The following is a 208923-nucleotide window of genomic DNA, read 5'->3' as shown; positions in this document are numbered from 1 at the left end:
AAATAAATAGGATACAGAATATACAATTTAGCTAAAAATGTAGTGTTAAAAAGTGACCAGTGATATATACATGTTTAGACTGTGCAAATAAACAACAGTAGTGATAGTACAAATATTGGTTTCAGTGCAACAAGAAGAGGTAGTCCGTATAGCAGCGTGTGCATATTTGCAGCAATGAGGTATAAAGTGCAGAGGTGCAACAGAGTTAGTCCACAGTGCGAGTGTGTGTGGGGGGAAGTATGAGCGCAGGTAGTGTATTCAGGAGCCTGATGGCTTGTGGGAAGAAGCTATCACGCATCCTGGAGGATCGAGACCTGATGCTGCGGTAGCGTCTGCCGGATGGGAGGAGTGTAAAAAGTCCATGTGATGGATGTGAGGGTTCGAGCACGATGCAGGAGGTTCTTCTGATGCAGCGCTTGTAGAAGATCTCCTGCAGTGGCGGAAGAGACGCTCCGATGATGTTACCAGCTGCTTTGATGATCCTTTGGAGCTGCCTGATATCGGCAACAGTACTGTTACCGAACCAGGCGGAGATGCAGCTGGTCAGGACACTCTCTATGGTGCCCCTGTAAAACACGGTGAGGGTTGGCTCGCTTCAGCCGTCTCAGAAAGTGGAGACGCTGCTGGGCCTTTTTGGTAATAGAGGTGATGTTGGTGGTCCAGGTGAGATCGTCTGAGATGTGGACTCCCAGGAACTTGGTGTCTTTTACGGTCTCAACCGTGGAGCCGTGGATGCTGAGTGGGGTGTGTGTGGGGCGAGTTCTCCTGAAGTCGACGATCATTTCCTTTGTTTTGTCCACATTCAGCGACAGGTTGTTCTCACTGCACCAGGCGGCCAGCTGCTGTACCTCATCTCTGTAAGCCGACTCATCGTTGTTGCTGATGAGCCCCACCACGGTCGTGTCGTTGGTGAATTTGATGATGTGGTTCGAGCTGTGCAGGGCGGTGCAGTCGTGAGTCAGGAGTGTGAACAGAAGTGGACTGAGAACGCAGCCCTGAGGGGCTCCGGTACTCAGCTTGATGGTGCTGGAAACGTTCTCGCCGATTCGGACGGACTGAGGTCTCTCTGACAGGAAATCCAGTATCTGAAGTTGAAGACGGTACCTAGTGAAATGAAACAACGTTTCTCCGGAACCTGGTGCTCCATGCAACATTTAAAGAACCTTTTGTACTAATATATACTAATATACACGGACAGTGCAAGCGTAACACTTAACAGCCTTGGACTGAGCAGACAGCCCTGAGGAGCTCCAGTGTTCTGTGTGGTGGTTCTGGCAATGCTGTTCCCGATTTGGACAGACTGAGGTCTTGCCGACCAGGTGCTGTGGAATGATGGTGCTGAACTGAAATCTATGAACAGCATTTGTGCAGATGTGTCCTTGAGTGTGGATTTTCCACTTCTCTGTTGTAAGCCTCTGTAAGTGCACAGTATTACAGTCATATTGGATGGCTCCTGAGGGCAGAAGGTTGTTGGTTCAAATCCTGATCCTCCAAGGTGCCACTGAGTAAAGCACCGTCCCCACACACTGCTCCCCAGGCGCCTGTCATGACTGCCCACTGCTCACCAAGGGTGATGTTTAAAAGCAGAGGACACATTTCATTGTGTCACCGTGTGCTGTGCTGCAGTGTTTCACAATGCTACAATTACTTCACTTTGTACTGTCTTGGTTTGTCCATTGTTTAAATGTATTGTCCAGAACTCCATTTGGGGTGTTCAGATAGATTAAAACATTGTCTGCAAACAATCCAAATTTGGGTTTGGTGCCTTTCACAACCACTCCTTCAATCACATCTTTGGTTTTGAATGAAAAAAAAATCTTCACCCACTGAGCCACACCAGCTTGTGAAATGCTGTTCTGCAGCGGTCAGTGCATTTAAAGTCATGCAACAGCAACCACATTTATTTCTTACTTACCCCAAAATCACATCTAGTTTCACAGGTCCTACAGTGACACTCAACACACTCTGAGCACTTTCACTAAAACTCCTGGAGATAAAAACTGAGGGACGTCCTCACAGGGTGGAGTTAGGGTGCAGTAGGTATCATAGCAGGGTTGGGGATAATTTTGTCTAGAGAAACTGTCCAATAGGTGTAAGAACAAGTTTCATCCAGTACAGTGTCCTGGTCCATTATGATGCTACTGGTCCATTTGAAGATCCCTGAAGCTTCAGCCATTATGGTGTTGGTGGCTGTGGTGACCTTCTGGTACATTTTATGCAGGTACAAGTCAGGAACCAGGATGTAGAGTAACTCAGAGACAGATTAGACTTGAATGGCTGGGAACGAGTGTTAAGGTAGATGCTTGTGTACATGTTGAGTGCAACAATGGTGGACTATCTACCATAGTATAAGTGAGTTTTATCGGTTATGGAACGCTCGGCTAAAAAGATGTCTTTAACCTGGACTTAAATATTGACACTGTATCTGGTTTCCGAACATTAGCAGGAAGGCTTTTCCAAAGCAGGAGAGCTCTGTAGCAGAAAGCTGGTGCACCTGCTGTGAATCTGTTCATTCTCGGTACCAGAAAGAACCCAGAGCCTTTTGAGTGTAATTCTCATGATAGTCTGCTAACAAGTCACTCAGGTAATCAGGGACACACAGTCTATGTTGAGCTTCGTATGCTATTAACACAGCAGCGGTGGAGGTGGATGCCAGGTGGGGCAGCTTATGTCTTTTAGAAACAACCACAAGTCTGTGAAGAGAAGCTGTGATGGATTCTAACCACTAGGTGTCACTACAGAGTGCAAATGTTGTGGTGTGTGTGTGTGTGTGTGTGTGTGTTTGTCACACAGTGCCAGACGTGGTGACTGTTTTCCGTTGTGTGTTCTGTGTGTGACCGGGTCCAGGAATGTTTTTTTATCACTTTAACTCTTTCACTGCCACTACGTTGCCATGTTTCTACCAGAATCCGGTGATGTGTGTGTGTTTGTGGGTGTGTGTATTTTTGCCAGATTCTGTTGTTTTCTGGTCTTTTCTCCTGACAGATGGACGTGGATTGAAGACCCATGTCCTCGTCCTGCCGCGCCACCTCACTGTCCCTCGCCTCTTATCACATCTTATCTGTTGTTTTCTGCCACTGCCGACCTCAAAAGTATGAAGGTCGTACCACTGTGGGGAGAACAATATCCTTTCACAGGGTAACGAGGGCAGAGTTCGAAGGTGAAATGGAAAAGAAAAGGTCAATAAAGGTCATAATAATAAAAGTAAAAAGTGGGTCACATGTCATCACAGGATTGTATTTCCCACATCATGTCAGCACTGGCACCAGATCTAGAAAGGGCTGATTCTACGTCTGCCTGTCTGTCGCTTCAGAACCAGGAAGCGGTTACATTTACATTTACATTACATTTGCATCCCTTCTCATCCTCGCGTGAAGCTTCTGTTGAAGTCAACTTTATTCTCAACATATACGGAGTTTCAGGATTCGTAGTGTGCTATTTACAAAAAGTTGTACATTTAAAACAACAACATAAACAACATTTATTTCTTATATAGCCCACAATCACATACAGTATGTCTCAATGGGCTTTGACAGACCGGAGGTGGTCTGGGCGCTTGATTCAGTGCCTCGGAGAAAACAAACAGAAGCAGCGGCAGACGGTGGCATTGTACAACTGGTAAACAAATACGTGGTTATAGTGTTACATTTGTGTAATAGTGGCCTGGTACCCTAACTAGGACTGCCTAACTAAGGTTCATTTAAAACTGTCTGTGCTTGACAGGGTGACTGTGTGATAAAGTGACTTAATAATTGACACCGTGTCTGGGATTTAAACAGAAGGCCAGAGTGAACAGATGTTTAGATTTAAACACTGAGACTGAGTCTGAGTCGTTCCACAAATGCGGAGCTTTATATGAGAAGGATCTGCTCCCAGCTGCCTATCAGAGGCTAACAGCAGGTCATTAACCACTTTAACCATCGTCATCTCAGTCCTATGATGAGGTCTAAATCCCGATTTATATACTTCATGAATGTTGTTGCTGTCTAGGTAGAGGGAGTGGGACAGTGGTGGCCTAGCGGTTAAGGAAGCAGCCCCCTAACCAGAACTGGCCACTGCTCACCAAGGGTGATGGTTAAAAGCAGAGGACACATTTTGTGGTGTGCACCGTGTGCTGTGTTTCACAATGAAAATCACTTCACTTTGACATCACTTTCAGGTACGCGCACAGCTGCTGGGCTACGACTTTTTCTAAAAAGGTTTCGATATAAACGGAAGGTTGGATATCGGTCTAGAATTCGAAAGCTGACTGCAATCAAAATCATTTTTTTGACTTCTACCTTGAAGGACCTTGGTACGTGGCCGGTGCTAAGCAACGAATTAATCAATTTAAGGATAGGATTTATAACATTGATAAGATTTATAACATCATGTATTGTTTAAGGAATCTTGTAGGAAGCAGATCTAATACGCAAATACATTGATTTGACAATGAGATTAGTTTAATTAATTTCTTATCTCTATTCATAACAAAGTTCATAAACTAGTTGGCACTATGATGATATCAAGTGATATCATCATATGATATCAAGTGATATCATCATATTATATCAAGCAATTTGATATTTCGATATTGGATTAATAAAGTTTTTCGATTTTGAGTCTGATTGATGTGAAATAACACACAGCACAACAACATGACAAAGGACGCTGTGCACCAAACCATAATATAGTGCAGCAATATGATAATAAATCAGTGAATGGGTTATTTAGTACATATAGTGCATACAGTATATGATATTATATGATAAAAAAGGTGAAGTGATTGTCACATGTGATACACAGCAGCACAGCACACGGTGCACACAGTGAAATTTGTCCTCTGCATTTAACCCATCACCCTGATTGAGCAGTGGGCAGCCACTGCAGTGTGTGGGGACGGTGCTTTGCTCAGTGGCACCTCAGTGGCACCTTGGCAGTTCGGGATTCGAACCGGCAACCTTCTGATTGCAGGGCCACTTCCTTAGCCACTAGGCCACCACTGCCCCATGTAGTAATAAGTAGTAATAAGTAATAATTATTACCAGTAGTAATAAGAAATAAAGAAAAAAAGTGAAGTGATTGTCATACACAGCAGCACAGCACACAGTGCACACAGTGAAACGTGTCATCTGCTTTTAACCATCACTCTTGGTGAGCAGTGGGCAGCCATGACAGGCACCTGGGGAGCAGTGTGTGGGGACGGTGCTTTGCTCAGTGGCACCTTGGCAGCTCAGGATTCGAACCAGCAACAGTCTGATTACGGGGCCACTTCCTTAACCGCTAGGTCACCACTGCTCCATAATATGACATAATATAATAATATGATAATAATGATAATACAGCAGCACAGTGTGAGGTGATGAGGGATGTATTAAAATGCAGAGTGCAGTACTGCTCAGTTTGTTGTATGCAGTTTGCAGAAAATTGGCTGTGTTGGAGTTCTGGAGACGATTTAGGGCTTCAGAGGTGTTTGAGTTGATGTGGATTATACTGGGAGCAGCGTGGTATTGAGGAGCTGGGCAGCCTGGGTGTAAAAGCTGTTCCTCAACCTGGCAGCTATGGCTCTGATGCTGCAGTATCTTCTTCTGGGGCTGCGGGAGTGTGCGGAGTCCGTGTGAGGGACGTGAGGGGTCCAGCACGACGCTGCGTGGGAGAGGAACCACAGTGAAGTTATCAGGTATCTTCACTATCCTTTGGCGGATTCCTGGCTAATTTACTCCAGTAATTAACTCCGCCCCCACGTGACTCAGGAACCAGGCACTGGTGACGAACCAGACCTCAGATTAACGGCTGCAACGTCCTGTGTGTCGAAACAACTTCAGGGATTTCCACCCGATCACGTGATCCCATCCTGCAGGAGTCCAGTTCATCTGCGCCTCTGGTTCCACTGTGCCTGCGGGTCCAGGGGCTTTGGAAAAGCTCCGCCGAGACCTGGCAGGGACACACCCCGGCTCTGGTGGTGTCACTTTTTCCAGCGGGGGGGAGGAGGAAAAACAGGAGCGGCTCGCTGAGTAATCCAGGTCCCGGTCCAGCCCTCCAGTTCCGCCCTGTTCTGCCATTCCGCTGCATGTCAGGACAGGAGCCCACATTGCCGCCAGCTCCCTGTCTGCTGCTCGGAACCTGCTTGCCAGCAGCAGGAACGATTGGGCGCCTCCTCTGTAAATAGACCGTGAGACGGGTTCTGCGAGTGTAATGTTCGGTTACGGGTTCGTGTGAAATGCCTCATGGCTCTTCAGGACCCGTCTTACATCGTCCCCTGCCGCGCCCACTTGTGTTGTTTATGCCGTGGAACAGACAGCAGCGGTTGGGAAATGTGGAACAACAAAGATGCCATTCTGCAAAGCAGGAACAGCCGCCTCCTTATTTCAGCATTTAGGGCTGCGACTCTGACTCAGTCGTTTCATAATTTCTCCTCACACGTCCCCCTAGAACCCGCCCTGGGACCACAAGCGTTCCTCTCCCAGTGCCTGCCCTCGTTACTGTGGTCTGCACCGAGGTGACGCTGATGACCACGTTGTCCCCTCCTGCTCCAGCCAGCATCAGACCCTCATAGTTTCTGGTCCCTCCGCAGGAACCTGTTCAGACTTGTGGTGACGTGCAGCCAGAGCTGTAAACATCTCCAGAATGCTGGGGAGAAGGTGGGATGATGGTTCCACTCATAATCAGCAGGAACTCGGTTCAATATAGAACTATTGTTGAACTTTTCGGCCAGTGGTTGCGTTGCCTAGCAACCCAACAGCAACATAAACGTGTTGCGTTAATACGGAATCCCATTGTCACGTATGGTCCAGCGGCCAGTTCCTGGTGTTTACAGTCACCAGGTCTGGCGTAAGGAACCCTGGCAGAACCCTATGAACTAGAGTAGGCCCAGATGGGCGGAGCTCTGGGCGACCTCTGACCCGGAGGGAACTGGAGAAGGAAGGATGTGGGGTAATCGGAGGACCTTTTATGTTCTGCTGAATAGCTTTTCTTTCTGAGCTTCCACCCACCTGACACTTAGAATAGAGCGGATATTTGTGCCAGTAGAAGCTGAATTTGAAGCTGAATGTGAAACTGCAGATTTAAATATATTTACTTCAAATTCAGCTTTGATTGACACACATCTCAGCCCATACAGCCGCACCACTCAACATGGTGGCTGGTGGAGCTGGTTAAGATGGTGGATCACCTTTGGGTATCTCAGAGCATGTTCTCAGCATCATGTTCCAGATGTGTCTGTGTGAAGATCTGAGGCAGGAGGTGCAGGTGGTTCTTTAGAGGAAAATAAAACCCCCTGACCTGTCATGTCATGGTACCTTATAAGACCTCTGAAGGCATCTACTGTGTTCTCTGCCACCAGGCCGTCAGTAGCAGGTAAGATCAGGCTCTGCCTCATAAATCGGTTGTGTTTTTCCAGCATGTCCAACAGATGCTGGATAGGACTGAGGTCTGAAGAATTTGGAGGGCAATTCAACAAGTTCCTCTTGTGTTCCTCAAACCATTGAAGCATTTCTGCCATCAGGGAATAGTGTTTCTATGAGGGGTGTTGAGGTTTTGCAGAATGTGTGACGCCCATATGAATGCAGGACCCAGGGTTCGGTTTGGTGACTGTTAATAATTTACAAGTTCATTTGTGATAGAAGCAGTTTTATCCTGCAGTGGCACCGCCCCTGAGCGTGTGTTGTGTTGCTCAATTGTGTGTGTGTGTGGCTTATTCACCATGTACAACACTCCACACCAATTTTGCTGTTTGGGGAAGTTTAAGATGGTGGATCGCACACCCAGTTCTGCTCTCACTTTGATGCCCCCCCACCAGCTAGGTTCCACTTTCAGGCCGTCCCCAAGTGTCACACTCCTGGCCATCACCACACCATACATTTACAGCATTTATCAGACGCCCTTATCCAGAGCAACTTACAATCAGTAGTTACAGGGACAGTCCCCCCCTGGAGACACTCAGGGACACTTAGGGGCAGTGGTGGCCTAGCAGTTAAGGAAGCGGCCCCTTAATCAGAAGGTAGCCGGTTCGAATCCTGATCCGCCAAGGTGCCACTGAGGTGCCACTGAGCAAAGCACCGTCCCCACACGCCGCTGGACCCCGGGCGCCTGTCATGGCTGCCCACTGCTCACTCAGGGTGATGGTTAAATGCAGAGGACAAATTTCACTGTGTGCACCGTGTGCTGTGCATCACATGTGACAATCACTTCACTTTAAAGACTTAAAAAAGTTAAGCGTCAATGGTAGTAAGTGGGATTTGAACCTGGGTCTTCGGGTTAATAGGCGAGTGTGTTACCCACTAGGCTACTACCACCCTACACCTTCTTCTATCACCAACACGAACCTCTCCACCCCAGATCTCACTTACAGGTGGAGGCGGCAGGAGCGGCTCAGCATCGCTTCCTCGTTCCTGGACGCGGAATAACGGCGACGCGGGGCGGGGCGTGGCGTGGCGTGGCGTGGCGCGGTGGGCGCGCGGATAAAACCCGGCGGGACCCGCGGCCGCGCACACGGGAGTCGACCTCCGCGGAAAAATGAGCCGGATCGTGGCGAGCATCGTCGCAGTTGCCCTGTGTTTCGCCGTGGGTGAGTCCCAACTTGTCATTTAAAAAAAAGGATGCGTTATAATAAACCTCCTCCGTTATAATTTACAACCGTGTCACAGTAAATCTGTTTTAAAATGCCTGTTGCGGCCAGATATTATTCTAATTTTGTTTTAGACTTTTTTTTATTCCGCTTTATGCGGTCACGCCCTGCACGGTCTATTGTCCCGTCCGACCGCTTCCGAACAACGGTTCTCCGGGACCGCTGCTGCGGGCCACCACTAATGCTTCATTATTATTTATAATATATGTCATAATGCATTAATATCTCTGTGTGCGTGTGTGCATGCGTGTGTGCGTGTGTATGAGTGTGTGTGTTTTTTTACCCCACCCTGTTGCCTCCGGTCAGGACAAGCCCAGACTTTTCCGTGCGTGGTGTGTTTACGATTATTATTTATTGCGCCGGAGGAAAAACCGCTTCTCCCTTATATAGATATATAGATATACATATATAGATATGTAAGTAATACTGAGCTGCTGCTCGGTTCCTCTGGAGTTTAATATCAGTATTGTTATCAGCTATAAAAAGTTAATAAATGAAAAGAGGGACATGAGGGAAAATGTGAAACGTGGTGGCGACATCTGGTGGTGGGAAAGGATATTGACCTCCAGCCCGCCACAAGCTCCTCAGGTCCGGGTGAAGATCGGCCTGAAGGGCTGAGGGGCTTAGAGGTTTGGGTGTGGCCCACACTTCATGGGGAGGTGGCTTTACAGTAGATGGCGCTCTAGCTCTTCCACCGGTTCATGACTCCTCCTGTGGGAATGAGAAAAAACAAGAAACTGTGAACAAGAAAAAAAGGCCACAACTCAGGACTTTCCATCTTTCAACGTCCTGCTGCGTTAGAATCCCCCACTTTACATCAAACTCATTTCTAATAAAATTAATACATTTCACAGTGAAACACAGGATCTCCGCTGCTAACTGTCCTGTACACACACTGACACACACACACACACACACACCACACACTAACACACACACTCACACCACACACTCAAACACACACCACTAACTCACACCACAGACACACCACACATACTCACACACACGCATACACACACCACACACACATACACACCCACATACACCACACACACACCACACACTCAAACCACACACACACCACACACACTCACATGCAGACACCACACACTGACACACACACATGTATACACACACCACTCACACATATACACACAACACACTCAAACATACACACACACAGTGTAGATGAAACAGGTTTCGCTGGTTTACCTCAGCATGATACCCATGTGATATTAGGAACCAGAAGAACCCTGGTTATTTAACACTGGGGTATGAGTGTGTGATGTTGACTCATCGATGGTCTCACACACACACACACACACACACACACACACACACACACACACACCCCTGTAATTGACCTGTCTGCGTGGGACCTGTGTCTGTGTTGTGTTCTGCAGTGTTTGTACATCAGTGCTATGCTTTTTCGTGGTGTGTCAGAGTCGGGCGTGGCACCCCGGTGTGTAACCTAAGACTTTAATGAATGCCTGCAGGGTTCGACCGAAACCCATCTGTGAGTGTGTGTTGTGTTGTGTAGAAGAAGGATTGATGAATGCACGTATGTGTTCCACCAGGTGGAACACATACGTTCTAATATAATATTGTGTGTGTGTGTGTGTGTGTGTGTGTGTTTCATGTGTGGCCGGAACAGCAGGTTATGCATTTTCCAGGGTGTGGCAGCCGCAGTGACTTCCTGGTTAATTTTGACATCAGTTAAATGATGATAATAACAGACAGAAGTATGATTATGTAGAGGATTGCAGTCTCACCCTCCTTTCCCGTCCACCCGTGACACTGGGCTCATCCCAGATCTGGCGTCACGTTGACGTGGCGGCCACCAAACGCAAACAAAAACCTCCCAACAAACAAAAAAAGGCAGCTGAGCAAAAACGTCACCTCAAGGTCACCTCCAGTATCTGACTCACGTCTCATTTCAAATAAACCTTTCATAAGTGGAACTTCCATTTAACTTTTGTTCTTTACTGTAGTCTACGAAAACTTTTATAACCGTACAATTATGTATATCTATTAGACGGTCTATCGATTAAAATCTTTTACCAAATTAAGTGATTAATTATTAAGACTAAAGCTTGCTAGAACGGTAGAAACTTTAACAGAGACAGGTGTGTTGTAGAGGCTCCGTCGCTTTGTGTCGCTTGCGGCAAGTAAGTAGAAAAATGTTGAACATTTCACGCGCGGAGTGACAAGCGAGAAACGGCGATTGGTTTCCTCTCCTGTGCTCCCTGCAGGGCGGCCACGCCCACCATCGTACAGTAAAGATAACGCATGTTTAACGTGGTGAATATCTCGAATGGTAACACCAGCACAGCATTTTGTCTGCAAGTGTAAGAGTAGTAAATTCACGTCAGACCACTGCACTGCACTTTCCTTAAATGAAATCAGCATGTTAATCGTCCCACTGTCTGTCTGTCTGTCTGTCCAGGTGAGACCTTGCTCTGCTACAAATGTGACATCGGATTTTTTAACCTGTGCGTCACCAGCCAAATGACTTGTGCAGCCAATCAGCAGTGCTTCAGCGGAGTGGGGAAAGCTGGTAAGAAGCCCGACATCCTCATCGTGTCGTGTAATGACTGTAGTATTCATTTTTACTATTATTAATGGACTTGTATGAGTTTGTGTTTGATTTGTCTATAATAGATGCTGTATAAATATATTCATATAAATATATATAATTATACTCTTAGAGTTCATCTAATCCCAACAAAACCTGCAAAATTGGACCCGTGGATCTTTTTTCCCCACATCATTAATCCTCTCATATCTCCTCTTAGTCTTCTTATATATGTTCATCACACACACACACACACACACACACACACACACACAGACACACACACACAAAGACTTTCTTACAGCTTCACACAGGTTTTCTTTGGCCTGACTGTTCTCGACTGTCCTCTCCTCCGTGTGCTTTTCTACATCACACACTGTAGTCTGCAGGACAGTGCAGGTGATCTTCATTGAGGTAAATGAAGGTCAGAGGTCAAAGACTCACATCTCCTGTTCTCCAACAGCCCAGGTCATCAACATCAAGATGAAGGGCTGCCTGGACATTGGTTTGTGTAACCAGACTTCAGACGTCAACTTCCCTTCATCCTCCAACACTACAATCTACAAGATGACCAAGACGTGCTGCGCCACCGACCTGTGCAACTCGGGCCCGGGCGTGGTCAGCCTCAGCGTCCTGACCCTGCTGGTGACCAGTGGGATCACAGCCCTGATGACCACAGCGCTGGTGTAGCGCTCTTTCACACACATACACACCACACACACACACACATTCAGTGGACACACACACACACACACACACACGGCCACGTTTCTACATACTTACCCAATAACATAAAAATGTAAGAGATTTCATTTTGGCGCTATTCTTTTGTAATGTCTTTATTCCACGGTTCTCTGGCCGTTATAAATGTTGTTTTTATGGATATTAATGGCTGGCGGATGAGATGCTTTTCATGAAATTGCCTGATGATTGCTATAGAATTAATATATTTCATGTTGAAAGTGTATTTGTGTAACAACCCAACCCGTGTCCAATAAAGACGTCTGCCCAGCTCAACACCGACTTTTATTTCTTCGTCTGCTGTTGACAGAAATGTTTTTAGTTATTAGATATTAGTAGAAAATGCAAGTGTTAGAAGAAATGATCGGTAATGACGTTTGTAAATGTTTACTGTCATGATTCGTCTCGTTCAGCACCTGCAGTGGAGTAAAGAACCATGCTGAAGAACAGGTTCTTCTTACAACTCACAGGTACGCGAAGGAACCGCTGGTCGTGTGTGTGATTTCAGGCCGAGTTGACACACACGCACTCACACACAGAGTAGAACACGTAATGCATCTCTTGCATATGTAAAGTTTCTCAACCTGACAGGCCAGACAGGCAGGTTTCTCCAGCAGGCCATGCGCGGCCCTGTCTGCACGTCCCCTCCTCACCTGAAGTCACACACTTGTACCAGTTCGTTCCAAAAAGGGTTGTAGAAGCCTATGAACCAGAAGACCCAGGTTCAAATCCCACTTACTACCATTGTGTCCCTGAGCAAGACACTAAAAAACTACTGATTGTAAGTCACTGTGGATAAGGGCGTCTGATAAATGCCGTAAATGTAAATGTAAATGAGGAACACGGTCTAAAGGTGGCCTTTACAGTAACATTATAGGAATCGTTAATAGAACGTGGAAGATTTCTTTCTGGGGAATCTTTTATAAAAGACCGCTGATAGAGTGAAACAAAAATTGTTTAATAATTATAAAATCTCAGATTTTATAATTAGAGTTCCAACAGAACTCTGAACTCATGGCTGGAAGTCCAGCAGACTGCAGCTTTTTCTGGTGGATCTGGTCATCTCATGTCCATCTCTGCTGGCCTTTTCTCTGGATTCACACACAAAACACAAACACACACACACACACACACACAAACACACACAAGGAAATTCTGAAATATCAGCAATGAGTTGAACAGGAACATCAAGTATCAGCCAGAGTGCTACCTTCTCCATTTCAAACTGATGATTATCAATCGGCTCCGTTATCCTCTACAGAATCAGAACCAGAACTAAAGATTCACTGAATCGTCCATACTGTGCGCACTCACACACACACACACACACACACACACACACACACACATCCACTGCAGGGCTCCCCTTCAACCACGAATATTTCAGATGGTTCAGATTTTGTGTATTTTGTGAAAGGCCAGTTCCTGGAACACCATCATTGTGAACGTTTGGTGAAACACGTTCTTCAAAAATCCCTCCTCTGCAGTCGGGACTGAAAAGCTTGATTGTTTGCTGGAATCTTTTCAGTATTTATTTATTCTGAATATTTATTCTCACAGCTGCACCTTATATACACACCAAAGAGAAAAGTGCACTCAGGAGGTCACAAGGACTCCCTTTCAGTGTCCTGGCCAAGGGGAAACTGTCACAACATGAAAGCCACCTTGCCTTTATCCATGTATGAGATAGAAACAGAATGAATAGTACCAGTACAGTAGGATTGTTATGTGACTGGTGCGTGTTTCAGGGCGAAGACGACTCTAGATCAGGATAATCCCCATCTTCACATGGCCGGGACAGTTTCTCACCATTTTTCCAAATTTCAATCTTTATTTATATGGTGCCTTTTACAGTTTACATTGTCACAAGGGAGTAACAAATAGAACAGTGCTTTAAAGTCGCAGGTGAGAAAACCAGAGGCAACAGTGGCAAGAACAGGAAGAAAAGAGAGGAACCTAGACTCAGCAAGGGGAACCCATTCTCCTCTGGTCAGCACTGGATTACGTTGAAATACATCCAGAAAATGATGGCATATGAAGGTTATTGCAGTTAAGTTGTGTATAATGAATTGGCATCCAAGTAGTATGTTAGAGTCCCAGAGGGTGACTATTAGATGGGGTCAACAGAGGGATTATATTAGATGATATGTTATATTGTTGTTGTTCTTTATACTGACTGAATAATGAAATGAAATTCATTGTATGTGTTCAATCACGTACTTGGCTAATAAACGCGATTCTGATTATTTATAGTCTGGGACCGGAGTTTTGGCTGGTCAGACACACAGTGACATTCGTACACATGATCTATCACCCGATCAGGGCTGGGGAAGTTCCATATCTGAACATGATCATTACCCAGAGTGCACGATGTGCCCATTGTAACAGTGTGGCTTCTACATAACCCACCTGACTCCATTCCACACATAGACATTCCTCACCTTTTATTTGGAGAGGGACTGGCTGAACCCAACCCACCAGTACCCCTCCCAGTTGGGACTATATGAGGGCTGGGGAAACTGGGCTTACCAGTCTGTGGCTTGCTCTGGTGGATACCTGTGTAGAAGAACTGAGGAGAACTGTTGCTTGGTGAAACGTCAAGATGATTAAGGTCCTGGTCGGAGTCCTGGCTGTGATCGCCTCCGCCGCGCTGGGTGAGTTTCGGGTTTGATTTCTTCCCAGATTAATCTGTTTTATTTATGTAGAAACATCCTTCACAAAACACTTAAAAACAGAGAAAATCACTGATAGTGGTGAAGTTATGATCTCAGATCAGATATCTGGCCTCATTCAGATCATGAATCGTCATGAAAGATCTTTATTGACGAGACACCACCCAGGAGTGTTCCTGACGTTCTTCTTGATGTTGGGGCAAGGATCAGACTGATGAAAGAACCCTTTGTGTTTGTTCATTTGTTCTTCCGAAGAGAACTGTACTATAGCGCACTCTGAACAAACACACCTCCATTGGCGTGTTTTCCATGCTCCGTTGTTCTACTCAAATGTTACACAACAGCATCCCGGCTGTATCTCCTCGTGATGCACCTGCCGTAAAACTCAAACATGACCTTCTTCTCCCTGATCTCCAGTGGAGTCCCTCACATGCAACTACTGCTCCGTGGGCGTGGTGGGAGTGTGTCTCATTCCCAGTTCCATCACCTGCCCTGCCAACCAGACCAACTGCTTCACTGGGAAGGCCAGTAAGTAGAAACCCAGCAGCCGGGCCTTCAAGAAGCACCAAGAACCTCTGAACTGATGAAAAACTCTAAGGTCTTCTGTGATGTCCGTCTTTCTCCGACAGGTTTCAGCGGCATCAGCTTCCTGGGCTTCAACAGCCAGGGCTGCATGGCCAGCTCCACCTGCAACACCACCACGACTGGCAGCGTCCTGGGAGCCAGCTTCACCTCGGTCTACACCTGCTGCAGCTCAAACAGCTGCAACCCGACGCAGAACGCGGCTCCGTCCACCTACGTCTCCATGAGCTTCACCGCCGTCTCCGCCCTGCTGGCCACAGTGTGGGCCAGCGGCGTTTACTAAAGAACCCTGCCCGTCCCAGAACACGTCCACCCAGCCAACCAGCAGCCTTCCTGAAGATCTCACCGTGATTTCAAAAAGATTTTGTCTGATGTGAGAGCCGACCCCGCCCAGCATCTGAATTATTTAACAATTATACAGCGCCCTCCCCACCCCGAGGAACATCCACACCACAACTTTTACACATTTTATTAGGCGTGTCCTCGGCAGTTCTGGACACGTCATGCATGAAGGTCCTTAATCAATAACCGATGAAAGTGTCTTGTGTTAGCAAGTGTTTAAAAAGTATTGTTAGTCTTGCATGTTTTTTTTTAAACCCTGACTTTTACTTAATTTATCCTTCAGTGACGTCATGTTTATTCTTGCTTGTCTTATTTGATGAAATATTGACATGACTTTGAAAATGATCTGAATGTTGAATAAAGTTCTGTCAAAACGTGTGGAAACGACTGCACGTTCATTCCTCGATGAAAAGCCTCACAAGCTGAACAGAATTTTTATTTCATGTATTGGAGGCAACCGGTCTGTCTGGAAAAACCACATGCTGTGGGTAGAAGATCCTATCCAGTAGACCTTTTCTTAACATACACAGCACGGCAAAGCGGAAAGGCTTATTTCTATAATTCTATGAATAAAACCACTTATGTTTGATGAAATACTGGATGAAATCCAATAATAAAGCAGCAGCAGCAGCATAACATTTTTACTGCTTTCATTTTCAATAGTTTACAAAAGGTTGGAGAACTGATGTCGCGGACCGTGCGCTCTACAAGACGATTATTCAGGGAGCCAGGAGGACAATTATTGTTATTCACACACCAGCCACATCATAATGACAACATACAACGCTGACAAATGACAACATTGTCAGAGTAGATCCAAAACTGCAGAGCTCCTGGGATGTTCCTCCGAACCTACCAAAAGTAGTCCAGAGAAGGAAAAATGTTGTACTGACAGGCTCGCAGGGTCAAGAGTCATTAATGACCGAACTTCTGTAGCTTAAATATCTGAGAATGGGTTCATGCTGGTTCTGATAGAAAGTTGACAGTTTGCTGTGTTCGGGGCCGCCTTTGTTAAGGTCTCTGGATGGAAGCACCATGGCAGGTTTGTGCTGCTCATCACACCAGTAATTTTCACCCAGTAAAACGTCATTCAATGTATCTTGTATCCTCTGAAGAAGATTTGATCATCCCCTTTGAAGAACACACATTGATCAATTATGCACAAAGACAACAGAATACGTCCCACCAAAGTTGACACATTTCATCACAGATGATTAATGTGATAAAATGAGGGCCAGGAGACTGTCTCTGCACCCTGGAGATGCAGAGGAGACGTCACCAGCCCATCTGAATAAGAACTCCCACAATGACCAAGGTGCTGCTGGTGCTGATCTTTGTTCTGAGTAAAAGCAGTGACGTGTTATACTGATTTCCTAAGAAGGGAATTATTTTAACCAGCGTTCTTACATCAGAATGAATGAGAAATGAGGCGCCTTTTGAAGTGTCAGAAATTTGCCCTTTTTAGATCCCCTGTATTAAGAATTACAGAATAAAATCTTTACAGTTAAATGTACAGTTAAAGTTCTCCATGTAAAACAACACTCGCATGTAAAATTTATGCTGCATTAAAAGTTTTGTCATCTGCCATTTATTGTTCCTTATTGGTAAATTGATTCAAATGTTAATTTTAAAACATTCTTTATAACAAGTGTTAGGGTTATATTCTTTGGCACAGTTTTGAATGTTCTTTTTTTTTGTTCTTGCAAACAATACCCTGGACATAATTGTTCTCCAAATTCTGGCAGCTTCCTTGTTGTGGACAGAAATCTAATCATGATATTGGTGTTTTGCTGCGTTCCTGCTTGCATACTTCACCTGAAGCAACGTGTGACGAGGACACGAGCGCCCACGTGGCGTCTGCTGATTATCGCAGATTGTTGCTGCCTTCATTTCCTGGTTTTATGAAAGGAACAGTAGCATGTGAAATATCAGATTCCACCAAACGGAACTGTTCCACAAGCGCGCACACAAAACAACAAGCACAGAAACAAAGATGTCACTGTTACCCGGCATGGACGTCGGCGTCCATACCACCTCCTCCACCTCCTACAAGGCTGGGGTGAGGAGAGGTGGGGGGCTGTTCCGTTTAAGGAAGCACCACTAGATGGAGCTGCGTGATCGTGACCAAGTGGTCGGCCGGAGTCGGCGTACAACGTCTACCGGTTTAAAATTGTCCCCTGGTGTGCTTGCGTACCAGACTTCACCTGCTTAAGGTTTAAGTTTAAATGACATTTCGAATGTGAAGACATTGAGGTCCCGTTCACGTGAGACCGTTGTTCTCTAAATTGGGTTTTCGGCGTTTAAAAACCTGCGTCCACACGGGAGCGTTATCTGAAACATTGTCGTCCAGACGGAGATGCGGAGAACGTCCCTGTTTTAACCCCCTTCCACACCTGTAGGTGGCGCCGTATCTCCCCGCTCAGCTTATTTACATTTACATTTACAGCATTTATCAGGCGCCCTTATCCAGAGCGACTTACAATCAGTATTACAGGGACAGTCCCCCCCTGGAGAAACTCAGGGTTAAGTGTCTTGCTCAGGGACACAATGGTAGTAAGTGGGATTTGAACCTGGGTCTTCTGGTAATATGACGTTGTTCTCCAGCCGCGTCTTTTCATGAGAAATGTGCGCCGTAGAGAGGATTTCTTGTAGCTGCTGCAGTGGTGGCCTAGCGGTTAAGGAAGCAGCCTCGTAATCAGAAGGTTGCCGGTTTGAATCCCGATCCGCCAAGGTGCCACTGAGGTGCCACTGAGCAAAGAACCGTCCCCACACACTGCTCCCCGGGCGCTTGTCACGGCTGCCCACTGCTCACTAAGGGTGATGGGTTAAATGCAGAGGACAAAGTTCACTGTGTGCACTGTGTGCTGTGTATCACAAGTGACAATCACTTTACACTTACTTACTTGAAACAACCACCAACGGGTTGGATGTTGTATTCGCCATTGTCGTATGTAGGACGCGTAGGTCAGGCTTTCCTAAACCCGTTTTAGGAACTGTAACCCGTAAACTGTAAACTGTAACCCGTTTTAGAGAAAAACGTTGTTGTGTGGACGGGGACGCTGCGAAGCTCCTCTCGTTCCTTCAGCGGAGTCCCTGACGTGTAATAAATGGGCTGTCTCACATGCTTTGCTGGAGAAGTCTGTTATTCAGGAAAGGCCGGTAAGGCCGGGCACATGTTCATACCATCTGCACACCATCATCACCACGCTCACCATCACACTCATCCTCCGCTGCGCACAATCTGACTTGTTCGGACTGAGCGGTTTCCAAACGACAAAGCTGTCAGAACCATAACGGAACCATTTTTGGGGGGCAGTTCACCGAAACCGGCTGTAACGGAGGCGCCGGCACCCACAACGTGGCCCTGGGGAGCGGCAACGCCGGCCTGGCTGCGTCCAGCGGAAGCTTCCAGAACCCTGGACGCCACTGAGGTGCAGCGGTCACGTGGCGTCACTGGCAACTAAACTATAATCATGAAAACCATTCAGTCAAATGAATGTTTCTTTAAAAAAAAAACCAAAAAAAAAACCACAAGCTCCGTATACATGACGTAGAAATGCGTTTTTTCCCCCAGGTTATTATGGTTGTAAAACAAGATATTTAAATCCGGCCGTGAACCACTAATAATTGTTTTGCTGCCGGTTGTGATGACACGATAACAGGTGAAGTGCTTCAGTTATGATGCGGCGAAATACCGGCTGAACTGGGCGCGGCCACCGGGGAGATACTGTTTCGTTGCTGTGATTTTTTTTTTTTTTTTTTTGATAAATAAAAGTTGACTCATGGACATGCAATGAAGAGACTCTCACTAGATTTACACTTCCAGTCCGTCCAGTCCAAGACGCATGAAATAACGCCTGCCAGGTTAGGTAATAAAGAAAAAGTTCCAAAGCAGGGAGCTGGCAGCACTTCACACTCTTGGCTTCTCTCCACCACCAAAGGTTGAACAACGGGGACGGCCCGAAGGTTTATGCTGATATAAATGTTAATGAGCGTCTCATCATGCACCTTTTGATGATGAAAACAGTGAACAAAGCAGCCGTGAAGGTAAAAATTCTACTAGCGCCACTTTCTCCTCATACAACAAATACTAAATTTGTTTCTTACATTCCAGAACTGCCACAGAGTCGGGGCATCCAGACTTTTAACTGGTGGTGCAAATACAACTGCCCCACCCAAATAATTAAATAACAAGCACCCTTTGGGTGGGTAGTAGCCTAGTGGGTAACACATTTACATTTACATTACGACTTACAATCAGTAGTTACAGGGACAGTCCCCCCCTGGAGACACTCAGGGTTAAGTGTCTTGCTCAGGGACACAATGATAGTCAGTGGGATTTGAACCTGGGTCTTCTGGTTCAGTTATGATGCGGTGAAATACTGGCTGAACTGGGCGCGGCCACCGGGGATACTGGGGATAACACAGGGGATAACACGCTCGCCTATGAACCAGAAGTGGGGTTCAAACCCCACTTACTGCCATTGTGTCCCTGAGCAAGACACTTAACCCTGAGTGTCTCCAGGGGGGGACTGTCCCTGTAACTACTGATGGTAAGTCGCTCTGGATTTCGTTGTATCGGGCGACATCAGAATAATGTCGCGACAGTGCGGGCGGTGGCGCCGCCTGCTGCCGGATGAAAATGCACGCAGCCCGGTGTAGAACTTCTCCAGCTCCCCCAGGCCGAGTAGTTAATTTCACCCCTGCACAAATATAACAGGGAACACCTATTTAAAACAGAGGAACGGTTTCGCAGACAGTCGTACGTTTAAAATAAAAATAAAAAGTCTTCGGGGGTCGTCTGCGATTGTGAACAAACGAATAGTCGCGACCGGTGAAGGGGTATCCCAGCATGCCTTGCGCCGCCGGGAAATCCTCAACTTTACTCGGCGGCCCGCGCTGTGCTTCTGCCGGCGTGTTGTGGCTGTTCGGTAATAAACGAGCGCGGACGGAGGTCTGTGGGACGCCGGGAAATGCGGCGCCCGAGAAATGAGAACCACCGTCCGGGAGAAGACCTGGCGGTACCGCCGAGTCCCCGGTTCCGCCGCGGTCTGGTTAAAAAGGGCATCTGCCGTGAGTGGCACGGGGAGGGCGGGTCACCGTCCGCCCTGCGGAATCGCGATCAAGAGATTTCGGATGCACAATTTTTGTTAAGCGGGGCTGCTGATGACCGCGAGTCTTGGCGCCCCAAACTTGCATGTTATAAAAACAACCATTAGAATATGGACTCTGCGTGTCCGCGAAATCACTCTATAGTGCAGACTGCCGATGACATTCACAGCTTTCACCAGACGCCTCCGTCCAGAGCTAGTGGCTGGGACAGTCCCCTTGCCCAGGGACACAACGGTGATAAGTGGGATTCGAACCTGGGTCTTCTGGTTCGTTGGCTACTAGCGCCAATATGTATAGTAATATGGAATAAACCGTAGTATTTAAACGGTTTATAAAATGAGGGGAACGTGAACGCTACATCCCGCGGCGACCAGGAAGCGCGTCCGCTCCACACCGCGCATGCGCGCCGCCGCTCCACAATCTAACGATGCGTCCGACGTCGCGGTAAAACGGGTAAGAAAAACGGCGGCGGCGGCGGCTTGCGTTTCGTTGTGGGGACGAGGTTTGCGCCGCGCTGAAGCGGGGCTCTCGGCTGCGTCTTATTCGCCCCGGAATGGCGGAACGTCGCCGACGCCGCCGCCGCCGCACGGCGCGTACGTGCCGCCGCACGGCGACACGTCATGTTTCGCGGGTGCGAAGCGGCGCGACGGACGTACGTACGTTAACGTTACTGTAGAAACGAGGGGCACGTCGTACGTCGTCGTACGTCGCCGTCCTCCTCCTCCTCCACCTCCTCCGCCTCCTCCTCGTCTACCTGCGGTGCAGCGCCGGCTGCAGCAGCTGCTGCTGCCCGCAAACACGACGCGGTTACCGGCGTGCGTCGGACCACGCACCGCTGTAGCGTTAGCACGTTGCTAACGTAGCCGCTAAACTCCCAGTCCCAGAGACTTGCAAAGAAGTGGCGAATTAAGTAAAAAATAAAGTAAAATATTAAACCGCAATCAACCGCTATGGACTACGTGCAGAAAACCAGTTTAAACCCCGTTTCCCGGGGCTCTGTTTGGATTAGCAGGTTGCTAAACCGGGTCTGATTTACGTCTTTCCAATCCGTTCGTAACACGAGTAAAAAGTGTCTTAAAAATCTTGTAGAAGAGCATTTTTTTATCAGGTTTATTTACTGTTTACAAATATGGTCCCGCATCAAATGTACACATTTACAAATTAAAACACATAATACACATGTAATAAAAACTACGACTATTACGTATTGTAGACGTTTACTTTAAAATAAAATCTCGTTTATTTTGAATTCAAAACCAGAATCCTGAGTCCAGATCAGTCGGAATAAGATCTTTCTTTCTGTGGATAGAGCCGGGCATGGATTCTATAAACTGGCCTGTGATCAGTGTTACTCTTCAACTATCTGTTTTAATGTGCACATGGCAGTCGATTATTAATTTTTTCTAGAGTAAAAATTTGTTTGACCATTTGTGTTTCGTTCTCCAATGCTACTGCAGTGTAAACCCCATTTTCTGTCACTGAATCCTGAATCTGAAACTTGAATCACTACAGTGTCCAAACTAATCAGCCATGGCCAATGCCGAGGTCACCGTGTCCATGGGGGACATGGTGGTGGTGAAGGCGGCCGAGGAGGATGGGGAAGCGGTCGAAGGTGGCAAGGCTCAGGTCATCTTGCAGCTCCAGCCCATCACGCCCGGGTAAGGTGGAGTGGTGAACAGAGACCATCTCAGCAGTGCTCACATCATTCTGAAAACACAGTCACGTCATTCACTTGTCTTTACTCCAGCTTACTCCAGGTGAAATTATTTTTTCATAGATAACAGTTGCGAACTTTTTTTTTTTTTTTTGCCAGGTTAGGGGTGGAGTCAGGGGAGGCGGATACGACGGTGGTGGCTATAGATGAACAAGGTGGGGGCTGTGATTTTGCACGTCAGCTCTGCGCCTTCTGTACATGCGGAATCTGATCTCATCTGTGCATCTCCCTTTAGAAGGTGTAGGCGAGGAGGACGAGGTGGAGCTGGGGTATCCTATCACCTGTGGGGAGAGTAAAGCAGTGCTGATCTTTAAGAAGTTTGTGTGCCCTGGGATCAACGTGAAGTGTGTGAAGGTCTGTGTGCTCATTATTAAACCTGCACCTGATGTCATTCAGGACATTTTACCCTTTACACTTTCATCAGAATCTTAGTCATATGTTCCCTTGACAACAACCTCCCACGGTCCAGTGTCTGGTCAGAGAAAATGTTCAGCTGTTGTTTTACCTTGTCACGTTGATGCTCCATGCTCTTCGTCTCCTGCAGTATGAAGACCAGCTCATCAGCCCCAAGCAGTTTGTGCACATGTCAGGAAAGGCCACCCTGAAGGACTGGAAAAGAGCCATTAGGATGGGTGGCATCATGCTCAGGTGACATTTTCTGCAATTGAACAAAATTGTCTTAAAGGGACAGCGTGGCACAGAATAAAACATGTATCTGCAGCGTATCACCCAGAACATGTTCACTGTAGTTTTCTTCTGCGTTAACCAGGTACATCAATCCTGTCCATTTACAGACCCCTCAACAAACAGAAAGTGAAATGTAACACAAACACCGAGTTTTCTTACAGTCATTAAAAACCTGGAGAAGTCATGGAAGTTGAAAAGAGAATTTTCCAAGTCTTGAAAAGTTTTGGAATATGAAATAAACTAAATTCTTGAAATCTGATTGACACATGAATGTGTACATAGTTCCGGGAAGACTGCGCAAGAAATGTTTTTTCTGCATTTACAAATTCAATGTTTAAATCTAGCGCAAGTCTATAGTATATTTGCTGTCTTTACGTATTGAACCAAGTCACATGCTACATTGTACAGTGCCCAAAGCCCCAGGTGAGCGAACCAGAGGCAACAGTGGCAAGGAGAAAACTCCCTCTAACAGGAAAAAACCTTAAGAGGAACCTAGACTCAGCAAGCGGAACCCATTCTCCTCTGGTCAGCACTGGATTACAATGAAATACATCCAAAAAGTGATGGCATATGAAGCTTATTGCAGTTGCCTTGTGTATAATGAAGTAGCACCCAGGTAGTATGTTATGCAGTAGTATGCAGGTGACTATTAGATGTGGTCAGCAGAGGGCCAAGTAGGACAGTCCATGGAGTCCATGGCCTTGTCACATGATCACTCCGGACCAGGAAACATCCCTTGGCAGGAAATTCCATCCACAGTGGAGTGCATGGTGTAGGATAGAGAAAAGAGAAGAGTGAGTTAGTGTTGAGTTAGCAACAAAAGACCGTAACTGAACAGAGAACTAGACATTAGCCTAGATTCAAATACTGATACTGTATCTGAATCCCATACATTCCTCGAAAGATTGTTCCAAAGATTTATGACTTCATAAGCAAATACTCCATTTCCAGCAGTGATTTGGGTATACAGGGAACAGCCAGTAAGCCTTCTCCCAGAGAACGAAGGGAGCATGGTGAGTTATGATAAGACAAAACCATGCAAAGCTTTATAGGTGACAAGCAGAATCATGAAGTCAATACAGAACTTAAGTGGAAGCCAATACAAAGACAATACAGCCGTAATGTGATCATACCTTCTAGCATGTGTACCCTGGCTGCAGAGTTTTGGACGAGCTGAAGTTTATTCAATGGAGCAGCAGATCAACCAGAAAACAGAATTACAGTAATCCAGTCTAGATATTATGAATGTATGAACAAATTTCTCTGCAATAGAGATGTGGAGAAACTTACTAACTCTAGCAATGTTTCTTAGGTGGAAATACGCAGTCCTGGAAATATTTTGAAAGTGACAATCAAATGACAAATCAGCATCAAAAGTCACACCCAAACTCTTTAGACTCTTGCAAATGGAAATTGTGGATCATTTTGTCTTTCATGTACTTCAGACAATTTTCAAGTTTAAGGAGGTAGTGAACTTCATCTGGTTTGTTGGAGATGTACACTTGGGTGTCGTCTGCATAAAAATTAAAAATTTACCCATGTCTACGGATTAACTGATTGAGTGCCAGCATGTACAATGAAAATAACAAAGGGCCCAGTACTGAGCCCTGTGGAACCCTGTATTTCACTTTCCAAGCCAACAAAGTGAAAGCGATCCGGTAAGTAGGATTTGAACCAGGAGATAGCTGTCCAAAGTATTTAATATTAGGATGTTATGGTCTGTGGTGTCAAAGGCTACACTAAGGTCTAAGAGTACTACCATTGTGTCCCTGAGCAAGACACTTAACCCTAAATTGTTCCTGGGGGACTGTCCCTGTAACTACTGATTGTAAGTCGCTCTGGATAAGGGCGTCTGATAAATGCTGTAAATGATAAGGTCCAGGTCAGCAGGTAAAAGAAGGTATTTTAATACCTTCAGTAGGGCGGTTTCTGCGTTATGGTTCTGTCTAAAACCTGACTGAAAATGATCTAATATGTTATTTGTGGTCAAAAAAGCTACTACTTATGCTAGAACGTGTTGGACATGAATGGAAGGTTAGAAATAGGTATGTAATTTGATAAAACCCCAGTATTATGAGTTGATTTCTTAAGCAGTGGTTCTATAACAGGTGTTTTTAGACATAAAGTAATAGCAAACATAAATCATCCATTTATCTTAGCTATGTTCTTTTATGTCTAAAGACACCTGTTATAAAACCACTGCTGATTAAACATGAGTTGAATAAGCCCAGGAATGATTCACCTAACATAGGCAGTACCTCCTAAAGTAGTCTAGAAGGTATTGGGTCAAGGATACAGGTTGGTGGTTTACATGAGGAGACCAAGACAACAAGTTCAGAGAGTGTAATCGGGCCAAAGAAATCAAGTGTAGGTTCAGACTGATCCATGAGGTCATCAGGAAGATACGGTCATCCACTGGATTATTTTCTAAGATGTTCTGGACTCATCTGATTGATCTTATTGTCAAAGTAGTCCATAAAAGTGCTGCTGCTTATTGCATTTTTTAGCTCTATGGAATTATCATCAGATCTTGTTAGTCTAGCAATGCTGTCAAAAAAGAATCAAGGATTCTTGTTTTCTTCTATCAAAGGTGACAGATGAGCAACTCTAGCAGAGGAAAGATCTTTTCGATATTTTTGATGAGACTGTCTTTCCAGGCAAGACTTCAAGTTTTGAGTCAATTCTGTACACATGGAAATAGTAAATATGCGCTGCTCTCAGTATTTTGTGGGTCTCGAAGTGCAGACTCATAAGCATATATTAAATGTGACAAGAAGTGGTCTGAGAGAACCGAAACATGAGGATGGACGATCAGGTTCTCAACTACAATACCAAAACTAGGAACAAGATCAAGAGTGTGTCCACAGTTATGGGAAGGGATTATCACACTTTGGTGACACCAAAGGAATCGCGAAAAGAAGTAAAAGCATTTTTCAACATGTAACTTTTCAACATGAACAGTAAAGTCACCAATTAGGATAATTGGCCACCACAGTTTTGGAGAAGAAATCAGAGAAATCATCTAGAAAAGCAGAGTATGGACCTGGGGGTCTGTAGATAACGCGGGCAACAGACACAGTCTCAACAAAGTGAAAGTGACTACCGGGGTCTCTGGGTGGGATGGATGCAGTCTCTCCTTATTAGTCCAGGCCTCCCCTGAAATAATATCCAATTATTTACAAAACCGATGTTATTTTGTGAAAACCTCTCAGTTATCCAGCTATTCAGGGATGAAAGCCCACTCTACATTTCATCGCCACGTCAGTTTTGATGGAACAAGAGCACATTACCGACCTCTTAAATATTATTTTTGGTCATTTCATACTGAATCACTCGTACAAGTTTAGAAAATCCATGTTTATTTTTTGCCAGCATGTTTAGACTTGATTTGATGTCGGTCACTCTAGCCCCAGGAATGCAGTTAACCATGCTAGTTGGAGACATTATTTTCGCGTTTCTAAAAATAGGACGGCCAATTATGAAAGCGCGTTCCCCTTGAATGGGAGTTTTGGTTTAATGGGGAGAAACGGTTAGAAATGTTATGAATATGTTATAGAGCTGCCGGAGGTCTAAACACTGTCCGTACGGGCATGTCGGGACTACCTGCAATATCCATTGTCTCAGTACAGCTAATGTGTGACACGTCCAAACTATTTACACAGATAGAAGTCCGAACGCGCTTTTAGTCACTAACCGATTAACGGGGCTTTACCGCTAGTGACTGTAGGTGTAGAGAAAATAAACATTGTACAGTTTGTACGAGAGATGGAATTATGAGCAGATGTGTGAAGGGTAGCGAAACGGAAGTAAATCAAATTCCTAATCAAAGTTTGCATGCAACACATTTTACACGGGCCTACGCAAACTTGGAGGAAGAAACACTCTGTCATTTAATTTCAACTTTTCAGGGTTGTCATAAAATTCTCATTGTTTTTTTTTTTTTTTTTAGCAACTCCAAAATTTCAGCGATAAAATACAATTAATATTGAATGACTTTTTATTGTATGATTCATTATGGTGCAGATTTCTGCCATTTTGATCATCTTTTATGTATGTATTTACTTTTAAATTCAACACAGAAGTAATGCCCGCTGTACCAATTGACACGCGGTTCACTGCGTAAAACTGTCGAACAGCTAAATGGCTGAAAACGAAGTGAGGAGGGCAGCAGTAGCAACAGAGAAGACTTAGGAGAGGTTGCAGAACATCAGCTGTCTGGAGAACTTCTGTTTTTTTTCTGCAGGAAGATGATGGACTCTGGGCAGCTGGATTTCTATGAGCACACCACACTTTGCACCAACACCTGCCGAAGCACCAAGTTCGACCTGCTGATCAGCAACACCCGCCTGCCGCCTGACTGCAGCCTGCTGACCACGCCCTCCTCCATCACAGGTGAGGCAGGACTCCTCCAGCCCAGGGGTCAGAGGTCAAGTGGCTTTTCTCTGAATCTGGCTGTCATTTTAGGCGTGGGGAACGGGGGTCAGATCGGCATCGGAGATGAGAAGTCCGACGATGCTGCTGGATCTGTTGAGTGGAACAATGGCATCGTGGAATCAACAGAGAAGAAGGAGGTGTTGGAGATCTCGGGTAAGATCTGAGGTTGTCAGATCTGTAGGTCGGCTCAAGTTTTCCACGTTTTCCATATTTCCAAGTATCCAACTTGATGTTGATTCCTCCTCAGAGGACGCTCTGAATTTCTGGAACGGCATTGCCGACGTGGGCCTGATGGGCGAGGTGGTGTCCAATATTCGCACGGAGCTGCTGGAGATGCTGAGGGGCGTGCAGCTCCGCTCGGACCAGGCCGCGCTGCAGGACACCGGTAAGCCCCGCCCCTCCGCGAGTCCTTGGCACGCTATGCTGGGAACGTGACTTCTGAACTCTGACCTCCGCCTTCCCTGCCCCGAGAAGAGGTCGCCGTGCTCAGTAACCTGGCCCAGGTCTTTGGCCTGCTGGACTCCATCAAGAGAATCCTGAACGATCGACGGCAGCAGACGGACCCGACCGAAGAGCAGGTCATCAAAATGCTGGCCAGTGAGTTCAACACAGAAGGGGAGGGGCATCACGGGTCATGTGACCAGCTCTAACACCAGTTTTTATAAAATTCCTCACATTTAAATTCATACAATGAAGAATTTTGTTATTAGATGCTCCACCAGCGGGACTAGTGTAATATCAGTTATTTTATTGTTGTGTATTGTGTTGATGTTCATCAGTGTTGATTGGTCGGTTGTTCAATGTCTGCAGCTTTGGAGCAGCAGCTGGACGAACAGAAAAAGCAGCAGGCTCAGAACTGGTTGGCCCTCAACAACATGATGCTCCAGTCCACGCCGCCGGCCAAGCGCCCCCCAAAGCGGCCCCGTCTGCAGAGGCCCGCATCCACCACCGTCCTGGGGTCGAGCGTGGCCCCGCCCATCAGCCTACAGCCGCAGCAGTTCACCGTCATCTCCCCGATCACACTGTCCTCCGTGGGCCAGCCGTTCACCGTGGCTGGCTTGCCCCTCGCCACCCTGGCACAGCCGTCCAACACAGTCACCCTCCACACCCTGCCCGGCGGCTCCCAGATCTTCACCCGCTACGCCACTCCCGCCGCCGACGGCAAGGGCGACACCATCACCCTCCACCCCGGCTCCGGGCTGACGCTGGTGGGCACCGCGGTGCAGGACTCCCGCCAGCTGGGGGCGGTGGTGAGCCCCATGGAACTGGTGCAGCTGAGCCAGGGAGGAGGCGCTGAACAGGGCATGGCGGTCCCCTCGGAGGACACCGTATTGGTCCAGGAGGAAGAGTCACACACTACCGTCATCGAGATCGACCCTGCGCCAGAGGAGCGCCATGCCGTGGGGGTCGTGGAGCTCCAGCTGGAGGAAGGGACCGCCACAGAGGAGGTGACTGAGCAGATGGACGCCACAGTGATGATGCAGGACCAGCTGGTGGAGGAGGGCCATGAGGCGGTGCAGCTGGAGCTCCAGACTGAGTCTGAGGAAGTGGAGGCGCAGGGCACTGGGCAACAGGTGGAGGCGGCCCTGCAGCTGGATGGCCATAGACATCTGGAGGGCCTGCAGATCATGGTGATCGAGGAGAATAAGGTCAAATGATCGTAGGTGGAGGTGGAGCAGCGGGAGGAGGCGGCCAAGAGAGACTCTGGATCTGGCCCGTCCCTGCATGTACCCTGCATGGCCAGTGTTCACCGTTTCAGTATCAGTTCTCCATTATTCAGTATTTTTTGTGGATTCTCCTCCAGCGTCCTCTTGGTCTGGTGTTAGATGGGTGGTGGACTTGTCAGAACGCCCCCTCTCAGAAATAACACTGCCCTGAGCTTCCAGACGTCCTGAGACACCTCGCCTAAGTTGAGAGATGATGCGTGAGGATGGAGTGGAACAGACTGAAGTCATCTGAAGGTGTCTTGAGTTCTGCAGTAGATTTCTTTCCTTATTTATTCAGTTGCATTAGCGGGTTGCACTTTGTAATTAGAGCCAAGCGAGGAGCTGGAAGAACCTCCACGTTTCTCCGAGTTTTTTATTTTTCATAGAACACAAACACACACGTTTTCTTTCCGCTCCTTTATTTGTTCTCACAGTGTGGAGTGTTGGCCAACTAGAAGCACCAGTGGTCATGGTTTTAACACCTCCTCACTCTTCTATTCTTTAATTGACTATTTCTAGAATGCAGTGGCAAAATCTTCCCTGTTATATAAGTTGGAGTTTGTAAAAAGCAATTATTTCAATAAAATAACTATGTTGGCTAATTACGACTTGATGTAATTTCACTGCCTTGCCACAAGGGGCCAGTAGAGAACCATGTGGCTCACGTTAAGAGCGTGTGTGTGTGTGTGTGTGTGTGCGCGTGCTGGTGGGAGTGAAAATGAGTAGGAGGTTGCTGTACCAATAAAACGGTAAAAATAGGCTGCCTGGACTCTCTTAATCTCCCTGCTGCTGAGTGATGTGTAATCTGGGCTGTCACGGGCCGCTGCCGTGGTGGGCGGGGCCGTTACCTGGGATGAAGCGTGTTGACAGGGCATTTGGGTCGCCCGTCAGAGCAGCGGAACGCTTCTAACGAGCCCAGAGATCCTGCTCATTCCGAGCCGTCCCGTCGGGATGCGTGAGCTGGATAATCCAGACGTCATTCTGTCACGCCCTACCTGCTGTTTACAGTCGTGGGGACCGGGTTGGGTCTGTAATTGGCTTTCCGTATTTTCCGGAACTGGGCCTACAGATACGCGGCATGACCGCTGTGAAATGACACGAAGTGACATCGTAACACGGATGCTGTAAACCAGGGGTGCGAAACGTTCCCGCTGCAGAACGAAGCACATCTAGAACCAGGGTCATGGTGCGAGGTGTACAGTATGCTGATCCAGTCCTTCCATACAATAAAATACTCATTTACGATGACAGAGGAATCACAATACAATATAAATTAGTTCTCAACTATGCAGCCATGACATAACTGAAAAAGGTTATAGGTTACCTCGTATACTCCGAGCCTCCAGTACTGCTTGCCTGGTCCCTCCATCTCTGAAGGTAAAAGGAAGACACTCATCTACTGTAGGCTCTCCTCTGTCTCGGCCCTTCAGTGGTGGAATGAACTTCCCCTCGAGGTCAGATCAGCTCAGTCACTGAGCACCTTCAAACGACAGCTCAAGACCTTCCACTTTAGAGAATATTTAGATTAATTTGTAACCTTATTGTCTGACTTATGTATAGAAACTACAACAGAGTGAATAAAAAGGTTCATAGTTGATGTAGTTCATGTATTCATAGTCGGGGGTCCTAGTGAACCAGAACTGATCACTTCATTGATGGTAACATGAAAGCACGTTGTAAGTCGCTCTGGATAAGTGCGTCTGCCAAATGGCTTGAATGTAAATGTAAATGTAGGACATCGGGACAAACCAGCAGTTCTTGCTGTGTCCCATCTTTCAATGTCTTTATGTTTAAGCTGCATGATACACTGCGGTTCGAGGACCGCCCACGCCCCCGAGGTGGGGAGAAAAGCACTTTGTAGGCCACAATCAAATAATTTGTTCCAATAGAGGCAAAAAAAGAAATATTTCCATATGGTGTCATATGCTGCCATGCGGTAGAGTGAGGGGGGGTGGGGTGAAAATCAGTATCCGGGGTCACGCCCTCAATTCCCCATGAGTCACTGTTCTGACAGAGCTTTGCTTCTGTTGTCGTTGTTTCCAGCGTTACACCCAGGATGCTGTTTAAAAGCCCCTGCATGGAAAACACCAAAGCTGTGTGTGTGTGTGTGTTTGTGTGTGTGTCTGTGTTTCCACGGCCTGTCATTGGACAGTGGACTGTGCGAAGCAGAGATATCGTCCTGGCAGCTCGGGCCGCTCTCTGCCCCCTGCAACCCCACCACTGCAGACACGTTGGCAGCCGTGGGTGAGGTGCCGTCCCCCTCTGCAGTGACTGAAGTATGAACGGTGACAAAAAAAGCAGAGAGCCGGAGAGGGGGGAGGCGGAGGTGCGAACCCCCATCAGTCAAAGAGCAGATAGGAGTCCCGCTTGTTTACATTTGGGGAAATAGAATTGGCCGGCGATCGTCACCCTGTCGGTCACCGTGTCCTTATCTTGTGTGCAGGGACTACAGGCGCAGCTGTCAGAGCGAGAGACCGCCTCCTTCCCCGCTCTTTCTTTCTGCCCCCCGCCCGGAAGTGTCCATCGCCGGAGAGCGTCTCTGACAGGCCCCTGCGTTCGCGGCGAAACTTTTACTGCGTTCCTGCTGAGATCATGAGCACAGGCGCCGAATCTGTAATAAGAGAACCCGGCCATTAACGGAGTCCTTTATTATACGAACGGCATGAGAAGTGATCGATGGCAGGAGCATCCATGCCCTGCTAGTGTTTCACAAAATGAACCAAGCACCACAGTAAATCCACTTCGGACCACACAACGTTTAAAACTTGTTCTCAAACTGCCTGATCTGATCATCGGTGACTTTTCAACCATCAAGGGTCTGGCAGGGAGAGAGCTGGACTAGAGCTGCAATCGAGCCTAAAACCCGCTTCGAGCACCAGACTGAGAAGGAAAGGAGAGAACTGCCAGAGGCTGACCTCCGTTTCACCTCCTCAGCATCCATTTTCGCATCTCTCTCGCGATAATTAAAACGACGAGAATTTCAAATCAAACTTACGTTTCATTTAAAAAATTGACATTTAATAAAGCTTATTTACAACATGTGCGGGCAAAAAGAATCATACGGAAAGGACTGGTAGTTCGTGTTTGCAGATCGATCATGTACCGCACGAGCTCGACCCGTCCTGACCCGTCGAAAATGAAATTGAGTCCGAACCCAACCCCGACCCGACCTTGGCTCGACCCGACCAAGTTGGATGATCTTGGCATGAAAGATCCCTGGCTTATCCACCAGGGATATGATTCTGATACATGTACTGGGCTTCAGTGAAGGTGCACTGCCGATCTGTAGAACGTGGGAGCGGCCACTTCCAGGATGGTCACACCCACATCCACAGCACATGACTTTTCACCGATGGTCACCACGCCAGATGAAAGAAGGTCTCTCGAGGGCGAGTGGCTGGAAGAACGCTGAGATCCAGGAGTTCCGTTTAAATATCGAACGATGTTAAAAGGTAACAGATTTGCGGAGACAGGAATGAGTGACAGGTTAATGCCTGAACAAAACAGAGTCGTGTTTGTGGGCGAAGATGAGTGACGTGTTGAAGCGTTCCTCCGCGAGGCTCTGGAACGCGGGCACGTCTCTGTTGGTGATTTTCGGCGGGAGAATGAGATGCAGGCGGCCTGAAATGAGAATTCTCGCTGCTTAATAACCACCTTTTGCTCGGAGCTTAAGAGGGAGGCAGATTGGTGAGCGGGGAGATGAGGATTTGGATGGAGACGTGAGCTCTTGTTAAAATGCCGCAGACAGGCTGCCGTCTTCCCGTGGAGAGGGGCTGTCTGTCAGCAGCATTTAAATGCGTGTGGCTCCAGGAACGTAAAAAAAAAGAGGGTGTGATAAGAGACGGCGGCAAGAGGGACGTTTGCATTAAGGAGGTTGTCCAGGACGTTGGGGAGGGACGCTGTTAGAATGCTACTGGCCTGCAGTTATCATCTGAAGTAGCTTGGAGGTGAAAATCTATGTTGGAGTGGGAATTGACCGTCCACTCGTCCTTCCAGTAATTTGCAGCTTCACTTACCAACCCGGATTTCTTTTCACGTAGACATTTTTCTGCCTGGATTAGCATAAAGCGTATGCCGGTGGGCTGACGTGCCGGGGCTATAGAACTTAGCAAGGTCAAGAAGGCATTGCTCATGGCATTGGTTTCATGCTAACATGAAACCAAGCGTCTCAGTTACGAAAGCATACAATGCAAGCAGACCTTTATTATCTGGAATTGCTTTCCGGAGACAGAGGTCCAGCCTCTCTCTGTTATCGGCTTCGTGGACCCCGGCCTGGCTTTATTGATTCCAAGACGATGGCTCTGTTGTGACTCCGCCCCTTTAATGTCCGCTCTCCTCCAATTCTGAAAAGTCAAGTTATTTACATTTACATTTTTACATTTACGGCATTTATCAGACGCTCTTATCCAGAGCGACTTACAATCAGTAGTTACAGGGACAGTCCCCCTGGAGCAACTTAGGGTTAAGTGTCTTGCTCAGGGACACAATGGTAGTAAGTGGGATTTGAACCTGTGACTCTGGAGTCTTCTGGTTCATAGGCAAGTGTGTTACCCACTAGGCTACTACCATCCAGTAGTTATTGTCACTTGTGATACACAGCAGCACAGCACACGGTGCACACAGTGAAATGTGTCCTCTGCAATTAACCCATCACCCTCGGTGAGCAGCCATGACAGTGGCACCTTGGCGGATCGGGATTCGAACCGGCAACCTTCTGATTATGGGGCCACTTCCTTAACCGCTAGGCCACCACTGCCCCAATAGAAAATTCCTCAGGTTTTGGGTTTTTTTATAGCCACCATCAAACATGCCATGGACGGTTCATGGCAGGTGCAATTGGAGGAGGTGACAAAGACGGACGTCCTTCGGAAGTGGACTTGGGTTCCTACCACGGGTTCCTTGGGTGTCAATTTCTTGCCATTTCTCCAAGAAGCAAGGACACGGTCCGTTATTGGATGTTGCCATTCTCCACACCAAGATATTGCGACTATTGAGAAATGCCGTAATAAAATAGTTACGGTACATTTTTTTATATTTTTTTACATCACATTAATTTTCAATTAACGTCGCAGATGCCCGCCCATGGTTTTTAATTACACCCAGCAGGAATGTACTTTAAAAAGCTAGTTTCAATTACTTTCAATGTGAGGCATTAATTTGGTGTGTGTTGCATTCGGCCGCTCCTGGCCCCAGCGTGAAGGCGGTTCGGGGTCGGCTCGTTGTGTCCCCGTCCCCGGACTCCCTCACCCCGCTGCAGGCGCCGCCTTTTCATCGGGGACCCTGACGAGGCGGCGCCGCGTGCAGCAACTACTGGCGGGCTGCGGGAGGAGCAGAGGAACCGGGGAGGTCTCATGAAGGCCTAGAAGAAGTTACTAGATGACAGTGACCCCGTCACCGTCCCCGAGGTCCAGAAAATGGAAGCTATCAGTCCTCAATGTAGGAAGAAGGAGGAACCAAGGTGTTCATGGTGTCATTGTAACGTTACAAGATAATTTGGTGGTAGTAGCCTAGTGGGTAACCTTTTCGGCCGTGAACCAGAAGACCCAGGTTCAAATCCCACTTACTACCATTGTGTCCCTGAGCAAGACACTTAACCCTAAGTGTCTCCAGGGGGGGACTGTCCCTGTAACTACTGAATGTAAGTCGCTCTGGATAAGGGCGTCTGATAAATGCTGTAAATGTAAATAATTTGCTTTTCACCCTCAGGGGCGACGAATCTACTTTCATTGTTTACATGCTCGTCTAATGACAGGAAGACTTTGGCGGTGGTGCGAGACAAAGTCGCGGGTAGGAGAGGAGCAGCAGGGGAAGGAATCTAGTGTTTCTTGGTAAACAGGTGTTCAGTATTCATAGATCCACGCTGTCCAACCCCAGCAGCGTCAGCTACAGTGTGTGTGTGTGCGCGAGAGAGATGCCCCGCCGGCGCGGTGACAGGGCCCCGTCGCTGCACTTATGAAAATAAATGCTGACGAGGGGTGAGCGGCCACCGCGGGCCTGCCGCAGCGGGCATCAGGGTGTCGCCTGGCATCAGGCGCGGCTGCTCTGGGCTGTCAGAACGGGCCGCCTGGCTCCCGCTGAGACGCATGAGGCACCGCCTGGGTGAACCCTCCCGCTCCGCGGGCCTCGCCGACGGGCGCCCCCTGCCACGCGTCCCGCATTAGCATTCCATCCGCCCGCTCTGCTGAGGCCGCGAACTTCCTCCTCCTCTCCTCTGCTGGATGTGGACGTTGCTCTGGCCTGCCAGCCTCGCCGCGGACGGCTGAGGCTCCTCCTGCACCGGCGGCTCGTTGTTCATTTGCTCGGTGGAGAACACCACCGACCCACAAGTCCTGAGTGTGACCGCGACCCTTACAGCGTGTGTGGACTGAATAAATAAAACAAGCCAACATGCTGCAGGTGACATTACACAGTTATGACCTTACTATAGAAAAAGATGATCTGCTGCACCTTAATTCATTCAACCTACACTGCAAACCCCACACCAAGCTGGACCCTGGGGAAGATCCAACCTTTACAGCATTTACCAAACGCCCTTACCCCATCAGTGGTTACAGGGACAGTCCCCCCAGGGACACGATTGTAGTAAGTGGGGTTTGAACCTGGGACTTTTGTCTTCACTCTGGTACCCACTAGAGACCTCCACACTGGTGAAGATACTGGAGAGGATGGGTTGAATGGCTGTATAATTACATCCATGAGATTAAGAGAACCATAAACCTTGAATCGGCCCTTTTTGGACGTCTCCACATTAATTAAACATTTGATTTTTTTTTTATTGAGCGTCTCTCTAGCGCGGAACGTGACGTGATTGGAAAATTGATAGCAGTCGGCATAATTACTTTAATCCTCTACACGTTATAGTTTTTTTTTTTTTAAAAAAACGATATCAACTAAACAAGGAATGAAAAAGACCACGAAGACCTCTGATCCTCCGCCGATTTCTTCAAAAAAACGAGGAAAGTGAATTTATTTCTCCGCAAAAAGAGGAAATCTATTCTGCGTGGGCGGACTTGGTCTCTCATTTTCTTTTTTAAACGAGTGCAGTGGAAAGCTGTTTGATCCCCCCCCCCCACAACTATCTAAAGAGAACAGAGCCCTGCTTTGGGGGTTTGCATAAATTCATATTTATGTTAATGTCCGGCTCCGTTTTTTCTTCTTCTTCCTTTTCCCGGGAAAAAATTCCGCGCGGAAAGGTCAGCGTCGCGGGAAACGCGGCGCGTTATCGTCCCCGAAGCGCGTCTTCACCGCGCCCCGTCGGCCGCGATGCAGCGGTGCGTGCGTGCGCGCGCGCGCAATTTTCCGTCTTTACTCCCCCACTTCCTCCGGAGATCGGATCACAGGGACGGAGGCGCACATTTATATATTTCATAATCATAATCAACGCCGATTGTGCTGCGACGCGACCACCCCGCTCGCGGTGCGTTACGGTGACGCAGCGTGGGAACGATCAACCTCAGAACGTGGCAGGAGGAACGTCTTCACAATAAAGAGTGATTCGTGTGGGAATGTTCTTCCCACGAAGAAGCTGAAAGCTGAAATTTGACGTGGGGCCGGAACTGAAATGCATCAGTATGATATATCAATTTCAGATTTCTTTACACATCAAATAACAATAAACGTCCGTGAAAACGTGCATCCGTTCGGCAGTTTCCGAAGTAATTCTGGGAAAAATGACCAGTTTGTATTTGCTGATGGTTATCAGTGAAGTTTTCCACGTTTGTGTGTGTTCGGACGGAGGCCGCAGGGGGGCGCCATCGGACGTCGGTGGGAGCGGGGTGCTGCGGTAAAAAAAAAAAAAACGCTCAGACCCCCGTTTTTATTCTTTTTTTTAAAAACCCACTCGCCCCCTGACGTCAGCCGGCGCGGCTCGGGCTCTCGCGGAGACTCGCGCCCGGATAAGCGGCTGTGGGTGCGCGGCAGCGTCCCGGCACCCGGCACCCGGTACCGCCCCTCCGGACCCGAACTGGACTTTAAAACGGGACCATGAATCCCGGCGCGGTGCTGCTCGTGCTGTTCGTGCGGGTCTACGCCGAGAACGCGGAGGCGCCAACAGGTAAGCGGCACTTGTTAAAGTCCCCAAACTCCGCTCGGGCTGCGTGGGACCCGGTCCACGGCGCCGCGGCTCTTCTCCCGCGGTCGCGAGAAAGTTAATTGCGCGTTCCGAACGTTCCGAACGCTCCTCCACAGCTCGGCATCTGCAGCGCGGAGGGAGGCAGCTGTACCCCAACACACACAGGCACACACGCACACACACACACACACACACACACACACACACACACACACACACACACACACACACACACACACACACACACACACACACACAATTAAAGATGCGCGCAGGACGGGGCAGAATGGCGGAGAAGTTGATCGATCTCTTCGTATAAGTCGCCAGGGAGGGAGTGAGGGAGAAGGCGAGGTCGCCCAGCAGAAAGTCCCTCTCGGCTGCTCTGCTCCGGCTGCTGGAGAGGAAGATGAAGGTGGTGCTGATGGTGCTTCCTCCTGCCGCTCATTATTCCTGATGTTGGAGATGAAGGGCTGTGGAATTAACCTTGATGTAATTAAGGGGGGAGTCATCCCTGTTGACGGGGGCTTTTTTGTAACATCTGATGGGTAATTTAGAGCCCAGAAGCCCGAAGAAGCTGCTGTAGATACTCCACACCGCAGGTTCCTTTTTCTTCTGAAGTTGGATTTTTACATCTTCTCCTGCATTTTTAAAGGTTCTTATGTGTTGGGTTGAAATGTCGATGCCAGCGATACACAACGTTCCAAATGTATTCATGATTGGAGTGTCTTCATCGAAAATTCAGTAGCTGCATGAGCTGCAATATGAGTGTGTGTGTATGTGTGTGTGTGTGTGTGTGTGTCGGGACTTTCTGTCCTGTGGACCTGTGGACGTTCCTCTGGGCTGTGTTATAATCAGACCCTCTGAGTGGCCACTCCAAACAGTGACTTCTCCACTGCTGACCTTGCACTCTCTCTCTGTCTCTTACTCACACACACACACACACATACACACACCCAGTCTCAGTGAAGTCCATGGACTTGAAAACACACGCAGTAAAGCACTTAATCGAAATCCATACACACACATTTCCCCACGTACACCATTACACCCACACGCCCTGGTTGGTAGTGACAGGGTGTGTGTGTGTGAGGCGTTGTGATTGGATGTGAGCGGGCGCCGCTGCTCTGCAGTGTGTGTGCTGTTTTGGGGGGTGGAGTAGACTGCATGAGGGCAGGCTGTGCTTTTTTTGGGGTGGTGATGGGTTATGGGGGGTGGGTGTCTAGATCTGCTGGTGGTGATTGGGGCACAGTGGGGAGGAGGGGTGTAAAAACATGGTACAGGTCAAGTAGAACAAGTTTTTCTCGGGTGGAGGGGGTTGCTGGGACACTGGTAGGTTTAAAGAGGTTGTAATTTGTCTTGTAAAGGGTCATGGGGTGGTGATGACAATGTAGAAGTGTGTAGAGGGTCAGGGGGTTTGGGTCTGATGGGGGTTGCTAATGAAGGTGTAAATGGAGTGGGATAGTGGGGATAGTAGTGACTAAACAGGTCAGTTGGAGTTTTCTTTTGTAGGTGAGGGTGAAGCATGTTTTTTTCAGGTTACGTTGGTGGTAATGGAGGTGCAGTAGAGGGTTGGTTGGGATTTTTTGGTTGTGTTAGGGGGTGGTGATGGAGGTGCAGTAGAGGGTTGGTTGGGATTTTTTGGTTGTGTTAGGGGGTGGTGATTGAGGTACAGTAGAGGGTTGGTTGGTGTTTTTTGGTTGTGTTAGGGGGTGGTGATGGAGGTGCAGTAGAGGGTTGGTTGGACTTTTCTGGTTTTGTTAGTGGGTGGCGATGGAGGTGCAGTAGAGGGTTGGTTGGTGTTTTTTGGTTGTGTTAGGGGGTGGTGATGGAGGTGCAGTAGAGGGTTGGGTGGACTTTTCTGGTTTTGTTAGTGGGTGGTGATGGAGGTACAGTAGAGGGTTAGGTGAAGCCTTTTTATTTGTTAGTGGATGGTGATGGAGGTGCAGTAGAGGGTTAGGTGAAGTTTTTTTATTTGTTAGTGGGTGATGATGGAGGTGCATGTAGATGGTTGGTTGGAGTTTTCTGGTTTTGTTAGTGAATGGTGATGGAGGTACAGTAGATGGTTGGTTGGAGTTTTTTTTGTTAGTGGGTGGTGATGGAGGTGCAGTAGAGGGTTGGTTGGAGGTTTTTGGTTTTGTTAGTGGGTGATGATGGAGGTGCAGTAGAGGGTTGGTTTGAGTTTTTGGTTTTGTTAATGGGTGGTGATGGAGGTGCAGTAGAAGGTTGGTTGGAGTTTTTTGTTTTTGTTAGTGGGTAGTGAGGTAGGTGCAGTATAGGGTAGGTTGTTTTTTTTTGGCTTTGTTAGTGGGTGGTGATGGAGGTGCATTAGAGGGTTGGTTGGAATTTTTTGGTTTTGTTAGTGTGTTGTCATGGAGTTGCATGTAGAGGGTTGTTTGGGGTTTTATGGTTTTGTTAGTGTGTTGTGATGGGCTCAGTTAGACTTATTTTGTTGTTGGGGGTGAAGCTGCATGTTGGCTGGTGATGGAAGTGCAATAGAGGGTTGGTTAAGGTTGTATGGCTTTGTTAGTGTGTAGTGATGGAGGTGCAGTAGAAAGTCATCTGGTGTTTTTATGGCTTTGTTAGTGGGTGGTGATGGAGGTGCAGTAGAAGGTTGGTTGGAGTTTTTTCATTTGTTAGTGGGTAGTGATTGAGGTGCAGTAGAGGGTTGGATGGAGTTTTTCGTTTTTGTTAGTGGGTGGTGATGGAGGTGCAGTAGTGCGTTGGTTTGAGTTCTTTAGTTGTGTTAGAGGGTGGTGATGGAGGTGCAGTAGAGGGTAGGTTGGAGTTTTTTGGTTTTGTTAGTGGGTGGCAATGGAGGTGCAGTAGAGGGTTGTTTGGGGTTTTATGGTTTTGTTAGTGGGTGGTGATGGAGGTGCAGTATAGGGTTGGTTGGAGTTTTTTGGTTTTGTTAGTGGGTGGCGATGGAGGTGCAATAGAGGGTTGTTTGGGGTTTTGTGGTTTTGTTAGTGGGTGGTGATAGAGGTGCAGTAGAGGGTTGGTTGGTGTTTTTTGGTTTTGTTAGTGGGTCGTGATGGAGGTGCAGTAGAGGGTTGGTTTGAGTTTTTGGTTTTGTTAATGGGTGGTGATGGAGGTGCAGTAGAAGGTTGGTTGGAGTTTTTTGGTTTTGTTAGTGGGTGATGATGGAGGTGCAGTAGAGAGTTGGTTGGTGTTTTTTGGTTGTGTTAGTGGGTGGTGCTGGAGGTGCAGTAGAGGGTTAGGTGAAGATTTTATTTGTTAGTGGGTGGTGATGAAGGTACAGTAGAGTGTTGTTTGGTGTTTTTTGGTTGTGTAAGTGAGTGGTGATGGAGGTACAGGGTTAGGTGAAGTTTTTTTTATTCTTAGTGGGTGGTTATGAAGGTGCTGTAGAGGGTTGGTTGGAGTTTTTTGGTTTTGTTAGTGGGTGGTGATGGAGGTGCAGTAAAGGGTTAGGTGAAGTTTCTTTATTTGTTAGTGGGTGGTGATGGAGGTGCAGTAGAGGGTTGGTTGGTGTTTTTGGTTGTGTTAGTGGGTGGTGATGGAGGTGCAGTAGAGGGTTGGTTTGTGTTTTTTGGTTGTGTTATTGGGTGGTGATGGAGCTACAGTAGAGGTTTGGGTGGAGTTTTTTGGTTTTGTTAGTGGGTGATGATGGAGGTGCAGTAGACAGTTGATTGGTGTTTTTTGGTTTTGTTAGTGGGTGGTGATGGAGGTGCAGTAGACAGTTGATTGGTGTTTTTTGGTTTTGTTAGTGGGTGGTGATGGAGGTGCAGTAGAGGGTCGGTTGGGTGTTGATTTGGTGAATTTGATTAGAAGAGGTTGGTATCAGATTAGTTTGAGTTAGTTTCATTGTTTCAGTGACGTCATTTATGTTGCTTGATGCAGAAATATAAAAAATGTTTGACGCCACCGCCAGCCAATCAAATCAGTTGGGCCAACCATGATTGGTGGTCGCTCCTGGTTGCCGCATTACAGACACGCCCACCGGTGAGTTTTTTGTAAACAAAATACAGTTGCATTACCAGTTACATTTTTTTCATTTTGAAAATTAATTGTGGTGATCAATGCCTACAACAGCTGTAGTTAATAAATAATTGATAAATAATACCACCAGCAAGCAGCAGTCACCAATTTTAAATAACCAAGTTATAAATATCATTATCACTATTAAAAATATTGTGGAATTATTTTGAATCTGAATTGTCCACCCAAGGACAGAGGTGTGTAAGTGGATTACCGAACCAGCAGCTGCTCCGGCGTTTCGGTGCGTTGCCCAAGTTAGTCGTCACCAGACCCTGCTATTTGTATGTGTAAGTGTGTGTGTGTGTGTGTGTATGTGCGCACTTTTCCCTCTCCACTCCTTTATCAAAAAAGGAGAAGAAGAAAGATTGGCTCTTATCGGGTTCCTGGGTTGTGCGGAGGTCAGTTGTGCACAGCGTTGGCAGCTGGGCCCATTTTTTTCCTGCCGGAAAATGAAGTGATTGGAGGCGGGGGGGGGGGGGGGGGGGGGGGCGGCACAGCGACGCAGTTAAATCCCAGAATCCTCCTGGGCTGGCCAGAGAACAGGACGACAGGAAGTCGGGATGATATCAGAGTCCAGAGGCGCGGGAGGATAAATTGAGTGCAAGAGCGGAGTGGCGGTTCAGCCGTGTCACACCGAGGTCCACTGATACGGGGGAGACCATCAGTATTCACACACACACACAAACACACTCGCACACACACTTGCACACACACACTCATCGGCTGTGCTGGCTAAGCTGGGAAGTGACTTTCTCCTGCAACTGCATTTCTCACTTTTCACACAAGTGTGCGTGTCCCTGTGTGTGTGTTGGCAGGTGGTCCTGAGGTGAATGGGGGGTTGAAAGGAGGCGGGGCGTGGGGGTGGGTCTTCGTTCCGCCATGTCGGCGCTTGTCAAGTACACGCGCCGTGTTCCACTGTGGCTGTGACACTGATTAGAACCGACCGCTCCTGGTTGTGTTGCTACGTCGCTGCTCTCCTGTCTCCGCCACGCCCGGTTAATAGATCTGACAGCCCCAACGGATTTCCTGCACTCGGCCTCTGAGGGCTCATGGGAACTGGCGAGAGAGAGGGGGGGTGGTCCTTTCACCTGTCACTCCACTTTCCAGGTACTATCAGCATGTCGAACCCCCCCTGACTGGAACACCACAGAGTCGTTATTAGACAGATGCCTTCACGCCAGTGGCCTGGGCGCAGCCCGTCAGGCTCCTTCATGAGATTAACATTCGCGGTAACGCGGCTATATTTCCATAGAAGAACCTGGATGTTCCGGGGCGTGGCCCGTCAGGCTCCTTCATGAGATTAACATTCGCGGTAACGCAGCTACATTTCTTCAGAAGAACTTGGATGTTCCGGATGCGTTGAAACATCTCCAGCAACTCGTCAGGCTCGTTCATGAGATTAATCTCTGTGGTAACACTGTAACATTTCTACAGAAGAACACGGATGTTCTGGATGCATTGAAGTGTCTCCAGCGGTTTGTCAGGCTCATTCATGAGATTAATCTCTGTGGTAACACTGTAACATTTCTACAGAAGAACACGGATGTTCCGGATGCGTTGAAACATCTCCAGCGACTCGTCAGGCTTGTTCATGAGATTAATCTCTGCGGTAACACTGTAACATTTCTACAGAAGAACACGGATGTTCCGGATGCGTTGAAACATCTCCAGCGGTTTGTCAGGCTCATTCATGAGATTAATCTCCGCGGTAACACTGTAACATTTCTACAGAAGAACACGGATGTTCCGGATGTGTTGAAATATCTCCAGCGACCCGTCAGGCTCGTTCATGAGATTAACCTCCGCAGTAACGTTCAGTTCCCAGTAATCTCACGACCGGATTACTGTAACTCTAGCAGGTCTACCTCTGAAATCCATCCGGCCTCTACAACTAACACAGAGTTCAGCAGCACCTTCCCAAGTTCTCCCTCACCGCCCCACCGCTACACGCCCTCCACTGGCCCCCAGAACTGATTACTTCACTCATGGCAACATGAAAGCACGCGGTAAATCGCTCTGGATAAGGATTTTTTATAAATGTAAAATAAATGTGATTAGTACGTTTTATTCAGGGATCTGCTGCGGTGTGTTGGGTATCAAAGTGCTCTTCATTATCTGCACGTTGGGTAACTGGCAGGGAGAGATTGTGTTGTGATCGCGTTGTAATTGTGTTGTGATGGAAATTTGCGACCATCTGTTCCTTACTTCTGAAGAGAATTGGGGCTTCTGTGTTACTGAATTAAAATAAATGATGGAACTGTTTTTTTTAAAGGTCCGATCTGGTCAGCTGGAGGTGGACCAACACACTAGTCTCAGATTCAGGTCCAGAGCCCGGTGTGTGTGTGTGTGTGTGTGTGTGTGTGTGTGTGAGACGTTGGAGAACCGAATGGTTTGGGGAGTTTCTGAAGTTGACGACTCTGCAGGATGTGGATGTGGAGGCTGATCTGCCCGTTCGTGACATCTCCTGACCAGTCAGGCCAGCATGTCCCTGACAACAGTGCAGGTCAGCAAACATGGAAACACGCACACACACACACACACACACACACAAACCTGCACAGTGACACACATAAATATGTCAGGAGCACCTTCGCTTGTCAGTGTTGCGGCCTCAGACCGCCACCGGCGTTTCGGGGCGGTGACAGCCCATCCTGACCCCCGCTGCTGCGTGATTCTGGTCTGTGATGTAACAGCGGCAGCTGCCAGCACTGGATCAGGGTTGGAGGTCCGACAGCGCAGTCGGCACTCGCAGCTGCGGGTGTCCGAGAGAAGAACGGAAATGCTACCGGACGCTAACGACTCAAGGTTGCCAGTCCTGCCACATCAGGACACGCTGTATTTCTTTTCTAAAAATAATTGCTTTATTTTTTTTATCAGACCCTTAAAACCCCGCAGCAACAGATATCAAACCCGACGGGGCTTGCTGCATCTTCTTCACAGCCCTGTAGATAATAAAGTTTTCTTCCTTCTTTTAGTGATAGAACGTTGAAACTCTTGAGTGTTGATATCGTGAGGGTTTATCGATGGCCCGGTGTAAAACACGTTGCCAGGTTCAGGATGGGCGTGTACATGCTGACATACGCGTATCTCCGTTTTTTTTTTAATCTCCCCCGTCTCATGTGCTTGTGTAAAGGGCGTCCATCATCCCTCCTCTCCATACCTTTCTTCTTCTCCCCCGCCGTGTGCAAGGGCTGAGTGGGCACCTTGGCTCCGAGTGGGAGATGAAGGTGACATTGACAGGCGGCACCTTGGACAGCAGCTGCCGTGGGCGCCCCCTGCTGCCTCCCCCGGGCCACCTGCCGGTGTGAAGGTCAGCGCCCCTCAGACGCCAGGCAAAACCAAATCGATTTTGTTGTTGACCTGGCAGGTGGACTGATGGAACCAACAAACACAAGAGGAACATTTTGGTGGAAGCCGCTTTCCTTTAGGTCAGGGTGTGTAACTAAGTGTAAACTAAGATAATCATGACCAAGCCATTGACCTTCATGAAAACTCTAATTTAGATGACGATTTTTGGACTTTAGAAGTCTACTCTTGAGCGTCAGCTGTCAGTTCCCAGCTGTCAAATTTCAACTCGGACCAGTGAAACCATCGGTGAAGAGGCGTCTTCTGCGAATTTTCTGGCTTTCTGTCCAAAGCTCAATTTTTCTCCAGCCAATATTTTGGAGTCTGACCGCTGACCTCGTTCCTCTGATTTGTCCCCAACGTTCCTCATAATCTCCAGATGGCTGCAGGAGAACCCAACTTTCCTGTTTCCTGCAGTGCAGACTCCTGCCCCTAATCTAATGCCACAGGGAGAGGGGGCGTCCCCACCCGGCACCTGACCTCGTGACCCACAACTGTCACTCTCACCTTGGCAACAGATGGTGTTGTGATGCTGACGCTCCCAAGCTGATTCAGGACCGGCTGAAGCTCCAGCAGGCGTGGTGGGAGGGACCTCGAACCCCAACAGCTAGAGGGTCAAACTGGTGTTGTTTGGCCATGTCACGGAGGTCGCGGGGTTTGGACATGCCAAGCATGGGGACGAATGCAGGCGATGTGGCAGCGCGTTGGCGAGTTTATTCAGAAGTCAGCGTGGGCGTGGCAACGCTTTACCGCCTCGTACTGGAACGCTGCGAGTGGGAGGCGATGGAGGAGAAACTCACTTCAGCCTGACAAGCCTCGCTGCTGCCAGATTTCAGTTTGTTAGTACGTGGTAACGATGCGTCGGCCTCGTCTTGTCCCGATTCCGCTTTGTTTTCCCCGGCCACGCCTCCTCCGCCTTGCCGGAACTCCCCAGACAGCCCATTACTGTATCTGGAGGGAAAGTAGGTTATGCATTGTGTTTTTTCCCACTTTGTGTCTTCATCTCTCCCTCCCTCCCTGCATGTATTCCGGGGATCCACCACCCCTTCCAGCCTGAGCAGGGAGGGGGAAAAAAAACTCTTAATTAAAGCTGCCAATCACCCGGAGAGAGATTTCCGCAGCAAGTAGCCGCGCTTCTAATCGGCCGCAGCAAATCTCCATTGTTAAGGCAGGATCCCGGGACAATGGGAAACAGACACGGAACGGAATTAATTGGTGGGCGGGATTAGGGTTAGAGTTGTTTTTTTTCCCGCTGGTGATGGGTCCTGTTTTGGCGGCCTTGTGTCCTGCCTGTTTAATTAAGCGTCGGCTGGAGAGGGATTAGGCTCCAGGACACTGGGATCGGGCCGGGAGAGACCAGTCATTAACACCGCCGCTCGCTTTATTTATTTCACCGTCCCCTCATTCCCGCCTTCAAATTCAGAAACAATAATTATTACATACACCTCAGAGAGCAAATAAAAAAGAACCACCAACTCTGATTAGAACACGACCAAAAAATCAACTGAAGGACACGGAACATAAAAAGACAAGAATTTGTGGCAAGAACAACACCAATGGGGACAAATTTTACCCAGAAGCTGTCTTCACGACGTTCTGGAGGACCAGTTGAGAAGATCCCGGCAATGCGGTCCTTCCATTAAAATTGTCCTTTCATAATAAGCAGTTTCATCAGCAAACAGCGATGGAACACAGGAGTGTCAGTGGAACCTAAATCTGTAGGACCCGAAACGAGTTCTGAGCTCATTGTTTAAGCCATTTGGTTTGATAGTGAGTAATTGGGCCAGAGAGTGTGAAGGAACGTTCTGGAAGTGAACTTGTGAAGTGCCGTCCCGAAAAAAACTGCGCGTTTGCTGCCAATATGCAAATGTATCATATTGAGATGCACAAACATGTGCACAAAATCAGACGCAGCCACTCTCCGGCACTTTCCGGAAAACAATGCCGCGGCCTGATTAAAAGGCGCGCTGCAAGTTTAATTAAAACCTTCTAATTTTAAGGGACGTTTTCACCCGAAATGTATAATTTAATAAGTAGTAGCTTATGCAACCGAATTCTTTAAGAACAGGAATAATTCCCTCAGCCACACTGAGAGCCTGAGAGTCACATAATTTATTCATTTGCTGCGATATTGCAGCTTTATAGCAATTTAAGGATAAATGTGCATTAGGGGTATCTAAATAAAATAAAACTGCCGCTGTAAACTTGAGACTTATATAAACAATAATAACTGTCCAGAATGATATTTTAGAGGAAATGATCCAGTGATGATATGGCATCTGGGGCACTGGTGGGTGTGTCAAGTGGGCGGGGTTTGGGAGTTCGGGCGGGTCACACAGGTTCTGTACCGGTTCTGTATCTGCACTTCAGTTGGGTGTGTTTTCTGTGACAGCTGGGCTTTAATGAGTTGGACGTGTTGAATATGCTGTAGGAGGAAGCGGCTTCTTCTACACAATTGCGCTCGTGCTTCGTGGAACGCGGAACCCGAGCTCGCTGGCATGTGAAATTCTTGTGTGCTGCCATGCATGTGCGCGCGTGTGTGTGTGTGTGTGTGTGTGTGTGTGTGGGTGTGATTTGGGTAGGAAAGCGCTGTTTAATTAGCTGGGCGGCAGTAGCCTTTTCCAGCCGATTAGGCAGCTTGAAGGCGGAGTGCGTTTGGGAGAGGCTGAGGCTGCTCTGGAGTTAGTGGTGTGTGTGTGTGTGTGTGTGTGTGTGTTTTACTGGGTACTTGGTTTCAGGATGGTGCCCCACACCGCCAGCGCTGGATTTGTTCAGGTCCAGTGAGCTGCAGTGGCTGCCAGTGTGGTGCATTTCAGGTGCGTTGAGCAGTGGAACGTGTGTGTGTGTGCGTGTGTGTGTGTGTGCGCACATGTTAGAGTGTTAATGTGAGAGAGCGAGAGACAGAGAGAGAGACAGTGTTTGTGTTCATGGAGAGAATAAGATGGAAATAAGAAGTGACAGACATGCTGAAAGAGTGAAAGTTGAGGAAAAGCAGGTGGAATGTGTGTGTGTGTCACTCTTTGAATCATACAGCGGGTTGCAAAAGTATTCGGCCTCCTTGAACGTTTCCATATTTTGTCACATTACAGCCACAAACAGGAATCTATTTTATTGGAATTCCACGTGAAAGACCAATACAAAGTGGTGTACACTTGAGAAGTGGAACGAAAATCATACACGATTCCAAACATTTTTTACAAATAAATAACTGAAAAGTGGGGTGTGCGTAATTATTCAGCCCCCTGAGTCAATACTGTGTAGAACCACCTTTTGCTGCAATTACTGCTGCCAGTCTTTCAGGGTATGTCTCTACCAGCTTTGCACATCTAGAGACTGAAATTCTTGCCCATTCTTCTTTACAAAACAGCTCCAGCTCAGTCAGATTAGATGGTCAGCGTTTGTGAACAGCAGTTTTCAGGTCCTGCCACAGATTCTCGATTGGATTTAGATCTGGACTATGACTGGGCCATTCTACCGCATGGATATGTGTTGTTTTAAACCATTCCATTGTTGCCCTGGCTTTATGTTTAGGGTCATTGTCCTGCTGGAAGGTGAACCTCCGCCCCAGTCTCAAGTGTTTTGCAGACTCCAAAAGGTTTCCTTGCAAGATTGCCCGGTATTTGGCTCCATTCAACTCTGACCAGCTTCCCTGTCCCTGCTGAAGAGAAGCACCAGCAGAGCATGATGCTGCCACCACCATATTTGACAGCTGGGATGATGTGTTCAGAGTGATGTGCGGTGTTAGTTTTCCGCCACACATAGCATTTTGCATTTTGGCCAAAACATTCCATTCTGACCAGAGCACCTTCTTCCACATGTTTGCTATCCCCCCCCACATGGCTTGTGGCAAACTGCAAACGGGACTTCTTATGGTTTTCTTTTAACAATGGCTTTCTTCTTGCCACTCTTCCATAAAGGCCAACTTTGTGGAGTGCACGACTAATAGTTGTCCTATGGACAGATTCCCCCACCTGAGCTGTAGATCTCTGCAGTGCGTTCAGAGTCACCATGGTCCTCTTGGCTGCATTTCTGATCAGCGCTGTCCTTGTTCTCGCTTGTGAGTTTAGGCGGACGGCCTTGTCTTGGTTGGGTTAACGGTTGTGCCATACTCCTTCCATTTCTGAATGATCGCTTGAACAGTGCTCCGTGGGATATTCAAGACTTGGGAAATCTTTTTGTAGCCTAAGCCTGCTATAGATTTCTGAATAACTTTATCCCTGACCTGTCTGGTGTGTTTTTTGCAATTCATGGTGTTGTTGCTCCCAATATTCTCTTAAACAACCTCTGAGGCCGTCACAGAGCAGCTGTATTTGTACTGACATTAGATTACAAACAGGTGCACTCTATTTAGTCATTAGCTCTCATCAGGCAATGTCTATCGGCAACTGACTGCACTCAGACCAAAGGGGGCTGAATAATTACACCCCACTTTTTTTTCAGTTATTTATTTGTAAAAAATGTTTGGAATCATGTATGATTTTCCACTTCTCAAGTGTACGCCACTTTGTATTGGTCTTTCACGTGGAATTCCAATAAAATAGATTCCTGTTTGTGGCTGTAATGTGACAAAATGGGGGGCGAATACTTTTGCAACCCACTGTATTTCTAGATGATTTTCTGTCTGTGGTGTCTGTAGTAGGGCGTCCACTGCACAATAACTTTACAGTAATTATCAGTAAATATTCGGCCCCCTGGCATGGTGGTGCAGGTGGTGATGGAGGTCATGTTCGTGATGGTGGTGGTGGTGGGATGGTGATGCTGGAGGTGATGGTGATGGATGTGGTGGTGATGATGGTGGTGATGGAGGTGATGGTGGTGATGGTGGTGGTGATGGTGATGGAGGTAATAGTGGTGAGGCACGTGGTGGTGATGGATTGATGGTGGTGGTGGTTGTGATGGTGGTGATGGAGGTGATGGTGATAATGATTGTGGTTATGGATGTGGTGGTGATGATGGTGGTGATTGTGGTGGTGCTGTTTGTAGTGATTATGGAGGTGATAGTGGTGGTGATAACAATCACATGGTTGTGATTGTTGGGGTGATGGTGATGATGGAAGTGGTGATGATGGGTGTGACGGAGGTAATGGTTGTGATGGTGGTTGAGATGGTGATAATCGAGGTGATGGCGATGATGGAGGTGGTGGTGATGAAGGTAATGTGGTGGTGGTGACGACGTTGGTGATGGGGGTGATGGAGGTGGTGGTTGTGATTGTGGTGTTTGAGGTGATGGTGGTGATTGAGGTTGAGTGTCTGGTGGCGAATGATGGAAAACCATTCATGTCACCTTCAGTGTTCATGTCTGATAAATGGGCCAAGTAGTATCTCCATTCAAAATGTGTGTGTTTGTGTATGTCAGTGTGTGTGTGTGTGTGTATGAACACTAACATTTTTCTGGGACATCTCTCATGGAAAGGTGCCCTTCGAGTGTCTCTGGGCCCGGAATTGTTATCTTGGCTGTGTCCCCACTGCTACCATTAGTCCTCATGAGTAAGTTCTGATACGTCCTGACGTTCCGGCTCTGGCCTGTAGTGAAGATAAATGTGGAGTGCTCTTATTGGCTGCTCAGATGTGCGAGTCATTCCAACCCAGGGGTGACCTTGGAAGTGGTCCTGGGCAGATGCTCACCTTTGGACGTTCCTGTTCGTATGCCTTCGGGTGGCTGTGGAGAAGAGCAGAATGTTGGCAGGAACTTGGCAGGAATTGAACTGAAAAAAAAATAAACAGAAAAATGAAATTCCAAAAGAAAACAGCACCAGTAACATTATTACAGAAAACAGAACGTCTCACAGCTGCCAGATTTTTACATTTTACTCGGCCCAGAAAAAAAATTCAGGCAAAGGGCATTTCATATGAATCCATAAATGATATAAATATCAATAGAGAACTTACAGGGCTGATTCATTTTGTCCAGTTCTGGCCAGTCCAGCCATACCTTCTAGCTGATGCGAGTTGTGGCATAAAGGGCAAAAACAAAATGGGTTATAAATGAAGAGAAAGGTGCCCCGCCCCTAAAAAAACGATTAAAAACACGAACATTTGCAGTGCATTAATTATGCAGATAATCAATGCACAATGACTCTATTCCACCTGCCCGCTCAACACACACTTCTCTTCTCTACAGTGTTTTGAAAGACCCACATTCTGTGATGAATTGTGTGTGTGTATTTAGATCCCTGTGTGTAGGGCTGTGAGCACAACAATGAAGTTTGTGTATGTGTGTCTTTGTGTGTGTGTGTGTGTGTGAGGTTAGTGATTACGCCTTTAGAAATTTTCTCCATATTTATTTACCTCAGTGGTGCGAACAAGGGAGCCCTGGGCTGTGCTGTGAGTGTGTGTGTATGTGTGTGTTTTTGGATGAATAAGGCGTTAGTCAGCAGAGCCCCTCTGCACCCCCTTCTTTTACGTCTTCACCCCGCCCTTCCCACCCGCTTCCCCCTTCACCGGTCCTCTCAGTCCTCCCACCACAAATTCCATAGAAGAGCTTCTGTCACTCTGTGTGAGAGTTTTATGGTGAAACTCAGATCTGCATGATGCGCTCACGCTTTCATCATCAATCTCACGCTCACACAAGAAGTCGGTTCCCGTTATAATTCATTTTGATCCAATCACGCCCATGCATGGTTGACCTGAATGGAACAGAGAAGGGACAGGACCGAAAACGATGCTCAGATTCTGTTCATTCCATGACGTTGCATCCAAGATGAGAAAAGTTTCGAGCAAGGTTGCCAGATCTTCTTCAATTACACTTTGTGTGTAAATACTAGGTTTCAGTGTTTTGTTAAAAAAACGCACCTTTGTTTTGCACATCATGCATCACATTCTCCTCTGTACAAGAAGACACGTACAAAACCAGCAACCATGCCGTACGCACTGAGCGAGGCCTGCCATGAATGAATTGGATTTTTGTACCATTAAGGAATGTCATCTGGATTTGCTGCACACAGGACCATGGAAAAATGTTGTCACCGTTATCACTCTGATTGCCCTAAGCGTGTGTTTCAATGCAGTCCTATCATGTGTAGTCTTTGGCGGGTCATCGCGAATGCGTCCTTCCTGCTGTAATTGGTCGGTAATGACGGTCGAGTATATCTCTGCGTATCTCACCGTGCTGGCTGGGATCAGGAGCCCAGACGTGACTGGCGGCCGGGAGCCGCTGAGCGGTGTGCAGGCTCACGCTCCCCCAGCCCCACCGTCGGGATTACCTGCCCTGCTGGGCCCGGCGTAAAGTACCAGTCGGGGGACAGGAGCGGCTGATTACGTGAATCCCCCGGAGATCCCAGCTTCAGATTGGATTCACGTGTGCGTTTCCTGTGGAATTGGAGGGGATGCTAATGCCGCCTGTTAAAGCTCGTCCTCTAAGACCATTGTTTCCGTTGAATTGCACATCTCATCAGGGACAAGAAGAGAGGTCTTTGTGCAGCTATGGATATGGGTGATTAACTACAGCCTAATTGTAACGAGAACTACTCTCCAGGCCAAATAATCAACTCCCTGGGACTCAGGGTTTGTTTACCCAACACATTATCATCTCTTATTGGTTGTTAGTAGAGACTATTCGGGTCCCTCGAGGACGGGCTGGCTGGTACAGGCAGGACTTTCACAGGTGCTAATTTCTGCATGTTGACCTCTGACCCCTCTTTGGGATGCCAGAGTTCGAGGGTCCATCTCTGAAACCGGAGCGAGACCACCTGCCTCCCATTACCGGACGGGGCTCTCAGTGCAAATTAGCCTGGGCACCAACGTCACCTGGCCCCGCATCCGGTTGTTCCACAGATGTGTGACCAAAATGCCATTCCAGAGGATGACACCGTGCCACTTTGTGAGGAAGGGGCGGATAGGCGCTCCGCCACCAGTAGCATGGACGTCCCTCAACTCCGTAACGGTCCCCTTTCAGTGGCGGCCAGATGGATCGTTTAGCGGCTCCTTAATTAGCTCCATTTCGCTCCCAACACTGGTTCCCTTAAGACCGCGACAGTTTGACTTGTCCCCCCCAACCCGATCCCTGTGGATTGTCCGGACTTTGAGGACGGTGAAGCCATTCCTTCTCTAATTTGAACTGATTGGCCACTGTCACCGTCACATTCTCTCTCCGCCGTGCCCCGTCTGCATTAACGGGCGAGCGCGTCGATGGCTGCATCCCCGCCGTTTCGCAGGTTATCGAGTGGGATAATATTGATGCGCTTAATTCTCTGGCCTGCGGTTATTTTGTCAGCTTATATTACGGAAATGCCTGAACTCTGCTGTGGTCCATGTTGCGGACTGTTCCATTAGTGAGATTTGATTAATGATGTCTAATGTGTTTAAGAGGCTGAGGAACCAAACTGTCTCTGTCCCTAAAGAGTCCCCGTAATTACGTGTCGCTCAGAAAGTTACAGTGGCAGTTTGGCTAATGGTTTTCCTTGCTGGTAAGATTTTACACCTTCAATTAAACCTGTTTTTTTAATATTCTTTTTTTTTTAACGATTGCCAGCTCCAACGCAGAAATACTAATCAGCTATGGGATGACACGTGCTAATAAAAATGTAATAAAAGTTGTGCTCAGCTGCAGCTTGGAACAGAGTGAATAAATTCCTGTAAATGCTATCTTTTGATGTATACAGTACAGGTCAAAAGTTTGGACACACCTTTCATTCAATGTGTTTTCTTTATTTTCAGGACCATTTACATTGGTAGATTCTCACTGAAGGCATCAAAACTATGAATGAACACATGTGGAGTTATGTACTTAACAAAAAAAGGTGAAATAAGTGAAAACATGTTTTATATTCTAGTTTCTTTGCTCTGATTACTGCTTTGAACACTCTTGGCATTCTCTCGATGAGCTTCAAGAGGTTGTCACATGAAATGGTTCTCCAACAGTCTTGAAGGAGTTCCCAGAAGTGTTTTTGGCCCTTTTGCCTTCACTCTGTGGTCCAGCTCACCCCAAATCATCTCGACTGGGTTCAGGTCCGGTGACTGTGGAGGTCAGGTCTCCACTTTTTGTTAAGTAAATAACTCCACATGTGTTCATTCATAGTTTTGATGCCTTCAGTGAGAATCTACCAACGTAAATGATCATGAAAATAAAGAAAACACATTGAATGAGAAGGTGTGTCCAAATTTTTCTGCCTGTACTGTATGTACCTGCCTCCTGATTGACAGGTGGGGCAGGGTACACCAGAATACCAGAAAGACACCCTCTCAGCTTTTCCCTTCTGGCCTCCGTGACATGAGGCTGGCATATTTGTGACTTTATGAGTTATAGATTGTGTATTGCAGTATTTCTGCTGGTACCATAGCACTTTTTGTATGCATGTTGTATATTCTCTCCCTCTGTCTTTATTTATGTAAATTCATTCTCAACTCATTTATGTTCATTTATGAATCACATCGGTGCTCTGATCACGATGGCAAGGTCCATCTCCTCCCACACGTGTCTGATGATCCTCCACACGCTCGTGACACCTCCGGATCGTCCTCTGCCTCGCCACAGCAAACACAACATCTCTCACCCACACACTGCCATGCGGGCACATCGGGGCGCAGTCGACACGCCGCCGGGCGTTCGCTGCAGCTGTGCCCATCGCAACTCTCGGAGAGCGGCGGCTGTGACCTTGTGATAAAATAAGACGCCAGAGCGGAGCGGCTCGGGGAGGGAAATAATGATCTGGTTCTGGACATTTCTCTGCCTCCGCGGCGGCCCTTCGTTATTCCTCCTGCAGAAGGCCATTAGTGAGGTCTCCCCGCTTCCCGTCCTGGTGATAAACAAGCCTCTTTTGGGTAATGTGCAACACCAGCACCGAGCCCATCTCTCAGCCTCGCCGACAGGGACCGGGCTTTTCTTGCCGGAATTGTGGCAACTCATTAGAGGCTCGCCCCAGGGTTCACCTTCAGCGCTGTCCTGTGGGGATCAAACGTGTCTCCTCTCCCCCGCACCTGAAATAGAAAACTACCTCTTCACTTGCACCTTCTCGAAAAAAAAGGACCCTGGAGTGGTGACAGCTATGCGCCCCGCTGAGGAAGTCCGAGGTCAGAACGAGTTCCTCATGAGTTCCAGTTTTTTTTAAATAGAGCTTACGGAGCCAGACGGCGTCAGATGTTCTTCCGTGCCACCAAAAATCCGCAGCACACTTCCCAAGATGCTTCTTCGCTGTGCAGCATTCCTTTCCACGTATCAACACTGACGGCTGGTTCTAATAGTGAAAGTGAAGTGATTGTCATTGTGAAACACTGCAGCACAGCACGCGGCGACACGACTAAATGTGTCCTCTGTATTCACCCATCACTCTTGGTGAGCAGTGGGCAGCCATGACAGGCGCCCGGGGAGCAGTGTGTGCGGACGGCACCTTGCTCAGTGGCATCGGGATTCAAACCGGCAGCCTTCTGATTACGGGTCCGCTTCCTTAACCGCTAGGCCACCACCGCCCCTCAGAGCAGAGGTCCTTTGCACCTTTTTTTCCTTTCTGCAAGGTTCATCTGGCTTGAACCGAAACTATTTGTGTCCTTACACACTGCTCCCCGAGCGTCTTTCATGGCTGCCCTCTGATTGGTTAAAAAAAATCACCTAATCACCTTTATGTGCACCGTGTGCTGTGCTTCACAATGACAATCACTTCACTTTAACTTCACTTCAGTGACCCTGGGGTGAGTTTCTGTCACAATCCTGCTTACTGATGCCCTGATTACCAGGACAATTCTTATAAATGTCTTCTTCGTTCTGTTACGTGCCATTTTCTACCATTCGTATCATGTTTGGTTACTGTGTGAGGGACCCTGTACCCTGTTTAGTTTAGTATACGTTTGTGTCCCCCAAAAGTCACACCTCAGTCCACGCTTCTGCATTCGCTAAAAACAGGTCGTGAGCTTGTATGCAAATGAGCGCGAAGTTAGCGGGATCGACACGGTCCTTCATCGTCTCCTGGTCTTTGCACGCTGCCTGGAAGGCCGGACGTTGACTTCTTAATTGAGCGCTTCAGCTCTTCAGAAAGAGACGTCGGCCTGGACGCGCGAAAGGCTCCGCCCGCCTCCGGTGCTTTGTACGCCTGAATAAATTCCTCCACCCCCTGACCGCTCGATCGATAGCGCCGAGCGCTCAGTGCCGCGGCCCCGGCACTGCATCCATCAGTGGACTCGATGAGGGCCACCTCCCCAAACCTTCTCCCAGGTTCTGACACTGATTAATTGAAGGCCTGAGAGTTTCTTCTCCTTTTCCCCTCCCCCCCGGGGCTCGGAGTGTTCCGCCTTCACGTACCGGCCCCGAGCTGCCGGCTCCATCGCCACGGAGACCACCTCGCGGCGCTGAATGTTTCATGAGCTGTCTGGCTCGTTGCTGATGCGGCGTCATCCTGTGACCCTCTGATCCCTGAGACGAGGCAGAGGTCGGCCCGGGTCGCGGCGAGCCCGCGTTCCCCTGGAAAGTCGCCGGCCCCGCCGGGCCCAATCAGACGGCCGCGTTCGCGTGCGTGGCTGCTCTTTTATTCCACCCTCGTTGCTCGGGTGGGTCCGCCTAATGAAAAATAAACTCACACTCCGCTGGCTGTCCGGGTGGTCGTCTAGTAGAGGGCGATGGAAAAACTGCCGATGGAAATCGGACCTGATCTTTGTTTTAGTGCCGTACGGAGCGCCCGCTGCCACACAATTCAATTTCCCTCCACAAATTGCATTTTCTACCTGCTCCTGCTGTTACTCTCTCTGTGTGTGTGTGTGTGTGTGTGTGTGTGTGTGCGCGCACACATGCAGGGGCTTGAATTATTTTATACGAGGAGGGGAATGTGACAGGGACTTCAAAAGGGACGTTTACCTGGGGACCTGGGAACACACCATGCTACGCCCACTGTTCTATTCAGGTGAAATGACGGTCCAGATGCTCCTGCCTTACATGTAGAAAGGCCCCGATTTCATCACTCGCACTCCCTCCCTTCTTTGCCTGCAATTCCACTTTCTTTCTTTCTTTCTTCCTTTCTTTTTTTTTTTTTTGGTGGTGAGCATGTGTTTGACGACGCTCCGGGGGTCGGCTGGATAGGGGACGATTTTCTCAGCGGTCGGGGCGCCGCGCTCGGCTTTCGGGGGGACGGGGGGCGGGTAAATGATGATAATTAGTGGGGGGGGCGGACTGATTCCTGGGGTATACAGCTCATCCGCGGAGGACAGCTCGGCGAGGGACGTGGCACATGGTCACTATTAATTAAAAACCAACGCCGGCACGGCAAGTCACTTGGGCTGGAAGTGTCAGTGTCACTACCGAGGTGTTGCAGCGCTGGAAGGCTGACACGCTTTCTCTCTGTGCTCAACCGTATTCGCTCAGAAAGCCGCGCGAACGCTTGGCCCTTTCGACAGCAGTTGTTCTTCGTGCGCTGACTGCCTGCACTCGTCTCGTTCTTCTGCCAGTCCCTCCTGTCCGGGTCTCCCGCTCCTGTCCCCCCGTCTCCCGTTTGGCAGGCGGCGTGCTGAAGATGACCGCTTCTGTCCCCTTTCCTCCCCCTCCTGTCCGCGTTGGGACTTCAGCGAGGCCAATCCCTCCCCTGACAGAACCAAACCTTGAGGCCTTCATCGCCGGCGGAGCTCTTTCAGGAACTCCTCCTGACCGGCTAGTTGAGTTCCTTCTCCTCAGGTGCTCCTGGAGTTGGGTGGACTGTAAAGAAACAAATACAGACTACTTGCAACTGGTTAATTGACTTAATTGGGCTTTCAAATGGTCAGTTTCAACAAAAAATATCATCATCTTAATGTTCTTGGAAATAGTTGATCGTTGAACAGACACATTTTAATAAATTGAATGACTGTATAATAGACCAATAATTCAGAATCCCATCCAACGTTCATGGCCGTCCAATGGTGAACGTCCACAATTGGGTAGGACATTAATCCGTTTCTTGCAAACTCAGAGAAAGTGGTGCTGCCATGACAACAGCATGATGACCTTTCTGTAGAGCCGCTGCCATGATGACCTCGCACTGCCAGCCACGGGGATAATAACCTTGGGGCTGCCGCAATTTTTCCCTACGGAGATTTGACCTGTGAAAACAGTTCCGCTTAAGTCTCCTTCCTCTCGCTCGGGGGCCCGGGAGCGAAGTCTCCGCCGCATTTCTCTTCTATTTGCAGGCGTGACCTTTGTGTTGTGCCGGTAGAGGAAGTGTCTTCTTGTAACTCAATGTTCTGTGCAGGTAACCCCGCTGACTGTTTTATATTCGTGCTGTTTATTCCGTGCGCTGTGCAGTCTCCACCGTCCCCGCCGCATTTCATTAAAATCGTGGCCCTACAGGGCAAAGAACCGCCACGGCGTTTCTGAAGAAAAACAACTTCCTTCAAAAGTGGGATGCCAAATGAAACAATATTTATCCTCCGCATGCAAACCGGCACCCCTGGCATATTTGTCTGCAGGTTATGTTATTTATTTATTTTTTTTCATGCGGCGCTTATAAAAAACGCTTTGGACATGTTTCCACTGATGGGGTGTCACAACAGGGAATGCTGGGAAGATGAGGATAATTCCACACTGTGGTCTGACTGGGCCTGAGTGTCATTCAAAATATTTCACCAAGGGTAGTCGTCAATAACTCTGCCCGTTACTCTTCAATAATTATGTTCTTTGAATCCACAAAAATATTACTACACTGTGCTCAGTGCTCAGCTTAGCACTGAGTATGTATGTGATGTATGGTGTGTGTGTGTGGGGGGGGGGTGCCTTACACTATTCGCACTGTTCCAATACGACCCAATCACGGACGCTGGATGGGATCCTGATTTATTGGCCCGTTATCTTTTTTTGGTCTATTATACTGTCATTGAGTTCATGAAAATGTGCATGTAAGTACGATCAATTTCTTCCCTGAACAGTAAGATGAAGATCATTTTTATTGAAACTGACCATTTGATAGCCCAATTTAAGTTTGTTACGGCAATTAACTCCCCCCTCTCATTGCAGAAAGTTGAAATAATTTGAAATTACTGTAAATGTGCAGTTGTGGTGTAACTCGGCCCTAAAACTCCTTCAGTGTCCGTCTCCATCTGTATGTAGGGACTGGCGGGGAGGCGGGCCCACGGGGACGAACCGACGTGAACTGAAGCCACGCCGGGGAGGCTAACGAGTGGGGAAACGGGGGTCCGATTAGGTTCCAACATCTGACCAACGTCTCCGTCGGTCAGCGTAGCTGGAGAGATGAACTCCAAAGGAAACGAAACAGAATCTTGCCAGGATCTCGTCCGAAGCAGGAGGCCGACCGAAAAAGAGGGAGCGAACAGGAGGAAAGCAAATTGGTCCACGAAGCTCGTAGCCTCCTCGGCCTGCCAAGCCCCTCCACTTATCTCCGGCAGCAGCGCCGCCCCCCGCCGCCCATCAGGACTCCTGGATCATTCCGCTCCGCTCGGTGGGCGTCTGTCTGGGCACCAGAGTCTGGATGGGAAGGTGGCTCGTGCTGGCCACGTAAATCTCCACCTGTTCCCCCCTCTGTGCCCTCTCATTTCACCGTCGGGCTCGCAGTCGCAGTCGTATTCCGGCACCAGTGGCTGGATATTTCATGGCTGAATATTTCGTACCCGACAGTTCGGTCACGTTTACAATCTGACTTGATCTGAAATCGCAGGGCAGTGTTTTAATTATTAATCATCAGGATTCAAAACCACAGAGGCTTATGGGTAATGTAGTGATGACACTTTGCAAAAATAATCGCTGTTCAAAAGTTTACAAAGTCACTTTAGATTTAATACTTACAGACATGACGAAGCTCTTCTTGACTGCAGAAAAGAAAGTAATAATAAATGTTTTTTTTTTAATAATAAATTTACATTAATCAACGTACGGTTGTGGTTTAGTACGATTCATTCATTCAAATTCAAAAATGTACTATATTTAAGTTTCGTTTGCTTTCTACAGAATGAGCTGTAGACAAATTTTGATTGAAACCGTGCAAAATATAAAGTTCCCTTTTAAAGCTGCAAATAAATCAGCATTTTATTAAAAAAAAAAAAACAAACCAGGACAAGCCGCTTATCCTCCCCGTCACCCTCCGCCTGCGAAGGGACATGGTGCAGGCGTCCTCCACCGCTCAGCGAACATGGTAGCACGTTGGGACCCTGCTGGACATGAAGCCATATCATATAAAGGACATGATGGGTGGTAGTAGCCTAGTGGGTTACACATTATCAACCAGAAGACCCAGGTTCAAACCCCACCTACTACCTTCGTGTCCCTGAGCAAGACACTTAACCCTGAGTGTCTTCAGGGGGACTGTGCCTGTAACTACTGACTCTGGATAAGGGCGACTGATAGATTATGTAAATGTAAATGTAAGCCAAGCCTTTGGCGTGGAAACAGGGGACTGGCGGTGTCTTCGGGTGAGCTGAGAAGCCGGGATGTAAGGATGTAAGGTCAAGCTGGCTGTGTCCATGGGATGGTCGGGTCCTTCTGTCAAGGCGGCATGGTGCAGGGATGGACACATTCGCACAGCTTCATTAGCAGGGGGGTTTATTACATAAAACAGGACCACGCAGCAGAACAGGACGTACAGATTACGGGCCCGACAGCGAAGCGAGACTAGAGGCGACATTTAAACACTCAATCAGGATAACGCTGAAAAAAAAAGCCGGAATGTCCCCTCCGGAGTGAGTCCATGACATTATGATATGATCGATTATGTTCCGCACTGCAGCCATGCAGAACCGTCCACGTCTGCATCGCGATGCATGATATTAATTTCAACACCCCTAATCGTTACATCCCTCTGCATTGATCTTTAGAATCTGGACAATTTCATATTCATGTGGGTATATTTTGTGAACGGCCTCATTTATTTATCAGTCATAGCGCCACTACCGCGCAGCAATTCGTCTCCCACTCCACACTCGCACCCCATTTCCACTTCACGCGACGACAAACACACGGCGGCGCAGATGACGGATGGGCTGCGTGGGTGTTTGTTGGACGGGGCCTTGAACAACGTCCAGGAGACGGAGATAAGTGCCCTCGCAGAGTGTTTGTCCTGACTTCCTGCATTGTCCCCTCTCTCATTAACTGCTGCCCAGATGGTTCTCGGACTGGTGCTGCGCTGGGCAAGGTTTCATTGGACACCCTTGAGTGTGTGTGTTGTCTATTGTACATCGCACTTGCCCATAAATCCTGGTTCCTTCTTAAAGCCGCCTGTGTGTCCCGCTTCCTTCTGCTTCACTTCTCTCCTGTCATCTTTATCTTCTTTACTCCCTCCTGTCACCTCTCCTTCGTCTGCTTCTCACACTCATTAGACGTGGCTGACCAGTCGCATTCTAGAACTAGTTAAAGGTCGTTGGTTCATTAGTTTTACGTTCCAGTGAAAAAACCCTAAAGGTTTGACGACAGAGTCTTGGGTCCGGTGGATAAAAGCTGTTGGTTTTTCGGTTGAAGGCTTTTGTGTCTTCTGACCAGCCCACCCAACAAGCCAAGTTGAACACGACCCTGGTCAGTTCAGAAGGGGTTATCGCATCCTGGCCTTTTCTGTAAGGCCATTCAAGCCACCCCGAACTTTATTTTGTTCGCCCTAATGACATGCCGATTACGTCTCTCTTAAGAGTTGAGTAACAGCTGCCTCTTCCAGGACGTTCTCAGGCTCGGTGGAGCTTTGGTTCTATTTATGGTTCGATATTAAGGTTCCTGAGGAGGATTTTGGGCCTGCCTCCTGGAAAAGGATAAGACCTTCACCGAACCCGAGATTACAGTCCAGCGTGCATCTCGGCAGGATGCCGGGTGGGTGAAGCTCGGACTGCTGGGATTGCCGGTTTGAACACAGACCCGGCCACCTCTGATTGGCTGGTTTCTCCTGTAGGATTTGTGGAAGAGTGATTACCAGGAGTGGCGACGGAAGCTGAGAAAACCCCAATGCTAATTTCCGCTAAGATACACAGGCAGCTGGGCTGATGGTTGGGGTGGAGGCAGATGGTGTGGTTGGAGTAAATCCTAGGCTCTTAATTTCCCGCCCAGCAGCAGTATTTTTGAGATTGGCGAGACAACCCCCGGGTCAGGAAGAAATCGACGCGAGCTCAGCGCGGGCAAATCGCCGATCAATGGCGGCTTGTGAACTGTTCGATGCCGCGATCTGAGAGACTCGCTGATGCTTTGCAGGTGCCTGTAAGGTATCCAGTGAGCTAAATATCCGCACCCATCAGTGTGAAAAGGCGCGGTGACCCAGATGCAACCGGGTTGCAGCAAATGAGTTGGCAAATGAGAGTTGTTGTGCAACAAAAAGTTGGAAAATGGATGCACGGAAAACAGAATCGATGTTGGGAAAGTAATATTGACATAAAAAGTACGCTATGCCAATGAATGACATTACAATTCCCATTAATTAACCCAGCTTCAGGGGATGCACACGACCGTGCATTTCTTGGTGACGGTCCCCAGCACACGTAAAATGGGTGGGTCCCCAGCACGCATTGGGAACCGGAGCATGGAACGACACACACATTTGAATTTAATTGACTCTCCCCTGGGCAACTAGTAAAGTTTTAAAGTTTAAAGTGAAGTGATTGTCACATGTGATACACAGCAGCACAGCACACGGTGCACACAGTGAAATTTGCCCTCTGCATTTAACCCATCACCCTGAGTGAGCAGTGGGCAGCATTGACAGGCGCCCGGGGAGCAGTGTGTGGGGACGGTGCTCAGTGGCACCTTGGCAGATCGGGATTCTATCTGGCAACCTTCTGATTACGGGACCGCTTCCTTAACCGCTAGGCCACCACTGCCCCGTAGGTGAATGTTTTCAGGTTTCCAGCTCTGTGTCACACTTCATCTACACCGAATCTGTGACATTTCCGGCAGCCAGATTAGTGGTCTGCCAGATTAGCATTGCGTTACTAGCGGCTATGGATAATAATAAAGCAATAACGTAAATTTCCAAGACTGACAGAAGCTGTGGGAACAAATTTTAATCCTTATTATAAACTTTGTTATTAAAATGAATATGCCTCTTAATATTGGTCACCTCCCCCATGGTGCTGAAAATGCTATGGAGGATTGAGAATTTTTCTGGGTATCTGTCAGGATTGCCTGCAGCTGGGCTCCACACCGGAATCCAATCCTGACGCCCCATAAATGCCGGAAGTTTCAGCCCGTTCGGGGTCGCTGGCATTTTCGTGAACTTCAGTTGGTAACACTGTTTGTAATTTGAGTTCTGGCAATCGCCACACGCCTACGGGTTAGTTTTAGTTTATCTGTATTTAAGTTAAATCGTTTTCGGCCACCGCGCCATTGTTTATTTGTATTTGTTTATTGTATGTTGTAATAAAACCCCCTTCCTAGTATGTCAGACCTCTGCGCTTCCGTAGTCGTGACAGAATGCCAGCGACCCCCACAAAAGCGCAGAGGTAGAAAGCAGAGGAGAAGAAACGCCGCGAAGGACGCAGCCCGGCGCGGCGAACGCGGACGCCAGGGGAGAGACGCGCCGCCCGTTCTGGTGGAGCGTTTTCTCCCCGAGAAGCCGTGGTACGCGGCGCCGCGTGATGACGTCACCCCCGGGAAACTCCGCGAAACCCGGAAGCGACAACGTCGGCGGGTGAGTGGGCGGAGCGAGGACGTTGGCGTCGGCAGCAGCGAGGAAGTGACGTGGGCAGCGAGCGCAGAAGATGCGACCCCCACGATCTTCGGCATGTCGAGCCAAGAACTCTGCGCTCTGCTGGCAAGGCTCCCCGTGGACTGGGACGACACAGACGACGACGAGAGCACGGGAGACGAGAGTTGGGCTCCGCCCATCGCGCCAGTCTGAGATCGTCGCAAGGTCCGTGGGGACCCACGTCACTTCCAGGGGGGTGAGAAGCGACAACGGCGGCGTCCCTCCAGCGAGGAGGTGGGCAGGCTCCAGCCCGAAGGGCCAGAGTACTGTCCCTGGGAGTTGATCGCACCCTGGGTCCAGGATGTCCGCAGGGTGGACGACCCTCGGAGTCACAGGTGGGAGGACACGGATGACGAAAGCGACAATGACGTGGATTTTCGTTGGGCAGTCGGGGCCGGGATGGCTCCACCCAGCGCGCGCGTCCGAGATTGTCGCGACATCCGTGAAGATCCACGTGACTTCCGAGGGTATGAGGTCGACACGGACCAACACGAGGATGACGCCGATTGGGCAGTCGGTGCCGGGATGGCTCCGCCCATCGTGCCCGTCCATGATCGTTGCGAGGTCCGTGGAAACCCACGTCAGTCCCAGAGGTGCGACAACAGTGAGGAGGAGGACAGCGATGCGGGGGTAAGCTGGTGGAACAGGGCGACAGGAGGTCGCCAACCAGCAACTGCACTGCCGGAACTGCCTCACAGGGAAGATGCCCTCCCAGCTCCAGTCGCCGATCTGCCTTCCCTCTGCTCGGACGTTCCCCAGCTGAACGGCAGCGCATCACCAGCGCCCCCGCATGCTGGAGAAGACGTCCACCACCCCCCACGCCACACGCCCACCACCATCTCCAGCGACGTGCCCAGCCCCGTGTGGGACAGCCCAATTGTCCCAGGACCCTTCAGTGGGGCAGCAGACACGGATAAGACCACCACCATCCTCACGTGTCTGACTGGGTCAGCATGGGGCTGGAGCACAACCCTCTGGCAGCAGGGAGAGACAGACAGGAGTTTTCGGGACTTCCAACAGAGACTGAGGGCGGAGTTTGATCGGCCTGAGCCAGGGATCGAACTCTGCCCCTCCACCACATCCAGCGCCAGTCAGGATCCGGGGCAAGAAGACCCAGCACTGGTGGGCGACGAGAAGGTCGCTCCTCCCGAGATCCTGGCTGTGCCCCCTGAGGAGGTCCCGGAGAGCCCAGAGAGGGAGCCAGACGACCCTCTCTTTTGTCTGTCTCTGTCTGTGTGTGTGTGTGCGTGGTATATGTGTCCGTATGTCGCCCCCACTTCCCCTCTTTGTGTCCACCAGATGGCGACCCAGCCGCGGAGCCGAACCCCAGGGAGGAGGTTCCTGACCCGAATGTGCTGGTCCAAGGCGAGGTGGACAAGCCCCAAGGTACCCCTAAGTCCAGCCGGGGGGGGTGCTCCCCCAAAGAATTTTTTGGGGGGGTGCAGTTCGGGTTGGGGACTCCTCCTGAGGGGAGGGGAGCGATGGAGCTGGGTCCTCAGCTGGGACAGGCAGGAAGAGGGCCTGCTTGTCCCAACGGACGCAGAAGGGGCTAGCCGGATGGTCTGGCAATGCCCCCCCCTTGGCACCAGGGCCGTGCAGCGAGAGGGGCTGCATAGTCCCAGAAGGCACCAGCCTGGGGTGCCTGGAACAGTCGCCGGAGGCTCTGGGACAATCTCCCTGCGCGGTGCAGGGGGTGACACAAGACGTGTCAGAGGGGACATGTGGAGACAGGGCCCACACGTACCCAGATGGATCGGCCCTGAATATTGTGTGCAGGTACGGGAGTTCCGGGGCCGCCATGCGGGACCACGCCGGGGAGCCAGGCCGAGGGTCCGGGGCCGCCATGCGGGACCACGCCGGGGAGCCAGGCCGAGGGTCCGGGGCCGCCATGCGGGACCACGCCGGGGAGCCAGGCCGAGGGTCCGGGGCCGCCAAGCGGGACCACGCCGGGAAGCCAGGGCCGAGGGTCCGGGGCCGCCAATGCGGGACCACGCCGGGGAGCCAGGCCGAGGGTCCGGGGGCCGCCAAGCGGGACCACGCCGGGGAGCCAGGCCGAGGGTCCGGGGCCGCCAAGCGGGACCACGCCGGGGAGCCAGCCCGAGGCACCGGGGCGCCACGTCTGACCACGCCGGGGAGCCAGCCCGAGGCACGGGGCCGCCACGCCTGACCACGCTGGGGAGCCAGCCCGAGGCACCGGGGCCGCCACGCCTGACCACGCCGGGGAGCCAGCCCGAGGGACCGGGGCCGCCACGCCTGACCACGCCGGGGAGCCAGCCCGAAGGACCGGGGCCGCCACGCCTGACCACGCCGGGGAGCCAGCCCGAGGGACCGGGTCCTCCAAGGGGGAGGATACAGCAGGGCAGGAGCCCTGTGGTTGCCGCCGTCCGCCCCGCCGCCTCCACTGATGGTACTGTTGGGGCTCCGAGGACGTAGCCCTTGGAGGGGGGGGCTCTGTCAGGATGCCTGCAGCTGGGCTCCACACCGGAATCCAATCCTGACGCCCCATAAATGCCGGAAGTTTCAGCCCGTTCGGGGTCGCTGGCATTTTCGTGAACTTCAGTTGGTAACACTGTTTGTAATTTGAGTTCTGGCAATCGCCACACGCCTACGGGTTAGTTTTAGTTTATCTGTATTTAAGTTAAATCGTTTTCGGCCACCGCGCCATTGTTTATTTGTATTTGTTTATTGTATGTTGTAATAAAACCCCCTTCCTAGTATGTCAGACCTCTGCGCTTCCTTCCCCCGTAAGTCCGTAGTCGTGACAGTATCACAGTTTGAAATCCTAGATTTGTGACAACCCTAGTCAGGAGGTCACCATACCAGGTCACCTGCAAACCTGAACGCTGGTTTGTTACCCAACGGAGTGTCATTTAAATGCAAATGCAGAGTGGCATACATTTTACGTTTGTGCCACCTTCTCACCATCATCTGCTGCTTTGAGAGCATGGAGCAGCTTCATAACTAAAATTCTACTTTTTACATTTTCATATAAATAATTCTAAAGTTGAGTAAACAGGGAAAACTCTGCAGGGGGTTTCTTCAAAGCCCGGCCTGCAGCGTTGACTCTTATGCCGAGTTAAAAGAGGACCTGATTATGTCCATGTGACAACCGTCGTCAGTATGGAACAGTAGGGTCACATACCATCTGCCTGTCATGTAAAAAAGAACGATGCATTTATGTGAGCCAATCGTCGCATTATAGAACCAATCTGTATTCTATGGCACCGTCATTTATCAATAATTCACAAAAGACCAGGCACGTGAGTTTGTGAGACGCCTGGTGTCATTTGATGAAACAGCTCTTATCAGTCGGTTACAGTCGTAAAATAAGGCAATAAATAATCATATCACTGGATTTCTGCTTTAAGATGTTTAGCACCTTGTCACCGTGTCACCGTGTCCAATTTCGCTCCACATTGTGAGAAACCGTGTAACCTGGAACAATAACTGTAAAAAAAAAAACACACAGTCACGGTGAGATTCCCTGCGCGTGTTTCTCAGACCACCTCTGTTTGCGCAGCGTATTTGAAGAATGTTTTATGAGCGTGATAACAATAAGCTCTTTAGGAGAAACTCATTTGACGCTCCTCTGGGATTTTTGTCATTTCCATAAGAGCTGCGAATAAAAAGGTGTTTCAGAGCCATTTAGCAAGATGAAGCTATTAAAATATGTAAATAGTCTACATTGCCTGTCTGTGTTGTTTTATAGCCTGATCTGTTGTGTCTAAAGTGATTAGTTATGGATCGTGTGTGCCAATAACATTCAATGTTATTGTAGCGTCAAGATATTTTAATAATGACGGCCTAGCGGGTCCATAATCTGTTAGTTGCTGGTTCGAATATCAATCTGCCAAAGTGCCACTGATCAAGTCCCCTTGATCAAGGTACCGTCCCCACACACTGCTCCCCGGGCACCTGTCATGGCTGCCCACTGCCCGCCATGGGTGATGGTGAAATGCAGAGGACACATTTTGTTATATAAACCCCACTTACCACCATTGTGTTCCTGAGCAAGACACTTAACCCTGAGTGTCTCCAGGGGGACTCTGTCCCTGTAAGGACGTCTGGTAAATGCCTGAAATATAAAATGTAATGTAATGAGATGCCACTAGATCCCACTGAGTGAGAAACGAGGCACTTTCCAAATCATCCAGATTTCTCCTCCATGCAGAGGTGTTGGTATTGCTGCGAGTTCAGCATTTCTCACTCCCTGAATCAGAAAACCGGAGTGAGGGAGCAGGAATGGTGGAATGAAGGGGGGAGCGTTCCGCCGCTCGGCTCACTAGACGCAGTGGAGGGGCGTGGATCTCTGATTGAACTAAATTAGAGACGGATTTTCAGCTGCTCTCAGTGGAGAGCTGATTAATGCTGCTTTTCCTCTGTGTGTGTGTGTGTGTGTGTGTGTGAGAGAGAGAGTGTGTGTGTGTTCAGGTGTGTGTGTGTTTGTAAATGTGTGTGATTTGAACTGTTTGGATGTGTCCATATGTGTGAGTGTGTGTGTGTGATTTGCACTGTTTGTATGTGTTCAGGTGTGTGTGAGTGTGTTTGAGTGATTTTAACTGTTACTGTTTGTATGTGTCCAGGTGTGTGTGTGTGTGTGTGAGTGATTTGAACTGTTTGTATGTGTCCAGGTGTGTGTGTGTGTGTGTGTGTGTGTGCTTGAACTGTTTGTATGTGTCCAAGTGTGTGTGTGTGTGTGTGAGTGATTTGAACTGTTTGTATGTGTCCAGGTGTGTGTGTGTGTGTGTGCTTGAACTGTTTGTATGTGTTCAGGTGTGTGTGTTTGAACTGTTTGTATGTGTCTAGGTGTGTGTGTGTGTGTGTCTGTGTGTGCTTGAACTGTTTGTATGTGTTCAGGTGTGTGTGTTTGAACTGTTTGTATGTGTCTAGGTGTGTGTGTGTGTGTGTCTGTGTGTGCTTGAACTGTTTGTATGTGTTCAGGTGTGTATGTTTGAACTGTTTGTATGTGTCCAGGTGTGTGTGTGTGTGCTTGAACTGTTTGTATGTGTCCAGGTGTGTGTTTGTATGTGTGTGAGTGGTTTGAACTGTTTGTATGTGTCCAGGTGTGTGTATGTGTGTGAGTGATTTGAACTGTTTGTATGTGTCCAGGTGTGTGTGTGTGTGTGTGTGTGTGTGTCTGTGTGTGCTTGAACTGTTTGTATGTATTCAGGTGTGTGTGTTTGAACTGTTTGTATGTGTCTAGGTGTGTGTGTGTGTGTGTCTGTGTGTGCTTGAACTGTTTGTATGTGTTCAGGTGTGTATGTTTGAACTGTTTGTATGTGTTCAGGTGTGTGTGTGTGTGTGTGTGTGTAAGAGAAATTGCTTGAGGGAGTGTGTGTGTTTTCGGGGGTCAGCTGTCTGAGAGCCACACTGCAGGCTGAGTTGCTGTAATGGGGGTCGCGCCCCCAGCTCTGGGCTCTTGGTGACTGGAGGCGGGGCCTGGGGGACAGAAGGAGGTGGGCGGGGTGAGCAGCTCTCCTCCAGCCTCACAGCTGCCCACTTGGTATTCAGTATCGGCGTCGTCGCTGCAAGCCCCCGAGAAGACGAAGAAACAAACAGGAATGGGGGAACGTGGTAGTAATAGTGACGGTTCCCTTCCTTGCAGAACGTTGACACAACCCCTCACACTGTGCAAAGACAAAACGAAACGTTAATTTTTCCACCTCCCATGATTCCCGGCGGCATGAAGCAGGTGTGGGGAGAAGAGCTGGCTTTGCCTTAATTAGCCCGATGTGCATCTCGCTCGTTCATATCGCCTCCTTTCCTTTTCCTCTTTTAATTCCGTTTAAACGCTCATCAGCACCCATTCACCGCCTGATCGACTGCGCTGCGGCGTTATTGGCTGCGTGGACGGGGAGGGCGGGGCCTGGCATGGGCGGAGGGGAAGCATTAAATGAAAAATGAAAGGGTGGCGTTTTTCTTAATCAACAGCGCAACGCTGTCTTCTGCTGGCAGATTAGGGGCCGGGGTAATTGATACACTCACTAATGGGATATGAAGAGTGGCCTTCACACACACACACACACACACACACACACACTGAAAACCAGGGATATATTGTGGAGAAAGCACAGTTCTTGTTGAGGCAGGTCCTTTGATGAGAACCAGTCTGGGTCCGAACTTCTCCAACATCTCCTGCTCTGCCTACTACCTGGTGGGGAAGACACTTGCCAAGTCTCAGGTTCAGAGCCCACTTACACTACAGGGGGACTGTCCCTGTCACTACTGACTGTAAGGTGCCCTGGATGTCACGGTAAAAGTAAAAACGGTCTTTTTCATCAGAACAGGCCACTCTGTCCAGGAACGTGGCTTTTGGGAACAGATGGAGAAGCGAGTATCACACTAGTTCAGATCCTTCTGACTTGTGATTCTGTTGAAGGGGACAGATCTTTCACCCCCGTCTAGTACGTTGTGCCTCCAAGACAAAGTTTTGTCATGAAAAGAGACGTCAGAAGTGACACAGGATATGACACATTGGCCTGTCCCCCTGCCCTCCTCTCTCATTCAGATAAAATCATATGAGGAAGAAATATTGAATGCAATTAAGAAAAAAGAACAATAGCGACATTTTGTACACACACACACACACACTTGGTAAACTTTGTTTTCTGTAGATAAAAGCATCTGAAAATCGTCTGAAGTTTGTATCAAAGCTGGAGGTCGATTTGTGTGTGTGTGTGTGTGTGTGTGTGTATGGTGAGATGGGCACCAGTGTGCCGTCGAAATGAAACAATTTCACACAACAGCCGATGCCCCGCGGTGCCAATCTCGCCATGCTGTATGCCTGAGTTCCACGAGCGGCGTGGCACGCGGTCCCAATCACACACACACACACACACACACACTCCACTGGAGGAGTTGATGGAGACGGGGAGCCAGACAGAGTAAATATTTTTTATGTTGCGACCGAGAGAAACATCGAGTGGGGATTGATTTGCCAGCTCCTCGTTGGCCGACGCATAAATCACTGATCATGTGACGCCGCGGCGGGCCAGTTGGGCTCGAAGACACTCATTGATCTGCTGTGGGCTTTATGGGAACATGATATCCCAGCATCCACTTCTCTCGCCACAATGAGACTTGATGAAAGCTGCCGGGCCACCGGCGCGCCTGCTTACCGCCATTCTGCCGCCGGCCTGCAGCGCCCAACTCGCATGGAACGCAGATCGATCGAACCTCTGTCGAACCTTCAGCCGTATTCCGCAATTCTCGAATCAAAGCTCAGACGTGAATCACCTGTTTGTGGTAAAATTCTACTCGTGGTCCTGAACCTATGACGTACGGGAGTTGTCCATCGACAAAAACGAATCACACATTGATTAATTGTCGGAAGTTCATTTTTATTTCCACATTTAAGAGCACGTTCTCATATTTCGTGTTCAGGATATTCCCCAGGAGAAGGGGTGACAGGTTATGATATCAGAGGCCTGTGTAAACCTGTCTGTTCTTCTCCGTGTGACTCTGTACGGTGTAGATCTGCGCCTTCAGGTGCGGTTGATAAAAAAAAAAAAAAAACATATTATTTACTCCAGCTCTCCAGAGGTAGATGGTGTCCCCTGGTCACCACCGTATTATTGGTCACACTCTCACCTCTCCAGGGACTCGGTTGCCCGAAGCATCATGGGAAGCAGAGATTCATTTTTATTTCCCGTCCTGCAGATGCGAGGTGGGTTTCCGAGGTGTGAACGTGAAGCATCTGTTCCGCCGTAACCGCTTCTCACCGCCAATGAGGCGTGATGGTTCCAAACGAGGCCAGAACATCTTTTGCTCCTGCGTTTATGCACGAATGACAAATCTGAGACGATTCAGTAGAAACTGCAGCAAATTGCGAATGTGTTTCAATTTTCTTCAATGGAGACAGCAAGACAGCAGCTGTCCTGTCGTCCAGAACTGCTGTCCTCCTGGTCAGCCCGTCCCCGGCAGCACCGCCCCGTGCCGGGATACTGCCGGATCTGCAGCAGTTAAGTTCTTAATGTTCTGAGACAGTTTATAAAACCCCATTGTTAAAATTAGTATCGCCGCCGGTTTTGAACGTCACACATTTATAGGACTTTTTTCGGGTATTTTGGCAGAAGGTTGTGTAGCGGTGCTGATGGAGTTGTGTGGCGGTCCGGTGTCAGTAGGTTCACCATCATGTGAGCCTCAGTCGGCTCTTCCAGACCAGGATGAATGACCAGGGCGAAGTTTTTCCCGTCATCTGCTAAACGCGGCCGGCTGGAACCGCGGGCGCCCGCCGCGGCGTGCAGTCGGGGCCGGTGGGGGCCAGACAGCTCCGTGTGACGGGAGCAGAGGGTCATGGGAAAACGTCGCGGTAATGAGGGGAGTCGGCGGGACGTCTGTAATGGTGTCATTTTTCCTGCAGGTGAGGGATGGTCCGCGCCTCGGCATCAGACTGGGTCGGGCACGGGCCCTCCGTCAGCGCCAGGCCTGCGCCATCTCCTCAGTGCCGCGCCTTTACCCTGCCTCGCGTTCTCATCTTTTATTAGAGATGGATTCCATTCATACACGTTTTTAACAACATACATGTTTCAAAAAAATCTGGTCCTACATGGTCATGTAGGTCCGAACGGCTCCGGCCCGGTGATGGAGCCGTGGTTCTGATCTCAGGGCGTGTTTTGTGTGATGAGGGTGTGTGTCGCATGCACCGAAAGCTGTCGTCGTCTCCTTGGAGACTGTGTTTGAGTTTTTTTTTTTTTTTTCCGATCGAGCGTGAGTAACGGCAGCGGCACGTAGAATTCGTGTAAAATCCGTATTATGCGTACGCCACCCAGCCCTACTTTTTATCTCCAGACATCTTTGCAGTTCGGAAGCAGACGTTAAGATTCGGGATTTATCATCGGCGCAACAGGGGCTAACATTTTATATAGATTCAAACCACAGCTACGGATCAGGATCAGGACCAGATTCCTATGGATCATAGGGCAGGAGGAACAGTGGCGAGCAATAAAAATCCGGTGTTATTTTAACACACCGAGCAGGCGCGAGGGAACCTGTTCATTTCCGGCGGTATGTTGGCAGCACTGCGGCGGGTGGGAGGAATTTCTTCTTCCTTCGCGATGTGGAGTAAAAAGGTTTTAATATGAATGAGTTGTGCGCGGTGGGAGGCAGGCGGCCTCCACTTGAGGTTTTTCGGCGAGAAGCGAAGTTGGCCCGTGTCGGTAAACAGAACAGATGGCGAGGCAGCTTACGCGGCGCGTGGCTCGGCCCTGCTGGTGACATTTCGACACTACGATGGAGGGGGAGGGGCCGCGTGTGGGCGGTGCAGGGGGCCGTTACCCATCAGCCTCCACACTGCATCAGAACTCCACTTATGCAATCACCTGTTTGTGTGTGTGTGTGTGTGTGTGTGTGTGTGTGTGTGTGTGTAAAATCCACGCTACACGATCAAATGTTAAAAAGCTCAGTTTCCAGTTACAATCTGTTATCTGGAGAAAGTTGTGCACGTCGATGCATTACCTGAAACTCTAACAATCTACTCAGTGTATAAATATCAAGACACAATTCTGCTGAAACGCACACTGGTGCACATTAATGCATTACCCCATAAGCAGCGTATTACAGTATAAGTACCAAGATGCACATTCACGCATTGCTCTGACCAACACAATACTACAATATACAGTTGTTGCCAAAGGTTTCGAGAATGACACAAGTGCTGTTTTTCACAAGGTTTGCTGCTTCGGTGTTTTTAGATCTTTTTGTCAAATGTTTCTGTGGTGCGCTGGAGTATAATTAAAAGTATTTTATAAGTTGCAAAGGCTTTTACTGACAATTACATCAAGTTTATGCAAGACCTCTGACATGCTGTCAATCAACTTCTGGGCCAAATCCTGACTGATGGTAACCCGGTTCTTCATAATCAGTGCTTGGAGTTTGTAAGAATTTGTGGGTTTTTGTTTGTCCACTCGCCTCTTGAGGAGTGACAACAAGTTCTCAATTGGATTAAGTTCCGGGGAGTTTCCTGGCCATGGACCCAAAATGTCAATGTTTTGTTCCTCGAGTTACTTAGTTCTCACTTTGGCCTTTTGTGACGGTGCTCCGTCATGCTGGAAAAGGCGTGGCTGTTTTCTGAGGCAAAACTGTGAGTGGATGAGAAGCATCCCCACACATATATGGTCTCAGGATGCTTTACTGTTGGCACGAGACAGGACTGATTCAGACAGGACTTTTCTTCTACAGAAAATCATTTTTCCGGAAAATCGTTTCCCCAAACAATCCAAAAGGGGGCTTCATCAGAGAAAATGACTTTACTCCAGTCACACAGCAGTCTAATCACTGTACTTTTTGCAGAATCTCAGTCTGTCTTCTTTGCTGTCCTTCTTGTCACCAAGTCATCTTCACTGTGTGCTCACACCTGCCTGCTGCCATTCTTGACCAAGCTCTGCACTGGTGGCACCCCGATCCCGCAGCTGAGTCCTCTTTAGGAGACGGTCCTGGTGCTTGCTGGGCTGGTGATGCCCTTTTTATGCAACACAATTCTAACTCAATCAGCATGACAGAATGATCTCCAGCCTTGTGCTCCTCAACACTCTCACTTAATGAGAGGAGCACTGAAATGATCTCCTTTTGTGGCAGGGCTGAAATGAAGTGGAAATGGTTTTCAAGTTCAATTTAATGGCAAAGAGGGTCTTTGCAATTAATCTGATCGCTCTTTATAAGATTCTGGAGTATATGCAGATTGCCATAATAAAAACGGAAGCAGCAAACCTTGTGAAAAGAAGTATTTGTGTCCTTCTCAAAACGTTTGGCCATGACAGTACAGGGTGGGCCATTTATATGGATACACCTTAATAAAATGGGAATGATTGGTGATGTTAACGTCCTGTTTGTGGCACATTAGTATATGTGAGGGGGAAAACTTTTCAAGATGGGTGGTGACCATAGTGGCCATTTTGAAGTCGGCCATCTTGGATCCAACTTTTGTTTTTTCAATAGGAAGAGGGTCATGTGACATCAAATGTATTGGTAATTTCACAAGAAAAACAATGGTGTGTTTGGTTCTAACGTAACTTTATTCTTTCATGAGTTATTTACAAGTTTCTGACCACTTATAAAATGTGTTCAATGTCACCAACCATTCCCATTTTATTAAGGTGTATCCATAAAAATGGCCCACCCTGTATATTAATGCAACAAGCACAATATTACAGTAAAAAGTGTACAACTGCATTTGCCCGGCGCAGCAGTCGCACCTTTGGGTGGTGGGTGGGGGAGGCAGGAACCAGGACTTTATCTGCTCTCTGTGGCGAGACGCTGCCTGCTGTTAAAGCGGCAAGCGGCGTAATGATCTCCCCTAACAAGAGTTCTCTCCAGCGGCGCACCTCCACACTCGCCCGGCCCCAAAACGGCCCCCCTCCCTGCCCATAATGCACCTCTCATCCCCCGGGAGTCATTACATCCTGCCTGTCTCTAATGGGATGGGAATAGGTGTCATTTTTTGCCGGGAGCAGCTCTTCGCTGCTTTCGGGAAGGGAGCCGGGCAGGAAGTCGGCGGTTCCCGCCCAGCTGCGGCCACCCCGGCGCTGAGTGCTTACCCGGCGACCCGCCGCCGCTCCTGTCATTTTCTCACCACAGGGCTAATTGAGGGAAATGGATGTGTGCGGGGACCAAATGGACAGCGGCTCTCCACACCGGGCCCAGCGGGGTGCATTAAATATAATTAAACCGAACGGGGGGGGAGACAAACAAGAGAGACTTTTTCTCCAGGGGGCCTGCAGCATTAAACACATTTATACAGAGAAACGTCTATTTTACACGTCATAAACATAAACTTTCTAGACTTCTGCTTCTTTGTAGTCTCAGTGTGACTGTAAACACTTTTATGAAATTCACAGTAGGGGACAAAGATTGAAAATGACTTTATTTATGCGAGACACGTGAACAGTGCGTGGACAGAATTCTAATCGCGTGGACTCGGCGCGCACCATCTGACGGTAAAGAAAAGTAAAGTGAAGTGATTGTCACATGTGATACACAGCAGCACAGCACACGGTGCACACAGTGAAATTTGTCCTCTGCATTTAACCCATCACCCTAAGTGAACAGTGTGCAGCCATGACAGGCGCCCGGGGAGCAGTGTGTGGGGACGGTAATTTGCTCAGTGGCACCTTGGCGGGATTCGAACCGGCAACCTTCTGATTGCGGGGCCGCTTCCTTAACCGCTAGGCCACCACTGCCTGCTATGATAATACGCTGTTTTTTTACTCGGTTTGTGCTTCTATCCCCAGCGGGATGCACGTTTGAGGACGACTCGGACCCCGGCCTCTGCGAGTACAACCAGGGCCAGCAGGACGACTTCGACTGGCAGCTCGTCCGCACCTACGGCTGGCCGTACGGAACGACCGACCTCCTCCGCGGTGAGTTCTGCTGCGCCACCTGTCTTCCCAGCATGCATCTGTCCCTTCGCCACAGGTGGTGAGCTCACGGAGAGACAGGTGATGGGTTATCTCGGACCCTGCTTTAGAGAAGGCCGGGGCGAAGTACCCTGCGCATCTCTTTTTAAGTCGGAAAGTCGCTTTCTCCTCCGCCTCTGAACGCCCTTGGCGGTGGAAGCCTTTGCGCTTGCGTTTAATTTTGCTGAGAAGGTGCCCCCCCCCCGAGGGCGCGCCTGCCTTTCCGGAATAATTCCCGGTCCGTTGTTGGATCCACGCTTCACCCCCTGCGGGGGAATGTCGGCATCGCCGCTTCCCTCCCTGCGATTGGCGGCGTTCAGGACGGGTCAGCGCTGTTCGCAGCTTCCGGTACTTCCGCTGAGGGGAGCGTTTTTTTTTTTTTTTCCAGCCTCGCCATCCTCTACCGGACCCCCAGAGCGGCGGCCTCGATTAGCATAGTTCGCTGGTGCGGTTTTAATAATCAGCGATGAAGGCCTCGCTATCGACCGCTCTTACTCATTAAATGAAATATGTCTTCATTGTGTATGTGTAAACTCGGCGCGGCGCGGCGCGGCACTGCCATTCAGCGCACTGTGACATTTTAACGAAAATGCTAAGTGGACATCTGGCCGGCGCCTGTCTCGTGGTGAGGCGGGACGGGGTGGAGGGGTGCAATTCCTTCAAAGCCGCTAAAGAGACTCCGATTGAGACAACAGCTTAGCTTATCTGGCGCTGGCCGCTCGATGGTATCGATTTGCCTCCTGGTACCACATGCATAGCAATGAAGCTCGGATAGGCGTGGGTGGGGGGGGGCACTGCGGAGAAAAGCCTGGCCTCCAGATTCACCGGCCCTGCACCGCACGTCAGTGTAGGTTTGGCGGCAGAAGTCGATAATTGCGGCCCCCGTCGACTCCTCATGGCCCGGAACACGGCGGCAGCTTTTTGGGCCCCGTTGGCCGTTGGAAACCTGCGCTTCAGTGTGCAGCAGGCACGGGCCATGGCGGTGCAGGAAGTCTGTTGCCACCCCGGTCCCACCTCCCTGCTCCACACGGCAAGACTTCAAACAGCCGGGCGGCGCCGCAGAAGAAGGGGGGGTGGGCGGCGCATCCCGCCGTTTTTGATGATTGCTGCTCCTGAGTACAAAAACTAACCGGCTCCGTCAGAATGGCTCTTTGCATTTAAATGGCGCATTAGCACAGAGCATTGCGCCGCGGCCCCTGCGATCGGGATTGGTCGGCTCATTAGCATGGGCGCGGGGATGCGGCGCTGCCTTTGATGCGGAGGTGTAACAGGGCGACCTTTCACTAAGCGTTTCCACTCTTCTCAGGAAGCAGCTTTGTAGCGTGTTGTTTCGGGAGCTTTCGGGAATATATTATCCCCGTCGGAAAGGCGCTTAATAAGTTGTAATAGAGGCTTAAGCGGAGTCTCTAAACAGTGTGGGAAAAGGTAAAGTTATTCATGAAAACGTATTTTGGAACACGTTCTCACCACTCAGCAGACTGAAATAACTGGGGGTGGGACAATGACTAAAATGTACGTATGTACGTACGTATACAGTGTTTGGCAAACACTCTGATCAGTTTCTATCATTGTAATCCCTCGTGGTGTTTATTTGGACCCGAACTCAGAACCCAACTTTTAAAAAATGTGTGTTTTTGGATTTATTTAAATGAGCAGTGATTTATGATTTGTCGTTTTGACGTTTGAAGTTGAAATTGACTTAAAACAAATAATCACAGACAACATGTCATTTAAATACTTCAGTCACTCAGTAGGCACAATTTGAGTGAAAAATATTATTTTCCACATTAATTTTGGATATTTTTTGGTGCATTTTATGCATTATTTCAGTGTAAAGATGTTCCTTTATAATGCATGAGAAATTGTTCTTCAAGTCATGCAAAGCTGCTTTTGTAGCATCAATAATATGCTAATCTTGCAGTTTTTACCATTTCCACACAGCCCCGACATGGAAAATCTGGTTGTTATTGTTTTCTGCACCCTAAAGAACCAGAACAGCCTCACTTTGTCATGAGCCGGTCCGGAAGGGGCAACTCCGGGTCCGGGATTCAGACCGGAGTTTCATGTTTGTCCTGTGTTGCCAGGTTTCCTGGTTGTTCTCATCTGTGTATTATTGTATAAAGCTGCCCAGTTCGTGTCTGTTTGCCGTCGGGTCATTATTGTTTCCCCCTGTCATGTTCACCAGGTATTAAACCCCTGTTTCATATGCGTCCTCGTTCCTCGCCATGTCCAGCCATCGTGACACACTTGCAAGAAGCAAGACGAGAACAGGTGTGCCGGTGGTCTTCTGGCTTCTTTTGTATGGTGCACTGGTGGAATAGCTTTAGAGAAGGTTTTGGATGTTTTTTTTTATCAGCATTTTTCTGTTTTTATCAGCAGGATGTCTGTGGATGTTTCCCAGTAGACAGGGCAGACAGGCAGATTATCATTAGAAGTGTAAGCTCCTGGAGAGCAAAAACCTCCTGAGAGCTTCATGAAAAGGTGCTAATCCTAGGAAACTGGAGACACCTCCTCATCCTTGCGTGCTGATGTTCATCATTCCTGGTGATGTTTCTTTTTCTTTAAAAACTCTATTGCTACAAAAAATTCTTAGTTTCTTGTCCATTTTACGAGTACAAACTCACCTAAAGCATCAGGGCCTTGGGTTCTTCTTAGGACAAACTTCATTGAACTGTAGAGTTCAACCATCTTTGTTCATTCAAACGAACTCCTTGAGGTCCTGTACATGTGAAGGCCTTCCTCTATGTTCTCTTGACCCCACTTGGAGGACAAGATGTTCATAAAGAATCAGGTCATGTTCCTCCATTAGCACTCGGCCTCCATTAGCATTCACTTCAGAACAAAAGGGCTCCTCACCCACCACCACCATCACCGCCTCTCCATTTCTGAACGAAGGCGTTGGCGAGCCTGTAATTAACCCGACTGTACAACTCTTGTTAGCTCGCATTACAGATGGTGATTAATCAGCGTTCAGAACTGAAGTCTTTTTGTTAGCAGTATTTATTCCTCTGACGTCTACGTGGAAGTTCTGTGGCTTCTGTTGGAGTAAAAGAAAAAAAACCGCAGAGTTGGTTTAGAACCATGTGATTTGGCCCAAACAGTAACAACCAAATGTCAGCCTTTCAGACAGTCGACAGACAGCTGTCAACATCCATTATGATTCATTCTAAAATTCCAGTGATTTCAATGTGTGTGTATGAGATGTTTTCTCCTCATGATGACCATTAATGGTCTTACCGTGGTGAATAGAACAGAACCCGACTTTGTGAATAATCAATGAGCGCAATCATCCTCTCCGTCGGAGAAGAAAGCGATGTGTCAACCCATCAAGATGGCCGACCAGCTGTTTGACGGCCTGTTTTCCTGATGCTGATGATTGACGCAGAGTGCAGCGGGATGATGCCGTTGTTACCATGGGAACGTGCCGTGGTCGGGCGGCCGTGGCGGGAGCGCTCCGAGCCTTGTTCTCTTTTGGCAGCCTGCGGAGAGATCATGAGTCATGTTTGACCCGCGGGACACTTTGCCAGCAGTGCTCTAAAGAACGCTTTCCAGTTTATTATCTACTCCTAATGGAGGATTTGCATTAATTATTGGCTTTCATCAGCGTCCTTTATCAGTAAAAGTGCCTGTACATGGCCAACCATCTCAAATGGCTTCTATTGTTGCCTCTGTAAAACTGTCTGTGTTCGAAGGTTACGAGCCTTTTTATTGTGATGCATTACTTCTGATGTAAACACAGCAAGTCTGTGATGCCAAGATGTGAATTTATATGCCCATGTGGCTCAGTATTATGTTGAAGAGCTCTGCTCTGATTGGCTGGTTTCTAGTGTGGCCGGTCAGTGGGGCATCACAACACTATTTCTACCTGAGAAGAATGACCCCACAAGGTAGAAAGTATCTTCGTTCGATTATAAAGTTGGGTTTGTGTTGCGTAAGAAACGTATCACGTTTATAACATTTTTCAGGTTTATCTGATTGTTCTTTGTCGGACCCTCTCAGACAAAGCGGTTAATGGACTCGGGCCCTGATCTGGGATAAGCTGAATCCAATACGGCATGAGATGGGATCTTGACGGGACCTTCGTTCTGCAGTGGCGCCTACATCTGATAAGGAGAGCCGCATTTTTCCTTGTTTATCTCTGCCGCGCGTTTGGATGTATCCTTGCTGGACACATTTCCATAACCCCCATCTTGTGGTAACTGGTATTTTCTGGTGCGATTGAATAAATATAAAGTAATACAGATAAAATTTAGGTAAGATGGAATCATTTGTATGTCGGACTGCCACAAACTATTATTTTGATAGTTGATTGGTCACCGATTATTTTTATGATTAGTTGACGCCGCGGCACAATTAGTTGTCAATCATTTTGATAGTTGATATAATCGTGAATACTCAACAAATCGTGGCTGCCGTATTTGCATGAAGGCATAACGGGATAATGTGATAAGGAAATTTGGTTCGTAATTCTGCCAAGTAAGCATATTTTTATGGGGCTAGCATATCGCTCTGTTGTGAAGCCCCGCCCACACGCCACTGAGCATTTCCGCAGCACCGGCAGCCCATCTGCTGTCCCCTGTTAACAGATTTAAAGAGACAGCGAGACCGGGGCTCTAATTTCATTCCTGCGCTGTGCGGGATTTTAATTACGGCTTTAATTAAACGTCCATAGATTCTATGTCACCGCCAGCGTAAATAAAAATAACGGAAAAAATGCATTAAACAAGTTTACACGTGTACCTGTTATCGGCCGATAAGGAGATGAAGAATGGCAGCCGCCTTGAGCTGGAGATTTCACTCATTTCTTTCTCTTCATCAAGACCCTGAAGGCCAAACTGGAGAACAAAGGGAACCCATTCAGTTCTGAATTCCGCATGAAGGATGGGACGCTCCGATTTGCAGTGATCCTGCGCTAATGACTGTTTATTGAGTGGATTCCTCTGTTTCGTGGAATTGGTTTTCTGCCGCGTTCAGAATTCTTGATGGAACGTTCCACGTTTTGTGTGTTGATGTGACGCCGACTGCAATTTATTACTGAAGCAGGCATGCAGCATTTTCACAGTTTTACCTCAGTAGATGAACTGGAAACGAAGCCAACGTGATGGAAATCCGGACAAAACTCATTCCCTCGGAATAAGAAGGAAAACCCATAATGGGTCTGTTAATGGAACCAAATGTCCCGTGTCATGTGTGATGAGTCAGTTAATCTTCAGGGAACGTTGCTCCTAAAAACGTCTGTACCTCTTGCCAGTTCTTGCCGCTCTTGGCAGGAATTTGCACACGTTACTGGACTGGAGCTCTGACTCTGGTGGTGACGGTGGGCAGTGGTGGCCTAGCGATTAGGGAAGCGGCCCCGTAATCAGAAGGCTGCCGGTTCAAATCCCGATCTGCCAAGGTGCCACTGAGGTGAGCAAAGCACCGTCCCCACGCACTGCTCCCCGGGCGCCAGTCATGGCTGCCCACTGCTCACTCAGGGTGATGGGTTAAATGCAGAAGACACATTTCACTGTGTGCACCATAGTCACTTCACTTTCACTTTTATGCAGACATCCTCTCAACGCCGTCTTCCCAGTTTTTTTACTAATATCCAGGTGTATCCAAGGTCCTGCCTTGTAAATCTAATGGAAATTGTTCATCACAATGTGAACTCGTTTTTTACGGTACTCATCCCCAGATTTGCACATTTCATAATAATTGCTCAATGTTTTGATGAATTCCAGGGCAGTAAACAACAGGGAAATAGAGAATTATTTTACGTTTTAAAGTTGCTTTGACCTGAAAGACCTTCATTGTTTTTCTCACTTTGAATCACCACTACTGTCTATGGGGAGGTGGACTCAATTTTACAGTAATTACGGCCTTTCTCTATAACAGGGGGCTGAACAATTAACATTTCCTGTTTCTCGCTTGTAATTAATTTAGGCAACAACAAAAAATCCATCTCTTCATTGGTTTGATGTTACAGAGTGCAGACGTAACGGCACAGTTCATACGGCTGTCTGATGAAGACGTATCAGGTCTTTTCCAGGCTTGTCTGTAGTAAGTAAATAAATGATCGGCTTGTTGTGGCCTCGTCTGATTGGACGCTGCTGTGATGGAGGTGTTAACCCCACCTCTTCTCCAGGTTAATTGGTTCGTTTGTCTCTTTGACAGGTCACCTCTTTCTCTCCATCGCTCTCGTTCCGCTCCTCTCCGCACATCTTATTCTCCGTAACGATGAAAGCGAGGACCAGCAGCGCAAGGACCAACGACCGGCTGTTAAACATGGTCGTATGTGCAGGGACGGAACTGTCCTTAGTTTTTACGTCTTGATTTAGGATAACGTTAAATTTAGAAACTTCCCAGACGCGAGCGGCCAAGGTGATGAAGAGCAGGAGATCATTACGTCCCTGAGACGCTCATCAATCTCCCGCACACCAGCGTGAGAGGTCACGCCGTCTTTTCTTCTCTGTTGATTCATGGCTGCTCGGTTAACTAATTAGTCTGCCACTCTCACTGGCGGCACAGAAAATGTCTTCACTTTGAATATTCTAGAGGTTTCTGTAGGTTCTCACCCAAACATTGAAAAAAGCTTTCGCCTCTGATGTGGATGTGTCTTTTTCAGCAGAGGTGGAATTGACTCTCAACGATTCAATTCAAGTGATTCCATTCTAACAACACAGCTCTGCTTATAAACTCATTTGCATTTGCAGTTTGACTTCATATATTAATATTTTACTTTTAGTCTATGTAAGTGACACTAACATTTCAGGGGAGTGAATTCAGTCAAGATTCTAAGGATTTGAACCTGAAAATGAGGAGAAGCTTCCTGATTGGCTGCCTGCTGGTAGTAACTTCATCTTTCTGAGCAGTAAAGGAGTCTGGGCCTTGAACAGCCCGATACCGGTCTGTGCTGTCCAGTTCGCTCGGTAGTGACCTTAGAATTCCGACTTTGGAGTCGCCGTGGCAACAAGGATACAATGGGTGGGGGAGCAGGACTGAAAGAGTCGGTGGGACAAAGGAGCCAAAAGCTTCAAAGGCTTCATTTCCCTTCCTCCCTACAGACTAAAGAAATTAGAGAGAAGAAGAAGAAAATGGCAGAACAGTGTCATTTAACACACAGTGCTGGGTGATGCGCAAATATGTCAATAAATCATTTATGCATTGAGGGACAGTAATAGACAAATCATATGGGCCATGTTCCCTAATGTTACATCGAGTCTCTTCAGAGTTCACAGAAATAACCAGACAGAGGCAGGAAGTGGCTGCTAGTCGCTGGTTATCTATATGTTGGTGGCTGCCTCTATCCCAGGCACCGCTGCTGTATTTTTCAGCCCTGATCCCTCTTCGTTCTGATATCATGCTGCATATATGCACTTTTATTCATGCGTCGGGCTATTAATAACGCGAAAGAAACCGAGGGGCTGAGTAACGGACCCCGGTCCCACTGGAAGCCTCCATCGTTTCTTCATCTCCAAGCCGTTCCACCAGAGACCGGCCGCTTCGGCTGTCAGTTTTTCCTCTTAATCTCCCCTTCGTCTCGTCTCCTCTCTCTCTCGCCACACAGAGCTGCAGATTGAGACAGATAAAGCAATTAAAAGTTCCTGATCTTAGGGACAGACATCAGACGGCGTCCGTCACACGGGGGACGGGATTTCTGTGTATAAAACCCGATCGGGACGCCTTTCATGGTGTCTGATCAAACCGCCTCACATGCTGACAGTTCCCACAGCGAGGAACAGAGACGGGAGGAGCCCCCGCCGCACGGCTAACCTGTACCTCCCGCCGCGCCGCACGGGGACTCAGATGAAACCGTTTAAACCCTGACATCCATATTTAATGAGCTTTCGCTCTTAGCGCGAGGCTTTAGTGGCCGTCGCTCAAAATCTCATAACAGGATGACGGGCGTTTTAAATGGATGTTTTATGGTCAAGTGTTATTCATTAAAACAACGCTCCTGTTTCCACGGCAGGATCGGCTGAGCATGCAGAGTCATGCAGATTCACCTCACGACTGTAACGTTAGTGTAACATGAACATAACATAACCACAGTGACAACATTTAATACCACAGTGACTGAATGCAAATTCACTTTTTTTCACCTCTGTGACTGAAACAGACCTAAACCAATGGTGCTTTTAGGAATTATGAGCATTTATAATATTGTTCTTTATCATATCGACATCTGACATGTAGAGGCGCTACTGCCTGCTTGAGTAGCTGATTTGGTCATCTGAGGTGAGATTTCCCAAAGCAAGACAGCTACAGTCGTTGTAAGAAAGGAGACCACAATAAATTTGCACCTTTAATGTGACCTGAACTCAGTTGCATCTGTCAGGGGAAAAACGTACAGTAGGCCGGTTGCGTAGGTATTCATTTCCATCCTCTGCTAATGTTTCTGATCGTTGAGTGTTGCGTTGTTTCTAATACGGCACTCGTTATTCACATGACGCCATGTCTGTAGATTTCTGTGTAATTCACGCTCTGATTAAAAAAGTGTTTAAAGTGAAGTGATTGTCACATGTGATACACAGCAGCACAGCACACGATGCACACAGTGAAATTTGTCCTCTGCATTTAACCCATCACCCTGAGTGAGCAGTGGGCAGCCATGACAGGCGCCCGGGGAGCAGTGTGTGGGGACGGTGCTCAGTGGCACCTCAGTGGCACCTTGGCGGATCGGGAATCGAACCTGCAACCTTCTGATTACAGGACCGTTTCCTTAACCGCTAGACCACCACTGCCCCCTCACTACTTCCTGCTCAATTCCTCATCAGTCCAATTGACTGGCGTGCTGAATAAACGGGCCGCCATGTCGGTCTGAGTTACGCTCCGACTATATCCTCATGCAGCTGCTGCACTGATACGAAGAGGATGAAATATAAACAGCTGCGTATTTGCTGTCGGGCCGGTGACCGCCTGACCCGTGGTGACCTCTTGCATGCCTGACGAAAGGTCGCGAGACATATACTACCGACATACTACCAGTTCCCGACTGCTCGGTTCCTGGCGCCAGGGGTGGGGGGGGTTTGGACCGCTGCAGATGGCGGCGTGTCTTTGTGTGTGTGTGTGTGTGTGTGTGGGTGGTTTTTTTTTTGTGCTGCATTGCACGAGCATGAATGAGTGTGAGATGTATTTGTTCGCAGTGGCGTGAGGTCACACTTAGACCTTGTTTTGTCGTCACCGTCATCTGTTAGGCCACTGACAGACATCACACTCTCTCTCTCTCTCTCAGTCCGTGTGTGGCGGCCTTCCTGTCGGCCTGTGGCCTGACGGTTTCCCATCATCCCCTGGCAGACGTCAGACGCAGCAGCAGGGCGTCGCTGTGAGTGTGACAGCCCAGCAGAGCGCCGGATCACTGGGTCCGACTGCACGTGCGTGTGTGCGGGTCGGAGGAGCAGTCGGGGGTCTGTGTTTACCGGCTGTTGCTGTGTGTCCTGCGTTCCTTGGGGTGGACCTTTATTTAGGCAGCAGATGGGGACGGGTGGGACACACATGACACACGGAACCCGAGACACTCCTCGAAAAATCCAGCTGGAACGCCGCAGAGACACGGGGAACGCGGGTTAAAAAATTCAATTAACACACACACACTACCTCACAATAAACATACATATATGTACCAGCTGCACACACACAAACACACACACACACACACACACAGATGCTTTATATATAGAACATGGCAACTGTGGGCTTTTGGTTCTGCTGTTTATTGGAACATCAGCAACGTCCGGGTCCGGAACACCGGGTCCACAGTCAGTGTTCTTAATATAGAGCTCAGAGTTTACTTTTAATTCATCTACTGTACACACACACACACACACACACACAGTGGGAGGGAAAGAGGCAAGAATTCTGCATCGCTCTCGTAAATCTCCGAAGGTGCTGTTTGGAGAAGGTGGCGTTACGGGCGCTGCGTATTTCTCGCTGTCCTCGGTGGCGATGCTTATTAGGCTGATTTATTGCTATTGATTTTAATTTGCAGACTTTATGCGCCTGAAGCTGCTGCTGTTAAACCGATGCGACGTGGGACATGAATTAAGTCACCAGGGACTACGGCGTCTTTCAACTGAGCGTGACAACGGCCTTGTTGATCAACCCTACCCGCCTTCTCATTTTTCTCACCTTTTTAACAATTTCAAACCACTCGTTGCTCCCCATTGGCCTCTTCGTAACTTTTCCGCTTAACCATTGGCTGTTTTGAAATTGGAGGAGCCAATGAGGTGCCGGCATTGTCTCTCTTTGAGAAGCTCTGTCGCCTCGTGTGGCTTCCCTTTCAGACCGTTGCTGCTGCTCTCATGGGGGCTTTGTTGAAACGCAACCACATTCAATGGACTATTTAAATCTTAAATCACGAACCAAAATCCGCTGCCTTGATGGGGCTCGCCCATGCTGGCCCTCTGGGGATTGGGTATTTACCACTGCCCCACCTGCTGGCCGCCGAAGACTTACACTGGACTGGAAACAAGAACCTGCGAGAAAAGAATGATAGATTATTTAAAAATGACCACACCCCTCTTTAACGGCATCGCTGATTGGTTGATGAAAAAAATGAAAAAGAACTCATGGCTCTCCAGGTTCTGATGGTTTTCCAGCCTCAGAATTAGGAACGACATGGGAGACCTGAAGAAGGAAAGGCTTGGATTTCCAGTGAAGGACCTGGGATGAGGAGCTAAAGTCCAGAACCCAACTGAGACACTTTATTCTGGGTTTTCAGCTTGATTTGTCACTCATGATGCAGATCGTGATTTGACCGATAGATAAAGTCCAAATGCTGTTGGACAGAAGAACAGCTTGTTCCTTGATTTTGAGAAGATAGACTTTTCTGGAAGCATCCCAGCTGAGACACGTGCGGGGGTTAAGCCCCTAACGGTGTGGGGTAAACACTCGGGACGTTAGAAGCCGTTGAAATGCTAATGAACCCAGCAACTCTGGGGCCTCCGATCACAGCATGTTCTGGAACAGTCTGACTCCGCCCCCCGCCCAGACGAGCATGAGTCACATTGGTGGCGCCCGTTTTTATGTAAATTCCCCGAACTACTTTACAAAAGGCACATTTCTGAGCTGCGGTATTTAGGAACGTGAATATCTAAACTTATTTTGATTATGACTGTTGCTCTTTCTTTCCCATAAAATCCAGGATTTAAGAGGGTGATGCTTTTTACGCTTTACGTTCAGACATAAACCCCACCGCCTCCTAGACTCGCCACCACTCGTCGTGGCCCTAAAAGGCACCAGGCCCCCGTCCAGCCCGGATCCTCACCCACCCCTGCCCTCCGTCTCCTCCTGGCAGGGGTCCAGTGACCATTGGCGCCCCCCGCAGCCTCTCCACTTCCCGTTAGCAGGGCGGGTGTGGTCAGCAGGAAGTGGTGCGGTGCAGTCAGATGCTCTGCGTTGATTAGCTTCGAGCTAAATGGTTCCTGGTCGGAGCTCGCTGCTCCTGCCAAACGCTGGCAGTCGGAGGAACATTTCGTCATGGTAACGCCGTTACTTTCTGCAACTGGGTTTTCCAGCGATTAACAAGCAATCCAAATGTTCCGAAAACTACTTTTTTTTTTGTAAGAGAGATTACTTTCCTTTTTTTTCCTGACATGAGTTCTCCACTCGCCAAATCCTATAGATGTTTGGGGTGGAGCCAAATATAATTATCTGTGTTTGAACAGAAACCAGCCTGTGCAGAAAAGATCACATAATGATCAAATTCTGCCTGAAACTGAACGTAGCCCCGCCTCTTTGGCCATGTTTGGTTTAATCAGTACTCAAACCGCAGTACGTTAAGCTTAGCAACGGAAAAATGTGTTCTATCCACGATTACGATTTTAAACGCGTTCGACTTAGACCTTTGGTCTGAGATGAAGGTTAATCTGCTCTTAATATTTTCTTGAGTTTGGCATTTCAGAATATTCAGATCTTTAAATGTTGAAGTGTAAGAATATGACCTGTACCTTTTGAACAGCAATCACTCAGCTGGTGCATGATGGGTATCAGCATCGAGTGTGTGTGTGTGTGTGTGTGTGTTGGTTGCTCTCCTTGGTTTCTGTGTTCTGAGTTGTTCTGTGACACGCACACACGCACACACGCACACACACACACATTTACATTTACAGCATTTACCTTATCCGGACCGCCTTACAATTAGTAGCTACATGGACAGTCCCTCTGAAGACACTTAAGTGTCTTGCTCAGGGATTCGATAGTAGTTAGTGGGGTTTGAATCTAGGTCGTCTGCTTAATAGGCGAGTGTGTTACCCACTAGGCCACTACCACAGAATGAAAGTGAAGTGATTGTCATTGTGAAACACTGCAGCACAGCATACGTTGCAGATGTGTCTGAAATTAACCATCATTTAACCTTTAGTGAGCAGTGGACAGCAATGACAGTGTGTGGGGAGGGTACTTTGCTCGGTGGCACCATGGCGGTTTGGGATTTGAACCAGCAACCTTCTGATTAGAGCCCACCACCGCCCTTGAATATATGAATATATGCACATATACACACATCATGTAACCGAGAATCAGAACATGTTTTTATTGAATATATATATTTTTGCCACAGCTCAACACACACATCTCCACACACACACACACACACACCAGTGGCGTAGCACTGGACCTGTTTACCTAATGCTGTGTCTAGAGAAATAAAACAAGACACACACACACAAGGAGTTGAGGGCTTCTGTGATGGACTCGGTACTCCGTGCTCCGCCCTATGGCAGAAATCAATAGTGCATTAGCAGTGGTGGCCGGACAACCGCGGACTCGAACACCGACACTCGTCCCCTCCTCACCTTCCACAGTGCCGGTGTCTCCCTACATCTCCCTCTCGCTCTCTCTACCACAAGAATAATCTGATTGGATTATATCATCGCTGAATGGATTCCTAGTTCTGCTTTTGTGTCTTATCAACATTTCAAGAACGTTGCTTTAGGTTTTTGGGCCAATCAGTACCAGGAACGCAGCTTCTGTCTGACAGCCCTTCAGCGACCAGCTGCCGTGGAGCTCAGACAGACGCCCAGTGTTCCAGCCAGGGTCCTGCAGGACGGATGGACAGACAGCCTGCATGGCCTTCCACAGTTACACAAGGACAGAGTGTACCGCTGCATGATGCAGAAGTCTGCATTTCTGTGTGTTTGTGCTCTTCTGATGTATTTTGTGGGGACCAAATGTCCTCACAGACATTTTGTAAAAAAACTTGGACGAAAAAAAGACAAAATCAGTTCAGGGATACAGTTAGGTTCAGGATTAGGAAACATTTATAATATGGACGCATACAAAATTGGTCTTCAGTTACGAGTTGTGTGTGTGTGTGAGTGTGTGTGTGTGTGTTTGTGAAAATGTTCTGAAGGAACACAATTCTGTCAGCTGAGACGGACAGAAGGAGGGGAAAAAACATGGAACTAATCGACCATTTCTGCCCTTCAAATATCATCAGAATAGAAAGTAGCTGCAGGTGAGAATAAATCATGAATAAACAGAGAGAGGGAGGTGGGAGACCAGCGCTTCTGCTCACGTTCCAGCTTTCCCCTCATATTTCTCCACATTTTCACAGTATTTCAAGTTGCACTATGAAGGATTTATGGGGACCTAATATCTCAAGTGTTTTGATGGGAGAATTTTCACCTGTAGCTAAAAATCATTGTTTTGTCTTATACTTTGACTCTTTATATCTGCCTGATAATATCACCAATAATTCTACAATAACATAATAAATAATAATAATAAAGTGAAGTGATTGTCATTGTGATACACTGCAGCACAGCACACGGTCACACAACAAAATGTGTGCTCTGCTTTTAACCATAATGCTTGGTGAGCAGTGGGCAGCCATGACAGGCGCCCGGGGAGCAGTGTGTGATCAGTGGCACCTCAGTGGCACCTTGGCGGATCAGGATTCGAACCGGCAACCTTTCTGATTACGTTGCCGCTTCCTTAACCGCTAGGCCACCTAACAGGAATAATACTCATTAATAGCATTAGTATTATAATGAACAAATCAAATTCAAATTTTATTTGTCACATACACAGTCATACACGGTATGATATGCAGTGAAATGGTTAAGCGACTGCTACAGACCAAATATTACACTTTTATGTTTTTACCATAAAATATGTGGAACAGGTAGGGTGAAGGTGTCCAAATGAATAAAGTGAACGTAAAAAGTAAAAAAAATTGTGCAAGAGTAAAACAATTGTGCAAGTATTCTGGGGGGGGGGTGAGTCCAGTGAAAGTGCTGGAGTGTATTAGTGTTAAGAGATTAACAGGTTAAATGACAAGTCACAGATTATAAACGAATGCAAGTAGGTGTTAATTATGCAGAAAAATGAGAGTTTAGACCCATTACAGTCATGGACATTTATATCACAAAATGACTGATGAGTAGACGATTTTGGCCGTCCACGTTCTGGACACTTCTGTGTAGGACGAGCCCCGACTGCTCTAGAAAAGCTTTCCTGATGTGAGATACGGTGTGGAAATGGTGTGAGAGACCGGGAGGATAAAAGCGTCGGAATTTATTTGCTCGTGTTGATCCGTTCTCACAACTTGGAAAAAATCTCCGTCCCTTATCTTCCGTCCTTGTCTTCTTCTCTTTGTATCTATATCTTTTAAACCGTCTTCCTCCCTCTTAATCAGAGACACACACACATTTCCTTGCTGTAGCGGTGATAAATACGGTGGGAGCCATGGCTGTTCGGTTCTGCTGGGTCGGCCTAATCTCCTAATGGATGTTTTTTTGCTCGTCCATGGGTCACGGGGGAGAGAGATGTTGCCTTATCTTTTTTTTTTTGAATTATGGAAAAAAAATTGATAATATTTCCTCACATTGGATGGTTTTCTCCTGTGCAAGGTTCCCTTTTCCTGAGAACGCACCCACATTTTGTGTGTGTGTCTGTAGATTTATAAAAGGTCAGCATTCAAATCCAGTTAAAATTCTCATCATGGCATTATTATCATCATTAGTGGCTTTTTAATTAAAGCGTAAATCAGCCGGATCTTTTGCCCCCCCAGGAGTTGGGTGACGGTTTAGGAAACTCGGCCGGCTGCGAGGTGAACGCACAGTTTTCCACTTTTATTTCATTCAGATGTCAGAGCTGACTTTGTAAGGGACCTCAGTCGCGGCTCCTCTTCATCCTGACATCAGAACTGGACCATGGGTCAGTGAAAAAGAAGCTGTCCTGGTTTGATGAATCATCTTTTCTTTTCCATCAAGTGTATGGAGAAGAGATGGCACCTGGTGGCAAGGTGGTGATGTTCTGTACAACGTTCTGCTGAGAACTCTTGGGTTAACGTGCCACATACCTGGACATTATTGACGAACAAGTTTCCTTAAATGATTCAACTTTGGTTTTAAAGAACTGGCTGATCAGTGTTTCCAAAAGACTAAAGTAGATCTCTGCTGCCAGATGAAAGAAAAGAACTGTTCTGCTTTTCATGAACTGTAGGATTGTACGCTGTCAAGTTCAGGGCTAATTACATCCAGCGAAATGTTCCTTTATGAAGAAGTTCTGTTACGTAACAGTTCCTTTTTATGTCTCGAAACTGAAAAAGCTTTTTTGTACAATGTATGTTTAAAAATGCAGAAGGCACTCTGAAGGAGAAGTAAATGATTTTTCTGTTTTGTTTGATCCATTCTTCAAAAGCATCATGGAGGATTAAATTATCTGATCTGGTCCTGATGGAGCAGCTGGGTTCTCTTGCCCGGGGTTCTTGACAGGTTCTTCCCAATTCCATGCTGGTGCCGGTGGACGCCTGGGAGAAGAAGGATGTGAGGGTCAGCGGGAAATGTTGCTGATGAAGGAATGGTGTCCGTTTCTGAGCTTTTAATCTGCCCCCTCATGGTTCTCCTGGGGTGTGGGCACCACCATCTGAACGTAGGCTGAAGGTTGTCCTGGATCCCAGGACACCTGTTACCACAGCTCCGGATATGCAGGGTGTGCTTTTGAATCATTTTAGTATATGTGTGAAAATGGGTAGGTGTGTGTGTGTTACAGGTTAGGAGCTGTGTGGTAGTTTAATATACGACTGTGGTTGGGTTTAGGTGAATACATGTGGCTAGTTACACATTTATAACACATTATTTAAATCATACTTGAAATTAGTCCTTACTACAAAGCTGCAATATAAGTGTGTGTGTGTGTGTGTTATTATGCATGTGCGTATAGTATGTGTTATGCTTAAGAGTTTATTAATATGTGTACTATAGTGAGATAGTGTGCGTGTGTTATTATGTGTTAGTGTATTAGAGTTTATTAATATGTATACTATAGTGAGATAGTGTGTGTTATTATGCATTGAGTATTAGAGTTTAGTAACGTGTGTACTGTAGTGAGATTGTGTGTGTGTTTTAGTGTGTGTTATTATGTGTTAGAATATTAGAGTATAGAAATGTGTGTACTAAAGTGAGATGGTGTGTTTCTTTCAGTATGTGTGTGTGTGTTTGTGTTGTTGCATTAGAGTATTAGAGTTTATTAATATGTGTACCATAGTGAGTGAGTGTGTTTGTTATTATGTGTTAGTGTATTAGTTTATTAATATGTGTACCATAGTGAGATAGTGTGTGTGTTATTATGCGTTAGTGTATCAGAGTTTAGTAATGTGTGTACTGTAGTGAGACAGTGTATGTGTTGTTATGTGTTAGAGTATGCGTGTTTAGTAATATGTGTACTAAATTGAGATAGTTTGTGTGTGTTTTGGTGTGTGTGTATTGAATCAGCATCTCCCTTGGCGTATATCTCCAGTCGTATCTCCTGCTGTGTGAAGCGGCGCGTCTCTCTCTGCTGGGACCGCCGCTGGGTTTGGGCAGGAAGTGTCCCGGCGTGCGAACAGCTTCCTGTATCGCTCTACTGACGCTCTGCTCTCTCTAACATCAAGACTGCAGACTGCGTTAGTCTCAGAGCTTTGCTCATAACATCAATCTTCAACATACAAACCATGACTTCAGTGTTACAGTTAGGGACAACATCTGAAAAAGGTTTTACTTTCTCCCCATATAGCTGTAATATGTTTGAACATACAGTACAGGCCAAAGGTTTGGACACACCTTCTCATTCAATGTGTTTTCTTCATGACATTGGTAGATTCTCTCTGAAGGCACATGTGGAGTTATGTACCTGGCCTCCACAGTCACCGGACCTGAAACAAATCGAGATGGTTTGGGGTGAGCTGGACCGCAGAGTGAAGGCAAAGGGGACAACAAGTGCTAAACACCTCTGGGAACTCCTTCAAGACTGTTGGAAAACCATTTCAGATGACGACATCTTGAAGCTCATCGAGAGAATGCCAAAAGTGTTCAAAGCAGTAATCAGAGCAAATGGCGGCTATTTTGTAGAAACTAGAATATAAAACATGTTTTCACTTATTTCACCTTTTTTGTTAAGTACATAACTCCACATGTGTTCATTCATAGTTTTGATGCCTTCAGTGCGTCCAAACTTTTGGCCTGTACTGAATGAGAATGTCATTTCAGACTTTGAACAAGGGCAGAACCTTAAACCCAGCTTCATTTTTCTCAACCTTTGTCTACTTCCACATTCATAATTGCATGTTGCCTCAGACTATGTATGAGTGTGTGTATGTGTGTGTGTTTGTCTGGAGTGCTGCTCACTCTCAGCTATCTGGTCTCAGTTCCATTACAGGCTAATAACATTGTCGTCGTGATTAATGGCGAGGGGCTTTCAGCGGGCAAAGACCTCATCATGGCTACACTGATTACACAGCCATTTAACTACATTACCCAAAATGCACCCTGCCCTGTAGGGCTAAAGGATGGTTGCCCTATTTAGGGTGATTGCATTAGAGGGTCAGGCCACTTCTTTCGTGGGAGTCTTACGTTTTTCTGAAAGCTGCTTTTGTTGTCTGAGAATCAGCAATGAATCAATTCAAATTGAATCCAATTGGACCAAATGAAGCAAAGTTTGGGATTCTTTGCAGGCTCCTGTGTTTGGTTTGGTTTGGTTTCTGTGTTTTCCTCATCGTAGCCCATCTGTGCCACTTTCTCTTTAATGGTAAGTGTCCTGCTGTGCAGATGGTGGTTCTGAGCTACACTCCACCCCGTTCCATGCCTTAAAAGGAAATCATAACAAGTCCATTCATACTCCATTTCATGCACACAAACACACACAAAACCCCCCACACACTCTATACCATGAACTATAAGAACCTACCTTGCTTATGCTACTATTAGGTTTTGCATGTTCATTAATATGCATTACATCAACAAAACGTCAACCTTTTTACGCTTAACGTTTCTTCCATGATGCATTTAATTGGATGCATGTTAAGATGGCCTCATAAAAGGAAAAGCTGCAATTAAATCAGTGCTGGGCCCTATTTTTGGCTGAACAAAACACAAGCCAATCAAGTGACTTTCTGATGTTTATCAAGGGCCAGACCTTCCAAATGCTTTAATGGATCAGTGCTGGGTCTCATGCCCCAGTAGATGAGAGATGAGAGAAACTCTTCATTGGTTCTTACTAAATAAATATCGTGATCTGCTGACACCCCCACTGGTCCGGCGCCGGAGTCGGCTGTGGCCGGATCCCCCCTCTGAATGCAGACGATGAATTCATGAACAGTTATGATCTGACAGGAATTGTCATGGATTTATGGATTACTGAACATTTTTAGATGAATCCTTCTTGAGAAAATTGCTCAATAGTTCATACACTAAGCAATCAGGCAAAAGGCTGTTTCAAGAGATGCAGTGTCACTCAGCCAATAAGAATGAACTGTTGGAAGTATCTTGGTTGGAAGAAGTCATGTTGGAACCGTATTTCCTCTCTAAGGTCTGTTGAAGAGTGGAGTGGATATGTGTTGATGAATGTTCAGGCTGAGTTCGCACAATCAACACAAATGTTGTTTTTCTGGATGTGTTGAAATCCTCCCTCTCGTTCCAAATCCATGTATCTATATTGTTCATTTTAGAACCTTGCTGGTTTATAAAATCTATATATGAATTACTGATCGAATGTTATCTTTGATTGAGTGAAGAATCTCTCTCTCTCACTCTGTCATCCCCGCCAGGGTCCTTCATGATGGTAAACTGTTCCCAGCATGCCGCGGGGCAGCACGGACACCTGATGCTGCGTCCGCTGAGCGAGAATGACACGCACTGCGTCCAGTTCAGCTACTTCCTGTACAGCCGCGACGGCCACAGCCCTGGCACCCTGCAGGTCTACATCAGGGTCAATGGAGGACCACTGGGAAACGCAGTGTGGAACGTCTCTGGGTCCCATGGGCGCAAGTGGCACCAGGTGGAGCTCGCCATCAGCACCTTTTGGCCGAGTGAATATCAGGTGAGAACTAACACAGTTAACCTAGTGTTGTTTTTGTCAATAAAATTTATGCTAAAATTTATGACAAAATATTTTTTTCAGTGAAACTTTTTGACGATATAAAGATGAGACGTAATTGGTCATCTGGCAATAACTATAACAAATTGTGTAATATTGCTGACAAATAAAAACAAGAGTAAATATGGTTAACTAAAGACTAAACGTCTCTTCATTTTCGCTGAAGAAAACTAGACGGGACGTTATGGCCTCTTGTCTAAATGCGTCATTATATCATGTCTGTGTCTCTCCGGACGTATTGCTTCCGTAATACACAATTACGGCATTCAATAGGATGCTTCTGATGGGTTATCAGATGGCTTTACAATGAAGTGGAAAAGAAAACAGAATTAGTGGTCAAAAAACATGGAACAAATCCGAACGTCTTCCTGTCTGGATTGGATGTATTCTTTAGTATATAAGGCAACAATAATATAGTAATAAGATAACCTTGTTTTAATTATGAAGAGGGTTTGACTAACAGAAAATGTTGTTTTTGTTTGTTCTACTAGGTACTTGTACTATATGGGGCAGTGGTGGCCTAGCGCTTAAGGAAGCGGCCCCAAAGCCAGAGGGTTGCCGGTTAGAATCCCGAGCCGCCCATGAGCCACTGAGGTGCCACTGAGCAAAGCACCGTCCCCACACACTGCTCCCCGGGCGCCTGTCATGGCTGCCCACTGCTCACCAAGGGTGATGGTTAAAAGCAGAGGACACATTTTGTTGAGTCACTGTGTGCTGTGCTGCAGTGTATCACAATGACAATCACTTCACGGTCACCTTATATTGACCGGGTTAAATAGAATTGCATTACTGAACTCACCAGCCTCTTTCTCTTGCTGATAATAACGGTGCAACATTCTGGTCAATTGGTCTAAAGTGGCCTTTTCACACCGGTGAATCATTTTATGGTTCCTCTTTCTATACGTTCAATTAAAACATATCTGGCACCAATGCAGTAAATCGGACTTGAGTCAGAGTGTTGCTGTTGGGTTGCAGCAGGCGCGTCACAAGGTCGCAGTTACAGCTGTAGTATGGCGCTGGTGCGGCCCACTTGTTATGAGTGGTAATTTATTCCCTCGACCCCGAGTTCATTTGCTGGCCGAAGGCAGGGCGATAATGAGGAGCAAGCAGCCGGAGCAGGTCAGCTGACCTTGTTCGCGTGTGACCCCACCCCCTACCTGCTCCTTCGCCGGCAGGGGAAGCGGAGTTGTGCGGCGTGTGCCTGCGTAACCTTGGCCCAAGCGAGGCTCGACTCAATAAATCAGGAGGCACTTAATGCGATTACGGCGCTGCGCGGATCGATGCGGACGAGGCGAGCCTCTGCCCCTCCGCCCCGTCCTGTCATCCCTCCGCCCCTTCCTCCCACGTCCCTTCTGACCAGCAGTAATGATTTTCCTTCTCTCCTTTTCTTTTTGTTTGGTTGGTTTGTTTGTCATCCTCCAATCTGCAACCGCATCACAGCGCGGCCCTGCCAGCACCGCGTAGCCCCGTAAACATGTGGCGGCTTTATGGGATACATGCTGGGCGGGGCTCCGGGCTGCTGGGATGAGTTACTGAACTGCTTCGTCTTTGTCACTGATAATCCTGTAGAGTCCCAGAACATCCAGACGGGAGGTTTTAAATACACATTCTGTGTATGTGTGCCTTGGTGTGGGAAAGGGGGTGGGGGGTGACGTCGTAGCTGCCTCCACCCACGTACCCCCGGACGCCGCTGATTTCCCGCTCGTCTTCTGGCTCTTTCTCTTATCGTTCGTTACGCCTCATCTTCCTCACCGCACTTCTACAAAATGTACCTCAATCCCTCCGTTAAGGTTCCGAACCTCATCTCGGGATCGGAGACCCTATGACCTCTGAAGTGAATTGAAAGTGAAGTGATTGTCATTGTGATACACAGCACAGCACACGGTGACACAACGAAACGTGTCCTCTGCTTTTAACCATCACCCTTGGTGAGCAGTGGGCAGCCATAACAGGCACCCGGGATTCGAACCGGCAACTTTCTAATTATGGGGCTGCTTCCTTACCCGCTGTGCCTTCACTGCAGGGACGGCTTGCATTTGTGGGGTTCCTGGAGCTGAAGATTCCAGAATGGATTTCTAGACAACCTGACAGAACATAGAACACATCAACATAGAACCGTGCCTTTGCAATGGCAACTTCGCACTGAGAACTACGTTTGGGGGAAATCCCCCCAAATCCGGAGAAAGTAGCTCATGATCTGGTACAGGCGGTGCAAATATTAATATTTTCAGTCTTTTGATACTGTATTTCTCTCTATGCTCTGTGATTTTTTTCTTTTATCTTGATACACGGTCTACGGTGCAATCTTGGACGAACTCTGATTAGATGCACCCGTGAACAATGGTTAACAATAGGACATTAAGGTGTATATTAGCTGACTGACTCAAGATCTCATCCCAAGCATGCAGCCTTGCTAGAAACAGAACCATTGTTAGGTAGCTACTACGTTTTATACGTTTTATAAATATCTTCATTAGAGGTTCAGCAAAGTTTTGGGTAATGACTGCTAGCCGTGTTTCAAAGGCCACTCACTTCCAAGTGCATTGTGGGTTTACCTTAACATAGAAATGAATAGAACTCACCAGAGATGACAATCTGCAGTGAAACGATGTTTAGTGAAGTATTTATTTTTATGTGTGTCTGGGCAGCATGATATGACGGTTTGAATTAAGAACAGCCGTATTCAGCCTGTATTCGATTGTGTTGGAACCTTCTCATGTGTCGCCAATGTTCCGGACAGACACAGCATGCGGCCAAGTGTTCTCAGAAAGTCTCTGGAGGCATCGACCCTAAGATGGATTGTGAGTGAGTGAGTGAGTGAGTGAGTGAGAACTAATCTCTGCAGCTGTCATGAGGATGCAGTCTACAACAGTCTGGCCTTCGTTTCCTTTCCAGCAACAGCCATTTTCTGTGGCATAGGTTGGACTGCAAAACTTTAACACTAGAACTTCCAGGTTTTTCTGACCCCCTCATTCCTACCAGAGGAAGGCCAAATGGCCCCTTGATTTGAAACTAAGAACTCAATCACTGACAAATGGCTCCCATTCATTTGTAAATGGGTGGCCCATTGGAATGTGTCACTCCACATCCCACCATTACCCGTGAGGCCTGGCACATTTGCATTTTTTTACTCAGAAGAGCTCAAATCCAAAGCAGGCCAAACCTTTGTGTATGACATGGGGGGCTTCATATCTGCCATATCTACACAAAATATCCCACACACTGACTGACCTGCAAATATGAAAGACACACATGATCACAAATATACGGAAACACAAGTCTGTTTTATTTATAAAAAAATGGAGTGTTTCAGACTTATCATTTGAAGACATCTCTGACTGGAACCGATTTGTCCGAATATCCGATGTGAGACGCATGCTCCGAAGGTGTCACGCCCTGCAGCGGAGCTCTGCAGCGTGCGCGAATTGGCACCTGGCGATGTCTTGCGAACAACTCTTGTTAGTTATAAAATGTCTCTGACTGGCGCGAACGGCAGCTTTAAATGGCACAGGGATCGTTGGAATTCTGCTGCGGCCGCTCGGCCGCATTGACTTTTATGAGCCGGTGAGCCCTGGGTCTCTCAGGCCGCGCCATTAAAATGCATGAGTGCGGCCCGCCTTGATCTCCGCTGTGATTCGCAGTCCGCCTCCGAACCGAGCCTGGATCAGGCTCCGAGCTCGGAACGTTCCTGGGCGTGGCATCGTGTGGTGTGATGATGACGATGATGACGATGGCCTTTGTCTACTCTGTGGTGTGTGTAATTCTCACTCTGTTACAGGTGTCAGAGACGAGAGGAGCCCCGTTATGAAGAATCTCTCGCTCTTCCTTTATCTCCCCCCTCTCCGTCTCTCCCCGTCGCCAACATTTAACTTCCTGTTTATCTGAGGGCTCAGCTGAGCTGTAAACTTTATCGACGTTATTCCGACTCCTCGGCCCGGTGTGACGTTTTTAATGTGCAGCAGTAAAGTAAAAACTTTGTTTCCCCGTCGGCAGCGTAGAGCTGTTCGTTCTGCTGCTCACTGATCGGCGAGCAGCTCGGGGAAGAAGAGGAATAAAAAACGCGCGGCGATGGGAGGCGGCTTGCGTCTCAGGGGGAGCCAATCGATGGCCGCGACGCACCAGCGGCTGATGAATTGAGGAGTTAATCGGGCGGACGTCTCTAATGGCCCGGCATCCGAATGAAAAATAAAAATAAATTAGCGGAGGGCCCGCATCCGTCTTCCCGCGGCCTGCGTGGAATCGACCGCCGCTGGCACTTAGCGCCCTGATGTATCATCAGCGCCGGGGGGGGCTGTGTGGAGTTGTGCGGTCTACTCTGTGTGTGTATCGGTGTGTCGATGCCCATTTCCATGACAGCCGGCCCACGTTTCTACGGTTTTTTTTCGTATTTACAACTCATGACGCAGCGGAAATTTGCTCGAATAACTCACTCACTCACTCACTCACTCACTCCCGATCCATCTCAGGGGACATCTGGAGACATCGGTCCCATCCGGGGAGCAGCTCACCCAGGCAGTTGAAATAGGAAGCTTCCTCCCAAAGCGGGAAGAGACACAATATTGCATTTTTTGTGCACGTGTGTGTCCATATTCAAATGACTCGGTATATTAAAAGCGGATGGACCCAAGGTGTGTGTTTGTGTGCCTTTTCCTGCAAACTTAATGTGTCAATGTGTGCCATGATGGTGGCGCGTCAACTCTTCCAGCACGAAGTGTGAAATGCCGTATGATAAAGTTGAGGCGACTCGATTTTATTTTAGCGCCCATGTCACTTTCTCGCTGTAAGCGAATGGTTTGCTGATCAAAACTTGTTCCTTCTCTTCACCTTGTCCTCTCTGTGTCTTGCGGCAGGTCGTGTTTGAAGCCACGGTTTCCGCCGAGCGCCGGGGCTTCATCGCGCTGGACGACATTGTCCTGCTGACCTACCCCTGCAGTAAGTGAACTTTCCTGGGGACAGGGGGGAGTCTGGGTAAACACGGCCCCAGCGGTTGGGAGCCGACCTCTGATGTGAATGGGACTGACGTGGGACAGGCTGTCTGGAGACACCTGTCTGTCTGTCCCTGAGTGCTATATTTGATGTGGTTCTTTATTCAGTTCATTTATGGGCCTGTTAACGCTCTCATTAGATTGAAAAACAAGGACGTCAGTTTCAACATAATTCCATGTGCCATTTACGTTGGTGTTGACTTATGCTACCAGCCCAACCGACGTGGACTTTTTTGGGACCATTTACAACATGACGACTTGAGGAACGAAAAATTCCTTTTCCATACCTGGACTGCCCGGAGTCTGCCTTATGGCACAATGCAAATACACACTCTCCTTCTCAGACACATATACAGAATTACATATGCATTACATGCAAGGAAACACACACATTAATTCAAACACATCATCCCTCCAGTCAGTAGTTTGTAGGACAGTCCCCCTGGAGACACTCGGTCTTAAGTGTCTTGCTCAGGGACACAAGTGGGGTTTGAACCCTTGGGACTCTTTTGGTTCATAGGCGGGTGTGTTACCAGCCCTTTTTATGGCTGCCCTCTGCTGTCACCCCGACTTTCCTGTGTCCTCCTGTCTCAGCTGAAGGCAGCCGTCTGTCTGAAGGATCACTGCTGATTGAGGCGGAATGTTAATGACTGCTAATGAAAGGCAAAATACAGCATTCCCTCACACACACACACACACACACACAGTGCATCATTGAACCCCAGGTCGGATGTTGGCCACGGTGTACATGATTCACCGCGGCAACGGCTAAAATGTTGCTGGGATATGGTTTTGGCGGGAGTCGGATGGCGATTTAACCTCCTCCCATCGTTCGTCTCTAACAACCACGGAGATGCTGCAGGAGACATGTGAGAGGCCAAACACACACTCCTGCAGGAAGCTCCAAATCTGAACCTGGAACCAATGGAAGCCCGGGGTGTTATGCCAAAAAGCGGCCAATCACAGTGGATTTGCACGTTCGCCACGTCGGGAGTCTGATGCTGCTGGCATTTCTGCAGAAGGAGTTTTGTGAAAGTAATTGTTGAAATTTCAGGAGATCAGCAGACCCTTGCGTTTTCAGCAGTGGAATAATATGGGTCTTGACGAGGGGTATACATTTTGATATTTTTACGCCGCTACAGTTTTGCATTCTGTTAAATTCTCTTCTCTTCTTTTTTCATGCAGTAATGCCACCTCAAAAGTCAAAACTCCAAATGCATAAATATGTATTCCTATTTTAGCCTTCCAGGGTGGTGCTCGGGTGCAGTAGGTATCAGAGCAGGGTTGGGGTTGGACAAGAAAACAGTCCAATTGGTGAAACAGGTATTAAATAGTCCAACGTAGTGAATTGGAGAAGATCAGTCCATGTTTGAAGGTCCATGTCTAGTGTCATGGTCCACAGTGTTCGTTATAATGCTACTGGTCCATTTGAAGTCAGGAGCCAGGATCTAGAGAAGATCAGAGAGTCACAGATTAGACTCGGGTGGCTGGGACTGAGTGCTTATAGAATGCCTGGGTTCTCGGTGGTCTATCCTCTAGTCCTTTTTTTATCCCTCCATTCTTTCTGTAACAGCCACAAAACAATGACTCACGAATCATTAAAGGAACCACACCATGAGCTACTTTTTTTTGCATTCTAAACACTGAGATATATTAATAATATTATTATATATTAGCATATTAGTAAATGGTTTTACTGCATTTTTTTGTTATCTGGGAGACGGGTTATTTGTCAGTTTTGAAATGTGTCCATTGCAAATAATTCGCTCCTTTGCATGAATGCATCTCACACACACAGAGCGGCGTGACGCTCCATACAGACTGTTAAAATAACCCTCGGCCTTCCGGACGGATGAACTATCAGACGTCGGTTTGTTTAAAATTCCTGCACGCGTGACATTTCAGCCCACGTCTCCCGAGTCCCGGTCAGAATTCCAGACACGTGTTACAGTCAGCCAGGATCTTCATCAAGTCGCGAGCCTCCGGACCAGGAGATGACTTCAGCCGAGTTAAAAGACGTTTAGCAGATGGCTGGCTTTTGTGGGCACTGCCCTTCATTTATGTCTGTGTGGTTACATGCATGAGAGAGAACAGTTTACGATTATGTTAATACTTGTCACTAAAACCACATAAACACAGAACGGAATTGTAAAGCAGTCTGGGGACGGGTTGGCAGGCAGCTCTGCCACATGTGGACAGCCATCCCGCCGCTATGCGATTGGCCACCATATGCCTCGTACCGCCATGACTTGTCACTGGTGGCGATGTGATCTGGAAACGCCTGGCCCGTCTCAGCCTGGCACAGTGGGTGGAGTCAACAGCCTGTCAACCTGTCATAGACTGAGGGGTCAGAATGCAGATCTGTGGTATGTATCTGGCATGCATTGGATCATGGGAGGTGGTAGCCTACAAAGTCCCAGGTTCAAACCCCACTTGCTACTGTTGTGTCCCTGAGCAAGACACTTAACCCTAAATTGCTCCAGGGGGACTGTCCCTGAAACTACTACATTTACAACTACTAGTTGTAAGTCGCTCTGGATAAGGGCATCTGATAAATGCTGTAAATGTAAATATAGAAAATATAGTCTACTGATTCTAATCGGAGACAAAATTCTATTTTAAAGGGTCAGTCAGGTAATAAATAAATAAAAAGAATTGACTGAATATCATAGGCTCATAGATTAAGGGATTCAGATTAAGATTCATTATGAATCCTTATGAAACTATATCATATGTTGACCTCTTTATGTTGAATTATCTTACAGAGCAGCGATTAAACAAGGTTCTTTGGTGTTTTTTTGATAGTTTTGGGTCAAGAATGTGTTAGACGGTGTCGTTTCCTATTGCAAATATTTTCTGACTTATGATCAAGGCATCTAGATTCACACAATCATATTGAAAAAGTGTAGTAAATAAGTACAGACTTAATTGAACATTATATTAATAATAATATTCAGGTTGATGCGGCAGACTCTGCACAAGGTGTCTTTGTTGTGCGACAGCAAAGGACTCTGAAGGAATAAAAAAGACCATTTTCCACCAGCTTTGCCTTCAGATGGTGCATGAAGTCTGGTTATTGATTTTATGGGTGTATAATAATAACCTTAAAAGCCTCGAACGGCTTTCTGTGTTCGTCCGTGCATTGATGGCGATCTTGTCTGAAAAGCGGTATAAAGAGTCATCATTCTTCCACCGGGGCAGAGTGCACGACTCCTCTGGTTAGCAGGTGTGTATTTCGGGCCCCGTGTAAGTGTGTGTGCGCGCGTCACAGTGAAGAGCAGTTGTTATTGTCTCCATCCATCACTTCGGGTGGAGAGTCTTGGTCGAATCAGGCGGTTTGTGGCGCCTTCGTTGCAGATTTTTTTATGCACTGATTGCAGACGTGAGCGTTGATGGTGAGAGTTTCACAATCCTGTTCTCGCCCAGCGTCGGTGTGGCACGGGGGTCGAGGGTCATCGTCATTCGCTCGCCCTACAGCTGCATGTCGTGAAAAGCTCGGCACAGCACCGCGCTGTTCTCTGAGGTTGACAATTAGACGCTATTGTTCCGGGAGCGAAAAGAGTCGAGCCTCTGAATCGCACACCGGTTCCCTGCTGGTGCATGGATATATTCAGGCTTTTATCCTCTTTCTTTACCACACACACACACACACACACACACCAGAAAGTTGACAGTAAATCAGCAATCTTGTGGCATTTTCTTGTAAAGAGAACTATAAAACTATATCTGGACATCAGCTTGATGCATCTTTACAAGTAACTACCAAAATGCAACATGATGCACACGCTGTATACAGAGTAGCAACACTGATCAGGGTGGTAGTAGCCTAGTGGGTAACACACTCGCCTGTGAACCAGAAGACCCGGGTTCGAATCCCACTTACTACCATTGTGTCCCTGAGCAAGACACTTAACCCTGAGTGTCTCCAGGGGGAGACTGTCCCTGTAACTACTGATTGTAAGTCGCTCTGGATAAGGGCGTCTGATAAATGCCATAAATGTAAATGTAAAATGATCACATTATGTGATAAAATGAATGCGCAGGAACGAGTCACATACTGCTTATAAATCTGATTAAAAATATTGTTATAATCACATTTCTACACTAAAGATTTGATGCTAAAGAAAATATCGCATGACGTTATAACATTTGCGTGATGAGAGGATGAGTTCATGTTACAGTGAAGATGGATGTTGACGGTGCATCTGGAAAGTTTATTTTACATGAGCGGTTATAAAAGGTGTGGCCTGAACACAATCTTGAGTAATGATATTTTGAATGTCAAAAGAACAAAATTAGGCTGTAACAAATAGACAAACCCAAACTCTAAGTTGTGAAGGTGCATCTTTGTTCGGTTTCATATAGAATGAAGGCGCTTTAGATGGAGCTACATAATTGGCCCTGTTTCATCTCCAAAAGTTATAATTACTGTTTATAGTATACAGAATGTAATGAATAGTGAAGTTGTTGTATTATGCATCTTATTGAAATGTTGGTTAATTGTACTACACAGAAGCCTTAAGCATCTGCACCAGCCCTGATCTTGTCTTATTCCACAGATAAGGTCCCTCGCTTCTCCCGGCTCGGAGACGTGGAGGTGAACAGCGGCCAGAACGCCTCCTTCCAGTGCGTGGCGTCTGGCCGGGCCATGGATGTCGACCCCTACTACCTTGAGGTGGGTGTGAGAAGTGCATCCTGGGTAAAAGAGAGATCTGAACGGCTGGTGGTAATGGTGTCTGTTTCTCTTGTGCAATTTTGCATTAATGCGTCCAGCTTCTCCACAACGACCTTGAAGCTCCGCCGCCCGAGTGCTTTTGAAATGACGGCGTGAGGAGAGACTCCTCACTAAATGAGATCTCTGTTCACCGACTGTTCCGCCTCCCTCGGCCTGCTCTTCATCATCAGTGCTTTTTTTAGCGAGTTTGTGGCGGTGGTCGGCAGAGAGGTCTGAAGATCGCCCTCGTCGCTTCTCGTCTTTTTAATCACTCGCATTTCCTCATTAGCGCTCCTCTTCAGTCAGGAGGTCGGACTAATTACTGTAACCAGCATGAGTGTGCTGGGGTCTTTAAGGAGAACTTTGACCTTTAGGCTTGGGGTTAAACGTGGATAAAACTTTCACGCTGCAGCATTGTTTAGCATCTTAATTTTTGGAAAGTCTGTAATGCAGTATGTTGAGAAATAAGCATTTGTTACAGGGGTAATGGAGACTGAAATAAATAAGCAGAGGGAAAGTGAAGTACAGCGAACTTAGGCCGTGATTTGAAACAATATTACCTACAAATGATATAAAAAGAATGAATTATCACACGGGATGAACGCAAGACAGACGGACGGACCAGGGCCCCGTACAAGCCTCTGCACCTCCCGACATTGGCTGGAATTCACGTGCTGAGGGCGTGCTTCTGGTTGGAGTTTGTATGGAGTTTGCATCCCTTCCCCATCAGTAGTTGGCCTGGGAAGTGGCAGACTAGCGGGTATAGAAGAGGTCCCTTAATCGGAAGGTTGCCGGTTCAAATCCCGAACCGCCACTGAGCAAACACTTTGTCAAACTCTCATCCCTACACACTGTCATGGCCGTCCACTGCTCACTAACGGTGATGGTTAAAATGCTAAACTGTTGAACCCCTGTCGGTTTAGTAGGGTTTGATAGGCTGAGTTAGTGAATAGAAAAGTGGCTAATTGATGCGTTCGCTTTGACCCGCCTCCCCATGAAAGGAGTCGTGCCTGTTTGAAATAGTCCGTGCTAATTGTTTACACAATGCTCTTATTTAACCAGCACATTTCACAACCTCGTCTGTTCCCCGTTCCATTTGTGAGACATTACAGATCTGGCCCACGTCAGCATGTTTGCGGCCAATAATCCAAAACTGCAGATAAACCATAATACAGCTGAGTTTCCTGCCAGAGCTGTAGAGAGACGATCTGGAAAGAATGCGTTGGGAGGATATTAGATTTGTCTGATGCACCAGACCTCAACTTAGCCCATTAGCGCCACTTCGTATTCCGTGTCTCTCGCTGTCACCGTGGTAAATGGTTTAGACACTTGCGGTCTGCTGCCGCTGTTTCGCTCGATTTGGTGAAGAACAGAAAGCCAAACAATCGGAACCTGCATCCGGAGACGTCTCTGGAGCTCATCAGCCCAGGTTCCGACAGGTTCTGCGCTGCAAAAGGCAGTGGAATGAGAAGATGAGCTTTCCACTGCCGCTGCGTCACTCCAACATGAATGCAATTATCACCCGGCCTGCTGCGGCACTGTGAATAATTCAGAGTTTTAAATTAAGTGTGGGCGATGAAAAAATCTAAAAAACTTTACCCCCTTGCTTCTATTTCACCTATTTTTTTTACCGAAGGCCTGCCCAGTCTGCCACAATTTCACACTCCACTCCAGCCTATGAAAGGCGCCCCGGGAGCAGTGTGTGGGCACAGTTCTTTGCTCAGTTGCACCTCAGTGGCTCCTTGGTGGCTTGGGATTCGAACCGGCAACCTTCTGATTGCGGGTCCACTTCCTGACCTGCTAGGCCACCACTGACCTAAAATCCCACTTATTGGGGCATTTTCTTTGATCCCAAGTTTCCCATTGATACCGAAAAAGATCTCAGATCATAGCGCCCCTGGTGGTGGTTCCGTGAGGATGTGGTTACTGGCTATTTCTTCAAAAGAAATGGAATTCCTTTGCACGTAACTGTTAATATTTGATGAAGCACCTTCAAAAATGCTTGCCTCCATTCCCTTATTCTGATCCTCTAAAAAAATTTATCATTGTAACTGCATCATTTACGTTTGGTTCAGTAAAAAAAAAAAAAAAATTGGAGTTCTGTTTGTTTGCGCATTACTCATTTACATTTACAGCACTTATCAGACGCCCTTATCCAGAGCAACTTACAATCAGTAGTTACAGGGACGGTCCCCCCCTGGAGACACTCAGGGTTAAGTGTCTTGCTCAGGGACACAATGGTCGAAAGTGGGGTTTGAACCTGGGTCTTCTGGTTCATAGGCGAGTGTGTTACCCACTAGGCCACTACCATCACCATTACTCATTACGTCCGATCTATTTACATCATCTTCCAGCTACAGAATACCTGAGAAGAACAGTAAAGGACAGTAAAGAGCCTAGGGACATCACAGAGCATCCAAATTTGACATTTTGAACCACCCACAGCCTGCCCCGCCCCCTGTGATTTGATTGGACTCTCAGAATTGACTGACAGCTCAGAGCTCTTCTCGGTTGTTTGTCAGCAGACCACGCAGGTGAACGTGCTGCGTTCTGTCACGGAAAAGACCCCCGGCAACGTTCCCGTCACTTTCGTTCTGGCGTCGGCTCACACGGGCCCCGGAGGACTGGCTCCGCGCCAGAGTTTAATATGAATCTGCGCTGTTTTAATGGCCTCATAAGCAGCAGGCATGCTTGAGAGAATATCTGAAATTACATTTTTGCCCAAACTCTGATTGTCGCTTTTTCTCCACATTAAAGCAGTGCTGGAGATCAGTGACCGGGTGTAATTTTAATTACACACACACACATTTAATGTATAATACAGAAATCATTTTGCTAGATGTATACTGACATAGTTCTGCGTTGAATGTGTGTTTTTGGCGTCTGTTTGTGTGACAGCGACGGAGCGGCGCGCTGATTGAGGCGGCGTCGGTGTCGTGGCGTCAGGGCCGTTGGGTGGCGTCGTTCCAGGTGGAAGCGGTGCAGAGGGGCGAGCAGGATCTCTACCGCTGTGTTACCCAGTCCAGCAGGGGGGGCGGGAGTGTCCAACTTCGCAGAGCTCATCGTCAGAGGTAGACACACACACACACACACACACATGCTTACAGTGTGGAAATGCAAGTCCATTCCCTCGTGTATAACTAATGAGATTTACTTGGGTTGATTAAGGTCTTATTGGCCCGTTAGTAACAGATTTGTGCCGAAAGAGCATAATTAACCATGCAATCACGTATGCAAATGAGGCTCGTTCTGCTTTATTCTGTACCGGATGAAGGAGATGCCCTGCTCGCTCTGACCCGATGAAAAGATTCCTCCACTCAAGTACAGCAGAAGAGATGTTATTGAAATCATATTTCAGAAGGTGGCAGATCGAGAACTGGACAGAGTTCCCATGGGAGAGCAGTATGCAGAAGACCTTAATGCTCTAACTAGTTTACTTAACTCTAACTGGTTTAATACTTCCTGCTGTAACTAATTTACTTCCTGCTCTAAGTAGTTTACTTTCTGCTCTAACTAACTTGCTCTAACTATCTTTAAACTTCCTGCTTTAACTAGTTTACTTTCTGCTCTAACTAGTTTAATACTACCTGTTCTAAGTAGTTTAAAACTTCCTGTTCTAACTAACTTGCTCTAACTTAATACTTCCTGCTTGTGTCGATACCCAATACGTACCACTTGCCCGATTGGTTCTGCGCATTCTCCGAGGTCACCATGTTAGTCACCATGATGCCTGAAAAAACGAAGATTTATTGCACTGAAGACTTTTTTCTAAGTGGCATCCTGAAAATGTCTTTAATCATCTGATTGATCGGCCACCCGCTGAACTCTAACTGGTTTTGCGTTAGTTGCATGTGTCCCAGTCTGTCTGGAATCTAAATCTGATAAAATAAAGCAGAACATAGAACATACGCTCAACTAGCTGCTCTACCACTGTACCAGTGTACAATTTATGGACCAAAAATCTGTCAAAAATCGCAACGATCCTGCAGCAGAGACTGCTGCAGTCCCAGTTCTATTGGACGGGGCAAATGGAGAAAGTGGAGACCTGCCAGAGTGGGCAGCAGGTCAGCTCCTCTCACTGTGGTGTATTTCTTCCTCCATGCATGGAACAATGTCTATTTATACAAGACAGGATTATGGAGAAATACGAAACACAAGAGCTTTATTGCCTTGTGTCAGTGTCAAATAAAGGTCTCCTTAAATGTGACAGTGCTGCTCTTCTTCAAAGCCTCCATTGAAATGGAAATAAATGAGGTGCACGGAACCTTTAGTACTTTGCTGAATTACATAAAGGCTTTACATGAAAAGGCCTCCTACCATTTTTCAGGGGCCGTTAAAAAGCTGTTAGTGTCATGATGTGACCCTGATGCTGCACTGTCTGTTTTACAGTCTGTTCTGACATCAGATGAACTCCAACTCTACATCACCCCTTATCAGACATGCAGACTGATTAAAAAGCTTGATTGATGCTGAATATTTGTAATTAAACTGGAGAATAAAAAAAAATCTGTGATTAAATATAAACCCAGAAGTTCAGATCAGTGTCATTAATGGGAAATACCCATAAGCTGTAGTGGTGACACCTCCAGCTGGTGGAACATGTCCATGTTTCTCAGACAGGAGCATTCTGCAGGCCTAATTTGCCATTATTTATGGGGCAGTTAATTATTATTTATGGCCGGGTGAACGTTGGAGTCCAAGGCTTCAGGCTCTGGGAGACTGTGGGCAAATTGTTGACCCATTTTCCACCAGTAAGACTCTCCATCAGCCAAGGAACCAAACATTGACTTAAAAATAATGTCAGACCTCCGTTCATGTAACATGTGGTATGACTGATATGATGCCAGTAGAAATTTCAGAAGTTCTAACTGCTGAAAATGACTGCAGATCACCTCATTCTATTTTCCATTCCATTAATTTGTCTCCAGAGTGCTAAACCGACCGTCTGCCTTTGATTTCAGCCGCTAATGAACTGGTAATTAACTGTTAATATGATGTCACCCCACATTGCAGCAGCGATGCATGATTCAGTGATGAACTGAGGCTCCTTGATCCTCACAACTTCACCCAGAACCTCACAACCAGTGTCCCGGAGTGTCACCTCATTAGATTTCAAATCAAGCTTCTGTTTTTTTGTTTTTCTTTTGAAAGAGGCAACTTGAAGATGGACTGAGGGACGAGCAGGAGACTTGGACTTAACTTGAGTTAATTGAACTTTTATTCTAAGACGCCCGCCTACTGCTCTGCAGACAAATGCTCTTGGACTAAAATATTTTAAAAACTAAATGCAGATGTGGTGCAGAATTGAGTGATGCAGAAAGAATAATCATCTTTAATTAATTCAACTCGGTCAGAAATGATGCCTCCAGCCACACCACCGGTGCAGCTAGCCAATTAAGCGTCACATAGAAAGTACCAGAGAATTCCATTAAAGAAATCATTTCATAAAATGGAAAAGATGTAAGCAGAGCATCATGCTCTGGATGGCACTGGATTTTATTAAATTAAATAAGCACACAAAAAAAATGATGTTACCATTTAATTATGTCATCAGTGTCTTAAATTCATACTTAATAATGGATAATAATTATGGGACTGGGGCAGTTCGTCAGTGTGAAGCACTGGATTGAAATCTAGGAGGAGATATTAAAAATCAAATAATTAATTAGCTAAATAATGACATTCTAAATAATTACTGAACTAAAATCGACACAGGCAATGTAACCGATAGCCAGTTAGCGTTCAATACAATTTCCATCCTATTAATTTTGCCGTAAACGCATCCTGGGGTGTGATGGTTGCCAAATGTGGAAGATCTTAAACTTCAGAGGTTGCTTTCTAATTGGCTTAATTGGCTCTGTGAACACGCCCACTTTTGTTGTCCTCTCAGTGCCACCCACCCCCATCGCACCCCCTCAGCTGCTCCGGGCGGGACCCACGTACCTCATCATCCAGCTCAACACCAACTCAATCGTTGGCGACGGGCCGGTGATCCGCCGGGAGATCCAGTACCGGGCCAGCCAGTCACCCTGGACCGAGACGCATGGCGTCAGCTCCCTCACGTACAAGGTGTGGCACCTGGAACCGGACACAGAGTACCGCCTCAGCGTCCTGCTCACGAGGCCCGGAGAGGGAGGCACGGGGCCGCCCGGACCGCCGCTGGTCAGCCGCACCAAGTGTGCAGGTGAGTCCAGTGCCGTGCGTTCAAAATTCCCACAACATTCAAAAAAAAAAAATCAAAAAGTGAAGTGATTGCACAGCACACGATGCACACAGTGAAATTTGTCCTCTGCATTTAACCCATCACCCTGGGTGAGCAGTGGGCAGCCATGACAGGCGCCCGGGGAGCAGTGTGTGGGGACGGCGCTTTGCTCAGTGGCACCTCAGTGGCACCTTGGCGGATCGGGATTCGAACCGGCAACCTTCTGATTACGGGGCCGCTTCCCTAACCGCTAGGCCACCACTGCCCCAACATTCCCAGTTCAGATGAAATTTACTCCATTACATTTACTTCAGTAGCTTCTAAGAGTAGGTTTACAATGCCATACTTACTTTTACTTCAGTAAATTTGTCAACTAGAAACTCGACTCTTACTTCACTACATCGGGCAACGCTTGAACATATTTATGTTTAAAGCATATTTATATGCCTTATTTTTGCCAGACAGATGCACATTCAGAGGTAGCCATGCAGTCACATGACCACACAAACCCGGGTGGCAGCGCCACACAAACTCACCGCACAGGTTACAGTAAGAATAGAGAATCCCAGAATCCCATAATGCCATAAGCTAAGTAGAACTCTGAACATTTTCTGTAGGGGACGGAATTAGCATTATCGTTTAGCTGTTTTATTAAAGGTATCAGAGCTAACACATATAATTAGCATATATAAGATATTTTGTACCAGAATTAGCACATTTATATTTTTCTGACTGAATACATTGTTTCTACAAATTAAGTAAGATATTACAATGCAACAGTTACTCAGTACTTGAATAGGTTTATTGTCATATTTTTTGGATGGCTACTTTTACTTTTCTTATTTTGGAGTAAAACCCACCTCTGAACGTAACCATGAATAGCTACAGCAGGGCAGGTAACGGATATTTCATTAAATATTACTGATAAAACTTACATTAGTTTTGGTGTCAGCATGGCACGACATTCCAAGCCTTTGAATACTATTCCCTGTCACACATTATGCAGCTTCACACTCATAAGATGAAATAAAAGCATTGTCATTTATAACATGTTCAATATGAATTATTACCAAAAAAAAAAAAAATCCTTGAAAACACACAGACAAACAGAAAAAAAATGCAGTTACACAAATTCAATCGGTCTTGGCCTGAAGGAAGAGGCGTCCATCTGCTCCATCTGCCCTGCCCTGCAGATGCTCCACCAGTCACTTGTCACAGATCCCCCGTCCCCCCTGTCCTCATCCTGACAGCCCCCAGCGCCCCGGAGGAAGCCCCGTCTCTGGGGAGAAGCAGCTGGTGCAGGATGGATGTGTGTGGATCTGCACCACAGTCACCTGCAAATCCGCTTCTTGCGGCAGTACGTGAAGCCAAATTGCAGTCTGACATGCGTGAAAATGTTCAGACCTCAGGAATGACTCTGGCATCTAATCCCAAAACGTCTAGTGTTGCCAGTCTCAAGAATTCATGCCATTATGATTGCATACTCTGACATGATGATGTCGTGAAATAATAATTAAATATTGGCCTTTGAAACAGACAAAGATCATTTTGTTAATTCCACTTTTGATGGTTATTTTTCTACACACTTTTTACATTCTGAAGAAAACTGGTGAAATACTGTGGACTCTAAGTGTTAAAAGGATTTGTGATTTTGGACTTTCAGAACTTGAGTATTCTAGAAAGTGAGAATAAGGTTCTGGTATTTCTCCTGTAATGTATTTTAAATTGGACAGGGTAATATGCAATACGTACCGGATGCCTTTTTGAAGAACGCTATTCGTGATAGACGTGCTTGGTGATGGAAGCTTTTAAGCACCAGCTTACCTCCGAAAACGGAGCCTCACAGGACCCAGACATCAAAGCGGCGCTCGTCAGTCTGAATGGCGGAGGGCAATTTAGTCCCGGAACTTGTTTAAAACCGGCTGAAAAGGACGGAACCGCTCGGAACCTCAAGTCGCCACGTGTCGGAAAGCACCGGGGGCAGCCCAGAGGACCGTGGGTAGCCGGAGCTGATGAGTTTCCTGGGACTCGAGCTTCCCGACAAACTAGACCCTGACTCCACTGGCCAACAATTTACACGTTCGGACCGAAGAAAATGGCGTGTGTGTAATTTTAGGGATGAGTGAGACGGAGCAGATATGATGCGGTTTCCTTCAGGGTTCTCAGAAATGCGTCCAGCTGGAGCCGATGCCCGATACCGTCTCCTCGCTCCACCACAGGAAGACATGCCGTGGTATAAGAGGAGATGGCGTCTCCACGGGAACATAAGAGTGACGGACGAGCAGACGATGGAGTACGGAAGCGATGCCGCTGTTCGTTGCGGAGACGGCGCCAGGCGTCCCCTTCATCCGTGTCTCCCGTGCCTGTAGGCTGGAGTGCCGCCTGTGGTACAGACATGTGAGGACAGACGCAGGTCACATGTAATAAGAGTCTAAATCTAACCTGACTGCTAAATGTCAAGTATTCTTTTTCTATTGAGGATGAACACACACACACACACACACACAAGCAACTTTTTGAAATGTAGACATGCACCAAGCCGCCATCAATTCAAGGTTAAATGAAACTGGAACAGACGTTCAGAACCACACACACACACCCGTCAGGAGGTGACCCCAGGAGTGTGTGTTCCGGTGCTCCTGCGGGCAGGACAGGAATAACGGTGTGGAATGACAACAGGGAGATTGTGGGCGGGGCTCCTGCGTTCACACATGACACGTGGAATCAGAATGAGCAATATCATAATTCTTTACTAATACCATTATTACCGTATTGTTCAAAATATGAAGCCCCTCCTTTTTTCAGGACTCATTTAAATATTTATTGGAAAATATTGTTTCTGTATGGAGAGTTTTTTACTTCCTGACGCACTACAAGCATTTATAATTGAATGATCATCTGATGTGACATTTGGTATTAATATTCATCCCTTCACGTCTCGCCCTCAGAACCCATGCGCGCCATTCGCGGCCTGACGGCGGCGGAGATCCAGTCCCGTCAGCTTGCTCTGCAGTGGGAGCCTCTGGGCTACAACCTGACGCGCTGCCACACCTACTCGCTGTCGCTATGCTACCGCTACTCCATGGCGACCGGCAGCGGCGGTGGGAGCAACGCCACGGTGCGCGAGTGTCTGTCCCTGGAGCGGAACACGTCCCGCTTCACGCTGCGGGACCTGCCGCCCTTCCGGCCTGTCCACGTCCGCCTGGCGCTCGCCAACCCCGAGGGCAAGAAGGAGGGTCGCGAGGTCACCTTCCAGACCGAGGAGGACAGTGAGTGACCGGTGACATTCACACGGACACTGCTGCGTCTCGCATATCATGTTGTGAAAGTTTTGTGATTGTGAAACACCGCAGCACAGCACACGGTGACACAGTGAAACGTGTCCTCTGCATTTAACCAAAAACTTAGTGAGCAGTGGGTGGCCATAAAAGGTGAGGGACCTGATCAAGGAAACCTCAGTGGCACCTTGGCGGTTTGGTGATTTGAACCCACAACCCTTCGGTCTGCTTCTTTACCCGCTAGGCCACCGCTGCCACCACTGTTGCTGGAAGTTGAGTGCAAAATAATCAAATTGTGTTCATACAAAGATGCAAGCGCAGGCAATAACCAATCAAATGCCATAGAGTGGACGCTACCAAAATAATTTAAATGCAAATCTTTTACTGCTGGTTCTATTCAAATCAAACCAAGAGTTTCAAAATGGAGCAGAATTGTTCGGACACGCCCACTTTGAAACGGGCATCGGTTGGCGGGTGTCGCCAACTTCATTTAGTGGAACACGCTGCTCGCCTGGACCACGCTGCTCCCCCACATTTAGCAACTCTTCAAATATTGACTCACGAAATAAGCTGGATCAGCATAATGAGCACCAAAGATCATACTTTTAAATGAAACTACATGAAAAATTAATGAGGCGGGGCCATGGGCATGCGGGAAGAAAAAGAGTGAGGCGGCATTGCAATTTTGCTTATATTTGCATTTATGCTTTTTCTCGCTCCTGTTGTGCCACATTCTCATGCTAATTTCCTACATTAAATAAAGGTCAAATCAATAACCGGGTGGAGGGGAATTCATCATAGTCTGGCCCGTGTGACGAGGGGGGGGGACACGGCAAGACCCGGAACGCTCCCATTTCTCATTTCGCGGACACAATGTAGCTCGTTTACGTTTCTCCCACCGCGGGATGTTGGGCGTGTGTGTGTGTGTGTGAGTGTGTGTGTGTGTGGTGTTGCCGCGTGGGCCTGTCACATGTGATTAATTACAGCTCAGCACAAATCCAGTATTAATTTCCCAAACACAGCAGGCTAATGCGGAGCAGGGCCGCAGCGATCCCGAGACGGAGCCTTTCTACCTGCCCCTCCTCTTATTTATGTCCCCTCATTCCCTTTCAGTCTGTCTCTAACCTCTGCCGTTCCATCCCTCCTGTCTGCCTGACTTAGTCTCACTGCCTCCATACTTGTCACTTGTCACTTTTTGTCTCACTGTCCTCACTGCCACAAAGTTCTCTTTGTCTTTTTGTTTAAGAGAAGGAGTGTGTCTGTTTGTACCCGTCTCATTGCCGGCATGTGTTTTGCTTTTTTGCCTTTTTGTCCACCTTCCCCATTCCCTTGACCTGTCTCACTCCCTCCAGACCGTCTCACTGTGTTTGTCCCGCACCTTATTATTCTCTGTCGTTCTCACTCTTTGTGCATGAAATGATGTCGCTGTTCTCCTTGCTCCACACTCTTGATTGACACCCACCGACCACATTGTTATGCACTGTATGTACTATTACCCACAGTGCACCTGGTGTCCACCCTCCGGTTACAAGTCATTGTCTGTGCGTTAATTAACTGTATTCCGTGTGTGCGGATGGGTGGGACGCACCACACGCCCACAGCCACCTTAATGCCACTCTGACATCCGCGCCGTCCTCGTGTCAAAATAAAAGCGTCCATCACACGGCACTGCTGCTGTAATTGGGTTCTGCTGGTGACAGATTCTAAAAGACGTCCCCCCGTTCCCTCTCTGTCTCTCTGTCCTGCTTCTTCAGATGAGATCTTGTTAGTGCTTGTCACTCTGCAGCGTCTCGTTTCCGTCTCTCCCCGCCTTCACCACGCGGTCCCAGGGTCTCGCAGTCCACCCTTCTCCATCTCTCGCGCTTACCACGCCCACAACCAGTACCATGCCCCGAAATGTCCCCTTCTCTTTCTTCTAGTTCCCAGTGTTGATCTGAGGTGGACTTTCTCTCGCTGCCTCACTTCCCCTGTTTTCTGTGCCGTCAGCGTGCTGCTAAACAAGACGAATAGACCACCAGACCCCCCATTCATTCCACCCGTCTGGAGGCGTCTCAGCTCCACCCCTCCCTCGTCTCTGGAGCGTCTCTTCATCACCTGCTGACTCCTCACCGAGGTTTTTGTTTGTTTTTCTTCCGCAGTTCCAGGAGGCATCGCCGCCGAATCGCTGACCTTCACCCCGCTGGATGACATGATCTTCCTGAAGTGGGAGGAGCCTGTTGAGCCCAACGGCCTTATTACGCAATACGAGGTCTGTGGTTCCTTTCAGTGAAATCATGGCTCAACAATTATGCACTCATACACACTACAATAAAATGAGATTTTATTATTTTATTTTTATTTCAACATAAAACAATGTTCAACTGATCTGAGATGAAACAGATGTTGCAGCAATTCCATGCATTCCCTCAACGGGTCCTGGTCACTCATTCCTAATTAGTGTTGGCTTGCAGTGATCAGGACCCGTTAATCGGGTGCATCAGTTATTAATATTTCTTACCGTTCCTGCTCCTCACAAGCTTCCAGCAGCGGGTGTGTCTGATTATTATTATTATTATTATCCTTCGTTGTGTGCACCGTGTGCTGTGCTGTGCATCACAATGACAATCACTTCACTTTCACCATCCCGCGTGTTGTAGAATAGAGGTGTGAACCTTCACTGTTCTTACGATTCAATTCAATTATCGATGCATCATGATGCATTCCATCGGTTTTTATACATTACGTTTTCAAATACGTCAGTGAGATGAGAGTTAAGGCCTCGTTCACACGGCTGTCTGAACCAGATGTTTTTATGTCATTTGTGGCGTCAGGTTTTTCAAAGCGTCTACATGGGCATTCAGCGTCTAATGGCATCTAATAAACGCTTCATGCAACGTTTTCTTGGCATCAATTTCTACTGAAATCTTGACAAGCAGTTCATTTCAAATGTCTGTGTGGGCATGGCTGAACTCTGACCCGGAGTGGCTCTGTACTCAGATCAGACCGCCAGTCACTACTGGCGCTACTTTTTCAAGTAGAATTTTTATTCCACTGCCAAAAAAAATCACCAAGCAACATCATTATGATATAATCAATTACATGGAAGCGGAATCACCCATCACCCATGTCCGTATTGCGTTGCATCGATTATGAGATTCATCTCAACTCCCCTTCTGTGGATGCTGGTCTTGCTGGTATCTGTCCCACTTCCAGGGACAGATTTTCCTTCAGAAAGCCCATGTGCTGGAGGAAAGCCATGCCACATGCAGCCGAACAGTGAACTTTACTGTGGCGTTACTCCTCAGCCTTTCACCTTGAGGTTGATGTGACTGTATGATAATTAGTCTGAGCCTCAGTAATTAAGACGGGGTGCAAACATGATAATTATTTCTGTCATACGGACCACCAGTAAACACTTCTAGTTATTAATATTTCTTACCTTTCCTGCTCCTCACACACTTCCAGCAGTGGGTGTGTCTGATTATTATTATTATTATTATTATCCTGTCCTGTGCAACGCTCAGATCACTGCTGATTATACGTCTGTCCCGCTGTGGGTTATCTCGTCTCTTCCAACATGGAGTAATAACCAAAGCCCTGCAGAACATTTTCAAACATAGCGAAAGCAGACAGGCGGGCTGTAGGATAGGAAACCGCAGATCCCCATCAGCTGGATTAAACGTTTACTCAAAATCAAGTATTCTGCACTTTTTCTTCGTTTTTAAAAATACAGTTCTTCAGCTGAAGGACTGGGTACCACTGATCACCGCTGATTCACGGTGGTCCATTCCACTTGAACTGATGTAGATCAATTAGAGGTTCTAAAAATCTGACAAATGAAAACAATAAAATGTCATATTCCATCATAAAACGGTGCTTGTGGTGGTAGCTTCAGCACGGTGGTAGCTTCAGCAGGACAACATACGTCCTGATGGGAAACTGGAGGTGTGATCAGTGTTCAGAAGTACAAACATCAGAACCGACTTGTGTTCCTTTGCAGATCAGCTACCAGAGCATCGAATCGTTTGACCCCAGCATCAACGTTCCCGGCCCCCGTCGCACAGTGTCCAAGCTGCGCAACGAGACCTACCACATGTTCTCCGGCCTTCACCCAGGCACCACCTACCTGGTCTCCGTCCGGGCACGCACCGCCAAGGGCTTTGGGCAGACCGCCCTGACTGAGATCACCACCAACATCTCGGGTGAGGGTTGGGGCGGGCGTGGCGGACCGGACGTGTTTAGTTTGTCTGTGTTTTCCACTGCGCCGTGGGGATTAGGGATTAGGTAAATCTTGCTTCATCAGCGTGGTAGATTTATTGGTTGGCTGATGCTTTTTTTCATGCTCACACGCTGTTTTGCTGCTTTGGCTGGAACAGTAACTGACTCCAACCCCTGTCAGGTCTCAGAAAGCCACTCCCAGGCTGCGGGAAACGAGCTTCGCCTCCAATTTTGCCAGTTTCGCATCGCAATATCAAGCCGAAAAAGGGAGATTTTACTTATTTTACATAAAAATAAGGGCAGTGGAGACCTAGCGGATAAGGAAGTGAACCTGTAATTGGAAGGTTGCTGATTCGAATCGTGAGGTCCCACAGAGGTCCCCTTGATCAAGGTACCATCCCCACACACTGCTCCCCAGGGACAAGGAGACAACTGAGCTCCAAGTGTTGACCTGGCCAAGAAGTTGGTCCGACTTTCATACTTGCATCAGTCGGAAACATGTAACCAGCAAAACTTCTCCAACCAATCACGAAATGTGGCTGCTATCTGTTGCTATAGCAAACATGTACTGGTGAGCATCGATCACGTTCCTCCAGATGTCCTGCAAAAAATCCAGACTCATTCAGTCAAGGGAGCATGTGCTGAAGGTGCAAGTGATGGAGAACAGCATCATGGCTCTGGAGGTTTTCACATGAACCTACCAAGACAAGAGTAATAATGAGCATCTCATGTGGTCCTCCATGACCAGGAGGAAATGGTGGTAGTGGCCTACAGTGTTAGACACTTGCCTCTGAACCAGAAGTCCACAAATTCCCAGGTTCAAACCCCACTTGCTAACATTGTGTCCCTGAGCAAGACACTTAACACTGAGTGTCTCCAGGGGGACTGTCCCTGTCAGACTGTCCCATTTATGACATTATGATAAATGTCATAAATGTAAATGTTCTCAGTAGGATGGTTTCATTTTGATCATAACAGTAAGTGACTTGCAGGATTTGTTTTTACATACCAGACATCACCCTGAGATTTTAGAGACGATTTAACATCCAGAAGTGACCGCAGGTTCTCCGCCTGTACGGATTTCAAGAAGATCGGATGGGACCCAGCAGGCTTTGTGCTGCCAACTGACTCCTCCATGTTTAATGCAGAATAATCCTTCACACAGACAGACCTCATTACTCCTGCCTCTCCTCATTCTCGTCTCTTTTTATTACCAAGCGTTTCGTGACTCGGCGCCTTCTACGTGGCCGTTTTTAAAAGAATATTAGTTAGTGTGCTTCGTCTGTCTTTTTTATGCAGTCCCTCAGTCCGAATTGATCTGTACGTGATCTGCATCTCCTGTCTTGCAGCCCCTGCTTTTGACTACGCGGACATTCCGTCCCCACTGAGCGAATCGGAGAGCACCATCACGGTCCTGCTGCGCCCCGCCCTCGGCCGAGGAGCACCGGTCAGGTAAGACCAGAATCATGAAAGAATGATTACAACCCAGGTTTTACCCCTGACCTACTTGGATATATAACGTAAACGTGTTCAGCCACATGAGCATGTTCCGGCTCGTTTTCGACTAATCATTTCACTCCAGGACGTCTTGAGTGTTTGAGGGTCAGTGTAAAGCAGCATCTTTGGCCCGAGATCTCTCCAGGATGGATGGATGGCCCCTGTGGGGGTTGTTTTCAAAATGACCCCAATTCCTTAATTGGAATCTTACTGGGATTGGAATGGCTTCTCTGGCTAGGCCACAGCAGGATGTTTAACCTCATTCGGTTCCAACAAGCCTTTGGCCCAGTGCCTGGGATCACTGTCTTTCTGCAAGGTGAAATCTGTCCAGCAGCGAGACAAAAGCCTCCTCTACTCATCCCTTCAGATTTAACAAGATGCCCAATATCTGCTGAGGAGCTTGTTCCTGCAATATTAATCATATTTTATAGATGCAAATCTACAGCTCCGATTTGCCCTGAAACGGAAGGATCCGGCACCGTTTAGAGGTGAAGGTGTATTTTTATCTGCAGTTCGTACCACGTGGTGGTGGTGGAGGAGGACGGTTCCAGGCAGGTCCGCCGGAGGGACCTGGGACCGCTGGACTGCTTCCCCCAGCCCACATCCCACGGAGAGGTCCAGGCCAAGGGCGTCCCCCACTATTACACGGCCGAACTCTCCCCCAGCAGCCTCCCAGAGGCCACGCCCTTCACCGTGGGCGACAACCACACCTACAACGGATACTGGAACACGCCGCTCGACCCCACCAAGAATTACCTCATCTACTTCCAGGCCGCCAGTAACTTCAGAGGGGTGAGTATGGTGGACAAGCACGATCTAGCAAATTGACGAGGGGTCAGAGGTCAGTTCGCTTTCTTAGGCAGCTCGGTTGCTGCAGCAGGGCATTATTTTGGCAAATTTGCTGGTGAGTGAAGGCAGAGGTTGAGGTCGGAGTGAAGGTCGGGAGTGGGCGAGGGGGGTGGACGGCGGTGAGGGTTTCGACTCGCTTTCATCCTCCTCCAGCTTCTCCTGGACAATCTCCCCATTTCCTCCCACAATTCCAGCGTCTCATCTTCTCTTTACTGAAAATGTGCCTGAAGTGCTGCTGCTCACTCAATTAAGTCAGCAGAGTTTCTCCAGGTCCACCTCCTCATGCTTCACTTCACTTGGGAGGAATAATATTTAATAACATCTTAAATAAATATTAATAAATCCTAAACATTTATAAGAAATGTCTGTTGTATAATTGCCTTAATTTTGGGGGGATTTCTTTTCTAATATGATTTTAGAATATTTGTGGACAAAGTGCCATGGAATTTTTTTGGTGACATCTGCTCTGATTGGCTGTTTCATGGTTGTCACTGGAGATACTGGGGTTCTCACGGTTCCCGGTGGGGCGGGGCATGAGCGTTTAGGATTTGGGAATCGGCCCTTTTTATCCTCATCTCTTGCTGCTGCCAGATTTGCATTTGAAGGAGAGCTTGAGTTTCATGCCATATTCACGGAACGGTCCGGTAAATACACTTTTCCATCATCGGCTGGGTTGCACTTGACTCTCCCCTCCCAAAGCTCCTTCAGATTACCTTTAAGAAAGCCATTTTAAGTGAAGCGGCTCCAGAACTCGGCAGCCGTGCATAAAAAGGATCATTTCTTGGTAGAGGTCACCTCAGCTCTATGACAGGCCACTGCCACCGGGTGTATTCATGTGAGGACGATGGTCGGCGTCTGGGAACTTGTTGTTTTCTGTTCAAAGCCTTCTCCGTCAGGCGGACCGGTTCTTCTTCCATCAACTCCATCAAGTGTCAGGCTGCTGTCATAAGTGTCTGTTATTATGATCATAATATGCAATATGACAGGTGTGTATATATTATTTTTTATGGAGGTGTGTATATATTATATTTTTCATTGAGTTTGTGGAAGTCACACACACCCCACGTCATTGTTTATTCACATTTCTGGCGTGGAATGCGGTGGAGTGGTGGAACTGTTCCATTCGTGTTCATGGCGAGACTCTAACGTCCCCTGACTTGTTCCGGCACCTTTTCTCTTAACTCAAGCTGCTTGTCTAAGCTGTTGAAGGTGTGTGTATGTATTATTCTGACGATTTTTCTGGGTAATTAGAGGCTTCTTTACTGTGTTCAGTCGTTCACTCTGTCTGCAGCGTCTCAAGTGAAGCTTGAAAGACATATGGTCAACACACACACACACACACACACACACACACACTCCTTCCCTCCTGCTGCATGCTGCTGATGATCAGCCAGACCTGGCCTGAAAGACGGGTGAACTGGGGCTGTAACAGAGCTGACCCTTGATGATGCGACGATGCATGGAGCACCTGCCGATGGATGTGGGTCGAAACACGTATCTCACAACATCTAACAAGCATCAAAACCCAGAACCTGGGAGGGAAATTGTGGATTCTGTAAACCTTGAGCTACGAAAATACACAGATAATTGCCGTATAGATGATTTTTTTTTTTATTTTTTGCAGTGCAGCATTTCAGTGTGAGGTGAGGTTAACAGTCACTTCTTTCTTTCTTTCTTTCTTTCTTTCTTTCTTTCTTTCTTTCTTTCTTTCTTTCTTTCTTTCTTTCTTTCGCAGGAAACGCGCATTAACTGTATCCGGATCGCTCGTAAAGGTAATGAACCATGTTTCTAACGATATTCTCTCACCTGAGCCAGTTGTGACCTTTTGACCTTGCTTGACAGACTGTGTTCTTGAGCGCTGCAGCTCTTTATGCGCTAATGTTCTCCCCAGGTTCTTCTTGGTTCCATGCTGGTTCTGTGAGCTGCTGATAACAAATTGGCCCCGCAGTTTGTGTGTGTGTGTGTGTGTGTGTGGTGGCCTGGATGAAGTGGGTTCGGTGGAAGGCTGCTCTTAGCCCCGGTGTTGACAGGAGACACTCGGAAGTCTGAGATGGCCCCGGGTGGCTGTTCCTGGTGGAGAGCCAGAGTCGAGCCAGATGGAGGCGAAGAGGGAAGAAACAAGAGCGGCTCCGCCAGATCAAAAAGCAGTGGCGGCAGTGGGCGCTTTGATCAGGAGTCATTTCTCCCTCCTCTTATCCTCTCGCGCCCTTTCCTCTCGGCTGCCGTTCGGAGCGGTGAAAATTGAATTCCTCCCGCTGCCCTCTGCTCTATTTGAAGGCTGACAACCTGCATTGTCTGTAGAAGAAGGGTGAGGACGCCGGCCGCTGCCTCCGCCAATCACCTGCGCTCCTCACCGACCTTCATCCTTCACCGAAAAAAGCGCACTATTTAGAATTAAACGGGTTCTTTTGTCACAATTATTATTATGTACCGGTAACATGATATCATCTGAACCTGTAAAGAACAGAACAGCTACTGATTAATCACAGACCCGAACAGACTCGACCTCTGACCCCCAGGCCGCTTTCAAAGTTTTCTGTTGCTCTCCACCGTTTCCATGACAGCGATCTCCGAGCCCGGGAGAGCCGTGAGCCGACCAGAAAACCAGTGACGGAACAGATCATCCTCATCCCTTCTCTCCCAGCTCCGTCCATGCCCAATGCACTCTGTATCTATAATCCGTAGATCTATGCCCGATCCGCAGCTGTCTCCGTTCGCCGATCCCACATCAGACGGACTCGGTTATCGGCGGTGAGAACCGCGTCCATCAAAACCGGCTGATGTTGTCCTTTTCATTCCTCCCTTTGTTTCCATTAATTTAGTCTTCCAGCACCGGACTTGTTAATTAATGCGTCCCTGGCAGATGGTAAAAAAAGAAATAAAAAAAGTGCTCCAGTCGTTCATTATTTATTTCACTTTTACTTTCATGAGCGCAGTGGGAGCGCAGATTCATCTCGAGAGCTGGAGAACATGCTGAGAGAACAACATAGAGCTGCGGAGTCTTTATACTTCTCGCTGCCTCTTACGTCCTAATGAAGGAACGTTCTGGTATGTTCTGCAGAGTTGATGCTCTCCAAATGGATGATGTGTTCCATGGACCTAGATTCTGTTCATCGGTTGGAACTGCCATGTTAAGCCACTCGAGCCGCTGGTCAAATTCTGTCGCCAGCTCCCTCTCTCCTCCTCCATCTGTCTGCGTCCCATCCTCCTGCTTCTTCTTGCTTGTTCTGCCCTCCTCCCCTTGTATCGATAATAACCTTCTTTCCCCGCTCCCCGCCTCGTAATTCCACGGCGCGATGAGCCGAGAATCCGGCCCATTTCGGCTCTGCCCACATCCTCCAGCATCGGGCTGACTGGTTCACAGCTTAATTGTTCAAGCAGATAATGTTTCGAGTGCAGAAGAACGAAAGCTGTTAGAACCTGTCAGCTGCCACCGTAGTTCCAGAGACCGGATGTGAAACATCTAATCCATTCCAGATCCCCGATCTCGGTCTTCTGGCTAGAGCCACATGAGGTCTGCAACAACGTTCTTGCAGACTTCATGAGCAATAAAGATCATACCTGAAGTGTTTCTGTTCCATTCCAGCTGCCTGTAAGGATCACAAGAGGGCGCTAGAGGTGTCCCAGCATGCCGAGGACATGGGTCTGATCCTGGGGGCATGTGCTGGTGGCCTGGTTGTCCTCATTCTGCTGCTGGGTGCCATCGTCATCGTCGTCAAGAAGGGGTGAGTATTGGAGTGGGAACCATGTGGTCATGTGATTCATGTCGCAGCACATTACTGGAACCCAACCATGACATTATTGGACACATTTCGGCTCTGCCCACATCCTCCAGCATCCTCCATAGGTTCACGGCCTAATTGTTCAAGCTCAAGGCTCTGTTCAAGGCTCTGGCGGTCATGAGTGGTACATTTGGCTCATGAGTTGTCATGAATTCCAAGTTATATGTTTGAAATGTGCTGTAATAAGGCTTCATGCTTCAAGACCTTGACATCCTTTCTCATTTAAAACTCAAAGAAAAACTTGCAGTGGTTCTAGCAATAGTCCGTCTGCGAATGAATGCTTTTCTAATTTCTTATAGAAAGGCGTAGTACTTTGGTACATGAGGTGCGTTTGTACAGTGTTATTAGAAAGGTAGTTTAATAAGAAATTGCTGCTGAGTTGTTGGTTCCAGTGACAGCTATCTAGACTCCGAGGAGCGTCGATGATGTGGCGGGTTGTCCTAGGAGCTGAAGTGGTAAAGTTACGCCATGTTGCGTGACGGTAAGGAGCACGCTCGACTCCTTAATTCCAGCGGATGGCACAGAGGTCCTTAGTATTCCGCTCTGCATTATTCTCTCCAGCCAAAAACTCGCCTGTCCTGTGCGCGAGGTGTGCGCTCTTCATCCTGGCAGCAGGCACCAGAGGAACGTTCATCTGGGGCGCACGTCGGTGTATAAAAAAATGGCATCAAAGGCCTCGTTATGCCATTGCCCACTCAATTACAGGCACGGAGCAGATGCCAAGTTACCCGCGGAGGGCAGGAGCGGTAGAGGCGCAGCAGGAAGAGTTGAAACGGAGAGTTGGACGGAGTGGAGGCCTCATTACAAGCCGTTTGTAGAACAACATCTCCTCACTGGGGCTCTCCGCAGCAGATTTACAGTGGATATCATTTGACCTTTTAAATGTGTAAATGTGCAGTGAGTGTTTTAAAGGTGAAAGCCATGTGGACAATTTAAAATTTGCCAAACAGCGGTCAGTATTTCAACTGAAATCTTGTTGTACCAGTGTCTCCTGACTGATTTCAGGACAGCATTAACACTCCTATTTATTTATGAGATGTTTGAAGAATGATGCTGTTCGACCGCGGTTTTGAAGTTCTCGTGGTTAGATGTCAGTTAGTCCAAGTTCGTTATTAAGCCATCAGACAGATAACTGGTTCTCTCTCTTTCTTTTTCTCCCCCCTTCTTCTGCCTCTCAGGAGAGACTTCTACTCCTATCCTTACTACCCGTAAGTTCCCCTCCTGCTCCCATCTTTATTCATTCATCCATGCCTTTTCCTGTCTGTGGACCAGGGAAGATCTCCAGCTCTCTTCTTGCTTTTTTCCCCGTAATCCCTGTGATCCACATCATTTCATGCCATCATTCTTTTACTCTTCCTGGGTTCCGTTTCCTCTCTGCATTAATATTTCACCGCCTGTCCTCCTCCTACTTCCTCGACCCTACGCAGCAGGAAGAAGGTGAACATGAACAAGTCAGCGATGGTCTACAGGCAGGAGAAGAACCGCAAACTCGGCTCTCTAGACTGCAGCATGACGGAGCAGAGCACCCTGCAGCAGGACGAGCACACAGCCCACTCCTTCATGAACACACACGCCTGCAATACACGCAGTGAGTAACGCGCGCGCACACACGCTCATGTCAAAGTCCTTCATGCACACACCTGTGTGTGTTGAGAACGTTCGGACAATAAATGATAGAATCTCCTCATTAGCGCCCCATGATGAGATTTATTCAACACATTTATCGGCTAATGTCTTCGGGACATGATTCCCCTCGCTCTTGCCTACATTAGTATTTAACAATCCCACTCTACACCAGCGTGGCTGTTTATTGACCTCCGGAGGTTTATTGACCTCTGGCGACGTGTGCGCGTTGCTCCGCAGACGAGCAGCGCAGCTCGGTGAACGAGTCCAGCAGCCTGCTGGGCGGCTCGCCGCGGCGCCTGTGTCGCCGCAAGAGCTCCCCCTACCACACAGGCCAGCTGCACCCCGCCGTGCGAGTGGCTGACCTGCTGCAGCACATCAACCAGATGAGGACGTCCGAGGGCTACGGCTTCAAGCAGGAGTATGAGGTGAGATTTCACGAAAGGACATGCATCACAGAGTTATGTAGGAGTTTTCTTACTGACATGCTGTTTGCAATTACATTATCCAGAGCGCCTTACAATCAGTAGTTACAGGGACAGTCCCCTCTGGAGACACTCAGGGTTAAGCGTCTTGCTCAGGGACACAATGGTAGTAAGTGGGATTTGAACCTGGGACTTTGTGGATGTCTGGTCCACTTGGCTACTACCACCCCATATAAGAATATTATACTAGAATTCCCTCCTGGCCCCATTGTAGGAAATACGTTTATTCACATTTCAAGACATTCGCTGCGTACGTTCCTGAGATATTGTGTTCAGAAGACCTGTGAGGTCACAGTGACCTTGACATTGGACCTTGATCTTCATCCAAGTGAATGTTTTCTTGAGAGCATCCGTGTGCTGGAATGAATGGACAACTGTTGCACCCAGTTTAACGGCACTTGATCTTCTCCCCATGGTGCAGAAGACCCCAGTCGGCCTCACGATCACTGATGGTCCATCGTTATGATAAGACCCCCCCACCCCCTCCCAGTTTGGAACTTGTGCCTCCTGTAGGAATACAGACGTGCTTTTCTCCACTCATTAATCTCTCCCTCGAGGGGCGACAGATTTTGCAGAGAAATCAATGGACGGGTCGCTTTTGCCGTCCTCTGTCTCATTTTCCGTCGCCCCCAGAAATAATCAAGATGAGGGGGGATCGGTGGGAGCGCAGCTGTCGGACTTCATAACGCTTATTTCCCACGAGGGTCTCTGGCCAGGCATTGATCAGCCCTCGGCGGGGCGTTCTGGAATATCTATTATTCCTCGACTCAGGTGTTGTCTCTGTCACGCAGGGGGGCATTGTGGGTAGAACGGCGAACAGAGACTCCTCTGTCCATCAGGATTTGCGGGGCAGGAGGTGGTATCGATCCGGTTGATTTGATCCAGTATGTATTAAAAAAAAAAAGAGAAGATCAGAAGTGACTTGAAAAGGAAGGTTGGCCGTGCCACACCGGGCGCCAGCTGAGCCTCAACTCCTCGGCAGTGAGAGGAGCACAGATGGAGGAGAAGAGCGAGGAGAGGGCAGTGAAAACATGGAATTTTAATGGACTGAATCTAAAAACCAGAGCATTAGCTGACCAACAAACTCCATTCCGGCTGCGTGAGGGACTGCCAGATGCCGGCTTTAACGTGAATATGGTCCGTATGGGACACGCTCAGTGGGGTTCAGGGTGTCAGGTATGTCCCTGGAACCTGGAGAGCATGCAGATTAATTCCACGCACGCCCCGGGTCAACCAATCAGATTAGAATCTTACTTCGTCAGTGTGAATTATTATAATCATTAACCACTGTCCACATCACAACAGACTTTTTACTTTAGACGTTGTGCATATAGAGTGGGCCTTTTTGCTACATCCGAGTTACTGTTTAATGTTTTCTATATGAATAATTTAATTGAATTCTGTACGCTTTTACAGTTCGTTCAAGTGTAATCTAGAATACCAGTATTTGGAGATCACCAGGGGGTGAAATAAAAACTTTAGTTTCTGTTACCCTAATCAAGTAGACAACTTGTCTGCACAATCACAATCAGACTTATAATGCATTCATTCATTTATGGTTTTTACCAGTACTTATGGTACTTATCCAGAGCACCTTATAATCAGTAGTGTTATGTGCCAGTCTAGTATAACAAAAGAAAAGAAAAGACAAAACCCACTTAGATGAAACAGAGAAATTTAACAAGTAATATATTCACAAAAATTACAATGAATAACGAGGAACAACATGTAAAAAAAAACAGTTGCGTCGCCTCCTAGGGGAAGCGCAGGGGAAACCGGAAGTGATGCAATCAGGAAAAAGGAAACCGAGGAACCTTTTATACTGGCTGTCGGCAGCAGGGACAGTAAGCGGGGTTCACATCGGGGTGAGCTGCAGTTTTCCTGCTCATGCAACTGTGTTCATGTGAGATTTGTGTCCTGTTTTCTGTCGTATTTTTGAAAAAGGCAAGTCTGCTCCCTGTAACACGTGATCCAGAGTGTCTGGAGACAGGCCTGAGAGGATTCGGGCCGTTTTCTTCGGCCGACTGAACAAGACGTCATCAAGCAAATGAAGCAGTCGTGCAACAATCGAGTTACTGGGAAAAAATGAGATGATATCGGATCTCCAGCCCAGTCATCAAACTTTCATAGTTTCGACATCATGTTCATCTGAAGCCGTTATCGCCTTGTCAGTGTGAATGACAGTCTGCGCATTTAGCCGCGTCTTCACCGAAGCACTTAATGCTAAATTATGGGTAGAAGGGGGCAGGGACATACGCTGATTGCACTTCCAATTGAGGGTGCATAGCGATGCAGTGCAGAACATAATCGATTATTTCATAATGACGTTGCTTGTTGAATTTCTGGCAGCGGTATAAAAAGTCTAATTTAAAAGTAGTGCCGGTAGTGACTGTGTCGGCCTGATCTGAGTACAGTGTCTCTCTGGCTACACAGACGTTCAAAACGAACGCCTTCTGAAAGCATTTAGGTGCCATGTGTCTGAAAGTGAAAGTGAAGTGATTGTCACTGTGAAACATGGCAGCACAGCACACGGTGACACAACGAAACGTGTCCTCTGCTTATAACCATCACCCTTGGTGAGCAGTGGGCAGCCATTACAGGCGCCCGGGGAGCAGTGTGTGGGGACGGTGCTTTGCTCAGTGGTACCTTGGCGGTTCTGGATTCTGATTATGGGCCTGTTTCCTTACCTGCTTGGCCACCACTCGATGCAAAACAAATAAAGAAAAAATTTGCCCCCCCAGTGACCTGACTCTAGATCTGAGAGGCGTAGCTTTAACTCTCAACCACACCAACAATAGGCTCACAAGCCAATCAGCCAATCACAAATATGTGTTCATTTATTTTCCACAAGGGGCGGGCCTTGGAGCATAGACAGCTAAATCATGTAGATTTATATGTGTCTGTGTACTGAAGCCACAATACATTATATCATTTACCAACTGACTAAACTGAGACCATCTGCTCAGTCTATGGACTGGAGTCGGGGAACGTAGGCTAGACCTGTACATTCATTTCTTTTATATTGGTCTTATATTGCTCTCGGCTTGGGTCGGATTGGGTCGAGTCGGGTTGGGTCAAGCTTGTGTGGTAAATCATACAGCAAACATGAACTTCTGGTGTTTAGTACCTGTCCTTTCCGTATGATATGCAATTGCATATCGCAATATTGAACTATATGACGCAATATGACTTTTTTTCCCAAATTGTGCAGCCCTGAAATACAAAAATTAAATGTTCCAGTCAACGCTACCTGGCTTGGTGCAATATTTGGAAGGAAAATTAATATGTCAAATAATAATATATTACTTAAGATAAAATACATTATTAATATTGCGGGCATGGAAAAGAGTTCAGGCTTAGGATTTTTTTTCACTATCACCCCTGTGAATGCCATATGCGTTTTTACTGAACTTTGTAGCTGCGTTTGATTGACGTTTCACTGGCGTAATGCTCGTTGCTGCATGGAGTTATAAATTATTTCAGAAGCCTGGGGGGCAGGACAAGCAAGCCGCGTGTTTAAGGCTGTAAACATTCAGTATTGTGCTAGTACACAATTGTCCAAATGATTTTGCTTAATTTTGATACCTTTCATTTAATGAGAACTATGCTCCACAGTTTATGAATGAGTGAGTATTTGAGTGATGGATCATTATCAACTCATAAGTTGATAAGTTACCACACTGTTAGCTGTGGCATCTCGTTATTTCTAACACTCAGACGCCTGAAGGGGGTTTTGGGGGAGAAACTCCCTATAAAATGTTGTAAGATAATCAATATACTGCAGTAAAGCCAGCGCAGTAAATGAAACGAAGCAAAAAAAAAGAAAAGTGTAGCTGGCTTAGCTCCCCCATCTCATCAATACGGAATTTATTAACAAACGACAGAATAATTAGAGCGGCCCTGCGGGCTCGGCTCCGGTTGCGTGATTCTGGGATATATTATGGATTGATCATGTATGATCGGTGCCAAGTGTTTGGCTCGGCCATTAGTGAACGGAGAAGGACTCCGAGGCCGGATTATGCCATCAATCGATTCCCTTCCCGATCCTGAATATTAAAATTCCGGAGCCAAACATTGGAGAAAAAAAAAATGGGAAAAAAAAAGTGCGCGTGGAAGAAATAGAGAGAGAGAGAGAGCGAGAGAGAGCCTGGATTAGCGGCGGCATTACCTGCGGCCAGACAGCCGCAGGAGTAATCCCCTATCAGCATGCTGTCCCCGGTCTCGGGCGGGTCACCGGGGGCCCGATTCTGATGAGGGAATTAGCTGTGGCGTCGGAGGGGAGAGGAATGAGCCCAGCGAGGCGGCCCGGCCCGCACTTGAGAAAAAAAAAGGGCCTCGCCACTTAATGGATTCCTCTTCATTCTCCCGCTTTTTTTTTTTTTTTTCCTTCCTTCCTCCTTCGCTCGAAGTTTCTTTCCCTTTGTGTGCAAACGTGTCACAAATTCAGCTCCCCAGCTACACACACAGACGCTGAGCCTCTTCTGCTTGACATCTTCTTTGAGGGTCGCGGCCGCCTGTCACCGCCGTTCTCCGCTGCGTCTTGTACGCTCGCCGTCAGATTGGGATTTTTTTTTAATAACAGCGACCGTCATTTCCTCTCTGCAGCTTCAGGATTATTTATTCATTATCAAGTTTAGAAGCACTCTGTGAAGACCATTTCATAAAATGTTATGTAATGTTTAAATATGTTACACTTTACTCTTCACTCTTAATGTCACCTGGGACTGTCACTTTTGGAGACCACAAGGGGGCGAAATAAAATCTGTATGAAAGTCACGATCAGATTTCTAGCATTTATCTGTATATTCTTTTTATTATGTGCTGTGAAATGTGATGCAGCATTCACGCCCGTGTTCCCTTTGTTCCCAGAGCTTCTTCGATGGCTGGGATGTGACCAAGAAGAAGGATAAAACCAAAAACCGACAAGACAGCATGCTAAATCGTGAGTTTGCTGCCATCGCTTGCCTTTTTTTAGTTCCCCGTGTCTGAGTAACATCAATGCTAACCTGGCAAGTTTGGATTAAAAAATAGTGTCTAGATTGTGTCAGGATCTAACAGAACAGATTGGAATGGATCTCTGTGTTGTTGTGTCGTGGGGCCGGATGAGTGGACGGGACTGGATTTGGACCTGAAGAACAGAAAATGCTTGTTTGCAAGGTTTGAGAGCGGCTGAATTGTTCTGAACTGCTCTTTCAGATGACCGACACCGTGTCAAAATGCACTCGCTGCTGGCTGACCCCAACTCGGACTACGTCAACGCCAACTACATTGATGTGAGTTGCCACATCTTTTTCTCACCTTCACGTCCTTCCTCCTGATGAGTGTGGACGTCCTTGTCAGGTTGTGGCTCGAGGGGACGTAGGGAGAACTGACCACGGTGTGGAATATCCCGACGTAAATGAAACAGTCACATTTGCACAATTCTTTACTCTATTTCTCTACTTTTAGAAAATGTAGCAAATCGAATGAAAGTTCTATATATTAATGATGATTGAACAACACACCTCTAGCCTGGCGGAGGTAAAGTTTTTATTGTCAGATCTCATGACTGGCGATCTGTGATGAAATTGTGAGCAGTTGAAAAATAACCCCCAGTTTAGGCTCCGGTTAGGTTTAGTCTGCGCCCTGTTTTTAAAGCTTCAACTTGACTGTGGCCGCCAGCCAGAGAGGAGAAGGACGGTCTTCTTACGTTAGATGCAACGTGTCGGCATCGCTGGGCGACGAATCGACAGCGAACGCCGAGAGTGAAATCCGTAGCAGATATTTAGCTTCCATGCTGCGAGCCGGTTAGCAGGAGGAACTCTGGGGATCCCAGTGAATTGGTAGAAATGAAAGCGTCAGAAGCGTTTAGCACGCTAACGCCTCAGGTGAATCCACGTTCATTTATGAAATGATGTTTTCGGTATTTAAACTGTTCACACAATGCTGCTCGTTTTAGGAATGATACAATATTATTGTTATATTCCAGAATGTAATGTTTCACTGTGTTAGGATTAATTATGAGAATGTGCAGCACTAGTTTGTGTTAAATAACATACTTTAAAATTATAGATTAAATGAAAACCGGTTCTTATTTTTCGATGTTTATTCAGAATCGTACACATCGTTATTGTTCGTAAAAAAACGGTGACTTTTCACAGTTTCGATAGCTAGCTAGTAGCTAGCTGGAATGATGGATAGTTAGATAAAACTGGTAAAAAGACATGTTTTTTTGTATTGAACATCTTAATCAAAAACACTCAAACCCCCAGGACCCAAGTCGGAAGCAGATGGCCGTCCTCATAAACCGGCGCGCCCGGCCTTTCTTTCATGTTAACATAAATCCGCAGAGGAGTTAATGGCGCGTCGGCAAGGTTAAGTTCATTAGCGGCGCTGCCCAGTGGGGACCTGTGGTGTGTTTGTTCTGGCAAGGCCTTTGTTAGGCCTCCATTACGGCAGCGTTGGGATGCGCCACGCTGAGCTGCTAATGCCAGGCTGTGATTAGTGGCAGTCAGGGACCGGGAGTTTGGCCTTTTCCAGGGGACTTCCAGTGGCTTTAATCAGGTCTCTTCAACCTAAATGGGAACATTTCTGCAGACACCTCAGAGGTTCGTAATTATGTAAATTTTCGACATGAGCTTCTGAAACAAGCAAGGTGGCACCACCAGACGTGTCACTTGCGGTATCTGGTCGTGGTCCGTAAGCTGAAAACACCTTAATGTCCTCCTGCTCTCTTTTCTGATCACTTTGATTATGATGTTCTTCTTCTTTCCTATTTCTCTTTCTATCTCTTTTTCACTCTTCCTGGTTTCTCCTCCCTCTGGAACTTCTTAGATTCGGATAAACAGGGAAGTAAGTTGTCTAGATTCTTTGTCCTTGTTTTGAACCTCCTACGCTGCCATCCCTCCATCCAGTCGCTCCTCCACCATCTCTCTCCTCCCACCACTTCCTGTCATTTTCCACTTTGTCCAGCCTTCAGGCATGTTTCCACTGCACTCATGCATGTATGCTTCTACACAACTCTCACTGGTATGAACTATTTCTAGCAGCTCTGTAGCACACTGCAGACATAAAATACACATAAAAATGTTCAAATATAAAATATAAAAAGGCAAGATGAAATCCGAGAATAAGCATAATGCATTCAGCTGAAAAAATATCGTAATTTTTTTGAATGAACTACGCACATTTTTGTTGGGGAAAAGAAGTTTGTACTTCTTGGGAAGCCCTCTCTCAACTGGAGGAAACAGGTCCCAGATGGACAGCCCACTCTGATCTCCTGGACGTTGCCGCGTTTTTCGTTCGAAATGATGCATGCACGTGGTGCTTCTGAATGAGGTCCGGAACGGCTGCTCTGTGGGGATCCAGCGTTTTCAGCAACTGACTGATAGTGCCTTGAGTCACCACACAGACAACCTGAATGCATTTCAGATGAACCACCTCATATCCATGGAGCATGCCATATTTATCCAGCTGAGAGATTCTCGTAGGTAGGAGGGTTTCATTAATTAAAATAAAAAAGGCGTGATTTATTCCAGTGTGTAATGCTTTCATACAATTGAGACAAAATGCTGAAGGTCATGGATTTAAGGGTTTTGAGGCTCAGTAGCAAGAAGCTGCATCCCCAGTAGGTTGACACCAACTTCACAGGATTTTGCTCCAGCAAATTCCATCCCAACGGAGCGATGTGGGTAGAAAGACAAGAAACAGATGGAGAGAAATGAACCCGTTGGTTCCACTTTGTTCTTGTTTTTTGAACGTGCGGTGGAAAAATCGCCCTGCCACCGGCACCCAGTCCCATCAAAAAGATGCTAAAACACACACACACACACACACACTCACACACAGCCATAACAGATCAGCACTGAGGCTGAGTGCACTACAGAAAAGAAAAAGAAACACACACACACACACACACACACTCCTACTCACACTGCCTCCCTTGTTATTTTCTGCCACCATCCTCTGTGAGGCTCAGACTCCTTCCTGCTCTCTGGAGCTGGAGGGATGTTTTGATAGATGAACACCCCCAGAATTTGTTGCAGGCTTTTTAATAGCTGCTGCCTGTCGGCGGCAGTCGAGATGGGAATATTTTTTATTTTTTTTACGTATGTGTTTGCACAGATAATTCTGTATCTGATATCGCATAATCCTGCCATGTGTGGAAGTCTGCCTGATCACAGTACGTAAGCCTGGTTGCCGTGGCGATAGCCTGGTTCCTTTCCAGAGCTGGGGCAACGTACGAGACCCGGGGGGAGTTCAGCAGCATGGAATGATGGGAAAGGGGGGGTCACGGTGTTCTTGCATGGCGGTCGTCATCCATCTCCTCCACCCACCCCGTGACATCTGATTTAATGTGACTTTCTCTTTAAAGGGGTTTTAAGGGAGGGACCGTCTGCACTTACAAGACTGATGAGGGCAAACAGTCAAAGGCAGGGCAGGGCTTATCTGTCATAGAGAGGGCGGCAGGTTCCACAACTCTCTGCTTGCCAGCTGTTACCGTGCACAGGAGGACTATCTAACCCTCCACATTCCGTAAACCCTCAAAAAGGCCCCGCTGCATCAGCAGAGAGGGTGTGGGGTGGTTAAAATCGCCCCGTTAAAGATATCAGGCTTGAAAGTGAATCATGAACGTAGATCTTGACCGTAAATCGTCAGGAACAGGCACCAGATGTCACCCCTACCAGTAGTGGGTTTAACTTCGATTTAATGCAGATGCCTGATAGATGGTAACAACGTTTTCTGACAGAATCGGAATTTCAATGCAGCACTTTGATTCAATGATCTAACTGTGTATGGTCTTTGCCTTGTGGTCTTGGCTCTCCGGTGTCTAGGCTTGTGTTGAGTGTCTGAAGACCCAAACAACTCAGTTTCTAAGTTGTTCTGGGTTTGGAGTATTATTTTTGGGTTGGGCTGGCCTTACCACTGAAAATTATGTTGGTTTGAAGAGAGTTTGAAGTTTAGTTATGCTGTGTTTGTTGGATTTGGAATGGGCTGAGATGTTGTTAGGAGTTTGGAGTTAGGCTGACAGGGGTTTGGAATGGGCTTCTCAGATTGGCTTCTCCTGTTATTAAGTTGGGTTTCATCTTTCTTGTCATTGTGAAACCCAGAACTGCTGTGGTTTTACCATGAAAGGCGCCCGGGGAGCAGTGTGTGGGGACGGTGCTTTGCTCAGGGGAACCTGAGTGGTGCCTTGGCGGTTCGGGATTTGAACCGGCAACCTTCAGATTATGGGTCCGCTTCCTTAACCACTAGGCCAACTGCTGCCACTTCATGGGTACCTGTGTGAACCGACTGAACAGGTTTTGGGTTGAATGAGGGTAGTTAAATTTAGTTTGGTCGGATGCCCATGGGAGTGATTTGGGTTGGAGTTGAGCATTTGAATTATGTCACTCACTGATATTCTGCATCTCCTCACAGGGCTACCAGCGCTCCAACCACTTCATCGCCACTCAAGGTGAGTGCCCTTCTCAGTGTTTATGGGGAGAGGGGGTGGAGGTGTGTGGGTGCAGTACAGCGTGTGTTTAGGTTGGTGGGTTATGCAACTCTTCCATCTCCTCACACGTTCTGACATGCAGAGAAAAATGGCAGCAAAGCCTCTCACATGCTGCTCTCTTCTTGTATTTAATTATTTGCCTGCTTGAGAACCTTTGAACTCCAAGAGAACTTTTTGAGAACACTTTACTCGAAGTACAACAGGCAATACGCAGATGCTTCATTAAGAGCAGCGGGCCTCTGAACCTGTCCGCTCAGGTGAAGTTACCGCGCCAGGCGCTCAGGGCAAACTTTCATGTGACGTCACCGTGGGATTTTTCTTTTTTTTTTAACAGGATTCTTTGAAATTCTTACGTCACAAAAGGCACCTTATCCCTCATTATTGTAACACGTCAGACGCAGTCTCTGTAACTCTCTGAAGCCTCCCTGCCCGCGTTGCTTAACGACGCGCGTGAATAATTCATGAACAAACACACTTACTGCTGTTTAATCTGCTGTCCCCGCGTCACACGCCTCCTCTCATCCCTCCGTCTCGACTCTTCATGCGCTCCTCTCTGGGGGTTTAGTGTGGGATCCCCACTTCTGAATCACACACACACACACCCACATTTCATTTATTTTTTTGCTTTGTGGGTACTGGGGGACATGTTTTTCTTGCAATAAATAAGACGTAATGCAGAATGGGGACATTCCCAATTATAAGTTTCACTCATCTTTTAATCTAGATGTTTGATTTGTTCCTGCTGTCAGCACTGTGACTTGTGATTTGAATTGTATATTGCTGGGAAAAAATGTTTGTTGTCAGTGATCATTGAGGAATTTAGGACCACGTCAACATACAGAAAACACCCCGTTTCTGTCTTGGTTATTTCTGTTTATATGACATAAATCATGTGGCATTAGTGAACATAGACGCGCTAGGTCTATTACAGCTCTTTGAAGCATATATAATATTATGATAAATGAGCACACCCAAGATCCAGACACACAAACACTCAGGGGGGTCTTAGTTCTGATAGGACCGGCATGTCGGAGTTCATCGCCTGCAGCTACATCCACATACAGATGCAGCGGGATTCCGCTTTCTCCTGACAGACCAAGACCTCCAGTGCTCCTGTGCATTAAAAATAGACTATAACACCGACACTGAGTTCACACCGGGGCCAAGGCGAGAGAACAGCGCAACGCGGACCTCGCCACAATGCGCAGAATGGATAAAAGCCCTCCGGATTCATTCCTCGCTGACCAGCCGGGGCCAGGAGATGTTTTTTTTTTGTCAACCTGGCAACCTTATCCTTGGGCAAGAGGTCCGTTTTCCAGTCTGGTGGAAGCGTTTGCATAAAGCAGGACATTATGCATTCCGCACTGCGCACCTCGCTCTAAATTACTGCGGGGTACTGTGGTCAGAGGCGCGCTTGCTGGCCACGGAATAATACGAACCCGGCCTTGCTTTGACTCGTGCCTTATCTTCATGGGCCGCAGATCCCACGGGTCGCTGTGGCGCCAAGGCAGTACAGGTCCCAGTGCGCAGCCGAGCGCAGCGTCTGCCGCGATACCATCAGCACCGCATAACCGAATCAATTACGCTGCATTCACACCGTGGCCAGCAAGGACCTGGCCCGCAAGGGACAATGTGTGTGTGTCTCTTAGTGTGTGTGTGTGTGTGTGTGTGTGATTTTTTTTTTATTTCTCATGCCAAGGAGACACTCTTCCCTCAAGACGCAACGAACAGAAGCTTGTAATTAAAAATTAATCGAACTTGTGTTCTCATTGGCTGAGAGCGGTTTATGCCATCAGCTGCAGGCTACTGATGCTTGACATCGGCCGATCAGAACGCACGGTCATAACTAACCTTGTCAGGATGTCAAATGACCGAATAATCACTTTTTTTGCTGCTCAGGGCCCAAGCAGGACATGATCTATGACTTCTGGAGGATGGTTTGGCAGGAGAACTGCTTCAGCATCGTCATGATCACCAAGCTGGTGGAGGTTGGGAGGGTAGGTTACACCACCAGTCTCCGGATAACGGGGACCCCATTGACTATGAAGTGAAGTAGTGTGTGTTTTTTTACTCTCCTATAATTAACTAAAACTGGACAGGGTTGAAATTGCTGGGTCTCTTTTGGCATAACAAAGTGTTGCTGCAAAATGTTTTAGTTTAATTTCTTAATTTAATTTCTGTTGAGGATATTTCAGGGAGACCCATCTTTTTCTTACACCATTTCCTTTCTAAATGAGATGGTCCACCAGACTTTTCTCTATCTGATATTTGGGTGGGACTGACCTGTATCTTTATTATTATCTAGAAGCTTGATGAAAACATGTTCAGTTGTCCTGGCCTATGGCTTCACTGCGAGAGGCTCCTGTTTAAATGTAATGAAATTTCAATTCTAATTCAATGCATCGTGAGATCTGAAAATTCACAGAAACTTGATTGCTCGTCTAACTTATGCACAAATAGTCGTGTTAGAAACTATTATATACATTTTACCAGTTCATAAACACCTTTATGGGGAAGGGGATCTGATAACACAACAACGCACAGTAGATATATTTGATACATAGATATTTTATATACAGATAGTAGGTATATTGGTATATACTTTTATCAACAGTTTGTGACTTAATTGCTGTGAGAGGGAGTCCAACATCATCTTTTCAGAAGGTTTGGTTAGGCTATCATTCATTAAAAATGATCTGTATAAATCTGTATAAAATTTATGCTGTTGCGGTTTTAATGGCGTGAAGTTTTATTTTTTGTCCCAAAATCTCCAAATAAAAAAAAAGTGCAAAATCTCGACTAGAACCAAATTCCAAAGTGAAGTCAGGTCTCTACTCAGCCAAACCTTTTTTTCTCTCTGCCTCTGTTGCCGGCATGCAGATGAAGTGTTGCAAGTACTGGCCGGATGACAGCGAACTCTATGGCGACATAAAAATCACCCTGCTGAAGACGGAGACCCTTGCAGAGTACACTGTTCGCACCTTCTCCATGGAGAGGGTGAGTCCCTGCCCTCCTCACACTTATTGCTCCACCCTTTGGGGAGGCAATGAATCATTACTAGTTGTAAAAAAGACTTTTCCTTCCCACCCTTTGGCTTTTCGTTTCTTTGATTGTTGAGAAATCTCAGAGATGTTCTGATTTCAAACAGTGGTCAGGTCAAGGGTTGACTTTTATCAGACAGCACAGCCTCGAGCTATTTCACTTTTTACAGACGTTCATAAAAGAAAAACAAAAACAGAAGTCCTTTTGGGGGAGTATTACGTTTGGGTTTCCTGTCTTTTAGAAGCGGCGGCACCCATTCCTCCAGTAAAGTACCAGTGGTGGTTTTGGGTGGGACCCAGGTTCAACCTCACTGTGGTGGTTCCAGGGGACTGGATCTGTAATGTCAGTAATCTGGAAATCACTCAGGATAAGAGCTAAAATCTGTGAACAGGAGCTCTAGAGCACAACTGAGACGCGTTATGGTGCCTTTTTATTGTGTTTCATTTCATGTCGACAGCATTGTCTGGATTTGGATGGCTGAACGCTGCTCTAATTAAACTGAACTCTCCTGCTGCCTCTTTGCCGTAGCGGGGATACCCAGCCAAACACGAGGTGTGCCAGTTCCACTTCACGTCCTGGCCCGAGCACGAAGTGCCCTACCACGCCACCGGCCTCCTGGCGTTCCTCCGCCGCGTCAAGGCCTCCACGCCGCCAGACGCTGGGCCTGTGGTGGTCCACTGCAGGTAGGGAACCTCCGGCCCCATTTCACCATTTCAAACACTCATACAACCTGCTGCAGTAAAAAAATCTAAAGCTGCTAATATCCTCTATTTATGAAGCGATGGACCCACAATTCAGTCTAGCGGCGTGTGATGTCACCCCATTCAAAGTATAAAGAAGAGCCTCAGTGCATATGTGCGATCGCAGCTTTATGATTAATACAGAGCAACTGTGATTAATTGGATATTTTTTTGTTAAGTCTTTTTATTAATAAGATCTGCAGCTTAATCCTTTTAAAATATTTTGCATATATTCCTTTATTTTCAGTTTTTTTTGTATTGCATGGATAAAAAGTAATGCAGGATTTTGGCAGGAATCAATTTCCAGATCCTAACAGATTCTCAGGCATCTGACCTCTGACCTTTGTCGTGGGCAGCATGGGTGCCGGCCGGACAGGCTGCTACATCGTTCTGGACGTGATGCTGGACATGGCGGAGTGCGAGGGCGTGGTCGACATCTATAACTGTGTGAAGACGCTGTGCTCTCGGCGCATTAACATGATCCAGACGGAGGTGAGGCCGCTGTGACGATGTCGCGTTTAGAGACCCGGCCGGTGGCCTTTACCTGCGCCGCTATCGAACATGAGTCACCCCCATTCAGAAATGTCACGGGCTTCATTATCTAGAGCTGACAGATAGACCTTTAAGAGATTATCGCTGCCAGATCATCTACCTTGAGCCCATGCTAATTTTACATTTAAATATGTCCTGTCTCCTCTCCGAGCTGAATCTTCAGGAACATCTTATTGCATGCACCATAATCCTGTTATGTTGGCCGCAGGAGCAGTACGTCTTCATCCACGAGGCCATCTTGGAGGCGTGTCTTTGCGGGGAGACGGCCATCCCGGTCAGTGAGTTTGCGCTGACCTATAAGGACATGCTGCGGGTGGACTCTCAGAGCAACACGTCCCAGCTCCGAGAGGAATTCCAGGTGAGACCTGGGGAAGGAGGCATGGCTGATGGGGTGTCTCGGAAGCGCCTGTGTCCAAATCTTTCAAAAAAACGCTCAGATCTGCAGGAACATGGCAGCATCTTAAATACAGATGGAATGGAGGAGTTTTTATATTCCAATTTCCTACCAATTCAGAATGAATTGTTTGGGAGGGAGAATGACAAGACACTTAAACCAGGGGCCTTAATCCGGTTCATCTTGGATCGAAAACCCAACTGGAGATAATTTATGCAGCAGCATGATCCTATGCAGCAAGACCCAGAATATGCAGAGTATCAGAAATATAAGTGAAGTCAATCAGGTATGAGGTGGAAAAGACATGGACACCTCCCTGAAATGCTGCATCATTAGCATTAAGCTAGCTAGCTTATATGTTATAACCTTCATCAGCGGTTGCGAGGGCATAGTTGTCGAATCGCAAACTCGCTTTTCAGCAGGACGTTTAGCGTGAGAGTAAATGCTGCTGCACTTTCGGCAAATGCGCAAATATGAAACATGACTCATGGTCAGAAAACTGTGAGTGCTGGGAAGCATTTAAATGCGATGGCGCATCGATTTCTCTGCTCTGTTATTAACCCCGGGAGCTGGAAATGCCAGATACTCCTGCGTCTGGGTGTTCGGCAGATGTAATATTAAAGGGTAATTTAATCCCTACATAATGATTGAATTTGAATGAAGGCTGCCCGGCATTTATGATAAACAACGAGTTCAGATGCTGCCGGCGGTAATAAACCCCAAAGCGCCGCGGCAAACTGTCATGCGATTCCGGAGCCGTTCAGCCCACCTACGTCTGTCACCGTAATCCGAAACTGGCACGAGGCTTCGGTACGGAATTCTCCTGCCCACTTCAGTTGTAAAATCCCTCTTTCTTCATTCATTCATTTTGGCTGTGCGGTTTTTAGATGTAGGGACTCGGTTAGTTGGTGGCGAGGGGGCGTTCACGCTCAAAGGTCTAGTTCCTTTTTGTGTTTTAGCCACATTTCGGACCAGAGTCCAGAACTTGGGTCGGACCGGAATTGTACCGAGGTGTTTAACTTTTAACCTTAGAAGCGCGTTTATCGGCCAAGTATGTGAGTGAACACATACAAGAAACTTGATTCCGGTTGATGGCGTCTCTCAAGCACAACAGTATAAAAACAACGACAATATACAGGTCCAAAGTGGTCGGCGTGAATGCAGCCCACGTCTAGAGGTCATTTAGAGGTCATTTTGTCATTCATGAAGGACAAGGTCAGTGCCGAAGAACTCAAGTCCCCTTTTGGTATCAACATGTACTGCCGGCCTTCTGCAGTTATAAAATTTGGAAGGGTGGTTCTGTCAGTGATGGGTGTGATGGATCCCCAGATCCCGTTGGAAGTTCAGACAGCGGGGAGGATCCTCTGGGTTCTCAGTGCATTCAGGAGTAAGAGGCTTTTTGTGCGCCGTTGTCCATCAGCATTAGCATCCCACCGCTCCGTCCTAAAGTATCACCTTATCAACGTTTCTTGGTGCATTGTGCATGAATCATTAACAAATGAGCTGTCGGCAAGCTTTTAGTAAACATTATTCCATTAAAAACCCTGACAGCGGTAACAAATACCCACCGCAAACACAGCGCGTCGCGAATTGACCGTTTCTTCAGCAGCACCTTGGCGGCATTTTAATTCCTGGTTGGATAATGACGCCTCGTGTAGCTGCCAGTCTCGCTCATTAGCGTTGTCTTAATGAGACGGGCTCCCTTTGTCCTGTTCCCAGTGTCTCGCGTGGTAAAGAGATTAATGACCTCCCGTGATCCTCGCAGCCCAGTCAATTTCAGCCAGCCCCGGTGTCGGAGAGTTTAGCGGATTATAACGCCGCCGCATAAGTCTTATGTAATCTCGGATCCAGGCCCGGACAATTGGAACGCTCGGTTTCCACCGCCCGCCTCCATAGTCGGGACACAGTGCGGCCTGCCTTCAATAATCGGAATAATTCTGCCATTTTCTTTCCATTAAGACGACCCATGTTCCCCTCGAGGTCAGAACAGCTCAGTCACTGAGAACTTTCAAACGACAGCTCAAGACCTTCCACTTTAGAGAATATTTAGATGAACTTGTAACCTTCTTATTGTCTTACTTATGTACAGAAACTACAACAGAGTGACAAAAAAAAGTTGTATTTATAGTTGGGGTCCTAGTGAACCACAATTGATCACTTCATCGATGGAAACATGAAAGCACGTTGTAAGTCGCTCTGGATAAGGGCGTCTGCCAAATGCCTTAAATGTAAATGTTCATCCATGAAACGTTGTCTGGGCTCAGACTGATGCTGAGAGGGGTGCTGGTTGGCCGTTCAACCTCGTGGTTGGTGATACTCACTGTAGGTGAAATATACCCAGGGATGCATCAGAATGTGACCTGAGCAGGCTTGGGTTGTCAAATATCCCAGAATTCATTTCACAGAAATACATAAAGGTGGAAAAATTAAGTAACACCAAGACTTGCCTGTCTTTCTGAATTCTTAATTAATTTATTTTATTTTAATGATTTGTTATTATTTTCTCAACCTGACGGGTCCAGCAAGAAATGGAAGCAAACGTTTGATCACTTTGGTTAAGATGATAAAAAGAATTATATTTCTTTCCTCGTCTCAGACCCTGAACTCAGTGACCCCTCACCTGGACGTGGAGGAGTGCAGCATCTCTCTGCTGCCGCGGAACCGCGAGAAGAACCGCAGCATGGACGTCCTGCCCCCGGACCGCGCCCTGGCCTTCCTGGTCACCACCGAGGGGGAGGGCAACAACTACATCAACGCCGCGCTGGCCGACAGCTTCCTGCGGCCCGCCGCGTTCGTGGTGACGCCCCACCCGCTGCCCACCACCACCGCGGACTTCTGGAGGCTGGTGTTCGACTACGGCTGCACTTCGGTGGTCATGCTGAACCAGCTGAACCAGTCCAACTCCGCCTGGGTGTGTGTCGGGTCCAGTCCGTGTTCATTCCAGTGAAGGAGGGCAAACTTCCTGCTTACTGTGTCTTGATGTGTGCAGGCTGTCAGTGTGACTGCAGCGTGACAATATGCTCTGTTTTTGTTGTTTTTCTTTATTATATAAAACATATGCAGGATTTGAGCCAATATTAAGTCATTTATATCACTCTAGTTGCACACATATGCTTTTTCAAAAAGTCTAAACGATGCCAGGAATTGAATATTAAGGATGTTGGATATTCACTTTATTGGAATTACATTTTTATTAAGGTTGCAGCGTAAAGCTGTGACATTTCCCACTCTGTGGGATTAAAAGTTCGCCATGTTTAGCAAGTCTCCCCTATGTCCGACTCTCAGCCCTGTCTGCAGTATTGGCCAGAGGCGGGGCTTCAGCACTTTGGACCAATGACGGTGGAGCTACTGTCTCGGTCGGCCGATGATGACGTCATCACTCGGCTGTTCCGGGTGAAGAACGTGACACGGGTAGGTGGCCAGGCGACGCCCACATGACCTCTTCTTTTATCAGACACCATTCAGTACATCCAGCTTGATATTAAAAGCTTTTTGGAACTTTCCTTTTTTTGCTTTTCTAGAAAATCTTCACTGTCTGTAATTATCTTAGTGTGATTACTGGAGCACAAAATACGTAAATTACCGGATTTATCCTTTTATCAGCTCTGAGGAAATGGGTTGAATTGCTGGCTTTATCCCTGGATGTGCTCTGTAGCCTGATGGAGTTCAGAGCACAAAACTAAAGTTTCTGGCTATTTTTAATTGTGTGTGTGTGTGTGTGTTCTGTCTTTGTGTAGAGATGTGTATTATCCACTAAAAAGTGTTTGTGCAGGTGTATGTGTGCTTTGGCATGTGTGAGAATTTAAGTGTGTGTGCGCGTGCATGGGTGTAAAAGAGTGTGTGTTTGCACATGTGTGTATTTGTGCGTGTGTGTCTGCCTCTCCAACATGTCCCTCTGACCTACTCTGTCTGTCACACACACTCACCTGTCGAGTGACAGATCCGTCCCACCAGAGCCTCATGTGTCAGTCAGAGTCCCCCCAACCCCCCACCCCCGGCTGTCATCCCAGTGGCGTCACACTGTCCTTTAGGGAGGGGGAAGGGATTATTAGCAAATCCGTGTCACATATCGTCCCCACCTGTCTCTCTGCAGGATCTCAACTCTCCTCACCAGCACCATGACTCGCCCTTTCCCAGTAAGGTACAGAATGTAGAGTAGAGCAGCTGTAGGACCAGGGGCTCCTGAATCTCTCCTGTAAAGTGGAGATCTGACCTTTGAACTTTGACCTGTCAATGCTGACCCTCCCCACGTGTCTTTTCTCTGTCCTGCAGCTCCAGGAAGGAGCCCTGGTTGTCCGGCACTTTCAATTCCTACGCTGGTCCCCCTACCGGGATGTTCCTGAGTCCAGGAAGGCCTTCCTGAGCCTGTTGGTGCAGGTGCACAAGTGGCAGAGGGACTGTGGGGACGGACGCATGGTGGTGCACTGCCTGTGAGTGCGCACACACACGCACACACACACACACTCTCATATAGTGCCGAACATTCTCCCTTTTCATTTCATCAAGCCAGCAGGTGTCCAGATAAAAATAAAGCTTATCAAGTAGAAAGTAGTGTAAAAAAATGCTAAAAATATATGCACAACCATACACCCACACACACAAACATTTTGCTGAATGCTAAAATATAAAAAGTCTGGCCAAAGGTAAAATATGTACAGAGTAAAAGTGAATAAAATGAGGGAGATGATCATGTTGATAACCACATTTGTTTGACGTAGTTGGTTTTATAATTACTTTGATGCAGTAATTTGGCTCGATGCATCATGTGACGCTACGTCGTATTGTACATCCTTGCCCCGCATTGAACATGCTTTCCCCGCCCACAATTTCCTTCAATCGGGCCAACGTGTCAATAGAACTTTTAAAAATCAGATATTATGTACAAGTGTGAGCCACTTCATTATAAATACGGTGAGCTCTTAACTATATGTGGAATAGGAAAGTAATTATACCGAATTATACTTCAAATCAGGTTAGAATATTATCTGTTATCGCCACTTATTACAGACGAAAGGCCAGCAATGACAAATTAAAGCTCATATAAATTATTCAAGTGTAATAAATACGTGCATGTAGTCATAATCAGAATAAGAAGTATGGATGAATAATAAGAAATGTGGTATCAGGGCTCGGCCAATGAGATTTTAGGACCAGAAATTACTGTGGATTGTTGACAATGTTTGCAGACAAGGTCACAGACGCTGGCCGACCTTGTCCAAACATTACCTTCCTCCCTGTTATTAGATGTTTACACTCATGAGTGCGCGCACACACACACACACACACACACACACACACACACACTGACAGACACTGTTCGCTGCCGGAGAGACTGGCGGCAGAGTGTTTCTGTTAATGATAGGTGTCCTCGGCCTCTAAAGTGGTCCCACCGCGTCGATAGTCCGGACCTCAAGTGCATCCCCTCGCCCACCTCTCAGAGCATCATGGGTAATGCAGCTCTGCCAGCCCATAAACAACATGGACAACATTTACCTTTGAAAAGCGAAATATTCCCATGAACTGTGTCTGTATCTGAAAAACCGACACACAAACTCTCATGGTTCTGTGTTCCTGAAGAATGCCATGACTTCACCCCCAGCAACATCTAGCACATGTTCTGTGGAGGTTCTTCAGGTTCTACCTGGAAATCCCTGTTTTCCAAGGCCAGGTTGTAGGTGAAGCACCGGGAGTTTGTCTGGTTCTCTGTTAGATCTTATGTTCTTTCCTTGACCTTTGTATTTCTTGTGTGCGTCAGAAACGGCGGAGGCCGCAGCGGAACGTTCTGTGCTTGCACCATTCTGATGGAGATGATCGGTCACCAGAATATAGTGGACATCTTCTACGCCGTCAAAACACTGCGCAACTCCAAGCCCAACATGGTGGAGACCATGGTGAGTCTACAGACTGATGAATCTGTCATTCTCTGGAACCTTCTAGCCGCTTGGAGTGACGTTTCTTTGCCGCGTGTGTTGTAGGAGCAGTACCGTTTCTGCTACGACCTGATCCTGGAATACCTGGACTGTCTGGAGGTCAGATAGCGGCGGACACGTCACCCTGTCCAGTGGTGGGGAGCCTGGGCTCACGGAGGGTCCCACCCTGAGTTCATCTCCACCAACAAGGAAAACAGCCCCGCCCGCTCTCTCTACCGGTCCCGCCCAGCTTCGGTCCCTTATTGTGCCATATGTTCTTGCCAAACATTGAGGGCATGGATGGGCGAGGCCAAGGCTGCCCACATCCTGGTCATGTGACAACTGCCACACTCTGCCTTACAACACCATGAGAGGAATTCACTGTAACCCGACATTACAGAGTCACTGATGAGGAAGACGAGTAACACTGCTGCCACCATGGATGAGTGTGTGTGTGTGTGTGTGTGTGTGTGTGTGTGTGTGTGTGTGAGTAGGTGTGTTCTTTCTGAGGTGCAGCTTCTGTCGACACGCTTAAGACTAAACACCGTTTCTCCAACAAGAGAGACGGTGGTGACGTTTGCTTGCTTGCTTTTTCAGACTGACCTCTGGCTCCGCCTCAACAGGAGGGGGCGGAGACTAAAGGAGACTGGAGGAGGAGTTATTTATTGTTTGCATACATACTGTAGGTATTAAAAAAGAAGAAGCAACTGTTCGTAGATGTTGTCTAAATGTTCATTCTCTCTCTGTCTGTGGAAGGGACCGCTGAAGCTTCTGCATGCTGGTCGTTCTGTACAGTTTGTGTCTCATGACGATTTGTGGCCCTGTGACGATGCCTGCTTTCATGGAGAGTAGCGGGACGTCTGCATCCAACTCTCATTTGACAGATAAAAGTGCATCAACCTCAACAGAAATGTACAAAATGTCAAAGTGACAACTAATATAACACAGAGGCTTTATTATTGAAAACGTCGTGCATGGGGCGTGTTCGTGAAATATGTGAAATTTCTGACTGTGTAGCACACTGCAAACAAGCAAAATGACATTCCTGTTGCCATCCAGGAGCACTTTTATCCGTTACATAAAGGTTAGATGCAGAGGTTGTTATTCCAGGAAGATGGAAGTTTATGAAGTGATATTTTCAGAGGCTTTTTTTTTTATTATTATTAATTTTTCCCAGGAAACGGGACATTTTGGACGAGGGCTCTCCACTGGATCTGCCCTTTTTTTTCCTGACTATCGTTCCACTGATGAGGGCCCTCATCAGAAACTCTCGTCCGTTTCTATGGTAAACTTTGTGTGCCCCACCTACTTTTCCCTCCGCCATGCCAATGTCATGTTTTACAAGGTGTATTAGGTGAGGTCGTCACCGCCGGCAACAGAGCTTTTTAAATTTGTATTTATTCATTCATTGTGTTTTATTTTCTAAATCGTGTAAAAATGAAATATAAAAATAAAACATTATGATGATGTTGCTTTTATGCCGCTGTTGTGTGATTTTGATTTCAGGGGTGACGGCGTATGGTACAAAGTGACACGAAATGGGTGGGGGTGTGGGGTGGTGGGACTCAATGTCCTTTTTAATTTGATGAGGAGGATCTGTGGGAGGAAGGTGTTTACTGTCACTGTGCCACACCCTGTTTAAAGATGACAACTTGATTGGCAGCGCCGCCGTGTTTTCCCACGATCACCCTGTGAACGTGCGGGGTGCGCCGATTTCCCCGCGACTTTTATTGGTACGACTCCTCGAGCAGGCTTCACTTCTGCCTTATTTAATTACCAGCTTTAATGTCCTTCGAAGAAGTCGCGTGTCGGACCGGACTTCCCGGGCGCGGTGCTTTGGAACCGGTGGTTTTTGACGACCCACTGATCTTCTCTCCAGAAGTCCCCCGGTGCCGACTCTCTCCCTGGTGGACTGATAAGCTCTGGTAACTGACCTCTCAATCTTGAGCCAGACCATCAATTTTCAGCTCCTCTCCCACGCTGGAACCCGGGGGACTGATAGATGGTGGCCCCAAAAACAGACAGTTGTTGTTTTTTTATTGATCCTCATCAAGCGGAAAGACTTTCGAGATGAAGAGCAACTGTGGTCCATCTGCTGTGGTCCGTTCCTGAAACAGCTGAATGTGGGTTCAATTGGGTGGAAAATCCTGGAATAAATATTTAATCAACAGTCACCACAAGAGTTAACAAGTACCTGATTCCGGAGATTTCCTGATGTGAGGAGCCAGGCGAAGGTCCCGGGGGGGATTGTGGGCGCGTGTCTGTCCGACCATTTAAACACAAACCAACCAGCCTGCGTCTCATCCTGGCTCCTGTAAAGATGAAATTTCATGCATGGAGATGCATTCATGCTGTTGGAAATGGGAATTAATGCAGCAGGTTTTTTTCTGCCCGATGTCTACAGTGTCCACCGTGAGGTGAACAGCGAACCCGAAATGGGCTTTGATCCCCTGGTCTTCTTCAGCATTCAAAGCTGCCACCAGGCACAGCCTCCAGGGAGGGATGTCCCTCGCCCACGTCCTCTGGGACACAGGCAATCTGGGACAATGTTGCTCTTTTGTTTCCTGCACAAAGAACAGCAGCGTGGCTGGCAGGTGGCCGTGACAAGAATCAATGGCGTCAAAAATCGAGTGGCACTGAACCAAGTTTCACATTTAACAACTGTTTCAAAGACAAGAAATGTGTTTTAAATGGCAAGAAATTACTTCCTGGACGGGCGGTTTGTCGGCTGATGTCCTCACTCGCCACTGTCAGCCCTTATCGTCAGCGTGCAGGTTCCAGTCACATGTCACATTGCAGATGCAGGGTCTCCCAATGCTTCTGGCCTGGTTTACTCGTACCAGAACGTGGGGAGGTGGCCCTAGAGGTGACATGTTCAGCCTGGGTGGCTGTTCCGGCTGTTTAACCCCTGTTCTCCATGGTGGAGGGGAAATAAAGCCACCGGACATCGATGGCATAATGGGTGGGAGGTCACAGCTGCTGCAGGGGACACCTTGTGGGGGGAGCAGAGATGCCATGTGGTTTATTCAGCAAGAGGTTTACTTTCAGAAATGATTTCAAAATCATTTATCATCGGGGTAATAACTACACCTGTGGCAGGGTCCCAATTAAGGACCAGTGTTAATGAACAGTGTCTCCTAATGGTACTTCAGATCATTTTCTAATCAATTTCTAATGAAGTTCCTGCACATTCAGGGCAGAAAAAGTGAATTTCTTCATTAAAACGAACCGTAACTAATTACTTTCCCCAGAACTTCATTACAATTAGAAGTAAGTCATTATTAAGGTGTAATGGTTTCTTGTTTTGAGCATCCTGTTTCTTTATTGGAATGACCCACAGTGCTCCCTGCATGCTGATTGGACGATCTGGCTGCAGCATGTTGGTTTGGAGCAGGTTTTGGCGCCCACAACGAGCCCTTTCAGGCAGAGTCAATGCGGTCACCATGACCTTTAACCCCCATTTAATCCCACCATGACAGTGAGAGTCTTATTTTCATACATATCCACATCCTTTCTAGAAAATGCAGAATGGTGGCAAGAAAAGGAAGAAACCATCAACTAATAGACTTTAAATAAAGTTGTTTGGTCATGAATCCCACATTGGAGCCAACATGGAGGCAGTGGGTTCAAATCTCAAACTGCCAAGCTGCCACTGAGGTCCCCCTGATCATGGTACCGTCCCCACACACTGATCGCCGGGTGTGTGGGGTGATGGGGTTCTTATTAGCATACGTAACCCTAATCTGGAAGAAATAGTGTTGAAAGGGGGGACCTGTCGTCTCCATTTCTGTTCCTTTTTCTTAACTCTGGTGTGTGTTTTTTGTCGATTTTATTGTGCAGATGGGTGCCTGTGTGGAGCATGAAAGGTGCCGAGGAGAGCAGTCGCCCCGTAAAAAAATGTCACCAGCAGCCTGTTAGTCCCTCGCTCGGCGAGATGAAGGGGTCACGGCTGTCCAACGAGCTTTTTGAAATGGCCGTGCTGCTAGCAGTGTAGGGAGACTTCGCAGTCCGAATGCTGGTGCTGCCACCACGCCCTCTCACTTGGCGTCCCAGCATCTCCCCGCACCCCCTCTGATGAATTTGGGTGTTGGCTGTTAGTGACTCGGAGACACTCTGCCACCGACTCGTCCCCAGGAAGGTCTGTAGCGCTCAGCAGATTCTCCGGAAACAAAACGACGGCCGACTGATCTATCTGACTTGAAGTTGCCCAGGTGACGCCAAACCAATCTAACGCTGTGACACAAAATCGATAGCCAATCACCTGACTGAGGGAGGCGAAGTGCCGCGCCCAGTTAACCTGGGGCTACAACATTTCCAGACGATGCTTTCTCTTCTATGCGCCGCTTGCTTTTATTCGCTCTGATGTTTTTGCAGCATTTTGTGGGGGTGCGTGTACAGGTTACTTTTTTTTGTGTGTGTGTGTGTGTGTGTGTGTGTGTGTGTGTGTTCTTCAAAGGCAAATCGTATGGCAAAATTTTCAGAACACAGTCGCTGATCAATTGAGGCTTTTCTGCTTTCATGTCAGTAATAAAAGCACATGACCATTTTTTAAAGTCTCAATGAGAGATATGGACTTTGATTTTCTGATAAAAGATTATAAGAAGACATGAGTGCACCCACAGATATTTTAAATATTTTTTCAAATATATCAATATTCTATAAAGGATATACCCTGTCCTGCCAGAACATTATGACATGTGGCATGAATAACACTGATTATCTGGTTACAATGGCAGTGGGTGGGGTTTATTACATTGAAGCGTCAAGAGGGCGGAGCCATAATTTCTTTCATTGGCAAAAACATTTTAATCAATAAAAATGGCTTGTGCTGATATAGAATATGTACAATTACAAATAAAATGACAAAATATCAATTCAAAATGTAAAAAAAGTAAAATACACCAACCTGCTTTATGAGGAATAGCACCTGACTTTTCACAGCCACGCCCCCATCTTCATCCCTTGCCTTTGGCCCGTCAGCAACTAAAGCCATCCTGAGGCAGTCGTTACGTGGAATAGAGTTATGCAAGTTCACCCGCTGCGTGCCAACACTGGCATTTCACCAACGTTCTGTTGTTTCCTGGGGGTTTTGCCAGGAATCTAAAGCAAACGTGTTCTTCTTTGTTGACACTGTTGAGAATCAGTAGTCCCTATGTTGTGGAATATAGATCATACACTGATTCCCAGGGTTGGGATTAGGGTTATATTTGAGGAAAATTCCTCAACTGGAGGCCGTGGTGGCCTAGTGGGTAAGGAAGCGGATCCGTAACCCCAAGGTGCCACTGAGGTCCCCTTGATCAAGGTACCGTCCCCACACACTGCTCCCCGGGCGCCTGTCATGGCTGCCTACTGCTCACCAAGGGTGATGGTTAAAATGCAGACACATTTTGTCTGTGCTGTGCACAATCACAATGACAAAAACTTTCATAGTCATGATGTCAGTAGTTTATTGGACCCCTCGGTGCTCCAGTATCTGCTACGTGCTGCAGGAAAAAAGCAGCTCACAGCCCTCTTCAGTCCTCGTTTTTTTACTGCAATCCCAACCCGTTACCATAGAGCCATCACGATGGTACAGGCCATGTGAATCTATCTTTATCCATCTTCCCCTTCCTCTCCGGAACGCCCGGCGCAGTGTGAGGCTCTGCCTCCAGTCTTAATTATCCTTATGCTGCGTTCTAGCTGTGATCGTGTCTGTGATTTACGCCATACGCTTCCGTCAGACGCCGACTGGCCTCTGCTTTAAATAAATCCACGCCAGAACGTTCCTTACTGGACTAATTGAGAAATGCACTGATTTCTTCTTTCTGAGGATATTCTGTATCCAGTACTAATCCATGTGTCTAAAACAGCACTGATGTCTTTTCAGATCTGTGCAGTGTACATTTGTGATCACATGTATGTATAAGTATATATGTGTTCGTAATGTATGTGTATATCGGTAGCCTCACAAAAACTTCGCAAACAAAATACTGTTCTGTGTTTATATATTTCTGAAAATTGTTCCAAGTTTCATAGTTTTTTTTTTAATTAAAAGTGGGTTTCAGCTTGAAGTTCTCTGTCTGTTGAGCCCCGCCCCCTTCTTTTTTTTATGTGAAAGTAATCAGATAGGAAAGCGATGAATGGATGTATCCGTTATGACACGGCTGTGGGGCATTATGTATCTGGGGATGACAGTTTGATGTGGGATATAAAGGCGCGGCGGGCAGATCTCATCAACGCTGCAGCCTTCTGACGGCTGGTGGGTGGATTTCAGAGAAGTTCCTCTTTTCATGGAGAACCTGCGCTCCCTCAGAACTCATCAACCCGCCTTCGTAGTGAAGGGAGGATCCTCGATTCTAATCAGCCCACTTCCCATCCTGACATCTGCGATCGGACCGTCAGAATCCGCCGGCACGCAAGTTCATTAGCGGCCAACGTAACGAGGTTCCGTCTGCAGCCTGGCCCTCAGCAACACCAATTAATTCTGTCCTGCTTCCAGGGGTTCGGGGTGGGGAACCATCCAGAAGATTCATTGCGGGCGGGTAATAAATTAAACAGACAAACCGCCTGGAAAGCACTTCATATTTTCAATGTGCAGTAATATGCGGGATGGAACAATCCAATGCATGCTGAAATATACCACCAGTAGTCTCTTTTTATTTCCTCACAATCTTGAATAGTTTTTCATCTTCTTTAGTATTCATGCTGCTGCTGCGGGAACTTGAAGTGTTAACAGCGCATGCAGTGGCTTTTTACACATTGAGTGGCTTTTTATGTAAAACGCAATATGAACTGCAGCTGTCATTGCCGGCCTATCTTCAGGCGGACGGGACCGTCCTGTTAATATCCGGTATCCGAGCCCGTCTGTCCTCCGTCTGTCCAGCCGAGGAGCCGAAAGGGGCAGAATCACCCAGCTACACTGACGTCCTCATCCAATCCGAGCGCAGACAACATTTCATCCGGATCATCAAGTATTCGCTCCTTTCTTCTTAAACGCCCTCCAGGGTTCTAGCCTCTCCACCTCTTCTGGAAATGGTCTTCACCTCTCCAGGTGAATCGTTCTCCAGGACTGTTTTTCTCGAGAGCGTCGGACTGGTGCTCCACACTCCCAGCTCCTTACCGACTGGTGAGCGTCTGGCCGACAGGGAACAAGAACACTCCACTTGTCCTGCCCTCCCAATGAGGGATTTGTGGGAAACATTTTGTCTGAATGTCTGGGGTGAGACGCAGTTTGGATTTTGAGTCTACTGTGAAGGTCTCTTGCAGTCTTCTCGCCTGGAGAGCTCTCACCTCCGGCAGGCGAAATGTCTTCATGTGAGCTCCTGTCACCTGAACCTCTTACGCCTCAGGGTTCCTCAGATCTGGTCACCCTGCCGATTAAATCCATAAACCTGGACACGACTGTTAATCCCATGCGCTGTAAAAAATCATCTTCACGACGAGGTCAAGCCTGTTTCACAGGAAGACAGCACCTGACCAAACTGACTCGTTCCTCAAGTCCACCTCTAATGCTAAATTTAGACTTTCAATCACTGATTTACATAAAACCAGGGCTAATATCCATAATTTAATGAATGTTTTAAGGCGCGTTTCAAATATATTTATTCATCAGTTTCTCATTTCCGTAACTGAGCGACTCACACAATCTTCCTCGACTCCGTGGCCCATCCGGATTATGACTGAGAGCTGGAGCCGAACGATACGACAAACCACAAACCAGACATCCTACCCTCCCCTTCCATCGGCGTCAGATGGTCTCAAGTCCACCGGAGTTGGCGGAGGGCAGGAGCGACACCTGCAATTGTCTCTCTCATTTTCTCCATTTTAATGTTCTATCGAGGTACCAGCTAATCTGCACAATTGCTGTTCATGCCGCAATGTGATTACCATACTAATACTGAGGCACATGAACACACACAAGCAGTACTTCCCCTGCAGAGGTCCGCGTGGATGTCCTGGAGCTGGTGGTGGTCACCTTGTTCCGTTCAGCTGACAATCAGCACCGCTAATCGTTCAATTAACAGGCAGTGATTAGAGGAGGCAGGACCCGAGTCTGAGGGCCAGGACTTCTGTGACCTTCTCTACAGCCGCCTCTCGGGCAAAATCGGCTGGGCGGCATGCAGACTTCGTTAAGAAAATGCAATTTCTACGACTGCAGATGAAGGAGGAAGCTGTCGTGGCGGGAGCGTTTCTGAATTTTTAACGAGCTCCATGGGATCTCCATCATGTCGGAGATTGTGGCTTCTTTTGAAGCGAGGTTATCTGCCAGATCAGATGGCTGCCCGTAGGCCCTGGCTTCCTCACAACTTTTATGAAGGTTGTATTTTCACACCGGGACATATTGATGTGGCTCGTGCATTTGCAGTATATGAGGTGGTCCCGGGTGACCTTCTGAGGATGGGAAAGGGAGACCGGGTGGTATTTTAAATATAATGATTTGTCTTCTCTTGGTCTAATGAGATTTTCAGAGTGGCCAAGTCCATTCTGTATGTTATCTCCAGATCATGACATGCCAGCCATCTTCTCCAGTGACAGTTTCTGACAGACATATTGCTGTTTTACAGCTGATTACAGCAAAACTGGATATTTTCATTTCGGAAGGTTGCCGGTTAAATGCAGAGGACACATTTTGTTGTGTCACCGTGTGCTGTGTTGCAGTGTTTCACAATGACAATCACTTAAATGTTGAAAATGAACGTGGGCGTTGGCTGCACAAACGTTATTATTATTGTTATATGCACAGAAGAAATGACATTTTCTGTAGAATGGAATTGTTTTTTTTTTGCTGTCCACATAGAAATGCCAAGAGTTATAAATAACCATAAAAATATTAACTGTGCAAGGAGCAGATTAAATTACAGTATGAAAGAAAAGGGGATAGAGGGGATGTGCAAGGGAGCTTAGTGCAAAACAGCTTCATGTGCAAAACTTACAAGAGAAGTAGTTCATCTGTTAAAGAATCTGATGCCAGTAGGGAAGAAGGAGTTGTTTAGCCCGGAGGTTCTAGATTTCACACTTTCTAACCTTTGGACCGAAGGTCTAGTGTAAAAGTGTAAAGAGTCCGTGTTGCGGGTGTGCAGCTCTCCTCTGGACTCTGCGGTGGTAGATGCTCTGCAGAGAGGACTGCGGAGTCCGGATTATCTTCTCCTCAGTTGTTATCACTCTCTGCAGACGTTTTCTGTTCATAGCAGTGGAGTTGCCGTACCAGACAGCTGATGCAGCTGGTTAGTGTGTAGTAGCTGCTGAGGATCTTGGCTGAATACCCCAAGGTATTCAAAGCTGCTCACCTTGTCCACTTTGGCTCTTTGTCCTTGTGTCCGCTATCATCTCCTTTTTCCTACCTCTGTTGGTATTAAAGAGTATTTTACAGTAGAGATTTATAAATGTTTCTGACATGGGACATGAATTTTATCATTTGATCTATTATTGAATGCAGGTAGCTTTAAGCAGATGCCTTGGAGACCTAGAAGACAATGAATTCTGGGTACCGAAAAGTTTACTGAATGCCTTATTAAGGCTTATTAATGCACATTTTGTGTTTGTTTGGGTGATTAAAGTTTTTTAATTGACACTCAAAACAACACAATTGAAGGCATTGCAACAAATATGGCTGCAAAGCATATTGGGAATGTCCTGAACGTTTATTCCGGGGGTTTTAAAAATGGGTTTAGTAAAGACAAACTAATGGTATAAAAAACATAAATAACATAGAACTGCAATATATAGATCAGTGTAAAAGCAATACCAATATTTAACCTGTGTGTGTTGTTCGGGTCTGTGGGACCTGTCTCAGTGTTTGCCGAAGGGAAAATAAAGTCAGTAAAGACATTCATTATTCGTGAAGAACATAAAACACATTTTCAGTGACTTCACACTCTACACCAAAATGTAAAAATATCAGACTGCCATACATGCATTAGAATTTTTCCAGATTTGGGCTGAATAACAGCTGCTGTTCAAATGAGTAAACGCTGTTCCGTGTCATAAAGGAGCTATGAAGGTGTTTTCTTCAGCCCTGAAGAGCGGAGCTCCAGCGCCAGCTGGTATCAGGAAATACCTGCGGACGTCCACAGCCCCCCCCCCGCCCATCTGTCTCCTCCCCACGCAGCCGAGGCTGGAGGAACGGGGTCTACTCCAGGCAGCCCTCCGATCAACCCCTACCTCAAATATTTATCTGGGCTGGGGGACTGGGTATGGAAAGCAGCTGTCAGAGGGCTGCTGCTGAACATCTCAAACGGACCAGTTTGCTTCCTCCTCCGGAGTCCCGGCCGGACGGAGTCATTGCTAATTTACCAGGCGAGCTGACGTGAAGCCTTTGTCCTGCAGGTATAAAGCATGTTGTGTTGAGGTGCTGTTGTTATTCCAGCCTTGTTCGCCACCACCGCTGCGCTGGGAGCATCTGAGCGGCCAGAACCCCGCAGGATCAAAGGGCAAGGAAATGGATGGACCACAGCGTTTTTTTTTCGTACGATTTCTGCAGAATTTCTGTAATCAGCCACTTTTCCACGCCCCGGCCTTGGAAATGTGGAGCTAGAAAATATGGGCGGATGAATAAATAAATACCACTGCCTTTGTTTTCTCTCCTTTGCGCTCCCTGGACCAGCTGCAGCGCAACAATTTCACCACGATACCAAAAAAAGAAACATTCTTTGTTCGTGTTCTCAGAGAAATTTGGTTTACGTGAATACAGTTCTCACTTTTGCTTATACTGAGCACACGGTTAAATTGGCTTTATTGGACTATAGGCTAATAATGATTTATCCATTGTAAATAAGCATTTAATAATGCACTCGACTTCAGCACAGTTTTAAGTTCACCATTTTGTCACACATTTTTTAACAAAAACTCCGAAGTTTACCACGTAGGTAAAATGCCTGATGTGGTGCCAGTCCTCTCTGCCACGTCCAAATCTTTATAGCAGTTCTAATGTTGGATTTTAGCTGATTCACTGTGCATCGCTACACCCCTAACAATTAGATCGTTGAGCAGCATTAAATACTGTGTGTGTTTTTGGGAAACTGGTGCCGCAGTGGACCTGCTGAGACTGGGGGGTTAGAATTGTGCGTGCAACAAGTCACTTATTTATAGAGAGAAGTCTGAGAGGAGATCCCTGGACGACAGTCTTAAGCAGTCGGTAGAATGGACAGCAGAAAGGATCACCGGTGCCCCCCTGCCCTCCATCCAGGACCTGTACCTCTCAAGATCCAGGAAAAGGGCAGGGAAAATCATCTCAGATCCCTCACACCCTGGTCACAGACCTTTTGACCTGCTGCCCTCTGGCAGACGTTATAGAAGCCTGCAGACCAGGACCAGCCGACACAGGAACAGCTTCTTCCCCCTCGCCATCTCCCTGCAAATCACCTTCAACATTGCACACTGCACTTTATGTACACTTGTCACTATTGGGAAGGACATGGCGAGGAGTGAGGACGCATACGCACAACTTCAGGCGACAGGGGTTTAATACAGACTGCACACGACAAGGGAACATCAACACGCAATGAGCTGACGGCGAACAGACACGAACAGGATAGTTTTATACAATTACATAAATATACACCAGGTGAACACGATCAGGGAACATTACACAGGACGAACATGAAACTCCGGTCCGAACTCCGGATCCGGAGTCACCCCTGCCGGTCCAGATCATGAAAACACTGGAATATAGGATTTAGTTTTTTGCCTATTTATTCATATACCTATGTACATTCTTACAAATATTTATTTATACTCAGTAGATATAGTTATTTATAAAGAGCACAAACAAATTCCACAAACTTGTACAATAACACTTACACACATCCTTGCACATTGTTGTTGGTTTTTTCTACTCCGTACTTGAGAGACACCATCTACCGGAATCAAATTCTTTGTATGTGCTTGCAAATACTTTGGCAATAAATATGATTCTGATTCTGATTCTCTGATTCTGAAGAGCTGTTCAAAATGAAACGAACTGGGCTTCAGCACACAGCCAATGCAATTAGAGCGGTCACAATCTGCACTTGAACTGAATTCATTACGGTCATTTCCCTTCACTGGGCCCAATTTGCCTGATTCGCCATTGCGAGTGTCTTATCCCTGACTTTATTCTCACCTGCAGCCTGGCATTCGCTCTTTAAAGAAACTTTTTTCCATTCAGTCTCACTTGCGTCCTAGGTGTCGCGTGACGCAGTTCTCAAAACGAATCTGACACAGAATAAATGTAAAGCCATCGGGGAACGCGCTATTTTCCTCCTCGCTCTTATAAAAATTGTCTGTGTTTGAAACACTTGATATAAATGGCCCAGCTGAAGCCTTCTGGCTGACTGTCAGCCAGCCTAAATCACCGGGAGAGAAAAATCTCACCCACATATGCTAGCCTGTGCTGAAATGTTGCCATTTATTTATATTTTTACTTATTCAAACATTCTGCTCCATCTGTCCACGTAGGCAGAGTTGTGAGCAAGCAGGAATATTGATTTAGCATTCAACTCAAATGCTTCAGACCTACTCAGGCCTAGTAGCGTTGATGCTAACGCCCAGGTTGGAAAATGGACAAAACCCTCTGCAACTTTCTATGCATTGCATTCATATGCAAAAAGCGCTAAATGAATGTTTCTTGTTTGCAAGGAAACAAAGGTGAAGAAAGAGCAGTTCTGATTTGTTTTGATGTTTTTCACTGATGTTAGCATGCTAACCACCATGTGCCTCATGGGGTACTTGTGTGAGGTACTTGTGCATTTCCTGAATCATGTTGCTGCGTTTTACATTTGCATTTAGAGCATTTATCAGACGCCCTTATCCAGAGTGACTTACAATCAGTAGTTACATGGACAGTCCCCACCTGGAGACACTCAGGGTTAAGTGTCTTGCTCAGGGACACAATGGTAGTAAGTGGGATTTGAACCTGGGACTTCTGGTTACCCACTAGGCTCACGTTGTTGTAAAACTCGCCCCTGGGAGTGACCCACCAAAAACAGCCCCGAGAAGGAGTGCTTCTAGCTTTGTGAAGTGATTGTCATTGTGAAACACTGCAGCACAGCACATGGTGACACAATGAAATGTGTCCTCTGCTTTTAACCATCACCCTTGGTGAGCAGTGGGCAGCCATGACAGGCGCCCGGGGAGCAGTGTGTGGGGACGGTGCTTTGCTCAGCGGCACCTCTGAGGACCGGAATTCGAACCGGCAACCTTCTGATTACGAGGCCGCTTCCTTAACCACTAGGCCATCCGTGCCCCCATAGATGCATCCCACATTACCGGACTACCAGCCTGCAGGCTCCGCCTACGTTAACGGACTGGAAATACAATTCCTGCATTGACACCTATACTTCATGCTCATCCTACATGGTTTCAGGTTAGGTGGGGCCTGGCATGTGAGATATATACGTGTTTTTTGGGGAGGGAAGATGCTGAAACTTGCTAAAAGTTGTTGGTACGCTTCCTCAGGAGTGCGTGGAGGCTGAGGCTGAACTGGTTTGCCAGCCTGTCAAGTTCGCTCGTGAAACGAACGTGAGCGGCAACAGTAACCAGTGCGAATTAGCCCCCGGCGCGTCCTTCGCCACCCTCGGCGCTCGCCCACTCGCTCCGTCCATAATGATTTGTTTCTGCCGACAGTTGGCGCCCACTCCCCCGTCTTCTTCTCCACCAATCCCCACTGTGGTGATGAGGATCCCGATTCCCCCCGAGGGGCTGTCGGCGTATTTCTTCATCCTGCCTTCCCTCGAACACACGTGTGATGAAGGCGTCTAGCAGGCGTCCGGGCCTCAGAGAGGGTTGAGCCAGAGGCCAGAAGACAGATGGATGAGAAGAAGCAGGATCTGACCAGTAAACAGTCCCTGCACCGCCCGGCCGAGGGACGCCAGGCAGAGACGAAGACGGACAGGCGGTGAGCGCCAACTAATCCTGGCAGAGCCTGACAGAGGAAGAGTGGGAGAAAGCGGAGATAAACCGAGCGAGGTGGCGAGAGGAGCTAAAGAGAGACTAATACCGACTGAGGAGCGATAAAGCGGAGCGTCGCGGGGCGGCCGCTGCAGCGTGGGAGGTGGGGAGGCGGAGATGGAAGGGTGCTGATAGCGCGCTAATTCGGCCCGCCGGGGCTCTCCAGGCAGGCCGGGCCTTCGGCCGGAGGTGAGCCGCGAGCCTGGCGGCCGCCGAGGGGGCTCTGCGTCTGCCGCCGCGTCGCCATGGTAACCGACACTCCCTGTCAGTTGGGCTTTGCGGCGAGCTTTGCCCCCAAAGACGCGAAATGAAACACCCATCTGCGGGTGTTCCCGCTGAACTCGACAGCCTTCAATTTGAATCTGCAGAAAGGACCTCGGGGTCAAATATAAAAAGATCCAATTTCCGCCGGTAATGGAACCCCTCAGACTTTGTTGCCGGGTATTTGTTGCCGGGTATTATTTACGGGGCAGCAGTTATCTCCCTCTCTCTGACGTAATGAAAGGGGCGCGTGTTTAAGCCCGACACTGGTGTGGGCTGAGGTCTTCTGCTTCTGGCCATCTGGAACCTCGCTCACCTCATTCACGTCCAAGCTTTGGACCACCCTGCTTCATCCCGTGCACGGGTTTCAATTCACCAAAACATCTCGTAGAAACATTTTTAGCAGGACAAACAGCATCTGGCTGTTGGCCGTGTGCAGAATGGTCCAAGTTCTTGTCTTAGTCATGACTAGAAGTTGCTGGAAAGAACGAAGGCATGTGGACATAAATTCCGTTTTTAACCCGAGGGAACCATGCCGCCCACGAGATGACCACATGACCCTCTGCGGGCTGATGGAATACATTTTACAGTTGTGTCTGCTGCAATAAAAACGTTGCTGTCCATAATAAAGAAATAAATAAACGCAGTCAGCGTTTACGGTGAAGCCAAGTGAAGAGGACGCGAACCGTCCCTGTTTGTCCATTGCAGAGTAATTGGACCTTTATTCTCCAGCTGGGACGGGCGATTTAAAAAGATCTCTCCGCTCAGCGGATAAATGGCACGACTTCCTCATTTCGCTCTCATCGACATTGTGATGAATTAGTGACAATACTTCCAGAATGTGGGGGTCACAGTCTTTCATTTCGAGAGGCGCCGACCTCTCCGGAAGTTCCGTAGAATCTCTCATCACATTACACGGCCTGGTCCCGCTGCTCATCGCAGATGAAAGGGATCAAGCGGGAACAATCATCGGTCCTGCTTGTGAAGCTGATTGAAAAGTGATGTCATCTGTCATTTTGGCCAGTCAGCTGTTCCTGCAGGCTTGTGAATATTGTAGTTTTTAATGATCATCTGGCCACAAGCACACAGCAGAGATGAAATAAGCTGCTGTTGATGGTCACCTGAAACCTCCTGTGTGCATGACGTTATTCTTGTCACTGATGCCTGCACCATAACTCCAGTTGGAGGTCAGTATAATACGGGCTGAACGTTGATGATATACTCTATATATAATGTGTGTGTGTGTATGTGTGTGTGTTACACGTGAGAATGGTGGCAAAATAGCAAATAGCAATCTAAAGATTCACCTTCTGTCAAAGACATCTATGTGCAATGTTGAAAATGCAATAATCAATAATCTATATTATTGGAGAAAGGCTCCTTGAGGGGTTCAAAGTGACCCCCTTGGAGCTTTGGATTTTGTTTTCTGATGCTGATTGTCCTTTATTGTAGAAAGGCATTACCTTGAAGTTAAAAGTTGTCACGGGGCTGTGGTGTGACGCAATGAGAGAGCGAATGTCGGGGGAGACGCGGAACTAAATTGCGAGATGATGTGAAGCGGTGGGTGAGTCTCCATCGTTTACTCTGCGAGCGCACTCTACAACCCCCACAAACCACACAAGTAGGGAATCGGGGAGCGATGAGGAGAGTTGAGGTGGGCCGAGTCGTTGCCACATCGACACACAGTGACTGAGCACCGGCCGGCAGTCAGAACCCAGTACATCTTGATTTAAAAAAAATTTAAATAAAGTTATTGTTTGGTAGCCGTAGCCCCTTGCTACTTTTATAAATGCTGCATGTTTCAAATACAGCTTTATTTTAATATTCATTTGCAGGCCCTGTACGTAGGCGTCGTATAATAATATGAGCCGTGCTATTATTTCTTCATTTGAAAATGATGAGTGCGGGGTCTGGCGGTCCATTACGGGTTCGCAGGGCCGTCCTCTGTGTTAAAAAGTGAATTTGTAAAACGCTTTCGACGATGATTACATTTTTTTCCTCCCCCTCCTCAATTTATTTGCATCTGCTGTATGGACGCCAAGAAGTCAGATCTATTACTGCAACATTTTTACATTTTCTCCCCGGCTCTGCATGACTGCATTTCTGATTTTCTCCCCATCCCCACTGGAACTGTTGGAGATGGGCTTTTTTTTTTTTTTTTTTGCTCTTTATTTGCTTTGTTTATAATGTTGAGCTTTTATATATTTAATTTTGCCTGTGCACACGCACTCGCACAAAGGCCTGCTAAATTATTCAAACAACCTTTCATTTGACAGCTAAATTGTGTGCAGTGTTAAAGTTATTATAAGTCATTTTTAAGGGGCTGCATTGGTGGCAGGGTCCGTGTTTAGCCGTGATTAGCAGTGGGCCGAAGGCTGCGGCTTTCATTCATCCCCCCAGTCGCTGCTTGGGCCCATAAATCACGCCTCTGTCGTCCCTGGAATTTGCATCGGAGCACATCCAACATTGTGTCACCAGGGGTTGGCAGATATGATGTGATAATTCTCATCGGAAAGCCAGCACCAATCACGTCCAATGTTTGTTAACAGATGGCGGACGGCTTGCCAGGGAAAACAATGCGGCAGCACCGGGGCCCAACTGGCATCGCCCGCGCCCGACCATTCAGTCCAATCACCGGCCTCCAACTTGTCCGACGCTTGCACATTTTCATCAGGGCACAGGGAGACTTCCATGTCTCTGTGGCGTGAATCAGAAGCAGGTCCTATGGGGAAGTGGAGAGTTCTGGATGCTGGCGTTCAGAAATGTCCAGCCGTCTGATGTAAGGTCTCATAGTGATAGCTGACCAAAAACAAAGTCAACTTTATAGTCATTTCATCATTTACAAAGAAATTACGAAGCTATGGGGATTCACAGTGTGCAAAAATTTTTTTTATTAAATCCTAAAATTTGCCCCACAATACAGTTCAGGTCGAGACAAACAAGTAACAGCAATATGATAATATATCAGTATGTAGTAATAATATCATAATTTGATCATTGTAAGGACACAGGAGGACCCAGGCGCGGAGTTCTAATACTTTTGCTTAAATTTACCCTGGACAAACAAACACTTAGGGCTCTGCTTGGGACAAAGGGAAGGTTCGTTCTCTCATGGGGACACTCCTCACATGCACCCTGCAAAACACAACACTCAAAACCATCAAGAGCTCTGATGCAGGCACACTGAAATAGGGACAACGTCAGGTGCAGAGAATCGAGGGAGAGTGGCCTGCAATAGGGTGAGTCCGGTTGTATAATGATAATAATGTTCAGTTGTTCAGTTTGTGCAGTCTGCAGAACAGTGGCTGTGTTTCGGTTCTGTCGAACCTTTAATACTTCAGCGGTGGTTGGTCCTTAGGCAACGTGGCCTCAGGATTTAAATACTTAAACAGACTTTAAAATGGGAGGAGCTTGATGACTGACAACCTTGCAAGTCAATATGTCACAAATTCACATACACAGTCATACATGGCATGATATGCAGTGAAATGCTTTTGCGATTGCTATAGACCTCAATATTGCAAATATTGCAAGTATCAAAGATCATTTTTCTTTTTATCTAAATATTTATGAAAATCTTTTCACCTTATACTAGCAAACAAACCCCACACTGAGTGCATTATTTGAAAATTTTCTTATTAACATTTAACAGTAAAACCTGTCAGATGATTAAAACCTCATTATGAAAAAATGAGGAACAAATTATAATTATGAATTTCGTGATATTAATTATACATTCATATTTATGGTGCAAAAATGATTAGTAATGGTCAAGTATTTTGGCTACATTGTAATTCTCTGGTCATGACAACACAATTTAGTGAAGGGGATCATGCATTTTATCGACATTTCACTAGCAAATTCTGTCGAAAAGTGTGCAGATACAGATGGTTCTAGATCCAGATTTAATAACCACATTTGCTCTGTATTTGAAACCTGCGGCCGGTCTGAAGAAGAAACGCCTGTTAGCTGCAGTAATGCATTCATATTCCACTCTTGCAAGCCCACGTTCTCTTTGTTGTCCTTTGTTTCACCCAACATCTGAGTGATTACTCCTTTCTTCCCCGCGCACTTCTGCCGTTAGTTCCTGATTAGAGCCTCGGCGAGATTGTCTCCGATTGTGGGAACTGCGGAAGGAGGATATGACACCGTAGCTGAGCGTCCAGAGCAATCAAGGCACAATGGAGCTCATTCTTTCTGCCAGGAGCATCACTGTTGTCATGGCTCCATCTCGCCGCTTCCCCGCAGAGGAGGGGTGGGGACGTCTAAAGCAGATTTCTGCTGTCGTGTGTCCGGAAAAACCCACAAAACGCAGAGAAGCGCTGCGGTTTTAACCGATTTATCTGCTGGGCTCGCGCCTCCACCTGCGGCTGCTGGGGTGTTGAATACGGGGAGAGCCGGCCGCTTCCACCGCTGGTCCCCTCTGCGGTAAGCCGGTCGAAGAGTCGCAAAGCTCCCTGTCAGCGCCTCCTTCACATCTAATCACTTCCAGCCCCCTGAGTACCGTGCTAATTAGCCCTGAAATATACATCATAGCCTCCTCCTTTGCTTTAATTAAAAGTTGATGCTATTTAATCAGCAGTAAAGAGATATTTTTCCCCCCAGTTATTCCAGGATGGGGGAAAATGGGGGCGAAGACTCTGTGGCAAAGAGGCTTTGAGTCGGCATCAAACTACTTTAGAGGGCAGCCGAGATGGTCCATGCGAGGAATAAAAGCGCTCTTTGAAGGCTCAGTCATCCGATTAAGGGTTGAGTGCCATCATGTGGCCCTAACCGCGGCGAGAGATGGATGCGTCTGTCCCACGCGCGACTGCCAATGAGTCAGTAGCCCTGCGCCATGGTCAGTTATGGCGAGATTATCCGGGGGGAAATATCAAATAAAATCCCTGTGACTCCCATCCATCAGTCACGAGTGCGTCACACGCCCCGGGCCGGAGAGACCCATTAAAACGGCGAGTGAGAGGAAGTGCAGTGGGGGCTGGCGGCGCGGGGTGAATATGTGAAAAGGTTAGTCTCCTCCTGCCCCACCACTCAGCTAATTGCAGTTCAATTCTCGCGGCACGGCAGAAAAGGTTGAATCCCACCAGTTAGCCACGTGATCGCGGGCCACCGTTGGCTCCGTCACGCTCATTAGGGCGAACGCAGCTCGCCCACGTTTCCCATTCCCTTCTAATTCAGACGCAGCATTCGCGTCTCACCTCAAGCGAATGTCAGCATCATCGTTAGTCACATGGTGGTTTAACAAATTTAAACCAATTTCCGTCTGAGCTGGGTTTATATGGGGGACCGGCGGGAGTTCTGGAAGTCTCATTACTCCACCGACGCCAACACACGCCATCAACTCTGGCATTTAGAACTTTTTCTGTCCTATTAGTGATGGGTTTTGATTTGAGGGTACAGAGAACAAGAGCGAGGATGAGACCAAGACCAAGACACACTAAGGCGAGACCAAGACCAAAGCTGGTTGAGAACGAGACCAAGACCGAAAACAGACTAGGGCTAGAATCAGTTTGGATCAGTTTCCCACCCGCCTGTGGTAGTCACAGTACCACTAGCACCCCCAACCCCTTCTCTTGGTCGAGCCAGTTGACTTTTCGCTAACAACCTCCCCCGACTTGAGTTTTTAGCAATCTCTAATCTGCCACCTTAGCTAAGCATGCGATGTGCTAAACGCGAGACTTGTTTGCTAGTGTAAGGTCATCATCATGCATCATCGTGACTTTACATGAATAAATGGATATTTGCCTTGACGTTGATGTTTGTGCATGTGATGTATTGATCCAAAATGAGGAACAAGCAAGTGTGAGCTGTCAGGCTCCTCCCATTTCCTCTTAAAAGGGGTAATTCTTCTTCAAGGTAAAGATAACTACCAAGTGGTTACTTCTTGTTTTACATTTAATTCATCCTGAGGACGCCTTAGACCGTGCTGTAGTGAATGAGCTTATCTGTTTAAAAACAGTGCCCCCTGTGGAGGAACAGAGTACTGGAAAGAGGGGCGAGCAGTTGCCGGCCAAACCCAATTTCAGAACCAGTCATGGTTGCATATTTATTACGATTTTTTTCTGAAGCGTCTGCGCTGGACAGAGCCATGCTGCATTTCAACACTACTAATTCATGTCCCACCAACGCAGTAACAGTAAGCAGTTAGGATTCCTGGCTTTCACCCAGAAAGCCTGGGTTCGACACCCGGTAGGTGAATATCTCGCCTTGTAGAGGGACAGTGGTGGCCTAGTGGGTAAGGAAGCAGACTCATATCCTAAAGCTTGCCAGTTCGAATCAAGATACCGTCCCCACACACTGTTCTTTTCATGACTGTCCATTGCTTACTGGGGTAAATGCTGAGGACACATTTCATTTTGTGTCACTGTGTGCTGTGCTGCATGGTTTCAGAATGACAAAACGTTCACTTTTCACCTTGATTTGCCATATTCGATGTCAATAGATTTTTAATCACTTTGAGGTTGAGGTTGAAGTTTATTGTCATATGTACAAAGTACAGCGTACAGAGCACAATGAAATTCTGACTTGAAAACCTCTCCCACGTAGACAGAACATAGAACATGATACATAGAAGACATAGAAGGCAAAGTGCAGCAGCAATAAATAATAAGTCACAGAAGGGTGAATATATATAAGTTGCATATGAAAGTGATTGGGGGAAATTTAAGTGCAGTGCATACTATGTGTTGTATAGCCTGATGGCACTGGGGTAGAAACTGTTTCTAAATCGTGATGTACGTGTGTGCGTGTATGCTCCACATGGGTAATAAAATAGTTTTGTTTTTCAAGGGTGCATGAGGTAGGGGTGCTTAGTAGTACCAGCAATACCTTACAACATCTGTCATTGCTATTAGCAAGTCAGCATCATTTTAAGGCCAGGTTCAGGCCAGGTGCTTCGCCGATTTCACAGCGTTGGTTGAATCATATTTTTACTTGAAATGTCCATCTTTAGTTCCATTATATGAGGCATCACCCCTGCTCTGCCCAGCAGCGCCTTCATAAAAGGGCTTCCCTGGACATGAGCCGAGGGCCTTGAGGATGATGGGAATTATGATGGCCTATTATATAGTGCAATATCGCTATCTGTATCCGAGCAGGTGGAAATGAGCACGGAGGTTGAACCGCTCCACTAAATAGACAATTTGTGGCAGGGGAATTCATCACAAAAGGTTGTTGAATTGCCTGTTGTGTTAACCAGACTCACACACACACACACACATAAATATTTTATTGCTTGTGTAGTTCCTGCAGTTTTACTAGGAAATAATAAACAGCCTTTGTGATTGAACCGGTCTGCTAAGACCAAACTAATGTGTTTATTGATAGGAAAGGACTTTGGGGAGTTTCTGGGGAAGGGGCGGAGCTAACGCTTTACCAAATGGCGTTGAGGCACAGGGATTATTGATAACTGTGTAAAATGATTTCTGAACTAATGTGATGTAAACAAAATATTTCTGTATTATTTCTGTATTATTATTTCAAAATATTAATGTATTATTTGGTGAATGTGCGATATGATATTGATGAACTGTTTGAATGTTTGTGTAAAGATAATTGATTATTGTCTGTCAGCATTTACACAAATGAACTTGTCTGGGATTTGGGAGCCAATGAGTGGATGCCGATAGTTGTTTCTTGCTTGTGACCCTGCATAAGTGTTAAATATTTTAGCAAGCATTTTGTCTGTAGAATTAATTGCAATTAATTATGGTTAATGGTTTGCAAAATATGTATTTAATTATTCACAATTTTTAACCAATTGACATTTCTAATAAATACATTAATGTTACGTTTTAGTGTCTGGGTGTAAATGTCATCATCTCTAGGGCCTGAAACATGGCTAAGGAAATACTGACTGTACCTTTACAATTTATTCCTTAATCGTACACCTTTTAGTTTCTTTTTGAGTTCACTTTATTCCTTTAAGTCTAGGTTCTGTACCCCAAGAGCAGTGCATGGTTCAAGCTGTTAAGAATTGGGGCTCAGTAAGTCAGAAGCTGGATGATGAAACGGCCAAGGCGCAGGTTGGAACATATGAGCAACAGAAAGAAAACGTTTGCAGTATAAATACAAATACCCATCATAGAGTGTGGTATTACCTCTCTTCACCACATCGCTCTAATGAGCACAATGAAGAAAAGTTAAAGTGAAGTGATTGAGAAACACTGCAGCACAGCACACTGTGATAATGAAATGTGTCCTCTGCATTTAACCATCACCCTTGGTGAACAGTGGGCAGCCATGACAGGCGCCCGGGGAGCAGTGTGTGAGGACGGTGTTTTGCATTTACATTTACATTTACATTTAAGGCATTTGGCAGACGCCCTTATCCAGAGCGACTTACAACGTGCTTTCAAGTTGCCATCGATCAGTTCTGGTTCATTAGGACCCTCAACTATGAATACAATCTTTTGATTCACTCTGTTGTAGATCCTGTACACAAGTTTTACAATAAGAAGGTTACAAGTTAATCTAAATATTCTCTAAAGAGGAAGGTCTTGAGCTGCCGTTTGAAAATACTCAGTGACTGAGCTGTTCTGACCTCGAGGGGAAGTTCATTCCAGAGAAGAGTCTAGATGTTTTGCTCACTGGCACCTTGGCAGTTTGGGATTCGAACCAGCAAACTTGCGATTACAGGCCAGTTCCCTTTCCAGCTAGGCCACCACTGCCCCCAAAGAAGGAACATTTAACAGTAGATAACCTGTAATCAGGCTGTCTCTAAAGATGATACCTACGTCCATGTCACAGAAAGGCTTGTCAGAACATAGAGAATTTACAGAGAATGTGTCGACGAATGTGCCATCATGTGGTAGCTTTCCAGGGCCAAGGGGACATTTATTGGTTTCCTGTATTAATGGTCCGGAATGGAAAAAGTTTCTCAGAATAAACTAACAACTAACTTATTGTATTGGATCTGTGAAAAAAAAGTGAAGAGTGAAAGTGGGCAGCCATGACAGGTGCAAAGGGAGCAGTGTGTGGCGGCTCGGGATTCAAACCACCACCCTTCTGATTACGGTGCCTTTTTTTTAACCACTAGGCTACCACTGCCGCTGTGCAGGAGTAAAGGAATAAAACCTCGTCATGTGATGCTGAGGGTAAGAACCTCCGAGGTTCTCATTACATTCTGTGTTAAACTCAGCGGATGTAATGGAATTGTTCATATTCTGGACACACTATTGATATCTAATCTGTACAACCTGCTCAGGCATATAGACCACATTTATGAATATGACGAGCAAGAGTGATTTTAATAATAATAATTATGGAGCGGCCGGTGTGATGATTACTCACGCTGACAGAACGTGCGCAGCAGGTCGACTTGAGGAACGATCTCATCAGAGATGAAGGTTCACAGTCAGAGAATTCATGCACCCATTTTCACTCTGCATTCATCTGCAATATTCAAACTATGTGAATATTCATAAAGCTACACATTATAAATACATTTCCTCACCCCAGTTGTCAGGGCTCAACACCCAGTGTTGACATTTTATATTTTAATTTTTTTAATTACTAGAGACAAATCTAGTGACTTCTGAGACAAACATCGGCTGCTATTTATAGAGGAAAGAAGAACCACCCAACGACTGAAACTTATTCTCTATGCGTTCAGAACGTTGTGTACGGGTTCCCTGTAGCATTTTCTCAGACCAGACTTTCAAGCTCCACCATCTCATTGGGATTTAGGGCCGTAGATATGTTTGTGCCTGTCTGTCTGTGTGTCTTTTCCTTTCAGGCTTTTAGAGGGGAGGATCCACTTGAAGACTGGGCCTGAGAGCCCACTGGAGGAGTTGTGTAGGATAGTTTTTGAGAGAGCAGCTCAGAGTTATAGCCAACAGATTAATGCTGCTTGCCACTCCTGCGCTCCCTGCACAGCAGACACGGTGACAAGCGGCGATGACACATAAATACACGTTTTAAGTAAATAAAATTCATTTATTTTAAATTGTTGTTAACTACACTTGAACATACTGTGAGTATGACAGTGATAAACTATGCATATATATAATATAATCTCAACCCATTCATTTTGTAAAATTGACACTATACACCATTAACAGTTGCATTTAATGTACAGTACAGGCCAAAGGTTTGGACACACCATCTCATTCAATGTGTTTTCTTTATTTTCATGACCATTTACGTTGGTAGATTCTCCCTGAAGGCATCAAAACTATGAATGAACACATGTGGAGTTATGTACTTAACAAAAAGTGGAGACCTGACCTCCACAGTCACCGGACCTGAACCCAATCCAGATGGTTTGGGGTGAGCTGGACCGCAGAGTGAAGGCAAAGGGGCCAACAAGTGCTGAACACCTCTGGGAACTCCTTCAAGACTGTTGGAAAACCATTTCAGGTGACGACCTCTTGAAGCTCATCGAGAGAATGCCAAGAGTGTGCAAAGCAGTAATCAGAGCAAAGAAACTAGAATATAAAACATGTTTTCAGTTATTTCACCTTTTTTTGTTAAGTACATAACTCCACATGTGTTCATTCATAGTTTTGATGCCTTCAGTGAGAATCTACCAACGTAAATGGTCATGAAAATAAGGAAAACACATTCAATGAGAAGGTGTGTCCAAACTTTTGGCCTGTACTATATATTCAAGTCAAAACAATATTATTTTCAGTTTGCTGTAAATGGTCTCAGTTTGCTGTTAATAATTATCACTTGCGTGTTTAAAACTGAGATAATGTCACATTATGCAAACTGACACAAAAATGGCCAGTCTACCAGCAATACGATTGTTTTCACCATAAGAGGCTTCTGCTGTGTCTTGGGTCTTGGCTCAGGTCTTGTCCAACGTTGAAAATATTTCAGATCTGAAGAGGATCTGTGTGGCGTGAGCAGATGCTGAGAGCCACGTGGCGAGTACAAGGCCTTTAAAAAGCTGGGTCCACAGCTCGGCACTTCCTCCCGCGCTGCTGCTGCTCCCGATCCTGTTTGATGCTAATGGACGCTGCAGAGGCAACAGATGTGAGCAGAGCCAGCGAGAGACGCCGCTTGTACTTTTAAATGGCTGCATTAAGCAACTCCCCTGAAACCGTCGCAAGTTACCCCCGTCAGACAAATTGCAGTTCATGTTCAGAAAGTGGTGCCATTAAGAGCCTTCATCTGCAGGCATCTGAGAGCTTTCGCTGAACCGCTGTGGCTCGGTTTAAAAGGTAAACTGCTCCAGCGTGGTGACAGACCCCATCACCTGCTGCTCGGCCGGCAGAGAAAGGCCACGTATTTCATCACAACACGAACAGACACCATGTTCCGTGTGTGTGTGTGTGTGTTTTTTTTTTGCCCGGTTGCGTTAAGTGACTCATTTTTCACTTTTATTTTTTTGTCCAGGAATCATCTGGAAAAACAGTGTAGCGATACCGGATGGGGAAAGTTGTGACAGTGTGGTGACCCCCGCTGACTGACGGTCCAGAGTCCGGATTATGGAGTGAGAAGGCATTCGAAACACATCGAGGTGAAAACAACAGAGCATATTAGTAATACTGGGCATAAGTGACAATGACTTAACACTAAACACATAGAAACATTTGGTGGCAAAATAGTGAATTTTTTTTTATTTAAAAAAAAATAGTATAGTATTCACTATGTGTTATCACTTCCATGTGTTAGAGACATGCATTTTCATAAAAAGAAATCAACGCACAAAGTTCTGTACTCCTGTGACATTTGCAGAATGTCACTTACACCCTCGATATAATGCAGGGATCTTAAAAAAATTACACATTCGCTATGTAGCATCACGCTCTTTCCGAAGAAATTGTCTATCATTACCAGTTTGCAGAATGTTTGCTTACTGGCCTCTGTTGGCGGCATTATTTACATTTTATAAAGCTGCTCATTCTTATTATTGACGTGCCCACTGTTGTCCAGAGAAAAAAACAACACCGGCGTCGGCTTTTTTAATGTTAAATACATTGATTTGCATTAGATTTTATCACGTACAGCATGCACAGCGAGGGCCGTGCGGCAGGAAGTCTGATGCTTTTCCAGGATAAACAGTAAAACAAATCAGCCTTCGTTCCCACGGGAAGCCAGCAGAACGGCAAGCAAACAGAGAGCGTACAATGTTGAGCCCGCACACGAACAGTTATCTTTTTTTACTTCTGTCTTTCCACAGACGAGCGCGAGGCCAGGTTTACAGCAGTACCTCAGCGCTGATAAAACTGCACCTCTTAAATGCCTTTATTTGATGCCTCTATCTGATGCCTTCATCTGAGCAAGTTGAAGGAGGTGTGCACATCCTGGGCCGCCTACAGCTCCCAGCTCGACAAGCCTGATGCACGCCTGGGAAGACCTGACCTTCACCGAGCCGATGGTGCACATCTTGCCATGTCTTCCCAGACATGAGGAGCGGAACTCGGAGAGGAACCTCACCCATCTGATAAAGGAACGTATCTATGGAGCGAAACAGGAATGGTTGTTCTCTGCTCTGGCCACCTATGGACCTTCGAATGATGTCATCCTATTTAGACTCAAAAAAAATAATGAAATGACTCGATATTTACCAGAAAAGATCAATAAGAAAATGTAAGTATTTGAGTTATGGATCGGGAAAGAGGGCCAATGAGGAGGAGAGTTTCTCAAGTTTGGATAGACATCAGTGTGATTGGGTCTTTACACTCCCTGTCAGATGTGGGCTTTTTCTATGCCATTAAAAGGCTTTTATTACGTTAGCAAACGCTTGACATTTAGCAATTGGATGTTCTAAGGACATCTAAGGACCAGGACAAGAACAAGATTGTGAATACCAGTGGCTGAGGTTTCTTTACAGGATTGCAGGAGAGTTGACCAGGTCCTCCACATTGAGAGGAACCAGCTGAGGCATAAGTCTAGGTATAATGTATTGGGATGTCCCCCAAGTAGCTGCCATTGCATCTCTTATGAGAACGACCTACTGGGCGGAGACCTCGCCCAGCATGAGAGGGGTGGTGGGGTTTCTGGCGAAAACCCTACTTGTACGACCAAATGAAGTTGGCTTTATTGTCATTTCAGCTGTATACGTGTTAGACGGTACATAGTGAAACGAAATGACGTTTCTCCGGAACCTGGTGCTACATGTAACATTTAAACGATTGAACAAAGTTACATACTTTTTTATAAAAATTCAAATTTTATTTGTCACATACATAGTCATACACGGTATGATATGCAGTGAAATGCTTTTTGCGACTACTACAGACCACAGTATTGCAAATGTTGCAAGTATACAATGAACCAATATGCAAATATTGCAAACATAACCAAATATTACACTTTTACGTCTTTAACATAAAATATGTGTAACTGGTAGGGTGAAGGTGTGCAAATGAGTTAAAGACAATGTTTAAAGAAAAGAGAAAAGAGCCATTAAAAAAAGAGCAGTAAAGTAAAAAGCGCAGAGTGATTTTGTGCAAAGTGATTTTGTGCAAAAGAGTCTGGAGTGATTGGAGGTGAAAGTGCTGGAGTTCTATGAACTGTTGTTGAGAGCTTGGACAGCCTGCGGGAAGAAGCTCCTCCTCATTCTCTCTGTGTTGGACTTCAGGGAGCGAAAGCGCTTCCCTGATCGCAGCAGAGAGAAGAGTCCATTGTTGGGGTGGGTGAGGTCCTTCACTATCTTCCTGGCCCTGGTGCAGCACCGTTTGCTGTAGATAGATTGAAGGTCAGGGAGCTTGGTACGGATGATTCGTTCGGCTGATCGAACCACCCTCTGTAGGGCTCGCCTGTCCTTCATGGTGCTGTTCCCGAACCAGGCTGAGATATTTGCCGTCAGGATGCTCTCTATGGTGGAGGAGTAGAAGTTCCTGAGCACCTTGGAGATAGAGATGGTAGAGACGCTGCCGGGCCTTTTTCACCACGGTGTTGATGTGACAGGACCATGACAGGTCCTGCGTGATGTTAACACCGAGGTAATGGAAGCTGGGCTCTCTCCACTGGGCTCCTGTTGATGACAGGGATCTGGTAGGTCCTCTCCTGCTTTGTACTGAAGTCCACTATTAACTCCTTTGTCTTGCTGACGTTCAGGTGGAGATTGTTCCTCTGGCACCAGTTCACCAGATTTCCAACCTCCTCCAGGTAGGCCGTCTCGTCGTTGTCAGAGATCAGGCCCACCATGACAGTGTCGTCAGCAAACTTGATGGTGGTGGAGTTAGTAGTGGCTGTACAGTCATGGGTGTACAGGGAGTACAGCAGGGGGCTCAAATCACAGCCCTGGGGGGCTCCAGTGCTGAGAGTGATGGAGGCTGAGACATGTCCGCCCATCCTTACTGCCTGTGGTCTCCCGGTTAGGAAGTTGGAGATCAACTGACAGAGAGATGAGCTGAGTCCCAGGTGCTCCAGCTTGGTGGTGAGTGTGGAAGGGATTATTGTGTTAAATGCTGAACTGTAGTCAATGAAAAGCATTTTAACATAATTTCCCTTCCGAATGTCCAGATACCGACTGAGATAGAGAGAGGTTGAATATCTCTGTAAACACAGGTGCTAGCTCACGTCATGCTCGGTGATGACGAACGCGTTCTCGGTGCTGGCAGTGTCCTCCTGTCTGCAGCTGTTGGAGCCACTAGCCGTAGCATCGCTAGCGCCTTTAGCTGCAGCCTTCGAAGCGAGCATAGAATGTATTTAGCTCGTCTGCCAGAGACACGTCTGCGTTCGTTGGATGTTGGTGCTTTATAGTCCGTTATTGTCCTTAGTCCCCACCACAGGCTCCTAGAGTCACTCTGTTCGAGTTGCGACTCCAGTTACTGACATACTGACATAGCAGGCTAGCGGTACGTCGACTAGCGTGAGAGGGCAGGAAACCGATCCACTAGAAGCTCAAAAGCCAGATAAAAAAAAACTCTAAAGACCCAGAAATGACCACGTCCTAGAGGAGCTTACAAGGGTAAACTTACCTTAGCTTTTTGTTATTTGTGGTTTTGTTATTTTTTCATTATATTTCGTACTTTTGGTATGGATGAAATGCTGCTGATGGCTTTAATGTTTGTCTATTGCCTTACACACATACACATACACACACTTTAATGTACCAACTTCCTTCTACTCCGGTTACTTGGCCCTTATGTTCATCGCACGTTGCGCTTGCAACGGTGATGTAGGATTCGGCTGCGATTTGTGCAGTAAAGGCTGCGGTCAGCATGGTAACCGACCAAGTCCTCCAAGTCAAAAAGACTAATTAAATGTTATAAATCCCATGAAGATCACAAATTCCAAAAATGGCCGCCCATATCCTGCATCCTGTGATGAAGGGAATGTTTTTTTTATGTAAAATTATTAAATTATAGCACAGCAAAAATGAGCCACAGGCAGCAGGCAGATAACTCACTCGCTGTCCAAATTAAGACTTCTGATTGCGATATTAATAACCACGGCCACGCAGCCTCGGCTTCAAGCTGAACACATTAAATTTCTTGCCCGGGGGACCCACAGGAACTTTTAATATCAATTTGGTAATTTCAGACGTCGTGTGTTGAAAGATCTCATTTAAGGCGAGGCTAAAAATTGGCTTTCTGGCCGGCGCGTTACCAAAATCTCCATAATTCATCACCGTTTTGTGAGAGGCGACCTGTCTGAACTGTAGAGCGGCGCGGCGCTGAGTGATTTCGAGGGCCGCGCTCTCGCGCTCTGTTAACCGATGCGTCGGCGGGAGCCCCGCCTTGAGGTCACCGGGGTCGTGAGTTTAATTTCTTTCTGGGGTTGCAGCGCTGTCATCTCCTTTAGCAGCTCAGGGCTCAGGGACGTGTGTGTCTGTGTGCGTGTGTGTGTGTGCGCGCGTGTGTGTGTGTGTGTGTGTGTGTGTGTGTGTCGGATTAGGGGAACATTTTCTGTAGGGAGCCTCAAATCGGTTTCTGTTGGCCTTAGCCCAGGCTTAAACCTAAAATAATGTTGGTTTTGGTGTATGTGTGTGTGTGTGTGTGTGTGTGTGTGTGCGTGTGTGTGTGCATTTTCTGCCACTGGCGACAATCAATAAAAAAAAGTCGTTCGGCATGCATGTCAAAATGTGTCCGCTGTGATAAAGTTCTGACGTTTACTGTTGCTCACCCCTGCAGTGCCGACATCATTAGCATATTGCCCCATTTGCATATGTGCACGTTCCGCCAGATTCCAGAAAGATCACTGTGAATGGGATCTTCTTACACGGATCACTCCGGTCTCTTCTAAAAGAAATGATCATCGAACAAACAATGATCCAGCCAGATCTTATACAGATGATCAGTTTGACCTGAAGCTGTGTCCCTTTCAACATTCCAACGTAAAGTGGAATGTTCAACACTTTCTGACCAATATCATGCATGATTACCTTTCATTACTTCCAGTTTTTTAAATAATTAATGTCATAGTGAATTAATTAATTCTGTTTTAATTTCCCATTTAAAACTATTTATGATACATTTTACCATTGATAAATATAAATGAAACATTCCATTACAGACAATGTACCGACAAATCATCTTGCGTCTTCTACACCGGGCTACGTGTTTCAGTGGGCGTCCCCAAACCTAATCTTCATTCATCTAGACAACTACACGAGTTTAAATACGACAAACAGAACTCGTCCTGTTCCCTGCACCGTTATCTCTCCCTGACTGTTAATTACAGTGGCGGTGGTCCCGGCACTCCCTGGACGGGGTGTTGCAGCGCTGCATTTTATTTCTGCCATTTTGTTTGTCTAAATTTTGAACTGGGATCCAGTTTTATAAGCAGAACAAAACACAGAATGTCGACATGATGTTTTTCACAGCACAATTTGACGCGAAGAAATAAATGTAAACTTAAAATAAAAAAATAAATACAACTTTAATAATAAAGTAAGACATACGTTGGAAACATGTACGTTGCAGAGATCAAAATCAAAGTAGCTTTAAGAACTGAACACCAACGTTTCATTGAAATTTTTCTTTTTTTTACCTTTATGACCTTTAAGGCTGGAGGTTGAATCTGAGGGCTACATGGGGTCAGAATCGTGGCATCACACCTCCAAGGTTGTGAGGTCGATTCCAAGTCTGGAGATGGAGGAGTTTGCATGCTCTCCTTCAGGTTCTCTGGTTGGATCCTCTTGGTGGATTGCTGACTCAGAGTCCCAGGATGGGCGCCAGCATCTGCGGCCCTTCGAACAGATAAACGCTGTATGTGCTCTTTTCAGGAAATGGAATCGAATGAAAACAAACTTCTTTGTATTCTGTGCGTGCTTTAGATGTCACTCTGGGCGTTGAGCGAAACGGCTGCGCTACTTCGGAATGGGAACTGAATTCCGCGAGACTTCGTAGGTGAAAACAAACATAAAAGGCGCAATTAATTAGCATCCTAATCACCAGCAGCACATTTGAAGACTTGGGGCTTAATAAAGTTCATATTTGCGCTGCGGCGGTAATCCCTCAGTGGGCCGTTTTATTCCCGAACCATGCTGCCGGTGCCAGGCTGCGTTCAGGAACCCAATTCACTCTTTCATTCACAACTCCATCTGGGACAGCAAGAATCATTTCTGCTCCAGTCAGATCATGGGTCTTCTTGTGGCCCGTTTGTTTCCGGGGTTTTCTGCACTCCCGCTTGTAAAACTCCGCTGCTTTTCATCTTTCATCGGAATTTAAGATGCCCCGCCCTCCCTTGGGCATTTTCATGCTTTAAGAGGGACGGAGAGAAGGTGCTTGACGCAGGGATGTTGATGGAGGACCTCATGGGAGAAGGTGAAGAAACACCGTCTCAGTGAAGCGTGAAAACTGGAATTTAGATTGACATCTGATGCAGAATTCTCTGGTCTGGAATGAATTGTTCTGGGATGATGACGGAGGTTCAAAAGTGAAATGGAGGTAGATACAAAAAGTGAAAGTCAAGTGATTGTCACATGTGATACACAGCAGCACAGCACATGGTGCACACTGTGAAATTTGTCCTCTGCATTTATCCCATCGCCCTGAGTGAGCAGTGGGCAGCCATGACAGGCGCCCGGGGAGCAGTGTGTGGGGACGGTGCTTTGCTCAGTGGCACCTTAGGATTCGAACCGGCAACCTTCTGATTACGGGGCCGCTTCCTTAACCGCTAGGCCACCACCGCCCCATACAAAATGATGTCTCTCGACAACTGCTTTCTTTGGAGTTGGTTTCATGTCACGTGGTTACGACTTTGGGGGTCAGCTGGTTTGCATTCCACCCCAGTTTGAAAATTGTGGCAAGGTGAAGACTGTGGGCGCGTCCTGGAGAAGTCAACTCAACCGGGCGAAGAAGAGCAAGTGCAGTTTCCTGCAGCGTGGCAATGCGATCGACACGCTCAGCTCCCAAATTTACCCCAGAAGTGTGTCCCGAGGGGTCCATTTAAAAGCCATGCTGGCCTTTTTGTTCCACTCCCTCTGTTGTGTTCAGAGTGACGCGTCCCTCCGGTTTCCTTGCTGCCGTTCTTCTCTTCCCTTCGGTTGCGCCTCGGAGCCAGAAAAAGGAGCTTTGTAGTCGCACAGCCCCACCAGCATCTGCTTTTATTCCACAGTTCTCTCTTTCCTCCACTTTCTCCCTGCTGAAGGCTTATCGGGCGAGGCCAGCTGCTGGTGGGCCGTCCTGCGAGGACCTCCAGGCACCTGCTGTCATTACCATGGAAACCAGACTTTCGTTAGCGCGCCGCATGTTCGTACTATAACACTTGCTTAACTGACTCTGTCTTCGCGACTTTACAACCAAACATGACGCACCAATTGACTTCATTCCAGGTAGAAATCACACGGTTCCTCTGGTTGGATTCTTCATCTGACAGCTTCTCCTGGAGCGATACTGTGGCATCATGTTACATTTTCTTTTCTCCAACCACAAGGTTCTAAACAAAGTTCTAGTGAGGACATTCAATTTCTGAACCTTAATTTCAGCTTTTGGATCTTTCAAAGCAGAAAGGAGAAGAATGTGAAGAGTGCAGGGCTCTATAAATAACCCTAAAAACATGGAATCCATAGAGAATGTTGGCTTTTAAAGAAAATCATGTTTCCATGATGAAGGGAAAGCCTGAGAAAAAGCCTCGGGTGGGCAAATCACTTCATCCTGCCTCCATATCTCCTCCCTGGGGGATTTTCAGGACTGGGTCTTTCTCAGGGTCTTCTGCCACTCTTCCATGGAAATATGGCCCTGGGTCATTCCACCAGATGCTCAGACCTCCTCAGTCAATTCTGATGGGGTTCTGCAAGTCTGCTGTCATCTTCTCTGTGTCACGTCCAAGTTCAACTTGCATTTACATTTACAGTATTGACCAGACGCCCTTATCCAGAGCGACTTACAATCAGTAGTTTCAGGGACAGTCTCCCTGGAGACACTCAGGGTTAAGTGTCTTGGTCAGGGAAACAGTGGTAGTAAGTAGGGTTTGAACCTGGGTCTTCTGGTTCATAGGCGAGTGTGTTACCCACTAGGCTACTACCACCCCTGTCAACTTACAAATCCTGGCCTTTGCTTCATGAACATCAACTCTAGTAGAAGTTCATTCCACCACTTAGTCTCCAGGACAGAGAAGAGTCTAGATGAATGCTTTCTGGTTACCTTGAGAGATGGTGGTACCAGTGCTGGAGGATCGGAGAGATCGAGGAGTGATGAAGGATCTGAGGATGGAGGGTGTGACACTTCCTTGGATTTGTAGGCCAGCATCATTATTTGAAATACGATGCGGGGGTAGGCAGCTACAGGAACCCAGTGGAGGGAACCTGGTGAAACTCCTGAACCAGGGGCAGTGGTGGCCTAGCGGTTAAGGAAGCGGCCCCGTAATCAGAAGGTTGCCGGTTCGAATCCCGATCCGCCAAGGTGCCACTGAGGTGCCACTGAGCAAAGCACCGTCCCCACACACTGCTCCCCGGGCGCCGGTCATGGCTGCCCACTGCTCACTCAGGGTGATGGGTTAAATGCAGAGGACAAATTTCACTGTGTGCACTGTGTGCTGTGCTGCTGTGTATCACATGTGACAATCACTTCACTTTATTATTATTAACTTCGCATGGACGCTGGCTGAGCTTCTAACTTTTTTTCTGTGTTTGTTTCATAGTCATAGTAACATAGTCTTTTATTCACCACGCCAGCAAAAGATCATGGTCACCGTGGCCGATAAATCAATTTTCCCAATTCTAATAAGGGCCACTTTCTCTGTCAGAGAGAAATCATCTCGGTCTTTCTGGCCGCATGCCGTTATTAGCGTGTGAATAGCTGGAGATGCTCGGCCGTGATTTCGCGCCGCTGGAAGTTGACGATGCGACTCCTTTTCATATCTGTTTTCAAAAGCAAGTTGTAAAAGCCTCATGGCGCGGAAGCGTTCCATTCTGGGACTGATTAACATTTCACCATGTTCTCACCACAGATGACTGCACGTCCTGGTTAGCAGCCGAGGTCCTGGAACGTTCTAGCGCTCATCCCTGCAGCAGAATTAGCAGGCAGATCACTGCTATTTAGGTCAACTTCACTTTAATGAAATCCGGTTTTACGGGTAAAATCCCGACTTTGGAACCAATGCTAGTGTTCGTACCATTTTTTTTATATTCAGCCTTTAATCAGGAACTAGGGTTACGGTCTACGTCAGGACACCAAACATAGAATTTTTTTTGCACTATTTCTATCTACCCACTTCTCTCCACATGGACAGTTATCATAAATAGACTGGCAGTGCCTCGGAAAGCAGAGCTTGCTGCATTAGCTGGACAGTGAATGGAATGACGGAGCCTTCCAGAAATGATTGCCGCTTCTGCGCTGTTTTGTGGATTTATGGCATATTAAAGCACAACGTTACTTCCGTTGAAAAATGTTATCTGTTCTTCTTTTCTTTTCTTCGCTGTGCTGCCGCTTATATTAACACTGAGCACCCAATTACCAAGAAGAACCTGGCGCTTAATTACTGTAAAAAATGCAGGGCTACGGCGACAACTGCAGAGATTAGTTGAAATGATGCTGTGTGTTGGAACACGTTAAACAATATTTCATCTTGCGTTAGAATAAATGAAATGTTTTTTACAGAGTGCACATCCATTATGAAGTCCTGAAAATATTTCGATTTCAGAAAAGATTCAGTCACATGCAACCATCAGGCTTCACTTTGAAACACTTTGCTCAGCTGGTCATAATGTTATGGCTGATTTTTTAAATTATATAATTTAAATTGTACACAATGTACTGTGCATGCATGCATATGTTATTGTATAAACTGTTTATGTTGCTTTTCCACTGCGTGTATGTGTGTGTTTTATTGTTTTCTCATTCATCTTCATTTGTTACTGTCTGTGATCTTCCTGTTGATCTTGACTGTACAAATGTGCATTTGGCTACGCTGGGAAAACAAAGGGAATTGCGAAATCGACACAATCCGAGAAAGCTAGGGAGAGGAACGTATCGACTCAATGCTGCTCTGTTTAACCTAGATTTCATATCCAAACACAAAAACCACACCAGATGAAACCCACCTGATGCACGATCCCAGGATAACAGTTTAGATGCCAGGGTAGAGAAAAGTGATATTTAGTTTAGTATTTAGTATCAAAATGCCTCTATCTCAACATTGCAGAACAAAAAGAAGTGACTTTAGGTAAAGAGGAAGTATCTGGTGCTTCTGACATTCTCACTCCACTACAATATTGATTTCTGTCTGTTTACTGCTAATAGGAAATCATGAAATATATATATATTTTTGAGAGCAAATGTCACAGGGGGAATTCGATGACGCACTTGCAGACATACTACTGGCGTAGGGATAAGCCGTCGTACCGGTAGAGGACACTGGGCGAGCGGGGCAGGAGGACCGGGGGCGCCTGGCCGGTGAGGAATGAGGACGCAATGGACGCGCTGCAACGCAGCGGGGAGTCAGTTCGGGATCTTTGGGAAGGACCGGGGCGGAGGAGAACCGGAAGACGGCGGGTTTCAGGATGGTCCAGGATCTTGGACTGGACGGGAGTAGGTCTTGGGCGGCAGGAAGGTAGGGGAGCATGGAATCCCGTCTTAACCGATGGGCCAGGTAGGTTCAAGGTCAGGGGCAGGCTGAGGTCGTAGCCAGGAAGTTCCGGTCGGGGTTCTTTTTCGTGGTTTCCAGGGGGTCAGGCAATTCTCGAAGTCGTGGGCAGGCGAAGGTCATATTTCAGGAATCACAATTATCTTGGGGCGTGGGTGAGAGAGCTAGCGTCTCTGGCGAGTAAACTCATACAAAGAGCGGGCGCGTCTCCTTGGGGTTACCTCACTTTTATACTTGCCACCGCCCGCTTCCATTTCCTCTTCCGGGTCGTCGTCTCCCAGGCTGGTGAGGCGCCCTCTAGAGGGCTGGATGCGCGTTGGCCATGACAGCAAATTATTCTTACAATTTCAGATTTTTGTACTTCAGCACAGTACCATCACAACAATCCGTTGAAAGAGAATAATTTAATTGCCAGGGATCTCACTCCCTTACCATGGTCCAGTTGTGATGCTCTGGTAGCCATTGTTGTAAAAATAATTAACTGAAAGTGCGAACCCTTTTCTTCATCTGGAGAGTTCATAACCAGGTCCTTTACAAATTAAATTCAGAAACAATCTGAACAGACAATCTGAACGTTTAGAAGTTGAAAAAGAAGATAATGGATTACCCACAAACTGAATATGGCCAAGATTTACTGCAGCAGCTGGAAATCCACTGGAAAAGGCACAAATTAGAATGACAGGTTTCCCCTCTCACCATGCTCTGATCCTCCCTCCTCCTACCCCCAGCTAAAAACACCCAATTGCTGTTTGTCCCGGCCAACGTACCACCTCCAGCCCACCAGAGGGAGCAAGATCAGCCGGGGAGAGTATACGCTACCCCACCTTCCTGCCACCCATAGCCAAGCAACGGTGTCCACCTGTGCCACCCACGACAGCCTCCCATCCAACCCACGCTCCTGGACCATCCTCAGGCCTCCTCTGCCCCGGTCCACCCCAGCCTCATCCCCTTGCCTCCTTCCCTGCACTCCAGTTCCCGCTCACCTGCTGCCTCCCTCTCACAGACCAAGCGCCTCCGGTCCTCCTCCCCAGCCCTTCCAGTGTCCCCCCCCCCCCCCCCCCCCCCCCCCCCCCCCCCCCCCCCGCTCCAAGCATGTCTGCAAGTGCGTCCTCGCATGTTGGCACTGTTAGTATGCAAATGAGCCAGTCTCAAGTTTCTCAATAGCCTGCCTGAACAGCGAAATGAGCGGGAGGCCTAGAGGAAGCTGCAAATCTCTGTCTTCAAAATCTTTGCGACTGGTGAGATAATTAACAACTAAAATACATCTATATTTGTACATTCAGTGGGGAACTAGTCTCCCAGTTTCAGTCTCGTAGAGAAGTGTTTCTTTCTCGATTCCACAAGCACCACTGTCAGCCTGTCTGTTCAATTTTTAGAATTTGGCTTGTAATTAGGGGATGGTGGGCTGGGCTTTTAAAAAGCTGTACTTGTCGGGTCGGGTCCAATTCTGTCAGATTGGGCCAGACGTTTTAGGCCCTTTACTGTTGTTGCATAGAATCGACTGGAGGACCCAGACACAAAGCCCTGCGCCAGCATTCAACTCTAGCTTCTAGTAAGGCTAAATCTTATTCACTTTCCACCCCAGCAGCTCACAAAAGGAAGGTTAATGCTGTGAGATTTTTTTCAACTATGAAAATTTTTTTTTTGTTTTCTTAATACTGCCAATGGTGAGAAGTGTTATTGATGGGTTTGGATATATTTGATATAGATCATCCATTTAAGGTATATGTTATGTTTTTAGTTAGAATCTGATTTATTTTTCACATTTCCCCGTGAGGGATTGCCACCTTGTCATGATCATGAGCGGTTTTTTATGCATCTGTGACCCTTCAGGTGGGACACCCAAGTTGGAGAGAGCACCCAAATTCACCCACTTCCCTCCACCGTTGCCACCCTGTGACCCCTTCACATTTCTGTCTAGAACCGGCCCTGTGCCCAGTGTTTCAGGATTGTGGCAAAGAGCAGGATTATGAGCAAAATTCTGGATAATGGCCTTGATGGTGGCCACCTTGGGCTGCAGTAGTTTTCTAGGGATGAAGGGGACATTTATTGGTCACCTGCATTAAATGCCTGATTTCAGGTGGAATGCTGTTCTCAGAATAAACCGATGACTAATGCACCAGGTCTGAGGGTATAAGGCATTAAAAACTGTTAACTGCAGTCACGATCTGAGTGAGGTCATGGAATCCATAGAGAAGATATTTGGCCAGGTCGGAACAGGGATTTGTTCCACACAATGTCCATGGAGACTCCACAGTCTTGGACACATACCTCATAAAAACTATTTTAAAGAGAATAAAATAGGCTAAGAGAGATCAGTCCTGTGGTAGTGTCAACAAACACATACATGTTGGTCACGTGATGATAACTAAAAAAAATATATCATGTAATATTACTAAAATAATAAAACGAGATTAAAATTTCTCTTCATGTTCATTCATGAGATGTTATTTCCCGTTCCGTCACACAGATGATGTAATTTTCTGGATGGGACACTTGAATGGATGTTGTATGGGGCCGTCACAGCAGGTGCCCTTACACCTGATTTTGGAGTCCTGATTCATCCCAGTTGACACCAATTAGGCTTAATGGATCAGGACTCCATAAAACCCAAGAAGCAGCACTCCGCGTAGTTGGACACTAGCATTTGCCTTAGTGGTGGTCTCCGACACACGCCTTAGGATTTGTTTTTGTCCCTTGTCCTCCCTGGTTTTGGTCCTTGGGCCGTTTCTTTTGTTAAAAATGTCCTCCTTCTGCACTTTCTTCACCCCTCAGCCATCGAGCGTGACAGATGCAGAGTATTCCAGATTCTATAAGGTAACAATAATAAGGTAATGAAGTGATTTTGACTAAGAGAAAATAATTTTGTCTGTTCTACAAGGTACTTTTAATATAATGACTGGGTTAAATAGAATTGCATACATAAAGAAAGGGATTAAAGTTACATTTTCATTGACTAAAATAAGACTAAAATATTCATGTATAATTCTGACTAAATTAAGACAAAAATGCTAAGACTTGCAGAAACTTGACTAGACTAAAATGACAACTTGATGCAAAAATTTTACTAAAACAAAAATTAAGATATGATGCCAAAAACAACTATATTCTGCAGAACATTATGCAGTCGCATTATTTAGATTTATGGCATTTTTCAGACGCCCTTATCCAGAGCACCATACAAACATTAGTTCCAGGGACAGTCCCCCTGGAGACACTCAGGGTTAAGTGTCTTGCTCAGGTACACAATGGTAGTAAGTGGGATTCGAACCTGGCACATTGTCTTCTGCTACTATCACCCCACAAGATGAAGTAAATAATGACATTTTCTTCTGTCTCCTCTGCTGCCCTCGTGTGCTTCCCCTTATTCCCGGGGACACGCCCTTGGCTGGGTCAGAGTTGTCGTGAAGTGACAGCAGTTGCTGGCTGCGTTCGAGCAGAATCTTGCGCTGGGAGTGAATCAGCAGAGTCATTAGATGAAGGGACGACCCTGGAGCCTGCAGCTAATCGTGATTCACCGCCCCATCTGTGTCCTCCTGAAACACGGGGTGCAGCGTTATCACCCCAGACAGCGTCCTCAGAACTTCCCTCTCTGCCCTGCAGTGGGCACAGAGGCTAAAGGCAGAGCATTCTGTATTTAATAAAAGACACGTCGCAAAATTCCCAACCTACAGAGAGTTCTGGGTCTGCATGAGTATTTTATTAAAGAACTTCCACCATTCTTGCTGTTGTATTGGAACTTGAATTTCTATTATAGATTCATCTTCGCTAAAACGTGGTGAGCTGAGATCAACTAAACAGGAAGAATCGATCAATTACACCGACCCTGATTAAAACAAGACACGTTGTGTGACCAGACACCCGTCAGACGCTTACAGCTCCAGGAATCCAATCTGTCAAATATCTTCATAAGACGGGGCAGTTTAAAGCAAGACACCCACACAGCACCACAAATAAGCAAATACGGAGCCCGTCTGAATAGCAGGTCACGCTGTGATGCAGCGCAACAGGAGGCAGACCAACTCGACCTTACGGCTGCATCGTTTCCATGGAGACAGTGCAGCTGATATGAAAACATAAAACACATATAAACACACCATGTGCAGACAAGCACTATTTTTCAGAACGTCCCTCCAGGCTCCGTCCCCTGCTGGTCAGTGGCGGCCCTGATTGGGAGGCGGAGGGTCAGTGGACATCAGCATCGATGCCATCGATGTTCCAAATGGAGCTGCTGCAGGTTGGAGCGACGCTCAGTTGATAATCCAGAACTATCGCAAGTCACCTCCATGCTCCCTCAGGACAATCAGACCAGCTGAGGGACACTTTCCAGGACAGTGTGAGAAGTGCAGGAGCTCAGACGAAGGCACTTTTCCTCTGAGGAACCTGCTGGTCTGGACGAAGTGTAGTAGATAATTTTTATACGATTTAGACAACAATGAGTCCCCAGTGGACGTGTTGTCCATCTCAGTTTCATGAAAAGAGAGGAGAGGACATCTGTCCCTGCTGCTGTTGCTGCTGTTGCTGCTGCAACTACGATTGCAACAACGTTACTAAAGAAAACAAGTCCTCCACCTGAGGTCCATCATCAGCCGTGAAGTTTTCAGGGACGTTGCTTCTCCTGGAATGTTTTGTAACTCAAGTGGACGAGATGTCAGGTTCTGCCCTTGATCCCCTGATTGGTGGAGTTTGGAGAGGGAGGGCAATCAGCAGCATCTGAACAAAAGGAAGAATGAAGAAGAATAAAAAAAATATATAAATTTAATGACGACAGTGATGACGATGAAGATGTTAAATCTGGATGTTTTTCTTGCTTTGAAATCCTCCATTGATCAGCCGCATGGATTTATTTCCTATTTTTTGCCAAATTGCTCCTGAGATCATAGAAAAGATGCGAAATGAAGGGAGAAGGTGCAACCTGACCGGAGGAACAAAAGACCAGACGCTTTTTCAGCCTCTCTCTGATCGATGCAGAGATGCTTTATCCTTCGCAGAGAACATGGACATTACACAATTACAGAACCTTCCGGTCCGTACGGCCAAAACAGCTCTTTCTACCAACTGCAGTTCCACTATTATTGCAGATTATTATACACGAAATTTCATTGGAGCAAAGCTGCTGCATACATTTCACTGCACACTGATAAAAAAAAACTAGATGGAATATTTTATTAACTTCTGACTCGCTGTCATGGGAATAATCACCTTCATCACATTCAACAGAAACCACATTCGTTTCTTATTTAGCCCAAAATCACATCCAGTTTCACAGGCCCTGCAGTGACACCCAACACACTCTGAGCACAAGGAAAAACTCCACTAACAACTCCTGGAGATAAAAAGTGAGGAACCTTTTTAAGGAGAGAGTGAGTGAGGGTGCAGCAGGTATCAGAGCAGGGTTGTGGTTGGTTTGGTCAAGAGAAACAATCAGATAAGAACAAGGACTAAATATGAAATAGTCCAGCATGATGAATTGGAGAAGAGCTGTCCAGGCTAGAAGGTTTCATCCAGTCCACTGTCATAGGCTATTATGATGCTACTGGTCCCTGAAGCTCCAGTCGTAACGGTGTTGGTGGCTGTGGTGACCCTCTGGTACATTTAATGCAGGTACAAGCCAGGATCTAGAGAAGATCAGAGAGAGAGAGAGATTAGACTATATATATATAATGATAATCTACACACACACAGAGGGTTTTTATAATGCATGGAGTTGCCAGGCTGGAGGTTTGACTGCAGGGTGAAAATATTTTCTATGTCTTTCCCGACGGGTTGCTGAATCTCTGCTGTGTGTGAGTGTTTGTGTGTGTATAAGCAGATGGTGAATGGGTTGGTAGATTGTCGAACAGTTTGCTCTTTTAATTGTTGGAAATACTCAAAATGCCAAGCAGCATCCACCATTCTGTTCAGACTCAGACCCGCCAGACTCATTGTTTTTAATATGCGCAAGTCTTTCATATTGCATTAACGTTAAATAAATAAACACATATTCTTATTATGACTGCATAATCTTTTACTGTCACAACTATTAAATTCCTTCCCAATTTTTTTTATTATTGGAACCCGAGGGTCTATAAGGGCTCAGCAGCTCCAGGCTATGTGGCTATTAATGCAGGCCTGTGTGTGTGTGTGTGTGTGTGTGTGTGTGTGTGTGTGTGTGTGTGTGTATGCGTGTGTGTGAGTGTGTGTATGCGTGTGATGCCTCCTGCTGGGTCGTGATATTAAAGAACTAATTGAATGAAATGTGAGTTGATTTGCAGAGCAGCACAGTCCAGTAACAGTGAGGAGAAGTTAGAAGATGATTGTAATGCATGGATCATGTGGAAATTAAAGATTAACTAATGGAAGCTCATGCAAAATAATGTATCCCACTCACTTTTATACATTTCATATGATGTCTAAGACAAACAGCAATAGTATCCTGGACTATTTGTGGAATTTGGAATATTGATATGACCACAGGTGGCTAGATGCTCTAGCCTGGTGGAGATATGAAGTCTCTCTACATTTCATCTGTATGTTCAAATTTCCTCTGCAGCCCCAGCTGCCAAAATGAAGCTTGAAAGGGTTCACCAACCTTCTGAAGGACGAGGAGGAGGAGGAAGGCTCTGGAAATGCTGGAGGCGGAGATGGACCAGGTGCACAGAAGCTCGCTGGAGGTTTTACATTTGAAATGTTTTTTATTTTTAAAGTACAGATTAGGACTTCTCAGTCCACAAAAAAGCACATAGCTGTAAATAGCAGTAAATTATTTTATACCAGCAGGAACATGCAAGACCATCAGAATGATCAACTATTATTAAGATTATTATAAAAAGAATAATTCCTATTTACAGTGCATAGAAGCTATATATAAAATGGGCTTTACAAACTTACAAACTTATATATTTTTTATTTTTTTCCATTTCAGAAAAGAATTGCAAAAAATTTGCAGTGAACGCAAGAATGAAGAAAACATTTGTAGACCTGAAAAGGGATCTGGATGTGGACATCTCATCACTTACGTAATTTATTCTGGATGACACAACCTACGTTCTTCTTCTGTTGTCTTCTAAACAAACTGCTGACTTTGATGGACAATGTCAGTTGTCCTCTGTACACTGTCAGAAACAACCAGAGGAGCCTGATCAGTGACAGGACGCTTGTCCTCGAATCCAGAACCAACAGACTAAGGAGCTAGTGGGTAACACACTCACCTATCAAACAGAAGACCCAGGTTCAAACCCCACTTACTACCATTGTGTTGTCAGCAAGACACTTAACCCAGAATGTCTCCAGGGGGGGGACTGTCCCTGTAACTACTGATTGTAAGGAACAATTAATCTAACAACACAAAGTGAACTATTAAACAATGTGCAATAAAACACATGACTGCAATTAACTAGTGCAATAATGATTTAATTATTACTTTTATCCCACCAATATTTATTACTATTCAGTGTCTCTGTATGATTGCTGCTATTTTTTTAACTTTTAATATTTTTATTTATCGTATTTGTTATATTGCTTCTTCTACTTTATGTTGGTATAGAACCTGCTGCTAGAAATGGAATTTCTCTGAGGTACCTTCCCATGGGATTAATAAAGTTCTACCAGTTTTTGTGAAACTCACAACTTTCAGGACTTCCAGGGTCTGCTGCTAACGTCCTGCGAGCAGACACCACAGGACACCTTCACAGGTCTCGCAGGCTCTATGGTTCTGAGTTTCAGTGCACACGTTAATAGATATTTATATATTAATACACAGTGTTAATACACCAGGACCATCATCATTGACGCTGACAGCAATATGCAGAGGAAATGTGGCGTCCTGCAGTAATTACAGAATCCATATCTGGCAAATAACTTAATTAGTCACGTCTTGTTACGTCCACCGTCGTAGCGTTACGGGAACCCAGAGGGATGAAGATGAAAATCGGCAACGTTGGCTTCTCCATTCTGACTGAAATGGGGGTGGAAACAGAGCAACAGCAGACAGCAGCCGCATGAAAAACACACACACAAATTGTGAGTTCCGGTGGTGATGTCACTATTACTACACAGCAGTGCATGAGTGTGACTGTGAGTGACAGCGAAGCAGAGCCTCTGTAAACAGGGTTGCACCATCGCCCGAGGTTGTTGCACCATGCAGCGTGGAATTTAACAGCAGCAGCAAGACGGCCACAGCGTACACTGCAAAAAAAAATAAAGACAAGAAAACAACCTAGTATTTTTGGTTCCGCCGTTCGGATTGCATCTGTTCTGGTTGGTTCTAAGATGAGCATCATGCTGAACTGATAACTCCATCCTTACACCCTTAAAATCACCCAGAAACCTTAAAAACCCAGAAAACCCAGTTTCGAACCCTTCAGACTACAGCTGTACATCTTGGTTGGGAACACAATTTGGTTCGGGCTCAATTTTGATCGTTTTAGTTGGGTCAGGTTGGGTCGGGCTCGTGCGGTAAATGATCGGTCTATAGTACCTACCCTTTCCAGATGATTCGCTGCTTGGAGGTGAAACGGTTGCTGAGGAGAAAGTCAGGCTTTTTAAAACGCTGTACTTGTCGGATCAGGTCTGGCCGGGTCGGATTCTGTCGGGCTCGGGCCGAGTTGGGCCTACAGCTCTACTTCAGACCTTTAAAGACGGACTCCTCTGTCTCAGTCAGGTCAGTTCTCGGCAAAAAAAAAAAAGAGCAAAGATTTGAATTCAGATGGCAAATTCAGGCTCCCCCCGACCTGCTGTTTGGCACAATTTCATTATCGCTTTCTAACAAGCAGCCAACAAATTAGAATGCAATTCGTTCCTCATCTGCGACTGAAGCGCGTTTTTTTGATGCCGTAAACACGAGGCGGCGGCAATCAGAGGGAAACAAATTGGCTTTCCAGAGCCCCATTCAGGTGGATAAATCTTTCAAATACGTCTGAATGGCTGCAGAGGAACCCGTGGATGAAACGGACACCTTTTAAATCAGTTTTTAAAGAGATCGCTGGCAGCTCTCTCGGCTGCCACAAAAGATCAAAGATTATGGGAAAGAGAGAGAAGAGCTCCTCTCTCTGAATAGGTCACTTTTTCTTATCGGCCGCGCATCGGCGTTTTTGGAACCGCATTCATGTGATTGAACATTCCGTAACACACTGATGACAAGTAATCTTGAATAATTTGTTTTCCCCTCCATTCAGAAGGCCGTCGTGGCTTCAATTTGCATTAAATTAACGAGAGCAAGCTGCCATAATTTTTTTTAGTTTTTTTTTTCATCTCTAATCTGAATTGGTTCACGTCGGTTCTCGACTCTCGGAATGTCTCCATCTCATTGTCTGGCTGTGTGAAGCTGGGCTCACTGTGTGTGAAATGTTACTTACTTTTTTTTATATTATCACTGTTTATTCACAAGTTCTGTTAATTGCTGGATGTTTCAATGTGTATTTTATAGCAGCACATCTTGCAACTATAGAATTCAGCTGTGATGTGGTTTTTGGAGTACGTTCAAAAGATTATAATTTTGGTTCCACAATGAAAAAAAAAACAGCTTTTATCTGTCAAGTTGGCTGGTGTGGTTGCTAATGCCCAGCCATGACAATTATTTTGTTTCATGATTGGCAAGCGGACAAATTTGCAGCTTCGGAGCTTGAATATGAATGTCTGGGAAGAATGATGGGCGTCGTCCGCATGCCTAGGCCGGGAGCAGGCGCCCGGATACCTCAGTGGCACCTTGAACCTGCTACCTTCCGATTACAGAACCGCTTCCTTACCTACTAGGGCACCACTGCCCACTTCATTACAGAATACACACTCATACAAGGAAATATTAACAACAAAACGCAGGATGAGAACTAACGCTGTTATAATATTGTTCAAAACCATGTTTATATTTAAAGTACTGCCATAAAAAATGAAAGCAGCAGCTATCTTGCTGTGAAAATATCTTCTCACTAATTGACTTAGATGTGGACCTTCCTGTCCTCCAGCTTTGCTGAGATATCGATTCCTCCGGTGTGACACGGCTTATCAAGTCATGTGAAGGTCATGGACACTGAAACGACACTTTTCATCTTCTCCCTCGTTTTGCTTCTTTTTCCAGCTCGGGGCCGTATTGACTTTCCTAACATAACCAATCGATGGCGGCAGTCGAGAGACTTGGCTGCGGCAGCTGAGCCGATCGGGAGGTATGATGACTGCATCTCCTCACGACGTGACACGCTGGTCCTATCTGCAGCTGATCTGAAGAAAGGATGAATGAGGACGACATTCAAACCAGGATGGTCGAGATGTTGGGGTTTGAATTGATGCTGGAGAAATTGATAAGATGACGCAGATGCTGATCACTGGATGCAACCAACATGAAATCCATCACATCTCCATCCAGAAGATGAGGATGAGCCAGTCAGCGTCTATGAAGTGAATTAGACTGAGGAGAGGTACAATTTCAGTTTTGTCTCCCCATCCGAAATTCCAACTGTTCACCGCCACATCAAGGCTCCTTATTGTATCGATGACCAAACACAAGTCAACGAACCTCTATACTGTGACAAAATGAAATAACTATAACAAAATAAAACATGTAACACGTGTGTGATCGGAAAACAAGAGCATCCTGGATGTAGAGTATTCTAGAATCTATAAAGCAACATTAATTTAATAATAAGATAACCTTGTTTTAATTATGATATGGGTTTGACTAAAATAAATTGTTGCTTTTGTTTGTTCTAATCGGTACTTGTACTTTATTGAGTGGGTTAAATAGAAGACACCAAAATACAATTTTCATTGACTAAATCTAGACTAAAATAAAACTAAAATGCTCAGACTGAAACTTGACTAAAATCTAAATGAGTTTGGCCGTGACTGAGAAAAATAAAGTCTAAAATGACAGCTGGACGCCAAACTTGAATAAAACTAAAACTAAGTTAGGACGTCAAAGACAATTATAGCACCTCGAAGAGACGCTCTCGCCAGCTCTAGATGGTAAAGAGGCGCGCTGAAGTGCTGCCATCCAACATCTGACACCCCTCAGACCAACACACTGGGTCTTGAGTTTGATGAACACTGCATTTATTACCATAAAGCCTTTATCCTGGACTAATGAGGACAGGAGGACTAAAGAGCCAGATGAGGGATTATGGAACAGAGATGGGGTCTCCGAGGGTCCGTGTTAGAGGTGGTGGCTGATTAGTATTCCGCCATGGAGGTGTCAGAATTGGAAATGGGAGGCGGGGTCTGTGTGGATGTGTGTGTATATATATATATATATATATATATATATATATATATACACACACACAGGGCAGTGCAAATGAATGACCTTGCAGGCGCTGCTTCCTCCCATCTTCGCGCTTCCTGTGGTCTCCTCGGCTCGGATTCATCTCGGCTGGGACTGCATGGTTCATAAACAAACACAAAACAATTTCCTGACTAAATTGCCGGCAGTCGACATCAAGGAGATGCGAGGCTTTTTCCGGGCGTGATGATGACACAGATTCTGTCAGATGGCCCAGTGGCTCGCTGAGAATAGTGAGCAGCGCCACGCACACACAGTTCATGGATCACTGTCACATCGTCCTTGGCTTTTCCAGCAGCTGTGACAGCCTCCCGGGGGGTCATCATGACGACTCGTGTGGACGCCGCCGTGACCTCGGCCACCTTCTATTAACCCCGAGACACGGCCTCACAGGAAGTAGACGCACTCGGTGCATGCAGCGCCTCCCTCCGCCTGGGAGATGGAGATTCTCAGATGAGCCTCACCAGCCAATCACATTTAAAAAATGTATAACCGTACTTCCCTCTGGGATGAATACAGCATCTATCTGACTGCCGGTCTGTACATGTTGCCAAGGATAAAAAGTAATTTAGTTCACGGAATGCATTTTGTGGCTGACAGGAAGTCCTTCATATGTCGTCATTATATAAATAATTTGGTGAACTGAAAAACTTGACATCCCATAGTTACTTAACTAAATATTTAGCAGAAGAGCAGAAAGGTGAACCGGAGGGGATGATGAGATGGTAGCGAATAACGAACAGGCCAACGTTGGACTGCAGATGGCCTGCTTGTTGGTGCCACCAATATAATTGCAACTGACGGGTGACAGAAAGGAATCTGCGGGACGTCAGAGTGGAGCCTGCAGCTCGCCCGGACCTCCGACTGGGTCTCCATGATGGACGTGGTGTGCAGGCTTGACCTTTCGGAGCCGCTGCTCTGCGTTCTCGTTTGCACGTTGTCACGTGAGTGGCTGATGCTCATATTTTTAGGTCACAACACAATAATGAAAAACAATGACGTGTGATGCTTAAAACCTCCCAACGCACTTCCCATTTGCTTCACAAGACGTGTGGCACGGCGTGGCTAATGCAGCCAGGACACTCCTTTCATCAGCTCACCGATTTGGAACACAGCATATTGAATTGCTTCCAGCTCCAGGTCGACATCAGAGTGTCTGTTTTTGGTGTTGTGTTGTAAGCTATCGTGCAGGACTGTTAATCGATGCGTTATTTTAGCTCATTTCATGCACCGAGAACCTGTTTTCCCCTTTTTGCATGTGGCTGCATGGCACCAGGCTGCTGTAGGGCTAAAAAGATGCTCCACCTCCAGTTCTTGCTTTATTAGTTCAGTTAATCGAGTAAAGCCTGGAAATAATGGGATGGTTTATTGAATGCATTCAGTGTGTCATCCTAGCAAGTTGTTCTACGCCTGTTCAGTCGATTTTCCCCGCTCGAATGCACATTTACCTTTTCTTATTCGTGATCTATTACTTTTGCGCTTATATCTCAGAGATTTGTACAGTGGGAGAAATCCACAGAAAACATTTGGCCCCCCTCGCTGGTTTGGGCGGGTTCGACTCCCGAGGCCGCCTGGAGGTGCGCGCTGGTGAATGGCGGCGGTTTAATGAACGCACCTGGCGCCGGCGAGATCTGACGCGACGCGCGTGTTTTAATGATGGCGCTGCACCAACATCCCATCACGGCCAATTAGTCATGACACCTGATAGCATCGGCACCTGTCTCATGAGAGACGCCATTCATGTCCCCTCCCTCCACCCCAGCGCTTCGCTCGCCTGTATTCCCCGAGCATCCGGCACGCTGCGTCGGTACAGAAAGCAGATAAAGGAACCAAAGCGGGCAGGTAAACAGATCTGGAGCGATCCCAGGCTCAGACGTGCCTTCAGACGACTCGGCTCCGGGGACGACTCGCGCGCTCAGGATTATGAGACAACGGGCTCAGCTCAAGCGGGAACTTGCGGTGCCAAATTGTCACGGCCTGAGTCCCCCGGCGGGGGCTCAGTCAGAATAAAAAAAGTGAAAATAATCTCCGGTTTGGTCGTAAATAAGAGCTGCAGTGACGTGTGTGCATGCATGCTATATGAATGCTGACATTTTTAAATGTTTTTATAAAAATCTGTCAGACCGCCATTCAAAAAAAACAGATCTCTCAAGAATGTCTTCTCAACGCACATGGATGGGCCATGGATCTGGAAAAGGTGCTTATTAGATCCAAACCATGTCTCATTACAAGTCATGCACGGCCAGTGTTGAACTGCAAAAAGAGTTGCAGACGCCGGCGAGCCAGTTATGCTAATGACTTCGTGACTAATTACTGGACAAACAGCCATGCCAAAGGGTGAAAGGATCTCATCGTGACCAAGCAATTGACCCCTCACCAAGTCCAGGCCTCCTCGGTTAGTGCTGCTGCGCCTGTCAAGCTTTCACACCCAGCGAATCTGTCACATTCACTGTGAGTTTAGTGACATTTCAAAGCAAATAAATATCTATAGTGCCTGCTGTTGGCCCCGCAGGCTCCGTGCATGCACTGTTTCATACGGCTTCATTGCTCGTGCTGTTAGAGCGGCGTTGCCATGTGCCACATAGTGTCACGTTGGCTGGACATGGCGAGGAAGGAGGAGGAAGGACGCACGATGTCACAGGACAGGGGTTTAATACATAATACAAAGGACAGGGGAAACATCACCACACAATGACCTGACGGCGAACAGACACGAACAGGACAGTTTTATACAATGATACACAGGTGAACATTACACAGGACCAACATGAAACTCCATAACCCCTGCATTGCTAGTACAACGTAAATTATTCTGTTAACAATACTTTCCTAGCACACATCATAATAGCGGGCTAGATCCTACCCCGAACGGTGTCCCACGACGGCTTATTTAACACCGACCCTGCAGATCCCTTCTGATTCGCTCCTTGCTGAGGTTTCTAACCCTTTTTTCCCCTCCATGTGTTCAGAAAGGCTTCATCAAGGCTTACTGAGACTTGGCTATAAATAAGAAATAAATGTTGTTGTTGTTGTGACCGGGATTTAAGAAGCACGGCTCCATTAACGGTGCTTTATTTTCTGCAGGAACGTAAGAAATGACTGTTCTCTGTACTCGGTGCTCTGTACTGTAATATCCAGGAACGGATTTGGCGCTGCTTCGGTCGGGGCGTGCACATGCATACGAGAAGTGATGTACCGTTTTTGTAATCTGAAACGTGAATAATCAAGTCTGGCCCGCATCGGTTCCACGTCGCGTCGAGAACAGGGTCTCGGCCCGCACTCATAACGCAATCCTTCGTCCGTTTCATACCAAACGCGCCGCTGATGAATATGGAGCGCGCCCGGCTGTACTGTTGAGTGAAATGATTATTTCGCCGATATTATTCGTGGGACCCGGGCCTTATTATCTCATCCATCTTACTGTTTACATCTTATTCGTTCTCGCGCGAGTGTGGCGGTCGTTCATCACCCCGACCGCGAGCGGGAGGCCGATCAGCGTGACTTCCACCCTAATGCCTGCCGACAGCCGCCAACGACCCACCGAGCTCAGCCACATCCAATCCACGTTGCTCCTCTGTTCTTGCTCCTCTAATTTTACACCACAAGCTGCAGAAGAGCCGCATGCCCGAGCTCAGCGCCCTCAACCTCCTAATTCCTCGGCATTAGAACCATCAGCACAGTGCGCGTGGTGTTGGAGCGAATCTCTATGAGGAAGAGGAGGTTCTAGAAGTCTTTGGCTTCTCCTTTCCACGTATCTCGAGTTTAGACAGCTAAATTCCACCGCTTCGGTGGAAGCCGCAGTGCGGGCCGGAGAATTAATGAGTCCTTCAGTTCGCCCGCACGCAGAACGGTGGATTACATCCATCTGAGAGGCGCTGATAGCGACGGGCAATTTAAGAGGACTCATTATTTGGATGCGAGCCGTACACAACAACTTTGTGTTCTCCATTTTCGGGCTTAATGAAGTGGAGGTGAAACGGAGCCTTTTCCCTCTCAGATCGGGCGTGGCGGCACATTTCTGCAGTCGGAGAACAGAGGAAGGTGAGAAGTAAAAGAACATTACCAAAAAAATGTTCAATCGGCTCTAAAGCTGGAGGACTGAGCGAGGCTTGCGGAGAACAAGAACGATTTGAAGCGTTTTTTTTTCCCCAACATACTGTTACAAAAACCAAAATGGGCAGGTGACACCATGCTTTAGCACAGGTTGGAGATGCAAGGACATGCAATCAGATCAGAGAAAACCTGCAAGTTCAGGTCAAGTCAGCAAGGATTGCATTGACAGTCCAACTAATCTCCACAGAACAACGTTCATCCAGGACCAACGTGCAACTCGACTACACAAAAAACAGACTAGAAAAGGCGTCGGTGGTGCAAAGAGGTGAAAACCAGGCGGGCGAATGTGACATTTTGGATAAAATTGTGATTAAATATCACATGAAAGCTTTTGATTTTAATACATTCTTTCTAATTTTAGAGCTATCAAACAAAAAAAAAAATATTTAAAAAAATTTATAAATCTTCATCATTAAAACACAAAATATTTTTCACATTCTGTCATTTAAAAAGTTGAGTCAAAATACGGTCTTTTTTTTAACAGTGACTTATATGCTTTTTTTAGGACCTGAGATGTGGCGTCATTCCTCGGTGACCGTGGAATTTTCTGTGTCACCAAAATGAAACAGCAGTTCCAGCTGTTCCCTGAACCCTTCCTCCTCCTCATCATCAAGTCCCTCCCCCTGTTTGCTTCTGTTCCCTCAGGCCTGCTGTTAATGCCTGAAACCTACTCCGCATTGGATTGGACCGGGGTCTGGGTCAGACCTCCTTCTTATAACCCCAGTGTGAGGCCTGCAGGTTCTCGTGGACCGGAGGTCGGCTTTCCCTGGATCGTTCCCTTCAATCGCTGAGTTTAGTGTTGCCGTAATCTCAGTTATACCACGGAGCCAATCAATAGCTGATTTCTTCCCATCTCTGGTCAGGCCATTTAGAAAGTGCTTTTTTAGGGGGGTAATTTAGCTGAAATGGAACGAACGGAACATAGCGATGCTTCAAATGCCTTCATTGTGTTCTGTTTCTTATTGATTCCGTTCCTTTTCTTCCAGTGTCAGTTGAGGCCAAACTCGGATTGTGGAAACATTGAAACATGCTAATGTGACTTTTTCTTCTTCTTCTCCTTTTTTCTCTTTGCTTCAAGTTTTCTGTTCTTTGAACGTTCTTCTTTTTGCATTATACGCCCTGGAAAAAGAAACTTTTACAAAACGGCTCCTGAAGTTCTGTCAGGCAGAACATTTTTTAGTGCAGAGAATAAATCAGCATTAAAAACTGAAAGGAACCTTTAGACTGAATGCTGACTGAGATCTGCTTCCATTTGAACGGCTAGAACTACAGCAACATTTACGTTCACAGAAAAATTCAATGTGTGTTTCTTTATACTGCTAATAATGAAAAAGAAAAAACTTTTTTCAGTGGAGAATGTCCTCTAAACCTGGTCAATAAATAATACCTCTGTCCTCCATTCTGTTTGCTGTTTCTGTCCCCACCTGAACCTTGCTGAGTCCGACTATTTAAAATGTACATTTACTGCATTTATCAGACACCCTTATCCAGAGCGACTTACAATCAGTAGTTACAGGGGACAGTCCCCCCCTGGAGCAACTTAGGGTTAAGTGTCTTGCTCAGGGACACAATGGTAGTAAGTGGGATTTGAACCTGGGTCTTCTGGTTCATAGGCGAGTGTGTTACCCACTACGCTACTTCCACCCCGTTTACGTTTGCAATACAGCAGCTGCTTACAGACCTCCTCCATCAGGGGTCATCATGAAGACATGGGGTCATGAAGACAAGGCGTTTATTTTGTCTGGACCGGAAGGGGATGATGTGAAGATCGCGGTGATCACGACTCTTACAGGCACTCATCTCCACAGCTAACTACCCAGCAGGGGCCTGAGAGCTGCAAGAAGAGAGTGTGTGTGTGTGTGTGTGTGATGGGTAAAAAAAATGGCAAGCACATCACTCTGCATTTAACCATCACCCTTGGTGAGCAGCGGGCAGCCGTGAAAGGCGCCTGGGGAGCAGTGTGTGGGGACCTTAGTGGCACCTTGGCGGTTCGGGATTCGAACCTGCAACCTTCCGATTACGGGTCCATCTCCTCCCTGCTAGGCCACCACTGCCCCTTAATATTATGTTGTTTTTTTTTACTTTCTTAAAGCGGCTCGGTGTGTCCAAAAACTCTTTTAAGAAGGTCATGAAGGTCTTAAAGCACTGAAGAGAACACGCACACAATTTGAGTTGAGTCAGAATGAGATATGAACCCTGGGGGCGTATTTTATCCACTGGAGAACCTTCCACAGACCCTCGAAAAGGGACTATTTTCTTCTATATTTCATTCACATTTTTACTTCATGGACCAAACTGCCAGACTCCGGAGTTACTGAAGGAAATCTTTCATTGTACGTATTGTAGCATTTGGTGATTTGTTTCAATTGTAGAGCGTATAGGTAGAGGTAAAAACACGTACAAAATTTTCAATTTTTTTCAAAGCGGATGTTTAAATGTTAATTTGCAGGAATTAAGAAAAGAAGAATCTGTGTTCCTGACTGGTCCAGGATCGAAGCCTGCTCAGTGTCACGTTGCTCTGAAACCTGCCATCAACCGAGATGTGGTGGTGGTGGAAAGATCCGACTCAAAACCGCGACTCAGGACCCCCCCCAGACGTCAAGGTTCCATCTCCCTGGGTTCTAATGCGTCAGTACAATGAGTTACGCCGGCTTCTGAGAGCTCCTTGCTCCTCGGGGATCTCCCTGGGGGCTGTCGGGATGACAAATTTACCTGTTCCTGGTAGGGGACCTGGCCAGGAGGACAGGAGATGTGGTCAAGAGGCAGACCTGAGTGGGGTATCAAGCCACAAAACACTACTGGACCTCTTCACTCTGACATGATGTTGAAACTGTAAATGATCCATCCATTCATCTCCTACAAAGCCGGAACGGCCCCTTTCTACAGATTATTTTTCATAAATGAGTCCTATTTTCCATCCATCTGTAACGGCTCAGCGCCTCACAGTCATAATAAATGCATTTAATCCAAGAAAATAATAACTGTTTGCTTGCATTTAAATCCTTTAGTGTAGAATATTTTCCACGTAATGACTTCAGCAGGATTTCCTGGTGGGGGTTCGTCCAAAAACCATCAGCACTGCGAAGAGGCAGAAATTTATGAAATAGAGGAGCTCTTAGCATGACAGAAGTTGGAGGAGATGCGTCAGCATGCAACGCTCTTAATATTCATTTAGGCCGTTAATTAGTGCACAGCGATGTTTTTGGTCTTTCTTTACTGGAATAAGTAATACCGGTCCGTCAGTAGAGGCTGAAGTCACAATAAAGTCCAAACAGCTCGCCGCTGATGAGGGCCTGTGTGAAAATTTGTGACTTTAATTGCCCTTTTCTTGCTGCGGTTGAATGGTGACTCCAGGCTCGCTCTCCCGTCTCGGTGGCTCCACGGGGACCAGAGAGAATCAGTGTTTCAAATCCAATTCCACTGTCCAATATTGTCACTTCTCACTGGACAATATCGAGGCAGCTGCCAGGGCTTATTTCAGGGAACGGCTTAGCAAATGCAATATCGCCTTATCTGTGGAAAGTCCTGAACAAAGTTCTGGCGAGCCCTGACGTGCCGACTCTTTACAGGAGAATGTCCAGGGCTAGACAGCAGGTGGCGGGAGAACGGCGTTCTACAAACAGAACCAGATGAGGAACCATCTTACAGACCAGCAGGAGAAAAAGAGCAGGAGAACGTGAGACCTGGTGGGTGTGATCTTCCACTGAGATGATTACAACTGATGCAGGACAATAACTGGAACCTTCTGAAAGACAGAGACATGAGGGATGGAAGAAGGTGGTATGGGTGGTAGTAGCCTAGTGGGTAACACACTCGCCTATGAACCAGAAGACCCAGGTTCAAACCCCACTTACTACCATTGTGTCCCTGAGCAAGACACCTAACCCTGAGTGTCTCCAGGGGGACTGTCCTTGTAACTACTGATTGTAAGTCGCTCTGGATAAGAGCGTCTGATAAATTCCGTAAATGTTTTATCTGCATCAGTTTAGATGTTCACATGTTACCAGGTGAAACTATAGTTAACTTTTCCACCTCTTTTTTTGTGTGGAGTGGGGTGGGGTGTCAACTGTAAGCCCATTGAGACATACTGTATGTGATTTTGGGATATAAGAAATAAATGTTGTTGTTAACCAATCAAAGGCTAATTGTTCATGTGAAGCAGTGCAATATTAATAATATACCAAAATACAAACAATGCAGCAGATCAATGCCAAAACAAACTAAGAAAGAAAAACCGAGAAATATTTATAAAAGCTCCCTAAAAGGTTGTGGATATGACTCCATGTTCTCAGGCAGAGGACTGTTCCGAAGTGGCATGTCCTGCAAATCACCGTAAATCCTCCTGGGGGTTTTCGGCATCTCCCCTGATCAATAACTGCTGCAGCCGACAGTCCTGGTTATAACCCGGGTCAGGCTACATCACTTCACTTCCATTTTTGAACTGACTTGGAACCAATATCAGGAGCTTGCAATGCTTTTTCTTCAATCTCATCCATTTTTTCCTGCCGCTGTGACATTTTCCAGGAAAATCATAAGAAGCCATCATTTCTTTTTGGGATCAATAGAGTGTCTGTCAGTTGTAGACCCTCTTCCCTGATGAGCAGATGTCAAAGAGGATTGGTTTGGGTCTTCTGGCAAGACCTGACGAGGTCACCATATCAAAAGAAATCAAATCTGGCCCTAAATGATTATTTTGTGCCTTCTGTTCCGTGTTTATTATATTAAGGTACAAGATCACAGTAGAACCAGACTGGAGAGGTTTCCCGTCCTCTTCTGCCTTGTCTGTCATGTCGCATCCCGAACAAAGCAGAGCAGACAGGAGGCTTTGGACGCCTGACTATTTATATAAGATCCCCTCTTGGAGATACGCTGGCTCGCGTCTTCTTTGTTTTTGCCGCGCTGAGACTGACGGACCGGTAGAGACAAAATGACGTACAGAAAACAAAGGAGCACTGTGACGGACGGGTAAACAGATATATAAATAGAAGGCGGCTGACATTTCTGTACATTTGCAGGATAAGCGGAGTTCTGCCCAGCCAGACTGGAGCTGAATCCGCGTCCCTCGTGGCTGCAAATTAAAGCTGAGAAGAAGAGAGAGGAACGCGTCTTACTCCGGCTCTCAGCTCCTCTCAGCACCCAGCTCCAGAGGCGACAGCACCCGAGTTTACAGTTCTAATGAGGAACCCACAGACGAGCCGTGGGACCCAGGCCTCCCGGGACACGTGACTCAGGGAAGAGATTTGAAGTCAAAAATAGAAGGCTCTTTATAAATTAAAAGGAAATTGATTTAGAGTACAAATTTTATGGACTGAAAAATGTAACCCATTATCACTCCAGGAATCAGCCCCATAAGTCTTATTTAATATTCAGTAATGACATTTTATTAATAAAAGTAAAGTACAAAGAAGCCACATGGAATAAATTTTTTGGAATAGGTGTCCCCAGGGTCCTAAGAGAAGTAAGAAGGCCCTATTCTGGTAAATTTACATTCACATTATTCAATAATACGCACAGTTAAATGTCACATAAATGTTTCATATTCAGCAAGAAACATCTATATGAATAAATACTGTTGACACAAGTGTATTTGCTGTCAGGGTTGCCGGATTGTGCAGTTTTCAATGCTTGTGAATCTTTGGATGACCTGGATGGAAACTTTTCCATTTTTTAAAATTTAATTTTACTGAGACACACATATAATTTTTTTAGGTTAAAAGTAGAGCTGTCAAAGATAATTCTAGAAAAAAAAATTAAAATACTTAAAATAGCTTTTTTCCCACAAATACCACATTTGGCTCCACCCCAAATAAGTGTTCAACATTCTTTACTGTAATAGTGGGCATAGTCAAAATCAGTTACACTACCATTGCATTTTAAATAGGCTAACTTGTAAATGTGACGAATTACATTTCAAAAATAATCTTTACTGACCGGGGCAGCTATAAGTCTGTAATTGGTAGTAAAGTTACACTTGGTTGTTGATATATTGCAGTGAGTATAAAAATGGACGGGAACAACTGATTTGTTAAGAGCTCACATTGCATTTGTTCATATGAAATGTATGCTTGAATATACTCTTGATCATGCCTATTCTTCTAAACGCATGACCTCCCATACTCAATCAAGTGGTCTGTTCTCCTGTCAAGTTCTCTCCTCGCTCTATTCTACGGCATTGAGGGACGTATAAATGAACCTAATTGGTGACTCAGAATGGGGGATTTTGCTTTAGAAATCTGTGCTGAGCATCTATAAAGCGCCCCACCAGATGAAGTCCTCCCGTGGAGAAACTCAAGAAGCCAAAAGCATGGTTCTTGATGGACCTCTGAACCAGCTGCAATAACAGCCGAGTCGTCACTGGAACGCCCTCGTTATGGAGTCTCTGGTGCGTGCCGGGCGATCGATGGCGGTTGTCATTTCCCTCGGCCAAACAAAGGCCCGGCCTGTCGGCCTCACTGCCAGCAGTCATCAGTTTAAATATCCTTCCCCCTCCGCCAGGGTCCATAGGAGTGTGGGTCAGGCAGGAGGAGGTCCGTTGCCTGAGAAACCATCGCTCATAGAGGAGTAATGGAATTAAAGCGCCGACAGGCTGGGCAAGAAGATAATATCTAATTAATAATTGTAATTGATGATGAATCTCGTCGTCTACCGGTTGTTGGAAGGATCCCAGACTCCAGGGACTACGGTGTCCCAAGTGGGCCCTGCCTCAAGATGGATCATCTCATCTTCTCCTCCACATCTACGTAATCCTCCACTCTATAGGAACAGATATGGATACAGATATGGATACAGATATGGACGATCTGGGTTGAAGGATGAATGGAGAACAGATAGAGATCCACAGCCTGAGCAAACGCAGAACAAACGGCGCGGAACCTGACCGGAGACTGGATTTTATGGACACAGCCAGGAATTTCATCTGCTGAGAGTCTGTTTATATCAATAGATTTAACATTCAGAGGCTGCACTTGTTAGCAAATCTTTTCAGCGTAACCCCAATTGGTGCTGTGGTTGCTCGACTGTACGTTTCGGTGTTTTCCAGCATTTGGCTGCCACCGATGGGTCCGGTTCTTTCTACCAGTCCTTTTTAATTGAGGTGAATTGCTTTTGTGTTTGTTCTAGTCATTTGTTCGTGCACCTGGTTGCAAAATAAGGAGCAAATTAACAGTGAGGGATCCAAGCGTGAACCGTGCCTAGCGAGACCATTTTCGTTGTTCCTTTTCCTAGCCCACAGATGCGATAATCATTTTCTGATTAATATTTGAGATGTCATTAGGTCCAGGCTGGACCCATAAACAAGTTCCACAGGTCAAGCAACCGTCCTGAGATGTCACAGACAGTTATTTAACCAAAGCTGTCTCAATATCGTCCAACATTGTTTCAGCATAAAAAAACACAAAAAATAACACCAGACATCTGTGTACATTTAAAAAAAAAAAAAGGGCGTGGATATGTAAATAAAAACCCAGTCAGAACGTTTCAGTGCCATACTGAACCGTTAATACCAGCCAGATGGATTTTACTTTTCCCTACTGGCCAGAACTATTACTGCTACTGCAAATTGCCCCGTACTTACAGGTCCCGTAGACCTTCAGTCCAAATGTAGCTCCACCACAAAGCCCAATTCTCTTCATGATCAAAATCCAGAATATTCCAAGATCACATTTCATCTCAGTTTTTCAACACAAAAGAATACCACGGTGATTTGGGATTTCTTACCCCAGAATAAAGTTTAGAAGCTTCAGGACAGTTGTGGCACACAGCAGGGAGGAAGCTCTAAGTGACAGAGAACAGAAAACTTGTGAAGCTCACCGCGTCTCCGAACATGCTAATTAATCTAATGGAGAAGGGAAGGAAAGGGCTGTCGAGGAGCAGCTCTGCACCTGCGGAACGCTAATAAGCATAATTCATCGGTGAGGAAACACAAAAACACACGTTCCTTCAGCCAGTCAACGGAAAAAAATACGAATGAAAATCTAAAAATGCGAGACAGATGATCATAATGAGACGTGATTGCAAATTTGCATAAGTGTCTGCATCCATGCATGGCTGCAAAAAAGAAGGTAATCATGCATTTATAAAAAATATTAAAAAAAACTCCAACATTGGGATCATGATCATGTTTTTAAGTTCCTGAGGCAGAATGCTAATGCGCATTTCTTTTACTTTTATGACGAAAAATATAATAAATGGCAGACCATAATTTCAAAGGTTGCTAAACAAGTTGTACGCGAGAGACGCGGCACGCTCAATACTGGACACCTTGGACCACCGGAACCTGTGAGGCAGTGATGAGATCTGTAATTGGGCCTAAATGACCCGGCCCGAGCCCGACGGAGTACAGCCCAACTGGACAGATACAGCTTTTTAAAAACCTGTCGATAATGGCCGAGAAATGTAAATCAAATGATCATTTCATGAAACTAATTTACAACATGCAAAGCATTTTTTTACCATTTACATTTACGCCATTTATCAGACGCCCTCATCCAGAGTGCCTTACAATCACTAGTGACAGGGACCGTCACCCCTGGAGACACTCAGGGTTAAGTGTCTTGCTTAAGAACCCGATGGTAGTACCTGGGGTTCTTCTGGTGAATGTTGTATCCACTAGGCTACTACCACTCTATGACCAAAACATATTTACAACCAGCAAATCATATGGAAAGGATAGGTACTATAGATCGGAAGTGCATGTCGGCTGACTGCTCATTTACCGCGACCCAACCCGACTAAACAAGCCGGAACCTGACCCGACTCAGGCCAAGATTTACAGCTCTAGCGTCCGCCTGGCGTCTCTCGATGACCAGTGGGATTGCTCGCGTACCGCCGCCTGGGCCGCCTATCAGATCCCAGCCCGCGGAGGCATCACCGGCCAACCTAGCGACCTCATTTTCACAGTCGTTACAGAGTGCTTTGTACTCTAAAACAAAAGAACCTGGAATGTGGTACAAAGCCGCTTGCTGTGTCACCCCAACTCCCCCCACACTGCTGTCTGTGTGGTTCCTCGCTCCACTCGCCGCATCGTTTCATGTCCTTTGATGTGTCTAGTCTGCTGCGCCTTTATCCCATTAATTTGCCCTCCTCCTCGGAACGCGGAGAGCACGGCTCGTTATTCCACCTCGCCGGTTGACGGGTGCAGGGTCGACCCCGTTTTTGTTGTTCCAAGCAATTAACCATGAAGATGCTCCGCTCCGCGTACAGCGAGGAGGCGCTGGATCTCGCCGCCCTCCGCCGATCCACATCCGCCGGCCTGACCCGCGGGCCGGCCGAGAACAGAGGAGGTATCGTCAGCGGGCGGGAACCCGGCCCTCGGGGCCCCACCGCGACTCTGCGCGTGGCTTTGATGTGAGGCGCTGTGGTTCTTGTGGGCGGTTCTGCTCGCCGCTCTTTGGAGTGCAGCCTCACACAGAACACTGAGCCGTGGGCGTTGGGTGGCATGGCAGCAAGTTCCGCGGCGAATGAAAGGAGGCCAGGTTCTGACAGAGCGACATCACAGCGCTGGAGAGCCGCAGCATGATGAGTTGCGCTCGCGTTCAGTAGTTCTCCCATCAGTACAGATCTCCCATCTGCTTGTTGGTGTTGGGAGTGGGCGTGGGGGTTAAATCGTAGCCCCCCCCATTTTAAACTACCCAGTTCATACAGTCAATAGCTAGACACGAACGTTCACAATCACGACCATTTAGTGGAAGTGGAAAAAAATCTCACGTTCACATTATGGGTCAAAGGTCACCCATTTCTAACGGCTCAGTTCTCTATTAAAAGTTCGATTTTTGGTCATTTGGTCATCTTTTCCAAGAACTGGAGTTCGTATCAAACAGGACAAAAACTGCCATGTGTCTGAAGTTACTACTGGAGTATGGAAAGTGTGGACGCTACTTTGGTTTGAGCATTTTACATTTTATAGTAGCTGAAAGTACGAAGTAAAAGAAGCTCCCGTGCTTCCCACCCTCAAGCTTTCATCTTAATTAACCTTCACAGCTTCAATGTTTGGCAGCAGAACTCATAGTACAGCTGCTCCCTGGAACAACATGAAACTCTGAAATTGTTATTATTTTTAACACTAAGGTTAAAACCGTAACTGCAATACGCTGCAGTACGACGTTTCCCTCGATCCCCCTGGGGAGAACACGCTCAGACGGGGGAGAGAGAGAAGGTCTCAAATTCTCATTGCATTGGCCAATCGCAAAAGCTCTAAATGGAAATATCATATCTTGCGCATGTTATTTGCCATTTTCAATTTCACAGTAAGCTTGTGCTGAGTTTCTTCAGAATTCTTCAGAAAACATCTGATGCATGAGCCCATCATGAAACTCAACAACTTCATTTCAGTTGACTTTTTTTTTTACGTTCCTAAGCAACCGTCATCTCTTAATGAACCACATTATTTTGGATGAACAATTACCTCTGTCTGCTTTGAAATGAAGACGCGTTTTAAATGAAGCGCTTTATAAATAAACCCGGAGTGCAAGATACAGTGGGGACATCTCGTCTCCTGAACTCTAACAGTCACTGTTGTGCTGAAGTTAACAATTAAGTTACAATTCAAAGTGCTGACAGCATCAATGCCCATGTGAGGGTTTTTCTCCTTAGGTACGAAGTCCCTGATAGACGGGATCTTTGGGAGTTTCTCTTCGCTCTGAAGACTTCACACCAGAGCAAATGATTCATTTGTTTGTCTCTGTCCTGCTACTATGGAAGTTTAAAAAGAAAAACGATTAAATGAAATTGATCTCGCCGATCATTCTTCACCCCTCACGGGCGCTTATCCAATCTCCCATGCCTGGGTACCAGAGTGGCCATTACTCATCCTAAGTGCCCTCTGACCAGAGAGCCTCCATCAGACACGCACCTGGGGGCTGGGAAGCCCACCACG

The 208923-nt window shown here is 46.9% G+C and overlaps 4 protein-coding genes, 1 long non-coding RNA gene and 1 other non-coding gene across 12 annotated transcripts; all 6 read left to right on the top strand.

The window, feature by feature from the left end:
• The first annotated feature begins 8395 nt into the window (after window positions 1-8395).
• On the top strand, window positions 8396-12197 carry LOC114770714 (sperm acrosome membrane-associated protein 4-like). The gene is made up of 3 exons (XM_028964846.1): window positions 8396-8545; window positions 11052-11162; window positions 11644-12197. Exons 1-3 carry the CDS (start codon window positions 8494-8496, stop codon window positions 11868-11870), a joined length of 390 nt encoding a protein of 129 aa, XP_028820679.1. The 5' UTR covers window positions 8396-8493; the 3' UTR covers window positions 11871-12197.
• Window positions 12198-14432: 2235 nt separating this feature from the next.
• Window positions 14433-15896, top strand: LOC114770713 (protein Bouncer-like). Its single transcript, XM_028964845.1, has 3 exons — window positions 14433-14575; window positions 15011-15121; window positions 15223-15896. Exons 1-3 carry the CDS (start codon window positions 14524-14526, stop codon window positions 15456-15458), a joined length of 399 nt encoding a protein of 132 aa, XP_028820678.1. The 5' UTR covers window positions 14433-14523; the 3' UTR covers window positions 15459-15896.
• Window positions 15897-20407: 4511 nt separating this feature from the next.
• Window positions 20408-29772, top strand: gmeb1 (glucocorticoid modulatory element binding protein 1). Of its 7 annotated transcripts, none has more exons than XM_028964836.1 (10): window positions 20410-21082; window positions 22142-22287; window positions 22443-22498; window positions 22582-22697; window positions 22888-22991; window positions 27274-27422; window positions 27495-27617; window positions 27712-27849; window positions 27939-28061; window positions 28275-29772. In XM_028964836.1, the coding sequence occupies exons 2-10, from the start codon at window positions 22160-22162 to the stop codon at window positions 29120-29122; spliced, it is 1785 nt and encodes a 594-aa protein (XP_028820669.1). In that variant the 5' UTR covers window positions 20410-21082; window positions 22142-22159; the 3' UTR covers window positions 29123-29772. The 7 variants fall into 7 exon arrangements, with proteins under 7 accessions (XP_028820666.1, XP_028820662.1, XP_028820669.1 ...); XM_028964834.1 differs by having other exon boundaries at window positions 20411-21082; window positions 22579-22697; XM_028964833.1 differs by having other exon boundaries at window positions 20408-21082; window positions 27274-27617.
• LOC114770933 (U11 spliceosomal RNA) lies at window positions 20575-20707 on the top strand. Its single transcript, XR_003743517.1, has one exon. It is a non-coding gene; the product is annotated as a U11 spliceosomal RNA (small nuclear RNA).
• A 13847-nt stretch (window positions 29773-43619) lies between the features above and the next one.
• Window positions 43620-148068, top strand: ptprua (protein tyrosine phosphatase receptor type Ua). Its single transcript, XM_028964822.1, is given in 33 exon segments — window positions 43620-43740; window positions 75367-75495; window positions 94538-94809; window positions 99717-99798; window positions 104411-104526; window positions 107464-107595; window positions 107597-107636; window positions 110456-110749; window positions 113716-114036; window positions 116184-116293; window positions 118025-118226; window positions 119592-119694; window positions 120252-120531; window positions 122324-122360; window positions 124175-124313; window positions 125549-125578; window positions 125798-125958; window positions 126234-126421; window positions 131348-131420; window positions 131675-131751; window positions 133292-133309; window positions 135878-135914; window positions 137853-137950; window positions 138834-138950; window positions 139524-139678; window positions 140092-140227; window positions 140496-140645; window positions 143278-143592; window positions 143967-144092; window positions 144775-144822; window positions 144954-145111; window positions 146437-146572; window positions 146657-148068. Coding segments are annotated over 33 exon segments (4422 nt in total). The 5' UTR covers window positions 43620-43661; the 3' UTR covers window positions 146720-148068.
• Window positions 148069-161789: 13721 nt separating this feature from the next.
• LOC114770716 (uncharacterized) lies at window positions 161790-163473 on the top strand. Its single transcript, XR_003743379.1, has 3 exons — window positions 161790-161943; window positions 162209-162320; window positions 163306-163473. It is a non-coding gene; the product is annotated as an uncharacterized LOC114770716 (long non-coding RNA).
• Window positions 163474-208923: the final 45450 nt, after the last annotated feature.

This window comes from Denticeps clupeoides, chromosome 20 (assembly GCF_900700375.1).
Source record: "Denticeps clupeoides chromosome 20, fDenClu1.1, whole genome shotgun sequence".
NCBI lineage: Eukaryota > Metazoa > Chordata > Actinopteri > Clupeiformes > Denticipitidae > Denticeps > Denticeps clupeoides.
This window is presented reverse-complemented; position numbering and strand designations above follow the sequence as displayed.

Excerpts from the sequence above, each read along its gene's own strand:
- LOC114770714 (XM_028964846.1), top strand. The coding sequence starts at position 8,494 with ATGAGCCGGATCGTGGCGAGCATCGTCGCAGTTGCCCTGTGTTTCGCC. Across the intron at positions 8,546-11,051 it reads TGCCCTGTGTTTCGCCGTGG|GTGAGACCTTGCTCTGCTAC; the intron begins GTGAGTCCCAAC and ends CTGTCTGTCCAG. Across the intron at positions 11,163-11,643 it reads CAGCGGAGTGGGGAAAGCTG|CCCAGGTCATCAACATCAAG; the intron begins GTAAGAAGCCCG and ends GTTCTCCAACAG.
- LOC114770713 (XM_028964845.1), top strand. The coding sequence starts at position 14,524 with ATGATTAAGGTCCTGGTCGGAGTCCTGGCTGTGATCGCCTCCGCCGCG. Across the intron at positions 14,576-15,010 it reads GATCGCCTCCGCCGCGCTGG|TGGAGTCCCTCACATGCAAC; the intron begins GTGAGTTTCGGG and ends CCTGATCTCCAG. Across the intron at positions 15,122-15,222 it reads CTGCTTCACTGGGAAGGCCA|GTTTCAGCGGCATCAGCTTC; the intron begins GTAAGTAGAAAC and ends TTTCTCCGACAG.
- gmeb1 (XM_028964829.1), top strand. The coding sequence starts at position 22,160 with ATGGCCAATGCCGAGGTCACCGTGTCCATGGGGGACATGGTGGTGGTG. Across the intron at positions 22,499-22,578 it reads GGTGGCTATAGATGAACAAG|AAGGTGTAGGCGAGGAGGAC; the intron begins GTGGGGGCTGTG and ends ATCTCCCTTTAG. Across the intron at positions 22,698-22,887 it reads TCAACGTGAAGTGTGTGAAG|TATGAAGACCAGCTCATCAG; the intron begins GTCTGTGTGCTC and ends CGTCTCCTGCAG.